Raw genomic sequence first — 283,534 nt, forward strand, 5'->3', positions numbered from 1 at the left:
AGATGCAACAGGGACCTGGTGTTTCTATGACAAAATTCCAGGCTTAATGAATCGATCGTGTAATAAAAAAAATGTCCTATTAGCTACAGCAACATTCTCCAGTCTTGTTAAACTACTAACAACTAGTAGTACTAGTTTCCAGTCATGAAATCCTCAGAAACTGAAGCTCCTGAGTTTAAAGCTAGCTTCAAAGTTCGAGTTAGCATAGCACAAGTTGAACTGTAGAAATGAACATAAAATGTTACAGTCATGCCTTTGAGCAATGGTCATAGCTTGATTCCAGCAATTGGAAATGAAGAATCTTGCCATGAGAAGGCTGAGGAGAAATCTTTATGTGGAATCGAAGCATAACTTGAAGTTGAAATGCAGAGGTTGGAATCAAGCATGAACTCTTCCAGTTTGGAATTGAAGCTTTGCAATCTAACAGGGAAACAGGGTTTAGCACTAAGCACATACATTATTATAATATTAGTCCTAGTGTCTTTGATGATGATTCTTGAATAAGCTGCAAGAATCTCATAACTTGTCACCCTTTATTGTATGCTTTACTGATGATTCTTGAACTAAATGAACAAGATTGTGCATATGCTCATGTCTAAACCTTCAGCTGATACCCTTAGTACAACAAAATGTCATTTGCATTAAGTTTAATTACTGAGTTTGCAATACATACATGAATTACAACAAAATGTCATTTGTTTCTTTCATTAGTCCCAAAATCGCAGGAAAGGCTGAATGAGATGGGACTGAATGGGATGCTCCCACTCTAATGATTCCCACCATTCTCTCTCTTCTTCAAGTATCCAGATTTCTTCGAGAGACGGTGGAGGCGAACAATGATACAATCCTTCATCGAGGGCATGGTTGTCGTTGTCGCTCTCTGAGAAATTCAACGGCAGTTTCTTTAATGCTTGGCATTGCTCCACGTGAATTAAGTTAACTGAATCACATAACAATGCTGCCTTGCAGATGCTCGACAGTCGTGGCAGATGAATCAAGTACACCTGTCTCAACCGGGGAAGAGAGACAACGGATGCTTCTGCTTCTTCTCTTCCAGTTCCATCTGTTGCTTCTGTTATCTCCTGTATCTCATTACAGTTCCTAACACAGATTCTTTCGAGCATTGGAAAATCTGATGCGCGCAGCTCTAGCTTCTTCATCTTGTTACACTTGCAAAGTGTCAAGTATTTTAGAGAAGAAAATGCAGCTTCAGCTGGTGCATATGTTGGTTCTCCCCAAGGCCTTGCTTCCCGTCTGCGAATTATACCCATAAAATCGGGTAAGTCTTGCAGCAAAATCTTTTCAAGGCTTGAAAACTGAGATCCTGGCTTCTCATATGTGATCATGCATTCTATTCCTCTTGAGTTATAAACTTCCAACAACTTGAGGGATCTTGGATCATCCAATCGTGAGAAGTCATCGGCTAAACAGTTGCTTAGACCGTAGCAGTGATGGAATACTAGGGTATCATGTGCTGCAGACATGGTACCTTGGTTCTCATCTCCTTTCTCAAGATCACGGAGATGGAAAGTCACTAGATTGCGACGGTTAGAGAAACCATCATAAACCAATCTCACTTGAATGTTGTAGAAAGTACCATGTACCCGGCTTCTTCTACTTCTAAAGACACGGCTAAAATCACGCGCATCTTCCACAGGTCCTTGAAATTCCTCCAGCTGTTTCAGCCTCTCAATGTCCTCTACTGGTGCTTTTACTTGATATGGGAGAAGAAGAAGTTGAAGATTTGAGAGATTGGTCAACACTCCTGCAGGTAACATCCTCAAGTAATTTGCGCCGTTTAATAACAATCGCTTCATATTGAGGAGCTTCTCTGTTCCTTGAGGCATGTTCAGGATTCCGCTATGCGAAAGGTCCAGCTCCCTAAGTGCTTTCAGTTTTCCCAAGTCTGGCACTGCTGCAAGCTCTCGGCACCCTCCTAGAATCAAGGCCTTCAGGCTCTTCAGATCAGATAACGAATCAGGCAAGTCTCGTATACGAGTCCTGGACAGATCAAGAGTGCACAGTGTAGGCATTCTCGAGAAAAATGATCCTGGCAAATAATCCAATGGATTCTCGCGAAGAAGCAACCTCGACAGCTTAGGACATTTTGGAGACATTTGAAATGGAACCACCTGTATGCTGTTCTGAACCAAGGACAAGTTCTCAAGATCTTCACTCCATACTTCGTCGTTGGGGAGTTCCTTCACACAGCAGTCGCCTGCTATTACCACAGTTTTACCTTCAGTAATTTTCAGCGCCATGGCTCGCATCAGATCATGCATTCTGATGCTATCTCCATCCCTGTGATCGCGAGTCCTTTCTAGCAAGCACGTATTCACTAACTTATCCAGCATGGAGTGACCCTCGTCGTATTGAGCCTTCATACTCTTCCATGTATCAACCAGCTCCTCCAAAATGAATTTCCTGACTAACTCATTTCTTGGTATTTTGCAGTCTTCAGGATATAAAGCGCAATACAGGAAGCAAAGCTGTAAGTTCGTGTATCCACGCCTCGTCCCTTGTTGATGATTAGGTAACAATCTGTCAAAACTGTATTTGAGCACTTTATAAACTTGATCTTCCATGTCATCATGCCCCATAAAGGATTTCTTCAGTTCTGTCATTGAATTTCTCCAGGCATGAACGGCCGTCTCGCCCCTCATGCCTCCTGCTAGGGTGATGATCCCAAGAGGCAAGCCATCGCACATCTTGACCATACACTTGGCAATTTCCTCGACATCAGAAGGTAGGCTCTCGTGCCCCAGTGTCTCTTTGAATAAGTCCCATGCTTCATCATTATGCAGTGTTTTCACTTCGTTTATGCTCTTGCAACCGAACTGATGACACACTTTCGAAGACCTAGTTGTTATAACCAACCGGCAACCTTCCCTGCCAAGTGGATATCCAACCTCTTCCAGTTTGATGTTTTCCCACACATCATCCAAAATGAGCACAATGCTTTCCCTTGTGGAGAATGCTGTCCTCAATTCAGCTGCTCTTTTGTGTGCATCATGTTCATCCGACAGCTTGAGACCGATGGCACAACCTATCTTGTCTTGCAACTTGTTTATGTTGAACACCTGAGACACCGTAACCCAAACCACACAATCTTCAGTTTCTTGCAGCAGACGGTTGTGGACGTACTTTGTCAAAGTCGTCTTGCCTACACCACCCATCCCGTATATACCAATACTCTCCACCTTATCATCCACTAACAGCCCCCAAATTATGTCCAAATTTTCCTCAAATGCTTCACCAAACATTTCAGCTGCTATAAAGGCCTCTCCCCTCTGATCATAATCATCGACTAGAACTTCACCAAAATGCCTGCTTTGCTCCATGAGTTCACCCACTCGGTTATTCAGTTTTGCTATTCGGCCTCCACTCAAGAGCCTAGTGATGTATCCACGCGATTGTAGTTCAAGAAAATTAGTTTGAATTAGCTGAACTTGTGTCAACCAATCTTCAACTTCTCGTTTTCTCTTCTTTTTCCTCGATGCATCTTCTTTGCATTTGGCCTCGACATCAAATGCTATAGCACACAATGAGGTAAGGCTTGTCTCCAAAGTTGTGACATCGAGCTTTAAATTTGTTAAGACAGTCACATTGTTATGTGAATAGTCTACCAGCTTTTCTCCCAGCTTTTGGAAAATGGATTCCAAAATTTGCTGTAGCATTTTTTCACTCTGCTGATGGAGTAGAGTTGTGTTCAGCACAAGTTATAATCAAAATTTTTGCTGTACAATTTTATGCATTATTTTTTTCATTCCAACTTATATTTTAAAGGAAGTTAAATTAAATTCTGTCATGGTTAGCACATGAAAATAAAATTACTAAAATCTAAACTCTTATGTTAAATTTTGTGTGGAGATCTGCTTCAAGACATACCTAAAAGATACATCTTTCAAAATATATGCAAGTATGCGACCAGTTAAATGAATCACTAGCTATGAAACTAAAAATAGCATATACAGAAAGCATGACTGGTAACATGAATTTAATTTAAATTTAAAGTATAAACTATATTTAAGAACATAGCTAAAGCAGGAAAATTATATAAGTATAAAGAAGTAATGGAGAGTTTACTCACCGGAAATGGATAGCTCAGGTGAAAACAATCTCAGGAAATGAGTTAATATGAAGCTGAGTGGAATTAGATTAAACACTAATCAACTTTAGATAGACTAATTCCTAATAATGTTTAGGAAATTTCCAGGAAATCACAGCTAAAATAGAGTAGTGTAAAGAAAACATGGGGGCTTAAAAAGTTGAACCCACCAATCATTTGCTAATAAAGAAATCAGCCAAATTCTTTTCAATTTCAAAGTGGTGCTCACAAATAAATGAGCCCACCAGTCATTTGCTAACCTAGGAAAGTTCCTGTTTCTTTTCAATTCAAAAGTAGTGCTCACAAATGTTTCCTACTTGATAAGATAAGATTTTGAATCATTAATATTTTGAAGTTAAACACATCTTTAGATCTTTGTACTCATAAAAGGCCGTTGTTGTCGTTGTTGTTGTTGTTGTTATTGTATCCTCGAGAGTGTTTGGCATTCGTTTGGAAATGTTCCCATTTTGTAAGATGTGATAGGCCTGACCAAAACTCCAAACTAATGAAACATGGTTTATATACAACAGACAGAAGTGTAAATTAGTTGTGATTCCAACAAATAATTATAAAGTGCAACATAATATACAGAAGATGATCTCTTCTTGTTTTGAATGCATCTGATGTTTCTCTCATTTCTATATAACATCTACTCCCTCAAACAACCTTTATCTACACTCATATGCAGAGCCTCAAAACGAGACAAACATCATCCGTGTTGATCTTCTGTGAAAATCTTGAATATGAAGTCACGGAAGCGCTTGGAGTAGTGCCTAGGATCAATAGCCGATATTGATGTTGGATCGTGCTGGAAGGACTTGTACGCGTGCTCAAGCTTCTTGCTGATATCGTAGTCTTGCAGTATGTCGATTATACCAAACACTAGGATCACATCGTAGCACTCCCCTGTTGGCTCTCCCACCAGCTGGCACTCACCGCTGTTTCTCCTCGTTGTCAGCTCAGCTCGCGCATGCATGTTTGAACCTAATCTGATAGATGACCACCTTCAAAACATCACTACATTCTATCAGCATCTCATGATTGGAATTTGAAGTTTAACTTGATAAACCAATGGTTACCAGTTAGCATCAAAGGGGGCTTCTCCTTCACTGCTTTTGTGTCCATCTCCTTCACCAATGGGAGTTTGATGTTTTGTCTCGGTAGTACTGAGTGGCTGTCCAGATGGTGATATCTCTCTGAAATGAATGCCAACCAAGAGACTGTAATCCATGATCTTCTCGTGTTCAAGAAAGTCACAGTCGCGGTTCAGTTGCCTGCATATGACAGTTCACAGATCAAGATTTGGATGATACTACTTGCGAGAACTTGATGGAACGAGATTGATTGATTACCTGCAAAACTCTTGGAACCAAGATTTCTGCAGTCGAAAGATGAGGTTCAGGTCAAGATCCTTGAGGGTGGTTGTTGAGTCTATCTCGGATTCATGTTTGACAGCTAGGCGGCCGTGGGAGGACCCTTTCAAGTCGAAGCGTCTATGGATTGAGTATTCAGTGCAGAACAAGTTTCCCATGATCACAAACCTTACCTGCTTGTCACATTGCATAATATTGTATTTATAAGCCTTTGTATAGCAAAAAAAAAAAGAGAATGTATATGTATCTGATTTCATGTGAACCTTCTTTTGTGCAGGCCCAGTCATCTTCACACAGTGAAGGCCATAAAATCTGGTCAATAACGTGTTTTCATGGAAACGAACGTGGTTATAGTAAGCTGGAAGCATTCGCTTAAGCATCTGCTATGCGAAACAGAACTAGTTAGTACAAACTGCAAAAATCTGGAGCCACTTAACAGTTAAATCACATTGTCAAAATCAGTCACACACATGAGATGATGGAACAAACAGCATAGTTCTGATGAAATATTTATGCACTGATTAAAGTTTTAGTAATTGGGATTTGTCCTAGATGATGAGTAGTAGAATGGAGCAATCATATCTACATGCATAAACTCACCAGTAAATAGTATGGAACTCACTTTTACTTCTGACTTTTTAACAGTTTTAATCATGTACTTGTCATCGTTGGTCAAGTAGAAGAAGCAACCACTTTTCCCGGGAGACGAGAGCTCGCGGAGGGCATCGCTCCCGCATATTGACATCATGTAGTTTGCTGGATCAACCTTAAATAGTTTCCTAAGTGTCCTGCAAAAAATGTAGAAATCAAGAACTATGTCACCAAAGTCCAAACACAATGTTCGTATTAGAATCAGGCCCATCATCCCGTTAAAAGGCCTTACATATTGACAGCAAGATCTTTACCAAGACGATGTAGAACAAACGAGAAAATACCTGAAAACCAAGGGGCAGTAATCCTTCCATTTGAATTCACATGATTGGTGAGGTGGGGTGTGCTTGGTTCCTTCTGGTGGGAACTTGGTCCACACTTTGTTTCTCGAATCAAAAGCTGTTGCTTTTAAGTCAAGAGACGTAGCCGGTGCAGGTTTTCCTACAGAATGTCTGAATATGATGTAAAAATGAGCCAAACAAACAAGAAATGCAGGGTATCTATTTTTCAAGGAGAAAGAAAGCATCAAAGATGATAGATAGATACCTTATTCCAAGCTGCAAATTCAACATTAGTTCATAATTCTTATGCCCTTTCGATATAGTGTTTCCTTGCCTCGTTGCAGGCCTTATGATCAGATTCTGCAACGGCTTCCCTTCACATTGCCAGCTCACCATCTTCTCCGAAGGAAAAACAAGAATCTTCTCCACAGATACAACACTACAGTCTCTCAAATACACCGAATACACATTCAAAGGGTCCCAACCAATGCTCCCTCTATTAGCACTAGATGTGTAGTAAGTCCCACTTTGCTCCTTCGCATCCTCGCTCCAAACTCCCACATAGAAGCTCCCATCAACCCAACGAAACGTCCCGTTTCCCTTAGGCAGCCCGTCCTGCCAGCTCCCCTCATACAAACTCCCATTAGCCCAAACAAGAGTTCCCACACCATTCATCTTCCCCTCCCTCCAATACCCCACATACTCGTTCCCATTCTTCCACGTATATCTCCCCTTCCCCTCCATCTTCCCGTGGCACCACTGCCCTTTGTAGCAATCCCCATTGCTGAAACTCTGCATCCCACCACCATGCCTTGTGTTGGACTGCCACATGCCTCTGTAGGTGTCGTTGGATGAGCCCGTGTACGTGCCCTCTCCATCCATGTAGCCGTTCTTGAACTGGCCCTCGTAGGTGGCGCCCGAGGGCCAGCTGAACTTGCCCCTTCCCATGGTCCTGCCTCTGCACCAGCTGCCTACATACATGCAGCCATCTGCCCATAGGAACTTGCCCTGCCCGTTCGGGCAGTTTTCCGCCCACTGGCCTAGGTAGATGTCACCATTGGGGAGAGCCTTCTCAGCATGTTGGAGCTTGCTTGGTTTGTGAATGTTTTCTTCTTCATCATCATCCACATGAGCCACAGACATTGTTGTCACTTTCTTTTCTTTTTTTAACAACTTTTTAGGGACTTTTTCTTCAATTTTGCTTTTCTTAACCAATATCCATATTCTCCTGTAGCATAAATACAGAAAACAGGTTGGTATTTTTGAAAAAATAGGTAGCTTTTAGTTTGTTGTGTAAACTAAAGAAAATATTCCCTAAAAATAAGATAGAAAACACAGTTAAATTGAAGAAAATATTAGGATTTATGTTTACACTTTGTGGAAAACTCTATTGATGATTCATAACAGTGGGTGTCATAAAATAATTTACTCTGGATTTAATGAGTACAAAAATATTAAAAACAAACCAATGATACACTTGTTATTTCGTGCTGAATAGTGGAGTACGTATTTATTTATTTATTCTTCAGGGAAAACACAAATTTGATCCCATAATTTTATATCCGATCTAATTATTCTACTTTTATTGTCATTTTTTCAATTATTTAACTTAATTTAGGTTTGTAGATCTAGTTTTTGCTCACATTCTTGCCAATTCAGCTAAGTAAAAAAAATTTAAATTAACAAATTATTTTTCAAAACAATTATTGTTCAAACAAAACCATTTAATTACATGTTATTTTTGTGAGGAACCGAATCATTTTTAATTGCAATATATGTCTCTCTTCTAATTTCCTTATAGCTCTAATTTTAGCCTGCATTGCTATTTAAAATTGACGAGCGCTCTCACTGAAAATCATAGTAAAGAAAATTGCATAGATCCTGGAGTTTTTAATTTTCAATTTTTATATACGTATTTAGTAATGCAATGCTTCTTCACTTATAAAATTTTGAATATCACTCGAGCTTCACAATTTACAACCACTCAAAAGTAAAAAATTAAAAGAAGCTAAAAAGAGTTAATTCACCAACCAAAATTTAGATGTTTGCATTTGCAAGTTTCCCATTTCACAGAAAAGTAGTTATATATTTTATCCAATTTTAATCGAAGGTAATATTTTCTTTTCCATAAACACTGTGAAATAAGGTTGTACTTTTCCCTTAGTATATTCTATAAACAACAAAATATACTTAGATCCATAAGACATAATATAAAATGCAATTATATATATAGATTATGTAAAATGCACATCAATAGTTCAATACCCTAGCAGAAGACTATAAATCATATGTGGAGTATCAAATTAATTTTGAAAAATCACTTATAATCATCAATTATACATGCTTTACCATTCTGCAACTCTATTGTAAACACCATTAATTCGAGCACAAGTAAAATTTCAAGATATTCATGAACGAAATATAAAACGTCAAGTAGCAAAAATATAATGAAATTGATCAGCACACATTTGTTCACAAAATCCTCAACATAAAATATTGCTCACCGGTCACCGCCTCCGCCGCCACAAACCGATCATCTTAATTAGCCTGAAGAGTCAGAGAGAGAGAGAGAGAGAGAGAGGGGTTTGAGATTATAGAATTGGAGATGGGGAAGATGAAGTTGGTATAGGTATTGGTATTGTACGTGTGGGTGTTTATGTGCGTGCCGACATGTTGTTGGGAGGAGACCACATATTCTGTTCGTGCCTGCATGATGTTTGAAGACTTATTAAAATACTACAATATCATTAAATAACAATATCAATTACTTATTCATTGCTTTGTTTCATTCATTCATTTCACACACACATACTATTACATTTCTGCGTGTAAACGTGTGTGACTAGTTACACTAGCTACCAATTTATACAGGACCACACAAACTATAACTTCAACATCTTCCATCTGTACAATTCACATATAATAATATACTGAGTAAACGTCAATTTTGGTCCTAAACATATAACAAAATTATAAATTTAGTCCAAATATTTATTTTTTTGATAATAGGTCTATAACAAATGAAATCCTTATTGGAGTGGTCCTTTTTTGACGGAACCGTAAAAAAAGGACTACTTTGTCGACATTCTCATTGTTATGGATCTGTTTTTTAAAAAGTGAATGTGTTGGACCAAATTCGTATTTTGGTCATATGTTTAGAACCAAAATTAACCTTTATTCTAATACTCAATATATACTCCTATAAAATTAAACAGTGAAATTAAACAAAACTTGGTTAAATAAAATTCTTACTCGTGTGATTTACCATTACAACTAGATAGTATACCAAAAACATGTGATGTGATGATATATAAGTTCACATGCATTTTAATTCATATGAAGTATATATGGTTTGCTCTAATATTAAGAGACATCTAAAAGTGCAATGTTTATATCTTTAGGTACCCACATTTTCTCCTCCAATAAATGTCCTTCGATTCATATTGCACATTACCCAGCTTGCTATAAGAAAGACCATTACTAAAATTTTACTCATTCATTATTTCATTATAGAAATTTGTCATGTTAAACGACGATCTCATGGATCAAGATTCAAATATTATTAGTTCAGATCCAAATATCAACATTTCAAAGACACAAAGACTCTCCGTTATTTTTGACACGTTTTTATTATAATTGAATCCGTACTTCATAAACTATAAATTTGAGATCTTAAACTTAGTATTGTACTAAAATTCCTAACCAAAATTTACGTCAATTTAAAGGAATAATAAATGAAGAACGGTGACAATAACACTGCATTTTAAAGCCTTCCAGCTCTTACTGAAAAAGTTTTTAACTCTCATAAATGACATAAAATATAGATACTTGGATATTAAATTCGCACCTATTAATTTCGAGTGCTTTAAATTATTATTAGTGTTGAGGTATAACATATGTCATAGTTTAGTATACCTAATCTCACTTTCAGACGTTAGGGATTGATTTTTTAGTGTAATTAAATTAGTATGTTTAGTGTAATGAGAGATCACTTAATAAGGAAACACTTAATTAATTTTAATATATTAATTCTTACTTGAAACAGAAATAGTGTAAGTTTTTTGGGACGATCCGAAATAGAAAAGTACGAGTAGCATGGATAGAGTACATATTAAGATATCTTATTACATGGTCCAAAATTACCATACAAAAGTAATTGGTTGGCAATGTACGACATAATTTTTTTTGGGTGAAAGAATCGTGATGTCGACAATGTCACTCTCACACTAAAAGCCTTAAGACAATGGACCAAACAAGAGGGGGCCGCCAACTGCCTACACCAAAGAGTTTCATGTAAAAAATTGATTGCAATACGAGTCCCTCACTTTTGGAATACAATTTTTCTGTAATTTCAGGTTTTGACGCTCAGATTTTGCATAAAAACACTGATAATTCGACGATTTTATAAGAGCTGAATATTTTTTTGAAAATCTTGTATTGTGCCCATCTCGATAAGATTGTAAGCTTGGATAGATCATTCAACCGCATGATTGTGGCAACACACCATTTTCCTGCTACTGCATTCAATGTCAACCTAATTATAAGTAACATATACAGCATAATGATGTTCTACAAAATTAAAGGTATGATTCGTGACTTCAGTAAATTAGATTGTTTTATACTACAAAGAATATTGCGATTGGGTTATATGTGACTCTGTACAAGCCAATTATTAATCTAATAAAACTTACTTATGGCCCATTTTTCTTTAAATTTTTTTGCATTGGTGCGCCCCACAATTTAAAAAATATAGTAACTTCAACAATATTTGTAATAGATAAATCCAAAATTTGAATACTATATCTGTCGCTGGAATTATTATCACTATAACTACAGTCATTCAAAAATATGATTGTAATGAAGAAAATGGCAATCAAAAGAGTATACCCACAGAAAAATTACAAACATACAAGAAGTTTTGGATGAACTAACAAACTTATTTCTCAACAAAATACGTACTCCATAATCTAGAAAACGAATTTCTGTTATAATGCAGATGCAGCATCCGCTAGAATGTAGGCAACCGACTATATTAAAACAGATTATATATTTCCTGAGTCAAACCAAAAGCTTTATGCAGCTCTATTTATTATGAACATAAGTAAATCAAAATAAAGCCTGTTAAGTAAAATATTTGGATAATAGTGGCATTATATCAAACACCAAATAAAGCTTTGGCAGCTCAGCACTTAAAAAACCTTATACTAATAAACTACTACTAGTAAACAAGATCAAGAAAAAAAATGAAATACTTAGAAATTATAGTAAGACAAGCTGGAGGAACTCTGGAAGAAACCACAATCGAAATCCATATATTATTAATTGAACCAATTGCAGGGGATTGCTATATCAACCCCGTCTATCAGTAAAGTTGTTCTGGGCGTCGTCGTCTCTGTAGCTTGCCTCACCACCTCCAAATCCACCATCTGCTTCACCTGAACCATAGCTACCTGAATCACCACCGAAGCCTCTGGTAACACCACCACCACTTTGGCTCTCTCCAGCTGCAGGATAGCCTCCAGTATCAGCTCCACCTCCAAAACTACCACCACCACTGCCACCATAACCACTACTTCCACCATAACCACCACCACCTCCACCATATCCGCCACCACCACTGCCACCATAACCACCACCACCTCCACCATATCCGCCACCACCATAACCACCGCCTCCACCATAACCACCGCCTCCACCATATCCACCACCACCACCGAAGCCTCCACGTGGCCTATCATTTGCATAGTTAACCTTCACCTGACGACCATGAAGTTCCTGAAGGTAATCCAGAAGGAACACGAAAATGTAATTGTAACTTGTCAGGTTGAGAAACCACAAGAACACAGACTGTTAGAAACTAGAAAGGATGGAACACTGCTACCAAACCTGCTGATCCAAAGCCTGAATGGCAGCTGATGCCTCCTCAGCAGAAGCAAAAGTAACAAACCCAAATCCCCTGGATCTCCCAGTTTCACGGTCAACAATTACCTTCGCTGCATAAAGACACAACTATCTTCATCATTTACCAATAGTCAATACAGGATGAAAACCCTTACTAGTTAACCAATACAAGAAAGACGAATAACAAGACTGGGAAGAAACACATGTCAACTTCAAATTCAAAATCAACACACTCCCTGATCAAAGATAATTCCATAAGCACAACCTGAAGTTATTCACAATCTAGAATAACCACTAAGAGTGCCTATTTCAAAAGTAATGCTATGGGGTTGCATCAATGTTTTTAATTATTTGAACAAGCAAGTACAAATACAGCAATGAGTAAGAAAGATGTGATTACTGATTCCACATTACCTACAAAAATCAAGAAAGCCCCATCGAGTGGGTGGGACCAAGCATATTTTCATCTAATGGCCAATAAAATCTAGAACAAAATGCACTGTGGAGAATTCACAGGCTTATATATTAAATTATTATGTGTTATCAACTTCAGGTGACTGAGAGTATCACATTGTTCAAAGATTGATAAGGTATATGATCATGATATTTGATAATCTTACCATCAATAACTTCTCCATACTTATCAAAAGACTCTCGAAGACTTTGCTCATCTGTGTTGTAAGAAAGTCCTGCAATACAAATTAAGTGGATGTCATACAAAATTTCACAAGAGGAACCACTCAAACTGATAGAGAAAAAAAAAGAGATTGCACCTCCAACAAAAACCTTTGAACTAGACATGCATCTTATCGCTTGAAAAATAGAGAGGTTGGACACTGAAGTTTCATGATTTATTCTGCTGCTAACAGTCCTCCCAAGAATAGTTGCAGCTTTTCTGAACAAAGCCATTCCTACTACAACCTGAAAGATTGACAAAGATTATTAGATGCTAATTTCAGTAGCTACCAAAAAAACAACAGAATACTGAAAATAATTATAACCCTCTTATCAGAGAAACGAACAAATAAACCGACATTAAGGATTTCGTTAGATCGAGAAGAATACAAGCAAAACGCAGAAATAAATTAAAATATAGGCATTTTATTCTCTTATTTATTCAGCTCATTCCCAAAACAGAAGCTAAATCATACCTAATGCCAAAACTAAACTAATAGATAGCCATTCCGAAAGCACTAAATGTATCACAAAATGAATCACAAAGATTAAAGAGAAAGTCGAAGCTTATACATGAAAAAGAAAAATCTACCCACCAAAAACAGAAGATAAATAAATCTGACTCATATGATAAAGCTCATCCTGAATAGAGATTAAAAGAGAAATGATACCTCAAGAGGAATTTTGCAGTCCTTGGATCGTTGAGAGAGTGATGTTAAACCCTAGACTGAGAAAGGGGAAGGGTTTAGCAATAAGGAAAAAGGGAGGGTCAATATATACACTATACAGAGTCGTTCGCGAATTTCATTTTTTTACTTCACTTCATATTTCGGCATGTTTGATTTATATTTAAATAAAGACCAAAAAGTAAAATCAGATAATTTGAAAATCCTACATACAATGTCTGAACGATCATCTGATTTTAGTCCCTTAATCCCAAGAAATCTACTTTTCGTATTCAAAAAATATAAACATTTAAAATGGCACGGGCATAATTGGTAAAGTAAGTGAGAAAAATTGGTAAAGTAAGAAATAAGAAAAGAAAAATGAGAAAAGTAAGAAAGAGAAAGAGAAAAATAGTGAAAGTAGAGTTAGTGGGGCCCATGTCCTAAAATAGAAAGATTCTAAAGTTTCTATTTTTAAGGAACGGCCCAAAATGAAAATAGTTGCTATTTTTAAAAAACGGAGGGAGTAACAATCTCTGGCCACTTCGGATTACACGTAAATGTAATAAACAAATTTGGATAACCAATCGTTCTATAAATAGTCATCGCATCTTGGTACTGGATCATATATCTTGCACCACCAACAGAACTGGAAGACATAATGCTTCGTTTACTATGCATCGAACCATCTGTCTCACCTCGCAATACAGCCTCCGTCAAACCACTATACATTTTAGCATGTAATTTTTTCTGTTGGGTTTTAACAAACAGTAGACGACCAGTCTCATTAAAGTATAAGCATCAACAACAAATTATTGAAATAAATCAATATTTAATTTGAAAAAATAGATTAAAGTACTTTAAATCAAATAGAAAAATTCAAATATACTTTAATTATAGAAAAAGTTTTAGTAAACAACATAATAATAGAATCAAATATAACATCAACATTATCACTATAGAATATACTCCCTCCGTTCCATATTAAATATTATACTTTTCTTTTTAGTTTGTTCCACAAAAGATGTCACATTTCCTCTTTTAGAAAAAGTTCTGTCTCACATTAATTATAAAATTACATTCTCTTTCACCACTTAACACACAAAATAACATTTTCTAAAGTCTCGCATCTCCCAAATGTGACATCTACTATGGGACGGATGTAGTATAATTTTGTCTCTTGAAAATACAACATACATTTGCCGTGACTAAAAACATGCCTTTTAGAAATAGACCAAGAATACAAAAATAACCTAAAATTTTCACAATTAATATACTTACTTATAATTTAAGTTAAATAGATAATAAATAGTATCTATGGGTATATATCTTGAATAAAATATAATAAATAATTTAATTATTATATTAATTATATCTACAAATATTCATTATAATAATTTAGTTATACCACAATAAATTTAATTTACCAATCAATAAAATACAAACTCTTAAAATTAAATTTGTAGTAAGTATTTATTATAATGACTCAACGACTTTGGCATAACCCGAAAGGAAAAAGAAAATTGTTGATTAGTTTGGTTTGTTTGGTAAATTATAATTAAAATGAAAAAGTAATAATAATAATATTTTATAAATTAATAAATTATATAAGTATATTAGAAAGATTGATGAAAGCATAATCAAATATACCTTTAAAAATATAAATCATAAGCATTTATTATAATAATTTTTTAACAAACTAATTTTCTTCTGTTAATCTAATATTTTATAAATTAATAAATTATATAAGTATATTAGAAAGATTGATGAAAGCATAATCAAATATACCTTTAAAAATATAAATCATAAGCATTTATTATAATAATTTTTTAACAAACTAATTTTTTTCAGTTAAGATTAACAGGAGTACTATAATTTTTTTATAATTAGAAATTAACTACATATATGCATTGAAATAAATATTCAAAATTTACAGTTTACAATAACTCAAAACGTATTACTTTTGAAATTTTAGGTTTGGTATTTGTATATATTTAGAGTTGTAACTTCTCTAACATAATATGATTAGTAATATAAAACTTACTATAATTAACTTCTAAAATCAAATGGGAACTAACTCCATGTATCACTATCACTATAATTATAAAACGATCACTTTTTAAATTTTAGGTTTGGTATTTTGTTTTTGTCAATATTAATATATTATTCTTTATTTACTTATAATCGGTTAAGTTTTTTTTTTGTACTTACAGTTTTACAAAAGCGTAGTAGTAATAAATTAGAATAAATTCTTAAATATCAACAACCTTTAAATCTTATTCTAAAAAGTTATTATTTTATAGTTATATTTAATTTTTGTTACGATTCAAAACTTTTCATAATTAATTTATGTACTTTAGTTTAATATTACATTTTATATCACAAAAACAATATTAATGTGTGATATTAATTGAGAAATTGACTAAGTCTATTACTCCCTCCGTCCCCGAATAAGAGTTATTAATTTCCATTTTGGTCCGATTGCCCGCCCCGCCGCTCCACCGCCCTTCATCGCCGGCTCTTCCGCCATTCTGTCATATCTCTCTCGGTTTCACGCCGCAACCCTGTTGTTGCCGCCCCGGCCCCGACAGCCACTGCATTAGGTGGCAGTCGTCACCCTCTGTTCTTTCATGCCGGCGTTGCCCTTTGTTTGTCACCGAAGAGGTCGCCGGTTTCGGGCAGAATATCCCCAGGAGATTAGCACTGCAATCAGAACATTAGTTCACATGAATGAATAAATGAATTCTCTATCAATTCTACATTGATTTATCACTATTTCAAAACTTGTTTGGGAAGTCTCACTTGATTGGACCATTAATTTGGCCATTGCTTTTTATTTTTTCCATTTTTCTATTAGTATAGATAAAAAAAATGAAGCTCAGCAACACAACATTCAAGAACTCTCTCTGCAAATTATTTATGTAAATAAATAAAGTAAATAAATAAAGTAAATAAATAAATCACACATCATCTATTACACATCACTTTCCATTTTCCCTCCAAAAAGGGTGTTCTAATAATTTTAATAAACTGTCATTTTTACTCCCTCCGTCCCACATAATTTTATACAGTTTGACTTGGCACGAGTTTTAAGAAATGTAATAGAAAGTGAGTTGAAAAAGTTGGTGGAATGTGGGTCCTACTTTTAAAGTATTAATTTTATAATAAAATGTGAGTAGGAATGAGTTAGTGAAATATGTGGTCCACTACCAAAAATGGTAAAAGTGAAATGAGTAAAATTATGTGGTACGAACTAAAATGGAATACTGGGTAAAATTATGTGGGACGGAGGGAGTAGATAGCATAGATATAGATTTGTCACTCACTTTCCCTTTTATTTTGTAAAATCTAATATTTAAATAAAACACATGTATTTCTACTTTATTCTATTTCCTTACTTTATACTCTACACTTATGACATGTTTGGTAGGGGTGATATCATAAAATTTCATCCCTAGATGAGTTATCACCCCTACCAACACATGGCCTTAGAGCATTCACAATAAGAATAATCCTCCCACAGTCCTCCAAAAAATTGATATCACTATTCAACTCATCAACTCCGAAGTACGCATACCAAATCTACAGCTGATAATCAGCAACAACTTCGAGGATCATTGTGGAATGTTTGCCTTTGAATCTGGTCGTGAATTGGCCTTTCCAAGCTGTAAGGTAGTTCTTTTATTGCCAATGCATGCAATCTGTGATGCCCAACATTCCAAGAACATTGTGCACCCTCCCGTGCAAATCTATCGGACCTTAGCAATCGAGAGGGGTCGACTTTCGAAGATATGTGGACCCGAATACTTTGATGACGCCTGACAAAAATTCTTCAGACACTCGCGGCTAGTCGTGTCGCCGATGTGAAGGTACTCGTCGAACATGTCGGCCAGTCGTGTCGACAATGTAAAGGTCCTCTACTTTATTTTTTTTTTCTTTTATTTCTCCACTTAATTGGGTACATACTAATTTCTGAAATCCCGTGTTAAAAATAAATTACTCAATTAACTTTGGATGACTACAAAATTAATAGACTCGTTTAATTGATCAATAATCATTAAGATCAAGATCCATTTGTTTAATTTTATTTATTTCAAATTTAATGAAAATGAACTACATATATTCATAGTTTAATCTTATTATTATTACCTTCGAAATAAAAATAAAAAAATCAATACCAGTATTATCTATATTTATCTCCCAGTTCAATGCTAATTTAAACACAGTTTTGGTTTAGATTTTAATCTAGCTTGATGATCAAATTCGTCCAAATTCGAAGAAAAGTCATTTTACATAATTTATAAATTATAAAATTCTCTCTTCTACTTCCAATTATTATAAAATAAGACGATAAATAGATTCAACATTGACCAATCCATGAAGATAATCAATAATTAGCTTAAAATAATTTTATTAAGGAGTATTTTGTTATTGAGAGCAAATTTATATCAAGAAATTGAATCTTATTAATAGTCGGTTTAAAAAATAGGCAAAGTCCAATTTGACAGTAGGCTTTGGTATTGGGGAGCCTCGGGTCGGTCCATCATAAGCTCCATTCATATAACTATAAACCCTAAACTGGTCGGTCCATCATAAACCCCAAAATCGCAGTTTAGCAGAGATCTTCCTAGCCGTAAGCCATGGTACCTCCCTTCTTCTATTTCTCTAGAGATATCTAGCTTCATGCGCATTGCGTTTGTTAATTTAATTTGAGTCTGATGAAATTAGTTGTTTAATTATCTATTCATTTTCCGGAATATCCTCGGAACTTATTTTTGTTAATAGTAGTCTAAATTGATGGATTATCGAAATGAGGCTATGGACAGAAAGGTTCGATTTCTCTGTCAGTTTCGCCGAATTCGATGTGGAAAAGCCTCCGATTTTGGTTATTTTTCTAGCGGGATGGAGAAATTGATTAATACCAGTATGTTTTCTTCGCAATATTAGGTAGTTTGTGGACGGGGTGCTTTGTTAAACTAGCCTTATTGTCATAATTTAATTTGAGTTCATGTTTGGTTGGTAACGATTCATTAGAAAAATCGGATTTTGCCGGTGGTTTTGTGCCTATTTCTATGATTTTGTTGTAATATCATGAGTTTTGAACATGTTATTTCTTCATGATATTACGCATTCAATCCAGAAGCAATGCCTAACCAAGCAATATTTGGAAAGATAAAGTATAGTATATATTGGGTCCAGAATGGGAGTTGATCACTTGAGCATTACATTTTTTAAATCTCGCTCTGAAAATTTTGGAAAGATTGTTTCAATCTTTTAAAACCGGCGTTAGATTTTCTACATACTACATAGTTTTAGTGCAGCTTGTGCTTGAATTTTGCAATTCAGAATTATACTTTCTGTTCAGCTTCTTGTTTGAATAACTTTTATTGATTGATTTTGATTGCAAAATTGAAGGTGAACGTGCCAAAGACAAAAAAGACTTACTGCAAATCAAAGGAGTGCAAAAAGCACACCTTGCATAAGGTGACCCAGTATAAGAAGGGGAAGGATAGCTTAGCTGCTCAAGGAAAAAGGCGTTATGATCGCAAGCAGTCTGGTTATGGTGGCCAGACCAAGCCCGTCTTCCACAAGAAGGTGAATTATAACAAATTATATTCATTTTAATGAAGTGTGCTCGTTAGCGGTTTAGATAGTGATGTAAAATCTCTTAGGTTTTTCAGTACTATTGTTGCGAACTGGTAGTGTTATTAAACTATCGTTCTTGTCATTCTTGGCCAGGCCAAAACAACCAAGAAGATTGTGTTGAGGCTGCAATGCCAGGGCTGCAAGCATGTCTCCCAACACCCAATCAAGGTATGCCACTCATATTCGCACATCTTCTATGATATCTCTCTCTCCTCTTTGTGCTAATGGGGTGCCTCAATCGCCATCTTCTTTGCAGAGGTGCAAACATTTCGAAATTGGCGGGGACAAAAAGGGCAAAGGGACATCACTCTTCTAATAGGAAAAGCAGAATCGTTGGTTTACTTTGTTATTTGGGAGTCCTGTGGTTAAATTTTTTTTGGTTGTGAGTGTTATGTTTGGTGAAATATGAGTCATCTTACCACTGAATTTTGTGTTTTTTGACATTGGATTAGTTTCCAAACTGTATTCCACAAGAATTCAGCATCATATTGCTTGAACAGTTTGTTGATTTACTTGGTTTTCTAGGAGAAGTTTGAATTTGTGCATTATGTGAGGCTTGAGTGAACAAATTTAAGGGCATTAGCATTGTGATAATAAAATAATAAAAAAATGCATTTTAACATTTCCTCAAATTAATAAAGTTCCTATTTTTTAAAAATCCATTATTATACTCCCACAGTCCCCACAAAATTGACAAATTTAGAAATGGAATAATTTTTAATGTGCAATTGGTAAAGTAAGAGAGGAAAAATGGAATGAGTATTAGTAGATTGTGGAATCCATATTATAAATGATGTGTATAGATTATAATTTGTTAAAAAACCTTTCCATATTAGACATTGTCTAATTTTGAAGGACGACCCAAATGGTAAAACTAATCTATTTTTTTGGGGACGATACTTTTCCACATGGCGATACTTTTCCAACATTTTGTTACCTCAGTATTCCGATTATGTTAACAATTGCAGGGGAGGAAGAAGAAGAAGAAGAGGAAGAAGAGAGTGTGTGGTTTGAGAAGAAGATGATACCTAGCCAAAGTGGTGAGTTAATTTGATGAATAAATGATGATGATTGATTATGCAATATTTATGTTGTTTAACGATGAATTGCAGTATTTTCCGGAGAAATTTACGAGACAGAATGATTTGGGGCGGCCGTATTTATAGATCCGATTGGAAGAGAATGGGATGTGAAAATTGCCAAAGACTCGACGAGAGAGCGTTGGAGAATGGGAAGGGGATGGAGAGCTTTCTACGCGGGTAACGGAGACACTGCTGCTGCTGTTTTCAACGCTGATATTTCTCGTGTTAATTAGTTGCTTAATTATGTAGTATTAATACTTCGCACTAGGATATTTAAACCATGCGTTTCTTTATTTAATGAGTATCGTTTGGTATAACACTTCACCATACCTGATTTAATCTTTTATCTTCCATACTATTTCAAATTTCATTCACAACTTAATTTTTCAATTTGAATATATTTTTGGGCTTTCACGTTTGATATGTAAGCCACTTAGCCCAAATATATGCATTGAGCCTAACGTGTGAAAGCCCAATTGAATTGTTAGCTAAATTAGTAACCAAACATCCAAAACATGCTAACCACAACACTTTTAAAACCCAATTTCACATTAATTTAGGGACAAAAAGTATACCAAACATGCTCAAATTAAGTAGCTAGAAACCAATCATGTATCAAAAAAAAAATTGCATAAAAGTATAAAATAGGTCCATAATTTTGATTCCTTTAGATAACAATCTTTCTTGGTACCGATGTTAGCCACCACATTGTCAGCAGTAAGAGAATGAGAGCAATATAATCGGAGAGATCAAATTAGATAAAGTGACATAGAAGAGACAATTGCAAAGAACACTCTAACCAATTTTAATTCCCTAGACCCTACAAAAATGAAATTGCCAACTATTGATTAGGAACTCATAGATTCGAACCAAATCATAATGCACACTAAAATCCTCATCAATTTCCCAACATTACTTGGAAGCCCATGCCCATAAGTAGCTCCGGCATTGCTAATTGAGCAAGGTGATTTCTCCAAATTTAAAGGAAGTGTGCCGCATTGTTGAAAGATGAATCCTAAGATGTAGATTTTTCTACAACCACCACATTGGCAACTATAGAAAAGGGCCTTTGCCATCTCGATCTTCTAGGTAAGTATTTTCTTGGACATAATATGAATCTGAAATGAATTTCCATTTGTGATCATAAATTTAAATTTTTTGTGTTGGTATACAGATACAATCAGCAGGAAAGCAAAACAGAAAAGAATGCATCCTATTTGGTTCACTATACAGAAAAATTCCATCACCAACAATCAGTTATATTAGCAGTTGTCTTCTAGATTTCCCCAACTCAAACCAACCAATGATGTAAAAACAAACTCACTAAAGATACCAGCAGAGCTGCTATTAGACGAGGCGTGCAGAGAGCTGCAGAAGCACTCTCATTAGGTAGAAATGGGTAGGCATCTGGCGGTGGCATAACACAGTTGTCACCATTAAAGTATACCCTCCGAGGGAAAGCCCACCCTTGTTCGAAGCTGAAGCTTGTCTTGTCCTTCATGAACAAAAGCTCCGACTGCGCATTCCCAGAAGGCCCGTTTTGCATCAGCATATCATTGTAGAACTGAACTCCCCATAACATGGCAGTGTCATCTGTGCCAATGCAGAGATATGGATTATAGAGTGTTTTAGAGAACAACGAAAACGTATTCTTTAACATTTGTCAAGAGTGTATATACATGTAGTGCACTTACTTATGGAGCCATATGGTGTTAAAGGTTCGTAGTTGAAACTGAATATCTGAGTGAGATTGTTGAAGTTTGGATGTTGAACAACGAGATTCCAGTGCGTATAGTTCCTTGCATAGTTGAAATTGGTGATTGTAATCTTCACGCGCCAATACTGTTTGTAATTGAGTTTGACATGCCAATGGACTCGGATAGGGCACATGTGGTTGGTACACTGCAGGAGAGTTTGATTACTCGTGTCTGATCTCGAAAGAGCTGAAGCTATGTGTGGAGAACGCGATCTGCAAGATCACACAAACAATGTTCAGAGCGTGTTCAAACACAATACATGAAAGTGATACATATACGAATTACAAGTGAGTCCTTACTCCACACAGCTGCCTGGTTGAGCTAGACTCCGGCAGCCACAAGAACAAGTTGGACAGCTCACAATCGATTGATTGTAAAACGAGGATAGTGAGACACAACAGCTTGGAGTCTTCTGAGCCAGAAATTGCGAATATGTGCAAGTCACGTTCATTGTCACTGCAAACAAGTGTATATACAGAGAAACAACATAATTAACCACTTGAAAGTTGAAACTAATGCATATATGCATAACATGTAAAGAACCTTCAATTTTTCACTTACTTCGAGCTTGAGTAGTTCTCCTTTTATCTGGACTCAAAAATCTGGTTGGCTGCACTATTTTAGCCGGTCCACATGTATACCCTGGCCCCGGTGCTAGGAGGGTGAAATTCACTGGTACCTTTACAGTTTTGTTGGTCGTGCCAGCTTGACCAACGCTTAACTGGAAAGAGCTGGCGGAATTTGCTGGATCTTGGACCCAAGAACTTACAACTCCACCTTTGCAACAGTTTGCAGACTGTTGGTTATAAGGTGTACCGGGCAACAGATCAACGATGGTAGGGGTCTTTAAACAACTATGCGGAATGTTTCCTTTGAATCTTGAACAATCGCCTTGCTCTGTGGCTTGAGCTCCTCTCGCCTCCCAAATCACTTCCTTTTTGGCCCATGTCCAACCCAACTTCCACCCCGGCAGCTCAATGTGTCGATATTTCTGGAAGTTGTAGATTGTAACAACAGCCTGCAGCCACATTTTACAAGATAAGTAGTCTGAACATTTATAATTCTGCATAATAGGGGATAGTGTGACAGATCCTTATCTTTATATACTGAAATAGATCATCCAAGAATTGTACATCATTCTAGAGAATAAAGAAACTTAGGAGATGATATATATTATGAATGCATTTTGTATATACTTACAACATAGCCATCTGCAGTCCACTGTATAACATCCCATTTGATAGTTATGTTCCCATTAGGATCAAGGGCATCATAAGCATCTGCAAAAACCATATGACAATCTTCAATACAAACACATCATAAACATCAAATATTTGGAAGTACTATTTTTCTCAAACTAAAGCAGATTCAAAATTATTGGGGGCTGATGAATTATAAGTGTAAAGCAATTCTTTCAATATCAACTACTATGAAACATGATGCTTTAGTTAATTAGGATCTTAAATTTTTTTAGCTAAGCCATTAATCACATTGAAGACAAACAAGCACTAGAATCCATCTTTCATCACAACAATTCCTCTCACATATCAACATGAAATTGTTCTACTGTTTTATCCAAGATCTTACAAAAGAATAGTAGTACTCCTACTACATTTGAACAAAAATTTCCGAAACAAAAACAACAGAAAGATCAAAACTTTCAAACCAAATTAGCACATACTAAAAGCTATAATTGCCAAAAACCAAAGGAAGAAAACAAAAGTAAATAAAAACAAAAAAATGGAAGCAAGGAAAAAAGTGATAAACGCACCAATGGAGGTAAAGCAGATGCAGAAAACCAAAATCGCCGCGAAAACAGAGGCCGATTTGGTTTCCGAGAGCAACACCGGTTTCATTTTTGTTGATGATGATTTGTGTATAAGTGTTTCTGAAATGCAGAGTTAGTATTAGTAACAGTAGAAGAGTCGAAGAAAGGGTGTGTATATTTTGTAAGCTAATTCTGGGTGGCGGAAACCGTGTACCAAATGGAGATTCTCTCTCTTCCTCTCCTCTATTTACTTGATTATTACTACCCCAAATCCATAAAGATGTATTTGACTTGTTAAAGAAATTCTCAATCCGAACTCCAGCTATTATTTTTAAATTTAAATACGATCGGTACACGATACAATAAATAAGTTGACACGACACAATTAAACGATTAAAACTTGGTAATACATGATAAAAATCTGATTTACATTATTAAACCCTGATATTAATTAAATCCGATTTACACAATTTAAACTGAATTTACGTATGGAGAATAAAATTAATGTATTATTTAAAATAATAATAACAATATTTTTATCTTATAATAATAACTGAATTTAAACCCTGACTCTACTAATGGTCACATTTCTATCTCTTCTTCCTATCTTCTTGATAGAAATTTATTGTCGTCCAAAGTACAATTCTTATCTTATAACCACTCGGCTATAATTTATAGGCGTTGTGAAATAGTAATTTCATATACTTTTCTAATGGAGTATACAAAATATTCTCTTTTTTCATGAAAGTTGTATCTATTTTTGTTATGATATAGGGATGATAGCAAGAAAATTTTAGAAATTAAAAAACTAGGATTCAAATGACTTTAATTTAAGTAAATCCTTAGTATCCCATATCACGCTTTACTAAAATTGATTAATATGTAAATGTAATAAATATTACTTCCCGTTTTAGTTTATTTTGGGAAAATTTTAATTGGTGGTGCAGTCCAGCCTTTTCACAGAGTGGATTTATCAACCAGTCTGTAAATTTCTATAAACACTAGTACACTACCTGTGCTTTCTAGTTTTAACAACCTAACTTTTTCCCTTGGTTAAATAATAAACATTTTTCCCTCAAAAGATTAAATTTAATTTAGTGCTTCATTTGATGCAAAAGATAATTTGTTTTCGAATTTATGAGAACCCAAAAAGTATATAAATCTACAATTAATCTACGTTTGGCTTGATACATGCATTATACTTTTACATACATTAATGACTGGGCTATTTCAATTTAATTGTACGTGTTGACGACGAAAAAAATAATAATTCCGTTAATTCATTATCATTAATAATTCATTGAATCATCGATGATACTTTTCTCGAGACCATTTCATTTGTTATATTTTGACTGGCATAAAGTTACACTCATGTTGTAATGTTGACCTTAAATTTTAGTGTGTTACTCCATATTGTGACTGAATTCATAGCATAATAAAATGAATGCGGTGAAGAAGTCTGAAAATATAAATTTAACAGAACTAAAATTTTCAGTTCTATTTGAGTGCAAGATCAAAGATTTGAAATTGAATGTAGAAGTAAAGAAATTCATTTATTCTTTTGTTTGATTTGGCTCTTTTTTTTTGTTATACTACCATATGTTGCTCACCCCTAGCACCAATTGCAAAAGTTACCATAAAGTTTGGCATATATATAAAAGTTTGAAAATGAAATTGAAATTGCAAACTGAGCACAAATTTGTGATTTGGAATTTCTTTAAATTATTATTTTAACTTGGAATTTTTTTGTGAGGCTGCTAGTTGTGTGGATCCCAATTCAGGCTGGCCTTATAAGTGAAGATAGGAGTATAATATTTTGGAAAACAATAAGTAATTTGAAGTTAGACATAACAAGCCAGCCCAATATGAAAGATAGGCCCAACAAGAAATGCAAACAATCACCCAGCCCAATATGTAAGAAAGGCCTAAAACTTCATGAATAATTGATTGTGGTTTTCTTTATGAGAAATTTAAAATATTTAGTTATTTTTTCCTATTTTTATTATACTCAATATTTCCATTAAAACTGTACAACACTGCTTGGAATTCAAATACTTCCTGTCATGCGAATTGTGGAAATCACTGAATGACATGAAAGTTAGGTGCCACATTTTGGGCGTTTCAATTTTGCATGATTTAAATGCTACTTGCGTGTGCAAATTATGAATTTAATATTCTATTTGTTCCACATTATAATAGTCCACGTTTCACTATTTTTCAGGTGTTCCAAATTAGTGCACACTTAATGCCTAATTATTTTTTAGACATAATTTTCTCATCTTTTATTCATATTTTCTCCATCTTTTATTTATAATTTTTCCACTTATTCACAACTTCACAAAATATGTCATACGAATCACCTTACTACTTCCTCCGTTCTATAGTAGTGGAGTCATTTTGTCATTTTTGTACGTTCCATAGTGGTAGGGTCATCTCTCTTTATAGTACTAAAAATCAACACATTTCTCCTCACTCACTTTACTCTTTTTTAGTACTTTATTCTCTCTTTATTTCTCTACCTTTTTTAATCTCCGTGCCATAAAGAAATGTCTCCACTACTATAGAACGGAGGGAGTATAAAAAAAAGGATACACATTCTCCACTGATGCTACGTCGTTTTCATTAAAATCCATGCAACTACTTAAAGTGCACTGTTATGTGAGACGAATTAAGAGAAATATTTATATTTTTCAATATCAATAAATTATGCTATAATTTTAATTTTTTAGGTTCAAAACTATCTTTAATTTTCATAAATAATACAATATCTATTGATTTAAATTATTGCAATATTTATGGTGTCATTCGAATAATTCCAGTATAACAATAAATACAATTACTTAGTAAAATAAAATATCAAATGAAAAATCCGTATTGCGCGCCGCCTCCGTACAAAATTAGTCACCTATTTAATCAAACCCAATAAGGTCCATAGTATATTGACTCTATTCAGTAGACTGTAGAGCAATACTCATTTTATTTATAGGGGTCAAAATATATTTAAATTTTCCAGTTTGATTCGAATTGATAGGTAAAATGGCTCTGAACTTGTAGTAAGTACACGGATCACAATTTAATTAAATAAAATCTTACACATTAAAAATAAAAATCTGAAAATCAACCAAGACATACAATGATAGTCACACACGTGGTAGTGGACGTAACACAAACTAAATTTGTAGTAGTAAATCATTATTATAGGTGAAGCATGCATGTAATAAGGAATAAATGTGACCACACAACCAACCAATTAACCATGGTTTTATGCAAAAATAAACAACATAAATTAAGCAAGCATTAACCCCAACCCAACTTGTATAAATATCGTTGCATCACACTCTTCCCTCTTTACATTTCCCCCCTCTCTTTTCTCACACATCAAAACCCAAAAAAATGTGGCTAGACTACACTTTCCTCTTCACTCCATCAACAACACTCTCCCTCTTCTTCCTCCTCTTCGCCGCCGTCTTCGGCCTCTGGCTCACCCCAGGCGGCCTCGCATGGGCCCTATACCGGGCCCAATCCCGGCCCACCTCCTCCATTCCCGGCCCATCGGGCCTCCCCCTCCTCGGCCTCGCCCTCTCCTTCACCCACCCCCTCACCCACCGCGCCCTCGCCCGCCTCTCCAACACCTTCAAATCCAAACCCCTGATGGCCTTCTCCGTCGGCCTCACGCGCTTCGTCATCTCCAGCGACCGCGACACCGCCAAGCAGATCCTCTGCAGCTCGGCCTTCGCGGACCGGCCCGTCAAGGAGTCGGCCCGGCTGCTCATGTTCGACCGGGCCATGGGGTTCGCCCCCTACGGGGACTACTGGAGGAGCCTGCGGAGGATCTCCGCAGCGCACCTCTTTGGCCCGAGGCGGGTGGCCCGCCTCGGGCGCGTGAGGGGGGAGTTAGCAGGCTGGGTGGCGGCTGAGGCGGCGGCGGAGATGGAGAGAGAGGGGGAGGTGAGAGTGAGGAGGGTTTTGCACTTGGCTTCTTTGAATAATGTGATGATGAGTGTGTTTGGGAAAAGGTATGATTTTGGAGAGAATGGGGAAGGGTTGGAGTTGGAGGGTTTGGTTAGGGAAGGGTATGAGTTGCTTAGTGTGTTTAATTGGAGTGATCATTTTGCATACGTGGGGCTTTTTGATTGGCAGAGGATCAGAAAGAGGAGTTTTCGGTTGGTCGAAAAGGTTAATGTTTTTGTCGGAAAAATTGTGGAGAAGCATAGGGTTAAAAGGGCTAATCAAGTGGGATTTGGGGGTGATGATGATGATGATGATTTTGTTGATGTTTTGCTTGATTTGGAGAAGGAGACCAAACTATCTGATTCGGACATGATTGCAGTTCTTTGGGTAATTATTTTTTAAAATTTAATTTTTTTCATATTTGAGTAATTATTTTTAATTAGTACGAAAGAATTGAATGATTAATGCATGCGTTACCTAATTTGAATGGCTTCTTGCATGTGCCTACTTTCATGGTTTATTTCAGTTTCATGATGGATGTGTGGTGAACTTGTATAATTTTAACCACAAGAATAATGCCACCTATCAAAGAATATTTTAGGACGTTATTGTTTTAAGAATAATGTTTCGTCTCATACTTTGTTAATAGTATTAAACGAATAATCGTTTAACACATGTATGATATGTGTTTGTTATACCAGAAAAAAAGTGTGACACAAGCAATAATTTTTTTACTTTTTTTATTAAGATTTGTTTTGGATGATTTTATTTGAAAAGGTATAATGAGTATATATTATTATGCTTGTTTTTTTTCTATCTTTGTGGATATGCATAATCGAATCTGCATATAGTATAACTTTAGGATGTTTGTTTGTGCCTGGTGATGGCAACATTGATCTTTATTTTTCTCTCTTGGTCTAATTTCTTGTGTCAAATGTTGTTTTCCCTATATTTACATGGGATATATATGTTTTTATCCTCAGGAAATGATCTTTAGAGGGACTGATACTGTGGCAATCCTATTAGAATGGATTCTTGCAAGAATGATTCTTCATCCTGAAATTCAAGCCAAGGCACAAAATGAGATAGACAATGCAATTGGGCTCAACACAACGGTGGCTGATTCCGACCTCCCAAACCTACCTTACATCCAAGCCATAGTGAAGGAGACCCTTAGGTTGCACCCCCCGGGCCCCCTCCTCTCATGGGCCCGCCTCGCCATCCACGACACCCAAGTGGGCCCCCACTTTGTGCCCGCAGGCACGACCGCCATGGTCAACATGTGGGCCATCACTCACGACGAGGGAGTATGGCCTGAGCCCGAAAGGTTCAGGCCTGAGAGGTTCCTGGAGGATGACGTTGCCATCATGGGATCCGATCTCAGGCTTGCACCATTCGGGTCCGGGAGGAGGGTGTGCCCCGGTAAGTCAATGGGCCTTGCCACGGTCCAACTCTGGCTAGCCCACTTGCTTCATAAGTTCAAGTGGACTGCTTGTCCTAGTGGTGGAGTGGATTTATCGGAATGTCTGAAATTGTCCATGGAAATGAAGCAACCACTAGTTTGCAAAGCTATTCCCAGGATATCTTGAAGACAATCAAGGCTTCCAAGATTTGATTTCTTGCCATGATTTTCGAGTTCTGTATGGAGGAGGAGATCAAGAGTGTTCATATAAGCCTAACTTAAAATAATGATAATTATTAGATGGAGTATTATGCAACCAGGTAGACGTTTGTAGTTTATTGTATTAGGTATTTGTTTGATCTATTAATATCCTAAGAAGTGTGAGCTAGTATGTTTAGTTGTTATCACATTAAGAATCTTTAAATATTGTGTGCCTTTTTTCAGTATATTTATGAACTATTCTTACCTAAAGATATTGCCATTTTATATTGTTGCTTATTTACATAGACTTAATTCACCTGTAATTAGGTGGCTACGATCAAATGATAATTACTACTCCACTAACCTTGTCAATTATGAGCAAACAAACCTATTCGAATCGGGAAACATTACTATTTGTCCATTTCTTTTGGACACTTGGTAAAGAATTTATCGTGTTGTATGCTTTTGAAAGTTGGATTAATTTCTTTCAAATATATGTAGAAGATAGTGTTTCAGATATTACATTTATTTTCCAGTATCATAGAAGTTGAACTAGTATGATACTGAAAAATAAATATTGAAAAAGAGGATTTAATAGATTTAGCACTTCAATTTAATATTGTAATTAATAGAGGTTTGATTAATTAATAGATTTTTAGCCCTTCAATTAGAATAGTAGTAATTTTTAAACTATATAGTAGTATATATTTTGATGGTCGAATATAAAATGATCCTACCCTTGGTAAATATAGATATAGATAGCTCACTTATAATTTGTCTTCCATATATATATATTTGTGTCATTATGATTGAAGAATAAGAACCCAAGTCATAAAATGATTGTTTGGGGATTTAAATCCATCCAGCAAGAATCACATTTATTTTATTGGAAAAATCATAGTAGCACCTGCAGAAAGCTTCTCTCCTTTTCCTAATTTCGAGAGAGAGAGAGATAAGCGATGCTGCTTCCACTACTTATCATCTTTTTTTCTATATTCCATTTTGTTTGTTTCACACCTTCTCAACTAAAGACACATATATATGCATTTTCCGTACAATTATATATGTATGTTGCAATTGCAAACCAAAGGTTGTCCTTTAATATTCAAATTGAATTTATTCTAAGCTACTTCCACACTGACGTATGTCCAAAATATGTGGATATATGTGATCGCAATTAATACAATTCGAACATTCTCCTACGCTATAGTATCTATCTATTTAAATATGATAAAACTCAAAAAGCGAAGAACATATCTATGTTTATGCCCTTTATTATGTTTCACATCTTCTTTTGTTAATATGTTCTTTCCTAAAGTTGTCGGATATATAAAATAGTAGGAGTAATCCGTATCTACTGCTCCCTCCATTCATCATTAAGAGTCTCATTTGTTGACGGCACAGAATTTAAGAAATGTTAAGAAAAATGAATGAAAAAAAGTTAGTGAAATAAGAGCTCCACTTATATATGAAATATTAATTTTAAATGAAATATGAATGGTATGAATTAGTGGAAGGTGGGTCCCTGTTACCATTTATGGTAAAAATGAACCGAAACTCTTATTTGCAGACGGACTAAAATAGAAAAATGAAACTCCTATTCACGGACGGAGAGAGTATTATCTAATGCAGTTGCTATTTTATTAAATGAGGATAGAATACTATTTTGTTACGTCCCATGACTTGGATTTTTGAATTTATCTAGGCCCACGATATGTTGGTCAGTTTTGTTGGACTGGAGGACAAGAAGACATTTTACAACTTCCTTAATAAATTTAATCTTGAAATCAAAGCATAAATTACACTACAATTTAAAGAGATTTAACAAATTTTTGGTTTTAATAACCAATTATATATATATATATATATATATATTTTAATAAATATACTATATATTGATCGGACACACATAAAACATTAACCGAATTTAATAAAAGGTAGTAGAAGATTGTGATGCAGGAATATTCACCATATCATCTAAACTCTAAAGTATGGCATATCAAGTTAGATGTGATGATGTTTATCGTGTACTGACGAGGCATATTGCCAAATTTTTTTAATAAAAGTACTAATTTTCATATGATTTTAATTGAACATGTAGAATCAATTTGAATTTAGTACTAGTAGGTTTATTTTTTTAACCACAAACAAAAAAATGAACATATTTTCACCCTATTTTTACTATACAGTAATTTATAAGAATTTATTATAGTACTCCATATATTCTTGATAAATGAATGCACCTGAAATAGAATAAAGTTACAAATCTCCAAACTTCTTTTTGATGATTATATTGCATGAAGGCCTTTCACAATTGAAGCACAGCTGGAACTGAAAAAGAAAAGAAAATATTAAAAAGTTTAAGAATATAAAAGGGGATATAATGATTGAAAGTATGAAGCTGACATTCACCACAGTGATCATGGACTAGGCGGCTGCTCATTATTTTAGCTTAACTACCCTCTTTTTTCTAAGTTAAAATTAAATACTTATAAAGTTTCTTATAATATATACTAGTACTGTAATTCTTTTTAAAGATTCTCCATATACGTGCACGATTTTTGTAGTACTATTAAATTTAATGAATGCAAAATCATGTACGTACAACTTCATTATTTACATAATTTGATCATCTGATTTTTCTAGAATTAATTATCGAATGGTATTTTTAGTTGTTTTTAGATTTATTGGAAGATTTATATGCTTTTGAGGTGTCTCTTTTGTTTTTTAATCAAAAGTTAGGCTCGGCTTAAGCTTTGCGAGCTGTAATAAATTTGTAGAGAAATTGTGATTCTATTCTCGAGTTATTCAATTATACTAGTACCATTAATTTTATTATTCTTTTGGCGACATAAAGTTTAGATATCTGGAACAAATTACTCCAACAGTTGCCTACTGGACATGTTAAGTCATTTTAAAACCATATGGTCTATTTAGGAACAAGACGACAACAAAAAACAAAATATAAAATAAAATAAAATGTCTAAATTAGCACTATTAATTTAATCGTAATATTAGAATATAAAAATATATAAAAATAAAATGTCTAAATTAAATAAATAAAATAAAATGTCTAAATTAGCACTATTAATCTAATCGTAATATCGGAATATAGAAAATAAACTCCAACTATAGCATCAAACGAGGTCTAAATACTGAAGTTCGGATTTCCCACACTATCTAGACTAATACTATTATTTTTGAATTTTTTATTACTATAACCAAATAATAACTAAGGGCATCTACAGTGGGACGTTCTAAGCGACGCCCTATGCATTGCCACATCAGCATTTTATCTTCCTCTCATCCACCTGTAATGAGGCGGATTATAGCCCGCCTTAAGCGACGCCCTAAGCATTTTATCTATTTTTGAATATTTAAATACTTCAAAATTTGAAAAAACAACTTCATTTCATTAAAATTCAAACATTACAATACGAAATAATAAAAAACTACAATTTCTCAACGGCGGCGGTTGCGGTTCCAAACTTCTTCAATCATGTCGGTCATGAGCTGAGTATGGTCTTGTTGGTTGCGCATTGAGGCCTGACGTCGCTGTAGAACTGCACCGAAGCCCATCGGTAATCCTCGAGTGACAGGCGAGGTCGCCGTGCTGGAGCTAGATCCGGCTTCATCATCCACCCAATCGGTGACATGTCCACGTTCTTATTCGACTATCATGTTATGCATGATGATACATGCATACATGACGTCGGCGATGACTTCCTTGTACCAGAAACGCGCCGGACCTTTCATGATTGCCCACCGCGATTGGAGCACCCAAAAGCCCGCTCCACATCCTTCCGCACGCACTTCTGCTTTGCCGCAAACAAGACTCTCCTCTCACCAATTGGGCAGCTGATCGTCTTAAAAAAAACAGGTCACCTTGGGTATATGCCATCAGCCAAGTAGTACCCCATATGATGTGAGAGGCCGTTGGCAGTGAACTGGATGGCCGGACCGCGACCCCTGCACTGATCGGCGAATAGGGTGGACGAGTTGAGGACGTTGATGTTGTTGTTCGACCCGGCTACACCAAAGTAGGCATGCCAGATCCAGAGGCGGTGGTCAGCGACGGCTTCTAGGATCATCGTCGGGTGGCTGCCCTTGTAGCCGCTAGTAATTTGGCCTCTCCACGCCGTCGGGCAGTTCTTCCACTGCCAGTGCATACAGTCGATGCTCCCTAGCATCCCAGGGAAGCCGTGCACCGTCTCGTGCATCCGCATCAGGCTCTGGCAATCATCAGCAGTCGGGCGTTGCAAATATATGTCGCCAAAAGCCTCCACAACTAACTTACAAAATTTCTTGAGACATTCGTGGCCAGTTGTATCCCCGACGTGAAGGTACTCGTCGAACATATCCGCTATTGTGCCGTAGTCCAACTGGCGGATCGCAACCGTGCACTTCTGTAACGGCGTAAGTCCGGGTCTGCCGATCCCGTCTTCCCGATACTGGAAGTATTCATCACGTCCCTCCAATGTGTGCATAATGCGGAGAAAAAGATCTCGGCTCATTCTAAAACATCGGTGAAAAACATTCGGGCCCCACCTTGGATTCTCGGCAAAATAATCTGTGAACAAACGTTCGTGCGCTACGTCGTGCTCGCGGGGGACATACGTCCGACGTCGTATCGGGCGAGGGACCCGCGCCACTGCCGCCGCCGCCTGCTCCCGCTGTATTTGTGCCAAGCATTCCGCCTTGGCTTCATTAACGGCATCGAACAAGGCTCGAGTCAAGGCCGATCTGCAGCCATCCGATGTACTTAAATCGTAGTCGTCGGGATTTATTTTTGAGACGATGAGAGAGAATAATTGAAGAGAAATTGGAGAGATGTGAAATTGGAGTGTGTGAAATGGTAGAGAATTATAGTGTTTAAATAAGAAAAAAATTTCAAAAAAATTCAAAAAAAATAACAAAATGGGTGAGCATCGTCCGACCCATCGTCCGCGTTGTCCACAGTGGCGGACGATGCGACGGACGATGGGGTATCCTCCACGCATCGTCCGTGGATGATGTATCGGGCGCGGACGATGGTTAACCCATCGTCCGCGATGCTGCAGCGCGGACGATGCATTGTCCGTTGCAACGTCCGCACCATTGCGAATGCCTAAGAAAATAGATACAAGCTTAAGATGAATAACTAAAAAAAGAACTCCAAGGCAGTGATTTCATAACTTAAAATTATTCTAACACATATTTTAGGGACTAGCTAGAATTGACTTGTTATGATTGATTATCAATTCAGTATGCTTTTGTCTATATTCCTATCAATTGATTGTCTAATAAATTTGTCAATTTTTGAAAGAAAAAGAGCGTTAAAAGAGGTAAAAAAAATTAAAAATTAAAAATTAAAAATTAAAAAGTAGTATTACAAAATTTGGATTTGCCAGAGCAATGCATATTTCGAGCAAATCCCATGACCTGCCGACTTCGCATACGACCAATCCGGCGATCCGTTGGAGAGAGTCCGAGACACTACTAGAACAAGGGCGGCGACCCGCCAACTTCGCATATTACCAGCCCTACATTCCGCCGATTTCATCCAAAAATGGGATTTTCGACGCATTTCATTCTTACATTTTGAAGCCCAATCTTTTCTCAACTATAAATAGAGATCGGAGGCTCGTTTCTAAACATCTTTGATCATATTTTAATGCCCATAATCATTCATAAACCATTTGAGAGCTCCGAGGTTATTATTAAAAGCAACATAGACATTAAGAAATTAATCAATAAAACAATAAAACTATGAAATGAACTCGTACAAATAATAAGCTGCAATATTGAAAAATTAGTTGATTAATAATATGTGTAAAGGAATAGATTCTTGTGAGTAATAATTCTAAAATGCAAAGTGGAAACATGTGTTGGTTTCTGGACTTACAAGAAGGAATACAAAGAGATAACTGAATCGAAATTACAAAGAAAATTCGAAACAAATAAACTGAAAAGGAAATAGCCGAGTCGAGGAGGCCTCTTTCCGCAAGACGAGATACGCCCCGGTAGTGCTCTTCGGATTGGCGTTTCGTCCCCAAAGATAAAACGGCTGCGTCTCTGGTGAAGCAGCACCGCTATCAACAGAGCTCCGGCGAACTGGATGGAGGAGAGGGCAGAGCTTCGACAGAAGAACAATGCAGAGGGAGGAGAGAGTGTATGATGCAAAGTGGATTCTAGTTTTCTGTGTAGAGAATGCTAGAATGGCTAGCCTATTTATAGGCTCAGTCCACTGTAGGGGTCAACGCAGCCTTGATGGCTGTCATCAATGCCAGACCGTAACGGTCGTCGGTTACAAGCTGTAACGTTCGGGCGTTACGAGCCGTTACACGCTCAGAGCTAGAGAGGCTGAGTCTAGAAGCATCTAGATTCGTTCACGACATGGACTATCACGTATCAGCCACGTTGGCTTATCGCGTCATACTGACGAGGTGGCATCCCGCTTGGCTCGCTGACGTGGAAACGGTGGTGGTCTAAAAAGAACTAGACCAACTAGACTTAGGCCAAGCCCGCAACTAGGCCCAAGCACCAAGCCCACGACCAGGCCCAAAGAACAACCCAAAGACCACCCAAAGACCAATTGCCAAGATCCAAGTCCAAGTCCAAGGACAAGGACACGGGCATGGGCACGAGCACGGGCGCGGGCTCGAGGCTCGAGGCTCGCGGCTCGCAGCGGGGCGGGCGGCGCGCGCGTGTGGGCTCTTACAGCCCATCTTAGTCCACTATAATTATTACATATAATAATCCTTCTTATTAAATACTAGTTTAATAAGGTTGTAACTTCCAATGTGAGATAATTAACTCTCTTAATTATTCCCTAAGCTTCTCTCATAGCTCATTAAGTTTGTAATTTTGCACAACTTTAATCCATTATTTCTCATTCACCGGGAATCGGATTTGAGAAAATAAATATACCACGGTCATCTACTCCGAACGTAGATCGACACTATATTATTTAATTTCACAAAATTAAATATCTCGTTGAAATTATAATTGGACAAAGTTCATTGACCGGTCATAGATTCCAACAATCCCCCACATGAGTGGAAATGACCAAATGCAAATGCATGCAGACACAAGCTCAACCCTCGAGAGGTATGTAAGCATAAGGATAGGTAGCTTTTAGCTTTGAACCTTCCATAGTCAACGCCATCGGATACACAGGCGGCGTAGTAGCGCGATGCTTTGAACTAGTCCCCCACGGCGTGCACCGAGACAATAGTGTTAACACTTAAACACCTCAACCTCATCCGTTCTCACATTTTGTGTCCTTTGCGGCCTTGGCCACCACTTTGGATTCATAAGTGTGTAATTTGAATCGGCCACACTTCACACTTACATAGGTGATTCCTACTCGAGTATCTTGCCCTACTCGGTCTCTTTGAGAACTCAATCTCCTCGAGATCCTTAGAAATCATTAAAAGTCATAAACTTATCCTCACCACAAGGCAAGTTTTCAAACACTCTATTGCTCTCTAGGGAATAGATGTCGATGAGTGTTTCTCACGAACTCTCATAGCTTAGTTTACCCATTGAACCAAGTTCTTGGGATCTCCAGTCATCATGGTTGGGTTACCACTATGGCAATTCTTTAGTTTGTGGATTTCAAACCCATTCCCTCTATCAACTTATTCATTTGATCACGGTTTAACCCTTTGGTTAGCGGATCCGCTAGATTATCTATTGACTTCACATAGTCAATTGTAATCACGCCTGTTGTGATCAAATGTCTTACGGTATTATGTCGTCGACGAATATGTCGAGACTTACCGTTATAGAAGCCATTGTTCGCCCTCCCGATAGCGGCTTGGCTATCACAGTGAATCAACACTGGTGGCAGGCACTGGCTTAGACCAACTTGGAATATCCTCAAAGAAGTTCTTAAGCCACTCGGCTTCTTCCCCGGCTTTATCTAAAGCTATGAATTCTGATTCCATAGTTGAACGGGCTATACATGTCTGTTTCGTGGATTTCCATGAGACAACACCACCCCCAATAGTAAAGACGTATCCACTTGTTGAAAGTAAGTCCTTATTGTCGGATATCCAATTCGCATCACAGTACCCTTCAAGTACCGGGGGATATCTCGAAAAGTGTAGCCCATGATTTTGAGTATATTTTAGATATCTCAAAACCCTTACAAGAGCTCTCCAATGCTCTTTGCTTGGATTACTCGTGTAGCGACTCAACCTGTTCACGGCACAAGCAATGTCCGGCCGAGTGCAATTAGTTAAGTACATAATGCACCCAATGACCCGTGCATATTCTTCTTGTGCAACGGGTTCGCCCTTGTTTTTGCTCAAGTGAACATTGAGTTCAATTGGAGTCTTAACCGGCACGCCATTATAGGCATTGAATTTCTTCAATATCTTCTCAACATAATGAGATTGGGTTAGGGTGATTCCATCGGATGTTCTTAGAATTTTCATTCCAAGAATTACATCGGCTAGACCCATGTCTTTCATGTCAAAGTTTCTCTTTAACATGGCTTTTGTCTCGTTAATCACTTGAGTGTTACTCCCCATGATTAACATGTTATCAACGTAGAGACATACTATAACGTATCCATTATTAGTGCTCTTAATATAGACACATTTGTCACACTCGTTGATTTTAAACCCATTTGATAACATCACATTATCAAACTTCAAGTGCCATTGCAACGACGCTTGTTTTAATCCATAGAGGGACTTAACCAGTTTGCATACCTTACTCTCTTGTCCGGGCACTACAAACCCTTCGGGTTGTTCCATATAGATTTCATCCTCTAGTTCACCATTTAGAAATACAGTCTTAACATTCATTTGATGAATCTCAAGATTGTGCAATGCAGCAATCGCGAGAAGCACTCGGATAGATGTAATCCTCGTTACAGGTGAATAGGTATCGAAGAAGTCATGTCCTTCCTTTTGTTTAAAACCCTTTACAACTAGTCGGGCTTTATACTTATCCACTGTCCCATCGGCCTTAATTTTCTTTTAAGTACCCATTTGCACCCTAAAGGTTTCGCACCTTTGGGCAAATCAACCAACACCCAAGTGTGGTTTAGCAAAATTGAATCAATTTCGCTTTGAACAGCTTCTCTCCAATGTAACCCGTCTGGGCCATCGAAGGCTACTTTTATTGACGTTGGCTCTTCATCCAACATAAAAGCAATGTAGTCAGGACCAAACGTTTTTGGTGTTCTGATTCTACTACCACGTCTTAGTACTGCATCACTTGGATCAGGTCTCACTCGCTTGGGGATTTAGGCTCTTCATCCGTGGATTTAGGACTAGTGGCTTCATCCACTGTTTTAGAATTAGTGGCCTCATCTTCAATTCTTGTCTCAGAATTGTTTGGGACTTTTTCTTTGTCCTTGCAAGGAAATGTATTTTCGAGAAATACGACATTCCTTGACTCGATTGTTGTGCCTACTGTGATAGTCGATATTTCAGACTTGTGAACAACAAATCTATATGCACTATCCAATGAAGATACAATCAACCGTTTTAGGTCCAATTGTGACTTCTTTAGGTGGGGGAACCATCTCTTTCGCCAAACACCCCCACACTTTGAGGTATTTGTATGATGGTTTCCTTCCTTTCCATAACTCATAAGGAGTGATGTCTTTTCCTTTGAGTAGAATTTTGTTTAGGATATAGTTGGCTGTCAAAATAGTCTCCCCCCACATGTTCTGGGGTAATCCTGAACTTAGTAGTAACGCATTCATCATCTCTTTTAGAGTTCGATTTTTGCGTTCCGCTACACCATTAGATTGTGGTGAGTATGGAACAGTTGTTTGATGAATTATACCACTTGCGTTGCATAACTCCTCAAACGGGGCTACATACTCGCCTCCTCTATCACTTCGAATCGCTTTGATTTTACAACCAAGTTGATTCTCAACCTCGTTCTTATAATTTTTGAACGCTTCAATTGCTTCATCTTTAGTTCTTAAAAGATAAATGTAGCGATATCTTGTGCAATCATCTATAAAAGAGATAAAGTACTTTTTACCACCTCTAGTTTGCACCATCCTTAAATCACATACATCCGTGTGAATTAGTTCAAGGGGTTTCATTTTCCGTTCTATTGAGTGAAACGGTAACTTAGTCATTTTTGCCTCAAGACATATTTCACATTTGTCTTGGGTATCCACTTCAATTGCCTTTAGTAAATCTAAATTTACTAATCTTTTTACGGCTTTTGAATTTACATGTCCCAATCTACAATGTCACAAATTTGATGAGTCGGTCAAATAAGAGGAAGTAGATGTTTTATTATTATTGTTAGCCAAAGGCTTTGGAACAAGGCGCGTAGCCACACTAAGGTTGAAAAGTCCGTCGGTTACATAACCTTTTCCGAGGGACTTCCCAAACTTGTACAAAGCAAACCTATCAGACTCGAATACAAGTTTAAACCCCTTATTAACTAGTATTGATCCTGACACTAGGTTCTTGCGGATGTCCGGGACATGTAGCACATCCTTCAAAGTGATCGTGACTCCAGATGTCATCAGGAGTATCACATTGCCAATGCCGAGGACCTCGGATGATGCTTGATTCCCCATGTTGATCTTCCTCCCTTCAACAGCAGTGTAGGAGGCAAACTTGCTCCTATCGGAGCAAACATGAGCAGTAGCGTCGGTGTCGATGTACCAGCCGCCCTTGTTGTCAACAATGTTGACTTCTTCAGTGACCACGGCAACGAGGTCATCTTCATTCCAGTCCTTGAACTCTTTCTCAACGACGTGGGCTGCCGGCTTCTTCTTCTTGCTGCGGCAGTCTTTGGCAAAGTGGCCAATTTTGCCACACTTGTAGCACTCGCCTTCAAATTTCTTTGCAGCTGCTTGCCCTTCCCTTTGTCTTTCTGATTTGGGCGGGGGCGTTTGTTGGAGGGTCCGCCCCGCTCCAACAAGTTGGCTTTGGCATCAAGTGGGCTAAAGCCCTTAGCCTTTTGATCGATCTTGCGCACATCCGCTTCAATGCGCAGCTTCACGATCAAGTCTTCAAGACTCATCTTCTTTCGCTTGTGCTTGAGGTAGTACTTGAAGTCCTTCCAACTAGGAGGGAGTTTCTCAATAAGTATGCACCGAACAAAGTTGTCGGGCAAATTCATCCCTTCAGCCGCGAGTCCGTGGATGATCATTTGGAACTCTTGAACTTGTTCCATGACCGGTCTAGAGTCGACCATTTTGTAGTCCATGAACTTGGATACTACAACATGTTCCGTACCGGCTGCATTGTCTATACTATACTTCTTTTCTGGGCTTTTCCACATTTCGTTGGATGTGGTTACAAGGGAGTATACATTGTACAAGCTATCATCTAAAGCACTTAGAATGAAATTTTTACAAAGATAATCTCCTTTGCGCCATGCTTCATAGTCCGCCATGACCTCAACACTTGTCTCTTGATCACTTGGCGCGGGCGGCTCGTTCTCCGCGAGGAAGTTGCGATGCCCAATGTTGTCAAGTAGAACAACATCTTTTGGTACCACCTCTTGAAGTCAGCTCCTCCAAATTTAGGTGGTTTTTCGGCGGGTGGCATCATTCTAGGTGCCAACGGTGCCGCACTTGGTCCTTGGAATGAACCATTCATGTTGCCCCCGAAGGAGCCAACAACATGGTTGGGCATAGGGCCCCCACCATTCATGTTGGGCATAGAGCCCGTCATGGTCGCACTGGTCCCGAAGGAGCCAATACCCGTGCTGAACCCGAAGGTTCCAACACTCGCATGAGACCCGAAGGCCCCAGCAGTCGCGTGAGACTTTAAGGTCCCCGCATTCGTGTGAGACCCGAAGGCCCCAACACTCGATCCATTAAAGGATCCGAAGGAACCACTAAATGTGGAACCAACCGACCCACTCGAGGTGGATCCACCAATGAGCCCCTGGGTATTAGTATGCACCCAAGGGGTTGTTGATGAAGATGGATAGAGCCCGGGAGTTGGCATCATCGTGGTGGATGCCATGGTGGAGGAAATGATGGCGGCGGTGGTGGCCGGAGTGGTGGAAGCGGCAGTGTTTGATTCAGTCGACATCTCCAACAAAGGTGATTAAGTTTCGAAAATTTTAGGTTCAGTTATGTCCAAATTCCTTCAAAAGCAAGTTATATCTCGTCTTGCGATTGTTGGTTTCTGGACTTACAAGAAAGAATACAAAGAGATAACTGAATCGAAATTACAAAGAAAATTCGAAACAAATAAACTGAAAAGGAAATAGCCGAGTCGAGGAGGCCTCTTTCCGCAAGACGAGATACGCCCCGGTAGTGCTCTTCGGATTGGCGTTTCGTCCCCAAAGATAAAATGGTTGCGTCTCTGGTGAAGCAGCACCGCTATCAACAGAGCTCCGGCGAACTGGATGGAGGAGAGGGCAGAGCTTCGACAGAAGAACAATGCAGAGGGAGGAGAGAGTGTATGATGCAGAGTGGATTCTAGTTTTCTGTGTAGAGAATGCTAGAATGACTAGCCTATTTATAGGCTCAGTCCACTGTAGGGGTCAACGCAGCCTTGATGGTTGTCATCAATGCCAGACCGTAACGGTCGTTGGTTACAAGTTGTAACGTTCGGGCGTTACGAGCCGTTACACGCTCAGAGCTAGAGAGGCTGAGTCTAGAAGCTTCTAGATTCGTTCACGACGTGGACTATCACGTGTCAGCCACGTTGGCTTATCGCGTCATACTGACAAGGTGGCATCCCGCAACTAGGCCCAAGCACCAAGCCCACGACCAGGCCCAAAGAACAGCCCAAAGACCAATTGCGAAGATCCAAGGACAAGAGCACGAGCACGGGCGCGGGCTCGAGACACGTGGCTCGCGGCGGGGCGGGCGGCGCGCGCGTGTGGGCTCTTACAGCCCATCTTAGTCCACTATAATTATTACATGTAATAATCCTTCTTATTAAATACTAGTTTAATAAGGTTGTAACTTTCAATGTGGGATAATTAACTCTCTTAATTATTCCCTAAGCTTCTCTCATAGCTCATTAAGTTTGCAATTTTGCACAACTTTAATCCATTATTTCTCACTCACCGGGAATCGGATTTGAGAAAATAAATATACCACGGTCATCTACTCCGAACATAGATCAACACTATATTATTTAATTTCACAAAATTAAATATCTCGTTGAAATTATAATTGGTCAAAGTTCATTGACCGGGCATAGATTCCAACAACATAAAAATAAGTTAATATATAGTGTAATAATGTGAAAAACTGTGAATGACATAGCATTCTACTGCACAATTAGTAAAATAAAAGATAAAACGAGAATAAATGGGTAAAATGATGAAAAAGTTTTCATGATACTAATGTTGGTACGTAGACGGACCAAAATAGAAAAATATGACTATATTTCATATACAGCAGTAATTTCAAACAAAAAATACACACATGTTTGGGGTAAGCAAAAATGGAACAGAAGACGTCAAGGACTTGAATCCAATGTCACTCCAGTTCGCAGCTTCATCAATAATCAACATTGATACTTTGGAGTTTAGACCAAATTAAAAAAATTTATCTTCTTCCTATTTCATTGGAGATTCACCATATATAAAAGTTTATAACCTTATCTGTTTCCAAGTTTTCTTCATCACAAATTCTTCAATTCGATTTGCAATAATGCTTTATCTCCATATAGTGCTCTCTCACCCAATTCCTCAAAGATTTTTGGTTGAATCCTTTTCAAGATATATCAAAGACTACATCACATGCTTTGGATGCACATTTCAATTGCCAAAGTTTCTAACAATCAATCTTTGTAATTTAGACTTTCCACCAATTGATGTAATCAATAACATACTCTTTTCTGGGCCTACTTTTTGTTCTAATATCAAATCTTATAAAATCGTTTGATCAGTTATCATATCAAAACAAGATGACACCTATACATAAGTCAGTGCTGCAAAATGACACTCGATCGAAATATGTTAATGTCACCCAAAGCCTGAATGTGAGCAGTAAAAGGAAAAAATATTTTTGAATTGAATTAAATATTTCTGTTGCAGTTGTGATTTCTTAAACTTTATTTGATGAAGACAAGAAATTTGTGTTTGTTACCAATATCGTTGGCAACTGATAAAAGGGACATTCAGAAAAATAATGAGAGTGTCTCATGCACTTTACAGTTTTCTGACAATTCAACAGCAGTCACAGCTAGTGCAATAGTAACCATTTTCCTGCTCCCCTATCTTCAACATGCATGTGGACTTCCTATCATTCAATTTTCTTACCTTTACATTTTATCTTAATATGTACTATAATAAAACAAGGGATATCAAGTCACAGAACAATTCACTTTAATTGCTAGAAAGAAGAAGAAGAAATTGAGACTCAAACATATTTGCACATGCATTTGACATTATTAATTTAATTGTTTTCACCTTTTCGATCTAGCAAGCTAATTCTAAGACAATTAATTAATCTATTCCCTTATTTAAACTAATGGCAAACTATAAGAAAGATCAAATTAGCATAACTTAATCATCTAATGTTTATAGTACAGCTAGCGAAATAAAATGCAAAAATGTTATGCAAGCTAAATTAACTGCTACAGATTTAATTCTATAGTTAGTCCCTTAATTAAATAAAAATTCTGCAGATTATCCAGTTTTTAGCCTAGTTCTTGTACTTGGATAAAGTAGTATGAAGAAATTGCACAGTAATCCCACCCAAATAATAAAAAAAGTTGCAATTTCATCTCATGACCAACCTCAATTATTGATTACATCAAGCAAAACTAAACCCTGACAAATGTGTCTTTATGCAAGTACAGTATAATATTTAATCACACATTGATTTCAAGTATAAATGTATAGTATCTCTGGTGCAAAAATTATAAGAAAACATATAAAGAGACAGAAGAATCATATCTCTTACTGTATATGCCATTTGTATAGCTATCAGTCCTCCTTCATCTCCGATCTCCCGGCACCATCCTGGTGGGCCGGTTTGAAAGCGAAGGGCCTCATCGGGGAGCTCATGAGTTGGAGAGCCGCCGAGAACCCGAGATTCTGCTGCACATTCTCCATTGAAGGAGCCAAGTAGGAAGGAACAAAAGGTGCAGTAGGGCAGAAGAAGAGATGAGAATTTGAAGGATTGTTATTCATTGATTGATCATATCCTTGATTAGGCAATGGACTAATGTAATTAGGTCCAAATGGAGACAAGGACAAATTGGGCTGATCCCAATGGAAATAAGGGTTGTGATTAAAATTAGGGAAATGGGATTGGTGATTAATAGCATTTGGTAATGGGAAAAGATTCTGTGCCACAAATCCCCCAAAACCCTCCTCATGATTCTCTTGCTCAATCCATTTCTCCCTCTCCTTTCCTCTCTCATCATCGATCTTGGAGGAGAGTAATTGGGAGAGGGATGGTTGAGACGATGAATCTTGATTAGGGTTAGGGAAGATTCCTGGGATGGTGGGGAGAGGGGGGAGTTTATCGATGTCGGATTTGGTGACGTCGATGAGCCAGTCGACGACCTTGCTGGGCTGGCTCAGGCCGAGCTTTTCTTGGAGCTCGTAGAGCTGGACTGCCGTGGGGATGGAAAGGCGGATTCTGCGGTCTCTTAGCCCCCTCACCGTGCACACTTTGCTGTGGCGGTCTTTGCCTCCAAAGGTGCGCGAAACGCGCACTATTCGGGGGTTTTTGTGGATTGATGACCACTGTGGTCTCGCCGCACCTTCTTGCTTCACTCGCACCTCTTTAGAATTGGAATTCATGCTTGAACAATGACGAACTCTGCACGAAAAATTAATCTCAACGGATCATGTCAGCATTTTTCAATATAAGGTTTTTGTGGGGGATAGACTTGGAATCTAGAGAATTCTTGTCTCAAGATTTGATCAAGAATTTCATCAATTAGGTTTTAACAAATGTAAGAGTAAAGTTTATTAGGGCATGTTTTTTTCCAAGAAAAAAAGGCAATTCTTAGAAGTGAATGGCACATACTAAATTTGACAATTTTATGACAAAGTTTTCAGAAAAAAGGAGATTTTTTTCAAGAATAAGTTCAAAAAAGAAACAAAAATGAAGATCAAAAGATGATTGAACTCACGTTTTGACATCATCTCATGGGTGCTCAAGAAACTGAATCTGCTACTGTCTCAGCCCATTCTTGAAGGGGAAACCCTAAGCTATGGCCTATGTGATGAAATATGAAGAAATTAATAATTTGGTTGGGGATTTAGGAAGAGAGGATGATGACGATGGTATAATGGAATATTTTACCAGTCCATGTTGCAGAAAAGATAAAGGTATGGTGTTGTGACCATGTGGCGTGGGTGCATAAACGACACATAAAAAATCTGGTAATTGAGAAATTAGGTTATAAATTCATCAAAGAAATAATAACACTACATTTTAAGCTATGGCTGGGAAAATTAAAGTTGAATGACTTGTACAAAGTCATGTTTATACTCTGCTGCTGATAATTAATGATTTCTTTGTGATCGATAGACTTTTAATTTCCATCATCAAATTACATGGGACCAATCTAGCTAGCTAACACCATTTGCTTTATTGCCAACTACAAATAGCTTTATCAGCTGCAACATTTCAAATATACAGTATACATGGAATGTATTATACATACATGTTTAATTAATAGAGAGAGAGATGCATATATATGTGCCCTATTTTAATGGTAATTGATAATGTGGTAATCAATCTATTTTCTTGAATGATCATGATAATTGATCAATGGCCCTTAATAACTTTGGAGTGAAGAATAGCTAGTGACATGAGAAAGAGATGGAGGGTAAGGAATAGTAGATTTCAAAGTGTATATGTATATGCAAATGAAGAAGATAGGTTTGGATGAGATAAGTATAAGTATGTATATATTATAGTATAGTAGAGCAGGGACCAATTTGATGGGAGGTAGGTTCTTTAAAGCTTCTGCTTATTTATCAGAGGACCACTTCTAAATTTTGCAGTGAGATTGCATCAACCAACTTGTACCCCCATAGGGATTGGCTTATTTCTTTCTTCTCTTTTCTTTCATTTTTTTTAATCATAAAAGGGTGAAGAGTCTCTCACTCTGTGTGGTGGTATATGAGGGGAGCAAAAATATGGTGGCTATATATATAGATATAATGTTGCATGTTAGAAGCACTTACAACAATTTTGATTTATTTTTTAATTCTTATAGCTAGTTAGGATATAGTTTGAGGAGAAAATTGGAAACCAACGACCTTGTTAGAAATAACATAAGTGCTTTTATTTACTTCGACAAAACTATTAGTTATAATTAATTAAGTCAATATTAGAAATACATCTTTACTTAATTTCGGGCGTGCACACGACATAGATGTATGTTCATAAAGAGAAGGGTCCAAATTAATAAAAAACCTTGCAAAAATTAATTACTATTTTCAGTCATTTAATATAAAGATTTACGATAAATACATCTCCCTTTGTTAATTAGATGAATGCAAATTTGGGTTCAAATCTTGATCGACTATAGAGCAATTATGTTTCACAGAATCACAGCAAATAAAAATACAAATACTCCCTCCGTCCAACGTTAGGAGTCACTTTAACTTTGTGCACTCTTCTCTACATTATTTTCTCTCTTAATTTACCATTTCTCAACTTTAACTATTTATTAAGTGCTATCATTTTTATAAAACGCGTGCAAAAAAGTCAAAGTGGCTTCTAATGTGGGACAGAAGGAGTACTTTATAAGTTGAATTCAAATATTTTTCACATTTTCATAATAACTAAATTCATATTTTAAACACTCTTATCTCTTATATGTGCGTCTGTGCGTGCGTGTTCGTATATAATGTGATCATAAAATCATGATCACGTTATACATAACATGCAATACAAAATCATGATCACGCACCACACAACATTTCAATTCATGTTTCTCTTAGTCTTGGTGGTTTTCTTTATTAAATGTTATAGTATTTCAAATGAAAATATCCCGATTCGAATTTATGGGCTTGAAAAAACGTTGTGAAATTCATTTAGTATTTATAAAATGTTGGTTTGTTGTACATTATGAACTCCAAGGTTAATTAGAAACTTCGCTCGCCAATGAAGTAAAATGTTTCAAACTGAGTTCATTAATTAATTTAGGTTTAATACAAGTATGTTTAGGTTAGTTGAGTAATGTCATAACATACTTTATAGGCATTAACAATAAATGAATTAGATAAGTGTTTATTATATGTAGTACAATTAATCAAAAAGTCTATTGAATTGATTTTATTATGCATATACAGTGACATAATTTTAGTAACGTAAAATTTCAATGCAAAAATATAAGTTTAATTAGTCCTTTCAGATAGGACCAAAAGTAGTTAAGGTTACTGTGTTTCAAAATTTATTTGACTAAGGGACTTGTAGCGTTCGATAGATATAGATATGATACATATTTCTTCTAATATACTCCATATTCTTGTTTACTCAAATTAACATATTTTAATTTCAATGTTACACAAAGTATAATACTATGTTATTAAAAAAAAAATTCTTAGAATTACATAAAATCAATTAAATCGCTGTGCCACAACACAAAGTGAGAAATATACTTCAGGGCATATGTTTTGTAAATAATAATGTTGTCAAGATTGAACTATTATCCATAATTTTGGAAAATTAATAAAATCATCCGCATCACAATTTTTGTAAAGAAAGGAGAAAAAGATAAAGAATAAAAAGTGCTGCATGCGAAAAAAAAAAATTTAACGTGTACGCCTCAGCCTCGAGCCTGATCTAATCTCAATAATTAAAATTAGTTAGTTGCATCATTATCTTTTCTTTGTCACATCATTATCTTTTCTTTGTCACATCAATTCGGGTAATAGCAAATGGAGTAATATAGATTATGTAATAAGGGTACAAACCTTGCAATATTAGGTCGTACACCTACACTAACTCGTACTATACCTAAGTATGTGTAAGGGTATAATATTATTGTCAAACATTTATGGTCTAGGACCACATGCAAAGAATAATTGTTTTGAGAAGTGGATCAGTACGATTCACAGTTAGAACTTTAATTAATTGGAGTAATTATTTTGGGGTGATCAATTTCATTTGATACTAAGTTTACTAACCCTTAAACTTATTTTGTTTTTTGTTTATCAGGAAAAGTAACAAATAGCTAGTCCTTTTAGAGTATGTTCTATGTCATTGATAAATATCTTCTCTTATTTGCTGTAGAGATGTTGATGGTCTTGTGCCACACATATTTTTATTATTATAGTACTATATGTAAAAGAAAGGTTAAAATTATAAGTTCAATAATGCAACTGGTAAAATTTGTCAAAAAAAAATCATCAACAATCGCAAAAGTAATTTCCTACGAGCCCTAAAATTAGATTTTATGACTAATCGGTGAAACTTTATCGTTTCATGAAAAATTAGATTTTTAATAATAAGATTAACAAGTACTCATATCATTACCTTAAGAACAAATTCACAAGATTTATTTATTATTCCTGATATAATTATATCAATCATACAAAACGAATATAATCAGATACATGAATGGAAAGCCTAAAATTCCTCCTAAACTTGAATTTATTTGCATACATTGTATGTCGAGTTAATTCACAATAAAATGCAGATTTATGTGATGACTCATTTTTGGTGGCATCAACTGTAAATCTTGATTATATATTATACTAGTACTCCATTAAAACGCTTGTGTGTGAGAGAGAGCTAGAGTTTCGAAAGGTCGCAATTGGTATCAGAAAAGAGCAGAAATAATGAATAAGAAATAATGGATGATACAGAATTTGTATTTATCGTCTCTTTTAACTGTCACTTACACCCATTGCAGTTGGACTCTGCTTCACTGTCACAACCCAAATCTGTACATTATCATTTTTTGTATTTTTTTTTAGTTTTTGTCCTTTTAAAATTGTTTTGCATCTTGACGTTGTAAGTTCACATTACCTCAACAATAAAAGCTGGAGCGTAAAAGTTCATTTATATAGATATTGACAAAATCATTTTCTTGGAGAATGGAGACAGCTAGTACTATTCATGAACTCAAATGATGATTCGACAAGATTAAGTATGTACTAATGAAGTATAAAAATTGTGTCATGATGAACTCAAACACAAACTCTTTTCACCGTTTGGCCATCATATATAATAAACATAAAGAAATTGCTAATTTGTGATGAATTTTTAGTTTTTAACCAAAACTTTTACCTCAATTTTGCACATTGATAAATTTTTCAAATTTTTTGTCACATTGATAATTTTACCTCTATTTGGCAACTATATTTTCCTAGTCTGGCGAACACTGATGGTGTCATGTTTCTCCAATGTAAATGTTTCATATCCTTTGACTCATTTAATACTGAACGTGGCATGAATTTTACCAATTCTCACATTTACAAGGATAGAAACAAAGCTGCGGATGGTACCAATGAAAATATGAGAATTATTTACCTAATTCGTCTCTGATCAGACTAGCCATAATCCTAAATCCATTATCATCTATTTGGGCTTAGAAATGTGCACCCAATATTCAATGTTAACTGTATGTGAAATACAAGTTGTATTATACACAAAAGTTTAATCCAAATTCCCTATCCCAAAAGCTCAACATGAAGCCCAAGTCCAAAGATAAGAAGCATGAAACTAGCAATAGAAAGGTAAATCATAAGTAGAAAACATGTGAAAAAGCAAGACTGATGTTCTAAACTTCTAAGCGTCTTCAATAGCTATGAGGAAACTATAATCCTCTATGAGTCGTGCCACGAGCAGCCTCAACCAAACGGCGTCGTTTACCCCTTCACCTTCACACACTTCTTAAAGATTCTACATGCTTTCACATATCGCCCTATCTTACACAATAGAATATTATGGGGGTGTTCGGTTGACAAGACTAAATCTCATGATTAAATATGTATCATGTTTGATTTATAAGATTGACCCCCACAACTTAATCCTAGATGGATAGTCTCATGATAATTAGTCATAACCTCCCCCTCCAACTAAAATAATCTCACGACTTAATTCTAGATGGATAGTCTCATGATAATTAGTCATGGCAACCGAACGCCACCTATATATACTCCTAAAATAGTGGCAGCATTCAACCTTCCCCTTTTTGCCTGCGACAGATTGACATATACCTAGTCGGACTCATTCATCATCCCATCCACACACTAGGAAGTGATCAAATAAATAAGATCACATTTATCCCAGCGTTCTGCATTTCCTTAATCAAAATTCTTGCATTTTAGGACGAAATGGTGTAACATTGTAACATCCAACTTTAATCCCCATTTCCTTCACCATTTCATTCCAAAATGCTTCAATTGTCCCAATCTCATCAGCGTATGTAAAATCATGCTGTCTATGTTTGTTAGATGGTTGAAATCTTTGGATATCCCAAACTCAACAATTTTTATCAATTAGGCTAATTTTGTTCAAGTCATATTGTATTGAAAGAGTATGACTAAAGAAATTTAACACTAACAAGAATAGAAATACTTAATCAAGTAGTACTACTAACTATTTCCATATTAAATTTAGTAAAATAAATGTAGGAGCACTTTTTTATGGTTGATAACGCGGATGATAGGATATACTAGTACGGGGAGTGGTATATTGCTAACTCAATATCTAATTGCTAACTATAACTAAATAATAGCCATTAGATATTCAAATTAAGGGCCAAGATCACCAACCAAGGAATATCAATACGATCAACAAAAAACGTCAATAAAGCCATAGGATTAATTCCATAAAATATCAATATGGGTATTAATGTCAATTAACTACATGTTTAGTTATAACTAACTTTTAAAAGAAATCCCAAAACTTTAAATTCATATAACAAATATCAAATTAAAGATAATTTTATAAGGATTCCAACGATATCATATATGCATATGTTCCGAAGTCAAAATTTGAAAATAAATCGAAAATTTTTCAATTTTTTCGTAAAGCAGAAATGTCAACATAGTATATAAAATATGTCAATATAATACATGTAGAATGTCAATATAAGCAATGGGTTAACATTCTTAAAGCATCATGTTGACATTCTCAAAGCATTGTGTTGATATTTCCGAAACACTATATTGACAGTTTCATCTAAAACCCTAATTTGGCGTTTTTTTTTATCTTTTTTAATTTTATTAATAAAAACGAAAATTACACGTGGCAAATTGTAGACCACACGTTTTCTAAAATCCTATAGCCTTAAATTAGTTATAGTTAGCAATTAAATGATGAGTTAGCAATTGATCACTCTCTATGCTTAGTACTGCATTTATTCTTGTCGCACTAAACTTTTAAATTTTGGATAACATATGAATTGAGCAAAACTAATTCAAATAATTGTTAATTATAAATTGCAGAGAAAATATGATGAAGCGACGAAAGAATTGTACGGTACGAGTCCCATACCCTAATCCTATCCTTATCCCGAGCCGCGTAATCCAGCCTCGTCACCGCATTGAACAGATCGGAGTAGAGCTTCCGTAGCCGCGGCCTCTCCGCCGATGGCTTCGCCTGAATCATCGTGTACACGTCCTGTTTCAGCAGCGCCGAGCTCCTTCGCAGCACCTTCTGCGCCTCTCTCCACGACTCCGCCTCTAGCAGATCCTTCACTCTCACCAGGCTTTGCGCGTGAGACCGGATCTCCGATTCCGCTTCTTCCACGCTCTGCTCCGGCTCCGTCAGCCGTAAATCGAATGCGGCGGCCGGTTTTGTGTGCGTCCAGAGAAGGACGGATGTCAGTATTACGGTTGACCGTCTCGTAGCGGCGGCGGTGGTGGCGGTGGAGGAAGGGGGTTTGGTGAGAGGGTGGAGAAAGGACGATGGAGCTGCTGCCATCTGGTTTTGAGGGAATTTCAAACCATACATTGTTGCTCAACATTTTTGTTTTTCAAATCTTCTATATATAGCTCAAGCTCAATTAATGGAGCCGATAATTAACACTGTAATTTTTATTTAAAATTTGAAAAGATGAATATTACTGTTGAATTTGGGGATTTTTTTTTATTTTTTTTTTAAAAAGGAAAAATTAGTATTTAAAAATTCCATTATTTTTGCTTGATTTCTAGTTTGTGCCACAAGTAAAATTAACAGTCATGAATGTGATTCTGGAATTAATTTGCAGTTAAATGTTAATCTTCATAAATACACTGTAGTCAATTAACAGCAGTTTCCTTTACAATCCAACCAGCCAGTTCCTATGTTAGGTAAAGAAATAGAGGAAAATGCAATTGGAGATGCAGAACACAGCAAGCTTTAGGTTGCAAATCACTTGCCAGAGGGTTTACGGCTACCTCGTTTTGCTGTCAAGCCAGCAGACTCTCCGCGCACGATCTCATCAACTAAATCCTTAAAAACAAGCCGTTCAATGTCAAGAACAACGCCTGAGGTGTCAGTGTCAAAGTTCATCCAGTTGTCCGACTGGAGCAGCACGTCGTGGGAGAAGATTGTTTTCCATCCATCGTCTTCGTCACCTGAAGTGCAAATTGGACTCTTCGTCTCGAGTTCTTCAATCTCACAACAAAGTTCTTTGAGCAGATTCTGAGCATTCAACACCTTCCTTGCTAGCTTAACCTGCCCCCACCAAGGCTTGGAATCTGGACTCGTGGAGGCCAATTTTCTAGCAAGAGTCTCGTTGACAGTGTCAAATATCAATTTCCTGTGCAGCTTTTCATTTGTTGTCAACCGAGTAGTAGCGGTGGACTTGTCTTTTGATGAGGCGCTAGCCTTTGTCTGTTCCAAGACTAAGAACAACTCAGGGTTTATAGGATTGCCTGATTGATGAAACTGGAAATCCGTCAGGTTTGAACCAAGATCTCGGAGGAGGAGGCCCGAAGCCAGTAAGATCTCAGAAATGTATCTGTGGTCTGGGTTCTCATTCTCACACAACGAGGCAATGTAGTCTGTGCGCGCTTCATCATGGCTGGAATTGAGTCTTCTGAGCTTCTGAACTAAGTTATCGATGTTTTGAAGTTTTTCCCTCGTGTAGTCAAATGTAGAGCCAGATTCCACTGAGCTGGAAATGAAGCTCTCAGTGGAGCTCCGTTCCAAAGCATTTGGATCCCTCTCGTTGGCTGCAGGTACATCCACTGAAATAGAAGATAGTAAGATTCAGCCAATTGTTGCCAACAGAAATGCATATGAGCGAGTAAGAGAGTCGATAGGTAGATTTATTAACATGTTATACCTTTGAGGGTCTTCCCTGTATACTTTATAGGAGAAGGAGAGTCGTGTGCATATGCTGCATTGTCAAGAACCGAGACAGGGCTTAAGTACTCAGGAGGAACATAACCAGGTTCAGCTGCATCTTCCTCACTCAGCATCAGAGTAGAATTCTGAATAAACGAGAAAAACAAGCTCAAAATAGGAATAGGCCGAATATACCGCATATCAAGTAGAGAAAGTATACCAACCTTTTCCACAACACTAGATAGTCTAAACTGAGAAGCCTTTGAAGATGAGCTATCCAAACCAGTGGCACGAGGAGATCTTTTAGAGCTATTAAATTCAACATTTCTATAGCCCCGTGTGATGGTTTCATTTGATTCAGCAGAATCCTCAATGTCATGGGAACTTGAATTTCTTGATTCAACACTGACCTCACTCAGCTGCTCATCGCATTTCTGAGAATAACTGTTCTTTGGTCTTTGTCTTCCGCCAGGATAATTGGATTCAGCTTGTTGCTTGTTTGGCTGCTTTCTTGATTTGCTTGAATCAGGAGGGGTGGGAGGCCGAGACCTTCTCTCAAGTTCGAGCTTCTTTTGTTGCATTCTCGGGCTGACTGGTCCAGAGATCTTACTTATCCCTGCAGAACCATCTGTGGCCGACTGCTGGGACTTTGTCGAAGTCTGTGTGGTCCTTAGAGTTCTGTTATTTCTTGTACCGACAGAACTTAGAGCACTCTGTCGTTCACTAGACTTTGAACCCACATCGCTGGATATCCTGCCAATGTATGAACTTTTTCTATTGTTGGCTGATTCACTAAACCGAAGATTAGGTTGACTAGAAAAGCCACCATGTGAAACTACAGAACCAACAGGGATACCAGATTTCTCGAAAGATTTAGCTGGTTTCATGATGACAATAGGAGACTCGTGAGTTTGGGCAGCAATGGCCTTTCTCTTTGTGATAGCAAGCACTTCATCAGCCGGTAGTTTTCCCCTGTCTACTGATCTCGAGGAACTTAAAAGGAACTCCTCATGATCATTATGAATACTGTATTTTGAACCTTGCACGTCTTTCGACGTTTCCAGGAGTCCCTTTACCTGCATTGCGTCAAGTATTTGTTTAAGTGCTCGAAGATCCTTTCCTGACTGTGTGAACTCAAGATCTCCCAATCTCTTCTCTATCTCACTGTAAACAGAAGGAAACGCGGTGGAAGCATTTGCAGGAGCTCTTGCACTTCTGGATGCTGGTTTCTGGGAAGTCCTCGTCCCATCGTTCTGCTTCCACGGTGCTGGCTCAAGGGGAAGCCATGACATAGGTTTTACCGAACCATCAGAGTTCCTCCAACGTGGTGAGATGGGCTCCTTCCACGAGTTCTTTGAGGGACTAGACGGTTGAACAGGTTTTGTTTTATCTGTTTTCTCAGACAAGCTCGATTCATCAACTAAACTTTCGCCTTGATAACTCCTAGTAGAACCCATGTTGCTGTCACCAGATGAAACAGAGTCCGGTAGTGAGTCCAAACCCATCAGCTTTGCAACGACGCTTGGGGGACGTGTTTGAACCTTCCCTTGGACCAGACTGCAGTTTTTCTGCATAGATTTTGAGAGGACACTGGACTTTGAGTCAGCACCCACACTCCGCATCGAGCTCTCCCTACTGTCCAATGAAAGTCTTGGAAGGTCTTTAAGCTTCAGAGCAGAATTGGAGCCATTTCCATCATAAGAAAACCGAGGGCCGTCTCTTGAGATTGATAGTGATGATCCATCTTTGTAATGGCACGATGATGATCTCAAAAGTGCTCTAGCTTCATTGTTATAGCGAGGCGCCTCTTGAAGCTTAGCAAGAATTCTAAGAGACTCCTTGATGTCAGCAGGCGAGCATTGTTTCTTGTCGCCACCATCACTTGTTTCTGATTGTAGCCTTGGTGAGTCTCTGTACACGAACGGAACTGCAACTCCTTCACTAGCCCTAACCTTCACCGATGAACCATGAGTCTCCCTATAAATTGACTCCTTCACCAGATCTCGAAGATCAAGAGTTTGTCGACTAGCCAGGGGCTGCAGGCTCGTTGCTGAGTCCCTTGAAGAAGTTTCGGGGAAAATCATTCTGTCAAATGATCCAGCTTCCAACTGAGTAGCTTTGGCACAGTCAAGAGAAGAGAAAGAGGATGAGCGGGATGAAGATGAGAATGAAGGCCTCGATGATTCAGCAGAGTATCTTTGTCGGTCTTGCATATTCTTGTAAGAATACTTATCTTGCTGCATCAAAGTGTCATAATATCAGAATATGAAAAATGCATAACCTAAGAGTCTAATTATGTCTTGCAATTCATTGGCACGCGCAGATGCAATCGAAGCTAACCACAGAAATAGGTGGTGGACGAGGAAACTTGCTGTGTTACTAAAGATGTGATAACCAAGATTAGGCTGAGGTAATACCAACCGCAACAACATATGCATATTCAAAAGATGGCCACATATTCTTTTCTAAACCATAAGAGAAGCGAAACAGATGATGCGCGTCCCCCGTGAGACAATGGAGCTCGTGCAATACACAAAACTTAAAAACCACATAAGATTCTATGCAAGCATCCATCAATGGACAGCGAATTCAATTTTCGAAATTTATCATCATAAATCAGACTATGGCAGCACAAGCAAAGCCAATAGTGTAAATCAAAAATTGAGATGCTATACCAGTGATGAGGGCTTCGGGTGTGCACCATTAAAATCTCTCTCCGATGTATCACAACTACTGATGCGGGAACTTCCTGCACAAACACAACCATCTGATGGTAAGATATAAAGCCATGACTAACAGCAAAATCCACAGTACTATGGAGTAACATTAAGAATGACAATTCACAAGCATCACTAGCAAATTGTTGACAAAAGCAGATGAATAATTATGCAGTAAACTTTTGTAAAACAACACTGGCACAAAATCTTTACCGGGTGGAGGGGGCAGCCTCTTGGTGGTGTTGCTAAGCATGTGTTGACGTTCAAACATTTGAAAGATCCCAGTCATACACCCAATTTGAAACTCTGGATTTTCATCTGTTAAAGAATGCAAGAGCTTTGCTGCCATCTCTCTTCAATACTCAAACTAAACTTTCCCTATCCGCAACTGAAGACATCCAACTATGCCTAATCATCAACAGCTCAGCATTCAGCAAAAGGCAGAAATATTCTCCAGAAGACACCAAACACCTCTAAAAAGTGAATAAATACAAACAATTGACGTTTGCAGCACTGAAAGGAACAATATCAGAAATGCATTATAGGAAAAGTTGAACTAAAACCATCACTTCATCAATGGAATTGGAACCCACAACACAAATCCCACTAATTTCTAAAACTCCCTTCAAAATTCAACTCAATACACTCCAAAACACCAATGTGAAAAATCAGATCTTTAAAGTCAAAACAGGCAGTTTGAGTGGTAAAATGCATTGTGAACCAAAATCAGAAAGAAATGTGAGAGTCTCTACAGGTGAATTTGGGTCTCCAGCAGTGGAGAAAGTAAGAGTTTCCAGATCCGAGAAGAGGATATGATATGTTCGATGAAAAGGCTGAATGAAATGTGAGACGAGAGAGGGTCAGTAGTTGGATGAAAGCAAGGGGCATGATCCATGTGTAGAGGAAGAAGGCATGATAAGAGAGAAAAGGTAGGAAAATAAAGGTGAAGGAGTAGTATTAAATTGTGAAGAAATGGGGGAGATGAGGAGGCCAGCAGAGCAACTGCCATGTGGGATGGGGTATGTGGGTGGGTGGGTCGAAAACTGTCTGCATCTACATGTGATTTTGTCAGGACGAATACGCTCTCTCTTTCTCTCTCTCCCTTTTCGTTATGCTGACTGAATGAAGACACGCTTTTGTATTTTATTTATTTTTAATCATATCCAGATTATTAAGTAGATTAGTTTAGAGACTTTAGTCCCATGTAAATAAATAAATAAACTAGAATTTTAGAAAATTTTACTAGTACTATACAAATAACAGGTTAGGTCTTAATTGTAACAATTATTTTGTACGTCTCTGGAATTCATAATTGTCTCATAAGAAGTTCTAAACCACGAATGCCTAAATTTGTGAATGCAGTTCGAGAGTAAGCGAACCCTGATCCAGCTTCCACATTGCGGTGAATTGTGAATTGCAATCATGAACCGAAGTTCCAAAGCCTAAATAGCAAGTGTCTAAAATTCAAACGACATTAATACAAATTATGAAGAAAAAAAAATCTATAAATTTGATTGAAATGGTGGGAGTAGCATTGTTTCAAGAATAACATTACGAAAAAATGGCTTTCAAGACACAACCAATTTCAGTTGGAAAAAAAAATAGGGTCATGTAATAATTGCGAATCGTGATAAAGTTATGATTTAATTTGCAAGATTTGAAATTATACGAATGAGTAGAAGTTAGAGAAAATTTATAAGTTAATTAATATAATTTTAATATAGTTTAACAGAAATACTTATAAAGAAACCTTCTTAATGTATGCAAGCAAATCAAAAGAAGATCTCGTCGTTTCGATCAATTTTGTCTTGCTAGTCATAAATATTTGGTATGACTTTGACCCTTTAATTTCTATTATTTTTATATGCATTATGTCGAATATCAACTGTCCATTCAGCACCAAATATTCATATATAAATGAAATCACTTGTATACAAGTAAATTATGAGATGCGTGATATCACAGCTAGCTCATATTAGGAGTAATATTTTTATGTGCCTTAGGCCTGATTCTTCCAATAAATACTAAAATGAATCACTAGCTTGTCACTCTAATGAGTAATGATGATGATGCACTTCGTCAATAATTGGCAATTGTTTGAAAAAATTTATTATTGTTTCAAATAATGTTGTTAATCAGAGTATTACTCCATTAAACTTCATGATTAAGTGGCATTTTTAATTTGGAGTGGCAATCTGAAACATGCTCCCGTCGTCCACGATTAAGAGTCTCATTTCTAAATGGCGCGGGTTTTAAGAAATGTTAAGAAAAGTGGGTGGAAGAAAGTTAGTGAAATAAGAGTCTCACTTGTATATAGGGAGTATTAGTTTTAAATGATATGTGAGTGGAATGAGTTAGTATAGTGTGGGGTTTCTTTACCATTTATGGTAATTATGAACCAGGACTCTTATTTATGGACGGATCAAAATGGAAAAACGAGACTTTTATTCATGGACGAAGGGAGTACCAAGTATAACGAAAAGAAAGTTAGATTAATTAGTTATTCATAGGGAATCCAAAAGGTTGTTAAATTTTAATTGTCCTTTGAGTTATTGAATTTTTTTAATGATATTGTGCCACTCCACTTTATATAAAGTTTTTAAATCACATAAAGCAAATGGCTTTTATTTTGAAATGTGAATTCTGTAATTATACTTCATGAGTATTCTGTTCTTTTTTTTAGATTCTATTCAAAATTAAATTCATATATAGTTCGATGAAGGACAAAATCCACTATAAATGGAAAGAAGCATCTCACATTCCCATCGAATGACTGTGGGTATAGGTATAAATATACTAAATCCAAGAATTGAAAAGCAAACCAAGCATAAGTATTTATGTTTAGATAATATACACCAATAAAAAAAAAGTAAAAAGTAAAAGTAAAAAGAAAGACAAAATACAAAGAAAAGAAAAGGAATTGTCAGGTCTAATTGGGTAATGGATAGGACGGTGAATAAGTGATTTTTGCATTATTGATATTGAACATTATGTTTACAACACCAGCTGTGAATATTTATTTATAATATTAATTATTATTATTAGGAGTATTATTAGTATTATGAAAAATGCCTTCGTTTAGAGTGTGCAGAATGTCAACTATGTTGGGCACACATGCAAAACAACTATCAATCTCAATCTATCTTACAAACATACAAAAATTGACATGTGATGATTTATTTGATTATATTAACCTTTTTTAATCAAATGCATTTGATTATAGTATTTCACAATGGACAGGTTGGAGCAATCTTTCATTTTATTCAAACGTCACACCACATAAAAGAAATTTCATCAAAACCAATCAACCAGGTTGTAGTATTTGATAGAAGTCGACTTGTTTCGATTCAAGAATTATTCGACTTTGAATTTTGTTTTCTGAGGCTTTTATTTGTCTAATTCTATTAATATTCATGGATCTAATTAAGTTCAATTATTAGTCAATTAGATTAAGAAGTGATAAATCGCTTACATATATAGTGGCATTCATAGAATCTAATTTTAAGATTCCATAAGTGTTGATGACTAATTTTGTTAAATAATTGAAGAAACCGTAAGGTATTAGATCATATAAACAAATTTAAACTTCGGTTAATAAAATAGTCCACTCCACTAGCTCTAGTTAAAATAAGAATTACTCCTATTTATAGAGCAGTACTCCCTTCGTTTCTTCATAGTTGGGTCATTTTTCCATTTCGAGAAGTTTCTTCATAGCTGAGTCATTTCTATATATAGTAACCTTTTTTTTCTTTCTTACTTTACTCTCTCTTACTTTATTCTCTTTACTTTATTCACTTTATACTTTATTCTCTCTACATTTTCCTTTCACTTACTTTTTTATCTATTTATTTAACACACTCAATATTCCTTTCTAAAATTCTGTGCCGAAAAGTTTCGTCTCAACTATGGCGAAACAGAGGGACTAGGGAGTACTTGCTAGAGATATAAATCCCTACAATGAATATTTTGATGGTTTGTATTAATGATAAAGTTTTGAAAGATGTTGACATATTGCCATTAATGAGGGGTCGACGTGAATTTCACTTCATCACGAGAAAAAGGTATCCTAATTTATGAACATTGTGATATTTTTCATAAATGGAACTCTCTATGACTTGGACATTAGTTTAAAATATTTGAAGACAATCGAAATAAATCGATCACATATAGGGTCATATGATAGTGATGCTACTTAATATCCATTCAGTCACATGAAATATATGGTTAAAATTAATCATTTTATCTTCTAAAAATGTCTAAATTTAATTTTATAAGAATTTTAACGACGTATTAATGCATACAGTCGGATGAAAAAAGTTTGGTAATATTTTTGGAGTGAACTATATTTTTAGTATTTAAACTTTGAATTGGTATCAAATGCGATACTCAAACTTCAAAATTATTAGACCAATAAATTTAATGATTGTTAGTTGATTTTTATTCTTATTTAGATTTTAATTATTCTTCAAATACCCCACGTATATAACTAGAATTTGGAGTATAATTGGTTTCATATCACAAAATTTAAGAAGTCTTATTTATTTTATTACTACAATCAAAGAATGTTCAGGCAAAGGTTACTTTGAAAAATAAATTTATGCTAGCTTTGATGTCATGTTACAACATGGTTTACTATCTAGTTTTGTTCAAATTTAAGAAAACCTCACTTAATAATCTCTTTTAAATAATCATTTTTATTTGTTTATTTGGTAATTAAGAGTACTAAGTACTCGAGTTAAGCTTAAGTATGATACTCCACTCCATAGAATAACGACTCGCCAGGAGGCAAAAAAAGAGTTCAAAAATATGAAAGTAGGTCAACATTTATTGATGATTGTCTATCACACAATATAGTGTAGTAAATGTAAATAACATAGGCTTTTTTATAAATGCAAACTACTCCATATAAATAAAAAAAATGACAACGATCTATTTCTTGAAATGCACTTGCAACCACATGGTTGGCAATAATTGCTACTTCACATACAGATAAAATCATTAAATATATTTACATATGTATTGCAGCCTCCGAAGAAAAATGGTTACATTCCATGAGAAATGGTAATTAATGTTGAAAATTTATAAGGATTAAACGCTGCACGCGCAAGTTAGGTGTGAAAATTGGTGAGGGGTCAATTTTAACTACCAAAATTAAATGAATGGGGTGGCATTAATTGATGTGAATTAATCATATATGTGCAAAATAAATCTTTTTAACCTTTTTTCGAATAAGAAAGTGACTAAATTAAATGTTAAGAAGCGATTGGACTCATAAGCCATAGTATTCTCATTCCACAACTCACCACCAACAATACATTTTTCACCCTTAAAATCCTAAAAAATTTAATTCGATATATTATATGCACATTAGTGAATAAGATTCACATAAGATCTACAATGCAATCTATAGTTACATTGAATATTTAGAAGAACAAAATATTAGAAAGATCATTATTATTATGAACCAAGTCCCCAGTGTTAAATATTGGAATCTTAACCCCCTTGAAAAAGAAAGTAATGTAGTAGTAGAGTCTTATAAAAATCCTTCAGGAAACAATGTCCAAGTATATCGAATACTATTAAGTAGTAGTAGTAGTAGTAGTAATCAACACTCTCTTGATAAATATCTTAATTCATTGAGCTGATTTATTTAAAATATCGGGAGCTTATTGTAAAATCAAGTAACTAAGCATTTTTTTAAGGCATATTGGAGTAGTTCAGCAAAAAGCCTCTATATTCGATTGATCTCAATATTGGTGCTCAACTGCTTTAATCGTTCGGCCCACTATTTAAAAGCCCAATGCTAATCCTATATCGCATCTAGGATTTTCATTATTGGATATTCCAGTGTCTTTTTGTTTTGAAAGTTTATTGTCCACGTAATATTTAAATCCATGAGCATGAATAATAGGCTATAATATTTAGGTTGAATCTTAACGATGGAGTGACGGGAGTAGTAGACATTTGTCTACAAAAAGATTGGCAATAAAGTAGGCCTGCTTATTCGGCCGGTTCCGGTTCTACCCGGTCCGGTTGACCGGGTACCCGGTTACAAATTATCATAAATTTGGGAACCGGAAGAATCGGATCCGGCCGGTTTCGGTTCCGAACCGGCCGGATAAGAACCGGTCGGTTCCGGTTCCGAACCGGAAACGATTTGTAGTTTCAATTTTAATTTTTTTTAAATAATTCAACATATAGAAATATAACAATTAATACCGAAAAATTCAAATAAATACAAATCATCAAAACAACAATATTCATAATCCAATATTCCAATACCTAAAAACTATAATTCAATAAATACCTAAAATAATTAATACCTAAAAGTCCAAATAAACACAAAAAATACAAAAAATGCAAATCAACAAGATAAGAATATGCATCAACCAATATTTAAATACCTAAAACAATAATTTAATAAATTACTAAAAAAATCTAACACTAAAAATTACAATCTATACACAACAAAATACGAAACCAATATTCTAATAAGGCAATAATATTCAAAAGACCAAAATCTTAATTACTCTATTTTGATTTTAGAAAAAAATCGATATATTAATACATTTAATCATTCACTTTAAACTTGATTTTTTATAATAAAAAAATCTTAATTAATTATGAGTTATTTTTTAAAAATTTCAATTATTTTTGAGTTATCATAATAGGAGCGAATCAACAAATAATTTTGATCTAATAAAAGGTGCGAAAAATTGAAGATTGATCACAAAAAGTAATACTTTCTTTTTGCAAAGGCAGTAATCACTTTTGCTAATAGGATAATCAAAAATATTTTATGAATAATAAAACAAATGAAATATGCTTAGTTTATTATTTTAATTTTAATTTAAATTTTATAATATCTAAAATTGATATATTATTCGGTTCCGGGTAAGAACCGGTCGGTTCCGGGTAGAACCAGAATCGGAATTTTCAAAAGCATAAGAACCGGAACCGGAACCGGTTCCGGTTCCCGGTTCCTCAATTACCCGACCGGTTCCGGCTCCGGCACCGGATACCCGAGAACCGGAGAACCAGTTAAGCAGGCCTACAATAAAGTCCATGAGCATGAATAATAGGCTAGTGAAATGTATAAAAATAAAACAAATAATATTATAGGAGCATGGTGCTCATAAAAGATGAACACATAATTTATCCATGAATAAAAGTTCAAATAAAACGAGACAACCTCACGCTAACATTTAAAATATGTGGAGATAAAAAAAAGGATATTTTTTCAAATCAAATAGTACTAAAAGTAGCACGTAAATAAATAATAAAAATAAAATTAAACAAGTGAAATTAAATCGTAATAATGTACTCCCTTCATCCCAAGGTAATTGAGTCATATTTTTTTTTGGTTGTCCTAAGATAATTGAGTCATCTCATTTTTTTTGCAAAAATTTTATCCTCTCATACTTTATTATTTTTTCGTCTCTCTTAATTAAATATATCTACTTTAACCTTTAACATATCAATTTCTTAATCGTTGCTCAAAAGAAATGCATCAACTACGAGTATGAAAATACAAAATTAATTGTTTCAAATCAAATACTCCACTAACAATTAATAGAAATAAATCTTTAATAGAGATAAGAATAAATAAATCAAAATACTATGAAAATAAATAATAAAAATATGACAACACATTATATTCCAGATTTATAAATAAAATCACATAAAGTGTAAGTATTATTTTCTCTACAACTAGAATCCATCTATAGATCTATACCGTGAGCATGAACTTCCAAAATAATACCCACCTACCTTGCACATGCACCTGAGTATTTGGAAATAAATAATAAAACTAAGACTAAATAAATGCTAATAATATATGAAAATACGAAAGATTATCGCTATAGGTCAAATCGTAACAATATATGAACGTAAATAATAAAACTACTATACTATAAGACTAAACAAATCAAATTAAATCTTTATAATCTAGGAATATAAATAATAAAAATGTGACAAATCAATACCTTTAGATTTATAAAATAAATTCGTAGTTAATATATGCCTGCCTCATACTGATACACCACAATATATGAAAATAAATAATAAAAATAACACTAAAAAAATAAAACGAAATCCTAAATCAAATCAATGGTTTCGAATCAGTGTAGAATCAAATTTCAAGTAGATTTTGGGGATTACACAAAATGTTTATATCCTATCTATAAATAAGCCCCATATAATACATTTGAGAATTCCAAACCTTTCTCGATCCTCTGCAGTTTTGAGTTGGGTTTATCTTTTTAAGGTACACAGTCTCAACCAAATCAAGTTTCTGGCTCATGGAATTTATTTGATTCAACGTCATATTGCTTGTGTGCCGCTTATTGCTTTGAATTGTTGCTATTTTTGTAATTATTGTATTTTAAAATGTTCAATAGGTATGTAATGTGTTTACAAAAATTGAAACGAAGAAGCAATTTATCTTAAACATATTCCGAAACTCACAGAAAATAAATGACAATTTATTATTTATGGAGCACAGTATGAATATGACAGATCATGTTCTGTGTGGTTTTATTGTGTGTGATTTTTAGAGTAGGCTTGCAGATCTTTCATGTTTAAATTTAGGGATTCATGCAAAAATCGAGGGTTATATGCGTCTCTGTTTTGAGGTTTTAAATTAACATTATTTGTTGGATACATGGATTTATGATTGATTGAGCCAACTTAGTTATTAATTCTAGTTTTTAAGAAATAAATTTTAAGTTTGGATTTTGTATGCAGTATTGTTAAATGGAGACTCTCTTCAGTGTGAACGAGGGACACCCGACCTTCTTGTTTACCTCTGAGAGTGTGAACGAGGGACACCCGACCTTCTTGTTTACTTCTGAGAGTGTGAACGAGGGACACCCGGACAAGCTCTGCGACCAGATATCTGATGCAGTTGTTGATGCCTGCCTCGAGCAAGATCCCGAAAGCAAAGTTTCATGTGAGACATGTACCATGACCAACATGGTGATGGTCTTTGGTGAGATCACAAGCAGGGCCAACGTAGACTATGAGAAGATCGTGCGTGACACTTGTCGTAAGATTGGATTCATTTCTGATGATGTTGGTCTTGATGCTGACAAATGCAAGGTTATTGTCAACATTGAGCAGCATAGTCCGGATATTGCTCAAGGCCGGCCAGAGGAGATTGGTGCTGATGAGCAGGTATCCGTGTTTGGCTATGCCACGGACGAGACCATCCCTGAGTGCATGCCTCTCAGCCATGTGCTTGCCACACAATTAGGCGCTCGTCTTTCTGAGGTCCGTAAGGATGGGACATGCCCATGGTTGAGACCTGATGGAAAGACCCAAGTCACAGTTGAGTACCGCAATGTGAATGGTGCTGTGGATCCGATCAGAGTCCACACTGTTGTCATCTCGACTCAGCATGATGAGACTGTTACTAATGATGAGATTGCAAGGGAACTCAGGAAGCACGTCATCAACTACGCAATCCCTGACGTGGATGAGAAGACAATCATCCACCTGAACCCCTTTGTTATTGGTGGATCCCATGGTCTCACTGGTCGCAGGATCACCACTGACACGTATGGTGGCTGGGGTGCCCACGGCGGTGCTGCTTTCTCTGGGAAGGATCCAACCAAGCTAGAAAGAAGCGGTGCTTACCTTGCCAGGAAGGCTGCCAAGAATATTGTCGCGGATGGGCTTGCACAGAGGTGCATGGTGCAAGTGTCGTACGCGTATGGTGTGCCTGAGCCGCTATCCATCTTTGTCGACTCGTTTGGCACTGGGAAGATCCCAGACAAGCAGATGTCAAAGATCGTGAGGGAGAATTATGACTTCAGGCCCGGGATGATCCCCATCAACTTGGACTTAAAGAGGGGAAACAACGGGAGGTTCTTGAGGACAGCAGCATACGGTCACTTTGGAAGACAGGAGCCCGGCTTCACTTGGGAAGTCGTCATGCCCCTCAACTTTAGGCGTTGAATGGGTTTTCACCTCAAATTGTTGTTTTCTTGTTTCATGCAGCAGTGTGTAAGATACATGTGTGAGTAATGTTGTTATCAACAGGTGTATTTTGCACGAAATAATGTTGTTATGGACTCAGCTATTGGAATTTCTCACATCAATGGATGAATTGATAGCTTCAGTGATCTGGTGATGAAAGTAAAATTGTTTCGTCGCATCAATTGCATAATATAAATTGAGATGGAGCCGCGTGAGCCACGCCTGCTGCCAGAATGTGGATAGCACCGACGTCCGGATGCTTGTCCGGTCATCCGTAAAAACGTTGGATGATATCGTTGATATATCGACGAAGCCATTCTTCTCTTTTTCTAGAGAATAGAGGAGAGGAGAGGCTTTGCTTAGTGATTACTATGTTTTAAGTTGCCCGCTTCTTCTTATATTCAATTCGACTAAATTCCGCAAACACTCATTTTTAATTATTTATTTTAATTTCAGGGGTTGCATTATTAACATTTTTTCCACTTCTTGGTTGTTGATTTCGAATAGTAGGTTTAGGGGTGAAAATACGGGTATCCATGGATACCCGGCTCGAAAAAACTGGGTATCCAAACCCAAAAATCATCTAAATATTTATCTAAAACCCGACCCGATATATTTTCGGGTACTCCAATACCCGCTCCGGGTATCCATACCCGACGTATCGGGTACCCAAACACCCGATTCTTTACGTGTGTTAATAACTAATAAAAAAAATTAATTTTATTATATTACTATAAATATCGAAATATTTAAATTGACTAATATCTTTAATGTTGCATTTATTTTGTAGTACAAAACTATAAAAAAATGAGTTACTTTTATTTTTAAAGTATATGATTATATTAATGGCGATTGGTTATGCAATATGTAAGTAAAGGGATGTGATCATTTGCTAACTAATTATCAATCCAAAATTGAGACCAATTTTTAACTATTAGATTAGAAGATCTTGTGGTTGATATAATTAGATTAGAAGATCTTGTGGTTGATATAATGTCAAAGTGTAATATATTTTAAATTTAAATAATTATTAATTAAATTGAAAGGGTATTAATGTCAAATCCTATATGTAGTAATTATAACTAACTACTTTCTCTCTCCTCAAAATCATCTCAAATCTTTAAATTTACGTAACTCTCTCAATTTAAATTATTTTTTCGCAAAAAATATATCAAATTGAAGATAATTTAATAAGGATTCCAACGAGATATCAATTGCATATGTTCCGATGATGTTCGGGTGATGAAATTTGATAAATTATATTTCAATTTTCGTACATGTTGATAAGCAGCTTTTATCAACAAATGCAACAAAAAATCTCAATATATTGTAGGCAAAATCTCAATATTATGCATGTCCAATCTCAATAAAAATGTGTTGATATTTTCTTGTCCTTGTGTTGATATTCTAATGTCATATTGTTGATATTTGTAATACACAATGTTGATATAAAAAAACACTCACGAAAATTATCATATGATAACATAATGACGATATTACCCTTTTGTTGATATTTTGTCTACTATTTATTGAGATTTGTGAGCTTTAATCTCATCCACTCATTTTAAAATCCAAGGGTGGAGATTTAGTCTTGATTTTGGATTAGGATGCTATAAGCATTAGAATAGGACCCAGTAAGTAAAATAATACTACTAAAAGTTATGCATTTAATTAAACGATAAAAGCAACCAATAATATAGTTCAAAAGTCAAAATAATTAACTAAAATATAAAAACCACATGAATTGGTTATGCAATACGTAAAACTTGAGAGTTTGGAGAAGCCGTGACCTAGAGTAAGAGAGATCGACTTATTTATATAAGTTTGGAGAAAGTTAACCTAGTAAATTGTAATTAGTAAATAAATTGGCTCAGCTCTTGAAGCCTAAAATGGCTAAACCTAATTTAAAAAATACTTTAAATAAAAAATTGGATATTCGGGTAATATCCGATACTCATTCGGGTTATCCAATACCTGATTTATCTTAAATTTCAGTATCCAATCCCATACACAATCCCATAAAATTAGATATTGGGTATCCAATACCCGGTGGATATCGGGTCGGGTACGGGTAAACCCAATACCCGATATCTATATCCCACCCCTAAGTAGGTTAAATTATCGTTATATTTTCTATATATTTATCCTTTCCACTCCATTTTTATTCTATAAATTTGTAACTTTTATATAGGATTTGTAATTTTTAATTTCTGTAATGAATGAATGAGTTTATGTGTTATAATTGTTCATTGTTTTTCAATTTAACAACTAAAATAGTTAATAATAGTGAATAGCGCAATTTAATATTTGTGGCTTGAGGAAAGGAGTGGAACGAATTCCTCCTCAATGGGACTTGGCTCATGTTGGGTTTCTCAGTTTGAAAAATGCACGATTGCTATGATGACAAAAACATTGTCAAAAATGCTATTGACAAATTGGCACCTTCTTCTGCCTTCACTATGGGACTTGGCTTATGTCTATCATCTTTCTGAATCTCGTGTTGGGTTTCTCAGTTTGAAAAATGCTCGATTGCTTTGACGACAAAAACATTGTCAAAAATGCTATTGACAAATTGGCACCTTCTTCAGCCTTCACTATAGGACTTGGCCTATGTCTATCATCTTTCTGAATCTCGTGTTGGATTTCTTAGTTTGAAAAATGCACGACTACCTTGATGACGACATTGTCAAAAATGCTATTGGCAAATTGGAACATTCTTCTGCCTTCACTATTGCATGGAAGAGAAAACGCTTTAAATATACAATTATGTTGCAGCTCTATATCAAGCTAGTTAATGGGTATTTAGATAATTCAATTTCCTCTTCTTTCAAAAACATTCTCTCTTGTTTTGTAGCAGCCCAACTTTGGATAGTTAGCCTAGCTAAAGGAATGGCCTTTAACTAGGCGGGCTAGAGCTTTTAATGTGGGCTGAACAAGAATGGTAAAAAGCAAACCAAACAATAGAAATTGATTATATCATGCATTTAATCCTCCTAACAGGCAAACCAAACACATTCTAAGGAGTAATAAACTGGTACAACCCCAAATTGCAGCCAAACATATACGGAATGTTATATATCCATTTAGCAAATTTAAAGAACGAATCTTGTCCCTTAATCTTGTTGTTCAGCTACATGCACCCTAGGAATCCGATTTGTATCCAGATTCTTTTCAAATTGATTTTCTGAATCGCAATAGTATTTTGTAGTTGTTAGATAGGAAACACAGCACGAAGTATATGTTATACTAGATGACACTGTTGAATACGCTGGTAAGTTGGTAACACAACACCCTCACATAAAAGTTGAAAAATCAGTCTGGAGCTCGGGCCAAGCTCAAGTTTAGTACTATAAGTTAAACAAGTCGAACTCAAGCCAATAGACGTGCGACTCAACTAAGCCAGTACTACGTAGTCATACGATATGTCTTTACAGATCAAAACACCTGTAGTTCAAAAGGGTGCTTTGCATAGCAAACCACATCATACAAAATCTACCTCAGATTACATTTTACTAATCATCCCTTTACCAAACATAGATCTGTGAAACTCACACTAAAACTATTCCACACAAGAAAAAAGTTAACAAGAGCATTCAGAAACAAAAAACAACAGTGGATGCTCGATTAAATCTGCTTTGCTTTATGCAGCAGCTGAGACTGATGATTCTGATGCTTTACGTCAATTAAACAGAAAATCTATGTCTGGGCAAAATTGTGATTCACGTGGGACATTGGGATCAAGACTTACTGTTCATTTCGATGGCTGCCTGCATCTGTTTCTCGTGGCGGTGTGGAGTTTGCTGCGATAACCTTGCGATAGTAACCCCAGGAAGGGTTTTTCTCCGTTATGGGCCTCTGGCCGAATGGGTTTTGCTTTACATATTCTTGAACATTTTCTGCTTCGGCCAACCCCTCTAAGTAAACACGGAGATCACCTCCAGGCCCTACATAGGACAAAATAAGATAACTGATTGTCAGTTGTCACACAATCTCTATATGCATTCAAGACACGAATGGTGAGTTGGGAAGAGAATAAAGTGACAGTTATGCAAAGGAAAATTAAATTTTACTAGTGTGCAATTGCATAATACTCTAACAACAGTTTCATAAGCATGTAAGCTACTTCATGTTATGATATGCAACAGAAATACATGTGATCAAAAATTAAAGAACTGGTAAAACCCAGTGTTTGTTGTCTTCAGAAATATCTTGAATTCCCGGTGTTTGTCTCATCCTCAATAAGTTGCTCGATCCCAACCTATCCTTACAGGCATGCTGACCTGAACTAAGTTAAGGTTCGCCAAGTATAAAACCTACTTCTAATATTATAGGAAGAGTTTATATATTTAAGAGTACTGCAAACACAGTTTCCAATCCATAACAATGCTCACCCACCCTTGGCCATTTTTGCACTCAGTTTTCTAATCAAGTAACAAAATCCCATGTCCAGTCATTCCTATGTCACTGGATCTGGTCATTATGCTTTCGTGAAATTCTTACATGACAGATGAATTAATATAGTTAGTCTATTACGGATTACGGTTCAACAACATCAATAAGCAATCTACTTACTTGTAACCTAGCATACTGATTCCTTTCTTGCGTTATATGTGGTCAAACATGTACATCTTTCAATAAAACTCCTCGTCTCTTTCTTCCTTTCTGTCTCTCTTTCTTTTTTAAGGAGATTTGGGCAGTGCCCAGCTAAGTGATTATGAAAACATGAGTCCTAACATTATATTATGGATGGCTGATGGCTGTTATGCATTAAGAATAACAACCAAAAGAATCAAATTATAAGAATGATTTCAGAAGGAAGTTCCACGTGAAAATGAGTTGCATACATAATAGAACTCACCTAATGAATTGTCTTTTACATCTTCGAAGCAGTAACTGTAAGGAAAGACTGCAGTGTATCGCTGCAAACATATGCACAGTTACTTTCAGAGATAAACTTTCACCAGATCACATAAAAGATTGGACCAAATGATTATTTACTGGAAAGAGAAAGAGAGAACAAATTATACTTACAGGGTTTGTTAAAGCCTTATAGGGAGAATCATCTAATAAAAGCGTATTTGATTCGTTATACACTCCCCTCTCCCATGGGAGACCAGGCTCACATTTATCCCATAACTTTTTTAGTTTCTTCAAGAGAAGAGGCTTGTCTTTTTTCTCCACAGTATAATAACCTGAATCAGTGCAGTGCGATTGATCCTATAAAAGGGGTTTCTAGTCAGATGGAGAAACTAATTAAGAATCAGATAATGCATGCACTTTGTAAAGACGCGAAACAAGTATATTTGCATCTGTACATACGTGCAAAAGATTCTAAAAGAGACAATGCCAGTATATTGTTAATCAATATTTCAGCAGAAATCCAATTTTAGCAGAGAAAGAACAGGTAGTACTCATTTCCCCTGACATCAAGAGGAGAAAAAAGGAGTCTCTTCGTTGCATCTCAAAAGGCAGGGAGCGGGTTTAACCTACACACTCAGAACATTATATGTGGCGTAAATCGTACATCATTTGAAGAAAGAAAAAGCTAAGTCCTCCTCATAGTTACGTTTTCACATTACAAGGGAGCATGCTCTAAGATGTGCGAGATTCTCTATCTGTGCTTATAAAAGTTACTGCCATAAATATACATCTGAAGATTTTGATAAGTATTTGGCCATGTATTGGACAGAGATGGAAAGTGAGAACAATATTCGCTGAGTCCAGTGAACATAAATCCTCTGAAAATAAAGTTCAAAAGGCAAAAATGAAAGAGTCTCACTGTAAATACACCTACAAAAGAAAGCATTTTTAAAACATCTTCAACTCCAGCATACACCAAATCTTACAATATATGACAAAATTCACCTCAAGCTATGAACAATTTGCCTCACTAGCAGTCTAGTACTCTCTATAGTATTACTCTAGTCATGACTCATGAGGTTTGTTGAAAGACCAGCTAAAAAAACGGATGATCTCAGCTTCTTTCCTCCAAATGTTATGTCTAAGGCTCTAAATCCAAAGATTACCAGTTCTGTAATCTGTAGTCACACAATTTATTGTGTTTATACTTTGGGGCTTGAGTCTCTTGTTAAGAAATACAAGAGATTAGCTTATTACTTTATTGTAATTAGATACTTGCATAATTAAAGTTATGTAAGATATTGAAGCATTCACATTTTAATCTTTTTTAGAGTGAAAAAAGAAAATCTCCAGAGAGTAATGCTTTCGTCATTCTTCAAATTTCCAGCTGTGTAAGTACGTGCAACCAGTTTCAATGAAACAAAAAGTTGGAAATCAGAATGAAATCTAATGCAATTTAATTTCCTTTCAAGCAAATATAAAATGCCGAGATACACAGGCAGGAAACCAAGCAAAGTGGACATATACACACATACAAGCATGATTCTAAGCTTGAAAATATAGGGCATGCTAGATTCAATGCTCAAGTCCCTTCTAATGCTTTACATGCCAAGAAATTGAACTAGAAAACTCAATGAACAAACCAGATTGATACAGCAAAATAGGGGGGAAACTGGAAATAAATTTATTGGCTTACCCAATGAAAAAGCAACCTTGACTTATTATTCCCTAAAAGAAAATCAAGAAGTGGCTCCATATTTCTCCTGCAAAGGTTCCATCAGTGCACATGTCAGATTAGAATAGGTCACAGACTTTCCAAGGACACAAGAGAATAAATAGGCAATATACATATGGCAAGAACTTAAAGCAAAATTTGATGTGGGAATAGAGAGAGAGATAGAGAGACTTAATCAAGAAAAGGCAAAGGTTGAAAAATACTTTGTTCTTGAAGTCCAAAAACCAACATTGAACTTCTCAAAGCAGAAGTTTAGAAAATCATCACAGTGAGGCCTCCTAAAAACTGAGAAAAATTAGAATAATATCAGTAAACAGTTGAGCAGCATCTGAAGCACCAACTTACAACTGATTCATGTACCTGCTTTCTTCATTATTATATCATCTGGGTCATAATCGTAAGGTATATATGAGGATATATTAACAAGCAATCCGTTCAAATCAAGAACAAGAAGCTTCTTCTTCATGTTGACAGAAAAAACCCTATCAACTAAGACATTTATGGTTTCACGAACAACAGCTTGTGTATCATCTAAAGAGATGTCATCATCGTGTGATGACACAGACTGTTCCTCATGGTATGATCGAGTAACCTCACTCAACGCATCACCATCAACCACATTAATTATTTTCTTTGCCTCATCATGGAGTTCTTCCAGGTGTTTGCTTACTAGCATACCATCATCACAAGACGTACTTCTTGTTGTTGCATGTGTGGAGAAGCATTGATCCTCAATGCCCAAATGAATAGGAAAATCTTTGCAACATGCACCACTAGAAGCTACTCCTGGGAGCTCACTTGTATCTTTCTTTGTAGATTCTACATTAAACATTTCATCATTTCCAGTCATAAGTTCATGCATGTCAGTATCACCGTTTTCATTTGTATCATCTGACTTTCCAGTCAGTGTTCTGTCATTTTTATTCATGGGAGTACTTTGAAATTCTGAAGAGGGCTGAACCAAAGAATGATTTTCCCTAAGTTGGCTCTCATTTCCAAAGGATAAATCACCCCCCTCACAAAAAGATTCCACATGAGTTCTCGGGAGATCAGATAGGTCTTCCGTCTTCAGTCTTTTCCTCGGTTGATAAATAGCTATATCTTTGACATCTTCAATAATCTCCTTATCCTCAGCAATGTCATTCTTTCCCTGAGCCAGACTCATACTGCTATCACAGCTAATTGATTCAGCCCCGGTTTGGAAAGAGATTGAGTATGTGGTTAATTTGGTCCTGACAGATCCATTACAAGATACAAATATTCCACAGCTGGTTGAACAACCACTACAGAATCATAGTAACTCTTTTTGCTCTTCCTCTTCAATCTTATATATATAACCAGAAAAAATGCACCTGCATAATTTAGTATCGTTTTTAACTTTTGACAGAAGACATAAATTTGTGAGTAAAGTGATCATATAAAGCTACTACGAAAAAAACGAGCTCCCTCAGATCCTTGACTCATTCGGTTTTCAGTTTCACTTTAGTCAAACCCCACAAGTACATAGACATGCACTCCATTTATTTTGTTAGTCACTTTCATCGGATCTCAAACAAACTCGTTCTAAAATATGTAACGTCCCAACTGATTCACTATATATCTTCATTTGCAACTCTAACAATTCCCTAAAAGTCTCCCAAGGTCTTTTTGCTCATTTCGCACTCAGTTACCCAAAAGCTCAATCTACAGTACTAACTAATGCTATTTAAACATGATTTCCTTGTAAGCCACTAAATTCAATGAGCTTAATCTACATAAGGTAGCCACAGAGTAGTGTTCATAGAAATGTCAACAGAGTGAGCTGAACATCAGATAATTAATACAGAGAAAAAAAATGTCAACTCCGCGAACTCAATTGAACATATCACCAACTAATCAGCATGAAAATTATGGTTCCGTCTGAATGGATCCGACGCCAAATAATGAAGCGAAAGCATAATTAGAATAGAATTCGGAAAGAAACTACGATTACAAGAGAAAATGCCCGAACAATAAATCGAAGAATCACAAAAACATGTCCAAAATAAACGCAATTTTACAGAAATGCAGCAAACAGAAAGGTACGGGAGATGCAAAAGAAGATGCAAAAGAAATGAAGTTGAAACAGATACCGATAAAGCAAAATTTGTGAATAATGAAGCAGCAGCAGATCTGGAGAGATGTGAGTTGGAGAGACAGAGACGAAGAGCGTGTGGTGCGATTGTGCGGCAGAGTTTAACCTTGTTTAACTGTGTTTGGTATTGAGACGGCGAAAAGTGAAAAGTGAAAACTCACATATTTCTCGTTTTCTGACAATTAATCTGCCTCAGCCGTTTTGTTTTTTTACTATATCCCTGCTCCAATTTTGAATGTATAAAATTCATTGGGAATTGGATCAGATTTTTGCCCAATTCAATTTAACCAAAAACCTAAAATTGCATACAAATATAAATATACTTCAGATTTTAAAACATCTTACCTGATCCAAACATTAGAACTTTATAAAATTTAATCCCATCCGAATCAAAAGTCTGAATCGAATTTTAAATTTCAATTTAATTCGGATTCAATTTTCGGATTTCATACATTTTATTCACCTCTATTATTAGCTATCTCATCCCGTGGTGTTTACCTTTGTTTTTGTGCATATCAATCAACACGTGGAATTTAGCCCGAGACAACACAACAAGCCCTGTTCATTTTATTTCATCAAATTCACTTTTTTCAGAAAATGGTTATCTAACTGTCACCCGGTCATAATCAATGTTCATGTAAATTATCCTCTTCTTTTAGGAAATTTTAAATCTTTGTAAAGAGTATGGAAACATAAACAAATACAGTAAACAACTGTATCATAACTGAAATTATCAATACTTCTTCATTTAGGCGTGTTCAGTTTCCCTTTTACATAATATATTCAGATTTGTAAGAGCATCCACTATAGGGGCGGCGCGCCATAGCAAGATTATTATATGGTGTTTACTTCAATTATGACTCATCAATAGTTCAACCACTAACCTATTCATTGGTGATTTTAATTTTTGGGTGAGATATTGCTCATTTTTGGGTGAGATATTGCTGTCATGAAAAGATCCAAAAAACAAACAATTTCAAGCTTTTTCACATTATTTATCTTAAAAGCTTTATTTAACACTCTAATATTTTACACTATCTTTTGACTTAATTTTCTGAATCAAAATCAATATTTTAACCGAATTTTTTCCAATCATGCAAAAGATGATAAGGAAATAGTACAGGACAAAAATTATGCATCAGTTTAAATAAAATGGTAATTACAATTTTCCAATCTAAACTTACATGCCAATAATACATTTATGTCTTTGCCTTCAGTTTCGAACATCAACTCATACCCATAATAATCATAAGTATACCAGAAACGTAAAGCCCAGATAGCTTCTGCTGTTCCTTCAAATCCTTTTTAACCAACGATTTATGATAGCACTGCACACCAAAATCACAAAGGACTTTCACATAACCCGTATGCTTCCATGGTATTTAAAGATAGAACAATCGAGAAGAACTTAAGAGAAGATAAAATCAAATATTGCATTCGAATTCCCACTAATCAATTATACCAATTCATTATGAACAGAATAGTTACAACTCTTACCTGGTCCGAGAGAAGGGCGAAGAGCTCATCCAATCATTGTGCGTTTTCTTCCTCTTTGTCGTACTGAAATCAGAAAATATATAATCTATCAAATATTGCTTTTTGAGAAGCAAAAGATACGAGAATCCAGAGCTTGATTTAATTGGTACCTTGAGCTAGCTTGTTCAAGGTTGCAGACCACTGCTTCGAGGATTTCCTGTATGCAGCAAGGATACGGTCCATCTAGAAGAGACGATGAAATAGAAATTGGCAACATTAATTCACATTTTCGTTTTCTCAATGATCACTACATAGGAAACTTGATTTTGCAAAGTTTAGTAACAAAAGAAGTGCTCTGCAGCACAGTCACACAACAATTTCTTACTATGAAATAGTACCATTTTCACTGCTGAGGAGAAATCAAATTGCATGTTCCGTATAAAATAGCCAAATGTATCTAGGAGAACTTTTCCCAGCTAAAAGAACAATGGCATAGAACACAAATATTTGGTCTAATGCTTCAGGTCATTTCTTAACACTAACTCTCTTATTGAAAACAATGACTGCTTACCACATTCCCGCATGAAGAGTGCATAGATAGCAATGCTCGTTCAAGAACATAAAGATCCACAGCTTTATCTTCTGGAAGTGTTGAAGTGAAGCTTAGACCGAAATCGATGAGTGTCTTTGGTAATATACAAATTCAGCAAATTCATTGAAAAACAAAGTTAGCAAAATAAACAAGATGGAAAGTATACCACAAAATATATGCACACCCAAAAAAGAAAAAGTAGTGACCTACCAACTTATTAGTACCGATATGAACTAACATGTTTGATGTTGTCAAATCACCATGGATCAGGCCACCATCATGTAGTTTCCCAATGGCATCACCGATCTGTGCAGCGATATCATCTAATCGTTCTTCAACAATACCGTGCAAACCAAAGTCCAGCAATATGTCTTTCACAGCAGGACCTTCAACATACTCAAATGTGAGAGCATGTAGCACAGGATCAACAGCATAGAGGGCTGGAGTCGAGACCCCAAGCTTTCTAGCTTTTGTCAAGCACCGAGCTTCCTGCTCAAGGATTGAGCGAGAGTCAAGCAAATAGCAAAGGAATTGAGTGCTACAATGTGATCTCTTATTAGAAGACTAACCGCATTAAGACGTTTGAGAGTCAGCTTTGAGTCCAGCAACGGATGCCGATACTTTTTTGAAAACCGTTCCTTAACAACAGACCTTCTACCAACAAAAGTAGACTCAAACACCCTCTGGAAGAAAAAAAAAACATAGAATCTTGAGATTAACATACAGCAAGAGAAACTAACAAGATGCAACAATCATTTTAACAAGGTTTGAGATTCAACTTACAGCCTCGGCGCCCTGCTTGATCAAAACCAAGGATCCATCTTTTCCCTCTAACTCCATCTAAATTTCAGCAACTCCAGTGTCAATACAGAAATTTTGCATTAAACAAAATGCAAACAGTAAGACTCTGTAGTTAAATTTGAATTTGTTTCTTCCATATCAAAGAATCTAAACGAAACTATGATTATGATCAAATAAAGTTCACTTAGTTTCTGGATGTAATTGTAAACTGAGATGCCAAAGACCTCATATCAACTCTTAACTGTTTAACTAATCAATTGCAATCCTAAAAAAACATTTCAAACTTACAAATCCATAAGTTAAAGTACAATCCCAAGAATCAACAGACGATTGCAAAATCTGAGAAAAAGTTTACACCATATTTGTGCTCAAGCTCGTTTAACTTGAAATTAATAATAATTCATTGCTGAATTCATCTATGAGGCAAATAGCTTGAAAATATGTATCTAGCTTTCTAAATACTACTATATTTCAATTTGCTTCTACAGCTAATACAAAAAAACATTTACCAGCACAAGAACAATATGGTGAAGAGAATCACAAATTGAAAAACTGGCTCAAATTGTGCTTTCAATTCAGTTAAACCTTACCTCGCTGCAGATTACTGGAAGCGGCGGCGGCAGAAGAAGAAGAAAGGGTTTTGGGGCGGGTTTTGGTTTGACTACTGAGATTGAGAGAGAAACGGTTTGGAATTTTGGAGTTTGTTGACATACTGAACCGGACCGGTTCAAAATCTTACAAATTCGTTTTGTCTCTCTTTCTCGAGCTGCAATCAAATACTAATTTAAATAATTTATTACCGGACTATTTAGGGATAATATCAAAGAATACTAGTTAGGGACCATTTAGGGATAATAATATACTACTTGAATAATTTTTCATAAAAGTAACACCTACAAAGGAAGGATAAATAAGGAGTACTAGTAGTCACTTTCGACTAGTAGTATTTATTTTTGAAAAATATTTTTTTCTTTGGATTTATTTCCCCATCCAAAAATATCCTAGGGTTTGCAACTCCACCCTAGTCGTTCGATTTATTTCTTTTTAAGTGGTGTTTGTTTTACGAGAGTCGAGAAAGGAAAAACAAGAAATCAAAATTCTAAGCCAATATCAATTTTAGAGATGAAAAGGGTGCAAAACTATATTGCACCTAAGTTCAAATAAAAATAACAACGAATAGCAATTAGTTAGTACGAAGACATTTCCTTCCGATCAACAGATTGAAGGTTTGAATCACATGTAAGTTGTTAATAAAAAGTTAAAAATGAAAATAAAATGTCGATTTAAAATATACCCAAGTCAAGATTTCATGCTTGTCAACCAGCTTCGAGGCTTCGAACATTGTTTTTCTTGTAACTTCAAGCAATGTGTTATGAAAATACGTTGAATTGCCAAGGAGTGTAACTACTCACAGTTGCATGGATTTTCTTCTAATATAGTCTTCATATAGTGGAGTAATATTTTACATTGAATTTTATAACACAACTTCGTCTCAATGTGGATTAAACCTTGGTGACTGGCAAACTCACAAGAATAACAGTAGTAAAAAAATATCACCAAAATAGACATTGCGGTATGAAAAAAGCAAATTATTACAATTAATAATCTGCATCCAGACAGCAGCAAGTGGCTTCTTGAATTGACTCGAGGAGCAAGGGAAGCAATGCTCGATTTAGGAAAACAAAATAACATATACAGTAGTATTACAATTCACAATGTCTGAAGCTACTCTAGATGTCGGCCCCCCCACTTCAGAGGGAAACACAGCAAACATAACTTCATCTTCGAATTGGAAGAGGTATGAAGATTCTACTTGCCATCTCCAAAAAGGTATCCTAGGGAAGATCCACCTCCCGGGGCAGCATGGACTTTGGTGGATGGTCGATCCTGTCAAACAAAATTTCTTGCGCATCATTTTGATGAAAAACTCTAAAGGCACAAATTACATCAAGAGAATCACAACCATCTACTACTATACCAATTGCATCAAAATCAAATGTAGGAAGCAACAAAATGCCAGTGCAATAATAAATCCACAGAAGGTGTGATTAGATAATTGTATTTGGAAAGCCTCTAAAGATGGAATCTGTCATATACTCATATGAACTAAGGTTATAGGCTTGAATCACTTAAGCAACAAGCTAACAACCATAATAAAACATTGATAGATGACAAGCATATAATCCCAGGGAAAACAGGAAACCCAGGGTCAGGAATAGTGAATATATTTGCCGGTGAAGCCTAATGAAACAACTTAAATGAACCACACAACATATAGATATATACCGTGAGGAAGTTGCCGGTGTTCTGGCCATCTGCGCGGAAATAGTTGTTGTTACTCTGGCTGCCCTGTATGCCAGCTGGAATCTGCTTGGGAGCATCCCCACCAGATGGTGCAACAGCAGATGACTTGTCTGCAACCACTGCACTTGCCGGTGGAGCTGAATTCCTCGGAGGAGCCTCCACATTAGTTGCAGCCGGTCTTGGCGCAGGAGCTTCATTGCCACCAAATAGGTATCCCAGAGAACTTTGACCTCCACCGCTGCTCACTCCACGACCCATTATCTCTTAAAAATCCTGAATTATACCAAGCAACCGGCTGGGATTCAAATATTCGATCAGTTCCATATCAATTTTGATCACAGGATTCAACATTCAGTACATTAACAGGAAAAATAAATAAATGAAGCAACAATACAAGTTTTCATTCGGTTAGACATAATTCATTTTCTCTCACACTCTAAAATTTGCTAAGCTTGTGGATTTCTAATAACGATAAGGACCCCATCAGAATTGATCCAAAATCTGCAATTCGAACTCCAATCATTAAAACCCTTGTTTATTCCTAAAACTTCAATTTTTAAGATAGTAGTAATAAAATGATTTTGCATCTGCTTTTCCATAAAACAGTAGTCAGCAATTTTATTCCTTCCGCAAAATCAACTTAGCAACTAAGTATAATAATCACAGATTCACAATCATTAATAAATGCATTATTACTGTTGATTGAAAGAGATCCACCAAAAAAATCAAAATCAAAAGCGAAAAACCGAAATAATGATGAAAACAGTAGTGATAAAATAAATGAACAATAGAGCACCTAAACGATGAGCAACAATAACATACTGTATTCAAAAGAAAATGATCGGTTACCAGAAATGTTGTTTACACATGAAAATCGGAAGCAAAACGGTAGATCTGGAAATAGGAAGCAGAAAAAAACGAAATTCCAGCAAATACAATTGAAGGAAGCATACCAGAAAATAAAACAGGAAGAGAGAAGCAGAAGGTCGACTAACCTAGATCGAATTCAGATCTACGGCGAAGTAACAAACTACTGTAGAGAGAGGCGCAGAGAGAAGTAGAAGAGTAGTGAACAAACGCTACATACGTTGGAGTATTTAAAGGATACACCACTATCCATTTGAATACATTACCGTTAATAAGATTTTTTAATTTTAAAGGAGAAAAAAAGATAAAGACTTAAAAACAAAACTCGCTTAAATTGAAAACACTAATTTTATGTGCAAACTATTATTTCAAATAATATTGTTATCTACTTGATCGGTCATAAAATATTTTTCTCTCATTAGTACCATTTCTTTCTTAAAAGAATACTACTTATTTATTTATTTATTAAATATTCACATTGTAGCTAATCTATTTTAAACCAGTTTTACTAAAATTTTCAAATTGGATATTTCCATGTTTCAATATTAATTTAACTCAATAAGACTGTCGGTAATGTAATCGTGCCGACGTTGATATAATAAAGACACAATATTACAGCCCATTAGTGCCGAAGTTCTTCATTAAAAATATCACAATAATATTTTAAAACAATCACATTTCTTTCATTAAATAATGTTGTCTGAGTCTTGATTTTGACATAAAACCACGTAGAAAAATTAAAGTGGCACCGCTAAGAATTACTTTGTCACGAAACACGATAAATTATTACGCACGGAATTTTGTCACGATAAATTATGTTTTAATGATTGATTTCAAACTTGGAACGCGTAAATTATTAAATCAAATAATAAATGGACGTTTTTTAAGGGTTACACATTTACGTAGAATACATCAGAGCCATGTTTGAACGATGGAAAAGTAAAATTGAAAAGAAAAATGATTTTCGAGAAAATGAATCTTGGAAATATAATTCCTAATAGCTTTACTTTCCAGTATTTGAAAAATGTCAAAATTTTATATTTGATCTAAACACCAAACTAAAAATAAATTACTTATTATTTTTTATTTTTAAAAAATAATATAAAATATTTAATAAATTATTAATTACAAATGATAATAATTATATTATTATATTTATTATTACGATGGATAGTTTAAATATGGATCATCCATCATAATATATAATTATATAATTATCATTATAGTTATATGGTGTATTATAATCATAAATGATTATAATAATAAATATTAATATTATTATTATAATTATAATATTATTATAATATTTACGGATATTATAATTAAATAAATTTTATAATTTAAATTTCACTATGATTTTATGAAATAATAGTAATAATTATTTAATATTATTATATCATTTATATTATAATTATATTTTAATTATTTAATAAATTATTAATTACTATTACGATAATAATAATTATATCTAAATATTAATATAGTTATAATTATGATAAATTTAATTATAGTTATTTATTATACTGAAATTAAGTATGATTTATAATTTTAAACTATTTTTAAAATATTGTATTTAATAATAATAATAATAATATATTGCATTATATATGTAAGAATCTTAGAAGCTAGGATTGCATTATTTTAAAATGAATACCTAAGAAAAGCTAGCTAGGATTCTGAATCCTGGAAAGTTGTACTAACTTTCCTTATTCCATGATTCTGATTACTTTCCCAGATTAATTAAAAAACCGAAACAAACATAGGAATTTAAAATGTAAGGAATCAGATTACTTTTCCAGACAGAATCCTGGCAACCAAACATGCCCTAGAGGTAAGGTGATAAGAGTTTATTCAACCTTTTTATATAGTATTGTACTATCACTAAATATACTACTACTGGGAGTGATCAATTACTAACACATAATTTAATTGCTAACTATAATTAATTTAAGACCATATGATTTTAGAAAATTTGTGGTCTACAATTTGCCACATGTAATTTTCATATTTATTAATAAATCAAAAAAACAAAAAAACTACCAAATTAGGGTTTTGGATGAAAATGTCAATATAGTGTTTCGAAAATATCAACACAATGTTTTGAGAATGTCCACACAATGCTTTGAGAATGTTAACACATTGCTTATATTGACAATCTACATGTATTATATTGACATATTTTATATACTATGCTGACATTTGTGCTGTACGAAAAAATAAAAAAAAATTGATTTTTTTTTCAAATTTTGATGTCGAAACATATGCAAGTGAGATCTGGTTAGAATCCTTATGAAATTATCTTTTTGATATATGTTGTACGAAAAATAATTTAAATCGAGAAATTTATATGCGTTTTAAAGTTATGAGATATTTTTCAAAAGTTAGTTACAACTAATTTATTGTAAATTGACTTTAATACCTTTATTGACGTTTTTTATTGATTGTATTAACATTTCGGGATTGATGATCTAGGCCTTTAGTTTGAATATCTAATGACTATTATTTAGTTATTGTTTAATTATAGTTAGTAATTAAGTATTGAATTAGCAATATAACACTCACCTACTACTATCATAAAGTTAATGTGACGTTAATATACTAGTATATTTTTGTGCGTTCCTTATCATATCGATATTCGGCTGCAATCAACCTAAGTTGCCTATCTTTAATGATTTTGATATTTAAAAAATCATACTTTTGTTTATGATGATCAATAAGTGAAAATCGATAAAAACTGAAGTTTCATTATTCAAAATTTTTTTATTGCTTTGTTTTATTACGTTATTGGCTTGCTATTTTGTCGGGTGTGCAATATTGGCTCTAATTTTAAGCTTCTTTATTTGATAGGTCATCGTATGTTCGATTAATTGAATTGGTTATCCAATCAATATCAGCGATTATGAGTTTCATAACTTTCTAATTTCTATGACCAATTGAGTTTCCCGACTTTCAATTAGAGAATGATACCATATAATAATACTATACCAAATAATCGAGTTTGTTGAGTAGTTGAAAAGTAAATTCATTATATGCTATTGATTGTGCAATACTAGATGATCAGATCATCTCAAGGGTATTTCAAAATTTAAAATGGGGAGAGAGTTATTCCAATTGGAGATCAAAATGCAGTATATATTTTTAGGTTAATATTAGAGATATTGGTCCGTAACATTGTAAATTTTGGTCAATTTTTGGTATTTCTTTTTAATTTTAAAATTGATCTAAAATATTATAAATTTTACTTTTGATTTATTATTTTCTACCGTAGATCAATTATTTAGTTTATTTATATTTTAGTATTATATAGTTTCTATGATTTTATTTACTTTATCTGGTGGTTAAGATTTGATTTGTTTTTTATTTACTTCCCTAGTTGAGATCTTTTTATAACAATTAAATTAATATTTATTACTCTCACTACGGTTCTCCCTCTTGGAGAAACTGATTACTCTCCAATCTCTTTCAATTCACGCTTAGTTCTCTCAAATAACTCCTTTGATAGGTAAAATCCTATCATCACCGTACGAACTAATTTATTTTCATTTTATAATCATACTTACTACTACTTAAATCAACATGATTTTTTACGTGACTTTTATTCAACTTGCTACGAACCTAAAAAGTGATCTAAAATACCATAAATATTTTACGGTTATTCATATAAAATAAGTTTTTTTTTTTATCAAAGATATTCTATTTGGATTAGGTTGGATGAAACCAGAATGTAAAATTTATGATATATCAGTCCAATTTTCAAGTTCGTAGCAAATATTAAATTTTGGCTAAAATTTATGAATTTAAGTGCACTGAGTAATATCCCTTTATATTACTTATAACAAATCAAATCACCTTTTGAGACTTTTTTTAAGTACGTAAATATAATTTTTTTTATAGTTTTGTGTAAATAGTTATAGTAAAATTACTGTGATAATTACAGTAAACTAGTAGTATGAATTTAGTATAAATAATTGAATATGTTAATAATTTGTTTTTTTATTACTATTACATTTTGAAATGGAGTATGTAAATTTTAATTGGGATATGATAATGGTATAAAAATAATTACTAGTACTCCTATTTATGTTATTATAAAGTGATTTGTATTATTAAAAATATAGATAAATAAAAACATATTGGTGATAGCCACGTAGGCGTGAATATTGGTTTTTTGATTTTATATTACCAGTATAAAACATTTTCCTCCTATATCCTAGAGGGGATTTATTCCGGTACTATACCCTAAAACCCAATTCGGACGACCATAAAATCTCATTCCGACGATTCACCGCCGCCGTCGATTCTGTTCGGCATCGCCGCCGCGCCAGTAAGTTTTAGCCTCGCTCTCGTCATCTTCTTTCTCTGTATATTGCTCCGCAGGCGTGTATGTGCTGAATTACTAATACGGCTATTGAAATTTCTGCATTTTAGCTGGTAATCTCGACTAAAACCTCTAATCCTGCACAATAAATATATGTTTTAGCAACTTATTCGCTCTCAGTTTAACACACCGCAATTGTTGTGTTTGATTCAGTTACGTTGGTGATGGTAGAGATTATCAATTTGAGCATTTGCATCATTACTCTGATTCTCATTCATAACAATTTGCCCTAGGATGAATTAGATGATCTTGGATACTGGTTAAATGGAATTGAAATACTATCAAATATGCCGCATTGTAATTATCACATTGATGTCTGCAATTATTCATCTATGTATAGAAATTGACGAAGTTATTACTGAAATTGTGTGCAGCACAGAACATGAAAGGGGGAAGGAAGAATCTCAAGAGGGCTGTTGAGGCAGAGATGATGGCGCTTCAACAAGGGCAAAACATAATGCAGGTTGTCGATTTGAGGGGCTCTAATCTGATTGAGGTGGAAATCTTGAACTCTGTCTCTACTTTTCAGATGGAAGTTTATTTTACTGATTCATTCCATTTTTGTAGGTAATGGATGCAAAAGGGCAACATCTACTAGCAATATTTCCAGCAAAATTCCAGAAAAGTATGTGGATCAAGCGAGGGAACTTCGTCGTTGTAGATGAAAGTGGGAGAGAGGAGGCCATTGAATCTGGCAGAAAGGTGGCTGGCATCCTCACTCAAGTGCTTTACCACGATCAAGTTCGTCTGCTCCAAAAATCCTCTGAATGGCCAGAGATTTTCAGATCCTCGTCTCAGGAGAGCTCAGCGCAAGGTACCCCCAATCAAGTAGATGTATGTTTGAATGATGATGAATGTTCGACCGATGATGATGATGAAGGGCTTCCGCCTTTGGAAGCAAATACAAACAGAGTGAATCCTTTGCTGTTGCATTCGGATGCAGACTCTACATCTGATTCTGATATTGAGAATGATTCTTAGTTGATTCAATTATGTATTGAATGTATGACATTTGATTTGCCCATTTTGTAGTAGTGTTTACTAAACAAAAGAGCACATGAAAATTGCATTTTTTTCATTTCATTGAAACAGCTTTTATGATGCCCCTTTTCATTTTGTAGCTAAATGTTCTTTCTTTATATAGAAACAGAGTTGTAATGATTAAAAATCTGATTCATTGGTTGTAGTTTGTATCAGTCAGTATATGGAGTTGGAAAAAATGTTTGATTATTGTTGTGAGCCTTGGCAAGAACTTGGGGATAAAGTCTTTATGATGCATTAACAAGTCATAGATTCTTATGTGTACTTCATTTGAAATGGCAATCTTAGCATTCATTATAGATACACATCTCTAAATCATGTACTAGTATGGGAATTTGTGTCCTTACATTGCCATGAAATTGTGCAAAGCTGAGCAAATGTTTGAGGAAAAGAAGTCTAACTAGATTTCTGCAAAGTGGATACAAGATTTGATGCAGCAAAAGCAGCAGAGCCACCAACTATAGAAAGCAGAGCAACCGCAACCTGAAGGCCTATTTCCCAAGGGTAGTCCTCTGGCACTAAGAAAACAAATGCAGGTCCCAAAACCAACAAACTCAAGCTGATGTTAAGAAGCCCTGTCGCCGTCCCGGGGTTCGTGGCTGCCGAGAGAACCCCAAATTCCTCCGCTTTCGACAGTAGCCCGAGCCTCTCGATTGCCGACAGCGACAGCCCCGACTTCTCGGCCGCCGACAGCAGCCCCGCCTTCTCCGCCTTGCTGAGGAGCCGTAGCTGCTCCACCCGTGTCAGCAGCTTCGGCTTCGACCCCGTTGTACCCTGCATTGGGCGCGTTTACTTTGAGTGATAAGATAGATTGATAAAATATGTAATTAAACTCAAAATAAATCAATCCATCAAAATAAACAATGAATCAAGAACACAAGAAAGAGAGGGACCTTTTTAGAGGTGACAGTTTTGGCAGCAAAAGAAATGGGCTTCCGGGAAGCCATGGATTTGAGAAGAAGAGGTGAATATGGGATAGCTGCGGCAGCCATCATCTTCACCATCACCTCTCTTTTCTTCTTTTTCTCCTTTCGACTAAACAAATCTGCATATTTATCAATTTCAGTGGTTCAAATTAATTCTCGTGGAGCTGCTACTGCTACGAATATAATTTCTTCCACGTGTCATCACCTCATTCGCTGCTTTCATACTATCCTACTTTATCAAATTGCCAATAATTAGGAATTTTGCATTTCAGTTTAAAGAAAATTTTAACCTCACAGCTAGTCTTACCAAAATCATGTCTCTTGGTAGCGAATCACCCAAGTTTAATTTGAGTTAGGAAGATGATTTAGATAGTTGAATACTTTATCACTTGGAAAGGATTTTCGAATTTCAACACTTGTGACATGAGAGTTATGCTACATCCGTCCACAAAATAATTGACAAAGTTGTAAATGAATGCGCAATTGATAAAGTAAGACAAACTAATTAAAAAAAATGTTGAATTAGTGTTAGTGGATTGCGAGATCTACGTTTAGAATGATGTGGATTTATTTGTTAAAAACTTTTGATATTTAACATTTGTTTAATTTTTTTTTATGAAATTTGGATCTTTGGTAAATTTCCCAAGGGCTATAGTCAAAATAATGCTCCTATTCGACGACTTCGACCATTTCTGAGCCCATGACTATCAAAAACACAAATTATCGCTTTATTATTTTTTTTTTGTATCGAGGCCCTAAATATGTAAATGGGCCTGAACAAATACACTTATTTTTTATAAATATTTAAATGGGCTTTGTTACGGCCTTCATTAGTTTTAGGCTTGTTGCTTACAACTGAATTTATATTCACATATAATGGGTCAAAATAAACAATTTCGTTTTCCATACTACAATCGTGCCATTTTTGTTAGGATAAATATTAGTAGTGGTATTTTAACTTTCAAATTGTTTTCTTAATTACATTAGGTATATTTTTATTGTTGGAATGTTTTATTAACCATGGACTTTCGATTTTGCATCATCCCACGTTTTGGCTCCAAAATAATTGATGTCATTTATCACAATGCACTTAAATTTTTTTTAATTTTAACTGCATCGTGTCGTACGGTCATTCATAGTAGAGTCTTGTGGAGCAGAATTTCTTCTGTAATTTGACAACTAATAATATGAACAAGAAATAGTGCATAGGATTCATGAACAACATTGGTGATTGGGCGGCTAACTTTGAATTATTCGCCAATCACTCCTCTTCTTTTGCCGCCATTCTCTCTTTCTCCATTTCCCATGTCATCCTCATCCACTCCTCTACAAACTAGTAACAAAAATAGAAAATATATGAAAGTTACTCTTACCAAACGAATAATAGTGTTTACCGAAATTTGTTTCCACATGTGAATCTAAAATAATTGTTGACTAATTGGCAAGGTATTTTAGTTTAAATAATTATTCACAATTTCAAAAATAAAGTTAAACAATTGACACGTTGAATCCAAAGAAAAACTAACTACTCGAAATTAACGAAATCTGTCAATTATTTTAATTGTTATTCTTGGAAATTTTCGTTTATTTTTTTGTATTTGGACGTAGGGAAATAAAAAACAGAGAAAATAAATAATTAGCGAATCGGTCAGCTCCTCATTCATACAAATCCCATCTCCCTCTTCTCAAATTTTCCCCAAATCAAAACAAATAGTATTTCCCAATCTCAACAACAATGGCAGCCTCGACGCCGCTGCTCAAGGATGAGCTCGACATCGTGATCCCGACGATCAGAAACCTGGATTTCCTGGAGATGTGGCGCCCGTTTTTCCAGCCGTATCATCTGATCATTGTGCAGGACGGCGATCCATCGAAGACGATCAAGGTGCCCGAGGGCTTCGATTACGAGCTCTACAATAGGAACGATATCAATAAGATTCTAGGCCCCAAGGCCAGCTGCATTTCCTTCAAGGATTCCGCTTGCCGCTGCTTCGGCTACATGGTTTCTAAGAAGAAGTACATTTTCACCATTGATGACGATTGCTTCGTGAGATTCTCCTTCCCTTTCATTTCTTATCTCTCCAATTATGCCATTTCAATCATTTTTCTATATTATATTCCTTTTGTTTTTATTGATTTTTGAGCTTGTGTATTTACTATTTATACATGTATGTTTCTACACATTTGTGTTCTGGCTTTGCAATGGCGGGATGCTTTCGAAGATGGATTTTTTTTAATTACCTTTTATAATTGTGGCAAACTGCATATGCTTTTCTGCTCTGTTTACCCTGTTTTTCCTTTCGTTTTGTAAAGAAAATTTTTGAATGTTTACAAGAAATGTTTATTGAAATTTGCAGATGGCTCAGATTGACAGTTTTTAGGATTAATATTGTAATTTCAGTTAGCTGAGTGCAGATTGAGGATATTGATAGCCTAATTGTTATTCAATTATCAAAGTTTGGAGAAATACTTTAAGTTACCACGCTTGCTATTATGGTTTTAGGGGTTAATTCTAAGATAGTACAATAGAATAATTTGGTTTGTATGTATGTGAAGAAAATCAATTTGAGGTTATGTTCTTCTAACTTCATGGTCCTTGCTAATCTAGATGGTAACTACTCAATAAAAGAAAATAAACTTAAGTGCTTCGCTTTTATTTCATCATCTTTTACATCTCTTTAGTTGCACATTGTGTTGATCTATTGAATATGTCGAATCAGTACATTGCTATGGCACCAGCATCATACAGATTGCGTGGAGTATATCTCTACAATGGTTTTAAGTTATCGGAGCATTGATCTGGTAGATATAGTTCTAATCTATATCAACTCATTTGTTCGTGTGCAGGTTGCCAAAAATCCATCTGGGGAGGACATCAACGCACTCGAGCAGCACATCAAGAACCTGCTGTCACCATCATCTCCGTTTTTCTTCAACACCCTTTATGATCCCTACCGTGAGGGTGCAGACTTTGTCCGGGGGTACCCCTTCAGTCTCCGTGAAGGTGTGTCAACTGCCGTGTCTCACGGTCTTTGGCTTAACATCCCTGACTACGACGCGCCCACTCAACTTGTCAAGCCACGCGAGAGGAACACCAGGTATAGCCGTATAGATCCCTTCAATCTTCTCGTGCTGCTTATAAATGTTTGTTGAGACGTTTGCTTATAAATGTTGTCTTTAGGTATGTTGATGCAGTCATGACAATTCCAAAGGGAACTCTGTTCCCAATGTGTGGGATGAACCTAGCTTTCGACCGTGAGTTGATTGGCCCTGCAATGTACTTCGGATTAATGGGAGACGGCCAGCCCATTGGGCGCTATGACGACATGTGGGCTGGTTGGTGCATTAAGGTAGACTCCCTTCATTAGTGATGCCTCGAATTCATTCATTGCACAATGCCATTAATCATGTCCGTTGTAGGTGATCTGCGACCACTTAGGTTGGGGCGTGAAGACCGGCTTGCCATACATCTGGCACAGCAAGGCCAGCAATCCGTTTGTGAATCTCAAGAAGGAATACAAGGGCATCTACTGGCAGGAAGAGCTGATCCCGTTCTTCCAATCTGTCGTCCTCCCAAAGGAATGCACCACCGTGCAGAAATGCTACATCGAGATCTCCAAGCTGGTGAAGGCGAAGCTGGGGAAGGTGGACGACTACTTCATAAAGCTGGCAGATGCAATGGTGACCTGGATCGAAGCATGGGACGAGCTCAACCCGCTGGGAACAACCGGCCGCCTCCCCAACGGCACAACCAAGTAGAAAAGGGAGTTTGATTCATCCGTAATAATTTAATAGTCTAGCAACGGAATAGTCCTCTTTGTTCAAGTTGATGTTGAGAAATTGGACATGTTCGTTTTCTGCGAGAGATTATTTAGATAATTGTTTGAGCTGAGAACCACAGTAGTTGTAATATTTCTATTTCTATTTCTATTTACTTCTGTTTTTATGAGCCTTACTATATTTAAAATTCAATACCAGTTAATCATGTAAAAAATAAAATTTTGCGAAAGATTTCTATAATTCAGAAATAAATTAAGCATAAGCTTCCTCTATAAAGGAAATAACTTAGGTTTTGATTTTTGAATGTTTCGACAATGCTCCTTCCAAAATTTAACTGGCCGCCTTGATTATTCATATTTTTTTAACGCAACGATTGTCCCCTTATTGTTTAATGAGGCGTTTTAATTTTCGTTTTTTTAGTTCACCTAATTTAATAAATGAAAAAATTATTTTGTTTTAAATTTCGATCGAAATGTAAACAGTAAGCCATCCAAAAAGGAGAGTAAGATAAAAACACGTGAATTGCGTTCCAGTTAAATTTAATAAGGAAATAAATTCATAAGTTTAAGGTTAAAATCATTTACAGTATTTATTGGTTTCCCTTATCGGTACAGTTATTTATGTACCTCAAAAAAAATTGTCAGACATTTATGAATTAATCTGTTTCTTTTTTCTTGAGTTGATGAGTTTACCAAAGTGAGTTATCAAATCTCGTAGTACTATCATTTAATTGCATTTTGAGATCTAGTATTTCATAATTTTATCATAAGATTCACGAATAATTAATTATAGAGGTGATTGTGTCTAATCCAATTCACGAACTTTTATCAAATATTGATTTTTACATAAAACTCTACATGACTTAAACACAATGGTATATATGGATACCTACTACACTTTAATGACATTAATTTGTCATTCAGCTGGCCATGATAAAGATAATTCACTGAAAATTGATAAGCATTGAAAAAAAGAAAACAATTGAAATTTTATGTATTTCGAGGTGAAACGTTTCAGTTCATGTGCAAAACCAAAGTCCAAAACTATATTAAAATTCATACAAATTAATACTACTTTTTAATTATATATACTTCCCCAAAATATTTCACCACTTGACCAACCACAATTTAGATTCTGTGGATATTTAAGGCTTATGAATATTGGGCCGTAACCCTAGCAATTAATATCTGTGAAAAGTTGAATTTAGTTAAGAAATGCTAAATTGGTTAAGGACGATGTCAATAATCAATATGGTCCTATACTCCTATGGATTCCAGGCCATCTCACAGCATACAAAAGCATTAATTAAACCAAATAAATTATGCTACCAATATTAGGATAATATATGTATATGTATAACTATCAATGAACAAGTATGTAAATCAATTATAGTGTATGTTGCAAATTTGAGTAGACAAATCACATGTCGGCAACAAATTAAAAGAACACGTTTTCATGTGAAACAACTTTGACGTTGGACAAGAAAGGAATTGATCATCCAATAGGGTTTGGTTAAAGACCATCTCCAACCATGCACTAAAATTCATTTTTGGTGTAGATAAGTTCTCCGACTGTACACCAAACTCAAACCCATTTTTAGATTTTTCAATGGAATAACACTAAATATGGTGTTTACTCCAAAATTTTGCTAGACGAATACTCAAAAATGGTGTAAACTTAAATATGGTGTAAATGGTTGGAGTAAGACTACTTTTTGGTGTGACGTATACTCAAAAGTGGGTTTGGGTTTGGCATAAATGGTTGGAGATGGCCTAAATTGGTACCTTTATGTTTGCATATTTTTAATGTCAAAGATTTGTACCTGATTTTAATTTTTGATACATTTTGCAAAATTATATATACTATAGTACTATATAATAGTCAATGTTATTTGTTTTTTATGTAGCGACCGAAAAATGATGTGGTGTCGTGTTGAGCGACATTGTTTAGATTATAAAAAATGCCAAATGTTATTCTAAGATGTTAGATTTATATGAGACAGTTTGACTTTATGACGTCAAACTAAGTTGAATAATTTATCGTTAATTTGATGCTCTACTCTTTCCGTTCTTTTAAAAAAAAATTATTTTCATTTTAGTCCGCTTTTAAAAATAAAAACTTTTTAATTTAAAAAACTTTTTTCTCTCTAATAAGATTAATCATTCATTTCTCACTAACAATACTTCAATAATATTTGTTTTCATCCGTTTTACATGTTTTTTGGAATGTTTTAGATCTTTTATAGTACTCCTATTATATTTGTTATATGAGTATATCTTGAAACTTTTGTAAATATTTATTCATTATAAATACGGGATCTTTAAGAATAAAAATATACTATTCCATAAGTTAAATTTTTATTATCAGCTTATAACTTACTCCAGTAATTGAGTTATTTCCAAATCCGAAAGTGTAGAGTTAGAACTGAAAATTCTTAGGTTTATAAAGTTCCAACTCGATTAGAATACAAGTCGCAAATACATCAGATATCAAATTGATTTTTTCAAGTAGAAAATAAATTAAATGGTCATGGAATCTAAGCTCTATGTTAAAATCAGATACTACATTTGTTCTTACTACTTCTTAGAGCACTCCCAATGCACTCGGCGATAAATCCGGCGTTTTTTCGCCGATTATCGCCGAGAAATCGCCGGCAATGGGGAGGAATCGGCGATAATCCGGCGCTAATTCTCCCGAATTAACGCCGGCTCCCGAAAATTCGCCGGTTTATCGCCGGATTATCGCCGACCACTGTGGGCGATAATCCGGCGATAAAAATAGTTTTTTTTATTTTTTATTTTTTTTATTTTTATTTTTTTTTTAATTTACACCCCTATAAATACACACCTTCTCTTCATTCTCTCCCCATCCTCATCCCTTTTCTCTCTTCATTCTCTCCTCATCCTCATCCCTTTTCTCTCTTCATTTATTTTCTCTCTCCATCTATATTTAAGGAATTCTGAATCATCTTCTCATTCTCGGTCCGACGAGGAGATATCTCATTCTTCTTCCGAAGAGGAGGTACCTCCCGCTCCCACCGGATGGGATGTCGCGGGTTTCGCCAACAACCCAGTCAACAACTATATCTCCCGTTTCATACAAAGCGAGCTTGCTCGAATGCAGCAGCCACCCCAACGGCCAATCCGCAGGCGGCGCCGATACATCCACCCCGACCACGCTGGTGGGCACGATCGGTTGTTCGCCGATTATTTTGCTGAGGAACCACGTTATCCGGCAGATGTATTTCGTCGCCAATTCAGAATGCGCCGCTCCCTCTTCCTGCGCATTGTTAATGCGTTGTCCGCGCGTTACCCCGAGTTCCAGCTCCAGCGAGACGCCACAGGGAAGCTCGGTCTATCGCCCCTGCAGAAATGCACTGTTGCCATCCGACAATTGGCATATGGAGGGTCCGCCGACATGTTCGATGAGTATCTGCAATGCGGCGAGACGACTGGCAACGAGTGCCTGAAGAATTTTTGTCAGGGCGTGCGAGAGATATTTGGGGGGCACTACCTTCGCTCGCCAGACGCAGCTGACTGCCAGTTCCTGCTGGATTGGCACTGGAGGACCCACGGCTTTCCGGGGATGCTCGGCAGCATCGACTGTATGCACTGGCAGTGGAAGAACTGCCCAACCGCGTGGCGAGGCCAGTTCACTACCGGCTACAAAGGTACGCATCCCACCATCATTCTTGAAGCCGTTGCCGACCAACGGCTTTGGATTTGGCATGCTTATTTTGGTATAGCCGGGTCGAACAACGACCTAAATGTTCTCAATTCGTCGCCCCTTTTCAACGAGCGGATCAACGGGTTAGGCCCCTCTATCGAATTCACGGCCAATGGCAATGTGCATAACATGGGGTACTACCTGGCTGACGGCATCTATCCGCAATGACCTGTGTTTTTGAAGACGATCAGATGCCCAATCGGAGATAGTAGAAAGTATTTTGCCCGAGCGCAAGAGTCTGCGCGCAAGGATGTGGAGAGGGCGTTTGGGGTGCTCCAAGCACGATTTGCACTGGTAAAGGGCCCGACGTGCTTTTACTACCAGGGGGATATTGCCGACATCATGTATGCGTGCATCATCATGCATAACATGATCATCGAGGATGAACACGAAGGCGTCCTCAACGTCACCAGTGTTGCATCATCGAGTCACGGTGTCTCAACCGAGTCTGAGTCCGCCCGCCGGGGTGTACCGTACAACGAACATGAACGGTTCAAGGCGTTCATGGACATACACCAAAAGGAGGCCCATCGAGCACTACAACACGATATGATCGAAGAATTGTGGGCAAATAGAAACCGCGCCCACCGCCCTTGAATTTTTTTACTTTGAATTTTTTTTTCCATTCCTGTACTATTTTTTTTTTATTAATTTTCGTCGTTGTAATGTTTACTCGTGTTTTAATACAACGAACTTTATTACTATTATTTGTTTTGTCTTATAAATTAAATTAGCTAGCTTTATTATATACAAAAATAAAACAATTAAATTAGTGATGATGTAAAAATGAAATGTTGAGTTAGGGAGAAATAAGGGAGAAACCATTGGAGTAGTTGGCTAAAAGTTGGCTAAAAACTGGGGATAAATTATGGTGCTGATGTGGCGCTGATGTGGCAGAAATAAGGGAGTTTTAAGGGAAACCATTGGGAGTGCTCTTAGCAATATATATGGCCTACATGAATTTCAGACCCGCACAATTTGCGGTCAGATTCCACTTAAAATGGCGGCAAACATTATTTTTCTTTCCACCCTTCGAATCATTTTTCTGTTGATTTCTCACCAAGCACATGTATGAAAATATGAAATTGTGGTGACCTATTATTTCCATTTTTCAAACGATATGATGAGATGAAAAAATCCCAATATTGCACGCAACACATCTATACATCTACTTACGTGCTAGTAACATTTATGGATACACATTTTTGTGCCAATATGAATAAAACAGACAAGCAAGAGTCCATCCCACTACGCAATTTTCTTCCTTAACATGAGGGTATCTTCGGGGAAGATTTATAACTTACTAAAATAAACTAAGTACAATTTACATTAACAAATTACTACTAGTAAAGATGATATTCGGATGAAATATAAAATCAATGTTTCTTAATTAATATGTTAATTTATTTCACAACGTATTCATTAGATGAATCCATTTAAAATGATTATTGAGGATTACGATCTATTATTCTATTATATTTTATTGATTTTAAATTGTGAATGTTAAACCTCAAAAAGATAGTACTATTTCATTAATGATTAATTATCTCTACCTTATAGATAACCTACAAGCTAGGACTCTTTGGTAAGACTTGAACTTGTAAAAGTTTTGAGAACTAGAGAAACCCTATTCTGTTAATTAAGTAGTAGTACTAATAGCTTCGATCTTGTATTCCATTATATGTATTCAGGAAGATGAACCAATTATATAGGGTATACTGGATTATTGGCGACACTTGTCACACCCAAATCTTTCTATAATCAAAATTATGGACATCTTATTAGTCATATAACTTATAGACTATTATTTAAAAAATTATATAATAAAACTTACTAGATTTTTACGGACCACACTAAATACATGCTAACAAAACATCTTATTAGTCATATAACGGAACTAGCTATAGCTAGGGCTAGCTATCTAAGTACTCGTCTATTTAACCAACTAACATTAAGTAATCATTAACTACCTCAGGGAATATATTAAAATCCATGGCGTCATGTGGACTATATACAAACGTAGATCTTAATTACTCCAACTAAGAGCATCCACAATGGATGCCGATGCCCTAGTGGGGGAGCGGATCCTCTGCTGTGATTTAATCACAGCAGATGCTGCTGTGTTGAAACGGCGTCGTTTGATCAATTTCTCACTCCACCAAATCTGGGAATAAAAAATATGTTGATTTGATTCTTAAATCAAATCTCCTATCTTTTCTCCAATATTTCTCTCTCCTTTTTCTCTTCACTTATCGAAACGGCAAACTTCAGCCAAATAAATAATGCACACATACTTCTTGGAATAATAGTATAATTTTGCATTCCTAGTCTTTGTGTTAATGAAGGATGACCGAATTAATCAAAGAACCTATTCCAAAATTTCTGCTAAAATACGTCTATTAATTGTTTGATGAAAAGACTAAAAGAGAAATTATTTATTTAAAATTGAGTTGGATAGTTAAAAATTCGGTGATGTATTCAAAACTAAATTTTATCTATTGTACACCATGTAGGCTGCTAATATATTTCTTGAAATAAAATATGTATGTATTTTTGCATTCCTAATCTTTGTGTGAATGGGTGATCGAATTCATGAAAGAAACCTCATCCAAAATTTATGCTAAAACAAGCCTATTAATTGTTTGATGAAAAGGCTAAGAGAGAAATTACTTATTTAGAATTGAGTTGGATAGTTAAAAATTTGGGGCTGCATTCAAAATTAAATTTTTATCTATTGTAGGTCATGTAGGCCGCTAATATATTTGGCTAGATAAATAACAGTAGTTCAAGGCAACATTAGCAAAAATAATTAGATATAAACAATCCAAATATGCTTGCTTTGAAACAGACTAATCCAAAAATACTAGCTCAAAAAGGCATGAATTGTTACTAATATCAAAAACTATATTATAAGGGGGTGCCTCCAAAGCTTTGTACACTGATGTAAGGCATTCAAAGCATGCATGAGATGAGCATCCAAAACATTGTATAGGGCAGTGAGATATAATCTCAATCATCTCGATCTCGATAATGGTGATTAACACTAGATGTGCCTTCAGAGCTTTGTATAGTGCTGCAAAACATGTAAATCAAATATACACACAAATTATTAAATCTTGAATTACTAGTGTTTAGAGTTGATCAACAAATATGGTGCATGCTTATATTTCAAAAGGGGGACAAAACAATGAATATAGAACTAAATCTCATACCATTTCGTAGTTGACCAGGTTGTTCCACTGAAATATGTTCCATTACTAGAATATAAAGTTTGATCTAATGGTGCCAACACAAAAAAATATTGTAAGAGATAAATCACAACTAATTGCACCAAAAACTTTATACTATAAATAATTATACCAGTAACAATTCAGTGAAACTCAAATGATTTGTAGTCCTTTCGGGGCATGCGTGAGGTGCTGGAACTGTAGTCTTTTCGGGGCACACATGAGGTGCTGGAATTGCTGGACAAGAAACATACAACGTACCTCGTGTTCCAACATCCTACAGTTATATTAAAATATATATTTAATTAACTTATTTTCCAAATACATAAAGGTATAATTTGTATACATACTTGTACTTTATGGTTTATTTTTCTTCTTTTTGGCTGAAGCTCTACCCAACTCTTCAATCATCTCGAACCTTTTGCACCAATTTTCTTCTTGAATTCTTTTGATGCTACTATAGAAGAGATCTTTGAAGAGATATTCACATTGTTAATGTTTTCTTGATCCTCATCTCTTGAACGCATTTCCATCACCCTTTTGTATAGATCATGCATTGTCTCATGCACCAAGGAGAAAGTGGATTGCTGCACAGAAGCTTCATTAGCCAACCTAATAAGCATTTGGCATAGTCTTCGATACCGCTCAGTACTTTGTAATTTACAATCTTCTTCAACTACATTACCTGTATAGTCACGTACTACACCACTTCTAGCTTCTTTAGTCCACCTCTTAAGAATATAAGTCTCTGGAAGCAACTTCACGTCTAACACATCAAACACTTTCACAGAATGACAACATATTAATCCAACCATCTCAAACCTTCGACAACTACAGTGAATCATCTTAGTATTGGGATCATAGGTCACCCTCAATTCCTTATCATGATCAATTAGCCCAATAACATATTCAAATAATGACCCTGTTTCATCTTTATGCTTTACATATGCAGCTGCAAATAAGTCAAACTCATTCTGGAATAAATCAAACACTGATGGAGTATAGATCTTAGAAAGCTGACGTAACATGGGGGAGTTCTCTAACCTCAATCTGGGTAACTTTTGGCGTGCCTCAAAGTCACACTTTAGTTCACTATACCGTTTATCCTCCACAACCCGCTCAAAATTCTTAAAAAATTGAGCAATGTTCAAATTGGGCATCGTACAATTCGTGATGCTAGAATTGACACTCTCATTAAGTTGTGTGCTTCTCATACCAAGCGTGAAGGCTTTTATATAGCATCGTGCCCATTTTGTCTTCACACCATATATGTGCTTCAACCATGTGCTGTTTTGAAGATTATACTGTGTCAATAAGTTGCTCCAAGCCTCTTCAAACTTGATTTCATCCTCAAAGCCATACATACACTTCTTAAAATCTGTCAAGAAACACGATCCTTCCTTCATGAGGTTTCCCAGATGCTTGATTCCATTTTGCATTAAATGCCAAGTGCATAATCCGTGAAATGTGTCCGGCATTACCTCATGCAAGGCTTTTGCCATAGCTTGATCTTGTTCGGTGAAGACAGTGAGAGACCTTTTGTGTTTGTGTGCCTCCAAAAAAGTTTCAAACAACCATTTATATGATGCTGTTGTTTCATCATACAAAAGTGATGCACCAAATATGACAGCTCTTCTATGATGATTGAAACTGGAGAATACGGCAAGTGGTCTATTATCACGATTTGTACAATATGTGGTATCCAATGACACAACATCGCCAAAGTACTCATAATCAATCAACATTCTTGCATCTGCCCAAAAAACATTAGTTATATGTTCTTCCACATCCATTTGGTTCGCATGGTAAAATGATGGATTTTTAGACAACTGATCTTGAAAGTACCTCATTAGACAACCGGCTTCACCATATACCATGCTTCTTTGTCTCTTAGATCGAAGATAATTCTTAGCGTCTAAGATAGTGTAACCAATTCCATCTCTTCCCCCGGCTTGTCTGGCCATCAAATCAAAAGATAATTTCTGATTGAGCCCAACATCATCTGCTAAATCAATCTCGTGTGCTCGAACTTCCGTAATGCGCCGCTAAGAAGATAACATATGTACTGTCTCAGGAAGATGGAGGGGATGATTATACTCTTCTTCAAACTCCTTTACTTTGTATATACCATTCACATAAGTCACCCCCAATCTTACTTTACAATTTGTTCGAGTCTCAAGTCGAGGATTGACCGTTAAAAAATCTCTTTTGTCTTCTTTACGCACACCTTCCTTACAACAAACATATTTGTACGATGTTATTTGACCAGTTTTTTTCCTTTTGTTGAAGTAATGTTTCCGAACTCCGAATCCAACTTTTCCTCCGTATTGAACCCAAAACATCCAAGCATCATCTAAGCTATCAAATTCCATACCAATTCTAGGCTTGAAATCAGAATCTGAGCTCAAATTCATTGGTGACATAATATAGAGCGAATCTATTGAAGCCAATAAAGTAGAGAAATGTCAAATGAAATACAAGGTGAAACGTTTATGCATATTAACATCAACGATTATACATGCGAGGGTCACTTTTTACTACTTCAATTTCAACATAAAATTCTAGCTTTTCTAGCTTATCTCACTTTTTCTCTTAGAATTTGATGAAAAAGTATTAGGGTTCATTCCATATATATTTTGCAAGCCCAATAACAAGCAAAACTGACAGTATATTGTTAAAGGTAAATCATACATTCCAACTGACAAACTCGTATTTTAGTGTCATGATTGGTGTGTTGATATACTTAATTGTTGAGTTTTTGTGCTCAAAATGGTTATTTCCAGCCAATTACTATTTGTTTTGGAGTTCACGTGTTTGTTGAGTGTTTTAGGCAAAATAGGCAAAAAAAGAGGTGAAACAGGTCTCACCCGGCCGGGTGGCGTTGAGAAGCCTTGGAGAGTCAGAGAGCTCGGAAGAAGCCCTACCCGGCCAGGTGAATTTACAGTACAACAATTGTACGCAGCCGGGTGGCACAATTTGGCCTGCGCAATTCTAGAGAGTACCGAAAGAGTCCCACCCGGCCGAGTGATTTTCCAGTACAACAATCCCACCCGGCCGGGTATGTATTTCTGACGATTTTTTATTGTGAAACGCGATTTTCTGAAAGAGGAGAATAAGAAAGATAAGCTAGGGCAACTCTACTCATTCTCTACCGCCGTGAAACACAAAAACCATCTCTCTCAAGCACTCTTGGAAGAAGATTGAAGATTCGAGCTTCAATTCCTCCGCCAATTGTACTCCGTATCATGTTTTCCATTGTTTTCTCTAGTTTAGACTTGTTTTCTTCCATGAATATGAGTAGCTAAACTTATTTTATGTAGAATTCTTGGTGAAGATGCATTGATTCATAGTTTTAATCCAATTGATTTCGTTTTATCTAGCTCTAGTGATTGTTTGGTTTATTCCTATGCTTTTTTTCCTGTCAATTGCTTGATCACCAATTGGTAGTGTTAGGGTTCCTTAGAGTAATCGGGAGGTGAAATAGTTAATCTTGAAAGAGGAATAATCCACACCTTTATTCAATAAAACTCGGGAGAGTTAAGATTCTGAGTGGGATCTTTAATCTAATCGATCTTTTGTGAGTTAAGTCTAAGAATTAGAATGGGACTTCAATTGTTACACTTGATCTGCGGATTTCTCACCTTGGGAAAGGGTTAAATTCATATCTGTGATTGATTCAACAATTCTAGAGACTTTAAATGGTAATCTAATATCAATCGGGTTAGGCTATGAGTTTTGCATCGGATCCTTGAATTCTGCATATTTTCCATCATTTTTTGCAGCTTGCTTATTTGCTCGATTGTTTAAGTGCTTACTTTTAATCTTTGATTTATATGCTTTTAGTAGTGTTAGTTTCAAACCCAAAATTTCGATCGTCTGGATAGTAGTTGAAATTTGTTCGTGGTACTTAGAGTTACACTAAATTGTCTTTGTGGGATACGATATACTCTTGCTTGCTGTTTGCTACGATAATAAAATTGAGTCAAGTTTTTGGAAAGCTTTAGAAATAAAAATTATTTAGATGAATCAAGAATCACACTCTCAGGAGGAAAAAAAAATTCATACCTGAAGGTTATCAACAAGCAAGCTGTGTGAGTAAAACTTAAAAAGTGTCTGCAGAGAATAAAGAAAATTAAAATGTGTCAAGCTGAAAAGAGAGAAGATGGAGAGATTGTCTTGTTTCCATTTGGACGTGAAGAGAAGAGAAAGAGGAGGGAAAGAAATATTGGAGAAAAGATAGGAGATTTGATTTAAGAATCAAATCAGCGTATTTTTTATTCCCAGATTTGGTGGAGTGAGAAATTGATCAAACGACGCCGTGTGAAGGAGAGCAGAACGACGCCGTTTCAAACACAGCAGCCTCTGCTGTGTTTTAATCACAGCAGAGGATCCGCTCCCCCCTAGTGGTTGCCACGTCAGCATTTTTTAGTCTACCTCTTCTTCTTGCAATGGTTTTCGCCCTATCAATTACACTTAATTTGCATTTAATTTTTAATATTATTGTTTTTTATTTTTTTATTATTAAAATACTAAAACATCATCATATCGTCATTTACACTATGCGGGTTTGGGAATTGACTCGTATTCATTCTTGAAAGTGTGAAAGTGAGAAAAGAGAAGAGAAAGAGATGACATGATAATGGAAGTTTTTGAGCAACTTCCAACTCCAAAAGAAAATAATAAAGATCTATGAAAGTTAAAGACTTGATAATATTTCTCATAATCCCTTCTGGGGAAATTACAATCAATATATAGACTCCTAAGCTAATAACATACGGAAAGTATGAACTATAAAACTAACCCACTAACTATTCCACTAACCTACTGATCCACTAATAAAGAAACTAAATAACCGACTAAATAACTATGCCAAGCATGTCACACGTAATCTTAAAACTAGGCGGTGGTCGGTTTGGGCAGTTTTGTATCAGTAGAGTAGAGAGTATTATGTGAAAGTGTGTGAAAAATGAGTATTTATAATGGTTTAATAAAGAATAAAAAAATTTAAAAACCGTTGAGATCGGGCTTGGGCATGCCCCTGCTATGGGCAACCGATACATCGCCCGACGTGTCGCGCTACCGATATTTCGGTCGAATCACTCGGGCGCCCGATGCACTTAGTATATATATAAAAATCTAAAATTCTTCTTCTATTCCACTCCGAATGAAACGATTCAAACCGTTATATAGAGAAATTTGAATTCAAGATATAAAACTGCATAACAAGATTAAAGTTAATTACGAATTAAATTAAAGGATTTTTCAACGCAAATGTTAAAAGTTAGATCGGCTCGAAGGTGGTGCTATAAGAGCATCTCCAATGGTAGGCTAGCCACCGGCTAGCCGATTGACGTGGCTAGCCGAACCATTGGAGTAGGCTAGCCGAATTTCGGCGAAAAAACCGGCCAAGGCTAGCCGACTGCGTGCGGCTGGCCGATGCGCTGGCCGCCATTGTGGCGGCCCGATCGGCCAACGCTATTTTTTAATTCTTTTTTTTAAAATTTTTTTTAATTCTTTTTTTAAAAATTTTTTAAAAATTTTTGAAAAACTATATAAACGCGATTTTCTCTATCTCTAAATTTCTGTACAAGAGCAACATCTAGCGATGAACAACAGCAACTAGCCCAATACAAAATTAAGACCTAAAACAGAAACATGTCATACCTCGTTCGGCTAGCGGCAAACTATAACGGATTCAAGGCATACTAACATTTTTGAATGTATTTTTTTAATAAATTAGTGAGGAGTAGAGTGGGGCGGTGGCTCGTGTGTGGAAGCCCGAATTTTTTTTATTATGTAATTTTTTTGATTTTTAGTTAATGTACTTTTTTTATTTAAATAAAATTAATGAATTTTCCCGTAAATGTCTCGTAAATTTAATTCGGTAATTTAATCGTGATTTTAATTCCGTAAATGTAGTATATTTTGAATTATTTTTATTGCGGCTGGCCTATAGCTGGCCTAAATGTGATGTGGCAGGTGAATTTTTAGTGCTGCTGACGTGGCAGGGAGGGAGAATGGCTGGCCTATTGCTGACCTATTTAGCATTGGAGATGCTCTAAACAATTGACCCAAAATTTATTGATATTTAGTTCCTGAATCAATTCCCATCTATAAGGATTTAGTTGATTTTCGTCAGATTTCGGATGAAAAATTGATTGAGATATGATTAATTAATCCCAAACTGTATTACATAATAATTAATTCTAAAAACTTCAACGTTTTTAAGCAAGTTTGATTTCCAAAAAACTTAGCACAGTTGTAAGGTATACTCTTTCTTTAATCCTTGAATTGAGGGAGTATCTAAATAAGAAACACACTTCTATTGTCTTCAAACTGCTACAAAAAAGTAAAGTAATGTAAAACATATCACAAATTATTACTCCGTATTGGAATAAATCAATAAAATATTAAGTACAATATATATTTGGTTAGCGAAGCAAATGTCTCGTCAACGACAAATTAATACTAGTTAGTTAATGAGCCAAGAATGATTTTATGGTGCATTAGATGTGAATTATAAGGAGAGATGGTAACCTTTTGTCGACGGCTAATGAGATAATAGTTGCATATTTTTAGTAGATACTACATTCGTCTCATAAGAATATGTATTCTTTCATTTTTAGTTCGTTCCAAAATAATATGGACTTTCTAATTTTGAAAACTCTTTTATCTCTAATGAATGTGAGACCTATTCTCTACTAACAATATTTAGTTATTTTTTCTTTCTACATCTCTCATACTTTATTGTTTGGCGTTAAAACTCAAAATGCATATTCTTTTAGGAAGATGAAGTAGAATAAATAGAGTAGTAATTATTTTTTTCAAATCCATCCTGAACCATCGATTTTGGCAAATTAATAACTAAGTTAGAAAAATTATACACGGTCAGTTTGTAGGATCCTTGAGAATTTTCGCCACCAATTGACAATTTTGAGAATTTTTTTGCATATTAACCTTTTAATCCTTAAATGATTCTTCTCCAATCTCAAGTACTCCATAAAACTTTTTTTTCCATTATACTTTTAAGTATATATAAAACTTTTAAGTTTAATTTTTTACTATATAATTTTAAAAGGTCTTTTATGTAACAGATGTAATCAGTCAGTTAATTGGAGAAAATTTGAGTAAAGGAGTGAGGACAGGAGGAAGCTTGAGTTCGATAATAAAATTAATTTACTCTGATTTTACTTAAAGGACTAGAGAGAAATTAATAGCGTAATACTCCATTCGTCCGCGAATAGGAGTCCCGTTTTTCTATTTTAGTCCGTCATTGAATAAGAGTCCCGAGTCACTTTTTCCATAAATGGTAATAGGGCCACACCTTCCACTAACTCATTCCACTTGCATCTCATTTAAAACTAATATATATAAGTGGGACCCTTATTCCACTAATTTTTTTCCACACACTTTTCTTAACATTTCTTAAAACCCGTGCCGCCCATGAATGAGACTCCTAATGGCGGACGGAGGGAGTAGTACTCAATTAATTTTAATTTTAACATAATATTGTCAGTGATAGCCGATTCTTTGTTTGATTAATTCTGCACAAAATCTATACAGATTACTCTTGGTGGTAAAGCCATTTGAGGCAATTCTTGAAGAAGTCCCATCCTCACAGATGCCTTTTCCTTTGAAAAATTAATTATCTTTGCAAAAATAATGACGATAGTGACAGATTTGACTATATACTCAAACTATATACTCAAAAAGTAAAATACTGAAAATTGAAAACAATACCACTAAGTGAAACATGGTAAACCGATGAGGTGGCAGCGTATAGGAGGGCGAGAGCGTGTCAAGGAATAAGAGATGGACACGTAGACGATACGCAACCAATGAGATGTTGACAACCATTTCCCCCAAAACCACCTCCGGTTTTGCAAAACCGCCTGTTTTCTTCTCCGATATATTGATTCCAAACACATCACGCCCTCGCATCCATACATATTACATACACACCAACAAACAATTCCATTCCAATATACTATAGTCTTCTATTTTTTTTTGTATGGTATGTGTGTGTCTTCTTTACTATAATGGGTGAGTTAAAATAATCTGAGTGGTGGGGAGTGCGACAGAGCATGTATATAGAAACGGTAAAAACGAGAGCAACTCATCATCGTCACATCTTCTTCTTCTTCTTCTTTATATATAGGTCACGTTTAATTGTTTAATTTCCCCTCTTTCCTACCTATACATATACATATACATATAATGGGGAGAGGGAGAGTGCAACTGAAGAGAATAGAGAACAAAATTAATCGACAGGTGACCTTCTCGAAGCGGAGATCGGGGCTTCTCAAAAAGGCAAATGAGATCTCTGTCCTCTGCGACGCCGATGTTGGCTTAATCGTCTTCTCCACTAAGGGAAAGCTCTTCGAATATGCTACCGATTCATGGTATGCAATTTAACTATCCTTTTTAATACTTACTAGGTTTAATTTTCTGTTTTACTTTATGACTTCTTTTTAAAAAAAGTTGGGGTTTTAATTGTTAAAGTTTGGTTTTTTTTTTTTAATCCTTTCTCTTTAGTCATACATTTATGCATCGAAATTAAAAAAACTGAAAAGATTTCTGTAGTGAAAGACTGGAGTGATATGATCATATCAGTCAAGCTGTCTTTCTTTTGTGGCTTTCTATGATTTTCAAAATATTAATAACACCCAATTCTTGGTATTTTGCTTAGTTTGGAGGAAGATCCAATGATCCAATGACAAATATTGCTTGCTTTTGCAGTTTCTGATTGGTGTTAAGCAGACTGCAATTTCATGCAAAACTCTCCTTGTGCTTTTTTGCCTTCACATCACTATTTATTAAGTACTTCTCCGTACTGTTTCATTTTTTTATAACTATCTTCAAGTATTTTACTCCATTAAGCAATACCCACTACTTAACCAAACATGAAAATCATATCTATCCATATTAGTATAAGTATACATTTGATCACGTAAAATGATTATTCCAAGCGGGATGGATGAATACCAATGTAAAATTTGAAGTCAATAAAACCAATTTAATGGACAGTTTTATTAGAATATAATTAAATGAACTTTAAGAAACTTCAGTACAGTTGTCAGTGAGCTAACACATTTCATCACCTTACTTTAAAATCAAATCATAAATAAGTACAATTTACATTTTATTTTTCTTAAAAATATGAAAAAGTCTTATTTTTATGCATAAATTTCTGAAATATATCCAAATTTTGGTTTTAAACAAACTCAATTTTTGGTCAAAACATGAATTCTATTGGAAAATAAGTAATTTTTTAGATTTCAATGTTAAATTCAAATTAATTATTTGAAAACTTTCGATGCTAGCTTGTAATGGTATTTGGTATATAAATTTAAATTCCATTAGATACAGTGAGCTTCATCTAAACTTTAACCTAATATTCATACATTCGAAGTATTTTAAGATAGGCATAACACTAACATACTGTATTTACTTAGCTTAGTAATAACATACCTATACTGGAGGAACTTAATTATAATTCTATATGATCAACACGAAACCAAGTATAGATTGATTACAATAATTGAGTCAAACTTCAATCGTTTCTTTCATAAAGAATCAATCTTTTGTCTCTCCAACAAAAATCCCTTGAAAAATTTAAATTTTAATAAAAGTTTTAAAAATGAATTCATTTATTTCTTAAAAGAATAAATATGTTTTTGGATTTTGTAGTAAGGAATCGAAATAAATATGTTTTACTTGAATAGTAGTAGTAGTATTTAAAAAGATATCTTAAAATTATATATATACATTCTTCAATATATAAAATAAATGTAACTGCACCAAAACAGATTGTTAATCACAAAGGAGGGAGGGAGATTTTTTTTTTTTGTTTTGGGGGTACTGGCTCCATTGTAGTTTATAAAATAAGGTTAAATTGTTGAAAAAATTATGAACTGAGACTGAGTATAATAAAAATTTTGTTCATCCTTCAATTTCAAGTATCATGAATTTTGATTCGTTAGCAATCGTGTCATAGCGAAAAAAATCGGTCGCTTGTGTAAACATTACATCCATTCTTAAAAATAGCAATTATTTACATTTTGATAAGTCCTTTAAAATTGAAACCTTTGATTTTTGAAAACTTTTTTCTCTCTAATGCATAGAAACCATTCTCCAATTTCTTTTTATATCTCTTACTTTATGAATTGTGCATTAAAACTTAATGTCATTTCAAAAGCTTCTATTTTTAAAGGACAAATGTAGTTAGTATATTTTTTATGTCTTTCAACCAAATGTTATCGTTTCCTTTATCAAATCAAAAGAGATCGACTTGTAATTATTTTTCGGTGAAGTTTTTGTGCAACAATTAATTTTAGAATATTTTAAATTCGAAAATAGCTACTATAAATTTGAACACGTGTTTCGTTTAATTACTTGCAGTATGGAAAGGATCCTTGAACGATATGAAAGATATTCATATGCTGAAAGGCAGCTAAAAGAGCCTGACCCTGATTCACCGGTATGAAAGATTAATTAATTTCAACAGCATCAATTTCTTCTAACGTTTATATATTATGCAGAAATGCCATACATTTTCTTAAGATGGAAATTATTAAGTTTTCTGTAAGATAACATTTTTTGTATGGGAATTGAACATTAGACCTTTCTCTAAGATAGCATTATAAGAAAAATATTACTACTAGGTCATTTTTCATTTCCCGGTACCTATTTATACATAATTATTATATTTTGCATCCATTTTGTTACTTGATTTTAATAGTCCATAAAATAATTGTACACTATACAACACTGTTATGAGAATAGGATGAAATTAATGGCAAGTACATACCTGTATTAATTGATAGGCAAGCTGGACTTTGGAGCATGCTAAGCTCAAGGCTAGAATGGAGGTTCTGCAGAGAAACCAGAGGTGAAGTATAGTATTTTTTCAATAGTTTTTATTGTCTCTTAATCTCACTAGTATTACAATTTTATTGTAGTAATATTGAATTCTTTGCAGGCATTATATGGGAGAAGATGTGGATACTCTTAGCATGAAAGAGCTGCAAAACTTGGAACATCAACTTGATGACTCTCTTAAACACATTCGCAGGCGCAAGGTAAATTTTCTTCTTTATTAGTATCATCATCTAGGCTAAAAACCTCCACAGAAATAGTACTCCTCACTATAAATACTTCTCTTTCTAATCTTGGAGTTTATATCCAAATCATGAGACAGAAACTAGGTAATGTAAATTTTGCCTCTAGGGTATATCACTGTGGAACCTTGTGGTGGTTTTTCTTTTATTAAGATGAAAAAAAAAATGAAAGAGAGCAGCTTAGCATGTAATATCCCATTGGAATAAAGAACTAATATTTTTAACATCTAATATGAAGAACGGTATCTATGAGGTAAGGGTGATATCTTCAAAAAGATGTGTTTATGTGAAGATTGGTTTTGGAAGTAAGTCGGGACTAGAATAACTTATTTTCTCATTAAGATACAAGTTATGTTTTTTTGACATCAAGTATATGTTACAAAACTTTATTAGATTATTCACTTAGCTTTTTTGGCATATTGAATTTTAAGTATATTGATTTAAAAGAATATACTCCATATAAATACATCCAAATTAATGTAGAATTTTTTTTTGTTTGTTATTTAATTCATAGAAACAAGCGTGTCATTAAATCTTTATTGTGGAACATATCACATTAATAATTAAGAAATGGTGAACGAAAAATCGGCTTGATGAGTTATTGTAAATAGTTTAATTTATTGCACATTTTGTTATAATTTACTCCATTTACTATACGATCATGTTTTAAATTCCAAGTCTTTACTGCAGAACCAACTCATGAATGAGTCCATTTCAGAGCTCCAAAAAAAGGTTAGAAGCCTAAGCCTTGTGTATTTGTCAGAGATAATTAAAATGTTGCATAAATTTAATAAAATACTCCAATAAAACCATAAATGTATGTATAGACTTGCAATGCCATTGGTTATCAGATTCTCCAGTAGTTTTTTTTTTTTGTTGGAATTTGAATAAAACCATGAATCATTTTTCCCACAGGGAGTTTATTTGCTTCTTTCTAAGTGATAGTACTATCGTTTATTTAAAGTGGCTTGATATTTTGTTTCGGTTATTTTATGATATAAGGTAAAAACCTGATTGTAAATAAGGTGGCAAATTTACATACTATACGATTCCCATATTGCTCATGGATAGATGTCGACACGTCTCTATATTTGGTAGGCCTGACATTTTTGTTCATAGAATTCCATCTCTAGATGAGTTATCTACCTTACCAAACACGCGCTACGATCACAATGTGTCTCATGATTACCGATGGACGTTATGCTTGTTCACATTTGATTTTCACTGCTATTATTCTATAATGCAAACGCACGTTGTTGCAGGACAAGGCATTGCAAGAGCAAAACAACATCCTAGCGAAGAAGGTAACCATTATATTAGTATCAAATTGTGTTGTGTTAGGAATTTATTAGAGACTAAAAACATTAAAACATCAATGTTGAATTAATTATTCTGACCAGAATCAGCTTAATTCTAATGCACAGTTAGTATTTTGTAAAACCTAAATAACGAAATGTAGCCTTACGTATGGGAAATTAATTTAGGCATTTTGATTTTCATATATATGCAGATCAAGGAGAGGGAAAAAGAGACGGTGGCGGCGGCAATGGAGCAACAACAAAACCATAACTTGAACTCTTCTGGTTTCGGTCACCCACATCATATGGGGATGGGATCTTTCAACAACAGGTATGACAAGATATTAGAATTTTAACATTCAGTAAATACTAAAGTAAGTACAGTTGGTCAAAATATGATGGTAATGTTGATGTATACACAGCAATGAGATGTATCAAGTTGAAGGAGAAGGTGCGGTAGGGGGCGTGAGTGTAACACAACACCAAAATCAATTTTCGAATCCGGTAATGCCGCCGTGGATGCTACACTCATGAACGAATCCATCACATTTTGTGTATGTATAAGCTGCTACATAGATTGGAAACGAATCCAAATGTAACTCCCCAAAAAAATAGAGTTGGTGTTTTAAGTCATGAGAAAACAAATCTCTAGGGAATTCGTCAAAAACATACTAATATGCGTGTAGTGATTGATTAATTACAACTTTTTATTACGTGCTAGTATTAATGGTGCCTATGTTATCCATTCAGGATTGAATTGTGTGATTCAATCTCATGAACCAAACACACACACTACATATTTATATTCAATCGAAGATATCAGCGTTCAACTCGCTGGGTCTGCTCTTGATCACTGGTAGAACGGAGAATTGGAGATAGTATAGCATTTCGATATTATAGTTAATGATAAAAGAATACTAGTCTTTAACAAATGTCTTATTAAAAAGTTGAAACAAGTTTGATGACATCGGGATGAAAATTCGATAGCCTATATTTCTACGGACTTGCTGAGAATTCTTCCTTAAGAGTTCCAAAATTGAGTGAATTAGATAATAAAATTATAGGACAAGTTATTTTATTAGAGATTCAAAAAATTGGGTTTCTCTTGATTTTGGTGGGAACGTATTTATGGGGTTCAAAAACTTAATTTTCAGCAAAATACTATAGTCTATTTTGCCGGTATAAACACCCCTAAATTAGTTGCGATCAAATTCCTACTGACTATATTTTTTTCATATCTCTATTTTATTATTATTATTATTATTATTATTATTATTATTATTATTATTATTATTATTATTATTATTATTATTATTATTTTCCAATTTTGGTTAGCATTTCTCATTTTTCAATAATAAAATTCTCTGTGTTCGGACTCTCATTTTCTATCAATCCCACTGAAAGCTTAATTCCCCCGACTGTTGTGCCGCCTCATTTTTGGACTGTTTTTTTTCAATCTAACTTTGTTAAACCAATTACATAAGGTCTTTGTGTATTCATCTATACGAACTCATCCATATATATATAATAAATCTAGGGAAAATTCGTATAAGAAAAATACTATAAAACAAAATTAATTATGTCGCTCAACATTGGTGCCATATAGTCTCTTAAATATTAGTTTAAGTATTTGAATATGATGAAATCTATACATGCTTAAAAGCGGAACAATTTATTGGAAATACTTATAATACATGAAATGAATAATCTACTATTCAAAACAAAATCTCTAATTCATTTCAATATGTACGAAGCCGTAAGTAGGATACATCTAATGTCTAGATCTAATGCTGGATTCTAGAAATGAATAGAAATTCTGCCCAATTAAGTTGAAGATTATGAAATGAATCGTTGCCAAACCCATTAAATAATAATAAAAGAAGGATGTGCAACCAATCAACTCCTATTTTGTCAACAATTATATTCCTACCCAAAGAGCCAAAATTAGATTAAGACAAAATAAATATTAAATGAGCGATGACTATATATGTGCACGTCTACCCTACAATTAATTAGGTCGCTATACATTGCTACCATATAGTCAACCATGAACACGGATTTGTAGAAAAATAGATATAAAATAATGTGAACTGCTTATGATTTAACGTACTATTAATAACCATAAATAAGACTAGTAATTTCAACATATTATCATAATTTTGTTAAAATTATACTCCACTATATTAACAGTATAACCGCATACTATCTCACGCGATGCTATGTAAAAGTAATTTTAAATTTTAAAGATTTATAGCATTATGTTTCGTCATAGATTCATAATTGAAAGTGCACCAGCAACTAGGTTACAACTTTACATTATCCATTCCATTTATTTCCTAACAAATTAAAACATTATCCATTTTATAATCAATTTTTAAGAAACACTTAGAAAATTGAGAGTTGTAGTCACGTATGTGATCTAGTCTGAGGATCTTTTGGTTGTTGGCGGTGTTATTATTTTATTCCCATTCATTTTTGTCTTATACTTAAATTGTGACTAAGCTCATCGAACTCACGATTACTTGAAAAAAAATTCGATATTTATAAAATATACATTTGAGGAGATTAATTGAAAAAACAAACGATTAATTTCCAGTTTCCTATTGTTAGAGTGACACAAAAAGAGAATATTATTGAGAAGCTATTAAAGCTAATTAAACAAGGTGAAGTTGAAAATAAGTCCTCCACCAGTAGTACACATTTGAGAAGTTTAACGTCAACCATATTTGTAAAACAGAGTCACCAATCACATACTATTTTCAACAAAGATAAGAAACGTAACATCAATTTGGTGGTGGTTTTTATGTCTTTTTCTGTATAAAACTTAAATTCCAACCACCAGTCTAAAATGGGTCGTTCTGCTTCAAGGTAGGCACGTTGCACAAGCGTAGCCCCACCGTGGAAAAAATTAACACACCACACACAATCAAGAATATGTTCACCATGATGTTTCAGATTGCACCACATTAGTAGCATTAATTAATTAATTAAGTCAACAATGTGTGTGCATATATAAGAATAAGACTAATGCCCACAGTTCCACACACACAAGTTTGAGCAGAAGAGAATTTGAGAGAGAGGTGCTTCTTACTTACACCAGTTGAGTTCAGAGATGCCTGGCTTCTGCATGAGTCGTGCTGCGACACGCATCCGTGCCCGTGTCCACAGCCGTGTTCGGGTCCGCTCACCCTCCCAGCACTACAAGAAAACTGCAAGTTTCATCGAACCACAAGATAAGTCAGATGGGGTCGGTGAGTTCAGCATCGAGAGCTGCGTGCCTGAATCCGAATCCGGGAACAGAGTGATGATCGTGGTCGATTCGAGCCCCGAAGCTAGAGTGGCGCTCGAGTGGGCACTGTCCCACACGGTCCAGAGCCACGACACCATTGTTCTGTTGCATGTCGCCAGAAAGGGTAACTTTTCCTCAAACTGAACCGATGTTATCGTATATGCACCTTAAACAGTGTTTAACCGAGCAATGGATGTTCCCGTGTTTTCAGATGGGAATACGAACTGGGAGATTGATCAAACGGCATATGATCTTATGAACACCAGCAAAAATATGTGTCAACAGAAAAGACCAGAGGTGAGTAGAAAATTAAACCAAAAATATCTCAGATTCTGAGGCATTTACCAATTACCATAAGCTTCTTTCGTTTTACGAGGAAACAGGTGCATGTGGAGATGGCAGTCCGAGAAGGGAAGGACAAGGGGGCAACCATTGTTGAAGAGGCAAAACGAGCAAGGGTCTCGTTACTGGTTCTTGGACAACGAAAGCAGTCATTTCTAAGGCGACTACAGATGATTTGGGCAAACAAGAGAAACGGGAACAGGTTCGTGGACTACTGCATCCAGAATGCCAATTGTATGACGATCGCAGTTAGACGGAAACATAGGAAATATGGAGGATATTTGATCACTACCAAACGCCACAAGAACTTTTGGCTTCTGGCCTAGGATATCACTACATTCATATTTGGAGCTTCCACAAAATACAAGAGTACTGCACAGAAGCAAAGAGCTTTAAATTTCAAATTCAATCAGTTGTATAAAACAGAATCACAACTTATTTCATTTCTCAGTCCCCTATTCCATCACAAAATTGCTGGATGAAAATGAAAGCATATTTTTAAAATTCAAACAACGCTCAAAATTTTATACACACCATATACCAAAAGTGCATATATTTGGACAAATAGATCAAACAACAGCATATTCTTCGATGACCAAATTTCATTTTTTTGGATTACAATTCGCAGGCAAGTTGAATACACTAAGCAACAAGGTTTGTAATAACGACACAAACAACAACATTCAAAATCAGAACCTCAACTGCAAGTCTCGTCATCCCATATTGCCACCTCAGTATAACCATCTTCAGTAGCGCAGGCTCTGAACATGCCTACCGTATTGAACGGCATCACGACGTCTCCTGTTGCAGACACCGCGACCAGACCTGCTGTACGGCTGGGTGCACACTCTTCAATCACATATTTCGCTGCCTCTTTGAGAGACAGCCCCTTGTACTCCATAAGAGCAGCGACGTCCCTGCCAACTGTGGCTCGAATGATGGCCTCACCCTTGCCAGTAGCAGATACGGCGCACAGCTTGTTGGCGTAAGTTCCTGCTCCAATGATTGGCGTGTCTCCAATCCTCCCCACCATCTTGTTCACTAATCCTCCAGTTGATGTAGCAGTAGCTAGGTTGCCTTTCCCGTCCACAGCCACACACCCAACTGTCCCAAGCTGACTGTCTCCGTTAGAAGGTGGTGCTTCTTCAACTTTGGTTAGTGGTTCTGTATAATCGATCTGGAAAAAGGGATCGTTTTAGAAGCATATTATACAGTTCATACCAGTGATTGTTTCATATAATGCAGTAGCATTGAATAAAAATGCAATATTTGATTATAATTATACATCATAATCGAGCAAGTAACAACGGAGCTGATTCAACAATAGCCACCCATTTTGAACCTAAGTGTTGAATGACCAAATCATGTAAAGATTTCAAATTTGTGCCATTCAATTTGGAATAAAAGATGACAAGCAAAAGTCATGACCCAAATTACTGGCATCCATTGTAGTTACTAGTTAGTCTGAAACATTTCGAATGCAATGTATTTTAAGAATGTAATAATCTATACGTGAAAGTAGATTAAGGCTAGACATTTTCCATATCATAGCAGCTAGTTCTTACATTCTCGGTTGAATGTTCTAAAAGTTGGCCAATCTTACAATAAAGACATTGTACCATGTGAGTTAGGCATATGTACAATATTAAGAGAGATGGATCTAAAATGAATCAGAGGCGACCATCCAAGGAGAGAAGATAGACTGTCAAAAGCTAATACAGTTCAAACACAATCATATCCTTGTGCTCAACTTTATAGGATGATGCAGACGGGGAGGGAATGGTGGTGAAGAAGTCAAAATGAGAGAAATCAAGAAAGAAGCGTACCTGAACTCGATTAGCTTCTTTTGCTTGTTTCAGTCTTTCAATGTTTTCTGGAGTTATAAAATGGCTAGACTCTATTGTTTCCACGCCCTGCACACACATACAGACACACAAAAAAAAAATATAGACATGTATGATTGAAGTTAGCAGGCAAATCATAAGTTTCCAATTATAAACTACTTAGGTAGATGACATTATTCAAAATACCTAGTCAACTGGTTTACTTTCAGGCTTATTTACTAATGAAACTCATACACAGAGCAGAGAGTGTTGAAAGTAACCACTTGAGAAAAAGCACAAGAGATAACAGTATCGTAGACTCCTTGGTAAAGCAAGAATTTCATAGTGAATTGACTGAACATGAAACATGGATCAATCACTGAATAGACCAGAGAAGATTGACAATTGGACTGACAAGCCCAGTGTAGGTTCAAAATTAAAAAAGTAAATATGCATACCTCAACAAAATCATAGTAACAGAAACTAGCATGAAGTGTCACAGAATTTTCATATCAGAAAATAAAAGGCAACATGAAAAGAATCCCTCAGAAAAACAATGTACATATCTTACCTGATCCCTTGCAAAAGCCTCTGCCCCATCAAATCCAAGATATATATGAGGAGTTTTCTCCATAACTAGTCTTGCTAGTGAGATTGCATTTTTGACCGTGGTAAGGCCAGAAACAGCTCCACAACGCTTCGTATTCCCATCCATGATACAAGCCTCCATTTCCACTGTTCCATCGCTTGTCAAGACAGACCCTCTCCCAGCATTAAAGTGCGGATGGTCTTCCAATTCGCGGACCTGCACAATCCACCCTTGAAATAAAGTCACATGAATATTTTTTTCTAACTTTTCAGTAATACTAGTATTTTATATAACAGGACAATTTTTCCAACTTTTCTTCCCAAGTAGAAATAAAAGAGGTGAAAAAGAATGAGAGCGCTGCAGCCAGCCATGGATCAAGTCATCAAACAACATTCCGATTTCCGATTCCCCTTATTTTCGCGGTGCTAGATTGAATCATTGAAACTCAATACACTAGTTGGAGATGGATTTGTGAATAGTGCACTTCACCATGATACATAATCAAAATTATGCTCAAAACATGTGTAAGCTAAAACTGCATACTTCGATCCAGCTACGAATAGTCTCGCGTTCTCAATAAACATATCTAATCACAATCAGATTGGCATAAGAAAGCAAATGAATCTAGGCAAGCGAGATCGTGAATTTAAATACGTACGACGAGTTCGACGACATCGAGTGGTGATCGACCAGCTTTGATAGCAGCGACGCCGACCTGCAGAGCGTGGCGGAGGGCTGCTTCTCGGGGCTGACGGCGCTCCGGTGGCAGCGAGCGAGGGATATCACCGGCGCCGCCGTGCAGTGCTATAGCCCAACCCATCTACTAGTTAGGAGTATCCGTGATTAGTTTCTTTTTGTTTTTATTGGACGCTCATTCTCCTAAATTCAAAATCTTGACTTGACTTCTAAAATGAAGCACAAATAACAAATTTCTTGCCTTTTCTGCTTAGATATCAATGAGGCTGTTTGACCGAGCATATAACTTCTTTAAAACAATTTATTAAGCAAAGAAAACTCTAACAAAATAAAAGCTAAAAATCAATCGGCAATTATGGCTCGTTTGATAGGTGTTGTGGGATATTGTCAAGGTAGGGCCCGATAGAGATTTATGTCCTAGTTATGGAACAAAAATGATTTTGCTTCCGTGTGTTTGATAAGCTAGTTAAATAATTCTATATAAGTCACTTATGTTTGATAGAAAATTTTTGTATCAAGATAATAATAAGTATTTACCTATTTATCCTTCTAAAATGTTCATTATCCTAAGGTGCCCTTACTCTACCCTAGGTGGGAAACAACCAAGAAGAGTCTTTCTCCCTCGCCTTTTCTCCCCTCCTCTTTCTTACAGCGGCCAGCAGCTACTTCTGTAGTTCTGTTGGATTGAAATTGAAGAATCTCTTGCATTGTTATATGAAAGGTAAAGCAGGTTTCCTTCCAAGTGGATCTAAAAGAAAAAATATATGTACTAAAAAAAAATTCACCTTCTTCATAATCTAAAAGGGAGAAACATATGTGCTCAAAATCAGTCACAACAAAAACATGACGGCTGCTAGCTTGAATTTAGTGGAGCTAATTACCATCGAAATCAACATAATCACGAAAAAAATCGCCAAAATATTCCTCCGATAGGAAAACCTCCATCGGCCGGGAGTTGTAGATCCTCCCTCCAAAAATTAACAAAGACATAGATATGACAACAAAAAAATATACATCTAATGAGATTTTTGTAGTTGCTGGGGTGATTAGCTTGGAGAAAAGTTGGAGATGAAAGAAGATTTGGAGATGGAAGAAGGAATGACAAAGGGTATGAATGGTATAATTTCCTATATCTGAATACACCCAATACGAGGCGGATTGCTATACCATAAAAGTTGTAAGTTACAAATCCATACATTTCTAGCCAATTTCAGCTGGCCTAGACGGGCCATACCAATAAACAAGGACTTGTATGGTGGGCTAAATAGGTTATCAAACTGTTGAAAATATGAAGATATATATCTATTTCTAGGCATTACTAAGTTATCAAAGGAGCCCTAATAGTATTGGTTTCATTACCACTTCAACTTTTTTACAAATGGGATAAACTTTTCCCATCTCCAAACCTTTTAAATTTAATATTGTAAAGAATGACAAAATTTACTTGCTTAATCTTTGAATGGATAATGAAGCAAACTTTTTATATCTATGTGCCCACACCACCAGGAAGCAATCCACAATTTTGAAAAAATATACTAAAAGAAATGGTTAGGTGAAAGAAAGCATTGCTTTTATAACCCAAAGTCCTAACTAAATCATATCCAATTATTTGCAGTTGCGCCATCAAAAGGATAATATTGTCTATATTGTTTTGTATTGTCTTATAATTAGAGACAATATATAATTTAAAATTTACAATAATTCTACGAAAGTGAATACATTTAAATGGAGCCAAATACATTTAAAATAGAAAACATAGTAATATATCTTAAGTTCTTAATTTTGCTAAAGTGGATACTAGCTATTCAGATTTCGAAAATGATTAAGATCAATAGTAGATTCAGGTGGAATCGGTGGTTGTCGATTCCATTGTTCAATAATGCCGCCTTCCATTGTTTAGTGACAATTTGCAACACCGCCAATATTTTTCCATGTCAACAACAAACCTTTTTATTGTGTCCGACTCCACTAGTTCTGTTATACAATGAAAATATGACCTTTAATTATTTAAAAATTCAAAGCGGTTGAATATAGTAATATCGGGTAGCGACAAAAATAACCGAGAGTCAAAACACATAAATAGACATTCAAGTACGGAAATACGAAAATCCAATCCCAGATTTTAAATATTCGATACAAAGTCTTTATTTTTGTTACCGCTAAATCAATCATGCTCATGCCTGTTGTTTTCCTATGCTAACTTTGCATTCGCTTTCCCAGACCTAGTCAGATATTAAATGTGTATATAATTGCATCACATTAAGGCTGTAAACTGGAATTTCCATTGTTTGTTTGAGTAAAGTTGAAGTCTTGATGCTTGGGAGCGATGTTGGTAGGGAAAAGTTTGCATCTTTGTTGGGCTGTTGTGGTTTTCTGTTACTCGTTTTTGAGGTTGTCGGAGTCGCAGCGGGTGCCGCAGGAAGAAGGTAACTAACTGCTTTTCTTCTTCAATTTTATTTGTATGCGTGTTTTTAACACTTTCCAGAAGCAAAATTGGATGATTAACTGAAGAATTAATGTTTTATTGATCAAAGAAAGGGAATTCTTCAGGCATACTGGAAAACCTTTTGTTTGATTTTTTTTACTATTCACACTTAGGGACTTGGATATTGAATTTCCGGGCTTGGTAAACCAGAAAGAATTGTTGTAAATTTTAGTGCACACACAAACTGATGAGAAACTGAAGTAATTGGCTATTGTTTGGTAGAAAAAATGGTGTATGTATTTTTCATTACCAGTGTATAATGAGTTTGTGTAAGAATATGAAGTAATTCTCTGTTGTTTGCATAATTATGTAAATTTGTTTTACAAATGGAACCACTATTGTAATGATTTTTTATAGTACAAGGAACATAGTATATAGCAACTTAAGAAAAATAACCAGATATGGTGATGATGATTTGGATTGGTTGTTTTCTCTGATTTTGTTGTGCATCCTTTGTTCATTTTACGGTGGTGTTCTGTTTTTCGTCCATAGTTGATGTCTTCAAAGAGATAGCCAACGAGTTGGGCGCAGTACACTGGATGTTCGATGCTGATTTATGTGAATTGGAGATGGGTGGGATCTCACAAACTCCTCCACCGAACTCTGATGGTTATGTTGAATGCAATTGCAATTATGACAACAACACCGTCTGCCATGTTACTACACTGTATGGTTTTCACTCCTTATCATTCACTCTAATTCTCCCAGCATTGGCCTGTGTTATAATGAATTCATTCTTGTTTACAACAGTGTGATTAAGGGTTACAATCTTCCTGGTGTTCTTCCATTGTCGATTGTAAAGCTTCAGTACCTTCAGCACGTGTAAGAACCTATTCCAATATCAGCTTTACCTCGAATGTAGAAACTTAGTATTTATGTGCACATTGTTTCCTTTTTTTAATTTTTAGTGATCTTGCCTACAATCTCCTAACTGGCACGATTCCGAAAGAGTGGGCTTCAATGCAACTTAATTTTATGTAAGTTTTACATTCCACCTGTTATTTTGCTATAATCATCAGTGTTTCTCTGATCACCGACAACACTGCCTGATTTTTCCTGCAGCTCTGTACTCGTAAACCGTTTATCCGGACAAATACCAAAGTATCTGGCAAACTTTACTAGCCTTACATACCTGTATGTAAGCAGTTTAATTTTTTTCTCTAACTCTGGTGCTTATTAAGCCTTTTCACCAAATTTTAGTAAACAAAATAATTAACAAGCTTTTCTTGGCTCTGCACTATTGTGTGGATCAGGAACCTCGAGGGAAACCAATTCTCGGGGGGCATTCCTCCTGACATCGGAAGGATGACAAATTTAACAAATCTGTGAGATCTCATGCTTCTTATGAGCTGTACTATTTACTTCTTCAAATTAGGATGCTAAAAAACAAAACTGATAACAATTGACTACATTTCTGAACTGCAGGATCTTATCATCGAACCCACTGACAGGGGAGCTACCGAATTCACTTGCGAATTTGATGAATTTAAAAGATTTGTAAGCTCTTCAATTTATTTGTTACTTTCGAATTCTCTAGTGCTTTTAACAGTTTCTTTTTGCACTACAGTAGGGTAAATGACAACAATCTAAGTGGACAAATACCGGACTTTATTAAGAACTGGAAGCAACTTACAAATTTGTGAGATCTCTATGTACCCTTGCGGTAGAGAGTAGTATAGATAGTACCTCAGAGTCTTCTACTAACATTCATTTTTTAACACCAATGAAGAGAAATGTTTGCTAGCGGACTGGAGGGGCCCATTCCCTTGAACATAACTCTTCTTGATATGTTAGAAAATCTGTGAGTACACAACATTCCTGAGTTGGCCTTCACCTACTATTTCCTCACTCGATGTTTCTATATGGTTAACTTTGATATGTACTCTGATGGAACTTCGATGCACAGGAGGATTAGCGACCTAAAAGGACCGTCTCAGGAATTTCCATTGCTGAGGAGCACTACAGCCCTAACATCATTGTATGCTGAGTAACTGAGTATATTGATATGCTTCCTGGTTGATTTCTCACTTTTTATAAGAGAATAAGGTGATTTCGTTGTTGGGACAGGATATTGAGAAACTGCAAAATTACTGGTGAAATTCCTGCATATATATGGAAGCTTAGACTTCTGGATATGCTGTGAGTAACCCAACTACTTCATCGAATACCAAGTTCTTTTATTGCTCAATGTGAAATTTATTGTTGAGAGGAATGAATATGTTAAAGTAACAATCATAAGTGACTTTTACTTATTTTCTCATAGTTCATTAGTTTGTTGTCTATGGTATTGACAGGGACGTCAGTTTCAACATGTTGGACGGCGTGATTCCTAGCCACATCGCTAGAAATCTGAAAGTAGTGTGAGTACAAGATTATAAACTTAATTCAACTCATCTTCTCTTACCACATCCCCTTTGTCATGAACTGCTTTCAGCTCAGTGAAATTTTTCTTGAACTTATTGCAGTCTTCAATCTGAAAGAACCATAACTCTGATCAGGCGAGTGTTTTCTTTCATGTCAACAGGTTTGTGACCGGCAACAGGCTGAGTGGAAAGATACCTGACACACTTTTGAAGGATGGAGGCAATATGTACGTTTTATTTTCATATTTCATAACACTCTATAGTCCTTCCTTTTCCAGCTTGTATGCATGAATATTTGTCAAAATGGACTTTCTGCAACAGAATATGCTATAATATGTATGTACGAAATTTGTAAAATGGATTATTGATATGCAGTGACCTTTCCTACAACAATTTTACTTTGGAAGGCCCTGAGGAACCTGCTTGTCGACTAGACATGTAAGAAAAGCCATTGAGGTTTCCTTATTATATAGTACTATAGTAGTAAATGGCAACATAGCAACATACTATCATTTTCTCTATATTTCTCTTGTGCAGGAATCGAAACGTAAACTTGTTCAAAGGCTCAGCTGCATCGAATACATTGTAAGATGTATTTCATTCCATCCACTCTTTTATAGTTTGGCCAAGAGGAAAAGGTCAAGTTGCATATATACTCAATTTTGTTCCTCACGCATACTCTTAAACTTCAACAGAAAACGAACTCTCCCATGCATAAAGGATGTAGTCTGCCCCAGATGTAAGTAATCCATTCCTTTCTCTTTAAAATTAATTTCAAGACGTACTGATGTAGCCTGCCCCTGGATTTGGCTTATTTCTGCTCAAATACTCAAGTACATGTAATTTGGTACAAAAACTCCATTAATTTCAAGACGTACTGGTGTAAACTCTTGATCCTTCTTTCTTAGGCAATTTTTATATTTATGGTGAAAAACTCCATTATGGAAATCTCACTGCATACATAAAAGGATATACCTTGAACATATTCTTCAAATAAACACAAGTAATCCATGAGGCTCCTTTACATTTTTGCGATTAATGTTGTAAAAGTTCCCTTTTTGTTTTAGTGTTTTCTGAAGCTGTACAACTTCTCTATTATCTCTGTATGTTATGCAGCATATGTAACCGAGAATGTTGACTTTGTTTCTAACAGATAAATGTTCGTTACAAGTTAATTGTGGTGGGAATGACTTGCGTGTCAAAGAAACCGACAGAAAAGTTATATATGAAGGTGATGGTGGACTTGATGCTGAAAGTTACTTAAGCACCAACTACTGGGGCTTTGTTAGCACCGGGGACTTCTTAGACGAACCTTCTTACCAGAAATCACGTGCAGTCAACATTCCTACGCCAAATCTCACTGATTTGTACAGTAGTGCCCGCCTTAGCCCTCTTTCACTTACGTATTTCCATTATTGCTTGGAGAATGGGGAATATAATGTAAGCCTGCACTTTGCGGAGATAATTTTCACAGACAACAACAGCTCATATTACAGTCTGGGGAAGCGGATGTTTGATATATACATTCAGGTTGGTTCAATATACTCTCCTATAGAGTTTTTTTCATTACTAAGATACTTCACTGATTTTCTGCACCAGGAGAAATTAGTGCATGAAAACTTCGACATTGAAGATGAGGCTCGTGGAGCTCAAAAATCGGTGGTAAGAAAGTTTAGTACCAACGTGACTGATAATACATTGGAGATCCGGTTTTACTGGGCTGGAAAAGGGACTACCCGGATTCCCAACAGAGGGGATTATGGTTCTCTTATATCAGCTATCTCAGTTGATCCAAGTGAGTACTTCCATTAGAATTTTCGGCATCCTCAACTTCAAAACATGTCTTATTTCAACTTTTTGTACTAGAAGATTTCATTTTATCTTATTTTCTATTTCTTAATGCGCAGCTTTTAAAGTCTGTTCAGATGGAAACAAGAAGCATGTAACTGCATATGTAGTAGCTGCAGTTTTGACAGTGTTTGTTATTCTCGCGATATTGGGAATCCTTTGGTGGAAAGGTTACTTGACAGGTCGAAAACATGGTAGAAATGGTAAGTCATTAGATTTTTTGTTCATATCTGAGATGTGGTGCATTGCAACTCAAAGTTGAAGGCTTATTCGATGACTTTCTCCGTACAGATCTTGAAGGTCTAGAACTGCAAACAGTCATCTTGACCCTCAAACAGATTCGAACTGCCACTAACAATTTTGATGCTGCAAATAAAATTGGAGAAGGTGGTTTTGGTTCAGTGTACAAGGTGCTCTGCTCTTTTCACGAAGATATTGTTTTCTAGATGTTTGGCTTTTCCTGATCAACGTTCTGTTGCAGGGTGAACTGCCTGATGGTACTGTAATTGCTGTGAAGCAACTCTCGTCTGGATCAAGGCAAGGAAATCGTGAGTTTTTGAATGAGATTGGCATGATTTCTTGTTTACAGCACCAGAACCTTGTGAAGCTATACGGATGCTGTATTGAAGGCGATCAGTTGCTGGTGGTGTATGAGTACATGGAAAACAATAGCCTAGCACACGCTTTGTTCGGTTCGTATATATGCTTATTCCATAATTTAATTCGCATACTTTCCACCTTCGATGTTTTAGTTAACAAACACTACATTTCAGAGTCAAATGGAAGAAGTCAAATGATACTAAACTGGGCAACAAGGTTCCAGATCTGCATCGGAATTGCAAAAGGGTTAGCTTTCCTCCACGACGAATCAAGGCTGAAAATTGTCCATCGAGACATCAAAGCCACTAATGTGCTGCTGGATAGCGCTCTGAATCCTAAAATATCTGATTTTGGATTGGCTCGTCTTAATGAAGACGAGAAGACGCACATTAGCACAAAAGTTGCTGGAACGATGTACGTAAATTTTATCTCATTATGTTGGTGACCCTCTCCCTGGCTGCCCACGACACTAATAAGCGTGCTTGTCCTTCTTTTGCAGAGGATATATGGCGCCTGAATATGCACTGTGGGGTTATCTAACCGACAAAGCAGATGTCTACAGCTTCGGAGTCGTGCTTCTGGAAATAGTCAGCGGGAAAAGCAACAACAACTACATGCCTAGTCACAATTTCGTCTGCCTTCTGGATTGGGTACGAACCTTTATTTTTCAAGCGATTGTTTTCGTCAGCTAATGGGACATTTACGTTGATTGAAATAAGTATGACAATTCTTCTCAAATCGGTACATTCTTTGGCATTGTAGGCGAGCCACTTGAACGAGAGCAAGCACATTGATGAACTCATTGATCCGAGATTGGATGCCAGTGCCAACAGAGAGGAGATAGAGATGGTGGTGAAAATAGCTCTCCTGTGCACGAATGCAACTCCATCGGTGAGGCCAACGATGTCAGAGGTGGTTCTGATGCTGGAGCGGAAAATGGAGATTCCGGTTGTAACGCCCGAGGGGAGCACTTACACTAACGACGTGAGGTTCAAAGCCATGAAGGACTTTCACCAGGAGAGGCGGAGCTTGAGCAGTGCTACGTGGGGGGAGTCGCCGGTTTCATCGACGATACGAACAGGTGTAGCGTACTCTTCATCCACTTCTGGTTTTAATGAAATCAGTAAAGATAGTATACCTTAGCTTCATGATGAATGGTTTCTGTACATTTTTCATGCTGTAAATAAACAACTAGGTTAATATTTAGATGTGATGGTGTTTAAGTTTGAAATTATTTTTTACTTTTTTTTTAGCGGGATAGGTTATTAATTTATACTGTTTGTACAAATTATTACACGAACATACTTGCATGAGACAGTCACTTTAATTCTTACATTTATACTGTGGTCTATTGTATGTAATTTTCGCATAGATTTTTTTATATAATTTTAAGCTATACTCACAACTTTTAATGCTTTAGGAGTAAAATATATAGACTTGATTCATTGCCACTAAATAAATCAATAAATCCAAATTCCAGTACCTAAGTAATGTGTTTGTTTAGTTTTGTCTCGTATTATTGTTAAAGCATATCCATATTTTTCTTGATCGATGATATTATTTGAGTGAAATATAAAAAAAATTACTGGATAAGTGCATTTGCATATGCATATTCGTGGTCTATAATAAAAATATTAGCATGGATAAATTCTGGACGATATAATAACAATTTTATTTATCATTTTCCACTATTTTGTGATCTTTTAGGACTTTGAGAATATTTTAGTCCATTTATAATTCTTTCTTTCTTCATGAATCTCTCTCCTAACTTTTCAAAAGTTAGCCTTTTAATTTTATTATCCTACTCGATATTTTGAGATTTTTCATCCTTTTTTTTTTGGTGATGTTTTGACTGCATTCTTTGTCCCATTCATCTTTTATTTCTCTTTAAACATTTGTTATCATAAAAATCAATAAATCCGCATGAAAATTAGAGATAGATAATTGGACATTGCCTCTTTTTAAATTATGGACTCTATAGATGAGACATGTAAAACTATAGAAAAACGTATATAAGCAAAGGCACCATTCCACCAATGGAATAAAATGAAAAATATAATAGGGACAAAAGGTTTTAAACTATTGCTTTAATAATGCACATGCTCCAGTTGAATAAACAATATGCCACGTCATGTTTCAGCAGTTTTAGAACTGCCAAAACTTTGAAATTTTATTACTATTTCATTAATTGTGACAACCGATTACCCCAAAAGTCTATGGTTTTAATTAAATGCGTGTTGGTTCAAAAACATTTTTTACATTTTCTGGCGAGAGAGGTTAGGGGTTATTATGTAAACTTGTTAATCTGAAATAGTACTAGACTACTTACTTTTTACCAAAGATTTTTTTATAATTTTAAGCTATAGTCACAACTATTTAGGATTACTAGAATATGTAGACTTGATTCATTGCCACTAAATAAATAATTAAATGAAGTTCTAGTACCTAATTGTACTTAATATATTTGTATGGTTGTCTCGTATTATCGTTTATGTCTATCTATTTTTTTCTTGATCGATGGACGATGATTATTACAGTAATTCATGTGAAAAAAATTTCCATGTCACAACAATATTGTTGAGATCATACTCCTTATTTATCAGAATGAACTATAAAAAAAGTTACTGAATAATTGCATTTGCATATGCATATGCATATTTGTAGTCTGTAATAAAAAAATATTAGCATCGATAGACTCTGGATAACTAGAAGATGATGATTTTTTTGTTAATCATTTGCCACTATTTTGAGATTATTGTTGTAATTTTCAACTTTTTTAGACTTTGATCTTTTTAGTACGTCTGATGATCCCATCTTTACCCTTTCATCTTCAAGCAGTTTCTTGACTTGAGTGGGAACACTATGATAGATCTTTAGCTTATAGTATATAGTTATTCACCTCTGCAAATATCTATTAGAGATTTGTTGACCTTTTTTATTATATTTTACTCCATTTTTGTTCCATTGATCTATTATTTCTTTTTAAATATTTCATTATCAAAAATCAACATACTTATTAAATAATTAATAATAGAGAATCAAACAAAATATACTTAAATAGTAATACTCCTATAAAAACTACACAAAGCATAACAAATTTTGAATTTATTACATTCTCGCCGAAAACTTTGTCCCATTAGACAATTAAATTTGACTCAGGGCTCCCCACTCTCCACAAACTAAATGCAATGTGGTAGGGTCAAAGACGATTATAGACCAATAAATGAAATGAATGTCACGGTTCCTTATCATATCCAGGCTATTTAATTGACTTCGATGTTTTATTATTGACTTCATGTTTCCTTATCAGTATCTTTTCGGATTCCTTTTCGTTTTCCCTTTTCTTTTTTCTTTTCATGATATAATTAGGAATAGTATCTCACGAGTGGTTTCAGATAGCTCATATATATAGTACCATCTTATAATTTGAATATTATATTTGAGCATCACTCTAATTTAATGTACATTTGATGCTATTTATTTTATATATTTAATTTTATTATAATATATTAAAAATAATTTTTATATTTTTAATTTAACAAATTTTATAAAAATCAAAACTTGATTTTTATTTATTTTCTCTATAACTTCAAATAAATGAATAAAACATAAATATAGCTTCAATTTTTATTAAAATTAAATATATAAAACAGAAGAAATAATACTAAACCACTTTTTCTATCTATAATTCTTTACACTTTATTTACAAATTTCAATACAATTAATTAATGTATAAAAAACATATTCAAAGTGGGGGAGCCGCATTCACAGTTTCAGTTTCACACCTACCTTATTAATTTGCAACATATTCAAGTCCGAAATTAAAACTACTCCTACTATTGTTGCATTTGACTAAGTAAAAATGAGTCTAATTTGTTTTCAATTAATTATTCTATCAAACATAAAATGTTATCCCATTTATCTCTAAATATTAAAAAATACTCGAAGCAAAAAACTGCAGTAATAGTTTCAAATAGAACAAGGATACAAAACAACTAAAGCAATTATTTTTAAAAAGAAAAATTCAATCCAAAATCATTACATAAAAAAGGAACTGTAAATCAACACAATAACGAAACATATCTTGGCGTCAACCGTGGCCCGAATCCACCAGTGAGACCTGTTGCCACAAATTAATAAGGAAATTATAAGTTTCAAAAGTTTGGTCGTCTAATTATTTACACAATATTTCCCCCAAAAACATATACTCCCTCCGTCCATGAATAAGAGTCTCATTCATTTCCGACACGGGTTTTAAGAAATGTTAAGAAAAGTGGGTGAAAGAAAGTTAGTGGAAAATAGATCTCACTTGTTTATATTAGTTTTAAATGTCATGTGAGTAGAATAAGTTGGCGGAATGTGGGACCTTTTGCCATTTATAGAAATAATGAACCAGGACTCTTATTCGCGGACGGACCAAAATGGCAAAACGGGACTCCTATACGCGGGCGGAGGGAGTAGTTGATTTAAACAAGATACATCATATCACCAATGTAACAAAATGAAAAATATAAAAGAGAATGGAAAAACACTTAGATGAAATGAAACAGGATGAACATACTATTTAGATGCGGATCCGAATATGCGGGTTTTGTTGGTGTGTCCTCCAGACGAGGTTGTGCCCGTGACTTTGTTGTTGCTCCAGAGATTATCAGCAGCACTGTTGTTCTCCCTCTTATCTGTATGGGTCTCTTCACGAGGGAAAGAATGAGCTGCGATTGCTTCGGATTTTGGCTTACCACCCTTCGCCTTAGGGTTTGGGGATTCTTTAGCCTTCATCCCACTCTTTTTTCCCAAACCCAACTTTTTTCCTGCCTCTGACATTTTATGATCTTAATCAAGATTTGTCAATATAAATGAAGCTTGTGATACCATTTTATAGCACAGATCCAAGCTTAATTAAATACTCCCTCCGTCCCAATAAATATAAAACATTTGGTTTCCAGCACAGGATTTTATGCAAGTGTTGTTTTGTGAGTTAATGAAGAGAGAGTAAAGTAAGAGAGAGAAAAAAGTAGAGAGAGTGATGTTTCCATTTTAGGAAACGTTTCATTTTTAGTGGGACAATCCAAAAAGGAAAACGTTGCATTTCTAATGGGACAGAGGGAGTATATTTTAATAGTCAAATAGTATATGCAAAGTGGAATAGAGGATAGATATACACACAACAATATACACGTATTATGGGCCCACTGTCATGCACGTCGGCTTTTATATCAAAAACTTCATCTTAAGAACAATATCTAGTTACAGATCACGGAGGTCATTTTTATAAAAATTAAAGTTAATTGTAGATCGATTTAGTTCGTAAAATGGATGTCATATTTAGATCATTTTAGTTTATATATATTGGCATAGTTATCAAATTGAATTTTCCCCATATTGTGAAACTTCAGTTGATTATGTAAGAAAATTTTGGTAAATATAATTATAGAGTTTAACTGATCTTATTAACCTTTCTAGTGGAAAGAAAATATAATGTATTAACAGGTCATTATTCACCTATAACATAATTATACTATGAAACATGATTTATTCTAGAAAAAGATATTAGTAGTACTTAAATAAATATGAAATGCATCATATCTATGAGATTGACTAAGATGTTTAACTGATTTTGACTAATGACTAGCGTGGGCCTCTCCCTCTCTTTTCCTTTTTCTTATATTTCAGTGATGTCATCAATTTGGAATATTTTCTCCTTATTAACAAGTGGCTTCGGATTTAGTAGCTCATAAATAAATAAAATTCGCGACTTATATGATCAAAATTCGTAAGCATCATTTTCATTAAATGCAAGTTTTACATTTCTGTTTTTTTGTATATTTAAATTTTTTTTGTAATACATTAAAAATTACTATAATATACTACAAATTTTTTAATTTACAAATTTCACAAAAATCAAGCTTGATCTATTCGTTTTCTCTATAACTTCAAATAAATAAATAAATAAATAAATAAACTTAATAAATTGGTCTTTATTTTTATGAAACTTATAAAAGTAAAATATTGATAATAAATTTAAATTTGTTAAAATCAAATTAAAAATATAAAACAAAATAAATAATACTAAATATTATTTGTCACTATTTCTTTATTGTTTTAAAAATATCAATAAAATTAATTAATAATTCTAAAACAATATATTCAATGTGGTGGAGCCACATTAACCCCCACGCATATTGTGGAATCACAATTTGACTAGACTATTTTTGGTTTTGGATTAAAGTATAAATGAGTCTAGAAACTTCTACGTTCTAAACTAATTATTCTATCAAAAATAATATGTTATCCTAGTTTTTTTACAATATTTTATTATTTTTTATTTATATATTTTCAAACATATGATACTCTATAAGAAATTATATTCCATATGATCATATTACCAGGAATCATAATCTACAATAACATTATTTTTTCCGTTAAACGAATTGATTCAACTTTTTATGAGTTTAGGGAGTAACTTTTTATACAGAAGAGATACTCAAGGCCATAAACTACAGTAGTTTTTAACATAAACAGATCAACAATATGATCAATCTATAATTAAAAAAACATTCAATTCAAAATTAATACAAATAAAAAAGTCAGATCAATAATAAAACGATCATCCAAATCCACCGAAGAGGTCTGAACTCATCATCTATGACACAAATAAGGAAAATTATAATCGCCCAACTTTTGGATAAATTTTGTCACGGAATAGATTTAGTCAACGCAAAATGCCACTATAATTTGACATTCTCATGAAACCTTACCCATTCGATATTTTGGTTCTATTAGTTAACACTTAACACTTAACACTTGATTCAAACTTATTTAATTAATAAATAAACACTCCATCACTGTAATATTTGATCGTCTAATTACTTTCATTCACTCTTTTAAAATAAATTTCACAAAATAATTATTTACATAATATTTCCCCCTCAAATAATTTCGGCAATACGCCGTAAAACTAAGCTGCAAATATTAATGGTCAAAGTTTGGGACTAGACTTTATTAAAATCTATTTTCTTTACTTACGTTGCTCCTAACTGCACCGACTTTTTCTCAACACATACACTTTGTTATTTTCCTGAATTTTATGTAATAGGTTTGGTGAGAAAAAAGGGAGCAGATCCTCTGCCGTGGAGTAATTCACAGCACACCATGCTGTGGTTAAAACGCAAACAATATCAAATGAAACGCAAACCATAAGCCTTGATGCATAATTCGCTTTATTCATTATTCAAACACTATTTCCCCATGGCCCACCTCACCGATTCATTCTATGAAATACAAATATACAATATTTAATAATAAAACTGTTCCAATATTTTTGTCATTAATTATTGAAAATGAATTTGCATTATTAATATTTCATGGACAAGTAGATTTTGATTTAGAATAAACAACTCATTAATTTTCTAATTTTTTTACCCAATTACTCCCATTCCTATAAATATGATTATTACATATTCATTTTAGTAATCAGTAACCAAAAAAAAAAAAACAATTTTAATATAAATATATTTAAGGGATATTGGTATTAAAACTAAAATTTTGGCAAATTTTAAAGTTCGTCTAAAATACCTTAAGATAGAAAAAAAGTGCGTAAGTTAGTCGGATATAGTGGTTGACCTATCGTGAGAAATAACAAACAAAATGTAAAATTTGTGATATTTTAGACTAATTTTAAAGTTCGTCGAATATATCAAAGTTTGGCCAAAAATTTTAGTTTTACTACCAATATCCGTTAAATATATTTATACTAAAATTGGAATTTTTTTTGTTACTGATTGCCAAAAAGAATATGTAATAATAATATTTATAGGAATGGGAGTAATTGGGTAAAAACTAGAAAATCCTTTATTCCAAACCAAAATCTAATTGTTCATGAAATATTAATAATGCAAATTTATTTTTAATAATTAATGACAAAAATATTGAAACAGCTTTATTATTAAATATTGTATATTTGTATTTCATAGAATGAATCGGTGAGGTGGGCCATGGGGAAATAGTGTTTGAATAATGAATAAAGCGAATTATGTGTAAAGGCTTATGGTTTGCGTTTCATTTGATATTGTTTGCGTTTTAACCACAGCATGGTGTGCTGTGAATTACTCCACAGCAGAGGATCTGCTCCCGAGAAGAAGAGGTAGAATGTGAAGTATTGGAATTAAAACTTTATCTATATATTTTGGAAATAAAAGATATTCATTTCAAAGGAACAAAAGATAATGTAGTTTTAACTTATTTCTTTAAAATCTCATCTTTAGTTTACAAGAAATCACCAAAATAAAGTAAGCAAAAGAAAATACGGGTAAAGTAACGGGTAAAGTAAGAGAGAGAAACAAAATTTCGAACCGAAGAAAATTGGTTTGTTTTTCAAACAAATTTTAATCAGCCGCAACATTGGCTGATTGGCCCACTGTCGTACATCATATTATGTTAATTCACTGAATCTATTACTTTAAACACTAAAACTAAACAACCATTTTTAACCAAATGCTAGTAACTACACAAAATATAAATATATTAATACTAAATGTGGTGTTTTAATTCAAAAACTCCTATCTTACTTTCCTATATGCTAGAATCCATCTTTATTAAGAACAATATCCAGCTAAAAATCACGGAGTTCATTTTTATTAAAACAATTAATTATGTCATAACACGATTGGATTGTTTTAATTCATATTTATTTGCATAATTATCAAATTGAATTTTCCTTATATAGAATACTTAATATTGATAGGCAGGCTGATACGATTAACTCGTATCGGGGTGATCGTCGATCAAGGGTTTTTCACGGGAGCTTTTCCCGTCGATCACGTGAGATGGGATTTATGATTTGCGGAAAAGATAAAAAAACAAGAACGATAAAGATAATTAGTATTTTTTCAATGATCAATTCAATAGATAAAACTCCTATTTTGTAATACTAATAATAACCTAAGTTAATGATAAGAAACAAATATATGGAACAAATCAAAAGATAACTAGATAATGAGATATTGGAGACAAATATGGACTTTAACTGGTGCCTAGACCAGTGCTATATTAAATTGCGCATGAATTTGATTGGTGAGTGAATGTAGTAGTAACCTCAATATTGAATTTTTGTGTATAAAGACATTAGAGAGATGTGTGAAAGCTGGACGACAATTTTCTTTAGACGGTGGCTTCATGAAATTGTTACGACTATGATAAAGTGCCTTAAGACCGTGGGCCTCTTTTTTTTATCGTTAAATTATGTTTGCAAAAAGTCGTATTGCTGTTCGTGTGAATTAAGACCACTTGATGAACAATTTAAAACTTGTAGTCTAATTAGTGTTTATACTATAAAACATTTAATCTCTTTTATTTTGTTTGGAGAAGATACTTCGATCACACTAATCTTTTGAGATTGTATATCGTTAATTGTGACAGCCGATTTACCCCAGAAGTCTATGATTTAAATGCGTGTTGGGTCAACATTTTTCACATTTTTTTTGCGGAAGAGATTATTTGTTTATACTGTTTGCTTCTCCATATTCTTTCATGACACACTTCAATTGTTACATTTACAGTGGTCTACGTAACTCTTTAGTCTGAATATTAGACTACTGCTTTTTACTTACATTTTATTACTCATGGTCTAGATTTTTTTTATATGTACACTTGATTCATTGCCACTATATATCAATAAATTTACATAGTCTAGATTTTTTGAATATGCATATTCATGGTCTACAATAAAAATTATTAGCATGACTATGAGATGGAGTACATCTTTTAGGATTCTCTCTTTTTCCGTGCAACGAATGTTTCTCTATCTCGATATCCGTGTATTGACTTTTAAAAAGTTAGCCATATTTTAAAATAATTTGACATTTTTGCGGCCATTTCATTTTAAATACTACCTCCAGTTTATTAGTTGTTGTGTGTATAAAAATCAACAAACTTATTAAATAATTTGTGATAGAGAATAACCAAATTATACTTAAATAGTTTAAAAACTACACAAAGCATACCAAAATTTCAGTTTATCACATTTTGTCCAAAATCTTTTGCCCATTGCACAATTAAATGTGAGTTTTGGAGTAAGCTTGACACAATTAATGTAAATAAGCTCCAAACTCTCCCAAAACTAAATGCCTTGTGGTCGGCCGGGTCAAAGACGATCACTGACCAATAAATTATGCAACACCCATTTATGTATGATAATTATTAATCAACTAATTAAATTAATTGAAATACTAAAAATGAATGTTTGCTGATGCAGTAATACCAAACCTCAAAAAGGACGGATATAATTTATTAAACAAAGCGAAGAAAGAAAAGAAAAATGGAACTTCAAAGATGGCGTGTTCTTCATACCCCGACCGAGTTTTTATTGCCATGAATTAATGTGTATGTAAACTTCCGTTGATTAATTATGTAAGAAAATTTTGAAAATATAAATATAGAGCTCGATTGATCTTATTAAATTTTCTAGTGGAAATAAAATATATTTAAATTGATTAATAGGTCGTTTTTAACCTTTAACATAATTATGAAACATGATTTATTCTATATAAGATACTACCTCCGTCCCCTAAATTTTGACAGACTTTGACCCGGCAGAAGGTGAGTTGAAAAAGTTGGTGGGATGTGGGTCATATTTTTAAAGTATTAGTTTTATAATAAAATGTGAGTAGGAATGAGTTAGCGGAATATGTAGTCCACTATCAAAAATGGTAAAAACGAAGTGTGTCAAATTTTTAGGGACGAACCGAAATGGTAAACTGTGTCAAAATTTGGGAGACGGATGTAATAAATAACATGATCTGAATGTCACGTTTCCGATCCATATCTACGCTATTTAATTGACTTAGATGTTTAGTTGATTTTGGATCAGCAGAGGCCACCGCTTTCTCTTCCTTTTTCTTTATCAATTTAAAATATATTTTCGAATTGATTAATAGGTCGTTATTATTGTGAAACGATTTAATCTAAAAAAGATAAATTAGTAGGAATATATAGTATCTTAACAACTGCCTTCGGTTAATTAAGTAGCTCATAAATGTTTATTATTCTATATACCTGTATATGACTAGATACATATTTTATATGAGTACAATTCATAAACATCATTCTCACTAAAATTATGTTTAACAACATTTATTTCATTATTAATTTTATAAATTTCTTAAAAATTAAGCTTGATTAATCGAGTTCTCTATTACTACTTTAATAAAAAGAATAAATATAACAAATTGAACTTCAATATTTATGAAATTTATAAAATTAAAAATATTAACTTTTAATATATGAAAATCAATTGAATATAAAACAGAATAAATAGTAATAGTAGTACTAAGTTCAATATTATTAATTAATAGTACTTCTAAATCAACATATTCAAAGCGGCGGACCCACATTAACACCCACACTTACTAATTAAGGAATCACAAGCCCACGACATATTCAAATCATTAACCCAGAGTATATTTGCATTTGACTAGCTAGACTATTTTTACTTTTTAGTTTTGACTACAGTAAAATGAGTTAGAATGTTCCAAATTCTACAGAAAATAATGTCATCCCAGTTTTTGTCAATATTTTTCTTATTTTTACTGATATTTTAAATTACTACTGCATGATAAGTAATCTATGAAAAATTATCTTCTCTGCAACTATTCCATATTATTAGGATCAGTAAAATCTACAATAACATTATTTTCTTATTAAACAAACTGATCATAATTCTTTAACTTGTTATTAGTTTACTTACAGCAATATAGTTTGAAACAGAATAATGATACAAAACAACGACATCAATTTATTAATAAAGAGTAACGTACAATCCAAAATCTATCACTACAAATTAAAAATTACAGATCAACACGAAAACACGAAAACGGAACATATCATGGCATCATCCATCGTCCAAGTCCACCGGTGAGATCTGACTTATCTGATGACACAAATTAGGAAAATTATAAGTTTTCCAACTTTTGGATAGATTTAGTCAACGAAAATGCCACTTTGACTTTCTCATTAAACATTACCCTTTGATTTTTGGCTCTATTGGTTAACACTTAACGTTTTTACTATTATGAACTTGATGCAAACTTAATTAATTCATAAATATACTCCATCTCTCTAATATGTGTTCGTCTAATTCATTTCATCCACTCATTTTAATTTTTTTTCAAAATATAATTAAAATTTACACAATAATTTCCTATCAAATAAATTCGGAATTCGCCGTATAGAATGAAGATTGTCAAAGATAAGGACATTATTAAAATCTATTTTATCTGTACGTATATTGCTTCTTAACTGCACCGACTTTACGCGACACTTTTTATTTTCTAGATACTTATTATGGTGAGAAAAAGAGGTAGAATGATTGGAATTAAAACTATATCTATATATTTTTCAAATAAAAAGTAGTATTATTTTCATATTTTATCCACAAGAATGCGATTTCCTACTTATGTGTAAGTATGTACTCATATGTTGCAGATTTTTTAAAATATCGAGTCTATAGATAAATTATGAATTATAACAAGAGAAAATTGGATCAAAAGAAAATGCGATTTTGGAGTTTTATCAACAATTTGCTTGTGTAGGCGGGGATCCGGTATTTTCTGAATCCTTATGCAAGGACACCAATGCAGCAAAACAAAAAATATCTAAGAGAAAAGGGTAAAAAGTGCTTGAAAACACCATCAACCTTAACCTCTACAAAAGTAAAGATTTTTTTATACAAATTCCATTTTTCCTACAACCCCATATTTGAATGAAACAACCGTATTATCACAGAAAAAAAAGAATGGAGAAATACATATATATGAAATAAAAGATGATGGACATACCTATTTAGACAATCCAAACATGCGCCGGGTTTTTTTGTCCTGTGTAGCTCCAGACGAGGTTGTGCCCGCAACTTCATTGTTGGCCAAGATATTAGTGTTGTTGTTCCTCTCATCTGTATTGGTGTCTTTAGGAGGAGGGAAGTGATGACCTGCGATGGCTTGGGCTTTTGGTTTCCCACTCTTAGAATTAGGGTTTGGGGCTTCTTTTGCCTGTGTCTCACTCTTTTTTCCCAAACCTAACTTTTTTCCGGCGTCTGACATTTTATAGATTTGTGAATTGAAATGAAGCTTGATTCCCCATTTTATAGAGACAATCCAAGATTTAATACTACTATTTTTTTATTGATCGCAATAGTCAAACTCAAATACACAAATGCTGGCCGTATTACTTTAAAAACTAAAACTAAAATACCGGATTTTTATATGAGTTAGGGCTTTTAAATTTTAATTATAGTTAATTAAAAGTAAACTACTAGCCGAGCCTCCAACTACCGCAGTTCAGGAAAGTTTCTTTTGTCATTAGCTTTGCCTATTGCCATTCTATTTACTTTGTAACTAGATAACTTCATTCCCATTGCCATTCCTATACACACATATAGTAGTATTTTCTATATATATATATATATATATATATTGATACTACACATATATATATTGCTATAAACGACTGCTACACACACATATAAACACATATTAGACACAAATTATATATAAACAGTACATGAGTTCACACATACATATATATGGGATATATATTCAAATAACAACAAAATTTAGATTAAAAAAAATTAAACAAAAGACAGGTCTAGGTCGGGTACCCGCAGGTAACCCGTTTTGCCACCCCTATGTAATTAACATGTAACATAACACCTGTCTATCCCAAGTGTATTACTAAAAATTATGAAAATTGCCAAAAACTTTACCTATGAAAAACGGTAGCGTGGTTTGACTCCCTTCTTTTATTCTGTCCAACAACTTTTTCACATTAGACAATTACATGTGACTTTAGAGGAAGCATACAACAATAGTCAATAAGCTCCACACTCTAAACCTAATTGCGTTTTTGTTTGGTCAATGACAGCTAGACCAATAAATTTTGCGATACCCGTTTATATATGATAATTATCAATCACCTAAATAAATTAACTGAAACACTAAAAATAAATGTAATACGATATCCATAGGTATCACATAAAAACGTTTAAACATTGCTAATGTACTATATATACCAGCCAAATATTTTGCTTATGCAGTTATGCCATGCAAAACTCAAAAGGACACAGAGTATAATTTATTAAACGAAGTGAAAAAGTAAAAGGAAAAGAAAACTGGAGTTCAGATTTGGCGTGTTCTAATTCAATACCATTATGCCTTATTGAGTAGACAATTCTTTGGTTTGCAATTTGCACGATTTTGTAGCTACCCTCATTAATGCGTACAATATATAACTAGCAGTATATGATTGGTGATTGACAAGTGTCAGTCATATTGCTAAAATATTGACCCAATTGAATCCACATGAGAATATATTTGTAATGTACTCCTATATTGGTAAGTTTATATACTCATATTTAAATTGTTAGAGCACTCCCAATGGGTTCCCTTAAAACTCCCTTATTTCTGCCACATCAGCACCATAATTTATCTCCAGTTTTTAGCCAACTTTTAGCCAACTGCTCCAATGGTTTCTCCCTTATTTCTCCCTTATTTCTCCCTAACTCAACATTTCATTTTTACATCATCATTTTTAATATTATTTAATTTTCTCTACAAATGTGTTTAATAAATAGATTTATAATGAACCCATCGACAACAACGAGCTCATCCACTGCTCATTTGCTTCATCAGTGTTGGGAAGTTGCGAACTCGACTCTTTGCCCTTACCCTTACTTTTTCGAGAATTTTTCCTACTAGAGCTCATAATTTTGAAGATTGAAGATTGAGAAAGAGATTGAAAAATTGAGAGAATTGTGTGTGATGAATGGAGGAGGAAGAGGAAGTATTTATAGTGGTGGATTTAACAAATTTAGCCGTTTAAAAAAAAAAAAAAAAAAAAAAAAAAAAAAACGCCGAATTATCGCCGAATCGCGCCCACAGTGGGCGGCGATGATTCGGCGATTTTTCAGCGATGAATCGCCGGATGGCGTTAAATCGGGAGAAAAATCGCCGATTTTTCGCCGAATTCCTTTCATTGGTCGGCGAAAACTCGGCGATTTTCGGCGAAAAATCGCCGAGTTTTCGCCGACGCCATTGGGAGTGCTCTTAAGTATGATATTGAAATAGTACAATCGATTGAACTTAATTCTTCCCATTACTTGAGAATACACACGTAATGTTGGTACAATTTATATTGTTTTATACTCATATTTAAATTGTGGAATATGATATTGAAATAGTACAACAATCGATTGAACTTAATTCTGAAGTAAATGTGGAAATTCCAATTCTAGCGCCCCTAAGTTCAAAACGCTATTAATTAAAGTCTATAAATTAGATGATTCATTTATAATAAAGAGTAAGGGTCAAAAGTGGTCCTGAACATGCATGTGACGATTTTATGATTTTGGTCAAGAACATTATGTTTTGAATTATTTCGTCCAACACATTTGAAAACGAGCCGGATATTTTAGTCCTTTTTGTACATTTACTATGCCAACATCTGCCATTCATTCGAGGATGCATATATACATGAAATGATCAATACTTGGTCGTTGAAATAAATATGAAACATGATTTATTCTTAAAGGATAAAAAAAAAAAATACTGTGAAACATGATTAGAATGTCACGGTTTCATTAAATCATATCTACTCTGTAATATTATATCGTCTCATTGATTTTTCATTTGAAATAATCACAACATTTCATGACCGTAGAATTAAACGTAGTACATAAATTTATGATGTAGAATATGTAGATGGTCATGAATGTTGACTTTCTCAAAATATTCGTCTTCGTGCATTAATTGCTGCTATCTGAACGGACTCATTTAACACACATTCTCTAAGAAATGTTTGGTGAGGAAAAGAGGTACTCGAACCGTAGAAGGTGACATCCACATATATTTTAGGAATATATATAGTAATAGTAGCTATCAAAGTACAAATATATTGATCATATATAGTAATTTACTAAAATGCGGTGTTTTAATTAAAAAACTTCTATCTGTCTTTCCTAGAGGCAGTTAAGAATCCAACTTTACTAAGTATAATATCGAGTTACAAACAAATTTGTCCAGAAATCAACAAAAAGAATTAAGTACACTAATTTAAATGATAAATTACATCCCAACTTTTAACTTGTTCCTACAGCTAGACCAATGCTACTAAATTGCATGAAATTAATTCGTTTGTGTGGTTAGTAACCTCAAAAGTCAAAATCGATTTTTTGCGTGTAAAGAAACCGACAATATAGAAAGAGACATACGATCGTTGGCCTCTTCTTTTGTCTAACTTTTTATGGATTATATCATACTCCGTATCTCATTTTATTAATTATTGAAAGGATCTATTAGAACAACTAGTGATCAATTTTTGTTTACAGATCTAATCACATAAACATAATTATTGATTTGATCTGATTTTGTAATTAATTAAAAATTTTGGCGCTAATGTTAATTGATAATTACTTTAATTGATGAAATTATTAGGCGTCTGTTAGGATTTGTGAATATGAAACGAAAATACAACACACCAAGAAATTACGTGGTTCGACGTAAAAGTCTACATGGACAACACAACTCGAACGATTTATTCCAAGCGACGATCAATTCTTTACAATGAATGGGAAACAGAATAGAAAGAAATCTATGTATGATCACACACACACTCCAAATCTCTCTCTCTAATCTTGAAGAAAACTCTTCCAACTGTGAACAAACCTCTCTCACATTTGCTGCTCAGAATGAGCTACTTCCAATCGGTTATAAGAGCATCTCCAATGGTCGGCTAGCGACCAGCTAGCAGATTCGCGGCGCTGGCCGATCGGCTAGTCGAACCATTGGAGGCGGCCAGCGGGAATTCGGCGAGCGGGTCGGCGTGGGCTGGCCGATCGCTCGGCGCTGGCCGCCATTGTGGCCGCCCGATCGGCCAGCGATCGACCAGCGATCGACCAGCGCCAATTTTTGTTTTTTTTTTTGTTTTTGTTTTTTTAAAACCTATATAAACGCGATTTTAGTTTCATTTTCATTTGCACCACTTGTTTTAACGAGTTTTCTCTCTCTCTAACTTTATGTACAAGAGCATCATCGAGCGATGGATCACAACAACGAGTCCAGTCCAGCGACGAGTGGATCTCAGACTCCCACGGTACCTGTGGGATCTGGATGGGGCCAGATGGGCGGGCAGATGAGCCCAGGGTTTAACGTCCCTTGGGGGCAGTTGATGGGGATGATGGCCGGTGCGCCGGGGGGGGGGGGGGTGCAGGGGGGGAACCAGGAAGGTATGCCGGGGGGTATGCCGTGGGGGATGCCGGGCGAGGGGCAGGGGAGCCAGGGGAGCGACGGGCAGTCAGCGCCGGGGTGGGGAGGTATGCCCCAGATGCAGCAGCAGATGATGGGGATGATGTGGCAGGGATGGATGCAGCACGGTATGCATCCCGGGATGTAGGGGTCACTGTGAGGGGACACGGTATATCGTCCCTCGCTTGATTTTTTGACGGCTTCGTCTCACACGTCGACCCCAGTGGAGACGCAGTTCACTGGCGATGACCTTCTGTCATTGCATGATATGGAGATCGATCTCGGAGATCCGGATACTCTCATTCCAGCGAGGCGGGCCGCGCCGAAGAAGAAGACGAAGGGGAAGGCCAAGGCGGTCGGCGAGTCGTCGCAGCTCGTTGGTGACGACACCCCCGGCCAGAGGAAGTGGACGGAGGATGAGTACGCCGGGGTGGCCAGGGGGTGGTTGGAGGTGTGCGACGATCCGCTGGTTGCGAACAACCAGCGGGTCGTCAACATGTGGGCGAAGATCAGAGCTGCCTATAGGAGGCACTGCCCGCACAGGAAGGACTTCAGCGGGGAGGAGGTCCGGAAGGGGAGGGAGCGCATCAGGGCCGCGGTTGGCCGTTTTTCGTCGTTGTACGCCAACACCGTCCGTCAGCTCACTAGTGGGCAGAATGAGGAGGACGCCCGGAGGATAGCCGAGAGTCAGTTCCCCTTGGCGGGGAAGTATAAGGAGTTCAACTTCTGGGAGTGCTTTTTGTTGCTGAAGGACTCCGAGAAGTTCCGGGCGGGGTGCGACGCTGGGTGGCCGAAGAAGCAGAGGCTGAACTATTCCGGCGACTACAGCGGCAGCAGCGGCGGATCCCACGATCTCCCCCCGGATGCTGAGGAGTTTCCATCCCCTCCTTCAGTTGCTGGTCGCCCTCACCCGGTTGGACAAAAGCGGGCGCATCGGGCTGCGAGGGGAGAATCCCACCTATCGCCCCATGAGGTCCAGTCATCCGCCCTCCCACCCGCCCCACTCGAGTACACTCTCCATTCGCGTAACCATACGCGAGATCAGATGTACAAGGTCTTCCAAGATTGGAGGACCGCCACTGACCCCACGGAGAAGATGTTTCTTCCCTCGATGCTCGAGAGCATGCGGGTTGATTTGGAAATCGCGAGGGCACGGCTAGCGGGTTCCGACGTGGGCTCAGATACCACGGGTGGCGGCAGCGGCGGCGGCGACGGCGACGGCGACGGCGACGAGGAGTAGAGAGTGGCGGGGCTCGTGTGTGGAAGCCCTTTTTAAAAAAAAAGTCATGTATTTTTTTTAAAAATCTTTGTACTTTTTTTGAATGAAATGAATTAATTTTCCCGTATATGTGTCGTAAATTTAATTCCGTAATTTAATCGTAATTTTAATTCCGTAAATGTAGTATTTTTTGAATTATTTTTTTGCGGCTGGCCTATGGCTGGCCTAAATCTAATGTGGCAGGTGTATTTTTAGTGCTGCTGACGTGACAGGGAGAGAGAATGACTGACCTATTGCTGGCCTATTTAGCATTGGAGATGCTCTAACCGATTATTCACCCAAACTCACCATATTTCATTTAGGTCCCTCCGCATTGAAGTATTTGCATGGACACCCTGACTACAGCGTCAATCAAAACGACACCGAACTATTTATCATATTGAATTTTTGAATAGTGATCTCCAGTAAATGAATGAAGGCAACCCAAAGTTGGATATTCAGTGTAACAATTCTTGAATTGGAATGGATCTGGGCTTCATTTCACAAGATCTTATATATCAGAGCCCATTCTCTACATCAGCCTTTTACCCAAATGAAAATACCTCTTCCAACTACCTAAAACTATCTCGACTTGATTTACTTTTTGCATATATAATGTACCCAAAACTTATTTCTCCTGCCCCTAATTCCGAGAGATTAGAATTACAGTTAATATTAAAATTATAATTTTAAAAGAAAATACACAGACTCTCTAGGCCCGGAGAGGATCTCCTGCTCTACCGCAGACAAGGAATCTCAAAATCTCCGAATCTTTGGTCTACGTTGACATTCAATGTAGCAGTGGTCGGAGTGATAACCTGTTTGCAGCTTCCACGAGTAATGGAATGATTGCATTCAGCTTTTATTTTATTCAATTGCTCTTCTTTGAACTCGATTTTGCTCTTCTTGGTTGGATGTGTGGGTTTATGAATTGATATAGTGATGTAGTAATTCTTGATTTTTAACAAGAATGGATTTTTATCACTAATCATTGCTGCATAGCTTCATTGGTTGATTTGTATCTACTATGCTTTAGTTATGTGCCTGTCGTATTTGATTTGTCTACCTGGGGCAACATTGATACTTGAATTGATTGATAAGTATACATGTCTACATAAACTTTTCATGTAAGCCCAGATTCTGTAGCATTGTCATGTTTTAACTTCAATTTTGCAGATACCACTTGGATGCTTCAATTCCATGTTTAATTTCAGCTTCTCTTGGCAACTTGATGCAGCAACTACGAAGTCACTTGCAATGGTTGGATGTACCATCCCAACTAGTTAAGTTTGCGTAATGAAATAAAGCGTGTCTTAGGATCATGCATCCTTGGCAAGGTGAAGCACTCTGCAAGTAACTTTTACTGACTGATATTGCTCGTCTTCGGTATCATATGTGTGTATAACGTATATATGTTGTTTCCATTATAAAAATGTTGTAATAGTATGATTTTGTACCGACTTTATAGTGTATGGAAAAGCAGTAATATTTCAATTTTGAAAACCTTTAAATGGATAGAAATTGGTTGTTAGTTTTAGAATGTAAACTTATCTGCTTAGAATCTCCTTCAAGCACCAAAGGTATTTCTACGGATTGTCTCTTTTGGATACTAGTAGAAGAAACTTTTTTAAAAGGTCATGCTGTAACTTGAGTGTGTGAAAGGTTGACTACTGGATTTCTGAGTTCCTGATACAATTCTCTGTCTACAGTTTCATAGAAAATTACGGAACCAACATGTGACCTTTGTAACAATTGGTGGAAGGGATGTTGTCTATGTTAGACAGCACCAATCATCACCCTTATCCTTGTAAGATATTGAGAACTAAGCGAAAGATATTGGAGATTAGAGGTTCTCAGATTCAAAGGTCAATACAATGCTGGCACTCTAAAATACAAGGACAAGGTTAGTGAAGAGCACTGCTTCAGTTTATACCTTCAGAAATGATTCTCAGACTGAAGTATCAAAATTTTTATTGATAAGTGAATTGTATTATTTTACCTGAAGGATGTAACGATTATTTTCAGAAGGAGAGGGAAAATGACCTTGAACAGAGCTACTCTAAGTGGGCTAGGACTGTAGAAGGAGCCCCTGATGTGATCAACATGACATTTATCTTTATCGTCTCTTTGTGTGAAGGAGTGGCCGGGATAAAATCCTCTGTAAGGATTCAAACTTTTGTTATTATGCCATTAGTGTAGTATTAAATTCTTCTAAATCCTCTGTATTCCGTTGGAATATGATTTAGGCTGAAGAACCACTTTTTGTCACTATGAAGTTTGCTATCTGGAAACTGGAAAGGTTATTAATATTGCTCGCCCCCATTCATTAGGGATGTCAGAGAACAAGAAAAAGGATCCAATATTGGTATACAAAAGTCACTATAATGTACATGGTTGAAGCAAAATCGTATTGGTTGAAACTAAACAATGACTACTTAAAGAAAATTGTATAGCTGGATAGACTCATTTTCTTTTACTGTGTAGAGATGCCTGGATGATGGTTATTTTCATGCAGCCTGCAAACACTGTTGGAGTTCTTTCATTCATGTTTATATCATGATGATTTTAATATTGACTCAAAACATGTTTGTCATACTTTAAAGATATCTTGTCATTTGATAAAGAATTGGTCACTGTTTTCCTTGATCTTGAATTATGTGTTGTATCCACAGCCTGCCACCTATAGAGGATCTTCAGTATTTCTTGGATTTCCAAATTCCTCGGCTGTGGGCTCCTGAGCAGAACAATATAGGGCTCCTAAGCCGTATATTAGCCCCGATCAGGTATACCACTCTAGTTTTGTTTTAACTATGTGTTTTTTCCCATTATTAGCCTAAAAATCAGTCACGAATCCTTGCTGTTGCCAATATGTGTGTTATTATGATACACATCTTCATTATCTTCCTCAACAACCAACATTTTTGAAGTACACTATGCCATTATAGTTGAGTTTGTCTCTACCAGTAGTCGGGACTATAATAAAGAAGCAATTATATGCACCCCACATCATACCTCATATTTCAGTACACAGGGTGTGTTTTCAATAGATTTTGGGGTGTGCTTAGCATGTTTTAGCTTATGGGAAAAGTAACTGCATGCTCCAATATATTTTACTGAACTGTAAGAGATGACAAATGCTTTTAGGGGCAATTGACATTACCAAATTCGATGTGTGATTTTGTGAATTTGCTTGCATGAGTTCACTTTTGTGTTTGATCTCCATTACATATGTAAATAAACTTCTAGTAAGAGAAGCTTAGACAGTAGCCATAGCTGATTTGTGGATTGGTATTTCAGGTTACAATTGGATGCAAGCCCGTCACCGTACTCAAGCTCAACCTTGAAGGAAGCAAACAAAATTTTCTTGCCATTAACTTGCAGCCTCTGGTTTCACTTCCGAAGATTCTTCAGCCCCACTGGGACACATACATCCCCATATAGGTGCACCCAAGTGGCAAGGGCCCGAAGAGCAGGATAGCCGATGGTTCGAATCAATCAAGTGGAAAAACTTCTCCCACGCCAGCACTGCACCGATAGAGTACACAGACACGTGCGTTGGTGATATCTCGGGCGTTCAAATCGTCACTGGAGCACAGCTCGGCGTGTGGGATTTTGGTGCCAAAAGCGTCTTGCACCTGAAACTGCTCTTCTGCAAAGTCCTCGGATGCACAATTAAGGCTACCAGTCTGGGATCATAGCTCCTCAAATATTTCAGGTGCGCAGAAGCCTAATGTTTCGTCTTCTTCATTATCAAACGAGAATCAAGGCTGAAAATTGTCCATTGAGACATCAAAGCCACTAATGTGCTGCTGGATAGCGCTCTGAATCCTAAAATATCTGATTTTGGATTGGCTCGTCTTAATGAAGACAAGAAGACACACATTAGCACAAAAGTTGCTGGAACAATGTACGTAAGTTTCATCTCATTATGTTGGTGACGCTCTCTCCCTGGCTGCCCACGACACTAATAAGCGTGATCGTCCTTCATTTGCAGAGGATTTATGCGCCTGAATATGCACTTTGGGGCTATCTAACCGACAAAGCAGATGTTTACAGCTTTGGAGTCGTGCTTCTGGAAATAGTCGAAAAGGTAACAACAACTACATGCCTAGACACAATTTCGTCTGCCTTCTTGATTGGGTACTAATTACGTTGAGTGATAAGTTGAGTGATAAATGCCCCTAAATAAGTATGACAATTCTTCTCAAACTGCTACATTCTTTGGCGTTGTAGGCGAGCCACTTGAACGAGAGCAAGCACATCGATGAACTCATTGCTCCGACAATGCGCTTAGGTTTTTTTGTCTGCCTAACTCCGGACGACGAGGTTGTGCCTGCGACTTTATTGTAATTGCTCCATAGGTTATGTTGCTACACGTATAGTAGCTATAAAAATATACTAGTATTAATTAAATATATTATCACAATGTATTATAATTAAACTAAAAATAGTAGTATAAAATAAAACAAATAATGTTTAACATGTTTCGAAGCGAGAGTGATACTCACCTAGGGCATGTAACATATCATTTCCCTTAGTTTATATATATTCATTTGCGTAATTATAAAATTGAATTTTCCTTATATAGAATACGGAGTGGAGTACTTAACTGGTGCCTAGACCAATGCAATGCTAGTGCTGAAATTGCACGAATTTAATTCGCCCAGTGTGGTTATCAACTGGTTACTATCCTCAAAATTGACTTTTTGTTTATGCAGACATAAGAGATCTCTTTAGACCTGAAATTGCTACGACTATTAAGAAAATTCTCTACGACTACGACCGTGGGCCTCTTTTTTTGATTATGTAATTATGTTGCCACAAAAGTCGTATTGCTGGTGATGAGAATAATATCTAATGCACTAATTATATGTTTAAATGATTTTGGACCAGCGTGACTCGCTTTCTCTTCCTTTTTCCTTATATTATTTGAGTGGTTTATATTTTAATCAATTGGGAATAGTAAATGTTTATTCAAGTGACACGAGCGAGTGGCTTCGGATTTGGTAGCTCATAGTAAATGTTTATTATTTTATATTCATGTAAATGTGATGCTACATTTTTTATATGAGTATAGTCTTAGTTTATAAACATCATTCTCACTAAAAGCATATTTAATGTTGTTTATTTTATTTTATATAGTTATTTTAATTTTAATATATTAATAATTTTAATTTTATATTTAAAAAAAAAAAAGCTTGATTTATGACTTTCTTTGTAACTTCGAATAAATTAGCAAAATTAATAAATTGGAACTTCAACTTTTATGAAATTTTTTAATTTCAAAATAATATCTTTTAATATGTCAAAATAAATTAAAAATATATAAAACAAAATAAATAATAGTATTACTAATTTCTCACTATAATACTTTGTCATTTATTTAAAAAATTCAATATAATTAATTAATACTACTAAAACAACATATTCAAAGCGGCGTTCCCACATTCAAATCCTAAACCCAGACTGTATTTGCATTTGACTAAACTATTCTTAGTTTTGACTATTCTAAATTATTCTATAAAAAATAGTAGTACTAATATGTTATCCCAGTTTTTGTTAATATTTTATTGATGTTTTAAAATACATGATAATAAGTAAACTCCACAATAACATTATTTTAAAATTAAACAAACTAATCATAATTCTTTAACAAAATAATGATAATACAAAAACTACGGCATCAATTTATTAAGTACTATAATAAAAAGTAACGTTCAAAAAATCACTACGAATAAAAAAGTACAGATCAACACGAAAACAGAAACATAAAGGACCGGTGAGTGAGTTACCTGATTAAACAAATTAGTCAAATTATAAAGTATAGATTTGGTTTGGGCATGTTGTTAATCAATGCTAATTTTGACATTCTCACGAAATCTGCCTCACCCATTTGATTTTTTGTTTTTCTATTCACGGTTAATTAACACTTTTATATTTTATTCGCATGAATACAAGAGATAGAGCGTGACGAAAGGAGTACTATAACTACTAGCTAAATGTGGGGTTTTAATTCAAAAACTCCTATCTTACTTTCCTAGAGGCTAGAATCCATGTTTATTAAGAACAACATCCAGCTACAAATCACGGAGTTAATTTTATTAAACAATTAAGTCCGTATTTATTTGATCAATTTAGTTCATTACATGAATATCATTTTAAATTATTTAGTTCAAATTTATTTGCGTAATTATTAAATTAAAATTTCCTTAATATTGATAGGCAGGCTCGGACTTTTAACTGGTTCCTAGAGTACCAGTGCTATAATATTGAATTTTTGTGTGTAAAGACATTAGAGAGACGTGTGAAAGCTTCGTGAAATTGCTACGACTATGAGAAGGTGCCTTACGACCGTAAGAATTAAGACCACTTGAAGAATAATCTATAACTTGCAGTCTAATTAGTGTTCATATAATACATTTAATCTCTTTTATTTTGTTTGGAAAATATATTTTACAATAATCAATTGAAATATTATTATTAATTGTGACAGCCGATTACCCAAGAAGTCAATGATTTAATGCGTGTTGGGTCAAAAAACATATTTTATATATTTTTTGGCAGGAGAGGTTATTTCTTATACCGTTATTTGTAAAAATAATTGAACCTGCTGCTTTCATGACAGAAAGTCACTTCCATTGTTACATTGGTCTATGTAAACACTTTAATCTGAATACTAGACTACTTACCTTTTACTTAGATTTTTTTATAATTTTAAGCTGCATTATTTATTACTCATAGTCTAGATTTTTGGAATATGTACACTTGATTCATGCCTCTAAATAAATCAATAAATCTAAGTTCTAGTACCAAATTAGAAATATATTATACATGTATGGTTGTCTCGTATTATCGTTTATGCCTATCTATTTTTTCTTGATTGATGCTTATTAATTCATGTGAATAAAAATTTACATGTCACAACTCACAACAATGTTGAGATTTATTTATTATAGTAGTACTTATAAGAGCATCCGCAATGGTACATAGGCTAGCAATAGGCTAGCCATTCTCTCCCCTGACACGTCAGCAACACTAAAAAATCCACCTGTCACATCAAATTTAGATCAGCCATAGGCCAGCCGTAATAAAAATAATTCAAAATATACTACATTTACGAAATTAAAATCACGATTAAATTACCGAATTAAATTTACGAAACATATACGGGAAAATTCATTAATTATTTTTTAAAAAAAGTACATTAACTAAAAATAAAAAAAATTGCATAATAAAAAAAAATCCGGGCTTCCACACACGAGCCACTGCCCCACTCTACTCCTCACTAATTTATTTAAAAAATACATAAAAAAATGTTAGTATGCCTTGAATCCGTTATAGTTTGCCGCTAGCCGAACGGGGGTCCATCGCTAGATGTTGCTCTTGTACATAAATTTAGAGATAGAGAAAATCGCGTTTATATAGTTTTTTAAAAATAAAAAAAAAGAATAAAAAAAAATTAAAAAAAGAATTTAAAAAAAGAATTAAAAAATAGCGCTGGCGATCGGGCCGCCACAATGGCGGCCCGATCGGCCAGCGCTTCAGCCAGCGACGAGCGATCGGCCAGCCCACGCCGATCCGCTCGCCGATTGCAATGGTTCGGCTAGCCGATCGGCTAGCGTGACGAATCGGCTAGCCGGTCGCTAGCCGACCATTGCGGATGCTCTAAGTTATAAAAACAAACTTAGACAATTGTATTTGAATATGCACATTCATGGTCTATAATAAAAAAACATATTAGCGTGAAATTCCACTTTTTTGAGATTTTCTTTTTGGAGTTTGTTCTCTCTTTTCCGTGCCACGAATGTTTCTCTCTCGAAATCCGTGCAATGACTTTTCATTCTTTGTTCACTTCATGTATTTACTTTTATATATTTTATTATAAAAATAAACAAACTTATTTAATAATTAAAAGCATATCAAAAATTCAGTTTATCACATTACAATTAAATGTGACTTTTGGAGTAAGCTGCAATTGTAGATAAGCTCCAAACTCTCCCAAAAGTCCAAAACCAAATGCATTGTGGTCGGTCGGGTCAAAGACGATCACAGGCCAATAAATTATGCAATCTATACCCATTTATGTATCATAATTATTAATTAACTAAATTAATTAATTGAAATAGTTAAAATAACAAAAATAGGATATTCATAGGTATCACAAAGACATGGTAAAGTACAACGATCCCTCCGTCCAATTTAAGATGGTCATATTTCCTTTTTGTTTGTTCCGATCAAGATGACTACTTTCTAATTTTGGAAATAACTTTCTCTCTCTTCTCTTCTCTCTTCATTAAAATATTCAATTATTTTTTTCTCTCCATTTTATTCTGTCTAACAATATTTTTTAAAATTTCGTATCAGTAAAAAATGTGGTCATCTTGAGTGAGACGGATGGAGTATATATATCAGCCAAATATTTTGCAACTCTTGCTGATGCAGTAATTTATGTGTATAGAGCTCAATTGATCTTATTAACTTTTCTAGTGGAAATAAAATATATTTAAATTGATTAATAATAGGTCGTGTTTAACTTATAACATAATTATGAAACATGATTTATTCTATAAAAGATAAATAACATGATTTGAATATCACGTTTCCAATCCATATCTACCCTATTAAAATTGACTAATTAGATGTTTAGTTGATTTTGGATCAGCAGAGGCCACCGCTTTCTCTTCCTTTTCTCTATCGATTTAAAAATTGATTAATAGGTCGTTATTATTGTGAAATGATTTTTTCTATATTCATGCTACATATTTCATATGAGTACAATTCATAACCATCATTCTCACTAAAATTATGTTTAAATTTAATTTAATTCTAAAATATTAAAAATGATTATTTTAATTTTATATATTTCTTAAAAATTATGCTTGATTAATTCGTGTCTTCTCTAACTTTGAATGAATGAATAAAAATAACAAACTGAACTTGATATTTATGAACTTTATAAAATTAAACATATTAACTTTTAATAATATTAAAATCATTGAATATACAAAACCAAATAAATAATAATAGTAGTACTAAATTCGGCATAAAAATCAACATATTCAATGCGGCGGACCCACGTGTCACACTCAAATCCTAAACTCAGAGTATATTTGCATTTGACTAGACTATTTTTACTTTTTAGTTTTGACTAATTAAAGTAAATGAGTCTAGAATGTTCTAAACTATTTATTCTATAAAAAAAATATAATACGTTTTCCCAGTTTTTGTCAATATTTTATTAATTTTATTGATGTTTTAAAATACATGATGAAATATATATCTTCTTGTAGCTAGTATATTACTAGGAATAGTAAAATCTACCATAACATTATTTTCTTTTTAAACAAACTAATTAATCACAATTCTTTAACTTGTTATGAGCTTACTTGCAGTGACAGTTTAAAACAAAATAATACAATTAAACAACGATATCAATTTAGAAATAAAAAGTAACGTTGAATCCAAAATCACTACAAATAAAAAAGTACAGAACAACATGAAAACACAAGGAGCATAACGTATATATCATGGCATCATCCGTCGACCAAATCCACCGGTGAGACCTGATTTATCTGATGACACAAATTAAGAAAAAGTTTTCAAATTTTGGATAGATTTGTGAACGGAATAGATTTAGTCAACACAAAATGCGACTTTGACTCTCTCATTAATCCTTACCCATTTGATTTGTTGGCTCTGTTGGTTTAACACCTCACATTTTACTACTGTATTATATATGAACTTGATGCAAACTTATTTAATTCATAAATACACTCCATAACTCTAATATCATTTCATGTACTCATTTCAAATAATTTCACAATATAATTAAAATGTACTACATGATATTTTCCCCTCAAATAAAGCAATTCGCCGTATAGAGTTAATCTACAAATATATATGACGAAGATAGTCAAAGTTTTAGGACTTTATTAAAATCTATTTGTTAGTATATTGCTTCTAACTGCACCGACTTTACACAACACACTATATTTTCTACAAAACTTAATATAGGTTTGGTGAGAAAAAGAGGTAGGACGATTGGAATTAAAACTATATCTATGTATTTTTCAAATAAAGGTATATTATTTTCATATTTTATCCACAAGAAAGCAATTTCCTACTTATGTAAGTATATACTGGTATATTGCAGGTTTTTAAAATATCCAGTCTATAGATAAAATTATTGAATTATAACTAGAGAAAATTGGATCAAAAGAAAATGCAATTTTGGAGTTTTATCAACAACTTGCTTGTGTAGGCGGAGATCCGGAATCCTTATGTAAGGACACCAATGGAGCAAAACCAAAAATATCGAAGGGGGTGAAAAGCGCTTTGAATACAAGTGACAAACACCATCAACCTTAACCTCTATAAAATTAAAGATTTTTTTATACAAATTCCATTTTTCCTACAACCCCATATTAGAATGAAATAACCGTATTATCACAGAAAAAAAACAATGGAGAAATACATATATATGAAATAAAAGATGATGGACATACCTATTTAGGCGCGGATCCAAATATGTGTGGGGTTTTGTTGTCCGGTGTAGCTCCAGACGAGGTTGTGCCCGCAACTTCATTGTTGCCAAAGATATTAGTGTTGTTGTTCCTCTCATCTGTATCGGTCTCTTTAGGAGGAGGGAAGGGATGACCTACCATATCTTGGGCTTTTGGTTTCCTACTCTTAGAATTAGGGTTTGGGGCTTCTTTTGCCTGTGTCTCACTCATTTTTCCCAAACCTAACATTTCTCCGGCGCCTGACATTTTATAATCTTGATTCAAGATTTTTCAATTGAAATGAAGCTTGATTCTTCCCCCCATTTTATAGACACAATCCAAGATTAATTTAATACTACTACTTCTTATTGATCGCAATAGTCAAACTCAAGTAGACAAAGTTGAAATGCTGACCGTATTACTTAAAAAACTAAAACTAATATAACCATTTTTAACCAAATAATACTAATATACATATAGTAGGTATAAAAATAAAAAAAACATAATTATATACTATTACTAAAATATGGTGTTTTAATTCAAAAACTTCATCTTACTTTTCTAGAGGTTAGATTCCAACTTTATTGAGAATAATATCCAACTATTAATCACGAGGTCAGTTTTAGTTCATAACACGAAGGGATTGCGTAATTATATTATCAAATTGAATTTTCTTTATGTAAAATACTTAATATTGAGAGGCAGTCTCGGACACTTAACTAGTGCCTACATTAAATTGCATGAAGACATTAGAAAGTGTGGCTACAGCTTTAGTAACCTTATAGCTGAATTTTTGTGTATAGAAAAACTAGAGTCTTATTAGAGAAATGTGTGAAAACTGAAAACTGCACGGCACCTTTAGAAAGTGGTTCGTTAGTCATTAATTGTGACATCTGCCGCCGATACCCATAATAGTCTATGGTTTAATATAAATACGTGTTGGGTCAAAAACATTTTTTTAACCTGAGAAATTTTAAGAGTTACATTTTCAATTTTTACTCGGTGGGACTAGAGATCCGATTAATTAATTGTTAATAAGCTCCACACTCTCTTAATTAAAACCTAAATGCGTTGTGGTTGGGTCAAAGATTTTGCAATGCCCGTTTATATAAGATAATTATCAATTACCTAAATAAATTAATTGAAATACTAAAATAAATGTAATACGGTATGCATAAAACGTTTAAACATTTGCTAATGTACTATGCCAGACAAATATTTTGCTCAATGCCAAAACTCAAAAAGGACAGATAGTATAATTTATTAAACGAAGCAAAAAAGGAAAAGGAAAAGAAAAATGGTGTATCAGATTTGGTCATTTGGCGTGTTCTAATGTCTTTATTATCAATACCAACATGTCTTATTAATTACTATGAGTATACATCGTCTTTGATTTGTACTACGATTTTGTAGCCACCTACTTTTTTTTTTTTGGTAAAGTGTAGCCACCTACTTTAATGCGTAACAATATATAACTATACGATTGGTGATTAGTGTAATGCATATTGCTAAAACATTGACCCAATTGAATACACATGATTCATAATTATATGTATATTCTTCACATTGATTGAGAATACATACGTAATATATATTGGTATATTGTTTTATTACTCATATTTAAATATTGTAAAATCGATTGAACTTAATTCTTAAGTAAATGTGGAAATTCTAATTCTAGCACCCCTAAGTTCAAAACGCTATTAATTTATTAAGTCCAGAAATTAGGTGATTCATTTATAATAAATTCAAAATTCGCTCATCATTTCTAAATTCACAACGAAATTCTATGAATTTAATCTCCAATAACAGTCACATAACATCCGCCATTCGATGGATATATACATGAAATGATTAATAGGTTGTTGACATAAATATGAAACATGATTTATTCTTAAAAGATAAAAAAAAAACTATGAAACATGATTTGAATGCCACGGTTTCATTAAATCATATCCACACTTTAATATTATATCGTCTAATCAACTTTCATTCAAAATAATCACAATATAATTATTTACAATATTTCCCTCTCAAATAAGTACGGCAATTCGCCGTTGAATTAAATGTACATAAACTTATGATGTAGATTGCAGAATATGTATATGGTCAATGTTTAATTAGGACTTAATTTAATTCTCCAAATATTTTTCGTCAACATCATTAATTGCTGCTAATTACTGAACGGACTGCATCTCTAAAATTTAAGATAGGTTTGGTGAGAACCGTAGAACGTGACGTTAAACCTACATACTTACATTTTAGGAATATATATATAGTAGCTATAAAATTACAAATATATTGATCATACCATATATGTAGAATTACTAAAATGCGGTGTTTTAGTTAAAAAACTTCATCTGACTTTCCTAGAGGGCAGAGGCAAAAATCCAACTTTACTAAGAATAATATCTGTAAGTGTTACGACTACGAGAAAGAGACATATATACGATCGCTGGCCTCTTTTTTTATACGTAAAATTGATCTTTTGAAAGTGGCTTCGAGAAAATGTTCCCAAAAAGCTGTACTAATTAACACATACTAACATTTACAATTCTAAATAAATCAACTATCTTTATATTTTTTTCATATATAGACAAATAAATATAAATTTTTAAGGCTGTTATAACAAATTCGAACCCGAAACTAACAACTTACGAGGAAATTTCTATATATTTGAAGTCAAATAGTAGTAACAAATTTGTTTGGTTAACAAGCGAATTTACACTAGCACACTGAGAATTAAGACAACTTCATGGAAAAATAACCTAAAATTTTCTTTCTAATTTGTGTTTATTTAAAACATTTTATGCTCTTTTATTTTGTTTAAGAAAGATTTTTTTATAATCATTTGAAATTGTATCTTTAATTGTGAAAGCATCTGCTGTCGATCACCCAAAAAAGTCTATGGTTTAAATGTGTGTTGGGTTAAAAATATTTTTTTGAACATGAGAATTTTAGGTGTTATGTTTTCATTTTTTTTACCCGTTGGGATTGGGACTTCAGACCTAACTCATAACAGTTAGAGAAAAGTGAAAACAGAGATATAGTGTAGGTGTGTTGGCCTATTGGAATAATGATTAATGTCCAAATACAAAAGTCTCAAGTTTGAAATTGAGTCCATCATAAGTACAAATTAATATTAATTTTTTGTTCATTTATCTTTAAAAAATGAGATAACGACCGGTGGGATCTGAGTTATCTGATTAAACAAATTAGTCAAATTATAAAGTATAGATTTGGTTTGGGCATGTTGTCAATCAATGCTAGTTTTGACATTCTCACGAAATCTGCCTCACCAATTTGGTTATTTGTTTTTCTATTCTCGGTTAATTAACACGGATTGTGATCAACACAGAACCAATCTTAAATGCAGAACATAGAACTATATGAAAATAGTTCATTATAGGAGATCATTAAGGTCATTGTTATTTCATTATTAGTTCAATATAGTAATCTGATTCTTAAAATGAACTAGTTCATTTTTGGATTTTTTTAGTGTATTTTAAAATGCAAATTTCCTATAATAAATTAAAAATGATCTTATAACAATCTTATGTTCTTTTATAATGATCTATTTTATTTGGTTCTATGTTCTACATTTAAAAGGGGTTCTGCTTTTAACGCTACCCTAATTAACACTTTTATATTTTATTATTCGCATGAATACGAGAGATAGTGACGAATTGGAAATATTACTATCTATATATATTTTAAAAATAAAATTAGTACTATTATTTTCATATTTTATCAGCATGATTTAGATTCCTATTTATCCGCGTAATCATCATATTGAATTTTTCCAAATATAGAATAATTAATATTCAAGGTTGGACTACATGGGGAAGAATCATCTATTGTGGTTAAAACTACGGCCCTACATGCTATGTGTCAAAACGCAAAACTTCACGCATTAAACGGCAGCAAGAATTTCATAAACTATACATTTAATCCCCGACCCCACCCATCCATCATCTTTATTCTATTAATACATTTACATTTTGTTTTGATACTATATACTTTATTTAAATCCGTATACCATTAAAAATGTCAATACGATAACATTAAAATATCAATTAACTTTGTTAGCAGAGTTAACAAGAAAATTAGCAACCGATCACAACTTCTTGATTCATCACTACTAAATAAATTAGTAAATCCAAATATTAGTACCTAAGTAACGTGTTTGTTTGGTTTTGTCTCGTATAAACGTTTATGCATATCCATTTTTTCTTGATCGACGATTATTATTTGAGTGAATTATAATAAAAGTTACTGGATATTTGCATATGCATATTCGTAGTCTATAATAAAAATATTAGCATGGATAAATTTGGACGACTAAGCTACATTTTTTGTGATCTTTTAGGACTTTGAGAATATTTCAGTCCATTTAATAATTCTCTCTTTTCCACGAATCTCTCTCTTGACTTGTCAAAAGTTAGCCTTAATATTTTGAGATTTTTTAATCCCATTTTGGTTATGTTTTGACTACATTCTTTGTCCCATTCATCTTTTATTTCTCTTTAAACATTTTATTATCATAAATCAATAACCTACGTTAATAGTTCTAAACAAAACAAGGATACAAAGCAACGAAATCAATCGATAAATACAAAGAAACATTTGATCCAAAATAACCATGAATTAAAAGGAACAGTAACATATCGTGGCGTCATTAATTCGTTGTCCGAATCCCACCGGTTAGATTTGATTACACATACAAATAAAATTTGGGAAATGATTTTCGTAGAGAATTTCTACATATGTAATGCCCTTAACTTTTTAATCAGACCGAATCGGTTTTATATTAACCGGTTGTATTATAAATTATATTATTTACTTACTAAATCACCCTTATTATATTTTAAATTCTAAAAAGAAACATTAATCTTGATATAAATCTCCAAATTAAGATTTTCATATCTATATACTCCTACTCCATCGATTAATCATTTTAAAGTTCCACCTTTTTTGCTCCTTCAAATATTTATCCATCGATTAATTAGTCTTGTAAGGTCCCACCTTTTATCTCCTTCAAATATTTTTTAGTATCTGCAAAACAATTACTACTATAAACATTATCACTTTTAGTTGTTTGTTTATTCATTATTCTATCTTGATATTTCGTAGGTGAATTATTCATTATATTGCTAACTAAATCTCCTATTTCTACTCCTATTCATAATTCATCGTTTAATTCAAATAATTTAATAACAAATAATTAGCGCTATGAAATATTAAAAACTTGTTAACTACTACTCCTCCGTCCCACATAATTTGACCCAGTATTCCATTTTGGGTCGTCCCACATAATTTGACACACTTCAGTTTTCCCTTTCTTGGTAGTGGACCTCGTATTCCACTAACTCATTCATACTCACATTTTATTATAAAACTAATACTTTAAAAGTATGCCCCACATTCCACTAACCTTTTCAACTCACTTTCCTTTAGATTTCTTAAAATCCGTGTCGGGTCAAAGAGTCCCAAATTATGTTGGACGGAGGGAGTAATAACTATTGAACTGTAAATAATCATATTTATAACATATGATAAAAAATAATTACTTTTAATTATATTGTAGTTTTGAATATTAATAAATTTATTCTTTTAGTAACTTTTTAGTTACATTTCTACTCCTATTCATAGTTCATCGTTTAAATAATAAATATCCATATCTAGTACTAAAAGAAACATTAATTTGTATATTATATTTTATTTTTGATTAAATTTATATTTTGTGTACATACTTTATTATCATTAAATTAATCTGTTTATTAAATACACGTATTGAGGATATAGAGGTAGATTATGCATATATTGTTCATGTATTTAATGACTTGTGTGTGGGATACAACTTTTAAAATGATTGGATGATATATTTTTAAATTTCTTCCTCTTTTGTTGCCTTTATTTAAAAATATATCTTCAAAATTTAAAATATTAAATAAAGATGTATTATTAGTTAATAAATAATATGGATCTCTTATCAAATCACTCTTTATAAATTTTAATTCAAATAATTTAATAACAAATAATTAGCACTATGAAATATTAAAAAATTGTTAACTACTAAGAACTATTGAACTGTAAATAATCATATCTATAATATATGATAAAAAATAATTACTTTTAATTAAATTGTAATTTTGAATATTAATAAATTTATTCTTTTAGTAACTTTTTAGTTACAAGAATGTTTATAAAAGAATAGAGTGTTTAGCTCAATTCACTATAACATCTATCAAATTAAAATTTGATACTACATTAAATACTCCTAGTAACTAATTAAGTACTACTGATTTTCAGAATTTTAGAATTTTAATTTTTAATTTTCTAAAATTTTGATTTCTTTAATCGAACCTCGATAAAAAAAATCACATATTATTATCTTATTTATTTCATATTTCTAATATTTTCAAATAATAATTTCTCTTTTTACTTCATACTAAAGACTCCCTTTGTCATATAGAAATAGACTGAATTTTCTTTTTCGTTCGTCCCAATAAACATGGAGTAATAAACTAAAATTTGATATATGGTGTAATAATACTAATTGAGTTTAGTATTTACGGTTTTAATTTTAATTATTTTATAACTTTAACTCTTTAATTTTCAAAATTATAATTTCTGTAATTTATAATTTTAGGAAGATTATGTTGAACCCTGAAAAAAAAATTAATCCCATATTTATAACTTATCTATTTAATATTTTAATAATATGTGACTAATATTTTCACTTTTTTGTTATAGAATATTAGAGTTCTTAGCTTAAACAACTGTAACATGCAACAATTAAATTTGAATATATGATATATGAAATAGTACTCATTAAGTTTACGGTATTGATTTTAATAATTTCATAATTTCAATTTTAATTCTTTACTTTCTAAAATTTTACTTTATTTTAATTCTTAATTTTTGGAACATTACATTGAACCTCGATAAAATAATCACATGTTCTTAATTTATATTAATATTCTTAAAATATATAGTTAATATTTTCATTTTCTTTAATATATAATTTTTGGAAGATTCTGTTGAACCCCGAAAAAATAATTAATCGCGTGTTCATAACTTATCTATTTAATATTTTAAAGATATGTATAGAATATTAGAGTTCTTAGCTCAAATAATTATAACATGTAACAATTAAAATTGAATATATGATATACTCCTATGAAATAGTACTCATTAAGTTTACGGTTTTAATTTTAAGAATTTCACAATTTCAATTTTATTCTTTACTTTCTAAAATTTTAGTTTATTTTAATTCTTAATTTTTGGAACATTACATTGAACCTCGATAAAATAATCACATTTTCTTAATTCATATATTTATTATTCTAAAAATATATAGTTAATATTTTTTCTTTCTTTAAAAATACTCCATTACAGTTCTTGGTTCATTCACTATACCATCAACAAATTAAAATATTATCATACGTATGATATATAAATACTGATTGAGTTGCGTTCTTAATTCATGTATTTACTAGTTTTAAATGAAATGTGAGTGGATTGAGTTAGTGGAATATGAGGCCTTTACCATTTATACACAAATTAACCGGGACTTCTATTCATGGATGGACTAAAGCGAAAAAACGGGACTCATATTCGCAGACGGAAGGAGTAATTAATAAAACAAGCATTTCAAAAAAGAAAGAGTATATTTTTAAAATTAAATTTACTTATATGTTATTACTTTTTTTTAACACATTTAACTGTATTAAAATCCACAAATATTTATTCAATAAATTATGCATATATTCATTATCAGATAATAAAATGTTTCAAAATAAACTATATTAAAATTAGTGTCCACTAAAGCACGAATTTAATCAGAACTTTATTTTGTACTGCATTTATAACAGTTAATGAAACATAAAATTGGATGCAATTATTTTATATATATTTTTATTATTATATTACTATAACATTATAAAATTTAATTAATATAAAAAAATGAATATCGCAATTAAACTTTATAAGTTAAGAAAATATACAAACAGGGAGGTAATCAATTGCTAACTAATTACCAATCCCAAATTGAGACCAATTTTCAACCATTAGATTAGAAGATCTTGTGGTTAATATAATGCTAAGTGTAATATATTTTAAATTTAAATAATTGTTAATTAAATTAAAAGGGTATTAATGTCAAATCCTATATGTAGTAATTATAACTAACTACTTTCTCTCTCCTCAAAATCATCTCAAATCTTTAAATTTACGTAACTCTCTCAATTTAAATTATTTTTTCGCAAAAAATATATCAAATTAAAGATAATTTAATAAGGATTCCAACGAGATCTCAATTGCATATGTTCCGACGACGTTCGGATGATGAAATTTGATATTTTTTATTTTAGTTTTCGTAAATGTTGATACCCAGATTTTTATCAACAAATACATCAAAAAATCTCAATAAAACCATGTAAAAATCTCAATAAATATGTGTTGATATTTTCTTGTACTAATGTTGATATTCTTATATCATATTGTTGATATTTGTAATACACAATGTTGATATAAAAAAACACTCACGAAAATTATCATATGATAACATAATGACGATATTACCCTTTTGTTGATATTTTGTCTACTATTTATTGAGATTTGTGAGCTTTAATCTCATCCACTCATTTTAAAATCCAAGGGTGGAGATTTAGTCTTGATTTTGGACTAGGGTGCTATAAGCATTAGAATAAGACCCTATACAAACAATATGTATAACATAGTAAGAATTTAAAATTTGTTAATATTTTTAATTTATAAGTTAAATTAAATTAAATTTATAAACTGTAAATTTCTTTTATTTCAATTTATAAATTTAATTTAATTTCTATAGTGTATGTCAAAGAACAAAACATACGAACAATATACAATATCACAATTATTATTTATAAGTATTTAAAACTAAAATTTACATATATTTAATAATTTTATTAATAACATAAAACTGTACATATGGAAGAGAGAGGAGAGAGGAGAGGAGAGAGAGAGAGGAGAGAGAGAGAGAGGAGAGAGACGAAAGAATTGCATTCAATCCTAGCAACATTTTGGAAGATAGAGGTGAGAGAGAGATAGGAGAGAAAATTGCTCCAGAATTTTAGCAAAAATAGGAGCAAAAGGGGAGAGATTATAGAAAAAACGTTTTCTAAAGTATATTTATTCCTAAAGGATAGATAAGTAATATATTAATTAATTTAAAAATAATAAAAATTTATGAACCGGTTTTAAAACTGAAATTCCTAAAATATCCAATTACGTACGTAGTTATTCTCTACGTTTATCACTGCTCATAAAATTTATAGTATAGTTTCCAACTTTTGGATAGATTCTCATGAAACCATTTGATTTTTTGATTTTCTGTTGTCCGTTAACACTTAACATTCGGCATTTTATGATTTTTATCCGCATGAAAATAGGAGATAGAACGTGACGATGTGCAATTAAACTATCTATATTAGTGGAGTTCGGTTTCCTAGAAAAAATAGAATACAATCTAGGATTAAGTTTGTGAAATTATTTAGTAGGAGGGGAGTGACTATGACTAATTATCACATGATTATTAATCTATAATTAATTCATGAAATTCAATCTCATGAACTAGTACAAATTTAATTATGGGATATAATCTTACAAACCAAACCTCCCATAGTATTTTAGAAATTACAGATAGCAATATTATTTTCATATTTTATCAGCATGAATACGCTTTCGTATTTATATCGAAGTTATAATTGGATATTGCCTCTTTTTAAATTATCGACTCTACAGACGAGACATGTAAAATTATAGAAAAACGTTATAACGTATATAAACAAGGTACCATTCCACCAATAGACAAAATGAAAAATATAGAAGGGAAAAAGGTTTTAAACAATTGCCTATCTTGCACATGGCCGAATTGAAGAAAATACTCCCTCCGTCCCTTAAATTAATATTGTCACGGTTTGACCAGACACAAATTTTAAGAATAGTAATGAAAAGTGAGTTGAAAAAAGTGGTCGGATGTGGGTCTTATTTTTAAAGTATTAGTTTTATACTTCATAAAATGTGAGTGAGAATAAGTTAGTGTGATGTGGGGTCGGTCCATTACCGAAAATGCTAAAAAGTGAAATGCGATATATTTATTGGGACGGATAGAAATAGAAAAATATGACAAAATTTCATGGATGGATGAAATACTATATATTACTACTAGCTAAATGTGGTGTTTTAATTCAAAAACTCCCATCTTACTTTCCTAGAGGCTAGAATCCTTGTTTATTAAGAACAACATCCAGCCACAAATCACGGAGATCATTTTATTAAACAATTAAGTCCGCATTTATTTGCTCAATTTAGTTCATACATGAATATCATTTTAAATTATTCCTAAGACCAGTGCTATAATATTGAATTTTCGTGTGTAATGTCATTAGAGAGACGTGTGAAAGCTTCGTGAAATTTCTACGACTATGAGTAAGTACCTTAGGACCGTGAGAATTAAGACCACTTGAAGAATAATCTATAACTTGCAGTCTAATTAGTGTTCATATAATACATTTAATCTCTTGTATTTTGTTTGGAAAATATATTTTACAATAATCTTTTGAAATTGTATCATTTATTGTGACAGCCGATATTTACCCAAGAAGTCAATGATTTATTGCGTGTTGGGGCAAAAAACATATTTTATGGAGTAGTATTTTTTTGGCAGGAGAGGTTATTTATTATACCGTTTGTAAAAAATAATTGAACCAGCTGCTTTCATGACAGAAAGTCACTTCAATTGTTACATTAGTCAGGAGCACGAACTAAAATTATGATTCACATGAGACTATAAAAGTGTATTACTAGTATAATATAAGAGGTAAGTTGTCATATCCCTTCGTTGATCGGGAACTATGCACTTTTACATAACAAGATGATGCTTTTATTTATTTATTAATTTATTTATTTTTTTGTTCAAAACGCATCTAAAATTGAAATTTTCAGAAACGCGTTTAAGATGGCCAATATCCATTTGCGAAGGTGTAAAGTAAGTGTTAGAGAGGTGTCGTTCAAGACCGCTTCCATTGTTCGACGATCACATTTTAAGATTAACACCATTAGTTAATTAATTATCAATGAAACTTGTTCGACGATCCATTTTATTTTATATTTGGTCTTACCGAAGGAGAAAATTTCTAAATTTGTATATATATTTATTGAATTTATTTAATCTTTACTCAACTCTATTCGGTCTGGTGGAACACGAAAATGATGATTTTTTGCTGCTATTTTGCATTTAATTTTCATGTGAATTGAATTCCCTAAAAAGTATAAATAGGATCTTTCTGAATCATTGTGTATTAGCTCTGATCTTTCTGAATCATTGTGTATTAGCTTTGATCATACTTTAAAACTCTTATATAAGCTCTCTTTTTTTTAGAAGATTTCTATGACTCTATACTCTTTTTTTTTTTTGAAGATTCCTATGAAATACCATTTCGATGATGGTCAAAGTGATCATTCCAATTGCTTAGGCAATGTAAATGTATGGTTGTAGCTATTGAGTGGAGTCCCAGATATTTTGTATAGTGAAAATTGTATTGGATTGTCTTTATTTTTTTAGGCGAAGATCTATATGTCCCAATTGAGTTAGTTTTCTATTCAAAATATTTTCTCCTTTTCTATTCTTCCTTCCTAACTTTTTGTGGATTAGATTATACTCCGTATCTCATTTCATTAATTATTGAAAGGATCTATGAGAACAACTAGTGAGCAATTTTAGTTTACAGAACTAATGAAGAATTTCACATAATTATTGATTTAATCTGATTTTGCAATTAAACAAAATTTAAGGGGCGCTAATGTTGATTTGGACGAAACTATTCAGAATGACACCAAACTATTTTGTCATCATACCGAATTTGTGAATCGAAGTCACCAGTAAATGAATGAAAGCAACCCAAAGTTGGATATTGAGTGTGAATGGATCTGGGCTCCATTTCAGCAGATCTTATATAGCAGAGCCCATTTCCCTACATCAGCCTTTTACCCAATTGAAAATACCACTTCCACTACATAAAACTAGCTCGATCTGGGCTCTCGTGCGGTGCATATCGACGATGCGCCTCAAAATCTCCGAATCTTGCGTGGTCTCCGTTGACATTCAATGTAGCAGTGGTCGGAGTGATGATAAGAAGACCCCAGTTTGGATCTTCTACGAGGTAATGGAATGATTGCCTTCAGCTTTTATATTTTTCAACTGCTCTTTTTGGAACTCGATTTTGCTCTTCTTGGTTGGATGTTTTATATTTTGGTGGGTTTGTGAATTGATATAGTGATGTAGTAATTCTTTATGTCTGTTGAATCTGAGAGTTGTTTCTTTATTTTCTTAAAGAATGGAGTTTTATGACTAATCATTGCTGCATAGCTTCATTGGTTGATTTGTATCTACTATGAATGTTCTAATTATGTGCCTATGGTATTTGATTTGTCTACCTGGGGCAACACTGATACTTGAATTGATTGATAAGTATCTATGTCTACATAAACTTTTCATGGTAGCATTGACATGTTTGCACTACAATTTTGCAGATACCACTTGGATGCTTCAATTCCATGTTTAATTTCAGCGGCTCTTGGCAACTTGATGCAGCAACTGCGAAGTCACTTGCAATGGTTGGATGTACCATCCCATCCCGTTATCGGTTATTCAGTATCAAACTAGTGAAAGACGAGTTAAGTTTGTGTAATGAAATAAAGCGTGCCGTTCCATATTCTTGGGATGATCCTGCATCCTTGGCAAGGTGAAGCATTCTGCAAGCAACTTTTACTGACTCATATTGCTTGCCTTCAGTATCATATGTGTGTATAACATCTATATGCTGTTTCCATTATAAAAATGTTGTAATATATGATTTTGTACCGACTTTATAGAGTTTGGAAAAGCAGTAATATTACAACTTTAAAAACCTTTAAATGGATAGAAATTGGTTGTTAATTTTAGAATGTAAACTTATCTGCTTAAAATCTCCTTCAAGCACCAAAGATATTGACAACTACGTGAAAGATATTGGAGATCAAAGGTTCTCAGATTCAAAGGTCAATACAAATGCTGTCACTCTAAAATACAAGGTCAAGAGTATATCACTCTAATTGTGTTTTAACTATGTGCCTTTTTTCCATTATTAGTCTAAAAATCAGTCATGAATCCTTGCTGTTGTCTATATGTGTATCGTCATGATACACATCTTCATTATGTTCCTCAACAACCAACATTTTTGATGTGTACTATGTCATTATTGTTGAGTTTGTCTCTACCAGTAGTCAGGACTATATTAAAGAAGCAATTATATGCACAACACATCATACCTCATATTTCAGTACACAGGGTGTGTTTCAAGAGATTTTGGGGTGTTCTTAGCATGTTTTAGCATTTGGGGAAAGTAGCTGCAGGCTCCAATATATTCTACTGAACTGTAAGAGATGACAAATGCTTTTAGGGGCAATTGACATTACCAAATTCGATGTGTGATTTTGTGAATTTGCTTGCCATGGGTTCACATTTGTGTTTGATCTCCATTACAAATGTAAATAAACTTCTAGTAAGAGAAGCTTAGACAGTAGCCATAGCTGATTTGTGGATTGGTATTTCAGGTTACAGTTGGACGCCAGCCCGTCACCAGACTCAAGCTCAGCCTTGAAAGAGGCAAACAAAATCATCTTGCCTCTAACTTGCAGCCTCTGGTTTCGCTTCCGAAGATTCTTCAGCCCCACTAGGAGACACACATCACCATATAGGTGCACCCAAGTGGCAAGGGCCAGGAGAGCAGGATAGCCGATGGTTCAAACCAATCAAGTGGAAAAACTTCTCCCATGTCAGCACTGCACCGATAGAGTACACAGACACGTGCATTGGTGATCTCTTGGGGTTCACATTGTCATTGGAGCCCAGCTCGGCGTGTGGGATTTTGGTGCCAAAAGCGTCTTACATCTGAGACTGCTCTTCTCCAAAGTCCTCGGATGCACAATTAAGGCGACCAGTCTGGGATCATAGCCCCTCAAATCTATCAGGTGCGCAGAAGCCTAATGGTTCGTCTTTTTCGTTATCAAACGAGAATCAAGGATGAAAATTGTCCATCGAGACATCAAAGCCACTAATGTGCTTCTGGACAGTGCTCTAAATCCTAAAATATCTTATTTTGGATTGGCTCGTCTTAATGAAGACGAGAAGACGCACATTAGCACAAAAGTTGCTGGAACAATGTAAGTTTCATCTCATTATGTTGGTGACACTCTCTCCCTGGCTTCCTAGTTCCCACAACACTAATAAGCGTGCTCGTCCTTCTTTTGCAGAGGATATATGGCGCCTGAATATGCACTGTGAGGTTATCTAACCTACAAAGCAGATGTCTACAGCTTTGGAGTCGTGCTTCTGGAAATAGTCAGCGGAAAAAGCAACAACAACTACATGCCTAGTCACAACTTCGTCTGCCTTCTTGATTGGGTACGAACCATTTATTTTTCAGGCGATTGTTTTCGTCAGCTAATGGGACGTTTTCGTTGATTGATAAACGCCCCTAAATAAGTATGACAATTCTTCTCAAACTGCTACATTCTTTGGCGTTGTAGGCGAGCCACTTGAACTAGAGCAAGCGCATTGATGAACTCATTTATCCAAGATAGGATGCCGGTGCCAACAGAGAGGAGATAGAGATGGTGGTGAAAATAGCTCTCCTGTGCACGAATGCAACTCCGTCAGTGAGGCCAACGATGTCAGAGGTGGTTCTGATGCTCGAGCACAAAATGGACATTCCGGTTGTAACGCCCGAGGGGAGCACATATACTAACGACGTGAGGTTCAAAGCCATGAAAAGTCGCGGAGCTTGAGCAGTGCTACGTGGGGGGAGTCGCTGGTTTCATCAACAATACGAACAGGTGTAGCATACTCTTCATCCACTTCTGGTTTTCATGAAATCAGTGAAGGTAGTATACCTTGATAATGAATGGTTTCTATTTTCATGCTGCATATAAACAACTAGGTTATACGATGGTGTTTAAGTTTGAAATTATTTTTTACTGCTTTTTTTAGCGAGAGAGATTTATTTATACTGTTTGTACAAATTATTGCACATACTCCATATTCTCATAGACTTGATCTATTGCCATTCAATAAACCTAAGTTTTAGTATGGTTTTGTATTGTGTTAATTGTTATTGCCAATGCCTATCCATTTTTGTCTTGATTGATGATTATTAATTCATGTGAATAAAGATTTTCATGTCACAACAATGTTAGAGATCATTAAGTCAGTGTTTTATTTATTTAGTTCATTATACGAATATCATTTTGGATTATTTTAGTTTATAGTATTTATTTGTGTAATTAATTATTAAATTGAATTTCCCTTATATAGAATACTTAATATTGATACTTTTAACTGGTGCCTAGACCAATGCTATATTAAACTAAATGAATTTGATTCGTGAGTGTGATTAGTAATCTCAATATTGAATTTTTGTGTGAAAGCTGGACGAGAATTGAACTATAAACGGTAGCTTCGTGAAATTGTTACGACTATGATAAAGTGCCTTACGACTATGGTTTTAGTTAAATGCGTGTTGGGTCAAAAACATTTTTTACATTTTCTGGCGAGAGAGGTTATTTATTTATACTATTTGTACAACCAGTTGCACTATATTCATTCATGACAGACAATCACTTCTATTGTTACATTTATACTGCATGTGGTCTATTTTATGTAAACTTGTTAATCTGAAATAGTACTAGACAACGTACTCTTTACTATGATTTTTTTAAAAAAAATATGTAATTTTAAGCTATAGTCACAACTATTGAGGATTTCTAGAATATGTAGACTTGATTCATTGCTATTAAATAAATAATTAAATCAAAGTTCTAGTAACTAATTAAATACTTAATATATTTGTATGGTTGTCTCGTATTATCGTTTACGCGTATCTATTTCCATGTCGCAACAATGTTGAGACACTCCTATTTTATCAGAATGAACTATAAAAAAAAGTTACTGAATAATTGCATTTGCATTTACATATGCATATTTGTGGTCTATAATAATTGCACTTTCTCAACATTTTTAGATTTTTGAAGTCATAATCCACTTTTTTAAACTTAGATCTTTGTCGCGTCTGGCATGGTCCCTCTATTTATGGAAATTTGGAAAGCCGCAACATATTCAAGTCCGAAATTAATACTACTCCCACTATTTTTGCGTTTGGCTAAGTAAAAATTAAATGAGTCTAGAATGTTTTCATTTAATTATTCTATCAAACATAAAATGTTATCCCATTTAATCTCTAAATATTTAAAAAACTCAAAGCCAAAAACTGCAGTAATAGTTTCATATAGAACAAAGAGGATACAAAACAACTAAATCATTTATTTTAAATAAGAAACGTTCAATCCAAAATCACTCCACATAAAAAAAGTACTGTAAATCAACACAAAGACGAAAACGGAAGGAGCAAAACATATCTTGGCGTCATCCGTCATCCTCATCCACCATGAGACCTGTTGACACAAAAAAGATTATAAGTTTCAAAAAGTTTGATCGTCTAATTATTTACACAATATTTCCCACTCAAACATGATTTAAACAAGATACCATTTCACCAATGTAACAAAATGAAAAATATAAAAGAGAATGGAAAAACACATAGATGAAATGAAACATGATGAACATACTATTTAGATGCGGATCCGAATATGCGGGTTTTGTTGGTGTGTCCTCCAGACGAGGTTGTGCCCGTGACTTTGTTGTTGCTCCAGAGATGATCAGCAGCACTGTTGTTCTCCCTCTCATCTGTATGGATGTCTTCATGAGGGAAAGAATGAGCTGCGACTGCTTCGGATTTTGGCTTACCACCCTTCGCCTTAGGGTTTGGGGATTCGTTTGCCTTCATCCCACTCTTTTTTCCCAAACCTAACTTTTTTCCTGCCTCTGACATTTTATGATCTCAATCAAGATTTCTCAATATAAATGAAACTTGCTTCACCATTTTATAGCACAGACCCAAGCTTAATTTGATATATTTAAAAAGTCAAATAGAATACGTAATAGTGATGTATTCACCAACCAGAGTAAAGGCCCACTGGCCGCTGCCATGCAGGTTGGCTGAATTAATTGCTGGAACCTATTACACTAAAGACTAAAACTACTAAATAAAATGTGGTGTTTTAATTCAAAGAGTAATGATAAACAATCAAATTTTGTACAACCAAAATAAGGTTATATTAATAATTTGATTATTAGTTATATATTAAAATTATAAATATAGTAAGTGGATAAGTTAAAAAGACTTATTAGCCTTTAAACTCATTTTTTATATTTATATTTGAATTTTTTTTCTATTGTTTTTAAAATTTGAATTAAAGTATGCACTAATTACATTTATAGTTCAAAAAAAATAAAAAAATTATACAAAAATCATAAATATATGACCACAATATTATACACTTTCCATATACTATATATGTATCCAAATATTTTAATTAAATGCATAAATAAACCTATTTTTTTGTCAAATAAATTAGATTTTGGTTGTACAAAATTTGGTCACATAGATTTGTTGTAATTGAAAAACCTTCATACTTTCCTAGAGGTTAGAATCCAACATTATTGAGGTTAGAGGTTATTTTTATAACAATTAAGTTAGTTATATTGTAGATCGATTTAGTTCATAACATGGATGTCATTTTTAGATCTATTTAGTTCATATATGTAATTATCAAATTAAAATTTCCTCATACATCATTTTTAGATCTATTTAGTTCATATATGTAATTATCAAATTAAAATTTCCTCATACAGAATACATAATATTCATAGGCAGGCTTAGACTTTAAACTGCAGGAAGACATTAGAAAGTGTGATTAGTATCCTCAAAATTGAATTTGTGTATAGCTGGACGAGACGTGAAATTGTTTACGAGAAAGTGTCTTACATCATCAGTGATGTTTGCATAAGCATAAAACATTATCTATTTATTTTTCTTTCAAAAAGACATTTTATAATATTTCGTAATTGTATCATTAATTTTAGTTGTGACAGCCGATTAACCAAAAAGTCTATGATTTATATTTTAAATGCGTGTTGGGTTAAAAACATTTTTTACATTTTTTTTTTGGCAAGAGAGGTTATTTATTTATACTGTTTGACTGTTTGTACAAATTATTGAACTAGCTGCTTCATATTCTATCATGACAGATACTCACTTCAATTTTTACATTTATAATGTTGTCTATATTATACTCGTTATTCTGAAATACGTAGTAGAATACTTACTTTTTACTAAGATCTTTTTTATATATATAATTTTAAGCTATAGTCACAGCTATTTAGGATTTTTAGAATATGTAGACTTGATTCGTTGTCACTAAATAAATCGTTAAACCAAAGTTCTATAATACCTGGTTAAGTAATATACTTGTATGGTTTATAAAAAAGTTTCCACGTGACAAAAACGTTGAGATAATGACATTATATGTTTTAAATCATTGTCCACCATTTTGAGATTTTCAACCTTTTAGACTTTGAGTCTCTCTCTCTATCTCCAAATGTATATGTAAAAGAGCTATTAATTACCAATATTTTGAGATTTTCTGTCCCTTACGTTTTGATTCCATTTTTCTTTCCATCCATCTTTTATATCTTTTTAAATATTTCATTATAAAAAATCAACATACTTATTAAATAATTAATATGGAGAATCAATCAAAATATACTTAATTACTCAAAGCATACCAAATTTTGAATTGTTTACATTTTCTCCAAAAACTTTTTCCCATTGGACAATTAAATGTGACTTATGGAGGAAGCTAGACACAATTGGAAATATGCTCCAAACTCTCAAAAATCTAAATGCGACGTGGTCGGTCAAAGACGATTTATAGACCTAGGGGTGGGAATACGGATATCGGGTATTGGATTTACCCGTACCCGACCCGATATCCGTCGGATTTGGATACCCAATATCCAATTTTATGGGATTGGGTATGGGATTGGGTATTGAAATATAAGATAAATCGGGTATTGGATAACCCGAATGGGTATCGGGTATTACCCGAATATCCAATTTATTATTTAAAGCATATTTTAAATTAGGTTTAGCCATTTTGCATTAAATATAATCTTATACTTTAATATAAAAGTGGTCCATTTTTTTTAGTTTTATACTACAAAATAAATGTAACATTAAAGATATTAGTCAATTTAGATATTTCTATATTTCTATCAATATATAAAATTTAATTTTTTTTATTAATTATTAACACATGTAAAGAGTCGGGTATTTGGATACCCGATACGTCGGATATGGATACCCGGGGCAGGTATTGGAGTACCCGAAAATATATCGAGGCGGGTTTTGGATAGACATTTTTATGATTTTCGGGTTTGGATATCCGGTTTTTTCGGATCGGATATCCACGGATACCCGTATTTCCACCCCTATATAGCCCAATAAATTTGGCAATACCCGTTTATGTATGATAAATATTAATCGACTAATTAAAATTATTTGAAATACGAAAAATGAATAGATTTGCATACGTATCACAAACAAACGTGTCAGAGCAGGAAGTGGTTATTTATTTATACCATTTGCTGCTCCATATTATTTCGTGACACAGTCACTTCAATTGTTACATTTATACTGGTCTACGTAAACTCTTTAGTTTAAACATTTATTAGACTACTGCTTTTTACTTAGATTTTTTTTTATAATTTTAAGCTACAGTATTTATTACTCATAGTCTAGATTTTTTGAATATTTACACTTGAGTCATTGCCACTAAATAAATCAATAAATCTAAGTTCTAGTACCAAAGAAATATAAGTATATATGTATGGTTGTCTCGTGCCTATCTATTTTTTCTTGATCGATGATTATTAATTCATGTGAATAAAAATTTACATGTCAAAACTCACCACAATGTTGAGATTTATTTATTGCTACTACCCTCGTCCCAAAATAAGAGTATTTTTGTCATTTTAGTTCGTCCATAATAAGAATCCACTTCTGCTTTTACTATAAATAGTAAGTAGGTCTCATATCCACTAATTCGTTCTTACTTATATTTCATTTTAAATCTAATATATAAAGTGAGATATTTACTGCACTAACCTTTTCAACTCATTTTCCTTCACGTTTCTTCAAATTCGTACCGAGTCAAATATGGACTTTTATTGTGGGACGGATGTATTATAAAATATAAAAACACGTTTGACAATTGTATTTGAATATGCATATTCATGGTCTACAATAAAAATTATTATCATGGATCGACTCTGAGTCTGGACTATGAGATGGAGTACATCTTTCAGGAGTTTATTTTAATCCTTCTATAATTCTGCCTCTTTCCGTGCCACGAATGTTTCTCTCTCGATATCCGTGTATTGACTTTTAAAAAGTAAGCCATATTTTAAATAATTTGAGATTTTTGCGGCCATTTCTTTTTAAATATTTTGTAATTAGTAGAATAAAAAATCAACAAACTTATTAAATAATTAATGATAGAGAATAGACAAAATATACTTAAATAGTTTTAAATTAATTTGTATATAATTCATGTGATGAGAAAATTAACTGCAAAAAAAAATGTGTATATAAAGTCTAGTTGAATAATTATGTAAGAAAATTTTGTATGTATAGATATAGAGCTCAATTGATCTTATTAACTTTTCTAGTGGAAATAAAATATATTTAAATTGATTAATAGGACGTTGTTAACCTATAACATAATTATGAAACATGATTTATTCTATAAAAGATAAATAACATGATTTGAATGTCACATATCTACGCTATTTAATTGACTAATTAGATGTTTAGTTGATTTTGGACCAGCAGAGGCCACCGCTTTCTCTTCCATTTTCTTATCAATTTAAAATATATTTAAATTGATTAATAGGTCGTTATTATTGTGAATTAAAAATACCACTTTCACTACCTAACTTATATAGCAGAGCCCATTTCTCGACATCAGCCTATCAAAAGTTAGCCTTTTCATTATCCTAGAATTTTGAGATTTTTTAATCCCTTTTTAATTGGTTATGTTTTGACTACATTCTTTGTCCCATTCATCTTTTATTTCTCTTTAAATATTTTATTATCATAAATCAATAAACTACGTTAATAGTTTTAAACAAAACAAGGATACAAAGCAACGAAATCAATCGATAAATACAAAGAAACATTTGATCCAAAATCACCATGAATGAAAAGGAACAGGAACATATCGTGGCGTCATTAATTCCTTGTCCGAATCCCACCGGTTAGATTTGATTACACATACAAATAAAATTTATAGTGTAATTTCCAAGTTTTGGATAGATTCTCATGAAATCATTTAATTCTCACGAGGAGTAGTATTAGTTTTATAATAAAATGTGATTAAGAATAAGTCAGTGGAATATGGAACGGACATAAAGAAAAATGGTAAAAAGCGAAATGTGCCAAATTTTGTAAAACAGACATTAATAAAAGTTTCACGGACGGATAAAGTAATAGCTAAATGTGGTGTTTTAATTCAAAAACTCCTATTTTTTTTTCCTAGGGGCTAGAATCCATGTTTATTAAGAACAACATCCAGCTACAAATCACGGAGTTCATTTTTATAAAACAATTAAGTCCTTATTTATTTGATCAATTTAGTTCATACATGAATATCATTTTAAATTATCTTAGTTCATATTTATTTGCGTAATTATTAAATTAAATTTTCCTTAATATTGATAGGCAGGCTCGGACTTTTAACTGGTGCCTAGACCAGTGCTATAATATTGAATTTTTGTGTGTAAAGACATTAGAGAGTCGTGTGAAAGCTTCGTGAAATTTCTAAGACTATGAGAAGGTGCCTTACGACCGTGAGAATTAAGACCACTTGAAGAATAATCTATAACTTGCAGTCTAATTAGTGTTCATATAATACATTTAATCTCTTTTATTTTGTTTGGAAAATATATTTTACAATAATCTTTTGAAATTGTATCATTTATTGTGACAGCCGATATTTACCCAAGAAGTCAATGATTTATTGCGTGTTGGGGCAAAAAACATATTTTATGGAGTAGTATTTTTTTGGCAGGAGAGGTTATTTATTATACCGTTTGTAAAAATAATTGAACCAGCTGCTTTCATGACAGAAAGTCACTTCCATTGTTACATTGGTCTATGAAACACTTTAATCTGAATACTAGACTACTTACCTTTTACTTAGATTTTTTTATAATTTTAAGCTACATTATTTATTACTCATAGTCTAGATTTTTGGAATATGTACACTTGATTCATGCCACTAAATAAATCAATAAATCTAAGTTCTAGTTCCAAAGAAATATATAAATGTATGGTTGTCTCGTATTATTGTTTATGCCTATCTATTTTTTCTTGATCGATGATTATTAATTCATGAATAAAAATTTACATGTCACAACTCACAACGATGCTGAGATTTATTTATTATAGTAGTACTTATAAGTTATAAAAACAAACTTGACAATTGTATTTGAATATGCATATTTATGGTCTATAACAAAAGAGTATATTACCTGAAATTCCACTTTTTTGAGATTTTCTTTTTGGAGTTTGTTTTCTCTTTTTCCGTGCCACGAATGTTTCTCTCTCGACATCCGTGCAATGACTTTTCATTCTTTGTTCTCTTCATTTGTATTTACTTTTATATATTTTATTATAAAAATAAACAAACTTATTTAATAATTAAAAGCATACCAAAAATTCAGTTTATCACATTACAGTTAAATTTGACTTTTGGAGTAAGCTTTAACACAATTGTAGATAAGCTCCAAACTCTCCCAAAAGTCCAAAACCAAATGCCTTGTGGTCGGTCGGGTCAAAGACAATCACATGCCAATAAATTATGCAATATATACCCATTTATGTATCATAATTATTAAGTAACTAAATTAATTAACTGAAATAGTTAAAATGACAACAATAGGATTTTCAAAGGTATCACAAAGACAAGGTATATAAAGTACTACGATCCCTCTATCCCATTTAAGATGGTCATTTTTCGTTTTTTTTTGTTTATCTCAATCAAGACGACTACTTTTCAATTTTGAAAATAACTTCATCTCTCATCTTTCTTTAAAATATTCAACTATCTTTTTCTCTCCACTTTATTCCACTTAACAACACTTCTTAAAATTCTGTGTCAGTAAAAAAATGTGATCATCTTGAGTGAGACGGATGGAGTATATATGTCAGCCAAATGTTTTGCAACTTTTGCTGATGCAGTAATTTATGTGTATAGAGCTCAATTGATCTTGTTAACTTTTCTAGTGGAAACAAAATATCTTTAAATTGATTAATAGGTCGTTTTTAACCTATAACATAATTATGAAACATGATTTATTCTATAAAAGGTAAATAACATGATTTGAATATCACGTTTCCAATCCATATCTACCCTATTAAAATTGACTAATTAGATGTTTAGTTGATTTTGGAGCAGCAGAGGCCACCGCTTTCTCTTCCATTTTCTTTATCGACTTAAAATATATTTAAATTGGTTAATAGGTCGTTATTATTGTGAAATGATTTGTTCTAAAAAAGATAAATCAATTAGGAATAGTACCTTAACAAGTGCCTTCGGTTTAAGTAGCCCATAAATGTTTATTTTCTATATTCATGCTACATATTTCACATGATTACAATTCATAACCATCATTCTTAATAAAAATTATGTTTAAATTTAATTTAATTCTAAAATGTTAAAAATTATTATTTTAATTTTATATATTTCTTAAAAATTATGCTTGATTAATTCGTGTCCTCTATAACTTTGAATGAATGAATAAAATAACAAACTAAACTTGATATTTATGAACTTTATAAATTTAAAAATATTAACTTTTAATATATTAATTAAAATCATTGAATATACAAAACCAAATAAATAATAATAGTAGCACTAAATTCGGTATAATTAATTACTACCAAATCAATTCAAAGCGCGGACCCACGTCGATCTCTGTCACACTTACTAACTAAGGAATAACAAGCCTACAAAATATTCAAATCCTAAACCCAGAGTATCTTTGCATTTGACTAGACAATTTTTACTTTTTAGTTTTGACTAATTAGAGTAGTCTAGAATATTCTAACCTATTTATGAAATACATGATGATAAATGATGATAAGTAATCTATGAAATATTATGTTCTCTGCAGCTAGTAGTATATTACTAGGAATAGTAAAATCTACCATAACATTATTTTCTTGTTAAACAAACTAATTAATCACAATTCTTTAACTTGTTATGAGTTTACTTGCAGTAACAGTTTAAAACAGAATAATGATACAATTAAACAACGATATCAATTTATTAAAAAAAAGTAACGTTCAATCCAAAATCACTACAAATAAAAAAGTACAGAACAACACGAAAACACGAGGAGCACAACATATCATGGCATCATCCGTCGTCCAAATCCACCGGCGAGACCTGATTTATCTGATGACACAAATTAAGAAAATTATAAGTTTTCAAATATTGGATACGGAATAGATTTAGTCAACACAAAATGCGACTTTGACTCTCTCATGAAACCTTACCCATTTGATTTGTTGGCTCTGTTGGTTAACACCTCACATTTTACTATTATCAACTTGATGCAAACTTATTTAATTCATAAATAATCTCCATCACTCTAATATCATTTCATGTGCACTCATTCCAAATAATTTCACAATATAATTAAAATGTAGTACACAATATTTTCCCCTCATATAAATTCGGCAATAATTCGCTGTATAGAATTAAGCTACAAATATATATGACGAAGATAGTCAAAGTTGACTTTATTAAAATCTATTTTATCTGTATACGGCTTCTAACTGCACCGACTTCACACAACACACTTTATTTGGTTTGGTGAGAAATTAGAACTATATCCATATATTTTTCAAATAAAAGGTAGTATTATTTTCATATTTTATCCACAAGAATGCGATTTTCTACTTATGTACTCCCTCCGTCCCTTATAATTTTAGCCACTTTGACCCGGCACGGATTTTAAGAAATTTAATGGAAAGTGAATTGAAAAAGTTGGTGGGATGTGGGTTCTACTTTTAAAGTATTAGTTTTATAATAAAATGTGAGTAAGAATGAGTTAGTGGAATATGGGGCCCACTACCAAAAATGGTAAAAATGAAGTGTGTAAAATTATGTGGGACGGGCCAAAATGGAATACTGGGTAAAATTATGGGGGAAAGAGGGAGTAAGTACATACTCGTATATTGCAGTTATTTAAAAATATCGAGTCTATAGATAAATTATGAATTATAACTACAGAAAATTGGATCAAAAGAAAATGCCAATTAGGAGTTTTATCAACAATTTGCTTGTGTAGGCGGGGATCCTGTATTTTCTGAATCCTTATGGAAGGACACGGGACACCAATGGAGCAAAACCAAAAATATCTTTGGGAAAAGGGTGTAAATCCTTATGGAAGGACACGGGACACCAATGGAGCAAAACCAAAAATATCTTTGGGCAAAGGGTGTAAAGTGCTTTGTATACAAGTGAAAACACCATCAACCTTAACCTCTACAAAATTAACGATTTTTGTATACAAATTCCATTTTTGTCCATATTTGAATATTTTTGTATACAAGTGAAAACACCATCAACCCCATATTTGAATGAAACAACCGTATGATCACAGAAAAAAAGAATGGAGAAATACATATATATGAAATAAAAGGTGATGGACATACCTATTTAGACGATCCAAACATGCGCCGGGTTTTTTTGTCCCGTGTAGCTCCAGACGAGGTTGTGCCCGCAACTTCATTGTTGGCCAAGATATTAGTGTTGTTGTTCCTCTCATCTGTATTGGTCTCTTCAGGAGGGAAGGGATGAGCTGCGATTGCTTGGGCTTTTGGTTTCCCACTCATAGAATTAGGGCTTGGGGCTTCATTTGCCTGTGTCTCACACTTTTTTCCATAACCTAACTTATTTCCGGCGCCTGACATTTTATAATCTTGATCAAGATTTGTGAATTGAAATGCCATTTTATAGAGACAATCCAAGATTAATTTAATAATATTTTTTATTGATCGCAATAGTCAAACTCATATACACAAAGAGGAGTCGTATATATTATATATGTTGAAACGCTGACCATATTACTTTAAAAACTAAAACTAATATAACCATTTTTAACCAAATACTAATATATATAGTAGCTATAAAAATAAAAACATAATTATATACTACTATTACTAAAATGTGGTGTTTTAATTCAAAAACTTCATCTTACTTTACTAGAGGTTAGAATCCAACTTTATTGAGAAAAATATCTAACTATTAATCACGGAGGTCATTTTTATATAACTATTAATTATGTTATTTTAGATCGATTTAGTTCATAACACGAAGGTCTTGCATAATTATATTATCAAAATGAATTTTCTTTATATAAAATAATTAATATTGACAGGCAGTCTCGGACACTTAACTAGTGCCTACATTAAATTGCATGAAGACATTAGAGAGATGTGTGAAAGCTGCACGGCATCTTTAGAAAGTGATTCGTGGAAGAATGAAAGTGTTACATCTGCCGCCGATTACCCAAATAAATTAATTGAAATACTAAAAATAAATGCAATACTAATGTACTATGCCAGCCAAATGTTTTGCTTATGCAGTGATGCCAAAAGTCCAAAACTGAAAAACGACAGATAATTTATTCAACGAAGCAGAAAAGGGAAAAGGAAAAGAAAATTGGAGTATCAGATTTGGCGTGTTCTAATATGTCTTTATTATCAATACCAATATGCCTGGTTAATTATGAGGGCATGTTTGATAAGTTAGTAATACCAAAATAGAGAATTATAGAGGGACATTTCTAATTGTTTGATATCATAGTTAAGCTTAACTCAAAGCCCAGTATAAGACCAGGGCCCTATCTAATCTTACCAAAATTATAACATTAACCTTGTTTATGTATCTCACCAATTTGTCAAGTTAAGCCATGTTATTTAATATACAATACAAATTTAGATAATTTCTTTTCTATCAAACAATTAACAACGAAAAAAAATCATATCTTTGCATATTTTGACATGAAGCCCGTATTTCTTATCTTGTTTTACATATCTTCTTATATTCCATCTTTTTTATCAAAATGTCTCTGATTAGTAAGATTTTGTAGCCACCTACTTTTTTTTTTTGGTAAAGTGTAGCCACCGACTTTAATGCTTAACAATATATAACTATAAATATTGACCCAATTGAATACACATGATCCATAATTATATGTATATTCTTCACATTGATTGAGAATACATACGAATATACATTGGTACAATTTATATTGTTTTATACTCATATTTAAATTTGTTGAGTATGAAATTGAGATATATAGTAAAAACGATTGAACTTAATTCTTAAGTAAATGTGGAAATTCTAATTCTAGCAGCCCCTAAGTTCAAAACGCTATTAATTTATAATGTCCATAAATTAGATGATTCATTTATAATAAATTCAAAATTCGCTCATCATTTCTAAATTCACAACGAAATTCTATGAATTTAATCTCCAATAACAATCACATAACATCCGCCATTAGATGGATATATACATGAAATGATTAATAGGTCGTTGACATAAATATATGAAAAATGATTAATAGAATTAAATACTTACCTAAACTTATGATGTAAGCATGTAGAGGCGATGTTAGGACTTTCTCAAAAATATTTTTCGTCAACGTACATTAATTGCTGCTAACTGAACGGACTGCATGCATCTCCAAAATTAAAGATAGGTTTGGTGAGAAAAGAGGTAGAACCGTAGAACGTGACGCATTGGAAATAAAACTATCTACATGCTACTATAGGGATGTAATCAAATGCAAACTCTAAATATTGTACAAACTCCAAACTATGATCTGGACCGTTAGAAAATGTCAACAGATGATAAAATTATATCAACAGAAAATGTCAACACAATGTCAACAGTTGATGTTGTGTTGAAAATGTGTTGAAACTGTGTTGACATTTTCTGTTGATGTATTTTAATCATCTGTTGACATTTTCTAACGGTCCAGATTATAGTTTGGAGTTTGTACAATATATAGGTTTGTATTTTATCACTACCCTTATATATTAGGAATATATATATAGTAGCTATAAAAATACAAATATATGAATCATATATAGTATTACTAAAATGCGGTGTTTTAGTTCTAAAACTTCATCTGACTTTCCTATAGGCAAGAATCCAAGTTTACTAAGAATAATATCTATCGAGCTACAAACAAATTTGTCCAGAAACCAACAAAAATATTTACTAATTTAAATGATAAATTTCATCCCAACCTTTAAATTGTGCCTACAGCTAGACCAAATGCAATACTCAATTGCATGAAATTAATCTTTCGTTAGTGTGCTTTCGTTAGTATTTTGTAACCTAAAAATTGAATTTTGTTTGTAAAGAAACCAACATTAGAGACGTGAAAAAGCTGGACGACAATTGATCTTTAGAAAGTGGCTTCGTGCAAGTGTTACAGCTACGCGCGAGAAAGAGATCACATACTATCGTTGGCCTCTTTTTTTATACGCAAAATTGATCTTTAGAAAGTGGCTTCGTGTAAGTGTTACTATAGACAAATAAATATAAAATTTAAAGGATATCATAATAAATTCGAATCCGAAACTAACAACTCTCTTGTTTATGTAATGACAAGCAACTCGTCATGTAGAATTTTGTAAGATTTTGTTCTATGATCATTCTTTAATAAATTGTTTGGTTACGTGAAAATTTCTATCTTTTTGAAGTCAAATAACAAATTTATTTGGATACAAGCGAATTTACAAAATAGGGCAACCAAATCTGGTTCCACCCTTAAGATTATACTAGCACACTTTGTAGTTGCATTGCGATCATGAGAATTAAGACAGCTTCATGGCAAAATAACCTAAAATTTGCTTTCTAGTTTGTGTTTATTCAAAACATTTTATTCTCTTTTATTTTGTTTAAGAAAGATTTTTTTATTATCATTTAAAAGTGTATCTTCAACTGTGAAAGCATCTGCTGTCGATCACCCAAAAAGTCTATGGTTTAAATGTGAGTTGGGTTAAAAATAATTTTTTGAACTTGGAGACTTTTTAGATGTTATGTTTTCATTTTTTTTACCCGTTGGGAGTTGGGACTTCAGACCTAACTCATTACAGAGAGAGAAAACAGAGAGATGATATAGTGTAGTTGTGTTGGCCTTGTGAAATAATGATTAATGTCCAAGTACAAAAGTCTCATGTTTGAAATTGAGTCCATCATAAGTACAATTTAATTTAATTTTTTGTTCATTTATCTTTAAAAAATGAGAGGTAGATATAAATTATTCTCTGTCCGTCTCAATTAAAATCGAAGTTACTTTGTTGGCTTAAGAACTCACTTTTCTTTGCAATTTCTAGTAAGCACCAGATCGATCTTGTTTTTTGTTTTGAGATTTATTTTTGTTCTTTTCCTTTCTATCTTGTTGGGTTTTCATATAAATTTGGGTTTTTCAAAGTGCTACAATGTTGAATTTTTATATATATACAAAATAATTGTATTGATTCCAGTCTATGTTAACATTATTTGTCATAGAATAAAAAATATTACTATTATAATGAAACAAAGTTAACAACTTAACATATACTGCCATAAAATTGATTATGCATCTAATTGTAGGATAATCAATTCAAACAATAACTTTTTAACCGAACAAATCAAATTAGATATGAGATTAAGGATCAAATATGTTTTGTTTCCCAAACCTTATTTTCACGAGTAAATATATGTAACACCCGACTTTTTCTATCTTTGTTCTTGAAAGGACGTCGTTTGTGCACCTGAAAATTTTTCGCCTTTGTTTCTTTTATCGAGAGAACGATTTTATAATTTGGACTTCAACAATTATTCTTTTGCAAGTCCAATTGTTTTTCTTAAGGAAGCCCAATTATTCTTTTTTAGCCCAATTCAACTTCATTTTTCTGCAAATAAGCCCAATCGATTCTCTAATTCTGCCGTGTGTATTTCAAAAATCTGCATTATGGAACAGATTTCAGATCGTATTCCTCAATCACACGATCCTTCTCCACATTCATTCAATTTCAAGGAAAATTAGTTTGCTGAATCTAAACAAACTAGCAAAATTGACGACGCAATACGAGCATATATATGTGTATCACCCTCTCACCCCATGGGACGGCTGCCACGAACTCCAGCGATTCCTTTTATTTCTTGTTGGGCCCTTTTAAAATAGGTGGGTTAGGGAGTATTAAATGGGCTGCTTTGATGGACCAACATATTGATCTGTTGGGCTGATGGAGGAGGGAGCTAGTTTGTTTTGGGCAAAGAAGATAGGAAGCTCGGACGGCCTCGAAAATAATTGAAAGAGGAGAAGCATGGACTCAAGGAAGGGATTTCTCCGTGGACAAAATTGAAGTCGAAGTAAGGATTTCAAATTTAGAAAATTAAATGAACGAGGTGGGCTTTCAAACTAAAATATTTTCAAGAGTGTTCGTTTTAATACATCAGTTTGAGCATAATTTTATGTGAAGAAATGCCTTCTAAGTATGATTTGCATATTATTATACTTTATTCTAATGATGATGTGATATATGTGTTTAAAGTGAAAGTGGTTGCAATTGTTGAGATGTATAGCTTTGTGAGTGGTTGTGAATTTGCTAGGCTTTGTTGGTTTGATGTAAATTGATGCTCGATCTTGACAGAAAAATGATTTATATTTCAAATACGTTCTATGAGAAAAATAAAGTTGAGAAGGGTATGTCAAGCCATGTTTTTGTTTTGAGAAATGCCTATATGTTTGTTTAGTAAGGGAAGTGTCCCTACTAGACCTATTGAAATCGAATTTGGGTCTGACTAGGGAGTAAGTCCCTACTCAGGCTAGTGTACACATTGGGGATCGTGAGCTGTCTTTTGGGTCGACCGGTCCGGTGATCGAAATTGTGGCCATATTCTCGTTTCACATGCTGTTGAGTTTGTTGAGATGATGATGTTGATGATTGCATAGTGGGAAGTGAGTCCTTACTATGAGTTTAATCGAATTCGGGTCCTGGTAAGGGTGCGTCCCTACTCGGACTGGTGTACATGATGAGGACCGTGAGTCATCGTTGACCGGTTTTCATGCTCGTGGAAAGTGGTCACCTTACATGGCACCCTAAAGAACAGATATGACAGTTTTTAAATAACTCAAGGAGAAATGGTTGTGTTTTTGAAACGATGTGGAAAAGGACTTGGAGATGAGAAAGTTTGTGTTTGAAATATTTTTAGTGTTTTCTCGGTATTTTAAAGTAAACCCGAGATTCACTCAATGTGGCATGACATAACTGTTTTTATAAGATCGTAAAATTGTTTTGGTATATGTTCACTCAGTACATCAAGTACTCAGCCCTGCATGTGTTTTCCTTATGTGCATGTTGAACTATGATGAGCGCGATGGGTGTTGAGCATAAAAGTGAAGAACATGGCAAATAAAATGTTCAGAAAATATTATGTATCATACATAATACTATTCTTCTCTCGAATGCTTCCGCTGAATGTTGTTTCTTTTGATTTTAAGTATTGTTGAGATAATATTCGTTTCGAGTTGTTGATTGTTGAAATGATACTATGATTTTATTCGAGTTATTCCCATTTATTTCGAGCTATAGTTGAGTTGTGTTGTTTTTTCCCTTTCTTCCCCACTTCTTTAATACTCCTCTAGTCGCGATCAACTATATTTTCTATTCTTAGAAAATGCGATCGTGACATTTATCGTACTGAATTTTTGAATCGTATTGTCTCCAGTAAACTAATGAAAGCAACCCAAAGTTGGATATTCAGTATAACTATTCTTGAATTGGAATGGATCTGGGCTCCATTTCGCATATATAAATGTACCCAAAACTTATTTCCCCTCCCCCCAACTCCGTGAAATTAGAATTACAATTAATATTATAGACAGTATTCTTACATGTATATTGTGGTCCATTGTATGTAAAGTCTCTAATCTAAATGCTAGGCTAGGCTACTTACTTTTTACTTAAAAATTTTTCACTAAATAAATCAATACATCAAAGTTCTACTACCTAAGAGATATTTTTACGGTTTTTTCTCCCGTATTAACGTTTATGCCTATCCACTTTTTCCTGGTCGATTACCATTAATTAATTCATGTGGATAAAGAATCCCATGTCACAATTATTTTGAGATAGTGAACATCTTTTTTTGGTACTTTATATATGAATTGGTATCAAATGAGGTATTAAAACTTTAAAAATATCGATAGAATGAAGTCTTTCTACTTTGATTTAATACCTTTCCAGGTACTTTTTTCACCTTTTAATATTTGTTTTGTCGAAAATACTGTTTCTAAAGGACATTTCAGTCAATTTACCAATGTAAGAACTCTAAAAAAATCACAGCATTTGCATATGCATATACGCGTACGGCGTATTCGTGGTCTATATAATAATATAAGCATGGATAGATTAGTTTAGTTTGTAATAATATTTTTTATCATCTTCCACTGTTATATTGATCTTTTTATCATTTTATTACTTTTTGGACTTTGATACTTTTTTAAAATTGTTTCTTTCTCCATGAATCTCTCTCCTCACACGAACTTTCTATAGTACTATTGACTTATGAAAAGTTAGCCTTTTTTACTCCATATATATTGAGATTTTTTGTCCCTTTTTAGTCATGTCCATTCTTTGTTCCAAAAATCTTTTAGTATTTCTCTATAATATTTAATCATTATTGTAAAAAGCAACCAACTACATAAATAGTTTCAAAAAAACAAGGATAGATAGCAACGAAATCTATCTATAAAGAAAAAGAAAATACAATCCCAAATCACCACCAATAAAGTACAAATTAACATAAAATTGAAATAAAAGGAGCAGGGACATATCGTGGCGTCATCCGTCGTCCTAATTCGACCGGTGAGATCTGATGACACAAATGAGGAAAATTATAGTATTGTATAGATTTGGGCATGTTGTCTATCAATTCGACTCAATAGATTGAGACATGAAAACTATAGGAAGACGTATTGAAAAACAATGCACGACATCATGTTTCGGAAGTTTTAGAACGGCCAAAACATTATTTTAATTTCTGTTAATAAGAAAATGAATATCAAAGGAACAAAAGTCAAAAGATAATGTAAATCTAACTTGCTTCTATAAAATTTCATCTTTGTTTAAAAAGAACCACCGAAATAAACTATAAGAAAAAGAAAAATAGTGAGAGAGAAACAAATCTAGAAACAAAGGAAATCTTTTATTTAGGAATTCAAATTCCTATATATATTGAAGCTATAATTGGATATTGCCTCTTTTCAAATTATCGACTCTATAGATGAGACATGAAACCATTAGGAAAATGTATGGCCGATGTACAATTCTCCACCAATAGAACAAAAATTCAAGGAAAATCTTCTACGGAAAACCGCAAAAGTCCAAGAAAAATTTAGAGAATGCAAATGGAATGAAGTGTCATATATAGAAAAGCAAAAGCTTAAGGTAACTAATCTTCAACTTATAGCTAGCTAGGTGCTGCTTTCTTTATTATCAGAAATTATGTTAGTTTTTTATAAAAAAATCAACGCTATACAAGTGAAAAACACCATCAACATAATGTAACATCTGTAAAAAAATTAAAGATTTTGATATTCAAATTTCGTTTTTCCTACAATCACATGATCGAATAAATATAAAAGAGAAGGGACGTTAGTATGAAAAAAGAGGGAGACATGGACGACATACTATTTATGCAGAGCCGATTACGCGGTGAGGATTTTTCGTCTGCCTAACTCCAGACGAGGTTGTGCCTGCGACTTTATTGTTGCTCCATAGGTTATTAGCAGCACCGTTGTTGTTACACGAATCCGGCTCACTCTCTTTCCGAGGAAAAGAATGGGCTGCAATTGCTTGTGCCTTTGGCTTCCCACTCTCAGCCTTAGGATTTGCAGCTTCTTCTGCCTGCAGCTCACTCTTTTTCCCCAATCCACATCCTAACTTCTTTCCGGCATCCGACATTTTATGATGTTAATCTAAGACTTGTCCATTTTAATGAAGCCTGGTTCTCCATTTATTGGAGATTATAGGAGTATTTTTTATAAACGCAATTGTCAAATACTCAGTTGCGCATTTGTTTCAATAACCCGCAACATGCATGGGCCCATTGTCATGCACATCGTACAATGTTTAATTCCTAAACTAATAAAACATGTTAGCTTAAATAGTTTAATGTCTACACTGACATAACCATTTTTAACCAAATACAGGTATAGAAGCTATAACAATATACAGGTTTTACACGAGATTTTAGGAAGTGTTATTTTGTGTGTTAAATGAAAATAGAAAATAATATATTTATATTAATGTGAGATAGAACTTTTTTCAAAAAAAAATGTGACATTTTTTATGGGACAAACTAAAAAAAAATTTGTGACATTTATTATAAGACGATGGAGTAGTGAATAAAGTATAAAGTGAATAAAGTAGAGAGAAAAGAAAGAAAGAGAAAAAAGTTACCATATTTGAAAACGACTCAACTATGAAGAAACTTTCTAAAATGGTAAAATGACTCAACTTGTAATGAACTAGAGGGAGTAACTTTTACTAACAAGTTTCTTATACTTTCCAAAAATATTGTTAATATTTAAAATTGCCAAAAGGCCTCATATTTGATTGATTTGGGCACAGAATATAAGATTTAATCAATCTAAATCAGCCCCCGGGTCATTTGGCGACACATACTTCCGATATTAGTAGTCCTATTTTTTTTTCGACACGAGTTTTAAGAAAAAGTAAGTGAAAAAATAGTGGAATATGGATTTTACTTGTAAGTAGTATTAGTTTTAAATGAAATGTGATATCATATTATCACTTATAGTAAAATGAATCGGGACTCCTTTTGCAGATGAAGGGAGTATTAGCAGGCCTTTCATTCCACTCATATTTTATTATAACACTAATACTCCCTCCGTCTCACAAGAATATGACTCTTTCCAATTTTAAAAACTTTCTTCTCTCTAGTGAGGTGATACTCATTCTCTATCAACAATACTTTAATTACATTTTCTCTCTACTTCTCTCTTACTTTACCAATTTTGCATTAAAACTTGTACCGAACCTAAAGTGCATATTCTTTGGGGACGCAAGGAATATAATACTGTAGTAAAAAAATGTGATCCACTTTCATTTTCACCAATTTTCCTTTACATTTTTTTTAAAACTTGTGCCATACTAATTAAATTGGGATTTCTAAATTGGAATGGAGAGAGTACTAGTATATAAGTATATTAGAAAAACTATCTATTAAATCGTAACTTTTATTAACTTCAGGTTAAGTTTTCATAACTCTTAAAAGAAGTGAATTAAATCATAACTTTTGTAACTTTTACGATCATCCCGTATGATTATCTTTATGTTTAAATTCACAGTGACTTTTGTAACTTTTATATTATTATTATTATTATTATTATTATTATTATTATTATTATTATTATTATTATTATTATTATTATTATTATTATTATATATCTTCACCCTATATTTATAATCATCTAGAAATCAAACATCTTAAATGATAAATTTCATTCAACTCTTAACTGCCTACAGCTAAGAGTCAAAGACCAATGATATAAATTGGTTAGAACCTGAAGATTGAATTTTTCTGTGTAAAGAAACCCACATCAGAGACGTGTGTGAAAAAGCTGGACGAAAGTTCATCTTATTAAGATAAATCATACGACAAACGATTGTTGGGCGTTGGCCTCTTTCCAAATGTTGCAATTGCCATTCACTTTTCTTTGCAAGTGTCTATTGTTCAAATCGCAACTATGTTCAAGTCGTCTAGAAAAGAAAAATTATAAAATAAAAGTTCTACGACTATTAATAAATTCCGATGAAACAATTGTTAAACGTATACTGCCAAATTTTTCGATATGTACCTAATTGTAGGATGTAGATTTTGCTCGAAGAGGATGAAGATGGACACAAGAACTCTGAATCAAATACTACTAGGATAAAAGAATAAGGATCAATTATATATTGTTTCCCCAATTTTTAATTTTCTCGAGAAAATACCATCAACTCTTTTCACTAAAAAATCACATAACTTTACTAAAAAAATGGTTTATGCGTCATTGTCGCAATTTGACGATATAAATATAAATTAGCTCAATGAAGTCTTACTAAATACTATTTGGTTTATGCCTAGCTTATCATCTTTGATGATAGAAATATAACTTAACTACGGGGTACATTATAATGCTAACTTTTCTTAAATTATTAACTTGTTAATTCATCAATGCACTGTATAAAAAATATCAACATGAGCACATTAAAATGTCAACACAAATTTATGTTAACAATTTTATACACCGTGTTAACATTTTATATATAAATGTCAACATAGTATATTAAAATATCAACTAAGTTTTGTTGACATTTTTAATACATTGTATTGATGAGTTAGTGGAGTTAACAATTTAAGAAAGTTAGCAACGGATCACACCCCCTATTCGTTCAAGTCTTACTAAAAGTTTGGTTTATGTTTCGCTTGTCGTAATTAACCGATAAAAATATAAATTAACTTGCTTAAGTCTTGACTCAATCGTAGTTTAATTAATCAGTTTTTTTTCATCTGGAGTAGTTTATGTTTCCCTTAAAATATACCAACAAATGCGGTATAAATTGGTTTTTTCTTAAAATTAAAAGGTTATAAACAAATCATGGAAGTTAGGAATACGAAGTACGAACTAAAATTATAAACAAATTTTAATTCACATGAGAGTTTGACTATAATTCAAAAAGTACTCCAGCTGTATAGTTCAATTCAAGATGTAAGATATCATACTATCCATTTCTTGACTGGAAACTTTGCACTTTTTCATAATTCAAGATATTAGTTTTCCACTTTTCCTAGAGAACAAATCCCATTAATTAAAAGTAATCAACTTGTGCTGACGATCCATAGCATTTCATATTTTGTCTCACCGAAAGGGAAAATTTCAAATCTGTAAATATTCATTGGCTTAATTAAATCTTTATGGATCACTGTATATTAGCTTTCATTATATTTGTATGTTTTATCTCAATAAGTCCCAAGGCTATTAGGCTTTCTATTCCATATACTCTCTCTGCTTCCTTTTCTTCCTTCTACTTTCTTTAAACTGATTTTTTGTGGGTTAGATCATAGTAGTATATTTTTTTCATTAATTATTGATTGGCCATATATATGCGAAAAAGTATTGAGCAAATTCAGTTCATGGATCTAATGAAAAAGATTCACATAACTATTGATTTAATCTGATTTTACAATTAATTAAAATTTTGATACTGACGTTGCTTGGTAATTTACTTGGACAACATTATCAAACCAAATTTCTGAACCGTAATCTCCAGTAAATTGATGAAAGCACCGAAAGTTTAATAATGAGTGTAACTATTATTGGATTCGAATGGACCTGGGCTTCATTTTATCAAGCAGAGCCCATTTTTCTACATCAGCCTTTTCCCCAATTGAATCTGCTCCAATACAATCAACATATCCACTACCTAATGGACTTACTTTTGCATATACACCAAAAATTATTTCCCCTTCCCCCAATTCCGAGAAATTAGAATTAAAATTAAAATTATAATTTAAAAAGAAAATACACAGAAATACTACTGTACTGACCTTCAGCTTTTATATTTTTTCCAATTGCTCTTCTTTGAACTCGATTTTGCTTTGTGGGTTTTCTTGTTTGGATGTAGTGATGTAATTCTATATGGCTGTTGAAACGGGGAGTTGTTTCTTGATTTTCTTAAAGAACGGATTTTTATAACTGATCATTGGTGCATAGCTTCATTGGTTAATTTGTATCTACTATGTTCTAATTATGTGCCTTTGGTATTTTTATAACTACTCATTGCTGCATAGCTTCATTGGTTGATTTTTAATTATGCGCCTTTGGTATTAAGATGATTGATAAGTATATACGTCTACATAAAATTTTCATGTAACCCCAGATTCTGCAGCATTGACATGTTTGAACTTCAAATTTTGCAGATGTCAGGGTGCATCGATGAACATTCTGGTCAGATACCACTTGGATGCTTCAATTCCATGTTTAATTTTAGCGGCTCTTGGAAACTTGATGCAGCAACTGCGAAGTCACTTGCAATGGTTGGATGTACCATCCCATCCCATTATTCAGTATCAAACAAGTGAAAACTAGTTAAGTTTGCGTACTGAAATAAAGCGTGCCGTTCCCTAGTCTTGGGATCCTGCATCCTTGGCAAGGTGAAACATTCTGCAAGCAACTTTTACTGACTGATATTGCTTGTCTTCAGTATCATATGTGTGTATAACATCTATATGCTGTTTCCATTATAAAAATGTTTTGTACAGACTTTATAAAGTATGGAAAAGCAGTAATATTTAAACTTTGAAAACCTTTAAATGGATAGAAATTGGTTGTTAATTATCTACTTAGAAGATACTTTTCAAAAGGTCATGCTGTAACTTGAGTGTGTGAAAGGTTGACTACTGGATTTCTGAGTTCCTGATACAATTCTTTGTCTCACAGTTTCATAGAAAATTACGGAACCCGCATTGTGACCTCAATAACAATTGGTGGAGTGTCTAGGATAAAACATTTGGCTCTTGCTATTGAGTTATACTTGGATGTGTAAGGATTCAAACTTTTGTTAATATGCCATTAGTCCACTATTATATTCTTCTAAATCCTCTGTATTCCATAGAAATATGATTTAGGCTGAAGAACCACTTTTTTGTTACGTTTTCTATCTGGAAACTGGAAAGGTTATGAATATTGCTCGGCCCCATTCATTAGGGATTTCAGAGAACAAGAAAAAAGATCCAATATTCGTATACAAAAGTCACTATAATGTAGTACATGGTTAAAGCAAAATCGTAATGGTTGAATTAAACCATTGACTACTTAAAGAAAATTGTATACCTGGATAGACTCATTTTGTTCTACTGTGTAGAGACTAGAGATGCCTGGATGATGGCTATTTTCATGCAGCCTGCAAACACTGTTGGAGTTATTTCATTCACGTGTATATCATGATGATTTTAATATTGACTCAAAACATGTTTGTCCTACTTTTAAGAAATCTTGTCATTTGATAAAGAATTTGTCACTGTTTTCCTTGATCCTAAATTATGTGTTGTATCGACTACCTGCAGATAAGCCACCTATTGAGGATCTTCAGTATTTCTTGGATTTCCAAATTCCTCGGGTGTGGGCTCCTGAGCAGAACAATTTGCAAAGAAAGGAGCCTGTTTGTCAATATCTTCAGTTCAGTTTAATGGTTCCTAAGCCGTATATTAGCCCCGATCAGGTATATCACTCTAATTGTGTTTTTTCCCATTATTAGTCTAAAAATCAGTCACGAATCCTTGCTGTTGCCAATATGTGTGTTATTATGATACACATCTTCATTATCTTCCTCAACAACCAATATTTTTGAAGTGCACTATGCCATTATAGTTGAGTTTGTCTCTACCAGTAGTCGGGAATATAATAAAGAAGCAATTATATGCACCCCACACCATACCTCATATTTCAGTACACAGGGTGTGTTTTTAATAGATTTTGGGGTGTGCTTAGCATGTTTTAGCATTTGGGGAAAGTTGCTGCATGTTCCAATATATTCTACTGAACTGTAAGAGATGACAAATGCTTTTAGGGTCAATTGACATTACCAAATTCGATGTGTGATTTTGTGAATTTGCTTGCATGGGTTCACATTTGTGTTTGATCTCCATTAGAAATGTAAATAAATTTCTAGTAAGAGAAGCTTAGACAGTAGCCATAGCCGATTTGTGGATTGGTATTTCAGGTTACAGTTGGATGCAAGCCCGTCACCGTACTCAAGCTCAGCCTTGAAGGAGGCAAACAAAATCGTCTTGCCATTAACTTGCAGCCTCTGGTTACGCCTCCGAAGATTCTTCAGCCCCACTGGGACACATACATCCCCATATAGGTGCACCCAAGTGGCAAGGGCCCGAAGAGCAGGATAGCCGATGGTTCAAACCAATCAAGTGGAAAAACTTCTCCCATGTCAGCACTGCACCGATAGAGTACACAGATACGTGCATTGGTGATCTCTTGGCGTTCACATTGTCATTGGAGCCCAGCTCGGCGTGTGGGATTTTGGTGCCAAAAGCGTCTTACATCTGAAACTGCTCTTCTCCAAAGTCCTCGGATGCACAATTAAGGCGACCAGTCTGGGATCATAGCCCCTCAAATCTATCAGGTGCGCAGAAGCCTAATGGTTCGTCTTTTTCGTTATCAAACGAGAATCAAGGATGAAAATTGTCCATCGAGACATCAAAGCCACTAATGTGCTGCTGGACAGTGCTCTAAATCCTAAAATATCTTATTTTGGATTGGCTCGTCTTAATGAAGACGAGAAGACGCACGTTAGCACAAAAGTTGCTGGAACAATGTAAGTTTCATCTCATTATGTTGGTGACACTCTCTCCCTGGCTTCCTAGTTCCCACAACGCTAATAAGCGTGCTCGTCCTTCTTTTGCAGAGGATATATGGCGCCTGAATATGCACTGTGAGGTTATCTAACCGACAAAGCAGATGTCTACAGCTTTGGAGTCGTGCTTCTGGTAATAGTCAGCGGAAAAAGCAACAACAACTACATGCCTAGTCACAATTTCGTCTACCTTCTAGATTGGGTACGAACCATTTATTTTTCAAGCGATTGTTTTCGTCAGCTAATAGGATGTTTACGTTGATTGATAAACACCCCTAAATAAGAACGACAATTCTTCTCAAACTGCTACATTCTTTGGCGTTGTAGGTGAGCCACTTGAACTAGAGCAAGCGCATTGATGAACTCATTTATCCAAGATTGGATGCCGGTGCCAACAGAGAGGAGATAGAGATGGTGGTGAAAATAGCTCTCCTGTGCACGAATGCAACTCCGTCAGTGAGGCCAACGATGTCAGAGGTGGTTCTGATGCTCGAGCACAAAATGGACATTCCGGTTGTCACGCCCGAGGGGAGCACATATACTAACGACGTGAGGTTCAAAGCCATGAAAGACTTTCACCAGGAGAGGCGGAGCTTGAGCAGTGCTACGTGGGGGGAGTCGCTGGTTTCATCGACAATACGAACAGGGTGTAGCATACTCTTCATCCACTTCTGGTTTTAATGAAATCAGTAAAGATAGTATACCTTAGCTTGTTGATGAATGGTTTCTATTTTCATGCTGTATATAAACAACTAGGTTATACTTATGAGTTTGAAATTATTTTTTACTTTTTTAGCGAGAGAGGTTATTTATTTATACTGTTTGTACAAATTATTACACATACTCCATATTCTTAAAGACTTGATCCATTGCCATTCAATAAATCTAAGTTTTAGTATGGTTTTGTATCTTGTTATCGTCAATGCCTATCCATTTTTGTCTTGATTGATGGTTATTAATTCATGTGAATAAAGATTTTCATGTCACAACAATGTTAGAGATCATTAAGGCAGTGTTTGATTGATTTAATTCATAATACGAAGATCATTTTAGATTGTTTTAGTTCATATTTATTTGTGTAATTAATTATTAAATTGAATTTCCCTTATATATAATACTACTTAATATTGGTAGGCAGGCTCGGACTTTTAACTGGTGCCTAGACCAATGCTACTTTAAATTAAATGAATTTGTTCGTAAGTGTGATTAGTAATCTCAATATTGAATTTTTGTATATAAAGACATGAGTGAACTACAAAAAGTCTCTAGGCTATGGGTTTATCTCGCTCATAGTCCCTGGACTTTAAAAATATGCCAGACATCACTGGACTAAGGGTTTATCTCGAAAATGGTTATTTTTCACAGTTTTCGGTAAATACCCTTTTTGGGGGTTTTGGAGGGTTTGGGCAATTTGGTCTTTTTACACTTTTAACATTTTAAATCTGATATTATTTCAGTTATGTACTAAATCTGATATTATTTCAAATTATCATTCTTCTTCCCTTTTGTCATCCTTCACTTTGTTTCATTATTTTAATATTAGATTTAATTTTACAAAATTAAATTTTAAATTTTAATTTTTAAATATCATTAAATTTTTTTAGTTATAAAAATTATTAAATAAAAAAAATTATTAGTCATAATCAATATTTGATAGTGTCTAATAACTAATCAATAAGGTATGGCAACGTCTTAGTTTTAATCAATATTTAATAGCTTTAATCATAAATAGATCATATAACACGATTTATACTGAAATAAATATGCATCTAATATAAGACTAATATAATTTTCGTTTATTAATTTGAAAACAATCAAAATTTACTTGAAAATTTCAACAAAAATACTCGTATATAAAATTTTAGTAGGATCAAATTTTTAGTCAACTTCATAATATTCAATCACAAGCAATTATAACAACCGAACGAAGACTAAATAGAATAGCTCTTATTTTTCCATCATGATTAATATTATTTTTTTATACTTCTTCAATTCAGTTGAATATTATATTAAATAACAAAAACTAATAATTTTAATCAATATTTATAGTGTCTAAGAGTTAATAGTTTTAATTAAAAAATTTTATTGATATTTAAAAATCAAAATTTAAAATTTAATTTTATAAAAGTAAATCTAATATTGAAATAACGAAACAAAGTGAAGGATAACAAAAGGGAAAAAGAATGATAATTTTGAAATAATATCAGATTTAGTACATAACTGAAATAATATCAGATTTAAAATGTTAAGTGTAAAAAGACCAAATTGCCCAAACCCCCCAAAAGGGTATTTTCGACCGAAAACAGTGAAAAATGACCATATTCGAGATAAACCCTTAGTCCAGGGATGTCTTGCGATATTTTTAAAGTCTAGGGACTATGGACGAAATAAACCCATAGTTCAAAAATCATTTTTATAGTTCACTCTAAACACATTAGACAGATGTGGCTTTGTGAAATCCTTTTTTTTTTCATTGTTTAATTATGTTTTCAAAAAGTCGTGTTGCTAATTCGTGGAGTAACTTGCCGTCTAATTCGTGTTTGTATAAAACATTTAATCTCTTTTATTGTTTTAAAAAAGATATTTTATAATATTTTGAAATTATATTACTATATGATTAATTAAATGCGTGTTGGGTCGAAAACGTTTTTTACATTTTCTGGCGAGAGATGTTATTTATTTTCTGGAGTATATTGTTTGTACAACCAGCTACTCTATATTCATTTATGACAGACAATCACTTCAATTGTTAAATTTATACTTTGGTCTATTTTATGTAAACTAGTTAATCTGAAATAGTACTAGACTACTTACTTTTTACTAAGATTTTTTGTATATATAATTTTAAGCTATAGTCACAACTATTTGCATTTGCATATGCATATTTAATTTGAGTAGTGATTTAGAGACGTAATGTCTTTATGCCATAATACCCCTATGTCTTTATGTCATAAGTATAATTCTTACTTTGACTAATTTACCCTAGGAGTGCTATTAAGATAGATTTGTATCATTGAATACTACCCATTTATACATGATCACTTCTTTGAATATTGAACAAGATTTGTATTTATAAATTACTAAGATAGATTTAAAAAAATTAATCCAATTATAAGATCTAATATTAAAGCAAAAGTTAGTAAATAGTAATAACTAGCATCATGTTTATATATTTAATCTAAGTATAGATAAAAGTGTTTTTTTAGCTTATGAAAGCAAAAGTGCAAAACGTCTTCTTTTATTTAAAAGTTTTGTTTTGAAAATTGTAATGTTAATTTTTAGTTTTGAGTCAAGAATACCAAATTCATATCTTAATTTTCAATAAACAAACATCAACTAATTTTAATTTTAAAGTTAGTTTCTTTTTTCAACTTTCTCCTAAAACACAATCTTTTAAATATTATTTCAAATTGTTTCCATTAAACTTCACAATCATAAGAATTAAAACTTTAGAAAGTAAGAATTAAAATTAAAATTAAAAACTTCTTAAAATTAAAACTGTAAACTCAATTTGCATTAATAATACAGTGAATAATTATAAAATCTTTTTAAATAGAGTATTATTAAACAGATGAGTCAAAAACCATGTTATTATTTTGTAATCGATGTTCAACATAATGTTCCAAAAATTAAGAAATGAAAGAAATCAAAAAATTTTCAAGTAAAAAAATCAAATTAAAATTATAAAATTCTTAAAATTAAACCTTAAACATATTTACTATTATCATATAGTATCAAATTTTAATTTGTTAGATAACATAATGAATTGAGCTAGGAACTCTAATATTTTACAAATAGTTAAAAAAATATTAATTATATAGCTTTAAAATGTTAAATAGATGGGTGAAGAACATGTAAATACTTTAAACATGGTTCGACCATAACATTCCAAGAATTAATTATAAATAAATTAAATTTTTGTCTAAAATTCATAAATCAACAGTATAGCCCATCAGTATTCATAAACTACTCATCATATATCAAATTTTAATTTATAGCATGTTATAGTGAATTGAGCTAAGAATTATAATATTTTACAAGAAACAAATAAAATAGTTGCAATATAGCTTTAAGATATAAAATACATGAGTCATGAGCAAGTGATTATTTTTGGGAACGAAGTTTAATGTAACGTACTAAAATAAGAACTTAAAGAAATTAGAATTTTGGAAAGTGAAGAATTAAATTAAAAACTATGAAATCCTAAAAATCAAAACAGTAAATTAACAGTTTTTATTTACAATATAATACTAATATTTTAATATGTTGCATGTTATAATGAACTAAGATAGGAACTCTAATATCTTAGAAAGAAAAAGAGAACATATTAATTTTATTGTTTTAATGTATAAAATAGGTGAGTTTAAAATATATAATTAGTGGAGTACTTTTTATAAGATTCGATGTAATGTTTCAAAGATCAAGAATTTAAATAATTAATATTAGAAAGTGAAGAATTAAAATATTAGAAACTGTTAATTAGAAGCATCAAATTTTAATTTATTGCATGATATACGGATTGAGTTAAAAGCTATAATATTCTAAAATAAAAAGAGAAAGTATTAGATATATAGTCTTAAATAATTAATATATGAGTTAAGAATATGAAATTATTTTTATTAAAGTGACCATACCATTCCAAAATTTAAGAATTTATAGAAATTAATATATTGAAAGGAAAATAATTTAAATTAAAACAAAATCAAACCGTAAACTCAATTAGTATTATTGCATATATAAAAATTTAACTTCTTCCATGCTATACCTAAATTGACCTAAGAACTTTGATATTTTAGAAAGAAAAATAAATTATTAACTTTATAGCTTTAGTATTAAACAAATTAGTTAAAAAAAATTATTTTTTATGAGGTTTGACATCTAAGTATTAATAGATAAAGTAGGAGAGGAAAAAAAAATTGAGAATACATTTTTATAAATAAAAATAATATTGATATTAACCAAAATAAACTTGACCAAAAGAAAAAGTAGTACTCCATAAATTTTATATTGTATAATAGTGAACTTATTAAACTTTTTCGTACTATTCATTCTTACACATTAGAAAATTTTTAGGTATTCAATATACTTTTTCTTATAAATTTCTGAAAGATTTAATTATCATAAGATTCACCCAACTTTGCGTAAATATGCTGTCAATATATATTTGCCATGATTAAGGTATATTCTAATTCATGACCTCATTTAATACTCCTTATTAATGGTTTAGGGGCAACAAGGTATATATACAAAATATAAAAATAATCAAAAACTAAATATATGGTGAAAATTACTATTATATCCCCATTATGACATTATAGCTTGGAGAAATTATGTCTCTAAAATATTTTCCATTTAATTTATGGTCTCTAAGTAACTGCATTTGCATTTGCATTTGCATTTGCGTATGCATATTTAATTTATGGTCTCTAAGTAACTACATTTGCATTTGCATTTGCATTTGCGTATTCATTTTGTGGTCTCTAAGTAACTACATTTGCATTTGCATTTGCGTATTCATTTTGTGGTCTGTAATAATTGCATTTGCATATGCAAATTTGTGGTCTATGCCACTTTTTGAGATTTTTGTTGTCATTTTCAATTTTTTTGGACTTTGATCTTTTTCCATGAATCTCGCCTCTGGCATATACGAAATATCTAACTCTCAAAAATCAACATACTTATTAAATAATTAATGATAGAGAATCAAACAAAATATACTTAAATAATGCAACCTCAAAAATAGTACATTTAGGATGCCATAATGCAAACTTCATTGGTATGAGTCTTTTCAAAATGCATCTTTGTCGGTCAATATAGCTTATTTCGGAATATTTATCTCATCCTTTTTATATAAACCCATTTATTCTTTTTTTAAAAATTTTGATTTAATAAATTCATTTGTGAAGTTAGGGCCAAAAAGAAAACATTTGGATAAATTTCTAAATGCTCTATATGATTGGTCATATAATCGGGTTTATATCGATGCTTTTTATACAACATCCTTTACTTGGGGAATAAGAGAATTCGCTCAATTAACTTATTTTTTGATAGACGAGTAAATCTTATTTGAATATCATCTTTGAGCATCACTCTAATTTAATGTACATTTGATGCTATGTATTTTAGGGATGTAATCAATTGATAACTAATTACCAATCTCAAATTGAGACCAATTTTCAACCATTAGATTAGAAGATCTTGTGGTTAATATAATGCCAAGTGTAATATATTTTAAATTTAAATAATTATTAATTAAATTAAAAGGATATTAATGTCAAATCCTATATGTAGGAATTATAACTAACTACTTTCTCTCTCCTCAAAATCATCTCAAATCTTTAAATTTACGTAACTCTCTCAATTTAAATTATTTTTACGCAAAAAAATATCAAATTAAAGATAATTTAATAAGGATTCCAACGAGATCTCAATTGCATATGTTCCGACGATGTTCGGGTGATGAAATTTGATAAATTATATTCAATTTTCGTACATGTTGATAAGCAGCTTTTATCAATAAATGCAACAAAAAATCTCAATATATTGTAGGCAAAATCTCAATATTATGCATGTCCAATCTCAATAAAAATGTGTTGATATTTCCTTGTCTTTGTATTGATATTCTAATGTCATATTGTTGATATTTGTAATACACAATGTTGATATAAAAAAATACTCACGAAAATTATCATATGATAACATAATGACGATATTACCCTTTTGTTGATATTTTGTCTACTATTTATTGAGATTTGTGAGCTTTAATCTCATCCAATCATTTTAAAATTCAAGGATGGAGATTTAGTCTTGATTTTGGATTAGGGTGCTATAAGCATTAGAATAAGACCCATGTATTTTATATATTAATTTGATTATAATATATTTAAAATATTATTAATATTTATAGTTTAGCACTTTTATAAAAATCAAAACTTGATTTATCTATAACTTCAAATAAAGGAATAAAACATAAATATTTCTTTCTCCATGAATCTCTCTCCTCACACGAATCCGGCTCACTCTCTTTCTGAGGAAAAGAATGGGCTGCAATTGCTTGTGCCTTAGGCTTCCCACACTCAGCGTTAGGATTTGCAGTTTCTTCTTCCTGCGCATCACTCTTTCTCCCCAATCCCCATCCTAACTTCTTTCCGGCATCCGACATTTTAAGATGTTAATCAAGATTTGTTAATAAAATGAAGCCTCGTGATTCTCCATTTATAGAAGAATAGAAGATTGCAAGCTTAATTAAATAGGACTAGCATTCTTTTTGACACCTTAATAATAGTCAAATTATCAAGTTCCATCTGACAATCTGGGCCCACTGTCATGCACGTCGTATATTGTTGAAAATTAATTAACTAAACATGTTACTTTAAAGACTAAACTAAAATAACCATTTTAAACCAAATACTGGTATAGTAGCTATAAAAATATACTACTAGTATTAATTATATATATTATCACAATACAATAATAGTACTAAATATTACTACTATTTCTCACTATAATTCTTTGTCATTTATTTAAAAAATTCACTATATAATTAATTAATACTAAAGCAACATATTCAAAGCGGCGGACCCTACGAAGCACAAGCCCACAAATAAACAAATCCTTAACCCATATATTTAATTTTGACTAAAGTAAAATTTAGTCTAGAATGTTCTAAACTGATTATTCTATAAAAAAAACAGTGGTAATATGTTATCGTCCCAGTTTTTGTCAATATTTTATTAATTTTTATTGATATTTTAAAATACATGATAAGTAACATAGTTTAAAAGTTAAAACAGAATTATGATAGTACAAAACAACGGCATCAATTTTGTTATAAATAAAAAGTAAGTTCAATCCAAAATCACTACAGTGTACAGATCAATGGCACAAATTAGGAAAATTATAAGTTTCCAACTTTTGTATAGATTTGGGCATATGTTGTCAATCAATGCTACTTTTGACATTCTCATGAATTCTGCTTTACCCATTTGATTTTTTGGTTTTCTATTCTCGGTTAATTAACACTTTTACAAATTATCCGCCTGAATACAAGAGATATATATTAAACTATCTATATATATTTTGGAAATAAAAGTAGTACTATTATTTTCATAGGCATGCTATTAAATTGCATGAAGACATAAAAAAGTGTGATTACTGATTAGTAACCTCAAAATTGAATTTTTGTGTATAGACATTAGAGAGGTGTGTGAACTGTGAAAGCTGAGCACAGTTTATCATTTGAATTACGACTAAAAGAAAGTGACTTATGAGACCGTCTCATCGTGGGCCTCCTTTTAAGATTGTAAAATCATGTTTCTAAAAGTTGTCTTTATTCTTTAATACATGGCATAAAATTCTAAATAAAGTAACTCACTTTGACTTGATACATTTTGCGTGTGCTATGCTATTTGTTGGTTTAAGAACTCACTTTTCTTTGCAATCTCTAAGCAGCCGATCACTCTTGTTTTTTTATTTTTGATTTTTGATTTTTAGGTCTGATCTTCCTTTCTAGGTTGTTGGGTTTCGTACAGTATTTTTTCTAAGTGCTACTAGGTTGGATTTGTTTATAAAAGAAAATTGTAAAATAAATCACTTCACATACTTTGTTAAACAGAAGACACGGCCGGTCGAATTGTTCAATTACACTTAATCTGAGAGATATTCGCATGTAGGTCTTATATATAAATTAATCGAAGCCTTTTATGTCAGTTGAAAATTGTAACATATGAAAAACGGCTTGCTTGATTTGACTCCATTCTTTATTATTTTCAACAACTTTTGCCAATTAGACAATCGAAAGTGACTATAGAAGGACGCATGACACAATTGTTATTTTGGGTTTATTATGGAAGGACATTAACAATAGTGAAAGTATTCATGACTTTTTTAGACTATATTGTTATTGGGTCAAAGATGATTTGCGGTGAAAACTTATTATAGGTCATAATAATAGTGAAATATTCACGATTTTGTTAGACTATTTTTAAAGTTTGTGACAAGTATTACAAAAATCCACGTAGATATTGTGCAAAATAGAATAAAAAAGTCACATAAGCTACTCAGATATGACTATTGATCCGCATTAAGATAGACTAATTTTAAAATTGATGAAAATAACGCAATTTGATCAAAGTTTGAGGTTTAAAAGTCAATATCCCAAATTCTTAATGACTGGTTTTAGATTTAGTAGCTCCTAAATAAATGCATTAGTCTATGATCCAGTAAACGACGTCCGAAGGTAGATGTCTTATTTTCCGTTTTAGTTTAGTTTTCCCACAAAAGATATTATATTACTCCTTTCGTCTTATTGAAAATGACTCACTTTCTTTTTTAATTGTTTCAACCAAGGTGACTCATTACTAACACTAGAAACACTTTTATCTCTACTTAATTCCATCTATCTTCATTTAACACAAAATAAAATTATATAAAATTCTGTTACACCCAAGAAAATGATCAGGAAACAGATCATCTCCTGTTCCTTAAAACACATAACAACATATTGTGCATGAAACGCAAATAATAATGAACGAAACGCAAATACGTAACTTCTTACTCGTTTCTTCATTTTCAATCTTTTTATATAATTTTCTTTAGACATATACTAATTCACATCATTCGATCCACATGGCCCCACCACACGAGCCATTATCTCTTTTGTCAATATACGTAAATATTTTTTAATAAAAGCTTTTTCATTTTTTTTATCACTAACTACTAAATTGATTTGTTTTATTGATATTTCCAGAAATATTATAGTATTTAAAATATATTATGAAACTATTAAGTAGTGATTTTTATGTTGAATAATATTTCTTTTATGGTAATATATTTTATATATTAGTATAATACTCTACTTAGTTTTATAACATGGAATATGTCTAATTAACAAACATTAACTGTTAATGATTTTTACATGATATTTTATCCTAAAGTGTAAATGATGAAATTCTAGTAATAAAAAAAAAGACAAAACTAGTACTATATGTTATATGAGATTTCATCACTATTTACACTTTTGAATAAAACAAATCCGATTAATAGTAAGTGATAAAAAAAATTGAAAACAGTTTTTATTCAAAATTATTTACATATATTGACTAAAGAGATAATCCTCGGTGTGGTGGGGCCATGTGGATGGAATGATGTGAATTATTAATTGTAGGAAAATGAAGAAACAAGTTAGAAGTATATAAGTCTATCCAACCAAATTTTTGTACAATCAAAAATTGGTTTATTTAAGAAAAAAAGTAATTTATTTATGCATTTAATTAAAAAGTATAGACATACATATAGTATAGGGAACGTGCATAATATTATGGTATTTGTGTATAAATTTTTTTAAAAATTTGAACCATAAAATGTAATTAATGCATACTTTAATTCAAATTTGAAAAATAATAGAGAAATAATTCAAATATAAAAATAAAAAATTAAAAATTAGGCCAAAGACTAATAAATTGTTTTTAATTTGTTAACTAACTATATTTATTATTTTAATTTATATTTAACACATCAAAATAGCTAATATAATCTTGTTTTGGTTGTACAAAATTTGGTTGTTTATCATTACTCGATGCGTTTCGCTCATTATTCTTTACATTTAATGCGCAACAGGTTGTGTTGTGTTTTAAATAACGGCAGAGGATCAGTCCCCAAATAGTCATCTTCCTTGAATTGGAAGAAGTACTACATATTTTTTTAAAAAATTCTCTCTAATTATTAAAATATAAAACTGCATTTTCTCTTTTCATTTAATAAAAAACATCAACCCCTAAAATTTAAGGGCATCTACAATGGAGTGGAGGATGCGACGCCCTAAGCCCCATCCTATGCACCGCCATATCAGCATTTTATCCTCCGCCCCTTCCACATGCAATGGGGCGGACTATAACCCCCCCTAAACCACGCCCTAAGATTTTATTCTATTTTATATTTAATTTATGTTTGCAAATATATCAAGCTAAATAAATATAAAAAAGCAACACAATTAAAACGATAATAGTACATTTACTTAATTTTTTTTAAAAAGTTACAAGATAAAAAAAAAAAAAAAAAAAAAGTGCACTACATATAAAAAGAGGCTACTCTAGTAATCCCAATCTGTGGCTGAGGCCATCGATCATCCGCTGGAGGGACCCGATTTGAGCCGGGTTGGTCACATGTATGAGGGCGTTGTGTGTGTCCAACAACGTCCTATAGTCGGAGGAGTCCACCAAGTCCGTAGGCATGTGCGGCAGCCGAAGTCGGGGCCGTGGTCGCGCTCGGGGTCGGGCTCGGGGCCTGGTCAGGCAGCACCGCGGCGGATGAGGTAGCCTTGCCCTTGCCCTTGGCAGCCTTGATGTCAGGGGGATGCCGGATGGACATCGGTGTGCCGGAACTCTCATCCTCGAACACCGGATGGTTGAGGTCCATTGGAGCTACGCCGCTGTCGCTGCTCGTATAATCACCGGCGAATGTGTGCTTCGCCCTCTTCTTCGCCACCGTCGATTGTGGCAGCACACCTCCAACGAACTTCTACTTCTCCTTCAAGATCGTCCAGGACTGGTAGTGCTTGAAATCGCTGTACAATGACGTGTACGACCTGATCGCTTTGTCACGCACATCCGACGGCCGCTTCCCTGCTCCCTCTCGCACTTCTCGTACTCCCTTTAGAACAAGTTGACCTGCTTCTTTATTTGTTCCCAGTGCTTGCGGAGCTGCTCCCTATGGTGCTTGAAGGTGGTCGGCGGCTTGGCGGCGTTATATTTTTCGGCGATGGCCCCCAATACGCAGTAACCTTCTGGTTGTTGGCGAACACCGGATCCTCGGAAATATCAATCCAACATCTCGTCAAGACGATGGATTCTTCCACCTGGTAGTTCGTCCTTCCAGGAGCGAACTCTTCATTCACCGCCGTTTGCGGCAACTTCTGGGCTCGGGCCTTGGTCCGCTTCTTCTTGGTGGCGGAGCCTGAGGCGTTGGTGGCGACGAAGCGGCCGCGTGACGGGGCGGGTGTGCGGGTTGGAGAAGGCTCCATGTCTGACAGCCCGTACGAGTCCGTGCTGAAATCGGGATCATACTCGGTGTTGGTGTCGAAGAGCCGGTATTCAGCGGGTTCTGTACCCGGCCACCGTGCACCACCGAACATCGGACTATCCGGATTTGGGTAATCGAGATTCATTTTGTTTGAAATGTTGAAAATGGTGTGTGAAAGGAGTGAAAATGAAGTGGAAAATGAGATGTATATATAGTGTGTGAAAATTAAATAATTTTTTTTAAAAAAAACCCAAAAAACGCGTCGCATCGTCTGCGACTCCCACAGTGGCGTACGATGCGACGGACGATGGAGTGTCGAACGCGCTTCGTCCGCGGACGATGGATCGGGCGCAGACGATGGAGAAGCCATTGTTCGCGACGCCACAGTGGCGGACGATGCATTCTCCATCGTCCGCGATGCCACAGTGGCGGACGATGCGATGGATGATGCATCGTCCGTCACATCGTCCGCCCTTTTGTAGATGGCCTAATACTAGTATTATTAGCGAAGTGTGATACTCCCTACGTCCCAAGGTATTAGACCAACTTTCCTTTTTGGGATGTCCCAACATATTAGACTCATTTCTTTTTTTAGCAAAAAACTTCTATCTTATTTTATTCTCCACCTACTTTTTTCTCTCTTCTCTCCCCTACTTTTTCCCTCGCTCATACTTTACTCTCTCCACTTTAACTATTTAAATATCAATTCCTTAAATCATGTGCCCAAAAGAAGTGAGTCTAATACTCCGGGACGGAGGGAGTATCTTCGTCCATAAACACACTTTTATTTAAAATAGAACAAAATAATCAACAAAAACAGTATGTAAATAAAACAATTTAAAATTTCCACAAATGTAAAGCTAACGGATGGAATATAAAATCTTACATAAGCATCATCCATAAACACAATTTTATTTTAAATTGAAAAAAAATCCAACAGTCTATAGTAGTACTTTTCCACAAATGTCTACGAACCAACACGTTATCCATAAAGTCTTCTCTTCACATTTGAAACGCTGTAAAGTGCACACATCCGCCGGCGAGATCTGACACATATGATGATAATTATAATTACTAACTTTCAAGTTGCCTATACTTTCCACAGAAATATTGTTGATAAAATTGCTAAAAGGCCCGATTTTTGATTGATTTGGGCATGGAATTTAAGATTTAATCATAAAAAAAAGCTAATCCTGGCATTCTCATGATAACTTCACGAGTTAGATAAAATAATAGAAAGTAAAATATGTTTTACTAAAAAAAATGATTCAGTTAAATAAAATAAGCTACAGGTACAGGGAACGGAGAGAGTCATTTTATTTATATTTTGACTTGATGCAAAACTTTATTTAATTCATAAAATACAGTCACTCCATCACTTTAATATATGATCGTCGTCTAAGAAATTTCATGCATATTTTAAATAAATTTCACAAATAATATGATGAAGATAGTCAAAGTTTAGGACTTTCATAAATCTATTTTGTCTATACGTACATTAACCGACTTTACTCAACTTTCCTATCTTTCTAGAATTTTATGATAAGTTTGGTGAGAAAAAGAGGTAGATCATGACGTGTTGGAATTAAAGCTATTTTGGGAATATACAGAGCTAAAAAAAAATATACTCATTCTATAATCTATATTATTACTAAAGTGGGGTGCACGTTTTAATCAAAAACTGCATCTGACTTTCCTAAATGCTGGAATCCAAAGGGAGAATTATATAATTTGTAAGATATTTAGAATTTGTATTTGATTATATCATACATATGTTATATTGCTAATTAATTTTTAAATTGCAAATTATAATTAAGTGATGGATATTGAATCATGAAATCAAGGTTCAAGATCATTCATCAATAAATATTAGAGTAAAAGTCAAAATTGGTCCTGAACATATGACCATTTTACCATTTTACAATTTTGGTCCTGCACATTTCAAATCGAATCACAATTGGTCCTCCGTTAATAGTTCCGTTAAAAACTAACGATCAACGGGTTTAATTCCAATTTGACCAAATTAGACTTTTAATTTTGATTTTTTAGTCTCTAATTAATTCCCTAATTATTTTAGTAAAGGGTCACAGAGGGCGTTGGCCTCTCTCCAAAAAGTTGTACTTACTGCTCAATTTTCTTTGCAAATCTATTGTTTAAAGTGCACCCATGTTAAAACAAAAAGTTCTACTACTATTACTAATTACGATGAAACAATGGTTAAACGTATACTGCCAAAATTTTTGATATGTAACTAATTGTAGGATAATCAATTCAGTTTTTAACTGACGAAATCAAATAGGATAAAAGAATAAGGATCAATTATGTATTGTTTCCCCAATTTTTAATTTTCTCGAGAAAATATCAACTGTTTTCACTAAAAAATCACATAACTTTACTAAAAATTTGGTTTATGCCTCGCTTATCGTCTTTGATGATGGAAATATAACTTAACTACTCGTTCAAGTCTTACTAAAAGTTGGTTTATGCTTCGCTTGTCGTAATTTACTGATAAAAATATAAATTAACTCGCTTAAGTCTTAAGTCAATCATAGTTTAATTAATCAGTTTTTATTTATTTTTACATCTCGAGTTGTTTTTGTTTCCCTTAAAATATACCAACAAATGCGGTATAAATTGGTTTTTTCTTAAAATTAAAAGGTTATAAACAAATCATGGAAGTTAGGAATACGAAGTACGAACTAAAATTATAAACAAATTTTAATTCACATGAGAGTTTGACTATAATTCAAAAAGTACTCCAGCTGTATAGTTCAATTCAAGATGTAAGATATCATACTATCCATTTCTTGACTGGAAACTTTGCACTTTTTCATAATTCAAGATATTAGTTTTCCACTTTTCCTAGAGAACAAATCCCATTAATTAAAAGTAATCAACTTGTGCTGACGATCCATAGCATTTCATATTTTGTCTCACCGAAAGGGAAAATTTCAAATCTGTAAATATTCATTGGCTTAATTAAATCTTTATGGATCACTGTATATTAGCTTTCATTATATTTGTATGTTTTATCTCAATAAGTCCCAAGGCTATTAGGCTTTCTATTCCATATACTCTCTCTGCTTCCTTTTCTTCCTTCTACTTTCTTTAAACTGATTTTTTGTGGGTTAGATCATAGTAGTATATTTTTTTCATTAATTATTGATTGGCCATATATATGCGAAAAAGTATTGAGCAAATTCAGTTCATGGATCTAATGAAAAAGATTCACATAACTATTGATTTAATCTGATTTTACAATTAATTAAAATTTTGATACTGACGTTGCTTGGTAATTTACTTGGACAACATTATCAAACCAAATTTCTGAACCGTAATCTCCAGTAAATTGATGAAAGCACCGAAAGTTTAATAATGAGTGTAACTATTATTGGATTCGAATGGACCTGGGCTTCATTTTATCAAGCAGAGCCCATTTTTCTACATCAGCCTTTTCCCCAATTGAATCTGCTCCAATACAATCAACATATCCACTACCTAATGGACTTACTTTTGCATATACACCAAAAATTATTTCCCCTTCCCCCAATTCCGAGAAATTAGAATTAAAATTAAAATTATAATTTAAAAAGAAAATACACAGAAATACTACTGTACTGACCTTCAGCTTTTATATTTTTTCCAATTGCTCTTCTTTGAACTCGATTTTGCTTTGTGGGTTTTCTTGGATTTGTGCTCTTTCTTCTTGTTTGGATGTTTTATATTTTGGTGGGTTTATGAATTGATATAGTGATGTAATTATATATGGCTGTTGAATCGGGGAGTTGTTTCTTGATTTTCTTAAAGAATGGATTTTTATAGCTAATCATTGCTGCATAGCTTCGTTGGTTGATTTGTATCTACCGCTATGTTCTAATTATGTGCCTTTGGTATTTGATATTTTGATTTGTCTACCTGGGGCAACACTGATACTTGAATCTGCATTAAGATGATCGATAAGTATATATGTCTACAATTCTACATAAACTTTTCATGTAAGCCCAGATTCTGTAGCATTGACATGTTTGAACTTCAATTTTACTTCAATGAACATTCTGGTTTACCTGGTCAGATACACTTGGATGCTTCAATTCCATGTTTAATTTCAGCGGTTCTTGGCAACTTGATGCAGCAACTACAAAGTTACTTGCAAAGGTTGGATGTACCATCCCATCCCATCCCGTTATTCAGTATCAATTATCAAACTAGTGAAAGACGAGTTAAGTTTGCGTAATGAAATAAAGCATGCCGTTCCATATTCTTGGGATCCCCTTGGCAAGGTGAAGCATCTGCAAGCAACTTTTACTGACTGATATTGCTCGTCTTCAGTATCATATGTGTGTGTAACATCTATATGCTGTTTCCATTATCAAAATGCTGTAATAGTATGATTTTTTACCGACTTTATAGAGTATGGAAAAGCAGTAATATTTCAACTTTGAAAACCTTTAAATGGATAGAAATTGGTTGTTAGTTTTAGAATGTAAACTTATCTGCTTAGAATCTCCTTCAAGTACCAAAGATATTTCTGCAGCTTGTCTCTTTTGAAACTAGTAGAAGAAACTTTTTAAAAGGTCATGCTGTAACTTGAGTGTGTGAAAGGATGACTACTGGATTTCTGAGTTCCTGATACAATTCTTTGTCTCACAGTTTTTATAGATAATTACGGAACCCACATCGTGACCTCAGTAACAATTGGTGGAAGGGATGTTGTCTATGTTAGACAGCACCAATTATCACCCTTATCCTTGTCAGATATTGGAGATCAGAGGTTCTCAGTACAAATGCTGGCACTCTAAAATACAAGGACAAGGTTAGTGAAGCAGCACTTGCTTTAGTTTATACCATCATAAATGATTCTCAGACTGAAGTGTCAAAATTTTTATTGATAAGTGAATTGTAATATTATTATACCTGAAGGATGTAATGGTTATTTTCACAAGAAGAGGGGGAGATGACCTTGAACAGAGCTACTCTAAGTGGGCAAGGACTGCAGAAGGAGCCCTTATGTGATCAACATGGCATTTATAATTTTATGCCTATCGTCTCTTTGCTAGAAGGAGTGTCTGGGATAAGACATTTGGCTTGTTCTATTGAGTTATACTTGGAGTGTAAGGATTCAAACTTTTGTTATTATGCCATTAGTCCACTATTATATTCTTCTAAATCCTCAGCATTCCATAGAAATATGAATTAGGCTGAAGAACCACTTTTTGTCACTGTGAAATTTGCTATCTAAAAACTGGAAAGGTTATGAATATTGCTTGCCCCCATTCATTAGAGATTTCAGAGAACAAGAAAAAAGCTCCAATATTCGTATACAAAAGTCACTATAATGTACATGGTTGAAGCAAAATCGTAGTATTGGTTGAAACCTAAACCATTGACTACTTAATGACAATTGTATACATGGATAGACTCATTTTGTTCTACTGTGTAGAGATGCCTGGATGATGGTTATTTTCATGCAGCCTGTAAACACTGCTGGAGTTCTTTCAATCATGCGTATATCATGATGATTTTGATATTGACTCAAAACATGTTTGTCCTACTTTAAAGGAACTTGTCATTTGATAAACGATTTGTCACTGTTTTCCTTGATCCTAAATTATGTGTTTGTGTTGTATCCACTACCTGCAGATAAGCCACCTATCAAGGATCTTCAGTATTTCTTGGATTTCCAAATTTCTCGGGTGTGGGCTCCTGAGCAGAACAATTTGCAAAGAAAAGCCTGTTTGTCAGTATCTTCAGTTCAGTTGTAATGGGTCCTAAGCTGTATATTCGCCCACATCAGGTATATCACTCTAATTGTGTTTTAACTATGTGTTTTTTTTTTCCGCATTATTAGTCTAAAAATCAGTCACGAATCCTTGCTTTTACTAATATGTAATAATATTAATGTGTTGTCGTGATACACATCTTCATTATCTTCCTCAACAACCAACATTGACTATGATAAAGACGCAATTATATGCACTCCACATCATACCTCATATTTCAGTACGCAGGATGTGTTAGATTTTGGGGTGTGCTTAGCATGTTTTGGCTTATGGGGAAAGTAGCTGCACGCTCCAATATATTCTACTGAACTGTAAGAGATGACAAATGCTTTTAGGGGGAATTGAAATTATCCAAATTCGATGTGTGATTTTGTGAACTTGCTTGCATGGGTTCACATTTGTGTTTGATCTCCATTAGAAATGTAAATAAATCCCATGTACTGTATGAGTCACATCATCATGATGTTTCCTCTCTACTAGTATGAGAAGCTTAGACAGTAGCCATAGCCGATTTGTGGATTGTAACCACAATCTTTAATTTTTAAAGCAAATGGGATATATCTAATTTTGCTTAGTGATCGTTTTAGTAGAGCCAAGAAACCATTTAAAAACAAATATAACCATAGTTCATTTCTTCTTCTGGCTGCTTCACATGTAAATACTAAATACTCGCTATCAATTCTGAAGTGTTCATGGTATTTCAGGATGGGCGCAAGCCCATCACCGGACTCAAGCTCAGCCTTGAAGGAGGCAAACAAAATCATCTTGCCATTAACTTGCAGCATCTGGTTTCGCTTCTGAAGATTCTTCAGCCCCAATGGGACACACACACCCCCATAGGTGCACTCAAGTGGCAAGGGCCCGAAGAGCAGGATAGCCGATGGTTCGAACTAATCAAGTGGAAAAATTTCTCCCACATTATTACTGCACCGATAGAGTACACAGACACGTGCATTGGTGATCTCTCGGACGTTCACATCGTCACCGGAGCACAGCTCGGCGTGTAGGATTTTGGTCCAAAAGTGTCTTGCACCTGAAACTGCTCTTCTCCAAAGGGGACGGCTCCAGCCAAGCTGGTAAACTAGCGAAAATTGTGGACATGACAGAAACGTCAAAGGGCCACATGATATGCCAGGTCACTGGCTTCTTACAGGAGCCAAGCTTGGAGTCGACAGAGGAAGAATTGTTTTACGTGTGAAGTGCTCCCTTTTGAACTACTGATAGATGTTTTTCCTAGGAACTTAACAAGATTTCTGCAATTTTTTGGCACGGACTGCCCCTATTTTGTCTATTCTTCTGTATATCAATTGATACTTGTTTATTTGTTGTGCTTGAGCATTTTTTTTATGAGTACTTGAGTTACTGCGCAATAAAAAGATAATTTATTTTCTGTTTTGGCTCCTTTCACCATCCTATATTTCTGCACTTTACAAAACACTATCAATACATTGTGTCTGTTTGTAGTTTTCTCTACTTTCTGGTGTCGTAAATGCATAAAGTTCGGCGGAAGAGTTAACAAGACTGTCCAAGAAAACGGTGCATCAACAGCGTCCAAGAAAGCGACTGACGACGTTTGTTGATGTTGAATCTCTCAAAACAGATATTTTATTCACACTGATGCATTACTAGTTTTATTGAAAGAGAATTTGGATGTTGACAAGAAGCTTTCTGGTGGTTGAATAAGCCAAACTGTCATATGCCAAGAATAGAATCCAACTCTCATCCCACAGAGCTGGAAAGGAATGTGAGAGATGCTGTTTCTATCATTCTTGCATTTGTTTATGTCTGAGTTTGAATATTTCAATTGAAACTTCCTATATGCTTAAGCCGGCCTTTGCTATTGAGACAAAAGCATCCGCTTCACTTGTCTGATTCATTCCAGACAATGCCCCACTCATCATCCCTACTAACCGTGCTTATTTATAGCTCCCGTTGCCTCTAGCTTCATCCATTCTTCGTATTCTTCATCTTCCTGCAACAATGGTATTTAGACAGACTTCAACTTTCTTTACATTTGATAAAAATGTAGTAATTTCTTACGTTTTTATGCACGTATATGCAGGAGGAGACGGTGGAGCTCATCGAAGGGAAGGTGGACTGGAAAGGAAGGCCGGCGCAGAAAGATAAGCATGGTGGAAGCCGCACCTCCTTGCTCATTTTAGGCTCACTCACTTTCGAGAGCATGGCTACGTTCGCTTTGGCTGTTAACCTCGTCACCTACTTCACCGGCACCATGCATTTCGACGTAGCTACCTCCGCCAACCAGCTCACCAACTACATGGGCACTAGCTACATCGTCACCATCGCCGTTGCTACCTTGGCCGACACCTACATCGGCCGGTTCAAGGCAGTTCTTCTCGCAACATCAATCGAGTTTTTGGTATATTTCTTGCACGTCAACTTCTAGTCAGTCCCAAAAAATTTGAAAACGGAATATTAAATTACGAAGTTTCATTTTTTTCTTAGTTATGCATATTAAAGCAGACTTTGTATATTAGGGACTGGGGCTGTTATCACTGCAAGCTCACTACGAAAGCCTGAAGCCGCCGACTTGTGTGATGCTCGACCCCTCCTCGACGTGCGTTCAAGTGAGTGGAGCCAACGCGGTCCTACTCTTCGTTGCGCTGTACATGGTGGGGATTGGGTCGGGAGGATTGAAAGCTGCCCTGCCGGCTCATGGTGCGGATCAGTTTGATGACGAGGACGAGAAGGAGGCGGAGGAGAAGTCCAGCTTCTTCAACTGGATCCTGCTTTCTATGTGCGTAGGAGGTGCAATCAGTTTGACATTCTTTGTTTGGATCGAAGACCACAAAGGATGGGACTGGGGTTTCGCTGTCAGCACCATCGCCATGTTCCTCGCCATCATCGTCTTCGCTGTTGGTTTACCACAGTACCGAATCCACGTGGTCAACGGGAGCAGCGCTCTCACTAAGATTGCACAGGTAAAATATTGAATACTGTTTCATACTTTACCAGTTTTACATTAAAACCTGTGTCATTTACCACCAATATTATTTCGGCATGTAGGTCTATGTTGCAGCTATCCGAAACAGAAACCTTCAACTTCCCGAGGACCACGACGAGCTCTACGAAGTTAGACTGGACAAGGAAGCCGCAGACGAAGGCGCAGAACTCCTACCTCACACCGATGCTTTTAGGTACGCTGCACTGATGTAAAGAGAGAACTGTAACCGCTATATAAATTTCATGATTTATTTACATCATTGTTACTTTGTTGCTAGGTTTTTAGACAAAGCAGCCATTGACACATCTCCAGAGAATCCAACCCCATGGAAGCTCTGCACCGTGACACAAGTGGAGAACGCGAAGATCGTACTAAACATACTCCCACTATTCCTCTGCACAATCATCATGACACTCTGCCTGGCTCAGCTCCAAACATTCTCAGTAGAGCAAGGCGTCACCATGGACAAAAGCATGGGCAAGCACTTCCAAATCCCGCCCGCCTCCCTCCCCATCATCCCGGTCATGTTCCTCGTCGTCCTCATCCCCTTCTACGACCGCATCATCGTCCCCTTCCTTCGCAGACTCACAGGCATCCCCACGGGCATAACCTACCTGCAGCGCGTGGGGGTGGGCCTCATCCTCTCCTCCCTCTCCATGGCCGTGGCCGCGGTAGTTGAGGCGAAGCGGAAGCGCGTGGCGAGGGAGCAGGGGATGGTGGACGCGAACCCCTTCGTGGATTCGCTCCCGATCAGCGTGTTCTGGCTGGGGTTCCAGTACTTCATATTCGGGATAGCGGACATGTTCACGTACGTCGGGCTGCTGGAGTTTTTCTACCATCAGGTGCCGAGGGACCTTAAGTCGATATCGAGCTGCTTCCTGTGGACGTCGATGTCGCTGGGGTACTTCCTGAGTACGATACTGGTGAAGACGGTGAACCGGGCAACGAGGGACGTGACGAGCAGCCGGGGGTGGCTGGCGGGGAATAATATAAATAGGAACCATTTGAATCTGTTTTACTGGCTGCTGTCGGCATTGAGTTTGCTGAATTTCTGCGTCTATCTGTTCGTTTCGAAGAGGTATAAGTATAGGCAGGGGAGCCATGAAGATGGCAGCAGCAGACTGCGTGAGCTGCAGAGTATACATGATCAGTCGCGCAGTAATTAAGAAGACAAGTGTTTCAGTGTTTGTCAATTAATGTGTGTGTTGTTTCTTATACATTTGGTTGCTATTTCCACTTGCTTTCTGATTTCTAGAGTTTGTAAACTTAAACAAGAATGTTAATTGCTCTTTTAAAGTGTGGTATAGTAATTTATAGGGAAAATTTGTTATACTTAAAAGTGATTTGAATCCACTCTAATGAATGGTTTGGACATTCATTCGGTTTTTAGCACATAATGATTCAACGCCTCTAACTTTTTGGGATGGAATAATTATTTGGTTTCTAATTTTATTAAAACCCAGTACTTATTTTGGATTGCTTAGTTCTTACTTAGATTCAAGGTACTTATCAAAGATAAAATGTTGTTGTCATGGCCGAGACGCATTACTTTTTTATGGAATGAATAAAATAACTTGTTAAATAATAACCACATGAAAAAATAATTATATATTTTCTGTATAATATTAATAATAATGCTAATACTATAATAGTAGTAATTTTTTTTTTTTATAAATTATAAATAATTTTTTTTAACATGTCTATGATTTTTAACTCACTCTTATACTTCTTCCACACCTTTATAGTTGGAGTGTTTCTTTTTAACATGGCAATTAAGAAAAATTTCAATGTTAAATGTAGAAATAATAAATAAGAAAGAATAAAGTAAGACATAATAAAGTAGGTAAGTAAATAAAGTATAAAACAAAAAAAATTAATTATTAATATCATGTATGGATTGACTCAATTATAATAGCATTTCAAAATATAAAAGAATACTGAAATATGATACAAAGGGAGAACATTCAATTAATCAAAATCCAAATATTTGAAATTACAATATACTCTAATAAATTTTCAATCCGATTAATCCAATGTTTTAAAAATCGGACCGGACTGGCCGATTCGGCTACGAACCGGCAGGTGGTCCGGTCCGGTTTGCCCTACAGAACCAGTGACATGTTAAACTGCCATGAACCGCCAAAACCGACCGGCCGAGCCGGTCTGGCCGGGAACCGAAAACCGGTTTAATTGCTTTTCAAAATTTAATTTTAAAATTTCGGCTTGATAGGGGTCGAACTCAAGATCTCATGGTGAACTTACCAACAATTTTATCACTACACCACAAGAACTTCTTGATAGAAATATGAACATAAGTTAGTTTTATATATTAAACACGAAATATTTTATCTATATAAACTAATAATTCGTGTTAAATAGCAAAGTAATTAGTAGTGATATTTAATATCATCCACTTTATTTATGTATTACTAACTGCGTGTTTTATTATTATTTGTATAATACATATATGTATATTATGAATATGTGATTAACTATACTTAAAGTGTACTACTATTTGATTATATACTATTTACTCAATATATATTTTTAATTCATGTTTATTCATATATCTTTATGTATAATATTATTTTGCTGCATTAATTTTTGAAAATAATACTATGAACTTATTTATTTTTATACATAAACTATTAAAAATTCTTATTTACAATAACTTACTAGTAGTATAATTTATATATTTAATCATATTTATTAATAAAATAATTAATAAAATTCTATCATTCACTAAACTTTTATAGGTGGAGGTGTAATGTTTTTGGGATATACTAAAAATATTTGGTATATTATTTAATTATATATATACACATTTATAATAGTATAACGGTTGACTAATGATTAAACCGGTTGGACCGGTTAAACCATGAACCAGTAGTTTTGCCGGTTCGCTGTCCGATCCGATTTTTAAAACATTGGATTAATCCAAGCCTTCGAATGGGATGAAAAGTCTTAAGGTTTAATCACTGGATTTGTAAAGCACATTTGATTCCATCGGTAAACCGAGAGCAATAAAAAAGTAGAAAAAGTGTAAGAAACGCAATCTTGCTGGTTGAATTTTGGGTTTATCTTTTGTAGCTTTTCATCTTTACCGATCACTTCAATAAAATCCAGTATTTATTATCTCCAGCGTCTTAAATATCCTTTAACCACTTCCCACGTCTCAGATTTCTCCTTTCTTGCATGAAGAAGAAAATTCCTTCAACAGTTTGTGGCGATGATCATCATGATCTGATTGACTGAATCGCTTTGAAAAATCTTGATACTTTAGTTTATAGGAGTATTTGATAAAATCACTACGAATTTGATTATTGGTGTGCCAAATCTGGATCAAGAGCAGGTGATTTTGCTGGAGAAAAGGGTTTATTGACTCTTTCTACCCTAATCGTCCATGGCGCCCCACGGCAGGGGAGATAAAAGCAACGAAGGTGAGGATGTGAATGACATTGATCCTGGCTTGAAGCTAATGTATATGACCAATGAGCGTGATTTGGATGGCATCAAGGAGCTTCTAGACTCCGGCGCTGACGTCAATTTCCGCGATATCGATAATCGGACCGCGCTTCACATCGCTGCGTGCCAGGGATTCAGTGATGTTGCTGAGCTGTTGCTTGAAAATGGAGCTCATGTAGACCTCAAAGACCGCTGGAGCGGCACGGTATAACTGTTATACTCTGTATTGTTTCTTAGCTGATGTTGTTGTATAGTTGGACATGTTTGATGAATGTTAGTTTAGGTAATTAATTGTGAAATTTTTGGTGAATATCATTGTCAATTTCCAACAAATTGACTTGCTTGAACAGCCTCTTGCAGATGCCATACACTATAAGAAGCATGATGTGATCAAACTATTGGAGAAACACGGTGCAAAGCAAGTGGTGAGTCCGTCTGTCTATGAGTCATGTCTTTTCATCGAGTGAAGGATCAAAGTTGTAGACTATTTCTGTTTCTTTTACTTATCTTGATGATAACTGCTTGTGGTTTTCTGTCTTAGCTGGCTCCGATGCGGGTAGAAAATCCTGGTCAGTTACCCGATTATGAGATTGATCCTAAAGAAATTGATCTTACAAACAGTATAGAAATAGGCAAGGTACTTTACTCTTATCACCACTTTGTCTCTGTTCTGTTTAGCATGATTTACTGCAGAAGAGAAAGTTGCTTTGTGCCTATAGTTTATAAGTCTGATTAGAATTTTTTTATCGTTAGTCGTAACAATGATTCAGTTGAATTTCAATATCATGTTTCTCTTTCTGTGGAGCAAGATTTATGTTGTTAAGTCATATTTCATTTTTCTATCCTAGTCTTTATAACTGTTGACCTGATGGAAAGAAATTTCCCAGGGAACCTTTAAGTTAGCTACTTGGGCTGGAACACAAGTTGCTGTGAAGGTATTCTATGAAGGGGCTGCTGACGAGAATAAAGTGTGAGGTCCTTGAACGAGTGCTTTCATTGTTTTGGAACTTTCGTTCTATTCGCTGTTCTCTAAGTACCTTGGTTTCTGCAGGAGGTCATTTAGAGACGAGCTTTCCTTGCTTCTGAGTATAAGGCATCCAAATGTCGTCCAGTTTATTGGTGCCGTGACACAAAGTAGTCCTATGATGATTGTGACTGAATATTTACCAAAGGTATCCATCAGGATTTAGGAACATTTCTTTTTTGCTATCGAGTTCTGTGGTCTTTTTGTGGATCATTGAATGATCAATCTTGACGTCAGAATTACACTTGTTCCTTGCATGTGCAGGGCGATCTTCACGAATATTTAAAAAGAAAAGGTTCGCTAAAACCTGCAAAAGCTATCCGATTTGCTATGGATATTGCCAGGTTCATTAGAAAATATGAGAACTCAAGTAGCTATTAACTTTTTTTTTGTCTGAATAAATTCAGGGCGAGGATTTAATAACTTGGGTGGAGTAGTTGGTTTGTAAAGAATTCTTGGGGTGGAATTACTCATTCATTTCCACTATGAACAAACAAATTTCTCAGATGGAATTAGATAAAAATATTTTTGAATCTGAGAATTGAATCAATACGGTACTTCGTCTTGCAGGGGAATGAACTATTTGCATGAACGTAGACCTGGAGCTATTATTCATCGCAATCTTGAACCTTCGTAAGCTTTGGTTTCCAACTTCAATATTTTATGATGAACCGCCTTGATCTGTTTCATTTTGTTTTCATTCAGTAACTTCGTATAGAATTTTGTTTTCTATTTTGACTAAGATAACAGAAATATTTTGCGGGATGATTCTGGACACCTGAAAGTTGCAGATTTTGGAATTAGCAAGCTTCTTAAAGTTGCAAAAAGTGTTAAAGAAGAGAGGTCTCTGCCCCGTCACGATAGTACCTGTAAGTATGCCAGATGTTTGACCTACTTGCCATAAAAGGTTCTTCATTGTATATTATATGGTGGAAATTCCAATTTGAATTCTCTGGCATAAAACATTCACTTATTTGTAAATTCTAAACCCTTAGGTGAATTTCGATTCATTGTACCACAGTTAATTACTTATTCTGTCTAATGTAACATGGGTATTAACAGGTCGTTATGTGGCTCCCGAGGTTTTCAGAAATCAAGATTACAACACCAAAGTAGATGTTTTCTCATTTGCCTTGATATTACAGGAGGTAATGGACTTTCTAACTTACATGCTTGTTTTGAGAAGGTACTTGCGGTTTGTTTTAGAATGTTTATAACGAGCCTATAGTAACACATGGGTTTGGTTTGTTCACAAGGAAAGAAATGACCTTGTTTCAGACATGATTTCTTATGTGGCAGCGATGGCGGATTTGCTTCTTTTCACAATTTACTCCTATTCCGTTGCTTTCTACATGTTTTCCCTGCGCAGAGCAATCTAATATTTGAATTGCATGCTCTGTCTCTGTCTGTTACATAATATGATTGGTACCAAAAGATTCTGCATTAACAAATAAATATTTTTGTGGTTGTCAACCTTAGCTTATTGAGGGGTGCCCTCCATTCAGTACGAAGCAAGAACACGAAGTGCCAAAATCTTGTGTTGCAAAAGAACGCCCTCCTTTTAAGGCCCCAATGAAATTGTATGCCAATGGTCTTAAAGAGTAAGATGAAGCAACCAAACTATAAAAGTCTTTGAATTTAAGACCGACTAATGGCTGCAGTTGTTAATTCTTGCAATGATAGTGATGCCATATCAGCATGATTGTGTAATGCACGGCTTGTTACAGGTTGATCGAAGAGTGCTGGAGTGAAAATCCAGCTGATAGGCCGACGTTTAGGCAGATCATTCCTCGGCTGGAGGGCATTCACAGCAGATTTAACCGTGGCAGTTGCTGGAAGGTTCTTCCCTTCCCTCCCTACCCGTAGCTTTGTTTTTATTTTGATCCCTGTTGATGTGCAGGTGATACCATTGGATTGCTTTCAGCATTGGAGCTGGGCCAAATGTCATTCCGGTTCCAGCAGCCAGAGTGATTCCTCCGGGTCTCTAGGGAGAGACGCCTAAGTTTCTTCGTCATCTATTCGTAAATATCGTAAATCTGTGTTATTCATCCTTGTATTCAATGCTTCAATGCACATAAATTTCATGTCATAATGGTTGTGCAGATTTGGAAGAGGATGTTTCAGCATATTATCTTTCAAACTCACCTGCACTAGATGAGTCTCTAAGGAGATGGTGGAATAATTTCACCACGTTTACTGAAAATATTTGTAAGATCATATTTTTGTGATGGCTTCTATTTTCTGATAAATTCTTGGATAGTTTACATGGTATAAGCCATGAGTGTGTAAAGAAGTATTAAATCTCATGGATATATATAAAAAATTGGTAGAATCTGTTTTTGCTTTTTCTTGTTATCATCATCTACTTTTTTCTGTTTTCTTATCCTATTCTCTTTGCGTGCATATTTAAGAAACTGACTCATACGATATCTTCTAGTATAAAACTTTGCAATCACACAAAGACATGTATCCAGTCACTGACAAATGTTTTTCTTATATAAGACAAAAATAAAAAAAAATATTTCAGAATAGCAGCACACGACGTCGTTGGAGTGGTATTTGTTTCCTAAGGGTATGCCAGAATATATTACTCCCCGTTCTCCATTAATTGCCTACTTTTGCTATTTTTGTCATTCTCCCATTAGAGCATCCGCAATGGTGCTTAGGCCAGTCATAGGCCAGCAATAGGCTAGCCATTCTCTCCCCTGCCACGTCAGCAACACTAAAAAATCCACCTGCCACATCAGATTTAGGCCAGCCATAGGCTAGCCATAGGCCAGCCGTAATAAAAATAATTCAAAATATACTACATTTACGGAATTAAAATCATGATTAAATTACCGAATTAAATTTACGAGACATATACGGGAAAATTCATTAATTTTATTTTAAAAAAAAGTACATTAACTAAAAATAAAAAAAAATTGCATAATAAAAAAAAATCCGGGCTTCCACACACGAGCCACCGCCCCACTCTACTCCTCACTAATTTATAATACATAAAAAAATGTTAGTATGCCTTGAATCCGTTATAGTTTGCCGCTAGCCGAACGGAGGTCTCGCTGTCCATCGCTAGATGTTGCTCTTGTACAGAAATTTAGAGATAGAGAAAATCGCGTTTATATAATTTTTCAAAAATAAAAAAAAGAATAAAAAAAAAATTAAAAAAAAAGAATTAAAAAAGAATTAAAAAAAGAATTAAAAAAAATTAAAAAATAGCGCTGGCCGATCGGGCCGCCACAATGGCGGCTAGCCGATCGGCCAGCGCTTCGGCCAGCGACGAGCGATCGGCCAGCCCACGCCGATCCGCTCGCCGATTTCGTCCTCGCCGATTGCAATGGTTCGGCTAGCCGATCGGCTAGCGCGACAAATCAGCTAGCCGGTCGCTAGCCGACCATTGCGGATGCTCTTAATTGTCAATTTAAACTTTTTCCATGAATGATAAGTAGATTCACATTCTAGTAACTTATTTTACTCACGTTTTATAATATAACATATAAATAAAAGTGAGACTCATATTTCACTAACTCTTTAATCCATTTTCCTTTACATTTCTTAAAACTCGTGTGGAAATCAAAGTGGACAATTAATGGGGTACGGAGGGAGTGTTATTAAAACTTATTGATAGCCCTTAGATTTTTCCCTTATGTTTTTTTCTAATAGGATTAATAATAATTTTTCATTTATTATTGTGATTTTGGTAATTCAAACCCCACCAGAAATATTTTATTAACTAAGTCATGACTCCTATCTACCTTTCACCTTTTCTTCAACTTTACTGTATGATTAAGACTGCGCACCAAAATCACGTCCCATTCTCGGATGGTAACAAATTAATTGCCAAACCTCAATTTTAGTACATATAAATCCGTCACACATGGATAATAATTATCCTCTGACCTAATTGATGTTTCTACTCTAAATATTCTTCAAAACAATTTTATAGTTACCAAACCGTATATGATGATGTATAATCTAGTTAGATAGTGTAACACCAAAGAATCTTGGGGTCCATAAATTATTGATCAGGCCCAAGTGGAGAAACAAGTACTACTAATTTGGGTTATTACAATATTAGGAACTTTGAGTTGATTGTTTAAGGGTATCTCTACCGGCGCCCCTCCCACTCGCCCGTCGGGGACGGGCGACCTGACGGGCGCCATAGTGGGCGGGAAGGGCGCCCACGCCCGTCCCGAGTGCCCCTGCGATGGCCTCGCCCCTCAGCTCGACGTCCTACCCGACGGGCGCCACTATGGCGTGGGTAGGACGTCCCACTCGGACGTCCCACCGATTTTTTTTTTATTTTTTATTTTAAAAAAACTCTATAAATACGGCTCGTGTCGAAATTTTAATTCCGTAAATTTTAATTTTAATTGTGAATTTATTAATTTTATTGCGGGAAGTCCCAGTGGGAAGTCCTAGTGCAGTGGGAAGGGCTAGTGATGTGGCAGTGGAATGAGAAGGGCTAGTGCTGACGTGGCATGGGAAGGGCTAATGGGAGGGGCGCCACCGGAGACACCTTCTGTACGAAATCTGCGAACTGGTTGTTTAGAGACAACTGATAATCTAAGAATGCTTCTTTCCTTTAAAAGCTCGTGCCAATAATAACCAACCTAAAATAGCAACTAAATTGTATACGCATGAGATTATGATCAAAATTGAACCATATTTTATTGCAGAATGCTTTTGAGATAGAGGTAATTTTAAGTTCATTTTTAGTTCGTTTTAGAAGATTTGATTTTTAAAAATATAAAAGTTATTTTACAATTATTTTAGGTCATCCTTTTCAAAATGAACTAAAAACGAACTACAAATAAGCTCCGTATTTTGATTTGTGTTGTGCAAAAAAATTGAGTTTGGCATACTCCCTCCGTCCGCCATATAGGAGTTTCATTTTCTGGCGGCACGGATTTTAAGAAATGTTAAGAAAAATGGGTGGAAAAAAGTTAGTGAAATAGAGATCCCACTTATATATATTAGTTTTAAATTAAATGTGAGTGGAATGAGTTACTGCAAGATGATACCTTATGGAGTACTCCCTCCATTCCATGTTACTAGAGTCATTTTACTATTTTAGGAAGTTTCAAGTTAATTAAGTCATTTTCATTTTTGGCAAAAAGTGACTAGTTCTCTTACTTTGTTCTCTCTTCAGCTCTCTTACTTTATTCTCGCTTACTTTATTCACCATCCACTTAAAACATTATTCTTAAACTCCGTGCCGAAAAGAAAGCCTCTATTAACAAAGAACGGAGGAAGTACTATCTATTTATGGTAAAAAGTGAACCGGGGCTCCTATTTGTAGACGGACTAAAATGAAAAAACGAAACTCCTATTCGTGAACGGATCACAACCTAGCTCTATAGGCATGTTTATATATTTTAAATATAAGATTCTCAAAAATAAATATCTCCGTAATACACAAGTAATTTTCCATCATCAACTTTTAGCTTTATGTGCTAGCCCATAAAGGCGAAACCCAAAGGTTTAAGATTGGGATTGAAAATTTCTAACATGATAAAATTTCATTCTGATTAAGCTTGCAACTAATTAATCCATAATTTAAATTAGAGCTGACCCAAAATTCAATAGGTTGTCCAATTAACATCCTTAATTCTCCCTTTGTTCTATTAAAAATAAAATATTTTTCTTTTAGGATTTCATCTCTATTATTTTACTCTCTCTACAATAATTCACAAAACAATACTATATAAAATCTTCTACCAAAAACTAATATTTCATATTTAATGGGACGTAGCCGTACTAGTTTTCTAAAAGTGACCATATCTTATGTACCCAATCGACTAACATTCATAAAGTTCAATGTTATCTAACCCATTAACTAACACTTTTTTTTTTGGAATTCTGCTACTCCGAAATCAACTGCGTTGTCCCTGCGAACAAATCCATTAACTAGCACCAATATAAAAGGTTCTTGAATGAAGTAAGAAGCTAACCTAAGCTAAACGGAAAAAGTGGAAATCCCACATGAAGTTGCTTGGCCATGGCAATGCTAAGGTTGTCCCTTCGATTGATAAAGCAGAATGACACATCTTTAAGACAATTTCGTCTAAATGGCATGACAACTTCCAAGCCTAAGACAAGGGTATAACACCTCTCTACTTGCTAGGTCAACTCTCACAACAAATTAGTCACTAATTATATAGTCACAAATTGTTAGAGGTTCAATATTTAACATATCACACCGAAAGCTTATGTATTGTCATGCTCTCGAAAAATCAATGTGTCATGATCCATTATTTTGTATGGGTTGTATGATTCTTATTCTCACATGAAGGAGCCAAGAAAAGACAGGCAACAAGAAGAGCCAAACTGATTGGATATAACAAATATTTATGTTTAAATTGGCTTGAAATGGTGATTAAATGGTGACTTAGTGAGCTTTATTCGGATTTGTAACCTAATAATAAGTTCAAATTTATTAATCGGTGATTGATTGATGGACATAATTGTTTCATTTGGAGCTGCGTCACATATATACATAAATGTGTGGGCCTGGCATGAAAAGTAAAATTACTTCTTTAAGGATGCCAAAATTTACCATCATCATAAATTTCAACTTTCAACAGAACAGAGAATACCACAAGTGCCTCCCTTTGTCATATCCCCTTATTATGAGTCATGAATGACTACATAAATAATGATATGGGGGCTACCTAGCTAATATTACTCACAATTCTAAGTATTAAATTGCTAATAATTCAAGAGTGACATGTAATTACAAGTGAAATAAAGCTGGAAAAGTACTTTAAAATTAGGGATATTAGTCTTAAAAATTATAAACTTTGGACAAATTTTAGTATTTTCCATGACCTTTGAAAGTGGTCTTAAAAGATCAAAACTTTTGAAAGTGTACAAATTTCCCATCCCAACTCAAACAAAACCTTTGCCGGCTAATTTTGATCCTACATGGATAGTATGAATTATAGTACATCAAAAGACCTCTTTGATGCCCTGATTTTTGAATTCAACGTCGAATAATGTGCGTAATAGGATAAAATATGTCTCATAAATCTATTAAGCTTGAAGAATGTCATGCTGTGAGAACTTGACTCCAATAATAAAATTTGTGATTTTTAAGATCGCTTTAAAGTTTTTGAAAAATACTAGAATTCGCCCAAGCCATTATCCCTTAAAATTGTACTACTCCTACATTGTACATAATTGGCTAACATCTAAAGAAATTGTTATTACTATCTAAATGAGATATTTAAATATGTAGAGTAGGATAGACGTTAGTATAGATTGTAATTGCGTGTTTAATTAATGGTGAAAACTAATTATCGTGCCAAGTTCCCATATTTGAAAAAGCAAGAAGGGATTAAAGCAACATGAAACAACATTTTCAGCTTCCACGGTCCCTTTCTACCTCACCAACTTGTTATTAGTTCCATCAATAACTCAAAAATCACAGTAATGATATTACACATAAAAAGGTAGACAATCTTCTCACTAAACTAAGCCTTTTTCAAAAAAAAAAAGAAAAATTAGATGCATATAACTGTGTTGGAATTTGTCACAACAAACTAACAAAAGTGAGATATATACCAATTTGCATTAGTAAATCCATAAAGCAACATAACAGATGAGATTAGTGACCATCATTTAGAACAAAAAAGAAAATAAAAACATTTCCAACTTTACACGCACACACACACACACACAAACATAAGCCTCTTCATTGTGAAAGTTTCTCCATTTCTCCTTTTCAGACAGAAGCCATAGTTTCAGACAGCAAAGTTCGTGAAAATTAAGGAGGTCCAATTTTTAAAATCTTTAGTGTTTTGAGCTTCACTTCACATCCAAAATCTCTATTTCTTCTTTGTTTATGAAATTTTAGTTTGGGTGCGTAGAGATGGAGGCGCAGAGCGATCAATCAAGGGAGGATTCACCGCAGAGGAAAAACGGGAGAGGAAAGATTGCAATCAAGCGGATCGAAAACACGACGAATCGTCAGGTGACATTCTGCAAACGCCGCAACGGACTGCTGAAGAAGGCCTATGAGCTCTCTGTGCTGTGCGATGCCGAGGTTGCTTTGGTCGTCTTCTCCACCAGAGGCCGCCTCTATGAGTATGCCAACAACAGGTATTTTTAAATTAATTTTTTTTCATTTTTTAAATTGGATCTAATTTGCTTTTGCTTGATTTCTTTCCTTGTGATCTTGAATTGAAAATTTGGGAGGTTTTCACCTTCAAAAATTCTCTCTCTCTCTCTCTTGGCAAGCTGTCAAGTTGTGATTTGTCCTTTGGTTTGATCCCTTTAATGCTCTCTTGTAATTGGGCTTCAGTCTTTGCATCAATGAGGTAAAGATCAAACAAGGGAATCTGCAGAAAAGATTTCAACAGCTAGCCCTATATGTGCAACCTTATTTAGGGCTTTCTCTCACTTCAATGTCCCATAACCACAAAATTAACACATGTTTATGGATGATTAAGGCTGAAACTCTTAAATATTAAGATTTACATTTATTCTAATTGGGTTTCCAATTTCCAATAACACTTTGCATAGTTGCCCTAATTAGGGTTTCTTATATTCTACTCCCTCCGTCCACCAAAATTTGTCTCATTTCACTTTTACCAGGTAGTGGGTCTCATATTCCGCTAACTCATTCTTACTCACATTTTATTATAAAACTAATATATAAAAGTAGGACCCACAATCCACTAACTTTTTCAACTCACTTTTCATTACATTTCTTAAAACCCGTGCCTGGTCAAACCAGGACGAATTTTCGTGGACGGGGGGAGTAATTGATTTATCTATTGGAGTAATATATATTACATCTTACTACATTTTTTTAGAGGTTATGGAAAATTTTGGATATGTGTGGGTGGGAAGAATATTTTGTAACGTCATACACGATTTTCTTTGCTCTTGATTTCTGACAAGAGAAAGTAACATGACCAAAATTTGTTTTATTTTATTTTCTCTTTTCTGAAATAGGGTAAACAGAATCCATTTTCTTTGTGCTATACTCCAATTCGAGGCTTTCACAAAAATTCTCAAACTGTTGAATCTAAAAAAGGAAAGAATTACGGAAGGGGGAGAACAAGCAAAGCCACACTAGTATTTTTTTTTTAAAAAAAAGAGCTACTCTCTTCATATAATAGCATCTCTATTATATTCTTCTTTTTTAGTTCTATTCAAAATTGAGGGCTCTAAAAGAATTTAGAATTCATTTGGGGTTGAAAAGTTGTGTTCTTGATATATGGGCCAATCATATCACTAGGTTGAGTGCCAGCTCATTACCTCGACGAAATTAAGGTAGCAGAAGACTCAGAAATTGGTGCATTTATACTAAATTGAATCTTGTCATAGTGACATTCTGATTTGACAAAATAAACAAAATCAATCACTTTTTACAACTTGGCTTTGTCTGTTGGTTTTTAACTGGACAAAAAACATGGGTTTTAATCAGAAATAGTGCAAAGTCTTCGACTATAGTATACATAGAAGAAGGAACAGGAAAGGTGTTGAGTGTTATATACATGTACTTGATAATATTATGCAAACATGGGATGTTGGAATTGGCAATTGATATTCTAAGTGTGCAGTGTGAAAGCTACCATTGAGAGGTACAAGAAGGCTTCCTCGGATTCCTCAAATAATGGTTCTATCTCTGAAGCTAACAGTCAGGTAAAGATTCAATCTTTTCACACCATCTTTTTATTTGATGTGATTTAAGTCAAATATGATAACCCTGATTTTCATTTTCTAACAAACAACAAAACGTTACTCTATGTTTCCAGTACTACCAGCAAGAATCATCCAAGTTGCGCACGCAAATCAATAATTTGCAGAACCAAAACAGGTAACAATAGTTATTAATAATGTTATGTGACAATTTTATCTAACTGATTTTCATCTAAAAGGATATTTTAGTTTAAGACAATATCAATGATAATAATCACATTTATTCAGTCATGAAATTCAATTTTACTACTAACGTCTTTATTATACAAATTATAGGGATAGCAGTGGAGAAATATTAGTAATTGTTTGTTATACAGGATTTTAGCATAAGTAGCTTAATTTCATTCCAAATGAATACCACAAGTTTAAATAGAATGTAGTATACTAATACAAATTTAACAGCTCAACGTCCTCGCACCTGATTGAACCATAATCGTGGCTGTGATTTTGTTCTGTATCGCGCTACTAGACCAAAGACATGGTTATCTTCTTGCAGTCAGTTTTACCCAATTGCGACCGTATATATAATAATTTTCCACCTTTTGATTCAGGCAAGTGCTTGGGGAGGCATTAGGAGCTTTGTCTCTCAGGGATCTCAAGAACCTCGAGACTAAGGTCGAAAAAGGGATTGGCAAAATCCGCACCAAAAAGGTTCGTAAACTGCGCCAATCTATTACAAATAGTTTGATGTTACAACATTTGATTCCACCTACTAAAACATGTCTTGTTACCATCTCTCTCAGAATGAGTTGCTGTATGCAGAAATTGAGTACTTGCAGAAAAGGGTAAGTAATTAACTTAATTGTTCATTTACATGCCATTCCATTCTTTCTGCATAATCTATGGTAATCTAATCACAATTCTTCTTCATCATCACGCGCGTAAATTAAAATTTGGCAGCAGGAGATTGAGTTACATCACAACAACCAGTGCCTTAGAGCAAAGGTTAGTACTAATATTTAGGAAGCTGGTCTCTCTCTATCCTTCTCTAAGCTTGTCTTAATTTGAGTTGTGTGTAAAAATATGTGTAGATTGCTGAGAGCAGTAGGGCCCAGGAGCACATGAATCTGATGCCAGGGAGTGGTGGTTTTGAGTTTGTTGGACCACAGGCTTATGATGCTCCAAACTTTCTTCAAGTCATGGGGCTCCACCCCAATGAAGATTATCCCAAGCAGGAAGAACCTCAGCTTCAGTTAATGTAAGACCACTCATGTCTGCTGTTTTTGAACACTTTGCTTTCATAGAAGCAACTTACTCATGTTAATCTACTAGTACTCTTAACTTCAACTTTGTTACTTGATGCTTTAGGATATATCTATAAGTAGATTTGTAGTATCTTATTAGTAGTTTACTAAATAAAGTGACACATTGATATTATTTTTCAACTTTCATTCAAATATCATCTTGCTAATGGTGATACAATTAAGGATTTTGGTTCCATATAAATATGGAATCTCTAAATCTATCATACCAAACACACCTAAAAAGTTTACAATTCATTAAGGGTGAGGGTTTGAATATCAAAGGGAGAAGCATCGGAAGGCGAGCTAGCCACAAACGCTCGCTTTGCCAAGGCCGCGGCTGCAGCCTCCGTCGGGTGATACCCATCAAAGTATATGAAATCTGCTCTGTCCGGACAAGTCACACCTTGTGGAATGCATATGCCTCCTAGAGCCGTCTTGCAGCATTCCGAATTCGGATACCTGAAACCTGAAATTTAAATAGATCAAAGTAAAACACATATCAGTATACATGAAACATTTCAAACTTCAATCAGAAATGGATTAATTTGAATGAGGTTTGTTTGTTGCCATTACTTGAAATCTCAGATGCTGCAATCCCATATGTGTCAATAAATGTAAACTTGGCACCAGCTAAATCTTGATTAAGAGCAGTGACTAGCGCTTTCAACTTCGTGTTAAAAACACCGGACGTCAATTGAGTTGCCGGCAGACATAACGCCCCACTCATGATCCCCCCGGCCGGAACGCACCCTATTGTTCCAAGTCCAGCAACGGCCACCCTTCTCGCTCCGTACCCGTACAATGTCTATGTTAATATAGTCAAAATTAGATAATTAAGTCAACAGTGGCCGAGCCAGAAAATTATTTTAAATTAAAAATATATATATATAAGGAAAATTTGAGAATTCGAGAAAGACATAATAAATTATTAGCACTAACTAACTAACAGAATACTCACCCTTAGCTGACGCGAATAGGTATCAATTAGTAGCGACGCGTACATGTCCGGGGTAGGCTTGATTGGGTTCAAACTGTAGGCCGCGTAGTCGTTGCTCCCCATCCCGACATAGTATATGCACCGCGCGAGATGATCCTTGGCAGCATCATCACTTCCAAATACAGAAGTGGCTTTAGCTATTGTAGTTTGATGATTCTGCAATTGCTCATCCAGGCTTATTATATCACCCTGTATGTATGTACACACATCACAACATTATAGCATTATATTTTTGAAATTGTAAATATTTTTTAAAAAATATAATAGTATATGATTAATTACTTACAAATTGTTTTCCAGTTGTACTAAGAATCCCTGCTGATCCCGATGCATAGTTTGTACCGTTTACAACAACGTCGCTTCCCTTAGCCGTTGCGAAGGATGGGATGCTATCGGGGAAGCCTAAAGCCTCGGCTGCGGATATAAGAAAAAAATATAAATGCATTACTAAAATGGTAAAAAAAAAAAAAAAAAACATGCTATACCAAAAAGTATAATTAACAAACCTATGAAATCTGCAACGTTACGACCATTTGTAAATCTACCGGTTGGTCCTTTGGGAAAATCGATCCCGTACGGAAGGAAGTTGGCTTTTGCAACAGTGTTGCGATCGTTGTTGTTTCCATTATCAACAAGGGAGTCTCCGAATACGAAGTAACAAGGCACCAGTTTCTCTCCATAGGCTGATGGAGCCAAGTTGAAAGCCACCAAAAATATGAATGTTGTGAAGAGAAATTTAGTCATCTTAATACTATTCTTAGTATAATCTAATGGAGCTTTGAGTGATGGGATGTTTGAACAAGCTAGGTTGTATGCATATTTATATTGATGGATGCAAAGATAAATTAAGAAATTAGGTCAAATGGAAGGGTTTATTCCACATCAAAATCTTGGATAACAATAGTTTTATTTACTATAATTACAGTGAAGGAATGTGACGTTGAAAAACCAACTAGTTTGTATGTTTTTAGTATATATACACTGAGGAATGAAGAGACGAATTAGGAAATTAGGCCGAATGTAATTCCAAGTCTAAATCTTGGTTATTATACACCACTTAATCTGTATTAATTTTGTAAAGAAATTAGGCCAAATTTAACGGAAAATTCCATATTTGAATATTGGTTATTATACGTCACTGAATCAATATTAACTTTATAAATAATTTAATAATGGAATAGTATTCATATCCTAAACAGTGAAGAAATAACCATGCATATTGCATATAAAATCTTGGTCATCTCGATTGGGAAATGATTTGGTTGATATATTTTAAAAAGTAAAGAAATAACCATATAAAAAAACTTGGTCAACTCAACTGGGAATTTATTGGTTAATTAGTATTTTGGTAAAATTTTGATTCACTAAATATTAATATTCCTTTCCCGAGGCTTGAATTTATGCCCAACTTGTTACGTGGTTAATCAAAATATTTGTGTATATTTCTTTTGATACCAAACTAGACCTAATTGGATAACTTGGCCTAAATCAATTTTATGGCCTAGAAATCGGCAAAATATAATTAAAGGGATTATTCGAGATTCAAATCTTGGCTAATGTTACGAAGATACTATGTAATCACACATTTCTTTTTCAATTTTAAGCAGTGAAAATTAGATGGAGACTAAAAGAAGGAAAGTTGAGGGTCTTAATACTATAGGTCTATAGGATTATAGGAGGAATAATATACTAGGAAAAACTATAACGTTTAGGGATAATATACAAGGAAAACTAACGTCTATGTGATAAGAAAACTAAAATAAACGAAATAATTTATTTCTAGTACATTTAATTCTTTAAATATATAGACGAGGGTATTCAAATCTCAAATCCCTACACATCCATATTGCAAAACTAAAATTCAGATTTTAGTTATCTCGCGCATACGATTTTTACATTTGGCATTATATTATTACTATTATTTACTCCCTCCATCCTATAAAATATATGCACTTTGCATTTCTGTCCGTCCCACACAAAAAAGGGCATTTCCATTTATAGAAAATTTCTCCAACTTATTACCCATATACATTAATTTATTTACAACTTATATCACTATAGCCCACCATTACAATTCATTACACACTAATAATAATATTAGTCTCACTATCCACTAACACTATTTTAACTATCGTTCTCTTACTTTAGCAATTGTGCATTAATTCCTGTCATTTCAAATTCATATATCTTTATGAGATGGAGGGAGTATAAATAAAGGTAATTATGCATTTTTCATATTTCATAATTTTGATAATATTGATATGTTCTACTTTCAACTCTTCAATTCGATGGATTGTTTGTATCAAAATAATAATGACATTGTCAATACGTAATACAACTTTATAAAAGTACTATAAGGTTGAGTGCTTATAATTTGCAATATAGCCTCTCTAAATATATTGTACCAAACACACCTATCAATATTACTACTATTACTACACTTGGACAAGGTGTTGAATATCAAAGGGATAAGCATCCGAAGGCGAGCGAGCTGCAAATGCACGCTTGGCCAGGACCGCGGCTGCAGCCTCGGTGGGGTGGTACCCATCAAAGTAGGCGAAATATGCTCGGTCACGACAAGCTACGCCTTGTGGAATGCACGTTCCTCCTACGTTCACCGTGCAACATTCCAAATCGGGATATCTGAAGCCTGAAAATTAATTACATTAAAATGCAACGTCAAATTCAATCACAATTTAATTAATTGAGATGCGATTGTTTGTTATGATTTATACTTGTAGTCTTAGAAGCTGCAATCCCAAACGTGTCGATATATGTAAACTTGGCACCATCTAAATCTTGATTTAGAACATTGATTAGTGATCTTAGCTTCGTGTTAAATACACCCGACATCGTTTTGGTTGCCGACATGCATAACGTCCCATACACATGGTGTGTGGCCGGAACGCACCCTATTGCCCCCAATCCGAACACCGCCACCTTCCTCGCTCCGTATCCGTACAACTCCTTTATCAATTAATATAGTACTAAAAGTTAGATGATTGAGACAACGGAGGCGGAGCTAGGAAATTATTTTTAGGACAAAATATAATAATGAAATTTTGGGAATTTGAGGAATATGAGAATAAATTAAAACTAATAAATCTAGAGGGAATTTGGCCCTTCTAGTGATATGCTAGTTCCGCCCCTGACGGCAACATAAGTAATACTAACATCAAAATAATTAATCGAATACTCACCCTTAGCTGACGAGAATAGTTATCAATTAGTAGCGACGCATAATGGTCCGGTGATGGTCGGTCTGGGTTCATGGTGTAGGCCGCATAGTCGTTGCTCCCCATTCCGACATAGTAAATGCACTGGCCGAGATGAGTTTTGGCAACATGGGCACTTCCAAACATAGAAGTGCTTCTTGTTATTGTGGTTTGATGATTTTGCAATTGCTCATCCAAGCTTATCACATCACCCTGTATGTATGCATATAGTATATCACCATTTACTAAAGATATACTACCTCTGTTCTTGAATTAATAACTATACGACACGGATTTTAATTTCACAATTGTTAAAGTAAGAGATGAATAGAAAAGTAATAGCACAAGTAATGTTAGTGGATTGAAGGGTCCATGTCCTAAAATAGAAAGTTTAGAAATTTTCTTATTTTTAAGGGACGGGTATAGTATACTACTATGGTTAATCACTTACAAATTCCTTTCCAGTTCCATTGAGAATCCCTGCTGATCCAGATGCATAGTTTGTTCCGTTTACAACGGCATCGCCACCCTTAGCCGTTGCAAACGACGGGATGTGATCGGTAAATCCTAATGCCTCCGCTATTGATACATGAAAAAAAGATAAATGCATCATTAGTAATAAACTGTTGGTAAAAAGAACCCATGTTAAACAAACCTATGAAATCCGCTACGTTTCGACCATTCGTAAATCTGCCTGTTGGTCCGTTGGGATAATCAATCCCGTACGGAAGGAAGTTGGCATTTGCAACGGTGTCACGATCGTTGTTATTTCCGTTATCAACAAGGGAGTCTCCAAATACGAAAAAACAAGGCACCAATTTTTTTCCATGCACTGTTGGGACTAAGTTAACAGCCACCAAAAATATGAATATTGAGAAGATAGTTTTAGACATTCTAACTCTCTTACTATAATCAAAAGCCTCAAATTGAGCTTTGAATGATGGGATGTAAGTGTTATGTGATTTTTGAACCTTGCTAGTTAATTGTATGGATATTTATAATAATAAAGTTTGTTTGGTTTGGTTTCGTTATAAATATAGTTTGGTTAAATTTACTAAAATTACAAAACCGCATTTACGGTTTGATTTAATTTTGATGTCAAATGGCACCAAATGCCCATCCCTAGTCATAACTCACAAGTTCCCCAGAATGATGGCAACTAGGGAAATAATAGCTGTTTTTGCCTTAAAAGAAATAGCCAACATTAGTTAGTTGGTTTGATAAATGTACAGGGTACATACATAATTAGATTATTTTAGATATTTTGTATTAAAAATTAACTCTTGAGCATTAATTAATTTAAAATTAAATTAATTTAAATGAGCTATTAAATTGATACCTAGAAAATGAGATTTGTATCTTTTTGACCTAGAAAATGTTCTCCTAGTTGACCATTTTTCCCGTGAGGCTATTGAGGACTTATTAGTCTTTTTTATCACGCACATCATATGAGGCTACTTATTACTCCCTCCGTCGGATAATTCGTCTCAGTTCTCCATTTCGGTCCGTCTCACATAATTTGTCTCATTTCACTTTTACCATTTTTGGTAGTGGACCCCATATTCCACTAACTCATTTCTACTCACATTTTATTATAAAACTAATATATAAAGGTAATACCCACATTCCACTAACTTTTTCAACCCGCTTTTCATTACAATTCTTAAAATCTGTGTCCAGTCAAATGCCGGGACGGAGGGAGTACTCTTTTATCTCGCACATCATGTCATTATTCTATCAGCAACCGATATGTGTAGACCTTTTCATAAGGATTTGCTTTAGTGATTGTATTTTTACATAATGAAATGATACATGCAATGCAATGGATGATTATAATTTAAAATTATCTCTCTCTTATTCCCTGTCCATAAAAATATACAAAGTTGTAAATGGAACATGTTTTAATGCGCAATTAGTAAAGTAAGAGTGAGGGAGAGAAAATATAGTGGAAGTAGTGTTAGTAGATTGTGAGGTTTATATTTAGAACGATGTGTAGGGATAGTATTGGTTACAAATTTTTCATTTTTAGACTTAGCCTAATTTTAGTGAATGTTCCAAAATGGTAAACTTGTCTATTTTTTATGGGCGAAGGGAGTATTTATTGAGAGAAAGGAGAAGATGGCCGGGAATTATTTGACAAACCATCACTTCTTAATGATTGTCGATAAGGTGACCCTTCCTTGTTCTCGTGCTTTTGGTTTTGCTGCTTGAACGTTGGTTGTTGAAGCTTTGAGTGTTGCGTTTGTTGTTGCTTTTGATCCGATCTTATAAACTTATTGGTTTGGGTGTGTATTTTACTTGCGTCTTGATTGTTGTGCTTTTTGTTGGTTTTGGCTTCGTGAGCTTGCTTGGATTTCTTCTATTTATCTGTGCATGGTTCGAGACTTTATTTATGTTTAAGTGTTTTACTAAGTGGACCCATATTCTATTAATCCATTACCTTCACAATTAAAATAATATATAAAAATATGATTTATATTTTACTTAAGTGTACACAAATAAAAAAATGAGATAACTAATAGAGATGATGAAGTAGTAGTATTATTTAATGTCAAAGAATTTTTTAAAAACTGCACAAAGGTTAAATATGGTGGCACATCTGTGTGTGTCTGTGAGATGAATCAACAAATAAGGGCAGAAATGTCGTCATAGGCAATATTGGCAGCGGCCGCCGCCGCGGCCTCCGTGGGATGAACTTCATCCCAAAATCTGTATTCATCTCTATCGCTGCACGGAACACTTCCTTCAATACACAGCCCTGTCCCCACCACGCAACATGGCTCACTCACAATCTTTATATCACCTGAAATAACAATACTCATCATCAATTCATCATCATCGTTGTCATAGTACAAGTTGTAGTCATGATTGAGTACCACTTTTCTCAGAGAGAGCTGTAAATCTGGTGTACACAAACTTCGCTTCCGGATAATCAAGATTAAGGTTGTTTATCAGGAGCTTAAGATCTTGATTGAAAATTTGAACGACGTCGTTGCTGGTTTCGATGCAAGATGAGGAATTGGGGGAGCCGTACGCTCGGATAACCACCGGCATGCATCCTAGTTCACCGAGTTCAGACACAGCCACTTTTCTCGCTCCGTTTTCGTACAGCCTCTGGTAGAAATAAGGTACTATAATTAACATAAAAAAATAAATAGAAAATATTAATAAAAAATCTTACTCGAAGTTGCTTTGAATATTGATCAATGAGGAGGGCGGCGAACTCATTCGGGGTATAATTTGTGGTTGAGGAATAGAATTGAGGAAGATAGTTTAGCATGTAGTCGTTAGTTCCAATTCCAACATAGTATAAACACCGATTTAGGTGTTTTTCTGCCTCGCTTTTCCCTCCTAATAATTTTTGGATTTTGGAGATTGTGATTTCATCGCTCAAACTGAGTAGTTCACCCTAGGAACGTAAAATAGTGAGAAATTTCCACGCTTTGATAAAACAATATTCTTCTTCTTTTAATTTGTGAAAGAGAGAGATATTTACGAATTGGCTTCCGGTTTCATTAAGAATGCCACCACCCCCTGATCCATAGTTGAGGCCTTCAAGAATTTCAGTTGTACCATTGGCAAATGGAGGTATGGACTTTTTAAAACCCAACTTTTTTGCTATAACCAAGTAAACACCAAAGATCAAATATAAGGTAAACAATTGATAGAAAAAAGGTAAAATTATCGGTAAAATTATGAAATTTGATCAAATTTTATCACGTACAATTATTATTTTGGTGAAAATTTTCACTTTTGTTTTAAAATATCAATAATATATTCTATGCAAGGTAACTTGAATTTTTCGCCGTAGTATAGTTGCGAACAAATTCAAAGGTCATGATTTTTCTAGCAGATTTTTAACATTCCAAAATTTACCAATTTTTGTGATTTTTCAAGCAATTAACATGTCAAAAATAGATAGTAATTAGTAGAAAAAAAAGAAGTGCATACCAATAAAATCTGCAATATTTTGACCATTGGAGAATCTGCCAGTAGGACCGGTCGGAAAATCTACACCGTAAGGGAAGTAATTAACTTTTAAGGTGGTCTGGAGATAATTATTGTTTCCATTGTCCACAAATGAGTCTCCGAAAACGAAGAAGCCTGAAAATTGTGGTTTTGAGACACCTAATGTTTGGAAAAACATGAGATTTAGCAAGAAGAAACATAGATATAACTTAGAATAATGCTTTCTTGTTGAAGCCATTATAATTTTCAGATCTATAATTCAAGTAATTAATCTCAATATTAAATAGACTTTGAGGGGGGAGATATGACCCCATATTTTTATTTAAAATCATTGAGTATAATTCTCTAAGAAACTTCACGACTGAAGCATAATACGTGTCTTAATATATAGTACTATTCCCGGCCCCACTATTCCCTGAGTTCCGCGGTAAATGAGCTGTTTCATTTTGCCACATTATTTAAGAATAATTGTGTTAAGTGAGATAAAAAAAAAGGAATATTATAGTAGAGAATGAAAAATGTAGAGAGAAGAAGAGAGAATAAAATTAAAGAGAGTAAAGTAAGTTAGAATAAATGTGTTGACTTTTAATAAAAGGATATGACTTCATTATTATGAAATGTACCAAAATGATAAAATGACTTCAATGGAACAGAGGGAATAATATTATTTGACAATAGGGCTGATCCGCAAAGATGTTGATCGTGATGGTTGGTGATTGATCATTACATAGTTGACCACAACAAATATGAAAAGTTTAAAATTTTATTGGTTGCATAGCATATCAAGTAACCATACGTAGATTAGATATTAACACGAAGACATTTGTATGTCAATAAAATTTAGTTCACATACAAATAACTTCGTGTTGACATCTATAACCTAGACTATTGATATAAATATTGGGTTGTTTTATATATCAAACTAGTTTTAAACGCTAAACACCAAACACATCATTATAAAACAACGCGGAGTTCATTACAACTTTATTTGTAGTTCATTATAGGGAATTCAAAGATTTAAAAACAATGACATCATCTATCATAATTTAAAAATGTGAAGTTCATTATAAGTTTATTAGTAGTTCATTATAATAAACTCCAGATTGTCTTATAATGATGTTGTTCAGCGTTTAAGGTTTAAGACTGGTTTAGTATTGATCACAGTCCCATAATTAGTAATCTAACTATATAGATTATTTATATAGTTAGCCATTGACAAAATAAGATAGTTAGCAACCTAACAAGACCATCAGTAATACATATAACCCGAAAAACAAGTCAATGTTCTTTTAAAGTTTCGCACACGTATGTTAGTACTCTATTTGACATCTATAATTGGGTTATATTTTTCTCTATAGTAAGTATCTTATCAAATCGTTCTTGCATTATTTCTTTAATGATCATATTACTATTAAGAAAATGCTTATACTTTTGAAAAGATTTGAAATATCTGTATCCCCCACCATTCAATAAAAAAAGAAAAATAAAAATTGATCATGAGAATATATCTGTATAAGAAGTTTATGCAAATTGATCATGAGAATATCTCTATGTTTTTAAATTTTAATTAACCCCTTATAAGTGAATAAACAATTGTCGACTGGGATCAAATCTTTTGTGTTACCTTACACGAAATCACATAGGAAATTCAAAGTCAGACATAATTTTTAATTTTGAATTCTCACGTTATTGAAAGAGTTAGTGCATAAATGACTTTTTAAAATTGTATACAAAGTTTAATTTAGCCAAATTATTTATGAAGTTTGGATAATCAATAACTTACCATGGTATAATTACAATTACTGAACAATCTGCGATTTCCAATTGTCCCGACGAAATTGTGTACCAAGTATCTAATGAACTATTAATATCTTGAACTCATTTATTAGTATATAAAGAAATACATAGGGCTACGTAAAAATGATGATGAAGATAATTAAGGTACGAGTAATGCAAAGCTAGATGAAAGTACAAAGTTAGAGATCAATAATTGGATACATCTACACGAGAATTTTAACCATGTGATTAAAGGCAATCACCATTAACTTCTCGATGTTTGCACCAAAGATTAATCAGTGGTGTTCATACATAATAAAATTAACATTTCAGTTTAGTTTTCTACATTACATTATTGTTAAGAAAAGTAGTACTACTACATGTTATTAATGAGACAGATACTTACGCAACATGCATTGTGTATTTGATGGGCCGAATATTAATTAATGTGCTTTTAGTAAATTAATGGGCTTTAAGTTTTTTCTGGTTTGAGATGAGGCATATATATGATGCACATGCCCAATTAATGAGCCTAATTAGTAGGCTTACAAAAGGATGACCAACAAAGACTTATTACTAATTGCTTCTAGTTTTTAATCAATTCTTTTGTTCAAGTTCAATCATTATGTTTTAATTTAATTTTAAAATAATTAATTAAATTCACTATTCAATTTTAACTTTATACTCCCTCGTCCCTGAAAGTTGGTTTCATTTTTTCATTTCCGTCCGTCCCACAAAATTTGTCACATTTCATTTTTTACTATTTTTTGCAGTGGACCTCATATTCCACTAACTCATTCCTTCTCATATTTTATTATAAAACTAATATATAAAAGTAGGATCCATATTCTACTACCTTTTCCAACTTACTTTTTATTACATTTCTTCAAACCTGTGTCGGATCAAAATGGGACAACAGGATGGAGGGAGTAATTTTTAAAACATTTAAATTGCAGTTTGTTAATTAAGAACTGGTTTATCTACAGATAGGTAAAAAAAACGTTTTATAATTTTAAATATGTAGTATTAAATGTCCATTAGAGTTAATTATATAAAAATGTACTATATGATAATCAAATTAAAAAGAGAACACGGCGGTGGAATTCTAAAATTGCTTGACAAAAATTTGGAATCTTGTTTTTCGCGACAAGTGGAGCGGAGTACCCATCCCCACTATCTGGTCTTCCTAAATTTGCGTAAAATAATTTTTTTGATTAATATAATTTTTCTTATGCTCTGTCCCTCAAAATTCGTTAATATTTGATATGATACTGAGTTTTAAAAATATACTAATAAAAAATGGATTGAAAAAGTGGGTCCACTATCAAAATCATAAAAATGAAAGATGATAAATTTTTAGGAACAAATGAAAATAAAAATAGGTAAAATATTTTCAGGGATGGAAGAAGTATAATCTATTTATACAGTAATTACTACTACTATTGACTGGTACTCCATTCATCCACGTCTTAGTATTAATCAATTTTGTCATTTTTGGCGCGACCTTATAGTTTATCACACTAGTGACACTATCCATTATTGTAAAATGAGGTACTTTAAAATTTTTGGCGCGACCTTATATTGATTTCGTTGTATACACTGAGTGACTGGTAAAGTGGTTGTTTAGAGTGTCCACAGTGGGAGGGCCGCGGCCCTTGGCCCGGGCTTGGGCAGGGCGTGGCCCCCCACTACCGAGCCGCAGGGTGGACGGGGCCTGGGGGGGGGGGGGGTGGATGAGAGAGGGCCGAGGCTCTTGGGCACGCGGCTCGGCCCGCCACTGCAAGGGCCGAGAGCCGCGGCCCTTGGCCTCCAATTTTCATTTTTTTTTTAATTTCGAAAATTGTTTTATAAATATTACTTCCTCCCATTTTTTTTTTTATATATATACTTTCCATCCATTTTTCACTTCACACTCATTTTTACACCCTAAATTTTATTCTCTACAATTTTCATACTATAAAAAATGCAAATTAAGGCCAAAATCTAAAACATGTCATAGCATCGGGCCGGGGGCGTCTCCGCCCCCACCCCCCCCCCCCCCCCCGCGGGACCCCGTTTGGCTAGCGGCAAACAATAATGATTCAAGGCATCCTAACAAGTGTTTTTTAAAAAATTTCGTTGTATAATTTTCCCCTATCTATAATACGACAATAATTTGATTTCAATTCACTCAATTTTAAAGTATGCATTTTTTTAATTATTATATGCATATAATTTTTATTCTAGCTAAATTAAAATATATAAAAAATGTAAGAAAATAATTTTAATTGGTGGCTGACATACTTGGATTTTACATGGTTTTAGAGGGTGGTTTTGTATGAATTGGAGCATATTTCGTCTATTATTAGGCGTGTTTATATCTACTTCTCTATTATGTTGGTATATTGACCATTTTGTTAAGAATGTATAGAAAAAGGTACAAAATATGTGGATGTGCAGCAGCCTTGGTTTGAGACAATATTTACGGGAGATTTTGAAGTCCAATCAGCCCCTAATGCATACCAATCTCTTCGTCTTCGAAAGAGCGCGTGGGTATCTCGCACGCCTCAATCGGAGTTCGGTAGAAGAAGTTATGGCCGTTATACGAACACTGCGCTGTCCAGAAAATCTCACCCGGCCGGGTGAATTATTACCCTATAATTCCACCCGGCCGGGTGGCGTAATTATGCCTGCGAGATTCCAGAGAGTACCAAAGAAGTCCCACCCGGCCGGGTGAATTTCCAGTGGATTAATTCCACCCGGCCGGGTCCGTCAATCTGACGTTTTTCAAAGCAGAAACGCTATTTTTGAAGAGGGGAATAAGAAGGAAGAATTAGGTCAATTCTATTCATTCTCGACAAGCGACAAAACAAATCTCTCTCTTTGTGAAGAACTCTTGGAAGAAGATTGAAGATTCAAGCTTCAATTCTTCCACCAATTGCAATTCGGATCATGATTTCCACTGTTTTTCCTTGTTTCTATTTGTTTTCTACCATGAACATGAGTAGCTAAACATCTTTTATGTAGAATTCTTGGTGAAGATGCATTGATTTATAGTTTTAATCCAATTGACTTCGTTTTTATCTTGCTCTTGCAATTGTTTGAATTATTCTTGTGCTTTTTCCTAACAATTGCTTGATCACCAATTGGGAGTGTAGGGTTTCTTAGACTAATCGGGAGATGAAATATTTAACCTTGAAAGAAGAATTATTCACACCTTAATTCAATAAAACTCGGGAGAGTTGAGGTTTTGAGTGGGATCTTTAATCTAATCGAACTATTAGGAGTTAGGTCTAAGAATTAGAAGGGGACTTCAATTATTACACCTAATCTACGGATTTCTCACCTCGGGAGGGGGTTTAATCTATATTTGTGATTGATTCAACAATTCTGGAGACTTTAAATGGTAAATCGATTTCAATTGGGTTAGGCTATGAGTTGTGCATCGGATCCTTGAATTCTGCATATTTCTTCAACTTTATCTGCAACTTGTTTCTTTGTTCTCTTGTTTAAGTGTTTTATTTTAATCTCTGTTTTTAAATGTTTTTAGTAGTTGTTAGTTTAAAACCAAACTTCTCGATCGTCTGGATAGTAGTTGAAATTGGTTCGTGGTACTTAGGTTTACACTTAATTGTCTCTGTGGGATACGATATACTCTTGCTTGCTGTTTGCTACGATAGCCCCGTACACTTGCGGGTATTATTTGGGTAAAATAAAGTTGAGTCAGTGGCACATAGGGCCACCATTGTGGTGGCCAGGTATTCATGGGCAGGACCAAGTTTGTTGGGTGTGCCCAAAAAATGGTGGCTTAGGCATGCCCAAGAGGGCCACCACTGTGGACACTCTTATTAGTACGTATCTAAATTAATGGCGGGGCAATGCATGTGTTGTGTTGACACCCACATTTTTTTTTGTTTTTTCCAAAAAATATTTTAATATTTCAGTACTAAATTTTAAAATATATTACTCCCTCCGTCCGCCAATAAGAGTCCCGTTTTACCATTTTCGGACGTCCGCGAATAGGAGTCCCGGTTGCCCTTTCCATATTTTGATAAATTAAATACCCTTACTCATTCACTTAAATTACAAAAATGGCATACCCAAAAATAATTCAATAATTAATTTTCTCCCCTCCATACTCTATTCTCGATTTACACATCCACTTCCTCACCCTCTCTCTCCCTCATCTCTCACTACCGATTCTGTCTCAATAACCCTAAATCGCCGCCTCCTCCTCTTCTCACCCAAATCGCCTCCTCCTGCGCTCAAATGGAACTACCCACGCCGTCTCTCCTTTCACCATTCCTCCGATTTCCCCAAATCGGGGAATCTATTGGAAGACATCATGGGATGATATCCCAGTGGAGATGGAGTCCGACTTCATGGACCTTCCCTCAGAATCGCCAGATCTGGAGGATCTGGACGCCGATTTGTTGATTGTGCCCGACACACCAGACTATAGTGATTCTGTCTTGGTGGGAGAGCGATTCTGTCTCCACCATTGTCCCTGAATCTCCATTGACGGAGCTCGATCCGTTCCCAACTGTAGTCCCTGAAACTCCGGCCACCAAGCGACGGAGGAGGCGTCCAGTAGAGGAGGAGGAGTGGTTCAAGAGCTTCTTGGTGATGCTCTTGCCTAGCATGGCGGATCTTCTCTGAATTTGTGAGTTTACTGAGAGCCACCCTCTATCTAGGGTTTGGAGGTTCTTAGGTTTGATTGCTTTGGGGTTTTTATGGGCTATGGTTGTCTTGTGTTTGAGCCACCCCCAATTTGGGTTAGGAGGCACTAAATCTGTTGTTTTATGTGTATTGCCATATGATGAAATATTTTATGAGGTTAATGTTGCTGCATTGAGGTTGCTTTGATGGATATGTTGGTGTTGCCTTGTGGATATGATTTTGTGGTGCTTGATTTGTGTCTGTCTCTGCAATATGGTGAAGTATGCAATGTTTAGCCACCCCCAATTTGGGTTAGGAGGCATTAAATCTGTTGTTTGATGTGTAATGCCATATGCTGAAATATTTTCAGAGGGTAATGTTGCTGCATTGAGGTTGCTTTGATGGATGTGTTGGTGTTGTCTTGTGGATTGATAAATATTTAGCCACCCCTTTAGAGGTTTGGAGGCTGTTCCTGCCCCATGATGAAGCTTTTCTGAGGGCTTGGTTGGGGTTATTTTGATGGTAATGTTGGTGCTGCTTGTGATTTGATTTGGTGGTGCTTGGTTCTGTTGGTGTTGCCTTGTGGATTGATTTGGTGGTGCTTGGTTCTGTTGGTGTTGCCTTGTGGATTGATTTGGTGGTGCTTGATTTGTGTATCTATGCAATATGGTGAATTATGCAATGTTCAGCCACCCTTTAGAGGTTTGGAGGCTATTCCTGCTCTATGATGAAGCTTTTCTGAGGGCTTGGTATTAAACATCAGTGAATATGTGCATTACATGTTCTTTGCACTATTTCTACATACAAAACACAAAAAAATCAGCACCTACTACCCAAAAATATAAGGCCTGATTTCCAAAACACATCATTGCATCCCCCTATCTATTTAGAACCCAAAAGCAGTAGACAAAGGTTCAATGTCATATGCACCACCTGCATTGTTCTCTGGTAGCTGTAAGTACTCTAGCACATCTCTCACAAGCTTCTCATCCACATCCAATGCATTAGGCAGCCCCTCTGTTCTTTCCAACCTGTCTTTGTTAATGTGAGGGACTTTGTAGTTGTTCCCACCCCTGAATATCAGAATTTGAGTAAGGCAAGCCTGCAATGAGAGGAAAACCTTGTTTAGGGTCTGTGGTGATAGCTCTTCATAAGAGCTATACACATTTCCCAATAATTCATCAACAGTAGAGCATGGTTTCTCATGCTGCAGTGTTTGAATAGCCCGGAAAAAGCCAAGGTCTAGTATGTTGGTGTCAGGTGAATTGGCTGGTTGACAAATCAGTTGGATTTTAAATCCATCTGAATTTGCTACATCCTCAAATTCAGGATCCACACTATTTATGTGGGGTGTGGCATTGTCTTGCTGGATGAAAATTTCTTTGCTTGCCCAATCTGGCCACTTGGCCTTAATAGCTGGTACAATCTGTAAACCAAAAGTAAATATTCCTAGATGATGATCTTTATATAAACAGGTAAGATCTGATAGGTTGGGAAAAGTAGCATACCTTGTGGACTAGGCAGTCCCTCATCACATTCTTATTGACTGCTGGAATTGGTTTAGTCTCAAGTGTGCCTCTAGGCCTATTCTTTGATTTTCTTTTTGCTGGTACCACTTCAGTGAAAGGAAAAATACCCAACTTTCCATCAAATTTGGTCTGGCCATCCGGGCCAAATACAGGTCTACATACTGCACACATGAACATCACTTTGGTGATAAACCTCATTGACTTGCATGCCCTACATGGCTCATCTTCATCCGGCAATAGGTAGTACTTGTCTGTTGTCTTGGTCATAAAGAACCATTTTTCATCTATGTGGACTATATTGTGCATGCTTTGAAACTGAACTCTACCAGCAGATATGGTAGGTAGAAGTTGACTAAGACACCATTTCAACCTAGCTAACTTGTTCACTTCAGTCAATGCAGGTTTTATAGCATTTGTATGTGGCTTGAGTTTACCCTCCTTAATCCACTGACTAACTGTACTCTTACTTACTGACAATTTATTTGCCATTTTTCTAATGGAAGACCTTTCAAGAACAGATAAATTTCTAACCTTTTCTTCATCTAGGTCCAACTTGTCTGAATGTTGATATCCTTTAACTTTGCCTTCCATGTGTGCAGGTTCCCCCTTTTGCATCTGCTCTTTTGCTGCCTTCCACATCCTGTAAACAGTCTTTCTACTGATGCCAAACTCCTCTGCCGCCTCCGTCACTGCCCCTTTTATGAGCACTCCATCAGTGCTATGCTTAAGGAGGAATTGCACCACCAAGTTCTTCCTACTGCTGCTTAAGTGTAGACTCTGTCTTGACCCCTCCTCCATCCCAATGATGACTTTTCTGAGGGAAATGGTAATGTTAAATGTTTGGATTTTTTGTTTTTTGGGAGGTTGGTGGAGGTTGTGTTAAATGCAGCCTTGTTAATGTATTTATAGGGGTACTGCAAATTCTGAAATTTAGGGCAAATTTTAGTTCAAATTTTCCTCTAAAATGTTTAAGAGGGAATCTGAATTTTTTTGTAATCCCTCCTTGTAATCTGAACAGGTTTCGGTACATATGTGAAATGGAAGGCAGCTTTTTGTGTTAATCCATCTTATTTTCAGTTTTTCAAAAATTTAAATTAGGAATAATAAATCTAAAACTAAAAATAATTAAATTTAAAAATTAAAAAAAAAATCAACTCTGTCCCAGAAATAAAAAGAATAAGCTTTGTAATCAACAAATACTTTAAATGGGTCCCAAATTCCACTATCACACTCCATTTATTACACACTCAAATCTTTTCTTAAAACCCGCGCCGTTGGTGAATGGGACTCTTATTGCCGGACGGAGGGAGTACTATAGTACTATTTACTCCCTCCGTCCACGAAAATCTGTCCCAGTTTTCCATTTCGGTCCGTCCCCCAAAATTTGTCCCATTTCACTTTTACCATTTTTGGTAGTGGACCTCATATTCCACTAACTCATTCCTACTCACATTTTATTATAAAACTAATACTTTAAAAGTAGGACCCGCAATCCACTAACCTTTTCAACTCACTTTCCATTACATTTCTTAAAACCCGTGCCCGGTCAAATCGGGACGAATTTTCGTGGACGGAGGTAGTAATATAGTTCTATGTTGTAGTTTAATGCCATGATTAATTCACATCTCTATTTTTATTATTGTTTTTTGTTATAAGATTAATATCAAGAATTATAATAAAAATATGATTTTTCAAATTTTATTATATTTTCATTGGTTAATTTTATTTTATTTTACAAAAAAAAACTTGCTAGGAAAATCACTATTAAATGTCTAACTCTGCCACTCATCTCGATAATATGACATTCAATTCACATTATGTAATAGATGAAGTTCATTTTACTCCAGTTGACAAGAAATTTAATTAATCTCCAATTATTATGTTGGAGATTCAAGTCATCATAGAAATAATATTACTAGTATATAAGAACTATTATACTATATTGATTCTATTCAAAAAAGAAAAAAATTGAAATTAAGGAGATAACAAATGTGTGGACTCAAATTCAATGATTCAATCCTGATTTGCGATCATAACTTTAGATAATGGGTCCCAAATGCAATTTTATTGATGAAACAAACTCCAACTTTTACAGCATTGAACAAACAAATGTTCAATAACTATAAAGAAAATCCTTGATCAGGCAACATCAACAAGAGGGGTAGCAGCAGCATCAGTAGTTGTAGACTGCAATAATGGCGACATAGCATCGTAGATAATCTTTGCGGACAAGGAAGTGGCAGCCTCAGTTGGATGAAATGAATCCCAGAAATAGTATTCATCTCTGTTGCTGCACGGCGTGCTTCCCTCAACACAGTGCCCTAGTGAATCCTCCGACACCTCGCAACATGGTTTTCCGACCACCGTTATATTGCCGTACGACGGGTTGTCCGTGATTTCACTGACGTACAGGAATCTGGCGCCGGGGAGGAGGTTCAACGTTTTTATTAATTTCTTGAGTTTCTCGTTGAAGATGTCCACGGCCGCGTTGCTCGTCTCCACGCACCCTGTCAATGGCGAGACAGGGTACTTGGCCGTCTGCTGCGGAATGCACCCTAATTTTCCGAGTCCGTTCACGGCTACTTTCCTCCCTCCGTTCTTGTATAGCCTCTGCAATATTTATTCAATCAGACAGTACTTTAATTACTTTTTCTCTTTATTTCTCTTACTTTATCAGTTCTGCAATAAAACTCATATTATAGTATCCGTTACTTTACTAGTTATGCATTAAAATTCGTGTTATTTTAAAAGTAAAAAATGAGAAGAGAGAAAAGTGAACTGACAAGAAGGTGCTTAGAGTATTGGGCGATGGCGAGAGAAGCAAACTGTTTGGGAGAGTATTTAGTGGTGGAGGCGTAGTATTTGGGGAGATAGTTGCCAAGGTAGTCGTTGTTGCCCATTCCCACGTAGTATGTACAGTTGCTAAGATGTTGCAAGCTTAATTTTCTGTCCCCAAACAATTCGGCCAATCTCTCAACTATGGCCTCATGATTCGACAGTTGCTCGCTCATAGTCAACACATCTCCCTTACAAAACAAACAACCATTCAAACCAATTAGTAGACAGAAAAAAAGGGAAACTGAAAGCAATTAAAAGTGAAAGTGAGAGAGGGAGTACGAAGTGTTTCCCGGATTCATCGAGAATTCCTGCTCCACCCGAGCCAAAGTTGACGCCGTGGATTCTGTCCCTATCTTCAGCATTGGCGTATGGGGGAAGGGGTCTGTCTATCTCCAGTAGTTCACCTGTTATATGTTAACGAAGATGACTTATTTCTAAAATGACTGTTCCAACGAAACTGACTCACTATTTCTAAAATAAAAAATATACTAGTACTCGTATTTATTATCGAGTAGAAAATGAGTGCATAAAGAAAAGGATGGTTTAATAATGTACCAAGGAAATCTGCGGTATTTCGGCCGTTGGTGAATCTGCCGGTGGGGCCGGCCGGGAAATCAATGCCGTAAGGGGAGTAATTGACCTTGGCGGTTGTGTTGAGGTAATTGTTATTGCCATTGTCGACCAATGAATCTCCGAAAATGAAGAAACAATGAACTTGTGATGCATTGACAACGCCACCAAATTGGAAAATTACAAGATTTAGTAGCAGAAAATAGTGTACATTTCTAATTATAGAATGAGGCATGATGATGATTATGATTGTGTGGCGAAACATAGATGAGGAGACTCCCCTTAAATAGGCTACTACTGATGATTAGTTGAGTTATAAAAGGAGGTTGGTTTCCCACGTGACCACGGTTTCCATATGCTAATAGTCCCTCCGTTCCATAGTAATAAAGACGTTTCTTTTCGGCACAGAGATTAGGAAAAATTGTGTTATGTGGGTTAAGTAAATGGAGAATAAAGTGGAAAATGAAAAAAGTAGAGAGATGAATAGAGAAAAAAGTAGGAGAGAGTAAAGTAAGTGTGTAAAAATGTGTTGACTTTTACTAAAAAAATGACTCTATTACCATGGAACGTACCAAAATAGCAAAATGACTCTGTTCAGTATAAGAAGGAGAGGGAACTGTCCAATAAAGATATTTGTGTGAATTGTGGTTGATAATGCAAGGTGAAATATTATTCCAAATCGGGATAGACATATTTGGATTGGATGGCAATACCAAAATGGAGAGGTAGGTATGTGCAAGTTTTGGTAGGTGGATGAAGTATTTATTTTTGTTATTTGTGAAATTTTGTAATTTCTCGACATCATCATATATAATATGCTAAGGTTCATAATTGAATTGTGTGTTGAGCACTTCAGCTACAATTTACACTTACGGTACGGATAAAATACACCAATGTTGCTCAATTATTATGGATTCCATAGTAGTAGTAGATTTATCTATTAGGTATAGTAATTAATTAAAAATTCAATTTTTAATTCCCCGACTCTTATACGGTAGTACTCCCTCCGTTCCATAGTAATAGAGTCATTTTGTCATTTTGGTAAGTTTCATAGTAGTGAAATCATTTTATTTTTATTAAAAGTCAACATTTATTCTCACTTACTTTACTTTTTCTTACTTTATTCTCTCTTCATCTCTCTACCTTTTTCATTTTCTTCTTTATTCTTCTTTTATTAAACTCACTTTATACAATATTTCTTAAACCGTGTACCGAAAAAAAATATCTTCACTATTATGGAATAGAGGAAGCACTTAGTAATCAAATTTACCGTAATTAATCGACATATCATCCATAATTTCCTTTTTGAAATTGCTGGAAAATCATATTCGTTCTCAAACAAAAAACAATAAATATTATAGGTCCTGCTCATTAAAACAGCTAAAGAAAAAAACAAATATCAGTCCCATTCTCCTGCCCCCACCACCACCATTGATCACATTATACTTAAATAAACTACTTCTCTGTAGGGAACAAAATATTTACAATTAAAATGACTAGGGAACAAAGTTGATTATCATCTTAATTCTTTATATTATTTTAATAGAAATGTCGAGAGTGTATAAATGAATACCATATGGTTCATAATCTTTTGACGCTTAAAAGTATAATCTTTTCAAGTTCTTGCCACTGACAGCAAAATATATTCATTAAAGTATACCTTATCAATCCACCTCTAAGTAAAAGATTAAGACAATGATATCTTATAGTTGGATTAAAAACAAATAGAGTGCCTGAGATTAATTTTAAAAATATTTTACTAGTAACTATAATAATGTCGGCTGGATGAAGTGGTGCCATGCTTACACTATAATTTAGTTTTGACTGTTAGTAAAATTTGTAAAAAAATTAATGTTAATTTTTTGTATTATTCTTAAATTTCAAGTTCGATGCAAAACCATTATATACTTAATTAATCATATATAAGCACATTGATAAAATAATGGGTGGGTAAGGCTTAGTTTGATATTACTGATGATTTAATTGGATAATGAATCAAGAGAAGGCATACACTAGCGTGTGTACACGTGTAATGGATGACTTTACCATAATTGGAAAATAATACATACCAGCAATATTGTAGCATATCACAAAATAGATTTTGAATAAGATGTGCAATCACGGGTTCTGTGACTTTTGTCAGTGTGAGTAGCTTGTCTGTATTTTCTATTCTTACTTTAATCATTGATCGAATTCAATTCCGCAAGATTTCAACTTTATAATTTTAGTTTAAATGTCACACTCTATGACTCATATAATCCAATTATTAAAGCCAAAATCTAAAATCCAAATACGACTGGTAAGAAAATTCTCAATTCAAACTTGAACGGCATACGACACAAATCTATAAGCAGAACAATTTTATTCGTGCTAACGAGATATGAAATTAATATCACACGACAACCATACAATAGTTACTCGAGAAGATTCATGCATGTTGTGGAAGAGATATAACCCATCAACGGAGTGATCATGGCCGCAAAGGCAAGGAATGGAGGTGGTGACACATGATAGTAATATCAATAGGTTATTCAAACCCGACCAGAACCCAATCTAACCTAATTCAGTATATTGTGTCCTTATTGAAATGACCTGTTTGCTATTGTTTCATATATTCATTCAAGTGTGTTTCATAGAGAGGAGAATACACGCCTAAATAGGCTGAGAATCATGTACATATGGTATGATTTACCCTATCTATAAATCAGGAAGAGATAATTTACAATTAATGTGAGATCATTCTAATTTAGTCCCTAATCTTGGTGTATCTTCCGTGATATCTTCCAACACTCCCCCTCAAGTTAAACAATGGGATCACCCATTTTTAACTTGCCCAATACTTCATGGAAGCTTCTCGAATCCACAGCCTTCGTAAGAATATCTGCTAACTGGTCTTTTGAACGAACAAATGGAAGGTCCACAATTCTAGCTTCTATATTCTCCTTGATGAAGTGGCGGTCTACTTCAACATGCTTCGTTCGATCATGTTGCACGGGATTTTCAGATATGCTTATTGCTGCCTTGTTGTCACAAAAGAGCTTGCATGGCTCCTTTGACATCAAGCCTAATTCTGTCATCAACTTCTTCAGCCATAGGATCTCTGTCAATCCACTTTTGATTCCACGAAACTCTGCTTCTGCACTTGATAGAGCTACTACCTTTTGCTTTTTACTTCGCCAAGTCACGAGATTTCCACCCACGAAGGTAAGATATCCTGCAGTCGATCTTCGATCATTTGGGTTCCCTGCCCAGTCCGCATCTGTGAACCCATGCACTTCTAAGTTCCCATGGTTTTCAAACAAAACTCCATGTCCCGGAGTCCCCTTCAAGTAACGCACAATTCTCAAAGCCGCTTCCCAGTGATCGACTTGAGGCTTATGCATAAACTGACTAACTATTCCCACTGCATAGGCAATATCTGGTCTAGTATGAGATAAATAGATAAGCTTACCCACCAGACGTTGATATCTCGTTTGGTGCGTGAGTTCGGCTCCTTCATCTAGTCGAAGACCATGGTTCTGCATCATTGGAGTCTCTGCAGGCTTGCAATCTAGCATCCCTGTTTCGGCCAAAAGATCCAAAACATACTTCCGTTGGCTTATAAATATCCCTTTCTTGGATCGCATCACTTCAATGCCCAGAAAATACTCTAAGAGACCCAAATCCTTCATCTCAAACTCAGAAAAAAGATTCTTCCTTAGCTAGCTTATCTCCTCCTCGTCATCTCCAGTAAGGATCATATCATCCACATAGATAATGAGACACGTGATCTTTCCTTCTTTCTTCTTGATAAACAGAGTATGATCTGAATTACTCTGTTGGTATCCATATTTCTTCATTACTTCAGTAAACCTCCCAAACCATGCCCTCGGAGATTGTTTCAAACCATAAAGAGTCCTTCTCAGCTTACACACCTCTCCCGCCTTGAATTCCCCATCAAATCCTGGTGGAGCCTCCATATAGATTGGTTTAGTGAGTTCGCCATGCAGAAAGACATTAGTCACGTCAAACTGATGTAGCGTCCAGTTCTTTGTTGCGGCAATAGAGAAAAGCACACGTATAGTACTCATTTTGGCCACTGGTGAGAAGGTCTCTGAATAATCGACTCCATAGGTTTGAGTATAGCCCTTTGCCACTAACCTCGCCTTGTAGCGCTCAATTGAACCATCTGGCTTCCTCTTGATCGTGAATACCCAACGGCATCCTACTAGTCTAGACCCCTCGGGTTTCAGACACACTTCCCACGTTCTGCTTTTCATTAGTGCCTTCATTTCTACGAGCATTGCTTCCCTCCAATGTTTGATTTTCATTGCTTCTTCCGCAGTTCTGGGAATTTCCTCTTCATCATATAGAGCTGCTGTGAAGGCCCTTGCTATCTCCGTCAAATTTGCTTTAGCCAGATTCGCCACCGAATATCTGCTCTTCTTCGAGATACGTTCTGGGCTGTACCTCTTGGGTGGGACGCCCCTTGTGGTTCGATAAGGGAGTATGTATTGTCCTGTATCTCCATCAATCGCAGCAGTCTCTACCGGTTCCAGTTCTGTCACAGAGTCATTAGGAATATTCGTACTATTGACTCCAGGTTCAGTAATTACCTCAGATATCACTGGAGGAGGACTATCGGGAGAAGGCGAGTGAGGAGGCTCCGCTGTTGACAAGACAGGCTCTGCGGCAGTACTAACTGTCTCTGTTGGTTCCGCGACAGAGTTGCTTGGTGGTGACACAAACCAACTTAGAGGTCCACTCGTCCTATTAATAGTTCTACTCTCCCCCTGACCACTAAGGTTGGTGTAGTAATACTCACACTCAAGAAAGTTGCAATTCATAGTGGTTAATATCTTCCTAGAGGATGGATCAAAGCACCTATACCCCTTTTGGTTGATTCCATACCCCAAAAAAACACATTTTATGGCGCAAGCGGAAAATTTGGTTCTTTCGTGTTTTGGAACATGGACATACACGGAACACCCAAAAATTTTAAGAGGTAAGGTAAGTGGTTCAGGTACTTTGGCTAGGGAAGATAAAAGTTGTAAAGGAGTTTTCATGTTTAAAATTTTTGTTGGTAGACGGTTAACTAAATACACAGATGTAGCAACAGTCTCAGGCCATAAAAATTTTGGAACATTAGAATCAAAAAACAAGGCACGAGTAATTTCCAAAATGATCCTATTTTTCCTTTCAGCTACTCCATTTTGTTCGGGGGTATATGGGCAAGAGGTTTGGTGAACTAACCCTTTATCCACGAAAAAATTTGACATTTCCTGATTTACAAACTCCCTCCCGTTGTCTGACCTAAGAATTTTAATGGTTGTCTGAAATTGAGTTTGAACCAGTTTGTAAAAAAGGACAAATTTTTCGTACACCTCAGATTTGTTTTTCAAAAAATATACCCACGTCATTCTCGAACAATCATCCACAAACAATAAAAAATATTTAAAACCATGATCACCAGTAACGGGTGCAGGACCCCAGACATCAGCATGTACCAAAGAAAAAAGACTCTTAACTCGAGTTTCAGATGATTTAAACGATTGCCTGTGGCTCTTGGCCAAAACACAAGATTCGCAATCAAAGTTCTTAAAATGAGAAAACTTAGGAAAAAATAATTTAAAATAACCATGAGATGGGTGACCATAACGTCTATGCCACAACCAAGCTTCTCGAGTCGCAGATCCGTGAGCCAGCATTACGGCACTCCCTTGGTGAGGCATCTCGTCAACATGGTAGAGGCCTTGACGCTCAGTGCCACGCCCAATTATCCTCCTCGTCCTGATATCCTGTAATACACAGAAATTAGGATGCATTAGTAGCGTACAATTTAATTCCTTCGTCACGTGACTAATAGACATCAACTTGTGAGATAATTTGGGAACATAGAGACAATTCGACAATTTTAGTGTGGGAGAAATCTCAATTGTTCCACTACCCTCTACTGATGTTAATTCCCCATCTGCAGTCTGTATTTGACTTTTCATTTTTCCACAAAAATCCAAAAAATCCCTCCTATCATGAGTCATAGTATCAGTCGCCCCACAATAAAAAATCCACCCTCTATCTTTTTCACTCGGCTTACATTCTACATTACATGCAATAGGCAATTTGTGCAAGATTTCAAATCTATTGGGGCTGACAAATGCATTATCACATAATATGGGGTCATTTTTCGAAATACTCAAACTATGGGGGTCAGATTGTGAGACATGGGGTTCAATATGTAGTTTATCCAAAAAAGAGGGGCTGGCAGGAAAATTATAAATTGGGCTAGGGTTTCTCAATCCCAGCCCATTACCTCCTGGGAAAATCCCGCCGCTCTCTTCTCCTCCGACGCGTCCGGCGAAGGCTGCCTGCCCGACTTCTTCGCCTCGCCTGCCGCCGCCGCCGCGTGGAGTTTCTCCGTCGGCGCCTCTCCCACGGGAATTGATCTCTGTTCCACCGGCTTCCTCCACTCCGATGGCCAATCGTGCCTTCCCCTTTTGAGTTTCATCCCACCATTCCGGGAATCCCACTAATTTGAAGTAGGTTTCCTTGGTATGTTTATTCATCCCGCAATGAGAGCACCACAACTTGGTTTTGTTTGGCTTGTTGGCTCCACCGCGGCGGTTGTTGGTGGCGGCGGGGTGTTGGGTCTGCTGGCGGGGCGGCGCCGGTTGGGATGAGGTCGCTGGTTTCGGGCTCCGAATCCGAAGCCCACTCCTCCTGACGGCGCTTCTCCAGTCGACGCTCCAGTCGGGTTCGCCGGCGACATGATTTTCTGTGGTATAGCCTCCCATTTTACCCAGCCATATGCGACGTCCACTGGAGGTGTCGGGCTATCTTTGAGGATATCCCTTCTGACTCCTTCGTATTGAGAATTCAATCCGGCCAAAAATTTGTATAATCTGCGTGTATTGATGATTTCTCGATACTGACACACTCCTTTGTCGCAGCAGGTGATGGTTTTGTTCTGGCATCTATCGATCTCCACCCATACTCCCTCCCTGCAGGGTTCTCCAGTATGTTTCCAGATCCATGTCCCCTTGGACAATTCGACTGACCTTCTCCTCTAGGTCGTATATCAGATATGCATCCGACGTACTTTGATACGTCACAGCCAAGCTATCCCAAATCGCCTTCGCACTTTGGTGATGTGCGAAATCTCCGACGAGGTTGATCTCCATATTGTCAACGATCCAGGAAAAGACCACCAAATCGGTCTCTTCCCACTCCAGATACTCCTTATCTGTTGGGTCTTGGGGCGCCGGCACTCCCGTGATGTGCCTCGACGCCCGTCTGCATCCAATGGCAACTCGCATAAGTCGAGCCCATAAAGGATAATTTCTCCCATTTAGTTTGAATGCTACCGTCACATTCTTGCTGGTTTTGAGTCTGATATCGTCGGGTTTAACATCATCTTCATCCCCTGACATTTTGCAGGTTCGGTTGTCCGTCGCCTTCTGGTCGGGACAAGGTATTGGCGATGATGAACTATTTTCTGAGCCTCTGAATCTCCTGCTCTGAAGCCATGTTTGCTATTGTTTCATATATTCATTCAAGTGTGTTTCATAGAGAGGAGAATACACGCCTAAATAGGCTGAGAATCATGTACATATGGTATGATTTACCCTAGCTATAAATCAGGAAGAGATAATTTACAATTAATGTGAGATCATTCTAATTTAGTCCCTAATCTTGGTGTATCTTCCGTGATATCTTCCAACATGACCAATAAGAATACATATTCCCCCCGTCCTAAGATAAGTGACCACAAACTTTTCGACACGGGATTTAAGGAAATTGGGTTTTGTTAGTAAAGTGGAAAGTGAATAAAGAAAGAGAGTTAATAAAGTAGAGAGAAAAAGTAAGAGAGATGATACCAAAAAAGGAAATGAGTCACTTATATTGGTACGTCCCAAAAAGGAATATGAGTCACTTATCTTGGGACGGGGGGAGTATTTAATTGCATGTCTTCATGGGATTTCTTCCTCTTTGCATTGTTTTTATGTATCCTAAAGATTGCTTTCAAGTTTGGGTAGACGACGCTCAGTACATATATAGTCCACTGTTATATTTGGGTAATTGTATTAAGGATGCCGCAAGATGAAGGCGAATAATGACTGGCAGGGATTTGGATCCCCTGTTGTGGCTGATAGCACAGCAGGGGATGTTGTTACACCCATTCCATTATTTTATTACATAATACTCCCTCCGTCCATGATTAAGAGTCTCATTTTTGAATGGTGCGGATTTTAAGAAATGTTAAGAAAAGTGGGTGGAAGAAAGTTAGTGGAATAGGAGTCTCACTTGTATATATTAGTTTTAAATGATATGTGAGTAGAATTAGTTAGTGGAATGTGGGGTCTCTTTACCATTTATGGTAATTATGAACCGGAACTCTTATTCGTGGACGAACAAAAATAAAAAAACGAGACTCTTATTCGTGGACGGAGGAAGTAATATGTTGTACATGCATATATTGGCACAACCCCTGCTGTGCACAGAAGGCCGGGATCCTTGCCCAGGCAGATCATTTGCATCTACATTCTTGTTTTTTATTGATTTTAGATGAGTTTTTGTGGTATTACATTTTCTTATTGTTCTTATTAATGCTTATGCTTTTGTACTCTCATTTGCCATTATTTAACTCGTATTCTCTTCGTCTTAGGTAAGGTAATTAATTCTTTTTATTCGTATTATGATGATTATTTTTCTTACTTTTAGAATAAGTTATCTCTCAGTTCTCTTCATTAAAATATTTAATATTAATATTTTTTTCTCTATTTTATTTCACTAAATAAACTCGTCTAAAATTATGTGTCACTAAAAAATGTGATTATTGAGGGAGGGAATAGTACTTAGTTTTAGCTCAAGTATTTTATATAATTATAAATTTAAAATGATACTCCCTTCATCCCAGATAATTTGGGACACTTTGACCCGGCACGGGTTTTAAGAAATCTAATGGAAAGTGAGTTGAAAAAGTTGGTGGGATGTGGGTCTGATGCACTATTTATTAGCACTAAAATACTTGCAAGTATACAAGGTAGATCTAGTATAGCCAAAGGTCAGTATCGGAATATTGAACACATGGAATAAGATTGCAACTGTCTATCATATACTAAGCGTCATATACTATTTAGAGACACGAGATTTTTGGATTGATTAATTAAATTAGATAAAAAGAAATAAACAAATAACGGAAAATATAAAAATAAATAATATACAAAACAAGCTAAGGAATGCAGAATTTTAGGAACCACAATCAAAAGCTAAAATTCAAAAGCCTTCCTTGAATTACGGTCTCTAGAGTTACTAAGCTATCACATATGTAAAACTATATCTTCTCTCGAAGCATATAATTTGTAGATTGCTACCTAGAACCGAAGTGTCCTTCCTAGAACTAAGGCAACAACTCCTAAAAGCTCCTAAGATAATTTTACTTCATTCAAAGGCTCAAATCTCTCGATTATATTGGCAAAGACGTCAATTTCTCCTCTCTCAAATTAAACTACTCACTTCCCAGGTCTTGTAGTAAAATCCACATGCATTCATTAGATGGCCAGTCAAACAAATGTATAAGCACAAGAGAAATCGAAATAACTACAAGAGCTAACAAGGAAAACAATTGAATAAATAACTCAAAATCATAGTATGTTTACCAAAAATTCTACAAAAGATGTTTAATACTCATAGACAAGTAAAACAACAAAAAATACTAGACATGAAGAAAAACAAAACAAAACCCAAGGTTGAATGATGTAATCTTCAGTCTTCTCTTGCTTGGATCTGCAGAGCTCCGCTCCAATGAAAGATGGAAGAATTATATGTGGAATATGAGATGGAAGAAGTATAGAGATGGAGAGGGTTGGAGGCTCTGAGATAAATGTTATGAATTAGGTTATGGGGTATATATAGGCTAGAAAAGGATTTATAATTGGTAAAAAGTACCCTCCAGGTAATGGAAAAGATGGTAAATTCGAAATCCTCAATTAATAGAAGAGATTTGGCAATAATTTATTTCCTTCCTTAATTTCCGCCTTATTTTGACTGCACTGCGCAACGTTCATAAAATGACCATAACTTTCTCTACAGAACTCCGATTTAGATGTTCAAGGTACCCACGCGAAGCTCTTTTGAAGAAGAAGAGAATGATATGTATTAAGCACTGATTGGACATCAAACTCGTTGGCAAATGGGCTCGAACAGAGGCTGTTGAACCTTGACCATTTTTGCACCTTTTTTCTATCTTTTTCTATCATTTATCAACAAATACGTCAAAATACAAAAATATAAATATTTGCAATTTAAGAACATAATTTGCAAGATTGACATTTAAAACGAGCCAAATTTAGGCCTTAAAAACATGCAAATCTCGTGTTTATCAGGGTCCTACTTTTAAAGTATTAGTTTTATAATAAAATGTGAGTAGGAATGAGTCAGTGGAATATGAGGTCCACTGCCAAAAATGGTAAAAATGAAGTGGGACAAATTATGTGGGACAGCCTGAAATGGAATACTGGATCGAATTATTTGGAACGGAGGGAGTAAAAGTGTGATCTGTGTTAAAGGACACAATCTTCTATGTGTGGACTGGATTTTGCAAGAGCATGTGTAGATAAGTGTTCTCGACTCTGGAATCGGTACTCAATCCTAACTCTAAATTAATTAATACTGCATATAAATAAAATCTTGTCCCCAGACCCCAGCTTCATAAAGACAATGAGAAAACAACAAAGTGATCATGATCAGGTAATGTAGTGCCTCAAGGGTGTGGATTCAAATTGGGCTAAAAATAAATAAGATATATATATAGTTGCATTAAATTCAATACATATCAAAATATTTTCATGTCCTAAAATTTGTGTAATGCGAGATTTCAATATATAAAATTCAAAACAAGTATTCAGTCTTATTTCTTCGCAAGCATACTATACACACTCAGGGCGTGTTTGATAAATTAGTAATACCAAGATAGAGAATTATATATGGACATTTCTAATTGTTTGATATCATTGTTAAGCTTAACTCAAAGTCTAGTATAGGACAAGAGCCCTACCCAACCTTACCATAATTATAACTTTAACCATGTTTATGTAACCCACCAATTTGTCAAGTTAAGTCATGTTATATAATATACTATACAAATTTAGATAATTTCTTTTCAATCAAACAACAACGAAAAAAAATCATATCTTTGCATATCTTGACATGAAGCTCGTATTTCTTATCTTGTTTTACATATCTTCTCATATCCCATCTTTTTTATCAAACGAGTCCTCAGCATGTTTATATGACGTTTTAATCAATGTGTGTGGCGGTAATATTTGTTTAAAATGTTCAAATTTGGACTTTCATTGGGCTAGAATCCAATAGATCTGTCACTGGCCCACTATTTATAATGTCTATTACGTAATTTGTCCTATTCATTTATGTGATTTAAAAGTTTACCTATCAATTTATATAAATAATCTCTCATAATATCACATCTTAATAATATTTTGTTTGCTTCAAAATAAAAATTATTTATAAAATAAAAGATCATGATGCATTATGCATTTTTTTTGGATTTTGTATGCCATTTCCACGGTGGGATTTATAGTAGTATTAATTTATTAGTGGATTAAATGCCCACAATTTAACCTGGTGTCATAATTAAAATGTCTTACAAGGAAAGTGATAAAAACAAAAATTGATCTCAATATGAAATGCATGCCAAATCTTGACTATTGGATTGTCCTTTACCATGAGATTTGTCAATCTAATGATTAATAAATAATAAAAAATATTTAATTAGTTTTAGATCATTTTTATAAAATTCGGATATGAGGTGATTTTAAAATCATTTTAGGTCATCCTTATTAAAATAACATAAAACTAAACTAACAATAAAATAAAATGACCTCCGTATATTTAATTCTGTATTTTATATTAGAATTCAATTTTGCATGGATAATAAACCCTTTCTTATATAATGACGAACAATTTAATTAAACATATCACATCTTAAATCAGGTCACGTACCAAATAAGACGCCAAACACAAAAGTCACAATTAATTCAAAAGTATGTAAGATATATTATATGAAAAATACATTACTATATATATGAATTCATATATTTGACACTTTATGTTGCATATTCATGCTGCATCAATCACTTAGAAACAAACGTGATACTATAATGATTTCATTTCGGGAATTTATTTAGAAACAATACAACTTAGAAGAACATTTGGGATATCGATCGTAACATTATTAACTTTGGCTCAATTATATTCCATATTTTCCATAAACGAATTTAAAAATTGTACTGTATTAAAAATCACAAACAGTACGAATTATGTTAATTTTGCACAGTAGAGATCAATAGTTATACCTAGTCTGCATAGCATATTTTATCCTGTTTGGCCGTTGGCACAAATAATTTCCCATAATTTTTAGTACCAGTTTTGAAGATTTAGCTAATATTTCTAAAAATCAGCATCCCTAAAAAAAAGGTGTACGTGAATTTTATTAATTTAGTTTTGCCTAGAATGAATAAAATATCATAAGGCTCGGGTGTGTAGGGGTGTGCATTCGCGTTTCGGTTCGGTTTTTTGTCCAAACCGAACCGAAACCGAAAAACCGAATTTGTGGGAAAATTGGAACCGAACCCAAACCGAAAACCGAAAAATCAAACTAAAAAAAATCGAATTAAACCGAAAAACCGAAATTGTATTGAATTTCAACCAAAAACCGAAAAACCGAAATTGTATAAAAAAACCAAAAAACCGAAAAAAAAAATCACAAAACTATAGCATGTTTAACATCCATCAACCAACAAAATGTAAATCAACATCAATATCAAGTATCAACTAAAATAAAAATTTCACACTACTATCTAATAACTGTTCACTGTTCAATATCTTCGAAGTTTCAAATTCCTCTTTCCAAGTTCTCTTTTTTTCATCTCATTTGTCATCCTCATGGGGAGTAACTTCACAGTTGTTTTCAATGCTATCTCCAATGGCTTGTCTTTCATTATTCAACATCTACAAAGAAGAAGGATTTAGAAAATTATTACATTAAATTGTAAATTGGAGAAAATTATAACATTAATGCCCAATCGTTTCACTCATTTCACCATATGAAGTTCAACAATCAATTATTGAAAATTACAACACTCAATTTCACCACTTGACAATGCATAACAATTAATTATAGAAAATTAAACAAACTGTATCAGAAATTTTTAACACTCAATTCAACATACTATGAAATTACACATTGTATCAGAACATTAAACACTCAAATTTCATTGTATAAGAAAATTAAATTCCCAACTTTGGATGTAATACACAAATTATATAGGAATCAAATATATAAATATGAGTAGGATATTTTACCTTCTTTTTAGTGGCATGGATGGTTGAGGGAGGAGGCGACGAGTCGTTGGGTGGAGGGGCACCGACATGGATACTGGAGGCGACGGGCAGACGCTCTGGAGCACGGCTGGAGGATGGAGGCGATGGGGTGGAGAAAAGATGGTGGCGACAGGGTTGAGAAGAGATGGAGGGGAGGCGATGGGGTGGAGAAGAGATGGAGGTGAGGTGGAGAAGAGATGGAGCATCTGGATTTTGGAGAGGAGGCGGAACCGCTAAAGGAGAAAATTAGGGTTTGAGTAATTTTAGGTACATATATATGTCATGACACATTTTCTAAGGATAGAAAACTTGGTTGAATCATGACTAGGGGAGGGTTAAAGAAGCGGGAAAGAAAGGGGAAAACAATCAATACTCGACCATAGCTCAAAATAATGGGAATAGCTCGAATAAAAGTAGCGTGTCTCAAAAATCAACAACTCAAAAGGAACACAATCTCAACAATACAAGAACTCAAAAGAAAGACAACAACTTAGTGGAAGCATTCGAGAGGAGGAATATGCCACGTATGAAGACGTGACATATTCTGAACACTTAAATTTCTTCGACGATCTTGCTCAACACCCACCGCACTCGTCACCGCTCAACCTGCACATTTTTAAAACATATGCAGGGCTCAGTACTTAATGTACCTAGTGAACACGTGCCAAAATAAGTTTACTAAAATATTGTGTCAGCATTTAAAAGTGAACTCATGGTTTTACAAAAGACCAAGTCACCACAAAATTTTCTCGCTCAAAAGTATGGCCACGCGCAACCCATTTTTCTTTATCCTCATAGCATATCTGAACCTCAAATGTGAAACGAGAATGTGGCCACATTCTCGATCACCGGACAGGCCAACTAAAAAGATAGCGTGGTACAGGATTATCTTCAAGAATATCCCTCAGGAGACATTGTTATTTTCTTCAACCAATCAATATATCAGAATTATCTTATTTTTATCGTTTCTTTCATTCCTGCAATTTATTTTCTTGCTCAAAACCTTAGTTGAACGATAATTGGCTGCTCGACGGGATTCTCTCCGCGAACTCTCGCAGTTATCCCCCGATACGAGTTTACTCATATCATCTGGTGCTTTCATCCAGTTCTCTTCCTCCAAATTATTGTCATCATGGCACGATCATACGACATTATTTCGTTGCAGCTTGAACAGATTTCCACAGAAATCACCAAATTGGAATCAAGATTGAGCACGCACGAACACCGTGTTGGGGAGATTCACACTCCTCCGTTGTGGGAGCAGCAACCCTCCTACCAGCCGCCGCACGAGCGCCCTATTTCCAGCAATTATAACGCCCACCAGAATTACTACGACCCACCTCTGTGGCCTGATCCAGACCCCCCCATATAATCTCAAGGCGAGCGATTTCCATGGTTCATCACCGCAAGACCTCAGGCAGCCCGCCTATTTTGGGTCAGTACTGCCGCCCAATGACGGACCCAGAAAATATAGCTCGTGGGGTCGGATCGAAAATTCAATACTAATATATACTAATATTTAAATAATAATTATATAATATATATTAAATAATTAATTTTTATCATTTTTTTTGTTGTTATTATGTTTTTGTTACCATCAATACTAACATTTTTTTAATATTTAACCTAATTATAGAAGTTAAATTAGTTATACAAAATAAACAAGCACATATTATTAAATATATTAATTACTAGTTTACATCTTAAACTAAAAAATAATGAAATAAAATAAATATTCCTAGAATTTCTAAATCGCCGCCCCTTCCAATTATTATGCAACTTGGCAGCTAGTTTACAGCTTTTTTCAAACTCAAAATTCATCAACAGAGCTTCTTCTTTACTAAATTTTTATCTTTAAATTTATTATTCTTCTCTAAATATCCTTCCTATTATAATCCATAACAATGGTTTCTCTATATTTCTCTACTCTCTTCTCATTTACTCTCTTGTTTTCCGTTGAGGCGGAGTTGTCGTATGTGGGGTCGGAACGCGGAGCTGTCGTATGTGGGGTCGGAACGCGGAGCTGCCTTGGGTCGGAGGGTGGAATATAGAGCTTCCCAAGCAGTACTCACGGATCGACCGTGGGTTCGGCCGACCCCGCTCGACCCCACTTGGGTCGTCGTTGCCGCTTCCATTGTACAAACCCGAATGGTTCCCACTACCGCAGTCCTACTAGCCGGATAGAGCAGAACTATTCGACCAGTCGTGGTACTCCCAGACTGGAAATCAGCCTTGGCAGACCGAGTATCGTGCGACCGACCGCAGCGTTGATGAACTACGGTCCCTACCGCTTCCCTGTTAGGGAGATTCAATATAGAGAACAGAAAAACGGATATCTGAAAGTCGTGCAAAACACTTTCAGATCAAATCAATTTCGGTGGTTCTACCAAAGTTATTTGATCGGATAAAATTCAGAGAATGCAGAACCTTCTTATGTGTATTCGAGATTATAAACCAGAAGACTTGATCGGATTTTGAAGAAGATGAACCGATGCAACTGTTGATGAAACAGTGCATCAATTGGGATTTAACTGAAAATAACTGATTTTCAAAAAAGGTTTCGAAATTGCAAATTAGTCCTTCGATTTTCAGAAATTACATTTTCGGATGAATTTCTGAAACAGCTCGACCCCAGCAGGGGCTCTGCCCCTTGGACCCCGCCAGGGGCTGCCGCCCCTTGGACCCCGCTACCCGGGGGCGCTGCCCCCGGACCCCCGTTCATCTGTTTAGGGGCTTCGCCCCTAACATCATAATGAATTCAAATAAGCATGCACTCGGCACCTCCATACTTAAATGATGTATCATTATAACAATAGCCGATCAATCAAGTTAATCCAATTATACTAAAATATCCAACATTCCCAAACCAGAGTGGCCCTATGAACATGTGCCAACCCATGATCCGGAACCCTACTACACTCTGTCAGGGCAGCAAGACCGTGCGTGGAGCTACCGGCTGCATCGCCCGATCCCCCCACTGCTGCCAATTATCAAGCCTGCGTCGTGCTGGGGCCCACCAAGCCAAGATGATCCCTTTAGACCCCTACAAGTTGACCAGAATCAGACACTGCCTCCCCCGATGCACCATCCTACCTGTTGGGACCCTCCTTCGGCTGGTCGACGCCACCACCAAGGACTTATGCCGGAAAGAGTGAGTCAATGGATTACCGCAAGGAATATTGGGCCTTTGATGAACATTGGGATGTCGCTGATTCTCAGTGCCTCTCGCCTCTCCATCTCCATCACGTTCAATCTACAAGATCGCCGCCTACTGCCGTCGCTATCCCGCCTCCACCAGCCTCGATATCTCTTTCATGCAGTTCCGATTTCAGGTATGACTCAACGGAACTAATTGAAAATGATAACGATGAATCAATGGAATCTTGTCCAAATACTACAATTGATTGACTACCTAACCGAGATGAAGTTGGGTGGAAGAAGTATTGCTAGATGTAGAAGACAAGGATGGATTTCTCCAAGCTTTTGAGGTAGCTAACTTCGAGTATATTAATGAAGCTGAAAGGGCAGTCGATGAGGAAATACTGGCTCCACCATCAGGAGGGCGTGGGTGTTCATCGCCTGCCTTTGTGTTGGCTGAAGAAATTGGTCCGGTGCATATTGAGAAGTACTCTCAACCTGCTGCCCCTCCCCTGTTGTTCTGCCGCAGCACTTGTTGAGATAAATCCACCTCAATGTGGACGTTCCATAAGCCAACAATTGTTGACTAAGCTTGTGAAGATTTGCATTTATTGCAAATAGTGTTTGAAAATGGGTTTTCAACATTTGCAGTAAGATTGCTGCAAACCTCCCCTATTTGTTCAAATATTGCGGCCATAGAGGGTGGCTATAGGAGTGGAAAATGCTGCTCAATTGCTCTATAAATAGAGCTCACTTCCATCGGTGAAGTAGAGTGCAAGAGTTGCAGATAATAGCAACTAGTGAGAAAGAGAGCAAGAGAGAGTTTCGGTGAGTGCATTTTGAGAGAAGAAAAAGTGAGGAAAAAATTCCTATCTCCCTTAAAATTGTAGCTCACTCCTCTTGTGTGTATTCCAAGTTATTCAACTTGAGTTTTGTGTTTCCCCTATAGAGTGTAGGGAGAATTTGTAAGCCTACTATATACATAGTGGAAGATTTAGACTTCGGTCTCGTGGTTTTTCCCGATTTGGGTTTTCCACGTAAAATTCTCGTCTCACGTTTTATTCTGCACCAAATTTATTTTCTTGGTTTGGTCCCATTATTTAATCCAGCAAGAGGGAAAAGAATTATCCTGGTTCCGCTGCGCAAGTATCAATTTATTTTTGATACTCTTTGATAATTATCACCACTTTTCCCAACAAGTGGTATCAGAGCCATCGTGGTTCTGAGGCAGATTAAAAATGGAGGAATCGTCTTCGCTTGGTGGCATGTTCAAATTGAGCGGATCGAATTACTCAATTTGGAAGCCAAGCATGTTGGATCTTCTCTACTGTAAGGATCTCTATTTGCCCTTACATGGAGATGATGCCAAACCAAATGATATGAGTGATGATGAGTGGATCATCATGCACAGAAAAACTGTTGGTTACATCCGGCGCTTCATCGAACACAGTATCTTCCATCATTTCGCCAATGAGGAAAAGGCTGATGTTCTTTGGAAGAAAATGAAAGCTATGTTCGAGAGGAAAAATGCCTTGAACAAAGCATCCATCATCAGAAAAATCGTTCGATTGCGATATGTGGAGAGTGCCAACATGACGGAGCATCTCAATGCATATCAGGGTCTTATCAACCAATCCATCAACATGAAGATTTCTCTTGATGATGAAGTGATAGCCTTATTGCTACTCAGTTCGTTGCCGGATAGTTGGGACACTCTTGTGGTGTCGATCAGCAACTCGGCTCCAGGGGGAGCGCTGACCTTGCAGATGGTCAAAGATTGTCTTCTTAATGAAGAATCCAGAAGAAGGGAGCAAGATCATTCTTCTGAGACAAAGGCGATGGTTGCTGAACATAGTGATCGAGGGAGAAGTAAAAATAGAAACTCTCAAAACACGAGAGACAAATCCAGGGGGAAGTCTAAACACAAAAAGGACTTCAAATGCCATTATTGCGGTGGTCCAAACCACTACGAGAGAGACTGCAGAAAGAAGAAAAGAGATCAAATGCGGGGAAATAATGAAAATGCTGAGAAGGACACAGTGGCAGTTGCAACCGATGGCGATGTCGTCGTAGTTTGCGATGATGCCTGTGTGAGTTCGTCATGCCAACAAACGGACTGGATCGTTGATTCGGGTGCATCATATCACATCACCCCATACCGTGATATGTTTGCATCCTACACCGGTGGCAGCTTTGGCAAAGTCAGAATGGCCAACCACGGCGTGACAGAAGTTGTTGGTATAGGAGACATTCATCTGCTCACTAACACGGGATGTAAGCTCGTTCTGAGAGATGTTCGACATGTTCCTGATATCAGACTCAACATTATTTCCACCGGCAAGCTAGACGACGATGGTTACATCAACCATTTCGGCGAAGGAAAATGGAAGCTGATAAAGGGCTCCCTCATTGCAGCAAAAGGTAGAAAGCAAAATTCGCTCTACTTGATGCATGCAACGTTGTCCAATGGAGAGGTGAATGCAGTCGTCAAAAATTCCTCCATTGAGATATGGCATAAGAGGCTTGGACATCTGAGCCAGAAAGGTCTAGAGATCTTGGCTAGAAGAAGCCTCATCCCTGAGGTAAAAGGAATGCATTTGGAAACCTGTGTTGATTGTTTGGCCGGAAAACAAAACAGAGTCGCATTCAAGAGCTTCTCTCCCTCAAGAAGAGCTCAACCTCTTGATCTGGTGCACACAGATTTGTGCTACATGAAAGACAGAACTCTTGGTGGCGCATTATATTTCGTCACTTTCATTGACGATTTTTCGAGAAAAGTCTGGTGTTTTGCCTTGAAAACCAAAGACCAAACCTTGGAGGTCTTTAAGCATTTTCAAGCAAAAGTCGAGCGGCAGACGGGAAAGAAACTGAAGTGTGTTCGTGCAGACAATGGCGGCGAGTACCAAGGCCCATTTGAGCTGCACTGCAAGAACCATGGTATCAAGCTTGAGAAAAGTGTCCCAAAGACTCCTCAACACAACAGAGTGGCAGAGAGGATGAACAGAACGATTTGTGAGAGAATCAAATGCATGTTGTCGCATTCCAAACTGCCCAAATCCTTTTGGGGTGAAGCTATGAGGACTGCAGTTGACTTGATCAACCTTTCTCCGTCAACTCCTCTGGGCGGTGACGTTCTAGACCGAGTTTGGTCCGGTAAAGACGTGTCTTACAAACACTTGAGAGTGTTTGGCTGCAGGGCGTTCGTGCACATTCCAAAAGATGAGAGATCCAAGCTTGATGACAAAACCAAACCATGTATCTTCTTGGGATACGCCCATGAAGAGTTTGGTTATAGATTATGGGACCCAGTTAGCAGGAAGGTCATCAGAAGCAAGGATGTTGTATTCCTTGAAGATCAAGTTCCTGATGATGCCAAAGAAAAGCCTGAATCTAATTCAGAAGTTCCTGTCAACTTAGATCCAGTTCCTTCGCCGGCGGTTCAAGATTACGGGGGAGATATCCAACCGGAGCAAGGCGATCCGGTTGATGATGGAGCGGGTGACGAGGAGATTCCATCTGCACAAAATGAAGTCCCTCCAGTCAGAAGGTCAGTCAGAGAGAGACAACCTTCTACCAGATATAGCCCACATGAGTATGTAATGCTCACTGATGGAGGAGAGCCACAGAGTTTTGCTGAAGCCATGGCACATGACCAAAAGGAGAAGTGGTTAGAGGCCATGAAGGAGGAGATGAACTCCTTACTCCAAAATCACACCTATGACTTGGTGAAATTGCCAGCTGGCAAGAGGCCATTGAAAAATAAGTGGGTCTACAGATTAAAGACTGAGGAGCATAGCTCACAACCAAGGTACAAGGCCAGACTGGTTGTGAAAGGTTTCAGCCAACGAAAAGGTGTGGATTTTGATGATATTTTCTCACCAGTGGTGAAGATGTCTTCAATCAGAGTCGTGCTCGCGATTGCTGCCAGCTCAGACCTGGAGATCGAGCAACTTGATGTGAAGACGGCGTTTCTGCATGGAGATTTGGATAAAGAAATCTACATGGTCCAACCTGAAGGGTTCCAAGTCAAAGGAAAAGAGAACCTTGTGTGCAGGTTGAGAAAGAGCTTGTACGGCTTAAAACAAGCTCCTAGACTATGGTACATGAAGTTTGAGTCCTTCATGACGACCCATGGCTACAACAGGACCACCTCAGATCACTGTGTTTTCTTCAAGAAGTTCGCAGGAGGTGATTTTATCATACTGTTAGTCTACGTTGACGACATGCTGATTGTAGGCCATGATGCCAGCAAAATTGTTGAGCTGAAGAAAGAGCTTAGCGAGTCTTTTGCGATGAAAGACTTGGGCGCGGCTAAGCAGATCCTTGGAATTAAGATCGCCAGGGATAGGAAGAGCAAGAAGCTCTGGTTATCTCAAGAACAATACATTGAGAAAGTTCTTGAAAGATTCAGTATGAGCAAGTCGAAGCCGGTCACCACTCCACTTGCGGGTCATATGAAGCTCAGCTCGGCGCAATGCCCGACAAGTGAGACAGAAAAGGAAGAGCTGCAGAAGGTGCCATATGCTTCTGCGGTGGGCAGTCTAATGTATGCTATGATATGCACCAGACCAGACATAGCTCACGCAGTTGGTGTGGTTAGTAGATTTCTCTCTAACCCGGGAAAGGAGCATTGGACCGCAGTGAAATGGATATTTCGGTACCTGCGAGGTACTTCTAGACTTTGTCTGAAGTTTGGCGACAACCATATCCTACTAGATGGATATACGGATGCAGACATGGCTGGTGAAATAGATTCCAGGAAGTCCACGTCCGGATTCCTGATGAGACTTGCAAGGGGAGCTATCTCGTGGCAATCGAAACTTCAAAAATGCGTGGCATTATCCACAACGGAGGCAGAGTACATAGCTATGACGGAAGCTTGTAAAGACCTGTTGTGGTTAAAGGAGTTTCTGCAAGAGTTGGGCTTGAAGCAAGAGAAGTATGTGCTTTACTGCGACAGTCAAAGCGCAATTCACTTGAGTAAGAATTCGAGTTTTCACTCAAGAACGAAGCATATTGATGTGAGGTATCACTGGATACGAGAAGCACTTGACGAAAAACTTTTGCAGCTGGAGAAGGTGCACACCGATGAGAACGGTGCCGATATGCTTACCAAGTTCTTACCCCGAGATAAGCTTGAGATCTGCAGGCAAGAAGCGGGTCTAGTTGAATCCCCACATGAGGTGGAGGGGGAGAATTGTTGAGATAAATCCACCTCAATGTGGACGTTCCATAAGCCAACAATTGTTGACTAAGCTTGTGAAGATTTGCATTTATTGCAAATAGTGTTTGAAAATGGGTTTTCAACATTTGCAGTAAGATTGCTGCAAACCTCCCCTATTTGTTCAAATATTGCGGCCATAGAGGGTGGCTATAGGAGTGGAAAATGCTGCTCAATTGCTCTATAAATAGAGCTCACTTCCATCGGTGAAGTAGAGTGCAAGAGTTGCAGATAATAGCAACTAGTGAGAAAGAGAGCAAGAGAGAGTTTCGGTGAGTGCATTTTGAGAGAAGAAAAAGTGAGGAAAAAATTCCTATCTCCCTTAAAATTGTAGCTCACTCCTCTTGTGTGTATTCCAAGTTATTCAACTTGAGTTTTGTGTTTCCCCTATAGAGTGTAGGGAGAATTTGTAAGCCTACTATATACATAGTGGAAGATTTAGACTTCGGTCTCGTGGTTTTTCCCGATTTGGGTTTTCCACGTAAAATTCTCGTCTCACGTTTTATTCTGCACCAAATTTATTTTCTTGGTTTGGTCCCATTATTTAATCCAGCAAGAGGGAAAAGAATTATCCTGGTTCCGCTGCGCAAGTATCAATTTATTTTTGATACTCTTTGATAATTATCACCACTTTTCCCAACAGCACTCACCGTCTTGCTGGAGCTGGACGAGCCATTGCCGCTCGGCCACACTGCTGCCCGCTGCAGCTGCTGCTCCATCCTCGAATCTGCCCCCGTTAGCTCCTCCGTGCAGCCCCAATATCATTGGAGTTGAAGAGGCTTTGTTAGACGATGAAGAGAAGAGACGATTGTTTGCAGACGAGCTTCGAGTAAGAATGAGAGAATTGGTTAGGAAGGAGTGTACAATGAGCAATACGATGGAAATATTGCAAAAGAGGAGGCTGACTTGTGTGTTTGATCCTGGAGGTGCATTTGATCAAGTTGTTACTTTCTTCTTCATAAATTATGTCTAGTTCTTGGAATTGTGTTGGTGCAGAGCATGATTGTAAGAAGAAAAGAATATTTTGGACACAAGATTATTAGTTCCACTTCAAGATTCTCAAACATGGGTTCACATGGCAAGGATGTGATGGAAAAGGAAGATGATTACGAGGAGTATGATCATGTGGTTGACTATCTAAATTTTTATCCTTTGCTTTACCTTTGTGCAGCAAATTTGAATGTGATTCAAGAGGTTTAAGGTGTTAAGCAAGAGGCAAAGACCATTTTCCTTTCAAATGTTTTCACACAACACCACCTCCTGTTCTGGTACTTTGTGAGGAAAAAAGAGAAGTGGATGACATTCATGAAGATTTTCTATTGAAGGGTTGTCTATATGAGAAACTCGGACACAAGACCTACGGATTTGGGGATGTAATTTTATTTGGAAGTTGTCAGAGGATAAAGAAAGACGAGCATCAAGAGTTTCATAATGTGTTTCTTGATAGGCGAATTTCTGAGTTCGGATGGCTTCTTGCTCATTGGTTTCCACCTTTAGGACAAGGTGAATTATAACCGTGAGGAGAGTTGATATGGAAATATCTTCAAGAATATCTCTCATATCTTATTAATTATGTAGCTATCACGTCTTTCTAGCATATTTATTTCCTTTTCAGTAAGTTAGGTTTATTTCTTGTTCATTAAGTTAGAATACTCCTATTATAAATAGGAGACATTGTTATTTTCTTCAACCAATCAATATATCTGAATTATCTTATTTTTATCATTTCTTTTATTCCTGCAATTTATTTTCTTGCTCAAAACCCTAGTTGAATGATAATTGGTTGCTCGACGGGTTTCTCGAATGAACCAATATCTTTTCAGCGATCTCTCGTAGTTATACCCCGATACGAGTTTACTCGTATTATCTAAATTGATACAGACCAAACAGAAGAACTCAGTCCAAAAGACTAGGCTGTTAGGTGAGAGTGCCCATTTAGTCTATATACAACACACCAGTTGTTCTTACAACCGATGTGGGAATTGAGTTCGTAACATAGCGCACGATCTCCTCTGTGTACACTAGCTTGAATATGGACTCACTCCCTACACAAACCCAAATTCGATTAAACTCATAACTTCTAGCAGAGACTTACCCCCTACTAGGCAATCAGATAGACACATCCTCAAAAACAAAATACGGCATGACACAAAATATTTGAATTTAAAGCACACAACTCATACTTGAAAAATATTGCGTAAATTTTAAAGTAAGCCTACCCAATAACTTAGGATTCCTTACTTTGACTTCTATTTTGCTTGTGAAAAATCCCTTCGTTAAGTCCATGCTTCTTTTCCCTTTTTCGTGCGTGAAAAGCTCATGATTTAATTCAGCTCTCCTTTCTTTTCTCGAACAAAGACCTCTTAAAAGCTCCAATCCAAACAATTTATCGGGCAGCCCAACTAACTAAGTATTGAACCGGTCCAATTATGAAATGACAAGCAGCACAACCTTTGTTCTAAGCCTACACTAAATACCTTTGTTCTAAGCCTACACTAAATTAAGTCCAAGCCTTTATCCTAACGGCAAGGAGCTTAGACATCAATGTATGAGGGCTATACTCAATCTCTTTCTCTGCCCTCCGATCTGAGCTCCGTCATCGCCATCGGCAATCTCGACGGCTCAGCTCCCTCCGCCAATCTTCTTCCTTTCTGTCTCTCTCAAATCACGCCGCCACCTGCTATCTCCCTCTCAATCCCATTTAGATTCCGCCGTGGACAGAATCGCCTCGTCCTGCTGTGCCTAGCGCCGCGGTTGCTGGGCAGTCAGCAGTCACTTTCTCTCTATTTCACGCCGCCGCCGCCGCTGCCGTCTCCTATTTCTCTCATCTCCTTCTGCGCTATTCCTCAATTTTGTTTCTCTGCACTCTCTTTTCCTAATTCCTCAATTCTTTGATATTGAATGAATGTGGTGCTGTGATCGCGACGAAAACGTGTATATATGTAAATAGGTAATCTCTTTGATAGATTTGGTCGATTTGTTCCTATCTTTTAGCGTTGCAGATCATGGGGAAATCTGGCGGTTTTTATTCTATATGATTTGGTTTTAAAAAAAAATGGGCTCACACCGAAAGAATAAAAATATATTTTGGCCTTCAATTGAGCTAGTAAAAGAATAATTGTAATAGGTCTAAATGTAAAATTCTTTTCTCGACGAAAGAAACAAAGGCGAAAAAATTTTAGGTGCACAAACGACGTCCTATCAAGAACAAATAAAAAGTTAGAAAAAGTGGGGGTGTTACAATAGATAATCAATACATCTTCAAAATAGATGAAATAAACATCTCAAGAAACTGCAGTCACGTGCAGAAATTCATAACTGAAGATCTAACCATTCAAATTCAATTTCCTTTGGTCAGAATGAAGAACCATGAGTTTTCTACCACCAGTTAAAATTTTAAGTCGATCGGACAGCATTTGGACCTCTAATCAAGACAAAACCCAAGACTGCGCCTTCAACACGTTTTTCTCTCTCTTCTCTCAATTATTGCGGCTCTACATTATTAGCAGGTATTTGTAAGTTTTCCATTGAGCTATTTAAATAAATAAATGAGTTAATAATATATGGATTTTTTTTCAATAAGCTAAGAGCCCTAACCCAACATGAACTATTAATATCTTGAACTCATTTATTAGTATATAAAGAAATACAAAGGGGTAAAATGATAATAAAGATAAATTAAGGTACAAGTAATGCAAAGCTAGATGAAAGTACAAAGTTAGAAACTAAGAGATCAATAATTGGATACATCTACACAAGAATTTTAACCATGTGATTAAAGGCATTTATCATTAACTTGTTGAAGCTTGCACCAAAAATTAATCTGTGTTGTTCATATATAATAAAATTAACATTTCAGTTAAATTATCCACATTACAATATTGTGTATTTGATGGGCTGAATATTAAAGTTGCTTCTCGATAGGATCTAATGAGTAATTAATGGGCTATATATTTTTCTGGTTTTGAGATGAGGGCTGTGATGCACATGTCCAATTAGTGGGCTTACTTAAATAGGCTTACAAAGGGATAACCAACAGGCAACAAATGCTTATTACCAATTGCTTCTAGATTTCAATCATCAATTCTTTTGCTCAAGTTCAATCATTATGTTTTAATTTTATTTTAAATTTACTAATTAAAGTCACTATAAAATTTAACTTTATAATTAAAAAAAAAATTAAAGTGCAATTGTTAATTACCAACTGGTTTATATATCTACAGAGAGAGTATAAAACTTTTTAAATTTTTAAGTTTCATTAGAGTAAATTATATTAACATATTATTAGAATAATCAAATAACAAGAGAACACGGCGGTGCAATTCTTGAATTGCTCGACAAAAATTTTGAATCTTATTTTTCGCGACACCTAGTTATTATAATTGAGTGAATTGGGGATGTAAATTACACGGCGGTGGAAATCTTGAATTGTATAGTTATTATAATTGTGTTTTTTAAAACCACGTACTCCATTCACCCACGTCTTAGTACTAATCAATTTTGTCATTTTTGGCGCGACCTTATATTGACTCGTTACTATATGATTGTATAGTATCACACTGGTTGAGTCACTATCCATTATCGTTTATAATCACACTAGTTAGTCACTATCCACTATCGTAAAAGTTAGATTTTTATTCCACTTAAAACATTCAAATACTTTAAATTTTTTGGCGCGGCCTTATATTAATTTCATTATATACATTGGCATAGTGTGGTTGTTTATTAGGAACTCTATAGTAATAAAATTGGTAAAATAAGAAACAAGAAAAGAAAAAATGAAATTATTATTAATGGATTGTGTTGTTCGGAAAGAAAATGGAGAGTTTCTATTTTTAGGAAACACAATTAAAAAGAAAAGAAATCATAGTTTATGTCTAATGAGTAATGACTAATTAAGTCTGACACTCATCTCAATAATAGTTCAATTCACATTAATTAATAGATGAAATGCATTTTAGACGATGCAATCCCAAACGCATCTTTATTTATGAAACAAAATCCAAACATTACTGGCATTTTACAGCATTGAGCAAACAAATGTTCAATATTCATAAAGAAAATCCTTGATCAGGCAACATCAACAAGAGGGGTAGTCGCGGCAGCAGCAGTTGTAGTCTGCAATAATGGCGACATAGCGTCGTAGAGAACCTTTGCGGACAAGGAAATTGCAGCCTCAGTTGGATGGAATGAATCCCAGAAATAGTATTCATCTCTGTTGCTGCACGGCGTGCTTCCCTCAACACAGTGCCCTAACGAATCCTCGGACACCTCGCAACATGGTTTTCCGACTACCTTTATATTGCCGTACGATGGGTTGTCCGTGATTTCAGTGACGTACAGGAATCTGGCGCCGGGGAGTAGGTTCAAGGCTTTTATTAATATCTTGAGTTTCTCGTTGAAGATGTCAACGGCCGCGTTGCTCGTCTCCACGCACCCTGTCACTGGCGAGACCGGGTACTTGGCCGTCTGCTGTGGAACGCACCCTAATTTCCCGAGTGCGTTCACGGCTACTTTCCTCCCACCGTTCAAGTATAGCCTCTGGAATATTCAATCAGACGAATATTTTAATCACTTTTTCTCTTTATTTCTCATTTATTAGTTTTGCAATAAAACTAATATAGTAAGTATCCGTTATTCTATCTTTTATGTACTACTTTAATAGTTATGTACTCCCTCCGTCCTCAATTCACACCTTTTCATTTCAGTCCGTCCTCAAATAAGAGTCACACTTTTTTTTTACCATAAATAGTAAGTAGGTCTCACATTCCACTAACTCAATTCACTCACATTTTATTATAAAACCAATATAAAAAAATGGGTCCACATTCCACTAATTTTTTCAACCAATATTTCTTTACATTTCTTAAAACTCGTGTCCGGTCAAAGTGTGACTTTTAATCGGGGACGGAGGGAGTATTAAAATCTGTGTTATTTTAAAAGTTAAAAATGAGACTTATTTTCCACTTTATATTTGTTGAAATGAGGAGAGAGAAAAGTGAACATACAAGAAGGTGCTTAGAGTATTGTGCGATGGCGAGAGAAGCAAACTGTCTGGGAGAGTATTTAGTGGTGGAGGCGTAGTATTTGGGGAGATAGTTGCCAAGGTAGTCGTTGTTGCCCATTCCCACGTAGTATGTACATTTGCTAAGATGTTGCAAGCTTAACATTCTGCTTCCAAACATTTCGGCTAATCTCGTAACTATTGCCTCATGATTCGACAGTTGCTCGCTCATAGTCAACACATCTCCCTTGCAAAACAAACAACCATTCAAACCAATTACTACTAGACAAAAAAAAAGGGGAAGGGAAAGAAATTAAAAGCGAAAGTGAGAGAGGGAGTACGAAGTGTTGCCCGGATTCATCGAGAATTCCGGCTCCACCCGAGCCAAAGTTGACACCGTTGATTATGTCCCAGTCCGTAGCGTTGGCATATGGGGGAAGGGGTTCATCTATCTCTAGTAGTTCAGCTGTTATTATCAAAGAAGATGACTTACTTCTAAAAATAAAAATATTAAATTTAAATACAAAAAATAATAATAATGCATAAAATGAGCGCATAAAGAAAAGGATGGTTTAATAATGTACCGAGGAAATCTGCGGTATTTCGACCATTGGTGAATCTGCCGGTGGGGCCGGCCGGGAAATCAATGCCGTAAGGGGAGTAATTAACCTTGGCCGTTGTGTTGAGGTAATTGTTGTTGCCGTTGTCGACCAATGAATCTCCGAAAATGAAGAAACACTGAACTTGTGATGCATTGACAACGCCACTAAATTGGAAAACTACAAGATTTAGTAGGAGAAAACAGAATACATTTCTCATTATAGAATGAGGCATGATGATGATGATGATTGTGTGGCGAAACATAGATGAGGAGACTCCATTAAATAGGCTACTGATAATTAGTTGAGTTATAAAGAGGTAGGTTCCCACGTGGTCACGGTTTCCACATGCTAATAGTATTCTCTAAGAAGGAGAGAGAACTTCCAATAAAGTTTATATTTGTACGAATTGTGGTTGATAATGCAAGAGATTATTGTGAAATAGTATTTGCAATCGGGATAGAAATGTTTGGATGGTAATACCGAAATGGAACGGGATATTGACACCTAATATTATTGAACGTCCAAAAGTTGGATTTTTTCCACAAACTTTGAAATTGGTAAATAATATCACGAACATTACTCCGAGTTTATTATTTCCCATCAATGCAAAAATTCCGACAAATAATATCATGATACGGATTTTTTTCGTAATTTCTCGACAAAAACTTCGAGAGTTTCAAGATTTTCAATATTTGAGAATGGTTTTTCTACCCTTCAAATTCATTCTTCAATCTTTCAAAGTTCGTGGAAAATACCAAACTTTTTGAAAATTCCATGATATCAAGTTTCAGTATTCTAAATGGAAAGGTAGGTATATGAAGGAGTATTTATTTTTATTCCATAGTGAAATTTTATAATTTCTCGACATCATCAAATATAATATGCTAAGGTTCATAATTGAATTGTGTGTTGAGCACTTCAGCTACAATTTACAGTACGGATAAAATACACACTTGTTGCGCGAACGTAGCATCAAGAAATTATTATAGATTCCATAGTAGTAGTAGATTTATCTATTAGGTAGTAATTAATTAAAAATCAAATTATTAATTCTCTAACTCTTATGTATCAAATTTACCGTAATTAATCTACAAATCTTCCATAATTTCCTTTTTAAAATGGCTGGAAAATCATATTCGTTCTCAAACAAATATCAATAAATATTATAGGCCCTGCTCATTAAAACAGCTATAGAAAGAAACAAATATCCCGCCCCCACCACTGCCGTTCATCACATGATGAATAAATAAACTACTCCTCTATAGGGATCAAAATATTTATAAGTTATTAAAATGAATAGGGAACAAAGTTGATTGTTATCGTATTCTTTAGATTATTTTAATACTTCCTACGTCTCCTTTAATTTGTCACCATTTGATCCGGCACGGGTTTTAAGAAATATAATAAAAAGTGGGTTGAAAAAGTTAATAGTATATGAGTTCTACTTTTTTATATTAGTTTTATAATAAAATGTGAATGAGAATGAGTTAGTAGAAGATGAAGTCCAATATAAAAAATGGTAAAGATGAAAGGTGATAAATTTTTAGAGACGGACGAAAAAGGAAATAGGTGACAAATTTTTCGGGACGAATGGAGTAAAAATGTCTAGTGCATAAATGAATATCGTCATATATATGGTTCACAATTTTTTGACGCTAAAAGTATATTCTTTTCAAATTCTTGCCACTGACATTAAGATATATCATTATACCAGGAGTAGTTGAAATATCATTAGATTTTCATACTAAAGGATTATCAATATCAAATATGCAAATCAAAAGTTGCAAAAATATAAATGCATATTAGTTTCATTAGATTTTCATACTAAAGGATTATCAATATCAAATATGCAAATCAAAAGTTGCAAAAATATAAATGCATATTAGTTACACTTGTAGTATTTTTATTCCACTAACTTTTTTTCATACTCCTACTTCTTTTAATAAAATTAAATAATTTCTTAAAATTTGCATTGATCGAAAATTGGACAAATAATGAAGACAGAGATGAAATATTATTTATTATAAACTCAATCAACTTCTTAAAATCTGCATTGGTCAAATATAGCACATCTGTGTGTGATCATTCAACAAATAAGGGCGGAAATGTCGTCATAGGCAATATTGGCAGCGGCCGCCACCGCGGCCTCCGTGGGATGAACTTCATCCCAAAATCTGTATTCATCTCTATCGCTGCACGGAACACTTCCTTCAATACACAACCCTGTCCCCACCACGCAACATGGCTCACTCACAATCTTTATATCACATGAAATAATAATAGCCATCATCAATTCATCGTCATCGTTGTCATAGTACAAGTTGTAGTCATGATTTTACAATTTATGAGAAGTGGAGTACCACTTTTCGCAGTGAGAGCTGTAAATCGGGTGAACGTAAACTTTGCTTTTGAATAATCAAAATTAAGGTTGTTGACGAGGAGCTTTAGATCTTGATTGAAAATTTGAACGCCGTCGTTGCTGGTATCGACGCTGAAGAATTGGGGGAGACGTACGCTCGGATAACCACCGGCATGCATCCTAAGAGCATCCACAATGGATGCCCTAGTGGGAGCCCTAGTGAGAGCCCTAGTGGTTGTCATTATCAGCATGCGCTATCTTTCTGCAATGGTGGAGCCCTAGTGGATGTCATATCTCTTATCCACTTTTCATTTCAATTATTTTTTTTTATATTTTCACATATTATAAATAAAAAAATTAAATACTAAATTAAATGAAAATCATGCATTACTTAACTTTAAAAAAAGAATTTATAAATTTCATATTTAATTTTAATCAAATAAAAAATAGCAAAATATAAATACACTATTATAGAACACTATAAATTTAAATAAAACACTTATATTAATTGAATAAAATGAGAAAAGTATAATAAAGGTCAAAATAAAAAAAAATGTTGAGTTTGGGGCTTGAGAACACACAACCTCTACAATTTTCCAAGATACATTTACCATTAAGCTAAACATAGATTATGTATTGAAATCAAACAAATTTTTACATAAAGTAAGTAACTCTCTTTTAAGTGTAAAACTAATTGTCCCACGTAGAAATCACAAAGAAATTTGGAGTTGAAAACCTATCTATAAAACTACCATTTGTCTCACATCGAAGTCACAATGAAAATTGGAGTTGAAAACCTATCTATAAAAGGTTTACTCAAGTAATGCAAAACTTGCTCATTTAGTGTGAAGGATTATATTCTACAAAGTACATTGTTTTGTTGCAATGGGCGCCCGATCTCACGCCTGATGGATCGGGCTAGAGATCAGTCGCGACCGAACGTTCGGTCGTCCTCGGGCGCGCCCGACGTCTGCAATGGATGCTCAACCCCGAGCCCGATCTCGGGCGATCGGACGTGAGATCGGGCATCCATTGTGGATGTTCTAATTCACCGAGTTCAGACACGGCCACTTTTCTCGCTCCGTTTTCCACGCTTTCAAACAATCTTCTTCTTGTAATTTGTGAAAGAGAGAATTATTAACGAATTGGCTTCCGGTTTCATTTAGAATGCCACCTCCCAATGATCCATAGGTGAGGCCTTCAAGAATGTATTCAGTTGTACCATTGCCAAATGGAGGGATGGACTTTTTACAACCCAGCTTTTTTGCTATAACCAATCAAACACCAAGATAAAATATAAGGTTAACAATTTATAGAAAATAGGTAAAATTATCGGTAAAATTATGAAATTTGATCAAATTTGAGAACATTTTGCTTACGGGAAAACGATAAAGTTTAGATTTGTTCACATTTATAGCATACAATTATTTTTTGTTGAAATTGTTCACTTTTGTTTAAAAATATCAACAATATTCTATGTAAGCAACTTGAATTTTTCGTCATAGTATAGTTGCGAACAGATTCAAAGGTCATGACTTTTCTAGCCGATTTTTAACATTCCAAAAATTTTACCAATTTTTGTGATTTTTCAAGCAATTAATATGTCAAAAATAGATAGTAATTAGAGAAAAAGAAGTGCATACCAATAAAATCTGCAATATTTCGACCATTGGAGAATCTGCCAGTAGGACCGATCGGAAAATCTGTGTTGTTAATAGTAATAAAATTAACATTTCAGTTAATTAAGTTCTCTACATTACAATATTGTGAATAGAAGTAGTACTACTACTACAGGTTATTAATGAGATTTGATGGGCCGAATATTAATGTTTTTCTTTTTTTTTTAAATAAGAGCAAATAAGTAATTAATGGGCTTTAAGTTATTTTCTGGTTTGAGATGATGCATGCTCCTTCTGTTCCTTGTTAATACAGATATTTTTTTTTGGCACGAAATTTATGAATAATGTGTTAAATAGTTGATGAAAAAAGTAAGAAGGAGTAAAGTAAGACAGATGAAGAGAGAATAAAATAAAAAAGAGAATTACTTTTTTTACTAAAAATAAAAATTACTCAATTAACTTGGAACTTTCCAAAATAGAAAAATGATTTTATTAATATGGAATGGAACGAGTATATAGGATGCACATGCCCAATTAATGGGCCTTATTAAATAATAGGCTTACAAAAGGATGTCCAACAAAGGCTCATTACTAATTGCTTTTAGTTTTTAATCAATTCTTTTGTTCAACTTCAATCAATATGTTTTAAATTTATTTTAAAATTATTAATTAAAGTCAGTATTCAATTTTAATTTTATAATTTTAAAACATTTAAATTGCAGTTTGTTAATTAAGAACTGGTTTATCTACAGATACGTAAAAAAAAATTATATTTTTTAAAATATAGTATTAAATGTCCACTAGAGTTAATTATATAAAAATATGATAATCAAATTAAAAAGAGAACACGGCGGTGGAATTCTAAAATTGCTTGACAAAAATTTGGAATCTTCTTTTTCGCGACAAGTGGAGCGGCAATTGAATCACTTGGAGTACCCATCCACTATCTGATCTTCCTAAATTTGCTTCAACTAATTTTTTCGATTAATGTTATATAATTTTTCTTTTATAATCTATGTATATAGTAATTACAATTGACTGGTTTTAACACACCTACTCCATTCATCCACGTTTTAGTATTAATCAATTTTGTCATTTTTGGCGCGACCTTATATTGACTCGTTAGTATATCACACTAGTGACACTATCCATTATTGTAAAAGTGAGGTACTTTAAAATTTTTGGCGCAACCTTATATTGTGTTGGCCCACACACTATTTTTCTCTAAACAATATTTTAATATTTCTGTATTAAATAATAAATTTTAAAATATAATTAAACT

General features: G+C 34.6%; 32 protein-coding genes, 5 long non-coding RNA genes and 4 pseudogenes across 57 annotated transcripts; 16 read left to right on the top strand and 25 right to left on the bottom strand.

Annotated features, from left to right (window-relative positions):
* Positions 1–620: 620 nt before the first annotated feature.
* LOC125188406 (putative disease resistance protein At4g27220) lies at positions 621–3,682 on the bottom strand. Its single transcript, XM_048085226.2, has one exon. The coding sequence runs from the start codon at positions 3,675–3,677 to the stop codon at positions 708–710; it is 2,970 nt and encodes a 989-aa protein (XP_047941183.1). The 5' UTR covers positions 3,678–3,682; the 3' UTR covers positions 621–707.
* Positions 3,683–4,614: 932 nt separating this feature from the next.
* LOC125188407 (phosphatidylinositol 4-phosphate 5-kinase 6-like) lies at positions 4,615–9,103 on the bottom strand. Its single transcript, XM_048085228.2, has 8 exons — positions 8,918–9,103; positions 6,679–7,641; positions 6,417–6,584; positions 6,104–6,269; positions 5,745–5,861; positions 5,461–5,654; positions 5,188–5,382; positions 4,615–5,112 (listed from the first exon to the last, which is right to left on the bottom strand). Exons 2-8 carry the CDS (start codon positions 7,554–7,556, stop codon positions 4,818–4,820), a joined length of 2,013 nt encoding a protein of 670 aa, XP_047941185.1. The 5' UTR covers positions 7,557–7,641; positions 8,918–9,103; the 3' UTR covers positions 4,615–4,817.
* A 2,412-nt stretch (positions 9,104–11,515) lies between these two features.
* On the bottom strand, positions 11,516–13,796 carry LOC125188408 (glycine-rich RNA-binding protein 3, mitochondrial-like). Its single transcript, XM_048085231.2, has 5 exons — positions 13,661–13,796; positions 13,088–13,235; positions 12,935–13,003; positions 12,300–12,406; positions 11,516–12,188 (listed from the first exon to the last, which is right to left on the bottom strand). Exons 2-5 carry the CDS (start codon positions 13,221–13,223, stop codon positions 11,763–11,765), a joined length of 738 nt encoding a protein of 245 aa, XP_047941188.1. The 5' UTR covers positions 13,224–13,235; positions 13,661–13,796; the 3' UTR covers positions 11,516–11,762.
* Positions 13,797–18,154: 4,358 nt separating this feature from the next.
* LOC125187099 (large ribosomal subunit protein eL42) lies at positions 18,155–19,812 on the top strand. The gene is made up of 4 exons (XM_048083618.1): positions 18,155–18,297; positions 19,070–19,249; positions 19,394–19,468; positions 19,557–19,812. Exons 1-4 carry the CDS (start codon positions 18,295–18,297, stop codon positions 19,614–19,616), a joined length of 318 nt encoding a protein of 105 aa, XP_047939575.1. The 5' UTR covers positions 18,155–18,294; the 3' UTR covers positions 19,617–19,812.
* A 1,685-nt stretch (positions 19,813–21,497) lies between these two features.
* Positions 21,498–24,097, bottom strand: LOC125187051 (COBRA-like protein 1). Its single transcript, XM_048083562.2, has 6 exons — positions 23,911–24,097; positions 23,340–23,419; positions 22,701–23,157; positions 22,439–22,595; positions 22,077–22,351; positions 21,498–21,975 (listed from the first exon to the last, which is right to left on the bottom strand). The coding sequence occupies exons 1-6, from the start codon at positions 23,993–23,995 to the stop codon at positions 21,674–21,676; spliced, it is 1,356 nt and encodes a 451-aa protein (XP_047939519.1). The 5' UTR covers positions 23,996–24,097; the 3' UTR covers positions 21,498–21,673.
* A 3,150-nt stretch (positions 24,098–27,247) lies between these two features.
* LOC125187050 (cytochrome P450 78A5-like) lies at positions 27,248–29,731 on the top strand. Its single transcript, XM_048083561.2, has 2 exons — positions 27,248–28,245; positions 28,842–29,731. Exons 1-2 carry the CDS (start codon positions 27,301–27,303, stop codon positions 29,445–29,447), a joined length of 1,551 nt encoding a protein of 516 aa, XP_047939518.1. The 5' UTR covers positions 27,248–27,300; the 3' UTR covers positions 29,448–29,731.
* A 14,379-nt stretch (positions 29,732–44,110) lies between these two features.
* Positions 44,111–45,796, bottom strand: LOC125190725 (transcription factor TCP5-like). Its single transcript, XM_048088102.2, has 2 exons — positions 45,499–45,796; positions 44,111–45,182 (listed from the first exon to the last, which is right to left on the bottom strand). The coding sequence occupies exon 2, from the start codon at positions 45,161–45,163 to the stop codon at positions 44,339–44,341; it is 825 nt and encodes a 274-aa protein (XP_047944059.1). The 5' UTR covers positions 45,164–45,182; positions 45,499–45,796; the 3' UTR covers positions 44,111–44,338.
* Positions 45,797–51,738: 5,942 nt separating this feature from the next.
* On the bottom strand, positions 51,739–52,330 carry PQL3 (PsbQ-like 3). Its single transcript, XM_048085666.2, has one exon. The coding sequence runs from the start codon at positions 52,287–52,289 to the stop codon at positions 51,765–51,767; it is 525 nt and encodes a 174-aa protein (XP_047941623.1). The 5' UTR covers positions 52,290–52,330; the 3' UTR covers positions 51,739–51,764.
* A 208-nt stretch (positions 52,331–52,538) lies between these two features.
* On the bottom strand, positions 52,539–57,331 carry TRM4 (LONGIFOLIA protein). Its single transcript, XM_048085663.2, has 6 exons — positions 57,079–57,331; positions 56,540–56,734; positions 56,285–56,358; positions 53,834–55,846; positions 53,608–53,755; positions 52,539–53,509 (listed from the first exon to the last, which is right to left on the bottom strand). Exons 2-6 carry the CDS (start codon positions 56,673–56,675, stop codon positions 52,689–52,691), a joined length of 3,192 nt encoding a protein of 1,063 aa, XP_047941620.1. The 5' UTR covers positions 56,676–56,734; positions 57,079–57,331; the 3' UTR covers positions 52,539–52,688.
* Positions 57,332–65,075: 7,744 nt separating this feature from the next.
* On the top strand, positions 65,076–66,429 carry LOC125189239 (S-adenosylmethionine synthase 2-like). Its single transcript, XM_048086535.2, has one exon. It carries the CDS (start codon positions 65,081–65,083, stop codon positions 66,281–66,283), a length of 1,203 nt encoding a protein of 400 aa, XP_047942492.1. The 5' UTR covers positions 65,076–65,080; the 3' UTR covers positions 66,284–66,429.
* Positions 66,430–69,568: 3,139 nt separating this feature from the next.
* On the bottom strand, positions 69,569–75,205 carry LOC125190527 (uncharacterized). 2 transcript variants are annotated; one of them, XM_048087849.2, is made up of 7 exons: positions 75,011–75,205; positions 73,260–74,223; positions 73,103–73,184; positions 72,861–72,927; positions 71,336–71,521; positions 71,163–71,223; positions 69,569–70,248 (listed from the first exon to the last, which is right to left on the bottom strand). In XM_048087849.2, the coding sequence occupies exons 2-7, from the start codon at positions 74,062–74,064 to the stop codon at positions 70,049–70,051; spliced, it is 1,401 nt and encodes a 466-aa protein (XP_047943806.1). In that variant the 5' UTR covers positions 74,065–74,223; positions 75,011–75,205; the 3' UTR covers positions 69,569–70,048. The 2 variants fall into 2 exon arrangements, with proteins under 2 accessions (XP_047943806.1, XP_047943804.1); XM_048087847.2 differs by having other exon boundaries at positions 73,260–74,251.
* Positions 75,206–76,134: 929 nt separating this feature from the next.
* Positions 76,135–78,593, bottom strand: LOC125190275 (uncharacterized). Of its 2 annotated transcripts, none has more exons than XM_089058469.1 (8): positions 78,472–78,593; positions 77,864–77,920; positions 77,650–77,763; positions 77,291–77,569; positions 77,060–77,173; positions 76,659–76,731; positions 76,510–76,572; positions 76,135–76,340 (listed from the first exon to the last, which is right to left on the bottom strand). In XM_089058469.1, the coding sequence occupies exons 2-7, from the start codon at positions 77,918–77,920 to the stop codon at positions 76,535–76,537; spliced, it is 675 nt and encodes a 224-aa protein (XP_088914595.1). In that variant the 5' UTR covers positions 78,472–78,593; the 3' UTR covers positions 76,135–76,340; positions 76,510–76,534. The 2 variants fall into 2 exon arrangements, with proteins under 2 accessions (XP_088914595.1, XP_088914596.1); XM_089058470.1 differs by having other exon boundaries at positions 77,864–77,934; positions 78,472–78,556.
* Positions 78,594–79,457: 864 nt separating this feature from the next.
* LOC125187924 (protein SPIRAL1-like 1) lies at positions 79,458–81,338 on the bottom strand. Of its 4 annotated transcripts, XM_048084589.2 has the most exons (4): positions 81,181–81,243; positions 81,035–81,079; positions 80,168–80,480; positions 79,458–79,768 (listed from the first exon to the last, which is right to left on the bottom strand). In XM_048084589.2, exons 3-4 carry the CDS (start codon positions 80,441–80,443, stop codon positions 79,691–79,693), a joined length of 354 nt encoding a protein of 117 aa, XP_047940546.1. In that variant the 5' UTR covers positions 80,444–80,480; positions 81,035–81,079; positions 81,181–81,243; the 3' UTR covers positions 79,458–79,690. The 4 variants fall into 4 exon arrangements, with proteins under 4 accessions (XP_047940546.1, XP_047940544.1, XP_047940545.1 ...); XM_048084587.2 differs by lacking the exon at positions 81,035–81,079 and having other exon boundaries at positions 81,181–81,338; XM_048084588.2 differs by lacking the exon at positions 81,035–81,079 and having other exon boundaries at positions 80,168–80,458; positions 81,181–81,311.
* Positions 81,339–85,272: 3,934 nt separating this feature from the next.
* Positions 85,273–86,513, top strand: LOC125187922 (uncharacterized). 3 transcript variants are annotated; one of them, XM_048084584.2, is made up of 3 exons: positions 85,273–85,376; positions 85,810–85,926; positions 85,998–86,513. In XM_048084584.2, exons 2-3 carry the CDS (start codon positions 85,813–85,815, stop codon positions 86,409–86,411), a joined length of 528 nt encoding a protein of 175 aa, XP_047940541.1. In that variant the 5' UTR covers positions 85,273–85,376; positions 85,810–85,812; the 3' UTR covers positions 86,412–86,513. The 3 variants fall into 3 exon arrangements, with proteins under 3 accessions (XP_047940541.1, XP_047940540.1, XP_047940542.1); XM_048084583.2 differs by having other exon boundaries at positions 85,291–85,376; positions 85,805–85,926; XM_048084585.2 differs by having other exon boundaries at positions 85,359–85,483; positions 85,805–85,926.
* Positions 86,514–86,721: 208 nt separating this feature from the next.
* On the bottom strand, positions 86,722–87,524 carry LOC125187923 (wiskott-aldrich syndrome family protein, putative (DUF1118)). The gene is made up of 2 exons (XM_048084586.2): positions 87,365–87,524; positions 86,722–87,245 (listed from the first exon to the last, which is right to left on the bottom strand). Exons 1-2 carry the CDS (start codon positions 87,473–87,475, stop codon positions 86,868–86,870), a joined length of 489 nt encoding a protein of 162 aa, XP_047940543.1. The 5' UTR covers positions 87,476–87,524; the 3' UTR covers positions 86,722–86,867.
* Positions 87,525–89,032: 1,508 nt separating this feature from the next.
* Positions 89,033–91,346, top strand: LOC125187110 (UDP-arabinopyranose mutase 1). Its single transcript, XM_048083632.2, has 4 exons — positions 89,033–89,444; positions 90,245–90,495; positions 90,579–90,747; positions 90,818–91,346. The coding sequence occupies exons 1-4, from the start codon at positions 89,133–89,135 to the stop codon at positions 91,154–91,156; spliced, it is 1,071 nt and encodes a 356-aa protein (XP_047939589.1). The 5' UTR covers positions 89,033–89,132; the 3' UTR covers positions 91,157–91,346.
* Positions 91,347–98,109: 6,763 nt separating this feature from the next.
* LOC125221348 (protein FAR1-RELATED SEQUENCE 5-like) lies at positions 98,110–100,544 on the bottom strand (annotated as a pseudogene).
* A 5,557-nt stretch (positions 100,545–106,101) lies between these two features.
* Positions 106,102–111,293, top strand: LOC125190236 (agamous-like MADS-box protein AGL8 homolog). The gene is made up of 8 exons (XM_048087484.2): positions 106,102–106,532; positions 108,532–108,610; positions 108,957–109,021; positions 109,112–109,211; positions 109,941–109,982; positions 110,513–110,554; positions 110,761–110,879; positions 110,971–111,293. The coding sequence occupies exons 1-8, from the start codon at positions 106,348–106,350 to the stop codon at positions 111,080–111,082; spliced, it is 744 nt and encodes a 247-aa protein (XP_047943441.1). The 5' UTR covers positions 106,102–106,347; the 3' UTR covers positions 111,083–111,293.
* Positions 111,294–113,566: 2,273 nt separating this feature from the next.
* LOC125190466 (uncharacterized) lies at positions 113,567–114,629 on the top strand. Its single transcript, XM_048087786.2, has 3 exons — positions 113,567–113,961; positions 114,049–114,134; positions 114,221–114,629. Exons 1-3 carry the CDS (start codon positions 113,661–113,663, stop codon positions 114,503–114,505), a joined length of 672 nt encoding a protein of 223 aa, XP_047943743.1. The 5' UTR covers positions 113,567–113,660; the 3' UTR covers positions 114,506–114,629.
* A 25-nt stretch (positions 114,630–114,654) lies between these two features.
* On the bottom strand, positions 114,655–117,511 carry ASPGA1 (N-terminal nucleophile aminohydrolases (Ntn hydrolases) superfamily protein). Its single transcript, XM_048087785.2, has 4 exons — positions 117,250–117,511; positions 116,574–116,807; positions 116,006–116,092; positions 114,655–115,356 (listed from the first exon to the last, which is right to left on the bottom strand). The coding sequence occupies exons 1-4, from the start codon at positions 117,409–117,411 to the stop codon at positions 114,877–114,879; spliced, it is 963 nt and encodes a 320-aa protein (XP_047943742.1). The 5' UTR covers positions 117,412–117,511; the 3' UTR covers positions 114,655–114,876.
* A 1,900-nt stretch (positions 117,512–119,411) lies between these two features.
* LOC125188557 (putative LRR receptor-like serine/threonine-protein kinase RFK1) lies at positions 119,412–125,918 on the top strand. Of its 3 annotated transcripts, XM_048085491.2 has the most exons (24): positions 119,414–119,713; positions 120,265–120,439; positions 120,523–120,594; positions 120,681–120,749; positions 120,835–120,906; positions 121,026–121,097; positions 121,198–121,269; positions 121,340–121,411; positions 121,502–121,573; positions 121,679–121,750; positions 121,840–121,911; positions 122,067–122,132; positions 122,297–122,362; positions 122,511–122,573; positions 122,673–122,720; positions 122,831–122,874; positions 123,289–123,665; positions 123,735–123,930; positions 124,043–124,186; positions 124,275–124,393; positions 124,465–124,675; positions 124,757–124,997; positions 125,083–125,233; positions 125,346–125,918. In XM_048085491.2, the coding sequence occupies exons 1-24, from the start codon at positions 119,614–119,616 to the stop codon at positions 125,724–125,726; spliced, it is 3,027 nt and encodes a 1,008-aa protein (XP_047941448.1). In that variant the 5' UTR covers positions 119,414–119,613; the 3' UTR covers positions 125,727–125,918. The 3 variants fall into 3 exon arrangements, with proteins under 3 accessions (XP_088915081.1, XP_047941448.1, XP_088915082.1); XM_089058955.1 differs by having other exon boundaries at positions 119,412–119,713; positions 124,465–124,997; XM_089058956.1 differs by lacking the exons at positions 119,414–119,713; positions 120,265–120,439; positions 120,523–120,594 and having other exon boundaries at positions 120,701–120,749; positions 120,835–120,910; positions 124,465–124,997.
* A 2,688-nt stretch (positions 125,919–128,606) lies between these two features.
* Positions 128,607–129,412, bottom strand: LOC125188566 (uncharacterized). Its single transcript, XR_007170748.2, has 2 exons — positions 129,145–129,412; positions 128,607–128,703 (listed from the first exon to the last, which is right to left on the bottom strand). It is a non-coding gene; the product is annotated as an uncharacterized LOC125188566 (long non-coding RNA).
* A 13,897-nt stretch (positions 129,413–143,309) lies between these two features.
* Positions 143,310–145,797, top strand: LOC125188561 (MACPF domain-containing protein CAD1-like; annotated as a pseudogene). The gene is made up of 5 exons (XR_016130788.1): positions 143,310–143,336; positions 144,279–144,469; positions 144,842–145,035; positions 145,138–145,292; positions 145,379–145,797. The product of XR_016130788.1 is annotated as an MACPF domain-containing protein CAD1-like (transcript).
* On the top strand, positions 145,630–147,614 carry LOC148926913 (MACPF domain-containing protein CAD1 pseudogene; annotated as a pseudogene). Its single transcript, XR_016130789.1, has 5 exons — positions 145,630–145,679; positions 145,805–145,915; positions 146,430–147,039; positions 147,127–147,222; positions 147,366–147,614. The product of XR_016130789.1 is annotated as an MACPF domain-containing protein CAD1 pseudogene (transcript).
* Positions 147,615–152,528: 4,914 nt separating this feature from the next.
* Positions 152,529–153,914, bottom strand: LOC148926914 (uncharacterized). Its single transcript, XR_016130607.1, has 2 exons — positions 153,638–153,914; positions 152,529–152,704 (listed from the first exon to the last, which is right to left on the bottom strand). It is a non-coding gene; the product is annotated as an uncharacterized LOC148926914 (long non-coding RNA).
* Positions 153,915–165,618: 11,704 nt separating this feature from the next.
* Positions 165,619–168,825, top strand: LOC125188563 (MACPF domain-containing protein CAD1-like). Its single transcript, XM_048085498.2, has 5 exons — positions 165,619–165,840; positions 166,211–166,422; positions 167,273–167,881; positions 167,972–168,122; positions 168,248–168,825. The coding sequence occupies exons 1-3, from the start codon at positions 165,739–165,741 to the stop codon at positions 167,451–167,453; spliced, it is 495 nt and encodes a 164-aa protein (XP_047941455.1). The 5' UTR covers positions 165,619–165,738; the 3' UTR covers positions 167,454–167,881; positions 167,972–168,122; positions 168,248–168,825.
* A 1,150-nt stretch (positions 168,826–169,975) lies between these two features.
* Positions 169,976–170,616, bottom strand: LOC125188565 (uncharacterized). The gene is made up of 2 exons (XR_007170747.2): positions 170,342–170,616; positions 169,976–170,167 (listed from the first exon to the last, which is right to left on the bottom strand). It is a non-coding gene; the product is annotated as an uncharacterized LOC125188565 (long non-coding RNA).
* Positions 170,617–177,977: 7,361 nt separating this feature from the next.
* LOC125188564 (uncharacterized) lies at positions 177,978–179,729 on the bottom strand. Its single transcript, XR_007170746.1, has 2 exons — positions 179,401–179,729; positions 177,978–178,135 (listed from the first exon to the last, which is right to left on the bottom strand). It is a non-coding gene; the product is annotated as an uncharacterized LOC125188564 (long non-coding RNA).
* An 11,628-nt stretch (positions 179,730–191,357) lies between these two features.
* On the top strand, positions 191,358–195,069 carry LOC125188560 (MACPF domain-containing protein CAD1-like). Of its 2 annotated transcripts, XR_016130606.1 has the most exons (5): positions 191,361–191,977; positions 192,890–193,044; positions 193,546–194,154; positions 194,245–194,395; positions 194,521–195,069. XR_016130606.1 is itself a non-coding variant. In XM_089058812.1 (4 exons), the coding sequence occupies exons 2-4, from the start codon at positions 192,362–192,364 to the stop codon at positions 193,687–193,689; spliced, it is 303 nt and encodes a 100-aa protein (XP_088914938.1). In that variant the 5' UTR covers positions 191,358–191,977; positions 192,264–192,361; the 3' UTR covers positions 193,690–194,121. The 2 variants fall into 2 exon arrangements, 1 of the variants encoding a protein (XP_088914938.1); XM_089058812.1 differs by lacking the exons at positions 194,245–194,395; positions 194,521–195,069 and adding an exon at positions 192,264–192,365 and having other exon boundaries at positions 191,358–191,977; positions 193,546–194,121.
* Positions 195,070–206,210: 11,141 nt separating this feature from the next.
* Positions 206,211–213,381, top strand: LOC125188562 (MACPF domain-containing protein CAD1-like; annotated as a pseudogene). The gene is made up of 6 exons (XR_016130790.1): positions 206,211–206,341; positions 210,321–210,373; positions 210,862–211,024; positions 211,132–211,322; positions 211,852–212,023; positions 212,696–213,381. The product of XR_016130790.1 is annotated as an MACPF domain-containing protein CAD1-like (transcript).
* A 99-nt stretch (positions 213,382–213,480) lies between these two features.
* Positions 213,481–216,269, top strand: LOC125188559 (protein NRT1/ PTR FAMILY 4.5-like). 2 transcript variants are annotated; one of them, XM_048085496.2, is made up of 5 exons: positions 213,481–213,974; positions 214,054–214,371; positions 214,490–214,933; positions 215,019–215,149; positions 215,234–216,269. In XM_048085496.2, exons 1-5 carry the CDS (start codon positions 213,972–213,974, stop codon positions 216,120–216,122), a joined length of 1,785 nt encoding a protein of 594 aa, XP_047941453.1. In that variant the 5' UTR covers positions 213,481–213,971; the 3' UTR covers positions 216,123–216,269. The 2 variants fall into 2 exon arrangements, with proteins under 2 accessions (XP_047941453.1, XP_088915641.1); XM_089059515.1 differs by lacking the exon at positions 213,481–213,974 and having other exon boundaries at positions 214,048–214,371.
* Positions 216,270–217,997: 1,728 nt separating this feature from the next.
* Positions 217,998–221,800, top strand: LOC125213341 (serine/threonine-protein kinase 12-like). Of its 5 annotated transcripts, none has more exons than XM_048113835.2 (13): positions 218,002–218,626; positions 218,772–218,846; positions 218,963–219,058; positions 219,309–219,391; positions 219,473–219,593; positions 219,710–219,789; positions 220,016–220,078; positions 220,196–220,314; positions 220,508–220,593; positions 220,925–221,046; positions 221,173–221,284; positions 221,346–221,466; positions 221,549–221,800. In XM_048113835.2, the coding sequence occupies exons 1-12, from the start codon at positions 218,360–218,362 to the stop codon at positions 221,445–221,447; spliced, it is 1,326 nt and encodes a 441-aa protein (XP_047969792.1). In that variant the 5' UTR covers positions 218,002–218,359; the 3' UTR covers positions 221,448–221,466; positions 221,549–221,800. The 5 variants fall into 5 exon arrangements, 4 of the variants coding, with proteins under 4 accessions (XP_047969811.1, XP_088914022.1, XP_047969792.1 ...); XM_089057897.1 differs by having other exon boundaries at positions 218,510–218,626; positions 218,782–218,846; XR_007174899.2 differs by lacking the exon at positions 220,925–221,046 and having other exon boundaries at positions 217,998–218,626; positions 221,346–221,800.
* A 5,230-nt stretch (positions 221,801–227,030) lies between these two features.
* LOC125190220 (floral homeotic protein AGAMOUS-like) lies at positions 227,031–230,533 on the top strand. Of its 2 annotated transcripts, none has more exons than XM_048087458.2 (8): positions 227,031–227,221; positions 227,317–227,548; positions 229,018–229,099; positions 229,213–229,274; positions 229,708–229,807; positions 229,900–229,941; positions 230,060–230,101; positions 230,188–230,533. In XM_048087458.2, exons 2-8 carry the CDS (start codon positions 227,319–227,321, stop codon positions 230,356–230,358), a joined length of 729 nt encoding a protein of 242 aa, XP_047943415.1. In that variant the 5' UTR covers positions 227,031–227,221; positions 227,317–227,318; the 3' UTR covers positions 230,359–230,533. The 2 variants fall into 2 exon arrangements, with proteins under 2 accessions (XP_047943415.1, XP_047943414.1); XM_048087457.2 differs by having other exon boundaries at positions 227,032–227,221; positions 230,057–230,101.
* On the bottom strand, positions 230,531–232,151 carry LOC125189234 (GDSL esterase/lipase At1g29670-like). Its single transcript, XM_048086531.2, has 5 exons — positions 231,904–232,151; positions 231,684–231,811; positions 231,359–231,586; positions 230,974–231,205; positions 230,531–230,866 (listed from the first exon to the last, which is right to left on the bottom strand). Exons 1-5 carry the CDS (start codon positions 232,139–232,141, stop codon positions 230,646–230,648), a joined length of 1,047 nt encoding a protein of 348 aa, XP_047942488.1. The 5' UTR covers positions 232,142–232,151; the 3' UTR covers positions 230,531–230,645.
* Positions 232,152–233,688: 1,537 nt separating this feature from the next.
* LOC125186563 (GDSL esterase/lipase At1g29670-like) lies at positions 233,689–235,563 on the bottom strand. 2 transcript variants are annotated; one of them, XM_048082944.2, is made up of 5 exons: positions 235,292–235,563; positions 235,064–235,191; positions 234,598–234,825; positions 234,133–234,364; positions 233,689–234,047 (listed from the first exon to the last, which is right to left on the bottom strand). In XM_048082944.2, the coding sequence occupies exons 1-5, from the start codon at positions 235,503–235,505 to the stop codon at positions 233,833–233,835; spliced, it is 1,017 nt and encodes a 338-aa protein (XP_047938901.1). In that variant the 5' UTR covers positions 235,506–235,563; the 3' UTR covers positions 233,689–233,832. The 2 variants fall into 2 exon arrangements, with proteins under 2 accessions (XP_047938901.1, XP_047938900.1); XM_048082943.2 differs by having other exon boundaries at positions 235,268–235,563.
* A 1,612-nt stretch (positions 235,564–237,175) lies between these two features.
* Positions 237,176–238,819, bottom strand: LOC125186309 (GDSL esterase/lipase At1g29670-like). Its single transcript, XM_048082659.2, has 5 exons — positions 238,564–238,819; positions 238,109–238,230; positions 237,794–238,021; positions 237,489–237,726; positions 237,176–237,415 (listed from the first exon to the last, which is right to left on the bottom strand). Exons 1-5 carry the CDS (start codon positions 238,817–238,819, stop codon positions 237,234–237,236), a joined length of 1,026 nt encoding a protein of 341 aa, XP_047938616.2. The 3' UTR covers positions 237,176–237,233.
* Positions 238,820–245,881: 7,062 nt separating this feature from the next.
* LOC125188284 (uncharacterized) lies at positions 245,882–247,322 on the bottom strand. The gene is made up of 2 exons (XM_048085057.2): positions 246,504–247,322; positions 245,882–246,421 (listed from the first exon to the last, which is right to left on the bottom strand). Exons 1-2 carry the CDS (start codon positions 247,320–247,322, stop codon positions 245,882–245,884), a joined length of 1,359 nt encoding a protein of 452 aa, XP_047941014.2.
* Positions 247,323–248,561: 1,239 nt separating this feature from the next.
* LOC125200096 (GDSL esterase/lipase At4g18970-like) lies at positions 248,562–250,212 on the bottom strand. The gene is made up of 4 exons (XM_048097871.2): positions 249,918–250,212; positions 249,642–249,766; positions 249,308–249,550; positions 248,562–249,134 (listed from the first exon to the last, which is right to left on the bottom strand). The coding sequence occupies exons 1-4, from the start codon at positions 250,195–250,197 to the stop codon at positions 248,664–248,666; spliced, it is 1,119 nt and encodes a 372-aa protein (XP_047953828.2). The 5' UTR covers positions 250,198–250,212; the 3' UTR covers positions 248,562–248,663.
* Positions 250,213–256,882: 6,670 nt separating this feature from the next.
* On the bottom strand, positions 256,883–257,338 carry LOC148926915 (uncharacterized). The gene has a single exon (XM_089059292.1). It carries the CDS (start codon positions 257,336–257,338, stop codon positions 256,883–256,885), a length of 456 nt encoding a protein of 151 aa, XP_088915418.1.
* Positions 257,339–262,686: 5,348 nt separating this feature from the next.
* On the bottom strand, positions 262,687–263,534 carry LOC125188283 (uncharacterized). The gene is made up of 2 exons (XR_016130293.1): positions 263,292–263,534; positions 262,687–262,937 (listed from the first exon to the last, which is right to left on the bottom strand). It is a non-coding gene; the product is annotated as an uncharacterized LOC125188283 (long non-coding RNA).
* Positions 263,535–276,623: 13,089 nt separating this feature from the next.
* LOC125190583 (GDSL esterase/lipase At5g45670-like) lies at positions 276,624–278,530 on the bottom strand. Its single transcript, XM_048087912.2, has 4 exons — positions 278,257–278,530; positions 278,014–278,138; positions 277,677–277,919; positions 276,624–277,209 (listed from the first exon to the last, which is right to left on the bottom strand). The coding sequence occupies exons 1-4, from the start codon at positions 278,504–278,506 to the stop codon at positions 276,739–276,741; spliced, it is 1,089 nt and encodes a 362-aa protein (XP_047943869.1). The 5' UTR covers positions 278,507–278,530; the 3' UTR covers positions 276,624–276,738.
* Between the last annotated feature and the right edge of the window lie 5,004 nt (positions 278,531–283,534).

Source organism: Salvia hispanica, chromosome 5 (assembly GCF_029641045.1).
Source record: "Salvia hispanica isolate PSC_SH4W2 chromosome 5, Shi_PSC_v1, whole genome shotgun sequence".
Classification (NCBI taxonomy): Eukaryota; Viridiplantae; Streptophyta; class Magnoliopsida; order Lamiales; family Lamiaceae; genus Salvia; species Salvia hispanica.

Excerpts from the sequence above, each read along its gene's own strand:
- LOC125188560 (XM_089058812.1), top strand. Across the intron at positions 193,045-193,545 it reads CGTATATTAGCCCCGATCAG|GTTACAGTTGGATGCAAGCC; the intron begins GTATATCACTCT and ends TTGGTATTTCAG.
- LOC125213341 (XM_048113835.2), top strand. The coding sequence starts at position 218,360 with ATGGCGCCCCACGGCAGGGGAGATAAAAGCAACGAAGGTGAGGATGTG. Across the intron at positions 219,594-219,709 it reads TGACTGAATATTTACCAAAG|GGCGATCTTCACGAATATTT; the intron begins GTATCCATCAGG and ends TTGCATGTGCAG. Across the intron at positions 221,285-221,345 it reads ACCGTGGCAGTTGCTGGAAG|GTGATACCATTGGATTGCTT; the intron begins GTTCTTCCCTTC and ends GTTGATGTGCAG.
- LOC125187110 (XM_048083632.2), top strand. The coding sequence starts at position 89,133 with ATGGCAGCCTCGACGCCGCTGCTCAAGGATGAGCTCGACATCGTGATC. Across the intron at positions 89,445-90,244 it reads CCATTGATGACGATTGCTTC|GTTGCCAAAAATCCATCTGG; the intron begins GTGAGATTCTCC and ends GTTCGTGTGCAG. Across the intron at positions 90,496-90,578 it reads CCACGCGAGAGGAACACCAG|GTATGTTGATGCAGTCATGA; the intron begins GTATAGCCGTAT and ends TGTTGTCTTTAG.
- LOC125190725 (XM_048088102.2), bottom strand. The coding sequence starts at position 45,163 with ATGAATTCCAATTCTAAAGAGGTGCGAGTGAAGCAAGAAGGTGCGGCG.
- LOC125190236 (XM_048087484.2), top strand. The coding sequence starts at position 106,348 with ATGGGGAGAGGGAGAGTGCAACTGAAGAGAATAGAGAACAAAATTAAT. Across the intron at positions 108,611-108,956 it reads AGCCTGACCCTGATTCACCG|GCAAGCTGGACTTTGGAGCA; the intron begins GTATGAAAGATT and ends ATTAATTGATAG. Across the intron at positions 110,555-110,760 it reads ACAACATCCTAGCGAAGAAG|ATCAAGGAGAGGGAAAAAGA; the intron begins GTAACCATTATA and ends ATATATATGCAG.
- ASPGA1 (XM_048087785.2), bottom strand. The coding sequence starts at position 117,411 with ATGGGTTGGGCTATAGCACTGCACGGCGGCGCCGGTGATATCCCTCGC. Across the intron at positions 116,808-117,249 it reads TCGATGTCGTCGAACTCGTC|GTCCGCGAATTGGAAGACCA; the intron begins GTACGTATTTAA and ends TGGATTGTGCAG. Across the intron at positions 116,093-116,573 it reads AGGCTTTTGCAAGGGATCAG|GGCGTGGAAACAATAGAGTC; the intron begins GTAAGATATGTA and ends ATGTGTGTGCAG.
- LOC125190220 (XM_048087457.2), top strand. The coding sequence starts at position 227,319 with ATGGAGGCGCAGAGCGATCAATCAAGGGAGGATTCACCGCAGAGGAAA. Across the intron at positions 229,100-229,212 it reads TCTCTGAAGCTAACAGTCAG|TACTACCAGCAAGAATCATC; the intron begins GTAAAGATTCAA and ends CTATGTTTCCAG. Across the intron at positions 229,942-230,056 it reads TTGAGTACTTGCAGAAAAGG|CAGGAGATTGAGTTACATCA; the intron begins GTAAGTAATTAA and ends AAAATTTGGCAG.
- LOC125188407 (XM_048085228.2), bottom strand. The coding sequence starts at position 7,556 with ATGTCTGTGGCTCATGTGGATGATGATGAAGAAGAAAACATTCACAAA. Across the intron at positions 6,585-6,678 it reads AATTTGCAGCTTGGAATAAG|ACATTCTGTAGGAAAACCTG; the intron begins GTATCTATCTAT and ends CATCATATTCAG. Across the intron at positions 5,113-5,187 it reads GCCCCCTTTGATGCTAACTG|GTGGTCATCTATCAGATTAG; the intron begins GTAACCATTGGT and ends GATGTTTTGAAG.
- LOC125187922 (XM_048084584.2), top strand. The coding sequence starts at position 85,813 with ATGAAAGGGGGAAGGAAGAATCTCAAGAGGGCTGTTGAGGCAGAGATG. Across the intron at positions 85,927-85,997 it reads GGGGCTCTAATCTGATTGAG|GTAATGGATGCAAAAGGGCA; the intron begins GTGGAAATCTTG and ends CCATTTTTGTAG.
- LOC125187099 (XM_048083618.1), top strand. Across the intron at positions 19,250-19,393 it reads AGCCCGTCTTCCACAAGAAG|GCCAAAACAACCAAGAAGAT; the intron begins GTGAATTATAAC and ends ATTCTTGGCCAG. Across the intron at positions 19,469-19,556 it reads TCTCCCAACACCCAATCAAG|AGGTGCAAACATTTCGAAAT; the intron begins GTATGCCACTCA and ends TCTTCTTTGCAG.
- LOC125189234 (XM_048086531.2), bottom strand. The coding sequence starts at position 232,141 with ATGACTAAATTTCTCTTCACAACATTCATATTTTTGGTGGCTTTCAAC. Across the intron at positions 231,812-231,903 it reads TAACGTTGCAGATTTCATAG|CCGAGGCTTTAGGCTTCCCC; the intron begins GTTTGTTAATTA and ends TTATATCCGCAG. Across the intron at positions 231,587-231,683 it reads GTACAACTGGAAAACAATTT|GGTGATATAATAAGCCTGGA; the intron begins GTAAGTAATTAA and ends ACATACATACAG.
- LOC125187924 (XM_048084587.2), bottom strand. The coding sequence starts at position 80,443 with ATGGGTCGTGGAGTGAGCAGCGGTGGAGGTCAAAGTTCTCTGGGATAC. Across the intron at positions 79,769-80,167 it reads ACACCGGCAACTTCCTCACG|GATCGACCATCCACCAAAGT; the intron begins GTATATATCTAT and ends TTTGTTTGACAG.
- LOC148926915 (XM_089059292.1), bottom strand. The coding sequence starts at position 257,338 with ATGTCAGGGGATGAAGATGATGTTAAACCCGACGATATCAGACTCAAA.
- LOC125186563 (XM_048082943.2), bottom strand. The coding sequence starts at position 235,505 with ATGTCTAAAACTATCTTCTCAATATTCATATTTTTGGTGGCTGTTAAC. Across the intron at positions 234,365-234,597 it reads ACTATTCTCGTCAGCTAAGG|GAGTTGTACGGATACGGAGC; the intron begins GTGAGTATTCGA and ends TAATTGATAAAG. Across the intron at positions 234,048-234,132 it reads TGCAGCTTCTAAGACTACAA|GCTTCAGATATCCCGATTTG; the intron begins GTATAAATCATA and ends ATTAATTTTCAG.
- LOC125190466 (XM_048087786.2), top strand. The coding sequence starts at position 113,661 with ATGCCTGGCTTCTGCATGAGTCGTGCTGCGACACGCATCCGTGCCCGT. Across the intron at positions 113,962-114,048 it reads GTTGCATGTCGCCAGAAAGG|ATGGGAATACGAACTGGGAG; the intron begins GTAACTTTTCCT and ends CCGTGTTTTCAG. Across the intron at positions 114,135-114,220 it reads GTCAACAGAAAAGACCAGAG|GTGCATGTGGAGATGGCAGT; the intron begins GTGAGTAGAAAA and ends ACGAGGAAACAG.
- LOC125190527 (XM_048087849.2), bottom strand. The coding sequence starts at position 74,064 with ATGAGTCTGGCTCAGGGAAAGAATGACATTGCTGAGGATAAGGAGATT. Across the intron at positions 72,928-73,102 it reads TTTTGGACTTCAAGAACAAA|GAGAAATATGGAGCCACTTC; the intron begins GTATTTTTCAAC and ends GAACCTTTGCAG. Across the intron at positions 71,224-71,335 it reads ATAAGGCTTTAACAAACCCT|CGATACACTGCAGTCTTTCC; the intron begins GTAAGTATAATT and ends ATATGTTTGCAG.
- PQL3 (XM_048085666.2), bottom strand. The coding sequence starts at position 52,289 with ATGTATGGTTTGAAATTCCCTCAAAACCAGATGGCAGCAGCTCCATCG.
- LOC125200096 (XM_048097871.2), bottom strand. The coding sequence starts at position 250,197 with ATGTTTCGCCACACAATCATAATCATCATCATGCCTCATTCTATAATT. Across the intron at positions 249,767-249,917 it reads AAATACCGCAGATTTCCTTG|GTGAACTACTGGAGATAGAC; the intron begins GTACATTATTAA and ends AACATATAACAG. Across the intron at positions 249,135-249,307 it reads AATACTCTAAGCACCTTCTT|AGGCTATACAAGAACGGAGG; the intron begins GTCAGTTCACTT and ends TAAATATTGCAG.
- LOC125189239 (XM_048086535.2), top strand. The coding sequence starts at position 65,081 with ATGGAGACTCTCTTCAGTGTGAACGAGGGACACCCGACCTTCTTGTTT.
- LOC125188284 (XM_048085057.2), bottom strand. The coding sequence starts at position 247,322 with ATGGAGGAGGGGTCAAGACAGAGTCTACACTTAAGCAGCAGTAGGAAG. Across the intron at positions 246,422-246,503 it reads GGGACTGCCTAGTCCACAAG|ATTGTACCAGCTATTAAGGC; the intron begins GTATGCTACTTT and ends TTTGGTTTACAG.
- LOC125186309 (XM_048082659.2), bottom strand. The coding sequence starts at position 238,819 with ATGGCTTCAACAAGAAAGCATTATTCTAAGTTATATCTATGTTTCTTC. Across the intron at positions 238,231-238,563 it reads AAATATTGCAGATTTTATTG|CAAAAAAGTTGGGTTTTAAA; the intron begins GTATGCACTTCT and ends ACTTGGTTATAG. Across the intron at positions 237,416-237,488 it reads AGCTCTCTCTGAGAAAAGTG|GTGATATAAAGATTGTGAGT; the intron begins GTACTCAATCAT and ends TTGTTATTTCAG.
- LOC125188559 (XM_089059515.1), top strand. The coding sequence starts at position 214,048 with ATGCAGGAGGAGACGGTGGAGCTCATCGAAGGGAAGGTGGACTGGAAA. Across the intron at positions 214,372-214,489 it reads CAACATCAATCGAGTTTTTG|GGACTGGGGCTGTTATCACT; the intron begins GTATATTTCTTG and ends TTTGTATATTAG. Across the intron at positions 214,934-215,018 it reads CTCTCACTAAGATTGCACAG|GTCTATGTTGCAGCTATCCG; the intron begins GTAAAATATTGA and ends TTCGGCATGTAG.
- LOC125187923 (XM_048084586.2), bottom strand. The coding sequence starts at position 87,475 with ATGGTGAAGATGATGGCTGCCGCAGCTATCCCATATTCACCTCTTCTT. Across the intron at positions 87,246-87,364 it reads AAACTGTCACCTCTAAAAAG|GGTACAACGGGGTCGAAGCC; the intron begins GTCCCTCTCTTT and ends CGCCCAATGCAG.
- LOC125190583 (XM_048087912.2), bottom strand. The coding sequence starts at position 278,506 with ATGCCTCATTCTATAATGAGAAATGTATTCTGTTTTCTCCTACTAAAT. Across the intron at positions 277,920-278,013 it reads ATGAATCCGGGCAACACTTC|GGAGATGTGTTGACTATGAG; the intron begins GTACTCCCTCTC and ends TTGTTTTGCAAG. Across the intron at positions 277,210-277,676 it reads AATACTCTAAGCACCTTCTT|AGGCTATACTTGAACGGTGG; the intron begins GTATGTTCACTT and ends TGAATATTCCAG.
- LOC125187051 (XM_048083562.2), bottom strand. The coding sequence starts at position 23,995 with ATGAAACCGGTGTTGCTCTCGGAAACCAAATCGGCCTCTGTTTTCGCG. Across the intron at positions 22,596-22,700 it reads GAGAACTACTCAAGCTCGAA|TGACAATGAACGTGACTTGC; the intron begins GTAAGTGAAAAA and ends ACTTGTTTGCAG. Across the intron at positions 22,352-22,438 it reads CAACCAGGCAGCTGTGTGGA|ATCGCGTTCTCCACACATAG; the intron begins GTAAGGACTCAC and ends GTGATCTTGCAG.
- LOC125188406 (XM_048085226.2), bottom strand. The coding sequence starts at position 3,677 with ATGCTACAGCAAATTTTGGAATCCATTTTCCAAAAGCTGGGAGAAAAG.
- LOC125187050 (XM_048083561.2), top strand. The coding sequence starts at position 27,301 with ATGTGGCTAGACTACACTTTCCTCTTCACTCCATCAACAACACTCTCC. Across the intron at positions 28,246-28,841 it reads ACATGATTGCAGTTCTTTGG|GAAATGATCTTTAGAGGGAC; the intron begins GTAATTATTTTT and ends TTTTATCCTCAG.
- LOC125188408 (XM_048085231.2), bottom strand. The coding sequence starts at position 13,223 with ATGGCTTTGTTCAGAAAAGCTGCAACTATTCTTGGGAGGACTGTTAGC. Across the intron at positions 13,004-13,087 it reads TTCAAAGGTTTTTGTTGGAG|GACTTTCTTACAACACAGAT; the intron begins GTGCAATCTCTT and ends TTTGTATTGCAG. Across the intron at positions 12,189-12,299 it reads TTCAGGCTTTGGATCAGCAG|GAACTTCATGGTCGTCAGGT; the intron begins GTTTGGTAGCAG and ends GATTACCTTCAG.
- LOC125188563 (XM_048085498.2), top strand. The coding sequence starts at position 165,739 with ATGCGCCTCAAAATCTCCGAATCTTGCGTGGTCTCCGTTGACATTCAA. Across the intron at positions 165,841-166,210 it reads CAGTTTGGATCTTCTACGAG|ATACCACTTGGATGCTTCAA; the intron begins GTAATGGAATGA and ends ACAATTTTGCAG. Across the intron at positions 166,423-167,272 it reads GATCCTGCATCCTTGGCAAG|GTTACAGTTGGACGCCAGCC; the intron begins GTGAAGCATTCT and ends TTGGTATTTCAG.
- LOC125188557 (XM_089058955.1), top strand. The coding sequence starts at position 119,614 with ATGTTGGTAGGGAAAAGTTTGCATCTTTGTTGGGCTGTTGTGGTTTTC. Across the intron at positions 121,751-121,839 it reads ACTACAGCCCTAACATCATT|GATATTGAGAAACTGCAAAA; the intron begins GTATGCTGAGTA and ends TTGTTGGGACAG. Across the intron at positions 122,875-123,288 it reads GGATGTAGTCTGCCCCAGAT|ATAAATGTTCGTTACAAGTT; the intron begins GTAAGTAATCCA and ends TGTTTCTAACAG.
- TRM4 (XM_048085663.2), bottom strand. The coding sequence starts at position 56,675 with ATGGCAGCAAAGCTCTTGCATTCTTTAACAGATGAAAATCCAGAGTTT. Across the intron at positions 55,847-56,284 it reads ACCCGAAGCCCTCATCACTG|CAAGATAAGTATTCTTACAA; the intron begins GTATAGCATCTC and ends ACTTTGATGCAG. Across the intron at positions 53,756-53,833 it reads TATCTAGTGTTGTGGAAAAG|AATTCTACTCTGATGCTGAG; the intron begins GTTGGTATACTT and ends TCGTTTATTCAG.
- LOC125190275 (XM_089058469.1), bottom strand. The coding sequence starts at position 77,920 with ATGGAGTTAGAGGGAAAAGATGGATCCTTGGTTTTGATCAAGCAGGGC. Across the intron at positions 76,732-77,059 it reads ACTCTTCATGCGGGAATGTG|ATGGACCGTATCCTTGCTGC; the intron begins GTAAGCAGTCAT and ends CGTCTCTTCTAG. Across the intron at positions 76,573-76,658 it reads CTTGAACAAGCTAGCTCAAG|TACGACAAAGAGGAAGAAAA; the intron begins GTACCAATTAAA and ends TTCTGATTTCAG.